This window comes from Rhinichthys klamathensis, unplaced genomic scaffold (genome assembly GCF_029890125.1).
Source record: "Rhinichthys klamathensis goyatoka isolate OS25496 unplaced genomic scaffold, OSU_Roscu_1.1 h1tg000192l_1, whole genome shotgun sequence".
Lineage (NCBI taxonomy): Eukaryota > Metazoa > Chordata > Actinopteri > Cypriniformes > Leuciscidae > Rhinichthys > Rhinichthys klamathensis.
This window is the reverse complement of record NW_026606718.1, coordinates 1-204,059: the sequence shown is the minus strand read 5'-3', so window position 1 is coordinate 204,059 and position 204,059 is coordinate 1. Positions and strand designations below refer to the sequence as shown.

Sequence of the window (204,059 nt, the reverse complement as noted above, 5' to 3'; positions counted from 1 at the left end):
CTAAATTTGTTGGGGTTTTCTAACTGATGGGTGTTTTAGAAATCATGCAATTAAAGGGTTAGTTCTAGTAACCATTTAAGATGCAGAAAGCTTGTCGCTAAGCACCGGCAAATTTAATAATAATGTGTCGGAAACAATAACAAGGAGACATTTTAGCTCCAAAGATAAAGATAAAGATTTAGAGATTGACCTTCAAGCACATTCTTTCTTCTAAAAGTCACATTTCCAGACGAATTACATCATATGAATCACCACCTACTAATACTTATATTTTCTCATGAGATCTGGTTGGATAACTGCATTCTTATTGGTAACAAATCACAAATGGTTGCCATTGAATTCTAAATATAATATATTAATATTATCAGCGATTCACTTCACCCTGGTATGTATTCTGGTCTTGTGGAATACATATAGTATATATCTATTATCTGCACTGGAAATCTCTATAGAATTCAATTGACAGGACTATCACAATTTGTTTCAGTGAAAACTGGATAGCAACTAATAGCAAAGGGATAATTAATAATAATAAGTATAATAATTCGTTACATTTATATAGCGCTTTTTCTGGGACCTCTAAGCGCTTCACATATGGAAGGGGGGAACCTCCTCAACCACCACCAATGTGCAGCTCCACCTGGATGATGCGACGGCAGCCATATTGCGCCAGAACGCCCACCACACACCAGCTTACTGGTGGTTTTGGCAGGCTCAAATCTGGCAGAGCTGGAGATGGTGAGTATTAGCTGTCCATGAGCTACCAGCAGGATCAACTTTATGACTCTCTATGGGCTTCTCCCTTGACTTTATGGGACTTTATCTCCACGTCCCCCCGATTGCACGTGAGCTTCTACTTCTGTCTATACGGTAATTTCTCTACTGCGCGACAGAGAGTCGCTTGTTATTACGCAATCGTTATCGACGGCCATAATGTAAGATACAAGGTAATGGAGCATTTTATACATTGTCGTGTTTCTTTAGAAATAAACAATGGACTAATTGAGTCTTTAAACGCCTCAGATGTAAAGTTATTCGCTGTCAAAGTGACGCCAAAATGAATGGGAGTCAATGGAATGCTAACAGCAGGTGAAGGCCTGTTAGCCAATGGCGGCCCCCGGGGAGACTTCAGTTTCCGGCTGATGGATTACCCCCTTGGAGTTTACTACGGAGCCACTAAAGGGACATGCATGGTGGTGGAAAATAATAATAATACAATGCTTTTGCGCTCTCTCGCAAATGTTTTGCGTTCCCCTGAGAAACTTTAAGTTTGCTTGCAAATCCTTTTGAGCTTTTCTCGGTGTAACACAAAAGTTTTTGCGAGGGAACAAAAGTTTATTGGGGGAATGCAAAACATTTGCGAGACAATGCAAAAGCATTGACAAATATTTTTTCCTCCATCTCATATTTTTTTTCCTTCACCATGTCCCTTTAAAGGCTCTGTAGTTTACAATGTCAGAATTGCGAGATATAAACTCGCAATTACAAGACATAAAGTTAGAATTGTGAGAGATATCAACTTTTTTTTAAGAGATTTCAATTAAGAGATTTCGTCTTGCAATTCTAACTTTTTTTTCTCGCAATTGTTTATATCCCACAATTGCCTACTTTCTCAGAATTCTGAAATATAAACTCACAATTACAAGTTACAAAGTCTAATTCTGAGGAAAAAGTCAGTTCACAACTTGACATTTTATTACAATTGTGAGTTTATAACTCACAATTCTGACTTAATAATTCGCAATTGCAAGTTTATATCACGCAATTCTGACTTATAACTTACAATTGCTAGTTTATATCATGCAGTTCCGACTTTAAAACTCACAATTGCAAGTTTAAATCACACAATTCTGATTTTATAACTCGCAATTGGTAGTTTATATCACTCAATTCTAAGAAAAAAGTCGCAATTACGTTTTTTTTACATTTTTTTATTCATTGGCGGAAACAAGCTTCCATAGATTAATAAAAAAAAGAAAAGAAAGACGTAGTATATAATAATATTATACTGGCTAGTTATCAGGCGAAATGTTCAAACAGCTTGCCACACACACTAGAGCTCCAAGCAGGATCCACAGGCTGTTTTTAGAATGCGGAATTCCGTTGTGACGTCGACGCTCGCAACATCATGATGTTCTGCAGATGCGAGAGTTCCACGCCCTCCTGGCTGCTTACTAACAGTCATAATAAGTGTTTTATGTCATAGAGTAGTATAATAAAAAAGTTTTTTTTTTTTTTTTACTTGTGTGAGGACATCTCCAAAAGGAGGCTTTGTCAGATTTAGCTAATTTCTGTAGCCAATTTGGTCCCCGAAGTGTAGCTAAAAACACCTTCAGACAGATACAATCAACTACAGATTGGGTGGTCACAGCTATTTGTATGCTTCCTGTTATCATACACATTTCTTTTACGTGTCTCACAGATTGCTAAACACATTGATGACACGCCTTTAACATAGGCTACCTGAAATAATACGTAATAGTGTACAAGCCAAATGTTGCTAAAATTCACAATTTCAATGGTTGTTCTGAGCACAATGAGGAATGCTGTAGTGCAGTGATTGTCATTTGTCAACGAAGGATACAGGTTTGGCTTTGTAAACTGTAAACAAATAATACAAATTTAAAATTACATTGAATAATCACGATTTTTCTTCAGTTCCTTTTTATAGAATAATGTTTAAAATGAGCATGTTTTATAAATGTATGTGGATGGCACTCATAGTAGAATAGCTATTATGTTAATTCGTGAGTAGGTTTTTTCACTCAGTATCAGATGCTAACACATTAGGACGAAAACATACTGCATACACATTTAACATTATGTGTAGCTATTCTTATGGCAACTAAATTGCTAAAAGAAAGAAAGGAAAACTGGGTTGAAAAATGATAGTTAATGATATTGTCTATTAAATTATAAGTTATACTTTATTGTTAGGCTTACAGTTATCTTATTGCAACTTTAATTAGCTAAAGACTATAATATAAAAGTGAAAATACATGAGGTATTATGAGAATTCAGATAAATAATTGGATGTTTTAAAAAGTAAGACAGGACTCCATCTGCTGGTGATTTTACACAACACATCACAACAAGCGGCAAAATGAAAATGGCTGTATCAATTATGGAGCAGATACAAATTTGTGTGCAATATGGATAGTCAATATGTACAGGAGATGTAAAATAAAATTTCGAAACAGTAGTACACAATGAATCGTTTTATTATAAAAAAGTATCACAATAAAACCAGTTACAAAGCACAAACAATTTTCCCTCTGTACAACACTGCTTCACAGGGTACAGACATAAATACCAATTTACAGCCAAAAATACATTACAGTGCCTGTCAAACTTTTAGTCTGGGGTTTTGGATGGTTTTGTTGCTTTTAAAAAAAAACATTATTTACTATAGTATGAATAATATTACGGCAGCTAAAAGCATTTTGGTGACGTGAGTCCCCAAGTCAGTTCAAAGGTCAGAGGCCATGTTTAGAACATTTCATAAAGCAAAAAGAAAGACAGCTGATCTGGGACACAAATATTCTGTGATGCATGAATAGAACTGATTCTACATTAGCATGATATCGGAGTGATGTTTTGTATAGTTCACACACAACAGAAGGGAATGAGATTTCACTTTTTTTTAACAGAATGATAAAAATGTAACTACAAAGATATTTCTTTAAGGGCACTTGAGGCATCTGGTTGAAGCTATCCACACACACACACACACACACACACACACACACACACACACACACACGCACGCACGCACACACTCCAATCACTGCTAAGGACTGACTCTTTGATCAATCAAACAAGTGGAAGGGAGAATAATCTCTCAAAGCTTATGATTTTTTTTATTTTATCAGAACCCGTGAGCAAACATTAGGAATTACAGGTATAGCACCACTAAATGCAAAATAAATTCCATCGCCAACCCAAATAACAGCTGAAAGGTTGAGTATGAAGGGAAGAACTTTTTCCATCATCCAACAGATTCGATTGGTCCAGAGGGTCGTAATAATCCAGTAGACCTCCTTTTCCTCTCTTCCTCTTCCTGTATGTCATTGCATTGCAGTTCCAAAAGAAAACCCTTTGCAAGCAAATGACTATGAGGAAGTCTGCATAATAGGTTATCTAAACTGAAGGTGCTGTTCTTAAATTGGATTGTTTGTTAAAGTCTATTAACAAAGGAAATAGTTGAGGCCAGACTTATCAAACCAGACGTTTTTTTTTTTTTTATTAATAAACAATTCAAGCAAGAAATGTTTTTTTTTGTTGTTGTTTTTTTTTTTTTGCAAATCAGGCCTGAGAATCTAATAATGTCCAAGACATCATAACCGACTAAATATTTAGTTGTGGACGTCATTGTTCAGCTTAAGCACAAATGAAAACAGCCACTTTAATATACCCTTTTAAAGCTATATTATAGCTATTTAAACATAATATAGCTCTCATAAAAGGAAAAAAATAAAAAATTCAAATAAGTGCTTTTTGGTATTATTCATATTAAAAAGCTAAAAAAAGATAATAAAATCCCCATGGCCAGAGGACTCCCCAGCTTAAGGACTCCTCAGAGTTCAGAGCTCATTTGCATTTTGGGCGTGGCTGAGCAGCATCCACAGAGGGCGGTGGCCAATCAAAGGTTTTGGAGGCGTGTCCTGAGGTTGAGTGGCACTGCTGCTGTAGTGAGGAGGGAGAAGCTGGTCTTTAGGGTCAGGCCTCAGTTTGTGCGATTGTGTTTGGAGTGAGTGAGACCAAAGCTGGGGCTCTAGAAAGAGGTCTCCACCCCGCTGTCACATATCCCACTCTCCTCCTGTTGGGGGCCCAGTGTCAAAGCCTGAATGGACTTACAGAGCCCTGAGAAAAAAATATATATATATATTAATATGACCATAGAAGCATTTCAAATATTTTCCCTAATTAAAGACAATGAAAAAAAAATTTGTATCCTAAAATTATGAAAAAAAGAAATCCAAATATATATATATATATATATATAACACGTTTTATTTATATAGAATAAAAATGTCATAAAAGTTGCTTTATAAAAAGAAAACTATATACTATTATAAAATGAATTCTATAATCCTACGCCGAAACTATCTCTTTTTGATCATTGTGTTTGCTTGGCAATCGTAAACCACAGAGTCACAAGCAATCGTAATATTTTTTATTTGATTATTATTAAATTTATTTACAGATGGTTCTAAAAGTTTGCAAAAATAAATACATTAAACAAAAACTAATATCACCAGGTTAACCACTTGAGTGACAAGTTGAATAAAAATAAAAGAGTAATTTAAAAATAAAATAAGTCATAATATTTGGTTTGTCCCTATTTTGCATTAATAACAATAATACTCAGAATATGGAATATTTTACATAATTTTACATCATAATGTTTCCTAAAACCTTTGTTTCCAGATTTAGAATCCCAAATTTCATGTGGACCCCACTATATTTATTGAACATTGGTGATTTTTAACAAACAACGTGGCACAACAATATGGACAACCACGAGAAGGAAACAGAGACAAAAAAACAACAAAAAAAAAACTTTCCCCTACTGGCTTACACACGCTCACTGAAGCCTGACGTTGAACCCTTCAAATCAGACAGCAAGGTGAAAAGACTTGTTTCAAAGAAACTGCGCTAGAGACAAAAAACAGAAGTGCCATATCTGGCTTTCACTTCTGTTCCTGGGAATCCCCCTCTCAAGTATCCACTTCCCCCCCGAAACATCGGCAGCACTGCAGAAACTATATGTGAACATTACAGCAATGTGTCGGGTCACCCTGAGACCGAGGGGAACTCCTTTAGAATGCAGTGGCAGTGCTGTTTTGTTGACATCATGCTCGAGTGCACATGAGGTGATGTCAGGACCACAACGTGATATTATTGTTAACGAGAGAGGGGACCGAGACTGACAGTGATTTAGTCCTGGGGGTTTTTACAAACCATATTGTGGGACAAAAAAAACCTCCACAACAGAGGTGTGTAGTACAAAATCTCACTCATACTATGAAATGTCACAATGACGACGTGCTCTTGGGAAAATATCCAAAATGCCTCACCAATGAGCAAAAAAAAATACCTTTCGAGAACATGAATCTTTGAGGTTTATGTTCTGGTACACAAAACAAAACATTAAAGCAATAAATAAAGCAGTCAAGGCCTTGTGTTACTGTGATTTTACAATCTTTGACACAGTGGCCTTGAGTGGCTTACTGGTTTTGTAAAATGATTACAACCGAAATGTGATTAAAATATTATCAAAATTAAATGTAGTCAATGTATTAATAATCATAATAAACCACTCTTCTGCCAGATAATTTATTAGCCTAACTGTGCGCCGTTTACGCAATTTAGCAATTTGCATTCCACTGCCTTTCAAAAGTTTGTAGTCTGTTTTTTTGTTTTGTTTTAGGAAGGAAATTAATACTTTTATTTAGCAAGGATGCAATAAATTGATCAAAAGTGACATTTATATAATGTTGGATAAGATTTCTATGTCGAATAAATGCTGTTCCTTTGAAATTTCTATTCATTAAAGAATCCTGAAAAAAACATACCAGTTTCCACAAAATTATTAAGCAGCACAACTGTTTTCAACATTGATAATAATAAGAAATGTTTCTTGAGCAGCAAACCAGCATATTAGAATGATTTCTGAAGGATCATTTGACAAAGAAATAATGATGCTGAAAATGTAGCTTTACCATCACAGGAATAAATTACACAATTTCACAATATTACTGTTTTGAATTTTTTAATAAATAAAATTCAGCCTTGGTGAGCATAAAATATGTCTTTCAAAAAAAAAATCTAGACCCCAAACATTTGAATGTCAGTGTGTTGTCACAGTTTTTTTCTTTTTCTTTAAACGAAGTGTATCTGATCAGATTTTCTTTTTAATATTATTTGACGAATTACTCATTTACTAACATATCCAAAGGGACTTACAGTGGAAAAGTTGCTGCGACCAACCCATGGTTATGCATACTGAAGGACACAATGGTAGCGGTTCATGGATCACCCCTTGTTGGCTAAAACCAACAACGTTTGGCTTCCCAGCCCAGATGTTCAACTACTTAGGCCACACATATCAAACAATATTACCTGTGAGCTGAGGTGTGGTGTGGACAGCTTCAGGCTCCTTACACACAGCCTGGAGTAAACTGACAGCACTGCTGTTCCCAACATGCTTCAGTCCCTCCAGCAGCTCATGCACCGTTCCTCCAGACACCTGAAGGAGACAGATGATTAGCAGCTGAACCAGAGCAACTACAGGAAGCACAAAAATAACAGTTCAGCCTACTGATAAAGTTAGTGTTAGAGGAATTCATATCTTTAATGTCATTCTCAGAAATATGGATTGATAGGTTTAGCCTTAAGCATAAAATGCCATATTTCAATCCAGTATTTCAGGATATATATATATATATAAAAAACAGTTCACTCAGTTTTGTTGCATCTTGTGATTGATTATATAGATATGATATATGATATGGCCTGTCACAATCATGACGACGTGCTGACAACGAATTAATCATTCAAATAATCACAATTAACAATTTAATTCTGTTTGGTTCATGTAACTTACAATGTAAGCCTACTATGTTTGTTTTTTTTACATATTATTAATATAATATAACATAATATAATGTAATGTAATATTATATAATATAAACACACAAGCCTTCATTTTGTATGAAGGAAGACCTTTGACTATCTTTGTGTTCTTTTATATTCTTTATTCTTGACTCCCTGGCTTTTATAGAATAACCATGATTATACAATTAATCATTGTGATAGGCCTAAATATAATATAATATAATATAATATAATATAATATAATATAATATAATATAATATAATATAATATAATATAATATAATAGTCGACAGGTTTAGTCCTAAGCATAATTAATACAGAACTTTTTCAGTTCTAAACATTCAAAGTTTTGAGATTAAATACATTTAAAATACAAAAGAAATTTCCTAAAGTGCAACAAAGTATTGAATACACTTATATCTAATCTGTTTGGGAAAATCAATTCTCTTAGACACACATATCAAATCCGTTTACTGCCCCACTTTAAAAACTTATGCAAATTCGTTCATAACAGCTGAGAACTGTTGCTTCTGAAGGATGGCAGTCAGTTAAGATCAGATTAAAAGACAACTACTTTTTCTTACCACTGTCCAGTGTTTCTGTAAGATTGAAAAAGGAAGGGAATTTGTTTACCTCGTAGCTGTCCAGCAGCTTTCCAGCAGGACAGGAGCTGAGCCTGAAGGCGCTGGTCAGGATCCCAAGCCCCAGAGCATGAGCCAGACTCTCCCAGCCTCCCGTCTGCCCCTCCAGTGCCTGGCACAGATCCTGCTTCGTGTCACAGCTCAAGCTCTTCATGTCACCTGCCAACACGAGCCACACACATTTAAAAACTGCTGTGTGTTCTCAACATACACTAACTTTCCAAAGTTTGGGCTCAGTAAGATTTTGATACTTTTGTTCAGAAAAGATGCATTAAATTACACAGTAATTGACAGTAAAGACATTTACAAAGTTAAATATTTCAAATAAATGCTGAATCCTGAAAACAAGCATCACGGTTTTCACCAAAATTGTAAGCAGCACAACTGTTTTTAACTTTGATAATAATGAGAAATGTTTCTTGTGCACCAAATCAGCATATTAGAATGATTTCTGAAGGATCATGTGACACTGAAGACTGGAGTAATGATGCTGAAAATTCGGCTTTGCCATCACAGGAATAAATGACATTTTAAAATATATTTAAAAAGAAAACAAGTATTTAAATTGTAATAATATTTAACAACATTGCAATATTTTTGATTACATGAATGCAGCCTTGCTGAGCGTAAGAGACTCAAAAATATAAAAAATGCGTACGAACCCCAAACATTTGAATGGAAGTGTACTGTACATAGTAGTGAAATTGTTTTTATTTTTGCTAAAAGTATTACAATTTTCAGCAGAGAGTATATCTGTTGAATATAAACAATCAGGGTTCCGACACCTTTAAATAAATTTCCATGACTTTTCCAGTCCACTGACTTCATGATAACTGGATAAGGGTTTTTAAAATGGGTTTATGAAGAGTATTTAAATAGTTTATTAAATATTTAGAGCTGAGCATAATTATATTATTATATTTCCACAATAAATGTTACTTTCATGCCAAGATTTGATTGATTTACATAACTTTTTGAACCTAAAAAGCCCTAAAAAAAAAAAAAAAAATGTTTAAAAAAATGTTTAAAAAAATTAAACATGAAAAGAATACAAGGAGCTCATACCTTGCGGTGGAACGACGATAGTGTTGGGCTGATACTCTTCTCCATTAAGAATATCATACACCTGTCAGCACAGAACAGACCACACATTATTTTCACAAACAATGACAACCAGCAGTACAATTACATTACATCCTACATTTGGGAAACCCACCTCTGGGGAAGTTGCCATGTTCAGAGGGGTCGTCCCGGGAATATAGCCTTCGTCCTCCTCCTCGTCCTCGCATGTGCCACACAGCTCATCATCTTTAAAGAACAGCGGTTCAAAGTTCTCCTTATGAGGATCTGCTCCTAAAAGCAAAGCACACAACACTAGTTGGTTACACCATGTAAAGGTAAATTAATCTACTGACTATGGATGGACGCAATTATAACATTTACGACCTGGGATGAGTCGTGAAACATCTTTAATAAATGATAATGAATTTGCTTTAGAATGATTCTACCAGATCTATATATAACTCATTAATGGCAGCAGGCAAAGACAGTTGTCATGTTAGTTATAAATGAACACACATAATTCCTCACCTGCAGCCATTAGAAGTGCGCTCAGTTTGGTCGAGTCCCGTCCTGCAGCAATGTGCAGAGGAGTGGAGCCGTTATAGGTGACGCTGTCTACATATGCGTTACCCTGCATAGACAAAATGTTACACGTGCAGTGTTATTCATCAAGAGATAACTTCATGAGCACGTTATTTCTGCATTCACGTTTGCATTCGTCTCCTCACTTTCAAAGCGATTTATGGAAAACAAGATTGTCCTTCATATTTTAATATATAAGATTTGATATACTATGTAGACAAATCCAAAGTTCTTTCCACTGTCAAGTTTGACTGTTGGTCCTTCAGAAACCGCTACGGCTATGATGTCAGACTTGTCAGTGTATACTGATATATATCATGTGACCATCTTTGTTATTATATGCACCTCCATTCAAAAGTTTCGGGTCAGTAAGATTTTATAATTATTTTTAAAGAAATTACTCCGCAAGGACGCATTAAATTGATCGAAAGAGACAGTAAATACATTTAAAATGTTACAAATAATTTCAAATAAATGCTGAACTTTCTATTCATCAAAAAAGTCTGAAAACAAAATATCAAGTTTTCCCACAAAAATATTAAGCAGCACAGCTGTTTTTAACATCGATAATAATAAGACATATTTCTTGAGAAGCATATTAGAATGATTTCTGAAGAATCATGTGACTGCTACTGAATATTAATCTTTGCTATAAATAAATAAAATAGAAAAAGGTTATTTTAAATATTACACATTAATAATATAAAACATATATTATTTTTTATTACAGTCTTGGTGAGGATAAGAGACAAAAAAAAAAAAAAAAAAACAGCAGTTAAAACATTAGTATTTGGGATGCACCGAATCCAGATTTGTGGGGTTCGGCCGAATACCGAATCCACTGGTTAAGATTCTGCCGAATCCGAAACCGAATCCTACTCTCATCCTCAGTCCATTAACACAGTAAACACATTAATGAAGTAAACAAAGTGGATTTTTCATTTTATTTTATTACTGTAAATAATAAACTTACTTTTATAACTGTAAAAAAAAAAAAAAAGAATAAGCAACATTATGCATTTTAACAGCGGCGATGTTGTGTAGCCTATTTAGAGTCCTTGCCACCATGAGACAAATCGGCATTGCAAATTGAACATGTAGCTCGACTTGAATTGCCTTCTTTCACTGAAAGTACTGCCAAACAACACTTTTTCTGCTCACGAGTTCCATTTTCACTTTCTCACAGCCTACTGCATTCGAACGGTCCACCTACTGTACGAGTGGAAATAAGGTGTGGCCCCTTTAAGAACTGCGCGCCGTATGTGCCGTGCGCCTCGAACACATGCCCATGTATGCGGGTTATTTCTGTTTGATGCTCATTTTTACCTTATTTTGTTAAGTAACGCAGTGGACGGTAGAACGTGTGACAGACAGTTACACAAGTTCGATTGTGGAATAAAGTGCGAGTTGTGAGATGCCAATCGCCTCCGTGAGTCTGTCTGGCCTCTGCAATAACTTTAGCTGTGAGCTATCCCTATTTTTCTTCCTGACACAACGCGTTACACTACAGGCTTGTTCGACTTGAACCGGCGCTGCACAGACAGATCAGTTTATGACATCAAAGTCCCGCAAGAGCAATTCAAAAGCATAAGGAGCCATCTGCTCTCTATTCGTTCACGCGGTACTTTGATGTCATTCACTGATCGGTGACTTCGACGTAGCGCGCGTAGTCGGTTCGGTGGAAAAAAATTCTGAGGTTCGGCAGAAACCGAACCCCGTTAAAAATCCCAATATTCGGCCGAATCCGAATCCTGGATTCGGTGCATCCCTAGTATTTAGTATAGTAAAGTATTTATTAATTTGAAAGGGTTATTGTTACTCATTTCACATGAAACGAGTTCAGCCAATCATAACAGAGGTTATTTAGCAATAAAAAGAGAAAGTAGAATCAACTTCTAACAGTTAGTGAGGTCACTAAAATATACACTAATTAACATTTATAAGTGGGCTTCAGTTGAAAAAACAATACAACAGTAAAGTAAACTTTTAAATAGTAGAAATATGCAGTATTCACTAAAGTCACTAAAACTCCTCCAAAACCATTCACTGCCTCATTGATCATGTAAGGAGGTGTTAGTAGTACCTCCAGCAGGAGGCAGCCAGCGAGGGAAAGGTTTCCCAGCTCTATGGCCAGATGAAGCGCTGTGCGGCCACACGTAAGCTCCTGAACCTCCACGTCTGCCCCGCCATCCAGCAGGGCCCGCACACAACTCAGACTGTTCGCCTGTACAGCCAGGTGAAGCGCGCAGAGACCTGAACACACACATATAAACACATCAGAGCCCAAAACATTTGAACGCATGAATGATTCTCAGACAGTTAGTCCAGCGTACCTGCTGTGTTGGGGATGCTAGTTAACTGCGCCACTGACTTGTGCTTTAGCAGCAATCGCAGCATGCTTTCCTCTTTCTGTTGAGCCGCCAGGTGAAGCGCCGTGTTTCCATGGCGATCTGTCAGCGTGACGTCCACCTTGGCCTCCAATAAGGCCTCGACTACCTCTTTCTGCTGCGTCAACACTGCGAGGTGCAAAGGAGTCTGGGACAGAAGTATCAGAGGATTTTATTGGCTATCGAGTTTTTGGAAATTTCACAGGCCTCAGTTGTAGTGAGAAACAAAACCTGTTTTTAAAGTATTGTGTGAGTTTTTAGTATACCTGGTCGTAGGGCTGTGAGGTTAATCGAAATTGATTTTTCGATTTTGATTTTGGCTTCCAACATTATGAAAACAAGATAATTGAGGTAAAACGATTATTGTGCCGCTGCCGCCCAGCGCACCATCCTTTCCTTTACAGCGGTGCACTTTCGTTCCTCCCTAAGCCAAACTTAATTCATATTCATACAGAAATTCATACAGGTTTGGAACAACTTGAGGGTGAGTAAATGATGACAGCATTTTCATTTTTGGGTGACCTATTCCTTTAATGTATACAGTGAAGTATTGCTGACTGTTTACTTGTCTTCTGTAACTGTTTTGAGGACCTTTTACTTAGCTACATTAGTTAACTTAATATTAGTGTTTGCTGAATTATCGATAATTGTGAAATTTCACTGATATCTAAAATTTAGGGATGCAACAAAATAAAATTAAAATTAGGGCTGAAACCAAAACTTCTGGATGCACTTGGCTAAAACCGAAACTGACTTCAAAAAAAAAAAAAAAAAAAAAATTAATTTCTTCATTAAAATTAGTTTTTTTGTATAATTGTAATAATATTAGACTTTTTATAATTATATTGAATCTGACTTTAAAAAAACACAAGCCAATAAAATAAAATAACCACACCTTTATTTAAAGTAACACACCAAAATTGGACATAAAACATATTAAGATAATATTAAATATCAATATATTATTCTTCATTCAGTTCTATGCAAAAGAATCAGATTTAACAGATTTATTATTAGAGGTAGACCGATAGTGGATTTTACCGATAGCGATAACTAGGTTGGCCCACGCTGGCCGATAACCGATTAATCAAATTATAGTTTTTAAAATAGATTTTGAATGAAAACAGACATAACATAAATTAAAGCTGCTAGCAGCATTTAGCGGTGTTCAAGCAGTTAAGGCCTTTAAGGCCGTTAAGCACAAAAGCATCAAAAGACATTAAGTTTTATGTAGCAAGCATTTAAACATTGACATCATAGATGGAATAGACCATGTTTTAGCATGATTTACCATGATATACCAAATTTAGTGTGATTTTTCATGATCTACCATGTTCCAGTATGATTTACCATGAATCTAGCATGATTTACCACAGTTTACCATGATTTCCCATGTTATAGGATGATTTACCATGATATACCACATTCTAGAATGATTTACCAGGATTGTAGCATGATTTACCATGATTCATCACATTGCTAGCATGATTTGCCATGATCCACCATGTAATAGTATTTTTTACTATGATTTACCATGTTTCTATCGTGATTTACCATGATTTACCACATTGCTGCATTGATGTGAAGGGCCAATAAAAATGAAGTGATAAACTCTGACAAAAAATGATTGTGTTATAATAGTTAACATGGAAAAACTGGTTTGCTTTAGTGCTTTGATTTACTGTTGAAAATCAAGTGTGTCAAAATGAGAGTGAGACAATAAGTGGTCTTCTACTGCCCTCTGCTGGCCATTCTACTTATTAATAAAGTGTTTTCACAGGTGCTTTTACACTCATATGTAGACATTTGATCACACACACACACACACACATACACACAAAGTCATTATATAAATATATTTTAATGGTCTATAAGCATTTAATGTCTTTGCAAGCTATTAATCAGATTATTCAGCATTTATTCAGAAACCTAGGACTACACACACACATTCTGTTGTAGATACAGATATTTGAACTATGTGATGGAAAAAAGAAATGTTTACTGCAATTGTCCTTCAGGATTCATATTTCTCAATGTACTACAATAGTCAGTTTACCATGGTTTGTCTTAGTTTACCTTGATGTTACCTTGTTGTGACCGAATGTTACACAATAATTTATCATGATATACCACATTCTAGAATGATTCAGCAGGATTGTAGCATGATTTACTATGATTTACCACGTTGTTAGCAATTATGTGAAGCTTCAGAACAGTAAAGTGAATTGAAAGACAAAATATGATTGTGTTATTATAGTAATTGTCACATAAGGTTATTTTTTAGTGTCTGAATATATGAATGCAAAAGCACATGTGAAAAGACTATTAATAAGTATAATGTCCAGCAGAGGGTAGTAGAAGACCACTTATTGCTATAGTACCACTTTTATTTTGAACTACTTGGTTTAATCAGTATCAGGGTTTCCGCGGGGTCATAAAAAGTCATAAAAACGTCCGGCTTTTCCATACAAGGTCATAAATTACATTTAGCCACATCTTAAATTGATATGCTCATTCATTCATTATCGCGATATAATGTTTTCTCTATAAAACGATATCAAGAGTTCGATAAATGTTAGATCATGTTTATGCGCCAAAAGCGGAACGAAACTCATTTGAACCGCGCGCGCCTCACGGAGCGTTTATCCGCTCGGCTCAAAGTCCAAACGGCAGCGTAGCGCGATCAAGCTCACTAGAGCAGACACGTTCTTTTACTGTCTATGGTTAACTTTGATCAGTCTCGATCACGAGATCCAGTGAGAAGCACTTGAATTCAGCGAAGAACACAAATGTCTCAGTGATTTAAACCAGTTTAAAGGCAGATGAAACAGCGCTGACGAACAGGAGAAACACTGTGCGCAACTATACAGTCAGAAAGCTTTTCCATCTACACATTTACATCCTTTACCATGGTTTTACTGTAACGTTAGCCTAGTAATATTAACTGCACCATGAAATGTGGGATACATATTGAATTGTATTATATTATTAATGTAGACAATGTATTAAAGGACTAATGGAATATAATTACAGTATTTATGTATTTAGGCTATAGCCTACTGTTTTTCATACATTTCATAAAGATACGTGCCATCAAAGCCAGGCAACACAAACCTGTTTCAAGACTTGAAACAATATCCCCCATTAGCACATGCAGAAACTAAGAAATTAATTTTGAAATAAAGATATTATTTTTGTTAAGGAAAAAATACAAATGTTTGAATGTTCTACCTCAGATTTGTGAAATGTTCACCTGTTTGGCAAGTGTTTGTCATGATATGTTTTGACAATAAAGAGTAGTTTAAAACCACAATTAACGCTCTGGTTTCTACAACTTTCAGTTAGGAACAAAAATCTGCCTTCAAAGTTCAAAGAAATAAAGAATTGACATTTATCGTCATAATTATCGATATTGACTGATATTATCGTGATAAGTGTTGTGTTGTTCCTGTGTTATTGATACTTAGGAAAAGGGAGCCTTCAGTTTGTTACTCTTAAGAAAATGGAACCTTTAAATAATTAAACTTATTACTTTTAATGAAAGTCAATAAAAAAAGACTTTTGAAAGGAAGTTATTTTTCGTAATTCGAGTAGGTCATAAATTTAAATAATATTGGTCATAAAAAGGTCTTAAAAGGTCTTAAATTTGACTGACTAAACCCTGCAGAAACCCTGAGTATTGTGCACTAAAGCAAACCAGTCTTTCAATGTGAATACCATTATGCATGCTTACACACACACACAAACACACACACACACACACACACAATTGTGGGTTATGATATTGTGAAAATCTCTTTTTGTGGTCCTTAAGCATTTCAGATATTTATTTGTGATGTAAAAATATTAAACTTTCTAATAAATCATTATTTAATATTATATTATAAGCATTTGTTTGTTAGCCATTGCTGAAAACTGGTTAAAAAAGATTAAAAATATCTAATGCTGTTGCTCCCTCTAGTGGACAACAGCGGTTTTACAGCCTACATAAACGGTTGAAATGAATGACAGGAAATTCGTTTTTTTTTTTTACTTATATCTCGGGAACGAGAAAGTGAAAAAATCTGAAACTCAGAACTTAGATAGGGTTAGAGGAGCCCTCTTGAACAAGACCATCCCCGTGTTGCTGAGTGATTGCTGTCGGGAGTAATGTCCGTTTAAATGCATATCTTTGTGGGCTTATATCTCGGGAATGCCCAGGCCAAATCGCACCAAACTCGAATCGAAGCTAGATGAGGACGAGCCCTTTCCAACAAGCTCTTCCACAAGGATCTAGATGGTGTGGATCAAGAGTTACAGCCGTTTCAAGTTGGGGTTCTCACAGATTAGCGATCCGCGGGGGGGCGCTCCCGAGCCCCGCGACGAAAGATTTGGATCAAGATCCCTGAGAGGACCTTACAATCAAAAATTGAGCGGGCAGAGACTTTCCGTTTTCGAGTTATGAGTGAATTCGTGCTTGGGGGGGCGTGGCCCAATGTTTTACTTTCGTTTTGAGGCTTCCTGTGACAATTAATTATAGAGGCAAATTTTGTCTGATTTGTCTGAAATTTTTCAATGCCGTACAGAGTGATATTACACATGTTCTTGACCTTTTTTAAAGAAGATCTGAGCATTCATTTAAGAGATCAGCATTTACAGCCAATACAGGCAATTTGCCATAGGAAATGTATGGTTTTAAAGCTTTTTGACAGTTATAGCGCCAACTATGGTCCGATCTCCATGAAACTTTGCATGCTTCTTCACCATGTTATGACACATATGCTCACCAATTTTTGTTTAGTTCTGAGTTTTTATTTATGATTTATAGGCTTTTGTGTGTATTTGACACGCCCCTTTTCTAAATGACCCTGTTATAGCCATACGAAAAATGCAAAAGTTCAACTTTTTTTCAATGATTATTGATCTAGAGAGTCCAGAGAATTGTCCTAGACTGGTCTGGTTCCAATCGGGCAAAAATCCAGGGACTAGTTCGCAAAAGTAGGTTTTTAACATATTCGTGAATATTTAATGAACGATTTGATTGACAGCAATGGTTCTAGAGGAAAAGTTGTTCATCCTGAGGAGATCTATCAAATGATATGCATATTTTAGGGATGTGTGCAACACCACGTGATTACAGAGCCGTAAAACTCGTTAGCGCCAACTAGTGGCCAATTTCTTTCAAAACTCTTACAGACCTCTTGGGCCATGAGTCAAACATGTCCGTCGAGTTTCGTTCCGATTGGCCTCCGTTAACCTCGTGTAATAGGTTCTCAAATTCATTGGCCGATGGCGGCCATGTTTTTTGAGTTACGCCAATTTCCTCATACACATACATGGCACCTTGGACCAAGACACTGCATACCAATTTTTAAGTCAATCGGACTAACGGTCAGGTGGTCATAGCCCGATTTAGGTTTTTTGTGTGTTATAGCGCCACCTAGTGTTAGGTCGACGCGATTTTTTTACTGTGACCTCAGATTGAACTCATACACATGTGTTCCAAGATTGGTGAAGATATCTCATTTACTTCTCGAGTTATAGCCATATTAGTAAAATAGGCTCCTTCCACAACGATCATTTTACTCCCCCTAGCGACCGTGAATCGAAAATTCAACTTTTTTTCAATGATTATTGATATTCAGACTCCAGAGAACATGTATGCATTTGTCTGGTTTTGATCGGGCGAAAAACCAGGGACTAGTTCGCAAAAGTAGGTTTTTGACAAAATTCAAAATGGCGGAAAAATTTGCATACCGGAAATGAAATCGGAGATATACGTTTTGTTCTTCAGGCCTCCAGCTTTCCAATGATATAAGACACTTGAGTCTACGACATACGGTTTAGGAGTTATGAGCAGTTTCGCGCAATTGATTGCTGTAGCGCCACCTATAGGCCAATCGGGGTCATACTTTCTGAGGCTCTCCTCGATTTTTGTACTACCATCTGACAAAGTTTCAGAGCTCCAGCACTTACGGTTTGTTCTGCACGATGCGTTTTACGGCAGAAGAATAATAATAATAATAATAATAATAATAATAATAAAAATCAGTACAAATACAATAGGTTTTCAGCACTTCGTGCTTGAACACCTAAATATATAGATTTTAAAAAAAAAACAGCACTGAACCATGAAAATGTACTGTACTTATTAAACATAAAAATATGAATATATTAATTATAGATTGATCATTCACGTTAGTTCATAGTGCAACTAATGTTAAGAGAAACGACTTTAAAATGTAAAAATGTATTCATAAATGTTGAAATTAACAATGAACAATACTTTTAATAACCTTAGTTGGTTAAAAAGGGGACATATCATGAAAGTGCTATAATCGGGTCCCAGGTGCATCTACCAACCCAGAAAACGTGAAAAGTGACAACCCAGTAACTTTGTTTTGGTAAGCCTTTCTTTGCAAGCGTGTCAAAAAAAACAAGCCGATGAGATTTCTCTCCCCTTCTGACGTAGGAAGGGGATCTTATTATAATATTACCGCCCCTTAATCTGCACGTTTCCACCCACGGCGCCGCTGAACACCCACGAAAGCAGTGTAACCAGTTCTAACGCAATGGCAAAAATTCCAGCAAAGCATGCAAACTGGTCTGTCGTTGCTGCAAAGAAGAGCAAGAAATGTCACAGCTGTCTTATAAAGACCTCAGGGAACTGTGTGTCAACTTGTGTACAAGTTAAACATGACGGTACAAGCAAGTCAATGAGATGAATCAATGTAACTCCACAACAACTACATAAATGTATCCACTAACCCTTCAGAAACGTCCAGGTGTGTTTAAAAGTTGCAACCTCTTCCTGAGTCTCTCCGTACGGCTGCACTCCGCTACTGGTTATTTCTGAGAATTTGGATGATTGAAATTACCGTGTTTTGTTATTGCTGGAGTATCCGAAGCTCGTGTAATGGATCGGCCGTCTTCTGAATGGGGGGCGGAGCAGCAGCTCATTTGCATTTAAAGGGACACTCACGAAAAACGGCGAGTTTTTGCTCACACCCAAAAAGGGGCAAATTTGACAAGCTATAATAAATGATCTGGCGGGTATTTTGAGCTGAAATTTCACAGACACATTCTGGGGACACCATAGATTTAAATTACAGCTTGTGAAAAGAGGCATAATATGTCACCTGTAATAAAAGTAATCGGTTATCGCTGCCGATTAATTGGCAAAACCGATCAATCAGTCGACCTCTGTTTATTTCACAAAATATAGTTCTACAAAGCTATTATTATCTGTGAATGAAAGGGTAGGGTCAATTTACCAGCGTTGCTCAGCATGGATAAACCTCACCATGTTACAGCACAGTAAGGCTATTGCAAACAGAAGTCAAGTCTCTACTTCAGAGAAATTTCATGTCTTTGCTTCTCCGGTGAGCACGAGCGGTACACAAGTGGAGCGTTAGCTTGGGCCGTGAGCGACTGAGCAGAGAGCGCACGCACGGAGAGGAACATTGAGCAGAGCAAACTGGGTGCCAGTACAGACTTACCTGCTCAGCCAGTCGCTTCAGAAGCGGTGGCACTCGAAAAGTTACGAAATATTTGAGAGTGAAACCTGAACGCTGAACACTGAGGGGCGGGGTGGCATTTATTTCCGGCCTTTTTTCTCTTTTAGCCAAAAACTGAAAATGCCATTTTCCGCGGCCAAAATTTCAGTGCATCCCTACTAAAATGACTCCTATCATAAAATAAGAATTTGATCATATCACCCACCAATAATCGTGATTTAAATATTGACCAAAATAATAATGATTATGATTTCTGCCATAATCGAGCAGCCCTACCTGGTAAAGATCATTCCTCATGTTGAGTACATCCGCTCCAGGGAGATCAGAGATGACTTGTGCTAGATTTCGCACGGCATCTGCCTGACTGTGGATCACTCCCAGATGTAAACCCCTAAAAACCAAACCCAAATTTTCAGTAAATACATTTTGGGTAAAAAAAAGACAAAACAACATCTGAAATAATTTATTCCCATTTGACGTGTTTTGGTGAGAAGTGGGTAGTTTATGTGAATAGAGCTTCTACAAAGACATGAGGTTGGTTTGTCTGACTTACGTGTCTCCGTTCTCGTCTTGAGTGGTCATGAGGGGGCGCTGTGGAGCCAGAAGCATTCTAGCATCACCGCTTAATGCGTAATGAAAGAGAGCTTGAGCATGTCTTCCAGCTAGCTCAGCCAAATGTGGCTCTAACACACAGCCTGAAAAGAGAAATGCACAAATTTATCCAGAGCCAAGTTTAAAGATTTAGCTGCATTGGCTATACCGGGAAGTCAAACTAACCCGTGGAGTCTAACTCAATATCTTCTGTAGACTGTGTGTCATCACTAGCCACTCCCTGATTCAGGGGAATAGGTTCAGGATGGGCACAGATTCGTACCCCTCCACCTAAAGCAGGATCATCATCTGTATCACTGTCGCTATCCTCTTCACTGTCTTCTACTGGGTCTTGATATGCTAAAAGAGGAAGGAAAACTGAGAAACGGACTTTGCTGCAAGTTCCCCCCCAAATATATATATATTTTTTCTTATAACATTTGTACACTCCCTAGGGGCCAGTAAGATACTTTTATTAAGCAAGGACATATTACATTGATCAAAAGTGATAGGAAAGACATTTACAATAAAACAAAATCCTGAAAAAAAAAAAAAAAACATGTTTTTTTGTTTTTTAGTTAAATAACTGTTTTCACCATCGATAAGAAATGTTTCCTGAGCATTAAATCAGCATATTAGAATGATTTCTGAAGGATCATGTGACACTGAATATGCGATGATGGCAGCTTGATTGACAGCTTGGACACTCACTATGCTTGATGCTTGTCCCGCCTCCTCCCATGCCTGAGAAGTTGTATCCAGGCCCATAATTGTTATAATTTGGATATCCCTGGAAAAAATGCCCTAGAAGACAAAAACATTCAAATATTTTGATCTAAAAGATTTGGCCAACATCAATGCATCAAAGCAGTGCACGGTGGGATATTGAAACGTTTAATTAAAAGGTCCAATGCAATATTGAAGTACCTCCTCCTCCTCCACTGGGACCGCCCCCTGCTGTAGACCCACCCCCTCCTCCTCTAAACATGCCTCCAGCTCCGCCTCCTGCTCCGCTGTAGTCCTGGAAGTTTGGCAGGGTTTTCTGTCTCTTTCTCTGGACCTCTTCTTTGTCTAAAAACAGTTTAAAAGAGAAATTCAGTGGAAAAGTAAACCAGTATATGGGCAGACATTGGACTTTTTACTTAATTGCTATGCAGTAAAAAAACAAACAAAATAGAAGTATTGGCACTTTTGGACCCCAGGGTTCACGACTGGGGACTCTTAAGTATTTTTTAGATTTTTACTTTTGACAATAGACATTTTTTTCTGTCTGCAATTTTTTTCTTAGCTCGCAAAATTGTGGCAAAAATCCTTAAAAAAAAAGAGAGAGTTGATGCTGTGGTTACCATCAAAACTTTTGGGAGATGGGTAAAGACTGTACCTATAATCTGTGGATGGTAAGTGAATGGCTTGGGTTCGCTTGTTTCATTGTCTGACTTCCTCTTGAGCTGCACAAACACAGAGATGGGCTTCTGGAGGTTCTGGTCTCGATATTTAGGCGTCTTGAAGACGATGGCAAACTAAGGGATGGAAATGAAAGGTGGATTATTCATTCTGCCAGAATATTTATTTTATTAATAATAATAATACTATATAATTACAGTCATTTAAAGTCAATATGTAACAGTGACTTTTTTCAGCAAGGATGCATTCAATTTATCAAAAGTGACAGTAACGACATTTATAATGTTACACAATATTTCTATTTCAAATAAACGCTATTCTTTTGAACTTTCTATTTATTAAAGAATCCGTAAAAAGATGCATTAAGGTTTACGAACTTTATGAACTGTTTCCAACACTGATAATAACAAGAAATGTTTCTTGTTAAGCAACTCAGCATATTAGAATGATTTCTGATGGATCATGTGACTGAAGTCTGGAGTAATGATGCTGATCATTCAGCTTTGCCATCACTGGAATAAATTGCATTTTAAAATACATTAAAACAGAAATAAATTATTTTAAATTGTAATAATATTTCACAGTATTACTGCTTTTACTGTATCAAATAAATGCAGCCTTGGTGAGCATAAAATACTTCTTTCAAAAACATTTTAAAAATCCAAAACTTTCAAACAATAGTGTATAAAGAATGTAAATAGGATCAGTTTTGATTCAATGCTGCCTTAATAAATCCTCAATAGCTGTGCTTCTTCTCCAATTATTTATTCCAGAGAAGTTAGGATTTGTCTATAAGAAACAGACTGATGGCATCATCAAACCACAAAGCAAGTCACTAAACATAAAGAATCAGGTTTCGACCAGTAGGGCAGACAAGTTCCTGTGCTGACCTGTCTGTGGACGTCAGTGGGGGAGAAATCCCCATAGGCCTCCCAGGTTAGACCTGAATCATCATCTTCATAAAACCGCACCTGGATGTCATCTGTCACAAAAACAAACAATGACATCACATAAGAGGAAAATTAGAAAATGAAATTACTGTGAACCAACAGGGAAAGAAAGAGGAAACAACGGTCGCCAGACACACAGAAAAATTTGAATATCTCTGTCATCATCATGCAGAACGCTCTTACTTCCTCAAAAGCCCCGATTTAATATAATACAAACTTCACTCAACAGATAAGCACATTACAGACACGTGATCCAGAAACGTTTCAGATGTTCTACGTATCAGTTGGAAATACCATGGTACTTTGAGATATACTGTACCATGATACCAAACAATAAAATAATCATGTAAGACTGTCTTTTTTTATTATTAGGGGGGGGGGGATCGCCAATGCCCCCATAATATGATTCACACAGCAAAACTTGTCATTCAATGCATCACAATACCATAAACGGATCATGACTGAAACTGTGATATGAATCTTATTCCTCATTTTAAAACACTCCAGAGCTTGTTGTCAATGTTTCAGAGGATTTAGTGGGTAGTAATGGTGAACACTGTTGATTTTGTGTTTCAGGTTCAACCAGAAACAGACTGATCATCTTTTTATCATAATATAATTTGTCCATGAAGAGACGTCTTCTTTGTGAGCAAGGTGAGGATAATATGAGAGAAGGGAAATGGCGGGTAGGTCGTTGAAAACCTGACGTAAAGCTAACTTTCTCCTACCCCCGAATTTGCATATGAAATGGGGAATTCCCTACAGCTGGAAATCTGCAGTGAAAACTTCCTTCAAGAGTGCAGGGCGTCCAAAATCTACAACTAGAGAACAAGGTGGCGTATCACCTGTAGGTTAAAAGCTAGAACTGTTTGAGGGAGGTTTCATTCAGAAAACTTTACAAAATGGCTTTTTCAAATGTTCCTGATCCTAAAAGCATCCACATTCACACCTTTACATCCCTTTCTCCGTAAGTCGAGGATTCTTGCACCAAAAACAGTCACTTCAAAAGACCATTCTCTCGTTCTGACCCTTAGCAAAGTCCCTTTTAAAACAAGTCAGATCCCTCGGCGGCCATCTTGGTAATGCCCCGGGCAACTATTTACAGTCATACAAGTATAGCTCATGTCTACTTTAATGGCAAAAGACGGTATTACATTTAAATGACATTTCAAATGAGGAATAAAATCAGACAACAATAGGCTCATAATCTACGCTTCTTTGGTTGAAATCATGCAAATTGTTTGCATTATTCAAGCTGGTCTAGCTAATTCAAGTTCAAGAGTAAAACAAACAGGTTATGGCTCTATCAAAAAGGCGATTGGCTCTTTAAACCATAAGGTGGGACTTCCAGTCCTTTATTAAAAAGCTGATTTGCTCTTTTTTTCAGTGTTTTTTTATTAATTTCTCATTTTTTTTAAAAGACCTTATTAACCCCAAACTTTCAAACAGTAGTGTATATGCAAATGATCTTTATGACTGGCTAAACTCTGCAAGGGAAATAATAAGAATGGCCAAGTTGCTGTACAGGAATTGCTAATGCAATTGTCTATGTTAATTTGATCATGGTTGTGATGTCACAACCACAGTAATTGCTGAATAACTCTTTAAGATCTCCATTGTAAATGTTACAATTTCAAAGTGGCAAGGAAAAAAAATCTGTTTTTCATTATAAGCCATTAATTCTGTCCAGCAATAACAGACAGGCAGAGCATGCCATGATGACCGTTATGATATTGCTTTCTGACCTTTCTGGACTTTGTCACATAGCAGATAGACCTCCTCTCCTCCTGTCACACAGCCGGCAGTTCGATCCATCCGCACTATCTTCAGATTGGACGCATTTGGGGCTTCTAAAAAGCAACAAGAGATACAGGGGTGTTAGAAATTAAAAAGATGTTTTTTGTGGAGTTTCCTTATTTTTCCTTTTTATTTTATTTTTTACTCTGACAGCACTGAGAGAGTAGAAATTGGCAGAGATTATCAGAAAAAGGAGGGGAAATTGAAAGTGTAGGCTTAGTTTCAGGGAGGAAGCAATACCCTACAGTTCTCTGCCAGAGAGCGAGAGAGACAGAATAAGAAAAAGAGAATGAGACTGAAAGTGAGACCTAATAACAATCATTAGCCCCAAACTCAAAATCATGTGACCACCACGTTGACAGAAACTACTGGGACAAAGAAGAGAAAGAAAAGCGTTTGTCGCTAAATTATACATATTGGGCTAAAGGCTATGATTTCTAATGACTATGAATTAGGGTTATTATAGTTAACTAAAATTAACACTAAAACCGTTAAATAAAACTATTTTGTTACTTGAAATAAAATAAACGTTCACTGAAATAAAATAAAATATAACATTTCAGCTAGTTTCCAAGGTAACATTTCTCATTTTCAATTAGTTTAACTAGATGTGCTAAAATAACTCAAATAAAAAAATAAACACTATAAAAAAGAAAAATGAATAAAAATGACAAAAAACACATTAATAAAAATGGAAAATATAAAAATAAAAACTAATTAAGAATGTTAATAAAATCTGTAACACTGCACAATAAGGTTTCATTTGTTAACTTTAGTTAACTACATAGTTAACATGAACAATTAACAATACTTACAGTATTTATCAATCTTAATGTTACTTTCAACATTTACGAATACATTTTTAAAATCAAAAGTTGTATCTGTAAACATTAAGCATGCACTGTGAACTAACATGAACAAACAATGAGCAATTGTACTTTTATAAACAAACATTAACAAATGAATAAATGCTGTACAAAAAAACAACACCACATTGCTCCTTGTTAGTTCATGTTAGCTAATGCATTTACTCATTTTAACAAATGAGACCTTATTAAGTGTTGACAAAGACTATAATTGTATCTCAATGATACTAAAATAGGACTGCTGTGAATGCTTCTGATTGACACAGTCCGCATCAAGAAGGATGATACTCACTGCTGTCAAAGATGGGGTCGGAAATGACCGGATCCAGTCTGCGGGAGAACCCTCCATCACTGTCGGGCAGGAAGGCTGTGAACATGAGCCGGACCACACTCAGGTCCATCTCCTTCGACTGATTATTGGCTGCAGTGCTAATCAGGGTCCTCTCAGGTTCTGAAATACATGTACACACAGTCACAATGTGCTGAACACTTCAAGCATTCTTAAAAAGAATCATTCATCTCTTTCTGTTGACCAGAGTATTTTCAGATCATCAGGAGACATGACAAATCCTATTTAAATCCATAGGACCACCGCCCTCGGACCAAACAGGGGTTCATTTTCTTTGTACAAAGTGACAAGTGTTCGCTTCTTGTGGAGTTTAAACCTACAACCTTTCGGATACTATTCCAGATCTTCAACCATTAAGCTAGAACAACCATAAGCAATATCAGGACTCAATAATACGTTTAGTCACTTGTATTTTTGGGTTGAAAAGTACAAACCACCAGTCAGTAACAATGGTCACACTGCATGCCATCAACTTCCTGCAAAAATGTATTTATGTTTATGTATTTACACTACAGGTTAAAAATTTGGGGTTGGTAATATTAATGTTTTTGAACAAAGTATTTTATGCTCACCAAGGCTGCATTTATTTGATCTAAAATACTGTAAAAAAAAAAAAAAAAAAAAAATATTGTGACATATTATTACAATTTAAAATAGCTGTTTTCTATTTTAATATATTTCAAATTTTATTTTTGTGATGGCTAAGCTGAATTTTCAGCATCATTACTCCAGGCTTCAGCGTGAGTGTCACATGATCCTTCAGAATGTATTCTAATATGATGACTTGGTGCTAAAGAAACATTCTGAAAACAATTGTGCTGCTAAATATTTTTGTGGAAATCGTGATGCATTTTTTCTTTGATAAATATTACGTTTAAAAGAGCAACATTTATCTGAAATAGAAATCATATGTAACATACATGTATTTACCGACACTTTGCTGAATAAAGTATTAACAACAATGTTTTTTTTTTTTAACTGGCCAAAATGTTTTGCACTGTAAATGTAAAAATACATCTAAATACTAAAAATACAACAATAACATTTATAGGGCTGGTCCGAATACCATTTTTTGAGCTTCGAAGCTTCGGTAGTAATGAACATCGAATATTCGAAGCTTCGGAATCTCTATATGTCTGTCTGTCCGTTTGCATTTTGATTATTTCGAGAACCGTTCATCCAAACGACTTCACAAGGAGTGCAGTGACGTATTTGGTGCAATATAGATAGACAGGCGAGACGCGACACGTTCAGAATGAATAAACTTTTAATAAACTACAGAACACCGCGAGCAGGGCTTATATGCTCCGAGAACGGACACTGCACGCTCTAGTGATATAAAACACACACACAGGTCAGTTAATTTAAGCAATATTTTTAATAAGGTAGTCTAATATTTTTCTCACTAACAAATTACTGACAAAGTAGGGTAGATTTAAATAAAGAAGCGGCGCGCCTCACGCGAGCAGGGCTTATATGTTCCGAGAATGGACACTGCACTAGTGATATAAAACACACACACAGGTCTTTTAACTTAAGCAATATTTTTAATAAGGTATAGCCTTATAATATTCTCACTGACAAAGTAGGGTAGATTTAAATAAATAAAAACGAAATGCGCGTAAACTCCGCTGTTCTGCGCTCTAGCTAGAGAATACTCCCTTTGCAGGAACAGGTTTAGTAGTCCAAGAAGAAGCAAATTATATTTATTAAGTAGCTATAACGAAGTGGTAACGCTTCCTTTTACAGTCCTGTTACCCATGTACTTACTATGTACTTATTATAGTAATTATAATTACTGGGTAATAACTAGGTACTACCCCTAACCCATGTACTTACCTTATATTAGCCAGTACTTTCTAGGTAAGTACACTGTAAGTACACGTAAGTACTGTACTGTAAAAGGAAGCGTTACCAACGAAGTTATATGTTAAGTATTATATTTCACCAGATTTTATAGTGTAAAACGTATTCAAGCGCGAATGAGAACCGTTTTGAGGGGCATGCCAGGTGTGAAAAAAAAAAAAAACACACACACACAAAATAAAACGAATATTCGAATGTCACATTTTCAAATCGAATACCAACCCACCAAACATATATTCGAATATTCGGGTCCAGCCCTAAACATTTATAATTCTTTTTGGTGGCGTCCTAACTAGAATATGGATGGACGGACACACACACACACACACACACACACACAGACACACACCTGCGAGTTCTCTGGGTATGCGAACTTCTCCTTGTAGGGCATCTATGTCAGGATTGATGAATATTCCGTAGTTATATCCCATCCTGTAGGCCTCAATCATCCTCTCCTCCAAAATTTTACTCACGTTCTTCTTTGTCACGTGCAAAATGCCCAAGTTAGGAAAACTGTGAAACAAGTGCAAGTGGATATTAATTATGACCATTATCATTGCATGTACCAAAAGTGTTGTTGCTCAGAAAGAGGTATTTTGAACCCCTGGATGTTGAGGAATAAATTCAGACCTGATACTTGAGTCTTTGGGCTGCAAATCGGCAATGCAGATTCCTTTATCGCACTGTTTGCCCACCAGACTGTGAGCATGAAGATGGGGCTCCGTAGAGTTGGTCACCAGCTGAACAACCACTCGTGCTGCTCCCTGGTAGTTACAGATCTGTTGTCCCACAAACAAACAGAAAAGAATGACAAAATACAGTTTTTAAAAAAACACCGTTTCAGATCAAAATCTGCAAAAAATGTGCCACTTTGCCATAATAATCGTCTGCATCATCATTTATCAATAAAAACAATTACTGATCATTATCATTATTTATATAAAAAACAATTTAAATAATTTATTGTGAAATAACAATAATAATCACGTATTTAAATAAAACTATTATTATTATTATTATTGATAGATTATTGTGATTATCAATTCACAATAAATAATATAATAATTTATATAATTTATTGTGAAATAATAATAAGCATCCTCACTATCCATTTATAAAACAATTATTATTGATCGATTAATAACTGATCCATTGACAATTATTATTATTATCTTATAATAAATAAAATAATGTATCATTTAACGTAGAAATAACAACAATAATAATAATCTTATCAACAAACAATCAAACAAATATCAAAAATGTTATTATTTTAAAATAATATATTAATTTATTGTGAAATAATAATAATAAATCATGTATAATTAAAAATATTATCATCAATAGATTATTGTCCTTATTTCAGAATAAATAATATAATCATTTATATAATTTTGTAAAAGAATAATCATTGATACGTTTGACAATTATCTAAATTATATCATTTAATGTAATAATATCACCATCATCTAATCAATTTAAAGCGGTTTATAAATTAATATTATTTTACAATAACAACTTATTGTGAAATAATATAACAATAGTTTTTTTTGTGATATTTTTGTCTTTATTATTATTATTAAACAATCAAATAGTACTATATTATATACTAAAATTACTATTCATTCATGGGTATATACAATTTGAAGCCTTTGTGTAGCAGTTCGGCAAATACTGTTCAGAAAGTCAAACCAGAAGATATATTAATGGCAGAGGAATGTCACAGGTATGCTAATCTCATTTCGGTGGGGGAAAACCCTGCATTCACAGGGAAAGTGGGCGGACCATTTGTGGACTTTTCCACAACATAATTTGGCCATTCTTATCAACACCGTCCTTAATAAACACACAGACAAGTTCAAATGAAAACAAAAGAGTGTCATGGTGGCTTGAATAACAAGTAAATCCCAAACATTGATAAGAAAAGACTTTAAAATCATCTCTTCTTGACTCATATGCCGGGGTGTGTGGTTTGACTGCTTATAGGCCGAGTTCAAATGTGGCTTATAAGACACTTTCTCTGGGAAGAAATGACTCATGCACATAGAAATATCAACCCCCAGAAAAAAAATACCCAGAGAATATCAAAGAACATAAACGCAAGCCCCTCTAGAAAGATCGTTTGACGATATCATGAAAGCACTGATGCCACACATAAAAAACATACATGTGTGCGAATACGTAAATAATTATTCTCCATTTCGCCTTCTCAGATCCGGCTGAGAGTCAAACAAAACTGAAGACAGCTGAGCTGAGCAGTTGATGTGCAATATGGGCAACAGCTGAGCTAATTTTCTCTTCATCAACACGGAAATCCCTTCAATAAATCTGTAGGATGTACAATGTACATAATAGAGCGAGAAAATTAATAGTAGACCACAAATTAAATCAACATTATAAACATAGGGAATTCCAGCGCATGTGTTAAAGGGTTAGTTCACCCAAAAATGAAAATTATGTCATTAATGACTCACCCTCATGTCGTTCAAAGCACATAAAGACCTCTGTTCATCTTCGGAAACACAGTTTAAGATATTTTAGATTTAGTCCGAGAGTTTTCTGTCCCTCCATTGAAAACGTATGTACGGTATACTGTCCTTGTCCAGAAAGGAAATAAAGACATCATCAAAGTAGTCCATGTGACATCAGTGGGTTAGTTAGAATGTTTTGAAGCATCGAAAATACATTTTGGTCCAAAAATAACAAAAACTACGACTTTATTCAGCATTGTATTGTCTTCCGGTTCTGTAGTTAATCTGCGTTCAGTGACGCTGCTGACGTAAGACGCTGCTGACGTGTATCTGGTGCGTCCGTGTATTCGGGTTCAAATAAATATGGCTGGGCAAAAAAATGCAAGTCTTCCTCTGTCGAAATCCTTAGACATGTTTGCGAAGATTGTTTTGTTTACAGCGTGCGTCTCCCTCAGACTGTAAACAAAGCTCAGGCGCACGAGATAACACGTCAGCAGCGTCTTACGTCAGCAGCGTCACTGAACGCAGATCCACAACAGAACCGGAAGACAATACAATGCTGAATAAAGTCGTAGTTTTTGTTATTTTTGGACCAAAATGTATTTTCGATGCTTCAAAACATTCTAACTAACCCACTGATGTCACATGGACTACTTTGATGATGTCTTTATTTCCTTTCTGGACAAGGACAGTATACCGTATACATTTTCAATGGAGGGACAGAAAGCTCTCGGACTAAATCTAAGATATCTTAAACTGTGTTCCGAAGATGAACGGAGGTCTTACGGGCTTGGAATGACATGAGGGTGAGTCATTAATGACATAATTTTCATTTTTGGGTGAACTAACCCTTTAAGATTACCAAAACCGGCAGATTTAAAACAACAGACTATTGCATGCTATGTAGAGAGAGGTAGTGGATACAGTGGTAAATTTCCATAGTTGAAAAGTTTTAAAGAGGTTATATCATGCCCTTTTACAAATTCTTGATTTTGTTTTGAGGTCTAATAGAAAAGGTTTTCATGCTTGTATGTTCAAAAAACATTGTTTTTCACGTATTTGTCATTGTTGCAGCACCTCTCTTCCCAGTCTGTCAGTAACGCTCCATTTAGTTGCGGTCTCTATGAAGCCCCTCCTTCCTAAAATCGCAATGTGCTTTGATTGGTCGGTTGGACCAGTGTGTTGTGATTGGTCAACCGATTTGAGCATGTTTTGGCAGTCACGCCCCTTTACCATATACAACATCAATGCATACCAAATAAAGTTGATCTGATCAATAATTTGGAGTCCCAGTAAAGCCCACACTTACTCGGAGGTGTATGTGCAAAGTACACACACACACACACACACACACACACACACACACACACACACACACACACACACACACACACACACACACACACACACACACACACACACACACACACACACACACACACACACACACACACACACACACACACACACACACACACACACACCTCTTTAATGTGTGCTTGTATGTGTTACATGTCAGAGTGTGTTGGGGCGAGAGAGGGGGCGAGATATCCCATCTCTGACGCTACATTACAGAGAACAATTCTTCCCACTAATTACCCCAGTGACACACTGAGGAAATTCCCAAACAGACTGTCGTCATGAAGGAGAACATGATCACAGAACAAAGTCCTTCTTTCATTTCTCCCCTCTCTTTCCTTGTTTTGTTTCACTCACTTTCGAAACCTTGACCTCAAAATAACTGTCCTGGTACAGACAGGCAAGTTGTTAGAAAAAAGCAGCTACTATTTTTAGCCGAGTGCTCCAGCTAATATTGCATCATTTGGATTTATCACTTGATGAAAGAGCCGCCATGTCAGACAGCGCTCTCTCTCTCTAGATCTCAAACCTATGCAAACTAGATATGCATTTCCTGAAGGAAATACCAGCACTTAAAAGCTTGTAAAAAAAGTATTTAGACAAAAATGTCATTATTTACTCATTGTCATGACGTAAACTTTCTTCTGTAGACCACAAGAAGATATTAGGTAGGATGTTCATGCTGCTCTTTCATACAATGAACGTAATTGGTTGTCAGTGTCAACCTCAAAAATGTAACATTTTTCAGAAAGTTCAAAAGGACAGCATTTATTTGAAATAGAAATGTAAAACTATAAATGTCTTTACTGTCACTTTTTATTCATTTAATGCATCCTTGCTGATTATAAGTATAAGTAAAAGTAAATAAAATAAGTATAAGTATAAGTAAATAAAATCTTACTGACCCAAAAAATATTAAACGGTAGTGTAAGTCAAAGGGAGATTTTTAATCTTTATTTTTTTATTTATTCAAGATGATAAAGTCTGCCAAGACCACAAATAAATAACAGCCTACTCAGCTTGATTAGCAGTGGAGAAATAAAATAGCACAACATAGGTTTATCCTGTCAATCAAAACAGAAGAAACTGTAAGAGAATGGTTTGTTTATTGCAAAGCATCAGCAGAGCTCTAACTGGTTGAACCATACCTTCACTTGTGGGTAAGATTTCCTGTTCTTCTCGCTGGAGGCCCCTGGGAGTCCTCCATGGGAAGGGCCTTCACATCCATAGCGGAACCTGAAGCCCCTCTGGAGATGACAACGTCAGAATTAATGTTGTGCTATACTGAGTTTGTTATTGCCACTGCCTGTTGCCAGAGTTACCAGTCTCTTCTGAACCTTTGTGCCATTACACAGTTAAAAACATGTTAGGAAAAACACTTGAAGCAGCAAGAAAACATTTCAGTGGTGATGTTTTTTGACTAGTTTAAATCATTTAACAAGAGCATTTGCCAAAATATTATGTGCATTACCTGTTTTGGTTGTTCGATGATTCGCAGACAAGGTCCGTCGACTGCAAAAGGAAAGATGTAAAAAACTTTAATGAACTGTAAAATGAAAATTCCCTAATTTGTTCTCTTAATATTCCACTCTGCAGACCTTCTTAAATATCTTTATATATGCTGGATCATAAATGGTTTTGAAACACAACCAACTCCGTTAAGCATCATTGATGCCAAAAATGATTTGGCACATCTGAATGCGTCATATTTCAAATGAAATTTAAAACTTGTAAGCTGCAGCAAAAACAACATCTTAAATATCAGTGTGTTCATCGCACAAAGCAATCACATGGCAAAGGGGTGGCGTGAACATTGAGTCAAATATCTCTTTTTGTGTTTCATGGTAGAAAGGAATGACATTCTTCAAAATATCTTCTTTTGTGTGTGTTCATACAGGTTTGGAACAACTTGAGAGTGAGTAAATCATGACAGAATTTTCATTTTTTGGGTGAACTATCCCTTTAAGGATGAACTAAGTTGTCATGTTTGCGTAGTTATTGCAGATTCTGAGATTTAATTTTTAGACAGTTGCATAAACTACCATTCAAAAGTTTGGGGTCAGTGAAATTGTTTTTGAAAGAAATTAATACTTTTATTCTGACAGCAAGGGAGCATTAAATTGATTAACAGTGACAGTAAAGAATGTTACAAAAAGTTCTTGTGCACTTTCTATTCATTACAGAACCCCGAAAAAGATACGTCACGGTTTCCACACAAATATAAATCAATTTTTAATCATCAATATATCAATATTAATCTGCAAAAATGTTTTCAACATTGATAATAATAAGAAATGTTTGTGGTTTGATTGAGAACTGCTTATCGGAGAACTGTTTGTGGTTTTTCTCTAGAAATTCCGCTTATAGAGTCCATGTCACACAACAATGCAAACAGCAATAAAAGCAAACATGACAAGCTGAAAGGTTCAACCAGGTGTGGGAAAATCAGAAGGATTACAATTCAATCTTATCATGCAGACTTTCTAACCATCAAGCATATCAAAACTTTCGCTGAGAGGCTGGTGTTCTGCAGATATTTCAAGGCCAGAGCTCTCGCCGTACCACGTGTTTCCACAGAAGCGCAAGCCTCTTCCTCTTCCTGTGCACTACAAGGACTAAGACCACATCCTTGGTGAAGCGCAACTAAATCAATCTGCTGCCAAATTTGCAGAATTGAACCTCTTAGAGCCCAACTTTAATGTGTACACCTCTGCCAACGCACTGACATTATGGAACGGATCTATAAATGTTGACATAACAGGGACAGCCAGGTAATTTATTTGGTTAGATATGGCATATAATGTATATCATTATCATATTTCCAACATTACCCATCTCACATTACCTAAGTCTAAAGCAGATGTCAAAACCACAGGTGCACTGAACTCTAAATAGAAATAGAAATACATCAATTGTTACACTGAACAGTGAACAAACCATCTGAAAACAGAGTAGTAAGCTTGAAGCAACTCCTACTTGGTGTTCCTACTTGACCGCCAGCCACCTGTATCACTATCTGCATTAGCCACTATCTGGTAAATGCCACATCGTGCCACTGCATGCTTGAGAAAAGTTGAACTCTGCTCTCAAACTTTGTCTAACTGGCTTGACTCTCTGTTGCTCATGTCGCCGCTAATTACCAACTCTCACTGAAAATAAATGATGCTGGTCGCTTTTTCGCAGTTAATGCGATGTCCTTCCTTAAAAACCCCACCAGTTGAAACCTGAAGTCAGCATGAAACAGAAGTTGATAGTTTTTTCTTCCCTATTGTGACATAGCCTATATCTGAGTGTAAACAGCTTCTCGAAGAAGAAAAAATGTAGGGCGGGACTTGATTTTGTCCATTGGGAATTGATTGGATGGTTGTGGTTTGTTATTGCTGTGATGTCATGTGAGTGACAGGTTGTCCCGCCCTCATGCCAGTAAACACATCATCAGAGAAGAGATGTTGGGGAAGTTATTTTGATTAAATATTAAGAGGCCACATGAATAAAAAAAAAAAAATTATGTGCATGGTTAAATAATTTATTATAAATACTGCAATATTCCATAAAAAAAAAAAACAAGAATTCTCCATTCTTGTAATGGACAAGACTTAATCTTAAGACTTAATTAGGCCATAGACTGAAAATTCAAATGTTCCTTGATCCTTTGACAGTTAAGAGTTCGTTATACTATAAAAATACCATGCAAGTTTCAAAACTCAAATCTTTCTTGATATTCCAAAAACTGCTTTTATTGAAACCAAGGCCAGCAAACGACAGGATCTAAAAAGTGGAGTATTGTGACGTCACAGGGCAGCTGTAGACCGCCTTTGCAGAAGAACATCAAGACTACATCACTGCATCTTTGGCCCCGCCCACTGGAGCGTTAGTGAACAGTGACATGAGATCGACCCAGGATCAATACCATTACCTTCATAATGCTAGGATAGTGGGTTTTTTCCCCCAACAATGCAGGCTTTGCAAACAGACTTTTACGATATGGATCTGCCAGCAACGCTACAAACATGTAAGTAGGCTTAGGCTAGTCATGTTTATTCTAATGTCTGATCTGTGATCAGTGATTTCTGAAGTAATTATTCAAATTCAAACAGATTATCTCTCAAAATCGTTCAAACCGTTTATGCATCAGTAAATCAACTTGATTTAGTTAATCAAGCCAGTGACTAAACAATCATCAACTTCACGTCGTTTCTCTTTAGTAGGATGAAAATAATCTTATTTAAACTGTGATTAAATTATTTAAAGAAAGCGATCAAAGAACGCTCCCTTTCCAATCACCCAAGCTGTCAATCAAACAGCGCGAGTTTATCATTCTGGATACTTGCCAAAACTCGTTGAAATCAATCATCATGAAATCAATGACGCTGTTACAACGTACAACGAATCGTGTTTGCATTGTTATTTGGTGAAAGCATTCGTTGATGTTTTCATACGCGATCAACGGACTGTCTGTCATCTTGTCAATGCTCATCACTGCAACCTTTCATGTGATGGGAATAGATCATTATGATCAATACTTTTCACGATTCCTTAATCTCGATAGCTGTAATGGTAAAAACTTAGTAAAAGTTTTAGAGAGAGTTCCACATGTAATACTAGCTATTTCATATGCAAACATGTCAGCCAATCACAGCAGCGGGCGTTTACACTGAAGACTCACACAGACACGCCCCTTAAAACAGAGCGTTCAAATCAGGCTTGGAAAAATGGCTTTTATTTCTAAATTATGACAATTTTTGATGTTAAAATCATACAAAAGTTATAAGGGCACCCCAGGAAACATTATAAATTAATCAAGTCTATGACCCATTTAAGGGATAGGTCATCCAAAAATGAAAATTCTCATGTTGTGGTTCCAAAACTGTTTGACTTTCTTTCTTCTGTGAAACTCAAAAGGAGATATTTCGAAGAATGTATAAAATGTTTTTTTTTTTTCATACAATGCAAGTAAATGAGGTCCAAATCAATAGACTTTCATTGTGTTTATTTTTTGTTTGTGTCAATAGAGGCTTTTTTTTTTCAAAATCAAAAAAAAAAAAAAAAAAATAGATTTGTTTTTATAGTTTTACAATATCAAAACCGTGGTACAGGTGTCTCATGTCGGCATATACAATCATCCATCAACTGATAGTTCAAGGATCGAGTGAAGGGTAATAGCAAAAAAAAATAAAAATAAAAAGAGTTAAGAAATAAAGACATTCAACATACATTCGCAAGAAAATTCCTAACAGGGGACCAAATATGCCAGGAATCATTATATTAGACCTCCGGCGTAAGTCACAAGTTAGTTTTTCTAAAGGAAGGACACTAGCAATTTGATTCATCCACATATTAACAGAAGGGACATGAGGAGTGGACCACAACAGAAGTATACATGTTCTCGAACTGAAGTATACATACTAAGTAGGTACAAAGATGTCAAATTCTTTATTTCTGGATCATGGTTGAGGTGTAATTCAGCTTTACAATTCAAGACATAGACACTCGAGACATAGCAAAAGATATCAAAATATCTTTTTTGTGTGTGTTCCACAGAGAAAAAAATATTACACAGGTTTGGATTTTTTTCTTTGTTTTTGTGAACTATTCCTTCAAGTGTGCCTTTTTGATAGTCTTTCATTCAAAATTGAAAGAACATTTTTAACCATAACTGTACAGATTTCTTCGGAGCTGTACGGGCATGCTCAGGTAGATCAAGAGAGCGTGTCGAAAAGTGGCAGCCCCAAAAACTACACTTATCTCAAAGCGGGTTTCTCATGTAACCACATGGCGGTGAAGAGCTGTTGATAGTTTTTTCAGCCCTGTATCTGTATAAACCGTACTCACGAATTCTTAAACGGTTCCCTCGGTTTAACAAATCGTGCCCACGGATTAATAAACCGTACCCACGATTTCCTAATCCGCACTCTCATATTTGTAAACCGGGCCTTATGTTTTGGCAATATGTACCCACAAATTCATAAACCGTGCCCACGCTTTCGCAATCCGTTCCCACGGGTTTGTAAACTGTGATTTGTGGCCCGCCCTCATTTTAGAAGAACACCAAGTGGTACGTTGTTAACGAATCTAATTGTATATTGTTTTATTGTATATTAAGTGGAATACATCAAAATGTATATTTGTATCAAAAATGTATCAAAACTGCATCTGCATTCTTAAAGAGATTCTCAATTGATGCGGGTATGGGGTGAGGTGAGCCTACACTGAGTGGGGGCCCCAGGCAAATTTAATCAATGAGGCCTTTTTAAAAAAATATGTTATATATAAGTTTTATATATAATATATTAATATATATATAAAAAAATTGTTAACATAGCTTACCTAGAGATATAATCATACAAAATACAAAAAGTAGTCAAAACACATGTAAGAGAACATAAGTTGTTTATTTTCTTACAACATTATGTGCTTATTTTTTTATTATCAATTTCAATCTTCATATTTCTAAAATAATATCGGTAATTCTACATAAAAGTCCACTTTTGGTATGGCAAGATGTCTTAAAATTGATTTCTTTTTCTAACATTTAAACTTATACAACATTATTAGATTACCCTTTGACTTTATGAAAACACAAATAAATGACACCTTAATGATTTTTTTTATATTTTTTGTGCATTTATTTAAATACTGCATGTACCATTTTTTTTGTCACTGGTGTTACTTTACTTATTTGGCAATATTAAAGTTTTTTATGAAATATTATTTCTCTTATTTTCAGCACATGTAGTCAGAGTTACGGAAAAATAATAATAATGCATCAAATAAGGAGATTATGTTTTATTTATTTTAATCAGTTTTCTTATAAGTGTGCTTAAATGATGTTAGCTTATTTGCACAAAAATGTATTTGAAAAATGTACAAATATTTTAAAAACAGTTAAAATCAAGTAATGATGCTTTAATGATCCTTTCAATATAAACTTTTGCGTGTAACAGAATTAAATGTATGTAAAATTATCATCATGTCACATGTGACATTTAGTAGATGAGACTAAATTGTTACATTTGGCATACAATCTAAATGAATAGCTTTGAATAAAGTTCCTAAAATATATATAAATGGGAGTCACTGGTGTTGCCAGTAAGAAAGGTGACAAAAGTGACAGTAATACAAGTGACAATTTTCATGAAAAATTCATTTTTACAAAATGGCTGCTGCAAGGTATCAAACCACATGTTGTCAATAATGGTATACTAAATAAATTAAGTAGTTTAATACATTTGTATTCTAGTTTTTTTTACAATTCCCTAAAAATAAAGTAGGTGATACCAGTGAGTTCAAATAAAAGCTTCATGTGAAATAATGAGACAAATTTCTGAACAAATGAAAAGAGACAGTGGATTTACTATGGGTCTTTCTGCACAGATATTCAGGAAATTGGAAGGAGGAAGTCAAGTAATGTCATCAGTGTGATTTTTATTTAAAAATAAGAGATTTTTGTTTAAATATGCACCAGTGACACAACTCCAGAGGACGACTACTTTCATTATAAATTGCATAATATTTATTCGGCATTTTTTTTTTTATGTCATTTAATAATATATTTGATAGTTATGTATACATTATTGTTTTTAAAATAAAAAATCTAAATAAAGCATTTTCCCTCTGTACATGACTGTGGGGACGAGCACTTCTGTGGTGCATGGAATTATATAATTAATTAAAAAACAAATATTGCCACATTGATGGCTCATGAAGGTGTAATTGTTCAAATAACATTGTTTCATTTAAAAATATAAAGAAATAGTAACCCTAAAGTGTTTTCAAGTGTAATATTTCTGTAAAGGATAGGGACAGAAAAATGAACATTTCCAATAGAATGACCCAGATACAATACAATAATCTTCAAGATACAGTACAATATTCACATGTATAAAGGATTGTAACCTTAAAAACAGTCAACTAATTTAATGTAAAGAGCTGGATACTAATTACTAAGTAAATAATGTCAACTAAATGTATTGATTAGAGTTGCCATAGACAAAAGATCTTTCTAGTCGACTAGTAGTCATTCATTATTTTAAGCCATTAGTCGACTAAAAATGTTTATTAATTTCTGCTCAAATGCTGGGTGCATGGAGGAATATAGCCTATCCCGCGCTCAAGCGCTTGCATAAATCGGGCCGCAAAAGCAGGCTAATGATAATAAACGTGTCTGAAAAAATAACGAGGCATTTTAATTGTTTATTAATAAACTAATGTTTTCTAAATCAGTGTCGGCTGCAAACATAACTACATCTCTGCTGTGAAGCGAATGCGCCTTTAGAGAGAAATGCACCTTTCATATGGATTACGGTATTTGCTTTCGATTCGAATTTGTTCATTTAAAAGTTCATTTCCACCTTTATATAGGTATATTTCTCATGTACGTGAGGCTGCTAGTATACGTTGTTTTTCAGTTCATTTATGAGACGCGCTCCAGTTCACAGAGACCATGAAAGTTTTCTTTTATTTTCCAAAAGCACAACGTTTTCTTGTTATTGTGAGTTTACACAAATAAAAGTGGTTGCGAATGATTATTATTTTCTGTATGACCAGAAATTATGGAGTATTTGAAGTTGTTTCCACTGTTGTTGATAGGAAAATGCAAGTGATCGCTCCGGCGCGCTCCACAATAATGGTGGAATATGTTGGAAAAGAGTAGACGATTTAATATGAATGATGTGCGTCAAAATCTTGTGTGATAATCTTAGCCCTTTATTATTATTGCCTAAACTTTAATTTTTTTTTTTTTTTTTTTTTCACAGGTGACTTCCCGGGCTCCGTAGCAATCCAATAAGGAAGCGAAAAATGCGGGGAAAAAATAGATCTGCTCCTGTAGCGACCACCCAAGTAATACACAAATGACAGCGTGTGACATCACTGAGTGAGATGTTCCTAGGATTTTTTAAAGTGTCTGTACTTCTCTAAAACATCACACCGCTTCACTGTGCGGTTTATCAGATTTAGATCTCTAACTGAATCATAAGGTGCAGTGTTACTGTTGTCTTGAGGAAGGAATAGAGCAAGAAAAAAAAGGGGAAATGCAGGCTAGTGTTACTGCATCCATTCAGCAAATTATCTTATTTTTAAAGTCACCATGAAATCAAATTGAAACAATTCTTATTGTTTTATGGAATGTTGCCGTATTTATTATACGTATATAAATGATTGGTCTGTGCGCATCATTTTTGTTCATGTGGCCTCTTAATCTTTATTCAAAATAACTTTCCCTCCCACTTGCAGCAACATCTCTTTTCTTCTTTGATGATGTGTTTGCTGGCATGAAGGCGGGACAACCTGTCACTCACATGACATCACTGCAATAGCAAACCACAACCATCCAATCAATTCCCTGCAAGATCAAGTCCCGCCCTACAATTTTTCTTGTTCAAGAAGCCGTTTCACTCAGATGCACATCAGAATAGGGAACAAAAAGATTATCACAACTTCTGTTTCATGGTGAATTTAAGACCTTGATTGAACGACAAGTTTAATGAAACTCGAACTGGAAGGAAACTCTTACCTGCTGTCCTCATAACATTATTGTTGTGAATGCCTGGAAATGTTGTATGGTCCATGGTCATCCACATTGTGTCGTTACTGAATTCAATTGGCTCCATGAACTTCAGAGTATAAAAAGAAAAACAATGAGTTTATATGCACAAGAATAGTCCTATTATTATTCATATATTTATAATTTGGTCATATCCATATTATGCATGTCATGTAAACATATTAAATCACATTAAAGGCATAATTTGAGAATTACTAAAAACACACAGCATAATAAATCACATAATGCTGCTTTCCATATATACTGTAGAGAATGATTTTTTAATAAAGGCTTATTCAGAATAAAGACATCATAAAATGATATGCATGAAATTACGACTTTTGTAAACGTTTAGAATTTAATTTAAGCTACAACGTACTTTAGAAAGAGCTTCGTGACTTTGTGCCATAAACACAGAGAGCTTTTTCAGTGTTGCATAAGAAGAGAGTTTGAATTTAGGAGTCAGATTATTAGCATAGCATAGGTGTAAGATGCATGCAGTGAGTGTAGACAGACATATGTGGATAGGATACAAAACTGAACAAACTCTAGTCTCGATCTTAATTTGCTGCTGTGTTAGGGGTGAAATATCAACCACAGTAGGCAGGAAAAAGAAAAACCTCCTCAGCTTTCTAAGAGACACTTCCTGTGTGATGCTGTGGTATTTGCAGAAATTAATATGTCCTGTTTCAAATTTAATCATTTACTATCAGGCGTATGTGCCTTCAAAGGCATTCATCTGTTACAAAACACACAAAAATAGCTCTGTGGTCTATGTTTACCATGTGAAGATGATTGTAAGGTATAAGCTTCATGCTACCTGTGCGCTGTCTGCTATTTATGTAGTCTTCATGACAATAAACATTTTCATAAATAAATCAGCAGGTGGCAACAGAAGCTTAGAGTTAACATGAAATCAAAACTGAGCCTATTTACTCTCTGGTCTTACAATGGACACCAAAGTCAAAATATTCAGAAAAATGTCAGATTCCTGAAGTAAAATAAGTTTCGAATGGCAACTGTGACTCCAAACGTTGTAGAAAACATTTCCTCACCCCCGGATGGTATGTGTCCTCTCCAGCCATGATTCCTAAGAAGAAAAGTAAAACAAATTAATTTATGATTCATTTTCAGAAAATAGTCATGTCCAAAAGTAGTAAAACACTGAAAATATAATATAGAGAATATGAGGGGGATGTGAAACGCTAATTCTTCATTTTGTTCAGTCAATGTCCTTTGCAAGGAAAGCAAAGGCGGCAAACGCATTAAAGTCACCATGAAATCATTTTTATGGAATAGTCCGTGCACATTGATTCAGGATGGACAAAATCAAGTCCCGACCTACTACATTTTTTTCATGTTCAAGAAGCCGTTTCCACTTGGATATGTCACAATAGAGAAGAAAAGACTACCACAACTTCTGTTTCATGGAAAACGTGTTACATGACTGATGGCCAACCATATACAATTAAAGGGTTAGTTCACCTACAATTCTTTCATTAATTACTCACCCTCATGTCGTTCCAAACACATAAGACTTTAGTTCATCTTCGTAACACAAATGAAGATCTTTTTCTGAGAGATTTTTGTCCCTCCTTTGACAGACCCTATGCTCACTTAAAGGAGTACACTTTAAAATGAAAATTACCCCATGATTTATTCACCCTCAAGCCATCCTAGGAGTGTATGACTTTCTTCTTTCAGACGAATACAATCGGAGTTATATTAATAAAACACCCTGACGCTTCCGAGCTTTATAATGGCAGTGGATTGCAACCATCAGTTTAAAGCTAAAAAAAGTGCATCCATCCATCATAAAAGAACTCCACATGGCTCTGGTGGGTTAATAAAGGCCTTCTGAAGCAAAGCGATTAGTTTGTGTAACACGTTACAAAGTAAATTAACTAGCACAGGCGTAACTATCGGTAAGCAGGGTACGCGGTTGCTTACGGGCCCGGACCAATCAGGGGCCCGCGTGACTGGAAGATATTGATTGACAGCCGGGGGCGGGGCCCCCTATCGCATTTTACTACTTTTAGTCTGATCGCATTTTAATTTTTCGCAAATTTATTTGAATAGATAATGACAACAACATATTTTACTGTTCATTAAATACATGTTTGAAACGAACAATGATGGATTTTGGTGTAATTTGTTTTGAATTGTGACTGGGGAATCCCCGGGTGAATATGAGTATTGCGTGCAAAACAGTAAAAAAAAACTCGAGACAGATATGGAGTCGGCAAATTACAAACACAAAAGTGGCTTTCAAAAGCGCAAACGAAAAGAGGAATTTGACAAATTAATTAATAAATTACCAAAAATAGGAAGCTTGTTTAAAAAGATGACACAGGAGGGGGAGATCGAGATTGAGATGGAGCAAGAGAGTGAAGCGAATTGCCATACTGTCAATTGAGAATGCCTGTGCGCGCCATCTAGATCTTAAGGATTTAATTCGACAACTTGCACAGAGGAAACCCGTAAAATGCCGCTATAATGTAAGTGAGCATCTTTTTTTATGTATTTGGACCTAGGCCTATGTGTGTGTAGTCATAGCAGTGAGTAACAATGTGTCAAGGTGCGCCGTCACCAGCAGTGTTTGTTTTTTTGTTTTTTGTTTTGCGCGTAGGCTACTCCTGATTTTGTCAGTCATCTCATCTCTTATATGCTGCCTGTGTCTCTATGATCCTATCCTGTCCTATTCATGTTAGCCTGCTCGTGGACATTGCGTCATCACGCGTTGTAGTAGGGGGGCCCGCCTTGATAATCCTGCATAAGGCCCCAGTGTTGGCTCGTTACGCCACTGTTAACTAGCTTCCGGCCAAACGAACATACGGATTCGACTTAAGTCTTAAACGCAATTTATGCGAGTAATGCACTATTTACACTAGCTATCCATGATGCACTACGCTACTTCCGACGTCATAAGTTGCGGCGCTTTAGACGCAAGTTGACTGCGTATGGCAGTTTGGCAGGAAGCTAGAATTTTACTTAAAATTAAATATTCGGATAATTTCCTAACACAAACTCATCGCTTTGCTTCCGAAGGCCTTTATTAACTCCCCGGAGCCATAGATGGTTGCAATCCACTGCCATGATCATGCTGCGTTCACACCAAGTCCCTCCGGAGGCGTACCCAGTTTGGCGAGTTTCACCATTTGCTCCAGGAGCTGCGCCTGGATGACGGCCACTTTCAGCGGTACTTCCGCCTGTCCCGTGCCCAGTTTGATGACCTGTTGTCCCGCATCGGAGAGAGGATCATCACCCATGTTGAATAAGTGACTCCGGGCGGGCCTGTCCCCGTTTATCACGTCACTTCACCACGTGACAGCAGCAAGCAGGCTCCTGATTGGTTAATGAGGCGCGAACAGATGCCAAAGTTCAGATTTTTCAACTCAGGCGTCAGATGCGAATTCGCTTCAAACGCGTGAATGCACAAAAAGCACCAAATAAAATCACTCGCCCGTATCGCGCCAGACACTCAATTCACGTTCGGTGTGAACGCAGCATAATACTCGGAAGCGTCAGGGTGTTTATTAATATAACTCCGATTGTATTCGTCTGAAAGAAGAATGTCGTATACACCTTTGAGAGTGAGTAAATCATGGGGTAATTTTCATTTTAAAGTGAACTACTCCTTTAAGGAATGTGCACAATAGAGATTGACAGTCCACGCAACTGACACTTTGACACTTCAAAAAGTTCATAAAGAGATCGTAAAACTAATATAAATTGAGCGGTTTTGTCTAAATTTTCATATGATGAACAGATTGAATTTAGGTTTTTATTCACATCTAAACATTTATCAACTCACACATCAGTTGTGGTAAACCGAAGCTTAAGCATGTTTGCTTGATGCGCCAGAACCAATGAGGTTCATTCTTGTGTTACGCAGCTCTTTTGAGCTTTGACAAGAACCAATGAGGTTTGTTCTCGCGCGCTCAAGCAGGTTCGGTTGAGCATCTGTTTATGTTCGCTGATCAATGTTTATGAATAAAAGCCTAAATTTGATATGTTCATCATATAAAGCGATCAAGTCTTTTCAGAAAACTTGGACAAAACTGCTCAAATTATATGGAGTTTTACGATCTCTTTATGAACTTTTTGAAGCATCAAAGTGTCAGTTGCGTAGCGGTCTATGTAGGGACAGAAAGCTCTCAGATTTAATAAGTTCTTCATTTGTGTTCCGAAGATGAGCGAAAGTACGAGTTTGGAGACATGAGGGTGAGTAAATAATGACAGAATGTCATTTTTGGGTGAACTAACCCTTTAAGGTGATGCAGGCACGTAATAATTTTCTGTCTTTTTTTATAGTAGTTGCGATGGATGAAAATGCAAATCTGTTTTGTTGTCATTTGTAGGGAATCGGCGGAGTGAAAGATCAAGTGAATCACTCACAGCAAAGGAAAAGAAAATTCTAATTGTCTCGCGCAGTCGCCACCTTCTACTGGCGTTGTGAATCGTTCACTGAACGAATCAGTGAGCAAATTATTTGAGGCGTTTCAAAACATTTTTAGCGTTATTGAAATGAATCAAAATCTCAAACAATAGCTACTCGTCTCTACTGACACTAGACTCTAATAAATCCAAGCTCATATAAAACAAACTAGATCTCGCGCGTTTGGAACATCAGATTTGAAATTAGAATAAAACTTAAATTCTAACCAACTCCGGATGTTCGGACTGAATGCGCCTTGATGCCCACTGTCTTTATTGATAGATTTTGACACACGGCCAGCACAACACATAACAGTCACTTATCTCAAACGTTGTACTACCGGATCCTGACTAACTTCCATCAAAAACACATTAAGTTATTAATGTGCATCATGAGTTGCTCGTACTCACCCAAACGAGTTTATCAAAAGTCCTTGAGAGCTAAAATGTACATTTGGCCTCTGAGGCAAGAAGTAGGAAGTTCAGCAGCACTTGATACAAGTATCACAACAACCTTTAGATGGCAACATGGGCAACTCAAAAAGACAACAAGCATGGCTGGATCTACGAGGGTGCTTACCTTTCCTGGCAGATATTCGAGGTTCAGGATCAACATCAAACAGCTGGGATCTGGGATTCCGAGTCAAGCTTTCTTATTCGTTACAACTTATTTCTCCATGTTGCGCTGAAGTCAACTAATGTAAGCTCATAGAAAGTCAGTTCAATGCAGGCTCCTTATTCAGGAAGATCGTTGCGTCTGCCAGACATGGATATGCAGAAGGCCCACTGAGGTTAAAAGGCGCATCGATCGATCAATCGATTTTAATCGCCGGTCGGGAATGATCACAGTAAATCATGTCGAGATCAACGCGACGTTTGAATAGACGGCTTGACTTCCTTACTGGAAATTCCCTGACGTAATTCATGTTCATGTCTTGCTTTCAAAAACGTCCTCTTGCGCCCACTTGTGGAAGAACCTGTTTTCATGTACTGTTTTTGAACATGGAAACAAAGAGTCTAAAATGGTTTACAGGTCCCATATCCTTAAAGAGGTTTTGGGCATATGTAATACCGTCAGGTAGGGAGGCCTTTTAAAACATCTAAGTTCAGCAAAAATAAATAATTTGGACCTGTGCAGGTTTCTCCGGGATTCTTTTTTATTTTTTTAAAGTGTCTTAAAAAGCTCAATTAATTGTGCTTTTTGAACATGGGCACTCCTCTACATCTGTCCACATATACATCAATGACAACTTCAATGGTGTTGGTTAGCTGCTGTTCACCTCACAACCGGGGTTCCTCCTTCAGAGAACTAATTATAGTCCAGCAGTTGTTGAGAGATCTCAATTGGACGATAGGTCATCCATGTTAGCAACGTGGTCAAACAACTACAGTATCAAATTCCGTTCATTCCTGTAACATTATTGTCCCAGATATTGAATACAGTGAAATGAAAAGTGCAATTATGAAGATATGCAAGGTTCTCAAAAGGACTTCTCTCAGTGATACCACAGAAGGAAACACAAAATGATAGTTTAGCAACTTTATTGAGCAAACAAAATGAACAGCTAGTGGAGCTATTAGTTGATCGGACATCCATTGAGAGCTTCCAATCACATATTCAGTGCAATGAGAGAACAGTGTTTTGGAGAATAGACAAACTAATAGCTCCCCATTCTAAAAACATCAAAAAGAGGAGAGAAAAGGAGTAACAAAATAAGTACTCAGACTCTAAAAGTGGACATGTATTTGCTTAACATCGTCTGCAGATATTCATTTTTGGCAGACCACAGACCAATCACTTTAACTGTTCCATTAACATGCAAAATATATATTTTCCGTAACTGCTGATACAATGACGTGACTGATTTGGTAAGAAACAGTCAGATATAAGCAAGAATATATTTCACAGACCATAGTTCTTCTCATTGCTATTGTAAAAGCATATAAAAACATGAAGGCCAACCGAGCAAAAGATCGACTTTTTGAGGTACGCTGGCACCTGCAGAATCGTTGTTTCTTTTTCTGAAATAGCACCTCTAGCCAGTGGCGTGAGTCAGAAGCGTTCGATGGTTTCACCTTAGTTATGTTTTTTCTTTTCTTATCTCAATAAAAAAGGTCTGAGCTCGTAGTTAAAACATGCTTCTTTGACACGAGCATTTTTCTGAACATAAAAGTTGGTGATCTTTGCAATACTGTGGTCTTTTTTTTCTTTTCTTTTTTACAGCATGTGAATGAAGGTTGAAAGGGGTAAAAAAAAAAAAAAAGAAAACAAGCAGAACTGATATAGTCTGAATACATGGGGAACTGTCAATTCATTGAGGGGAAGAAAAAAAAAAAGAAAAAAAAGTTGTTCAATTCTTTTTCCAGCTAAACTGCAGATTGGTCTGATGTTCCTCGGGTATCACATGGCGTACTTTTGAGTCCATTCCCGAGCTATTCTGTTGTACCTGAGCAAGAGAAAGAAAGAGAGATGAAGTGTGGCATTGGTGCAGAGGCACTGTCACACATGCTGGGTAAGCAGACCGTCTGCCAACTCGGCACTGGCCAACATAAACACACAGAGTGCAGAAACAGCTCAAGGTCAAACACAGTGGCATCTTCTCCACGTCTACACTGCTACTCTAAACATTACTTATAGTATTTACTTTTAGCCTGAACGGTTTACCTCAACCAAACCTTTTGTCATCAAACCTATGATAAAACCAGACATATTTAGATCTGATTTTTGTATGCATGGCCTTTGAAAGTTAAAACATGTACATTTTTTTAAAACATAACTGGCTGGTTTGTGTGAAAACTGCTTAATTTTTCATATAAATAGCCTAATTTATCATTTATTTCCACAAGTCATGAAAATGAATTAAATCACAATCAAAATAATAATGCATAAAAAATGATTCTGGAAAAACACATTTCAGAAATCATCAACATTCTAAGTGAATTTGATATATACACACACACACACACACACTGTATATGTACAGTATGTGCACACACACACACACAATATATATATTACAAATCAATCCAATTTATATGCAAACATTTCCCATGCATAATGTTAATTTCAGTAGCAAGAAAACAAATTCATTTTCAAAAACTGAAAAGACATTTTTTCCAGCCTTACTACCGTTCAAAAGTTTGGGGTCTGAATTCTCTTGTGCTCACCAAGGCTGCATTTATTTGATGAAAAATTTAGTAAAAACTGTAATATTTTGAAATATTACTATAATTTAAGATAACTGTTTTCTATTTGAATATATTTTAAAATGTAATTTATTCCTGTGATGGCAAAGCTGAATTTTAAGCATCATTACTTCAGTCTTCAGTGTCACATGATCCTTCAGAAATCATTCTATGTTGATTTGCTGCACATTTTTCAGCATTCTCTGATGAGTAGAGAGCTCAAAAGAAAAAAAAATTAAATAGTTATTTTTTAAAAATTATTATTTATTGAGGGGTTATGAATTATAAATGTCTGTCACTTTTGATAAATTTAGAGCGTCCTTGCTGAATAAGTTAATTTCTTTAAAAAAATATCTTACTGGACCAACAATTTTAGACGGTAGTGTACCGGTATGTCTCAAGTATAATACGATTTTTAAAAAAAGCTACATCCAGTTATGAACACCATCAATAACAGAGTATCCAGTAGTATAAACACCTACTAGTAGTGACCAACAATTCTGCAACATGGTGACGTCCAGAGATTAGTAAGCCTTTTTCATGCTCACACAAAAACACTCTCCCACGATACCTTGCTCACCTTAACCCCTATAACATGGCATATTTCTCTGTCCATTCCCTGGCTAGTTTATTATACCTGAAAGGAAACATCAAACTATTCACACAACCTAAAAGTAGGGGTGTGAATGACGATACACTTAGCTCACGAGATGATACACGATATTGGTTCCACAAGAACAAGACGAGACAATATTTTAACACTATTTTTAAAAGAAATGCCGAAATATAAGACTGGAAAAATAGTATTTTATTCGACTGAAAGTAACAAAATGCTATATAATGCAGGTGCATTTTGTAATGTTTTAACTAATCATCATCTTTTATAAACACCACAGTGTTGTTGTGTAAATACAGAGGTCCCAAAATGTTAGCTTGATAGTAGAGTTGGTGAAAACGACTTAATGTTAATATTTCGTCTCGTCGACAGTTACGAAATACATTACATGAATCACGTAAAATATACATTTAAAAATAAATAAATAGCAAAATTAGACAAAAGTTTATTATTTTGCATCCTTCATTATTTGTCAGTTCTTTACCAGTTATTATAAAACAGCGGTCAAATATAAAGTGTTTAGTTAAGCTACTTACATCTTATCTCGCACTATGACCGTTAACTGAAGCGGTGATTCGCTGTGATTCGCACTCAGCCGCTTTTGTGAACTTAAAGCCCACCTACTTTGATTTGATTGGTCATCTCAAACATTTTGACATAGACGAGCGGTGTTGGACCGCTGAGGCAGCTCAGATGAGAAGGTTGGTTATCTTGGTGTTGTGTGATATCTTTGCAGCACCAAAGTAGAGTTGATATTAGGCAATTATTTTACAACCTTTATTATATACACTTCAGAAGAATAAAGCGGTCCGGACTAGAGCCCGACCGATATATCGGCGGGCCAATATTATCGGCCGATTTTAGGCATTTTCCTAACTATCGGTATCGGCATTTATAATAACCGATAAATGAATATTTTAAAAAATGCGGGTGCGGTGATTCATGTAAGGGTGGCGCAGCCAATAAAGCACCTAAAAGCTGTCACAAGAACTGGCAAAAGTAATGATTATGAATACAACAAATATAGCAAGGAGACATTTTAATTGTTTATTAATAAACAAGTGTTTTCAGTCAGTGTCAGCCAAAGATGAAGTTGACGATGCTGACTCGCGATCTTCAGTGAGCGCGCGCCAGAGAGAAATGCACATTTCATACGATTACATGAGTCTGTCTGTCTTTCGTTTTGAATTGTTCTGTTTAAAAGTAGACATTTTAATATAGATATATTTCAATTCTCAGGTCTATACGCTGAGTTTCGGTTCATGAGACGAGCTCCAGTTCACCCGCAGGCGCCTCCGTGTCGAGATTATCTATCGTCTGCTATATTTACTTCTTATAAATTAAATCCAGGCAAATGGTTGATGAAACATTGATTAAAATTAAGATACAATTAATACAAAACGAAATTCACTTTGAAACGAAAGGTTTTGTGCTTTCTGTTTGATGTCTATGTGAAAGTTTCAAAGCATATTTTAGTGCCGCTTTCAGAGCGCTCACGTCCGTAGTTCTGAACTGTCGCGTCTGTAACATTGTTTTTCCTCATAAATGCGAACACGAAAAATAAAATAAAATGAATATTTTATGTAGCCTGAGGAGACTGAGAGCCAACCCTTCTTCATCCGGTGGGTAGTAGCCTACTTGTGATTTGCGCGGTGTAATTCACAGAATTGATTTCTCTGCTACAAGCCTCTGTCACGTATTGTGTGAGCTTGTGACTATTGCAAGCGCGCAGCTGAGAAGTCCTGATTATATTGTCTGCTATATTTAGGCCTACTTCTTATTTATTAAGGCAATTGGTTGATGAAACATTGATTAAAATGCGTGGCGCGAGCGATCTCCGACAGTAAACTGATTCTGCTTTGTCTCGGGTAAACAGCTGTTGCGACGCGAGCAATAACGGCCGCGTCCGGTGTAGACACCGTGTTAAAGCTCATTCTGCCTGATAACGCTACGTTACAACATCAAGCAATATTCCAAATATGTATATAATTATAACACTTTATATAGGGCCATTTTGCATTAAAGTAGCCTAGTTTCACGTTTAGTACATTTTGGTTACTAATTATTTAAAAAGGTATAAAAGTACTGTACATATGTAATTAAAAACGTTTTCATTATGATATTATTAATTTTACTTTAGTAAAAAGATCTGAGTTTTTCCTCCACTGGTAGAGATTAGAGGAATTAAGAGTAAAAATAGAAGAAAATAAGGTTTTGTCAGTGACACTTTTTATATATTTATTGATACAAGTTATGACTAAATTAAAAGACAAAGTCTTTAGTGAAGATTTTGCAACAGTATTTAGAATATAATATAATATAACATGCAATGCAAACTAGTTTGGTTACAGCTCAGCTGTATAATTCTCATTCTATCATTCCCCCTGCCTCCATTACATATCTGTGTCACACAAGTGTTTGATTACCACATTTGAGTGATCATTGCAAAATGTGTTTATAAAATATATTTATTCTGTTTATAGCTACTGTGTAAAGTACCCATCAAAAGTTTGTACACACCAATAGGAAAGTGTCCAAACTTTTGACTGGTATACTGTACTATAATACACATAAATAATATTGCTACTGTATTATAATATACACATAAATAATATCTGCCGATATATCGGTATCGGGCTTTTTTTACTCCCTAATATCGGTATCGGCCCCCAAAAATCCATATCGGTCGGGCTCTAGTCCGGACCTCAATGGTGGGTACAGCCCAGTATGCAAGCACTGTAAAAGGTTTTGCCACAAACTCAATTCCGTCATCCTGATATCGTGAGACAGCTTTTCACCTCGACGACAAATATCGCGAGACCTTGTGTGGTACAAGATCTTGTCACACCCCTATCTATATGACATCTCTATTATTTACATCAGCTAAAGAACAAACAGCCTGGATTTATTTATAAGGCTCAAGATAAACAAATACACTTACTTTTCATTGTCTGTTTTATAGATACGTGCTATCTCTGGCACTAATGGATCATCTGGGTTTGGATCACATAACAGTGAGCAGATGGACAATAGAACTGCAACAGAAAGAAGAGAGAGGTTGGCACATGGCATAAACAATATCAGTGCATACAGTTTATTGGCTATCCAATAAAATGACTTTGTCAAAGGATTTTGGTCCCTGTTAATTTTAATTGACTCACCTTTAGAGATAGTTAACGCAGGAGACCACTGTGACCTTAGAATATCCAAACAGATGCTGCCATTACTGTTAATATTTGGGTGATAAATTCTTGTGGTGAAAGCAACCTGCAAATTAGAGGGTGAAACAGACGGTCAAACCGCATACATTTCAAACCTACCAATTGATATTTTACAGTAGATCTCTAGAATAGCAGCAGGTTTCTCTTGTGGAACCGGACTACGTGCAAAATACTGCTAAAGCCAGGCTCAGACTGCAGGAGTTTTTAAATCTTAACCGATTGTGAAATCTGGTTGCATCACGCTCAAAAGGAGAATCTTCGCCGATTTTCTTCTTTCAAATCTCAAACCTGCACACACTACAAGATTTAAAAATCATGGTGCATCACAGACAAGATATTCTTAAGATTATCATGCCAGCTTTAGCACCTCACGTGATCTCACGGGGAAGAGGATGTAAACAAAATGGATACTGTGTTGCGGCAACATGCTGTAGATATTATATGAGGAGACATTATAAAGGCAGTTGTGTTGTTGCCACATTTCGACCAGCCGTTCCTCCATCTCTGTTGTCCACCGAACCCTCACAGCTGTTTGTTTCGCGGTCGCCATTTCAAAAGTCCCGTCGCTTCTCTCTCCTTGTAGACTTGTCTCTCATTAGCTATTGTGGAAGTACTGCCATAATCATAGTCATAATCATCCTGATTTAAAATCCTAAATATCAAACATGTTTGATAAGCAGATCAGGAGGCTTGAGATTTGATCTGTAAACGCTTCACATTACCAGATAATCTGGGCCGAACATTGGAACCGACTGATGCCCTGAACGCGATTTTTGTGTCAGGAGGGGTAATGTCAGGAGGGGTAAATCGGCCATAAATCGGCTTGAAACTCCTGTAGTCTGAGCTTTATGAGCCCAAAAAATAAATAAAAAACTTGACAATCTCATTAGAATGGACTCTTTACAGACAGATTAAACCTGAAGGTTATTTAAATACTTGATTCTTGCCTTAGGTGGTTTGAAAGGGTAGTCTGTAGGAAAATGAATGGTCAAGAAAAACACACCCCCTTGATAAGGACTGTCATTCTGTAAAGAAAAAGGGGAAAAAAACAACAGAACAATGTTACACGATTTCCGTGACTCCTTTAGTGAATTCAGTGTTATAACAGTACAGACACTGCATGCAAATAAATGCCACAATCCATCATTAACATGCATATGCAAATAAGGACATATATCCACTCACAGGTCCCATAATTGTTGCTTGCCAATGAAACACTGTAAATAAAGAGCAAGAAACGTCTCATTACGGTGGGCTCTGTGATGCGCTCGGATACAGGGAATGAAAACAAACAGCAAAATCACTCACAGTCATCTCCAACCGGCCCTGCTGAGCACTGCGCTGGGGGGTCCCGGCCCAGATCAGTCAGCTCCTAAAGACAGAGAGGATGCATCAGTATTGGACAGGATCTTTTATTTTCTTCTTAATTCTGGGTATCCAATCAACTATGTCATCTTTCATCCATCAATACAGTTTCCATACATTTCATTCCTGAGGTAAAATGGCAAAATGAAAAATACCTTTTCCATTGCTCCCATGTTTCATGTCACTTATGATAAAAAAAATGCTCATATTTACTTTATATAATTAATTATACAAATTATTGATAGAATTATATAAAGCTAGTTGACTTTTGGAAGGTAACATTTCCTGTGACATGCTACTGTATACTGAATCTTAAATTATTTTAACTTTCATAATTCTTATACATGCAGCTTTATAACCTCATTTTATTTCAGAGTCTACATGGAACGTGTCAAAAAATTGTCTATTACATCTCTTACACAGTAGGACTATGTGTAAAATGGAAAATCTTCTTGAATAGCCAAACACCTACTTGGTTTGAAGCAATTAAGCAATATACAAGACAGTCTGTGCAAACGTTCAGTCATCACGGGTGTGTCAAGGAAGTTGCACAGCTGGTTCATAATGTCATGTATAATAATTTCGTTTTTACAACAAGAGTCTTATTCCACTATCAGGACAAGTAAGACATTACACCAGTTATAATGTACCATGCTCTGATTGATCGTCTCTTTTAATGTACTGGATAAGCAATCGGGTTTTGATTCCAAGTACATTATCAGTCCTTGTGTCAGTTATCTGGTTCTACTATAATTCACATTTAGCCATTTAAACAGCTGAAATCTAGATTTCAGTCCTTTCATTTTAATCCAGATGCATTCCTCTTCCAGACAGATAACACGCAATTAATTAACTGTCACAATTATACGCACTTCTGTCCCCGAGGCCCAAACTGTTGACCCAGGAGAACAATCAGAGCGGAGACTCATGTGTCATAAGATAAGAACAGTGGACAGATTATCCTTTAATTTCACAGCTTTCTCAACTCTTGAAAAAACAGGCAGGAAATGACAGTCCTGATGTCTTAATGTAACTTTACAAAGAACATCAGAAGATGATTGAGCAAAATGTTCTTTTGGTTTCCTCACAATCACCTAAAAACCACAAACGCCAGCGAGTTCAGCAAAAAATCTAAGGATCACTTCAAACCGTTTTGATTTTAGTCTCAGAATATGTCATATTCAGAGAAGTCTGTTGCCTATCCCCTTGTACCTGGTTAATATACTTTATGAGTATATGTGATTTCACCAAGTACATTCCAATCAACCAATCAGATGTGAGGGACAAGTTTACAGTTTATGTCAAGTTTAGAATTGCAACCAGGGTTAGGTGCTTCTACATCAGTGTTATTCTACTATCATTTCCCTCTTATTTTCATGGATAAGTAATGGGTGAGGTTTAGGGATAGGGATAGGCTTAGGACTACATTTTTGGACAGGAATGTTGCTCCAGGATCAGCAAAATATGTTGATCCAGGACCATGTCTTACTTGGCAAAAATCACCGTGACCAGACTTTATGACCCGATATTAAAGAAATCAGCCTTTTCATTTCTTTACGGGTTATTATAAAGTCAAACCAATTGAAGTTCTTTTGCCACACACAACAACCAAATATACATTCTATAAACGATACAGTGTTTGATCACGATTTTGGAGCTGGTCTAATGGCTAGTTCACGCTGCCCCAATAAACATTTCAAACAGTCTGCAGTTGGTTCTTAGATTTAAAATGTTGGGAAACAAAACTCAAGTTCACACTCTCTCAACAAAAGAAAATCTCTCATTATAAAAACTCATCATTTTATAATATTTGAAAAGATTTATATTTCAAATAAATTCTTTTGAAGTTATTAATCAAAGAATCCTGGAAAAATATTAATCACAGGAATAAATTACATTTTAAATTATGTTAAAATATAAAACAACTATTTAAAACTTGAATATTTCACAATATCTACTGTATTTTTTATGCAAACAATGAATGTTATTATTAAGCATTATTTTAATAATGATAAAAAATAATAAATGCATATTAGCATCGTGTAGATTATATTATTGCAGTACAATTGCTTTAGTTATAATTTATTATTATTGCATCAAAAACAAAAATATACAAAAATAATTAGTAAAAATCATGTTAAGATTGGCATAGGCCTAAATAAACCAATATTGTCCACTCCAAACAACTCCCTACAATATCAGCACTTGATCAAGGTCTTCAGGTAGCACAGATTTCAGTGTTTCTGCTTTGGCTAGATTTCTAGGTGAAATAGGGTCAAAGTGTTCACAACAAGGTGTATAGGCCTAGCTGTGGAAGAGAATAATTTTTATGATGCATAGTGATGCTGTGAACATTTCTGCATCCATGCATAAAAACAAAAGAACCGATTTTTTATAAATGCAATTGAATTGGCCTATAATAATACGTGCTGTTTTATTTTAAATAAAGTGTGTAACATTATATTAAATCCGTGCATTAGGTCAATCAAGCACCAAAAGAAAAGACGGAAACACTCACTGCTCTTGACTGAATAACTTTTGTAGCTTTAATAATCCACTTATTTGTAATTAATAGACTAAAGACTATGCAGTGATTTTTTAAATTTGATTATAATATTTCTGTATTATGTCTTTCCTGAATCCTTCTGTTAAATGGATGTAAAATGAAAAAAAGTAAAGCACTGTTAATTTAATTTGTTTCTTATATTGTGTTTGTTCTACTGTGTTATTTGCATCTTTGTTATTATTTTCAATAAAGATAAAATAACAAAAAATAACTATATTGTGATTATTAATACAGTAGTAATTATTAATAAAAGAATTGGAGGAAAAGAATGGAATCCTGTGGCAAGTAAATATTCACACCTCTAATAAGGCGTAGTACACTTGCACTGGTTTAAGTAATGAAGAATGTTGGCATAATAAACTAGTTTTCTGATCTCTGGCCACACCTAGGCATTTAGACAACAAGGAAATAACTACCGTTCTAGATCTTTCGGTCTCTCTTTATGGGAAAATACAGTGACTAGCCTATATAAACCACTTCTGAGAAAATAGCAAGTTTCTGAGAATTCATGAATGCGAAGTGCAGGCAACCCTCTGGCAGCACTTGCCTGTGCATGTGAACATGTGACCATACAGGAAGTAGAGGTCAGAGCTTTCTTTGATGATGAGAAAGTCTGAGATGGAAACATCAAAACAAATACAGGTAGACTCACTGTTTAAGTTCATAATACTGTTGACAGGTTGCACATCTCTGAATACAAAACCAGTTGACGAACATACAAATGCCTATGAGAACATCAGTTGCTCAGACCTGAAAGATTACGAGTAAAAATTAAAACCACAGACTGATATTGTTTTTTAACCGGTATCATACCTCATTATTGTCCCGAAGAACCAAATTTATTTCTGCTTTTTGACATTAAACACTGTATTATTAATTATAATATAAAAATAAGAATATAATAAGAAAATGTATTCTGAATTCAATAAAAAAATGGTATAATTTAGCTGTATTAACTTGTTGAAACGAGTTGAAGAAACTCTTTGTTGCGAGAAGCAAAATAATCAAACAACATGGATCTGAGATTCATCTCTGAGGTACTAATGAGGAACTTAACCAGTCTAAACTAGAAACTAAAGTCAGTCACAAGCCACACGAGAACAACAAAGTTGACTCAAGGCCATTCTGTGTAAATAACATTTCAGCTTATTGTTAATTGACAGACAAATGCCAGATCAACAAAAATTGCCATCCTTAAAGCTGCCTGGATGACATGTGTGGAGGAAGCCTTTACGAGAGTCAATGTACGACACCAATTCAGCCAACCAATATAGGACAGTGTGAACATCAGCACTAACAGTGGCAGCTATTTTTACGCTTGCATACTTCAGATGAGGGTGTGGGGAATAAACCAGCCCTCCCACTTGAGATAGGTCTGCACGTTGCTGGTATTTTCAACCAGTCGTCTGTGTGGCCACTTGGCATTTGCTGTTCCAAAATTCTCAGCTCATCTTTCAATATCTGCCATACTTTTCATTTCCCTATTAAACGACCCAAAGCCCTGAAAACTGATTGATATGGGTACAACAAGTCACAGAAAGTGGGACCAACTCAGTAAGTATCTGGCCGTCTGCCTGCAAACAATCTGCTGTGTCAGTCTAATTCATAGAAGCTCTCAAAGTCAGCGAAACAGGTGAAAATGATCCTTTCGCCAAGTTCAACAACTATTGTGCAACTACTTCATGCTGGTATGGGCCGGATATTTCTGATTGGAGTATTATGTGCTCATAGTAGCTTTCCAGGAAGCACTTCTAGCAATGACGCAAAGTTCTTGTTGCGTTTACCAAAATAAAAGAACATCACTATTAAAAGAGACAAGAACAACCCAAAGAACTAACAAGGCAGCATTATATGCCCATATAGGAGTCCCAACCAGTACTTCTGTGGCTGAGATGATTCATAAATATCATTCGCCTGAACCAACACCATGAGTGTTCAAACATGAGAAATCCCATAAGGTTGTGTTTACCTGGATGTGACTCACAGAGGAAAGACATCCACATAAAATCCCCCTCATCCACCTTCTAAAATCTGATTCCAGTATTTCCTCTGTTTTTAACCAGTAATATTAGGAATGTCGTATAGTTATTTTAGCTTTAACTATTACAATGTGGCATCTGTCTTTATGGGTATTAACCTACATGTAATGAATTAATTAACAGATCGATAGATAGATAGATAGATAGATAGATAGATAGATAGATAGATAGATAGATAGATAGATAGATAACGTAGATAAATAAAAAAAGTCGGCATTCCTTTTTGAGGTAACAATAATACAATAAACAACAACATAATACTATACATAATACTAAATAATACTATAATACATAATACTAAACATGATAAAACAAAAACAGCCTTACCTTCATAGCCAAGCCTGCTATCCTCATAGCATTTGTTAACATAGGCTATCTTTCTATAAGATATCCAGCGAAAAACCAAAGGGTTTGGCCAGTAAATTTAAAATTATTAACATAAAATGTAATAGTTTACCTTGTGAATTCGTTTTAATGCCATTCTGTGAGTGTACTGGGCTCCTGAGGCCAAGGAAAGAGGAGATTTATCCGGCTAGCTGCGGTTAGCTGTGCTCGCTAGCCAGACACTAAAGATCCAACAGAAACCAGAAAAGACCGAAACGGAAACGAACAAAATAAGCCGTTAAAATGGACCAACGGAATCCCAGCTGTTCGAGCGATAATAATCCTGGCTAGAATGAAAGTTATATTGAATATGAACGAAAAGGCCTGTATATCAATACTGAACACTTGTATAGGTATGTGTGTGTCTCCACCTCCTCTCTCTCTCTCTCTCTCTCTCTACAAAATGTCCTCTTTCTCACTCCCTCTATCTGTCCTGACGTCTACGCACAGCATCAGTTTACGGAAATGTTGTGTTAAATGCTGGAAGCAGTAAATAACAAAGAGGAAAAGGCATTACGAAACAGTCTTACAAAATATGAGGATTTGTGTCAGGGTTCTCTTTCTCTCTTTTTAGTGGTTGTGTCTCAAAACCTAGTGCCTACTGACAGCAAGTTAAAGTCTCAATGAAATCAAAATTGAAAATTCTTAATTTTTATGGAACATTGCCGTATTTATTATAAATTATATTTAAATATCTGCACATCATTATTTTTTTTTAATTCATCATTATTTTTTAAAATCTTTTTATCTTTATATTTAAGCAAAATATAACTTCCCCTCTTGCAACAACGGCTGCATACAAAATCGGATATTTCCCTACTAGGCTAGTAGGCAAAAAACAGTAGGCTAGGCCTATGTGACAAAAGAAGTCTACAGGCTATGTCTGAATTCACAGTATGCTACTCATAAAGAGTAGGCAAAAAGTATCTGGACTTGGGCCCTGTCCCAAATGGCACACTCCGGACTTGTGGACTTCCTCAGAGTCCACACTTTGGTAACGTCATGTAGTGCAGACCTATAGGGCCCTTAGCGCGAGTCCGCGAGGGCGCATTGAGAGGTATTTTTGGGACAGACTCGATCGTCACGCCGGAAACAGGAAGACGGTCTGATTGTTGTTATGGACAGGAGCTACAGGTTCGGGGAAATATGCTGCCTATTGTTGTTGTGTTTACATATGACTCAGTAAAGCCCTGACATTCTGTTCTATTTATTTAATTAATCATAATGCGATCGTATTATTCAGCTCGCTATTATTAGCCTATGTTTGAGACATCAACCACTGGCCGATGATCATAATGTTTGTATAAACTTGTCATAAAAACCATAATGATAATTACACTTAAATATTTTCTTCTCAGCCATGTTAACAATTGTCCGTGAGCAGAATCTCCTCCCATCTGTTGTCTGATTGGCCTTTTGCAAGGATTTCTGGGTAGTTAAAGTGCGTGGAGCCTGCATCTATGCGGGCTTCGCGGAAGACCGCTTCAAGGGTACAAAGGGGGCGCTGCTGAGCACACTTCAGAGCGTTAAAATGCTAAATGGGACGGCCTACGGACTCGTAGACTCGGCGAGCACTCGCAATTTAAGTCCACAAGACCGAAAGTCCGCATGAAGTGCGCCATTTGGGACAGGGCCTTGCAAGGGACCACGGGAGAGGATGAATGGCAGTAAAGCCACAAAACTGACGTTGGAAGGTCACATGACAGTATTGCAGACATAGCCAGGCTACGTCCATTCACACACTATAGCCAAACATACTTTTTTTAGGCGGCTGTTGAGTAATTAGGCAATTAGCCTACTTACTCAAAATAAGTAGCCTACTGAAGAGAGTAGGCTTTTTTGACGCAGCCATCTTGCATCAACCTGTCACTCACATGACATCACTGCATTAGCAAACCACAACCATCCAATGACCCAATCAATTTCAGATGGACAAAATTAAGTCCCGGCCTACATTTTTCTTGATTACAAGCATTTTCACTCGGATATACATCACGAAAAGACTATCGCAAATTCTGTTTCATGCCAACTTTAAAGTCAAATTTATTGTTCCATAATGTAAACCTATATAAAACATAAAAATACATGATTACATAAATACACACACAACACAATAGCCAGAGAAGAGAACCTCATTGTGAAATCCGCTAAAAAAGGGGCAGTGATGGCATCTTCCTTCCTTCCTTCCTTCTGAACAATCACAGACAACCATGGCTGGACTATTAGATTTGGTCATTGGGGCCAGTTTCCTGAGGCCTCAGACTTCCAGGGCCTGTCAATCATCATCTGGCAGAAGGTCCCTGGTTGGTCAGTAAGACCTCAAATTATTTTGTCATACCCTTGCCAGAAATTTTGTGAGCTGCAGGAACAATTTCATCTTTGGAATTTAAATTTACATTGACCTAAATACTGTGCTCTAACCCTTCTGTGAGCTGTAAAAATATGACACATTCTTAATACCAATATAAATGTTGCAGAACATCCTCATGGGGGTCTTAAAAGAGAATTGCATATTTGGTATGATTTCGATCTTTAGATTAATTTATTTATTCTTGTGGAAATTGTACAATCTCAAAACATAGGCTATATATACTATCTCGGTACTTTGCTATCTTTCAAAATCTTGAGACAGGAATTTGCTATAAATCTCTAGTATGGACTTGGCCCTTAACAATTCTGTCAGTTGTGCACGGTCCTTCTTGAGGTGTCTGCAATTAGATAAAGACTAAATCAATTACAATGTTTATATTTTTCTTCTTGTGGAGGCGTTTCAGAATTTCTGCCTGCTTTATTTACTGCTTCTGCAGTTTTTAGTATTAAATATAAGGTTCTTTATATCTGTCTCTCTGTGCGCATGCGTAAGCGTCAGTTGCGCGGGTCACGGGTGAGTGGAACGTGGCTGTAGCGTTTACTTTCAACTTTAACGGTTAGTCAGTCAGTTTTCTGTGTTGCTCACTGTTTGCAGTTGCAAGATCACAAAACGCCATATGTATATGACACACAGGGCAATGATGATATAGATTAGGCGAGGTAGAGGGCATTACATGATGACATTTATGGAGGGAATGTTCGACATGCCATGCGCGTCATTTTGCAAAGTCAGCTTATTGTAAATTAGTAGCTTGGCTACTTGTGCCAGCAATTATGCAACATGTAATACATGACATGCTACTGTACATAACAGGCTTGAGCAGATTTCAACCTGCCATTGAAGGAAGAGTTAGCATAGGAGACATTCTTTTAGCACGTTTACTCAAATCTGCTTTGTTGAAATATTTTGTTAATTTTCATATTTAAGTGACAAGGTCATATATTTCTTGTTCGTCAATATCAATTTTATAAGAATGTGTTGATTGGCAGCAGTTGATTATGATTATTAAAATATTGTACATAAACTCTTCACATAACAGACTGTGCATAAAATGGATTTTCTCTTAATTACTTGCTTATTTTATGACCCAGTACATTACATCACTTTGTAATTTTTAGTTTTTCAAGTTTGACATGTTAGACATTTCTCATTATTTCTTTTTCTATGACATTCCTTTCAAAAGATGGTCTCTTGCAATCATTTAGATCACCTTAAATGTGCAACGATTTATTGATATTAAATAAGGACCTCAAGAGTTTATGCTGAAGGTGTAAATAGAAGACAGTTTATGTCAATTTTGAATGTTATCAAGTTAATTGTTAGTTTCGAACAATTGGAAATTATATCCAGTCCTTTTATTTACATAATGTATAAAAACTTTTCTAAAACATTCAGGTGGTTTATGAATTTCATTTATAATCAAGGAAAGAGGTCAAAATAAACAACAGCAAAACGAGTTTACAGGCATGTTTGTTCTGTTTGCAGGAATTGCAAGTGGACACCAGTCTTACCTGTATCTTGCAATGAAACAGAAGGAAGGTTTGTATATTTTGTCTTCGATATTTTACGTTCATGATCTTACAACAGGTTCATGTTCATGATTTTCACACTAGATGGTGCTCTTTATCTTAAAGGAAACGTTAAAGACTCGCAAGCAGTTTGTTTTATGCAGCAGAATGTACAGCAGTAAATCATCCCTCATGTTTAAACTGGAATTTACAATCAATGCTTTCAATGTTTTGAAAGGGTTTACCAGCTAAACTAGTTCTGATTCTCTTGTGACCCCTGATTGTAAAAACGTTTGTTTTTACTTCCTTCTTTTGCTTTTCAAGGGATACAGGTTATATGTTAACAAGGGATATATATATGTTTCTGTTTATTACCCTTTATAGTGCCATACATCAAACACACACACACACACACACACACACACACACACACACACACACACACACACACACACACACACACACACACACACACACACACACACACACACACACACACACACACACACACACACACACACACACACACACACACACACACACACACACTCACACACACACACACACTTAGACTTCCATTGATTTTATCGGGATAATTATATTTTCTATGACCCAACCCCTAAACCTAAACCATCACAGAAACATGTGCAAAACACTAGATTTAAATAAACACTATTTGCCTTATTTATAAGCCTTTTAACTAGTAAGGAAAAGTAAAATGTCATCACTAGTAGGTTGTCATTTTATTTCACTATATAACTGAGGATATTTTGCCTGCACAATTATGGCCAAACCTGTACACACACATGCATATATATATGTATTATAAACACAGTTTTATTTTAGAATTGATTTATCGATTTGACAGCACTTGACTATATATGGGGCGTTTCTTCTGAGTCAAGGGAGGCAGTGCCTCCTAAAAAAAATCCATATTACAAAAATAAAACAATGCAAATATTACAAAATGTGACATTAAAAAGTGTATAAATCACTTTTTCTAAACCAACACTGTCCAACAGCGACACCCGCAGGTAAAGTTACAGCGGTGGTCTGTGACTCTCTTGCTTCCCCTGAGCCCATTGAGTTTTAACAGACCCCCTAATGCATGTGTTGCATGATGTAATTGAGGATGAATGGGGGAAAGTCACATGAGAGGAGTGTTATCGCGTTATGATTGGTTATGATTAGCTGTGATTGGATCCCGTCTCTTGTTTTCGTGCGCGTTCTGCGTTTGCGAATCAGTCTGAATGAAAAGAATTATAGCGTTAATGGGAAGGCTAATGGAAAAATTAAGTAAACAGCTCAGCCACGTAAAAATCACTGCTTTGTCATGTCAAAATCAAACTTGAAATAGCCCGGAAACATGATGACTGTGGTGGTTTTTAGTATGAGATTAATCAGCTTGGTGAAATTAAAGCTACATATTCGTGTCTGTGACCAGTGTTTACCGAGCTGATGATCATAAAATAAGTTAACTGTTAAAAAGAACTGCTGAACATCAGTTCACAAATAAAATATATTACTTAATTTGTTGCTGCCTTTAGTTAATGTTTTGGAATACATGTACATGCAAGTATGAGATTTATACTTGGTTTTAATGAACAGTAATAAAAATGTATTACACTATTAATGTAAAAAATAGAATTGTATTTTTTTATGTAATATAAAGTCATATTTAACCAGGAAAATGTGACAGCATTAAGCGTAACTGGGACATGAATTTACATTTGATTTGTAAAAAACAAAAACAGTCTGAGGACTTTGTCTCCTCATATCAGAACACCACATACAATATATTGATTGACTTTATACATTATATATGCAAACCTCTGAGTGCACAAGTGTCCATAAGAGTGAATGAGCATGTTAAAAAACATCTATTTACAACTTATGGGGGTATTCCGATCTTACAAGCATGTAATTAAATATAGCAAAAAACATGAGTTTTAAACCGAAACTAGAATTTTGAAAGAATATAATGGATGGATGAAAGTGACACTACAGTATAATAATATGACATGTAAATATTTTGGACTGCCACACTGATAAAACTCTGTAGAACCTTTTGTAACCCTTGTGTTAAATGTCTTATCCTATTGTGACCTCAAAACATTTCCTTTTTTTAATGGGGTTACTGCATGGAGGAACTATTGACACTATCGTCTGCAAAGGAGGGTCCTGCCAGTGTGGCATTCTGAGAAAACCCAAATGTTTCCTCAAATATGTCGCTTTACAGTGATGTTATTTTGCTTGCATTCAGGTCTTCTAGTAAGGTCGTTGTTAGAACACTAGATGGAGCTCTTTACCTTACAAACAAAATAATAGCATGGTCCTGATAGTGTCTGTTCAGTAGTGTACTTATTTTATTTACTACTCAGGTGTCATGAGTTCTGTGAATTACGTTACAATCTTAATAATTATTACTAACTTGCATGCTTGCATATTACTTGCAAGCATGACGTGACAATTAGCACTCAGCCTGATTCTAAACAGACTGTAATTGTATTGTTTTTTTGCTGATAACAGACAAGCTCACATGCTTTTATAAATAAACAATAAAATAAATTATCCATAAAATGACGTTGCAAGCCGCTGAATCTCTGATCTCATAAGACCCCGGTAATTATGTAAACTCTTGAGGTTTAATATTAGTCGTTGCACATTTAAGGTGATTCAAAAGATTGCAAGAAACCATCTTTTGAAAGGAGTAATAGAAAATAAAATAAGTAGGCCTAATAGAAAAAAATACAGATTTTCTCTTGACTTCTTGAAGAACACCATTAAGTGTTTAGATGCTCGAGCTAATTTCATGATTATTGATGATGAATATCCTGGCAAGAAACATTGGTTGTTGTTGTTGTTGTTGTTTTTTTGTTAGTTTATTTTTACTTGATGGCCACTAGGTGGAAACAACCGCTTGAATCTGACAGAAAGATGTCCGGACTGAGATAGTGACTTCAATTAACCTGAGCTACATGTGTGCGAAAAGACAAGATAGGCTACCCATTAAGTGCTTTTTCTCGATTTTTGTTTAAGATACATTTCAGATAAATTCCATTAGAGACATTAAAACTATTCAAAAATGTCTTTGCACTTATCTCGTTTTCCCCTAAATATGTTCATTGATATTTGATAAATTGTGCATTCCAAACTAGAATGCAAATATAGCCTTCAAGAGTTTTTTCGTATAGCAAAATGTCAGCCGGATATGTTATATTGTATCAAGGAATATTACTCCAATAGCAACTTTTACAACCCGTCCGTGCATTTAGAACGGCTCACATGATGTTTTAACATTTGACAGCGTCCTTTCCGCGGAATATTATGGGAATAATATAGAGTAAAATAAAATTAGCCTACATGTTCTTGCCATCAATGAACATATATAAGACATGAACATTTGATAGACTCCCAAACAATCGAAAATAATAGGTATTAGAAAATAATTTTCTACTTAAAAAATCTAGGGCTTTCAGACGTCAGACGTCGCGGAAATATTTATCACGGGTCTGGAGAGTTGCGAAAAGCGCACGAGACACAGAATCTTTCTGTCAATGTCTTATGTGTAACATGTTGTGTTTCGAAGTGTTGCAGATGCTGTGTTTTGAGTATTGACCCTTTAACCTCCTCTAAAATATAGAATAGAAAAGAATATTTATATAGACCGTCTTGTAGCCTATGTTTTAGTTTCGTCATGTAACCCAACATGAGTTTCTTCTGATGACTATTGACCTTCAACCTCCACTCAAATATAGAATAGAATATGTTTTTATTAGTGGTCAGGGGTCATGCTCCGTTTGAGCCAGTTCAGGGCAGAGAGGGATCGTGTTGTTTTGTAGAAGACTTTATGAACACCGGGCTGCTTTTCTGCCGCTTCAAGTTTTTTGTCTTTGAATGAGACGTGGACGCAACATTTCAGACAACATAAGCAAGATAGGCTAATACTTTTGTAAAAAAAAAAAAAATTATATATATATATATATATATATAATTTTTTTTTTTTTTACGAAGAGTGATATGTGAATATGCTATAGCAAAATAATTACACAAAAAGTCCCACGGTTATTATTTAATAATAATAATGATGTGTAAGGTATGATGGATCCGAGGGAAAAAAACTTTTCTTTTTGTGGGGGAATAAATGACTGCATTATACGGGGACTATTTGCTTTAGTCAATAATATTTTTTTAGATGAAATTGAGTTTGTTTGTGTGTTTTTTTTCTTAAATCCCACTTGGTCGTTTTCTGACTGTGAGCTCTGAATGGCTATCTGTAATAAATATTTAATCAGGCATCATTTGGTGGAATTCAAAATAATGCAAAAGAACACCCAAAACCCTTAATTCAAGGCACAATTCAAAATTTCTTTGGGATAATAATGTGTATATGAACAAAAACATTAGCTGATTTACTGGATTAATTTGACCCAAATTATATACTAACTTTTGTTAATATAATTTATTTCATTTATTTTATATTTGCATTGCAGGCGGACTAATAATAATAATATTATGATGATTGCTATCGTTATTATAGTCCATGCAGCTGCTAATAACCCTGTGGTTTCTCAAATTTGAATATTTCTTCTAATTTATCGAGCAGGAGGCATGCATAGTCCTATAGTCAGGAGGACAACTTCATTCCTCAAGGTTTTACAAAATTAAGAGATGTCACTGTTTAATAATAATATTTGACAGTGTTACAGAATATTACTGCGCTTTGCCATATGTGGAAACATAATGTATAGTAGGCTAGTTTATAGTAGCCTTTCCATTATGCTTATGGATCCTCATTCACTCACTGTGTATCAAATCATACATCGACTGCACTTTTAGACAAATTTGACTTCTGGAAAACGATATATCCAAGTCGATTATATTTTAATCATGATAGATGAAATGCATCGTGAATGTTCCTGGATATTAAAGGGAAGTGTCAGGTTAAATCTGGAAAGCACGAGACCACTTCCACAGGCAGAGCGCTCAGTCCCTCTAACATCAGCTGAGTTTTTTGCGGCCAATTTTGAAAATGACGCAAGGGATGACCGTGACCAATCAGAGCTCGGAACGGAGATTGACATGTAAATGACTTTGCCTTTTAAGGACAAGTCTCCGCCCTCGTCAAGTCCACGCTTGTCCCCCCCGAGAGCTCTGGAGCCGCGGAACCCGAGAGAAGGTGCGCTCCGCTGGGACACAGGAGGCATTAAGAGACGGGGAGGGAGGGAATGAGATTTCTTGCTACCCAATCCCTCTTTTCCCCAGGGACAGCAAGCCTTCCCTGGTCCATCCCTCCCTCTTGTTTGGTAATCATTTCATTTTACTCCTTTTTGAAGCAGTCGCCCGTTTTATCCCACTTTTCATTTCACAATCCCGTGCGCGTCTGTTCGCCTTCTTCTTCAGAGCAAGTTCGCGTTCTCCCCTCTTTCTCCCCGCGACGAGAAGGTCTGCTTGATCCCGGCTGATCGTTTCCTTTGAGATGCTCCACAGCTCTTGCCTTCTCTCCACCCTCTTTTAACTAGAGACCGGTTAATCTTGAGTGAACTGAACTTGGGTTTGGAATCTAAAAGAAAGAGGAACACCCAAAGGGATACGGCAGCGCGTCTTTGGATAAGGACCTCTTTCCCCTTGTTGCACTTTGGGGGAAGATTTTTTTTCCCTTTCAGTTGGTTTTTGTTAATCCAGGTGGTGCAGGAGGATTATTCCACTCGAGCTGGTGTAGAAAGACATCCCCCAGAAGGCTATTTTCATGTTCTCCATCCAGGACGGTCTCCCACGGGGAGCCTTGACCATGAAAGAAGAGCCCCTTACGAGTGGCATGACGCCGGTGCGCTCTTGGATGCAGAGCGCGGGGATACTGGATGCCAACACAGCTGCGCAAAGGTAAACATCACCAACAAGCTCCAAGTTGTTCATATTCCAAGTAGTTGGGTGCGTGAAACGGAGCTTCTGAAGAGAAAGCGCTTTGCCACAGTTCTGTGAGTGTTTCGAAATGAGTTGTTTTGAATCTGTAAGTGCTCGTACAATGTCGTTGCAAATAGCACAGTGTCCCAGTCAGTTTGTCGGCTGTTATTTAGTTGTAGACGTGTTGAAACTGATTGCGCATCGTTAGGCGCATTAGCAAAAGCTGCTCGCTCGACTCCAGAAAGGCGGACTCTGATTACACTGCCTGTCACACATGAGAAAACATTGTTCTACTTGATTTCTCTGTGGTTGAAAGAGAGCTGGAGATCTTTCAGGTTGTCCTGGGTGGGAATGTCCCGCTCATGCCATCTTATTTGCCGTTAAAATGTTGACATTTCGCGCTAATCTAATAATGTTTCACGTGCGTCGCAGGGACAGAGAGCTCTAGTAAGAATCACTGACAAGCATGAGTTTATAGCTTGTTTGTAAATAAAATATGCAATACATTGAGCGCCCTTGAAATAGTCGATTAAAAGGGACCTTAAATTATTTATTCTGATAGGCTTTATCTTATTTATCTGGTAGCCTACGTTACAGAATATAACAGATAAATGCGGAAAGTGTCGAAAACGTGTTTGTGAGGTTATTACGCTGTCGTAGACAAAACGATTAGGCCTGTTTTTCACAAACAGAAAAGTCAAACCGACCATGCGTGTTTTTCAATAGTGTAATGCAAACCAAACCAGTTTCCAAACCATTTGCGCTTGAATCAAAGTTAGTTTTAGGACTGTGAGTTCCTCCGCTTATAGGTAGTCTACTCTCCTATGGGTTCTGGAAAGATGTTGAAACAATGTGTGCTGTTCTGTCTCAGCCTTCAAAGAAAGACCTGGGATTTTGAGAAATGTGTAAAGGTTACACTCAAGTTGTCTTGTAAAAAAATTACGCAGAGTGACAACATTTGCGTGAGCATTAAAAAAAACTCTGATAGCGGCTCAAAATGATTATTATATTGGCCGTGATATCATGTTAAAACTGTTTAAAAATAAATAGGAGGAGAGGGAAGAACAGGGAGCATCACACTAATTCTGAAAAATTATGTAATAGGACGGGCGCGCTTTTTTTTCCTTTTTAAAAAAAATATAGGCCTACGTGTGTGTTTTTGGAGCAAAATGTCAATTTATTTTATTTTTCTGACTTCATAAACGCACAGAGAAAACGGTCAAGGACTTAAGGTGATTTGCTAATTTACTGCTATTGATTTTTTTTAGCATAGCCTATTTGAGCTAAATTAAAAACTTTATGTAGGCCTATACATTTATTTATCATGGGCTATACATTTAATTTGTCTGCAGCAAGGCCAAACGTGCGGGCTACAATTAATTAACATCTAAATACAATTTTATGTGATATTTATACTAAATTGAGCAGTAAAATGTAGTTAATGAGACGGGTTGTTATTTTCTGCTGGTGTGTGGAAAAGTATGCATCCTGAAATCAAAACATCTTCAGGACATATAAGCTTTCGAGGCGTTTTTAATGTACAAATAATCTTACAGTTCATTAAAACATGTAGCCTACTAAGAGGGATATGCTGCGTTTACATGTTTTCGTGATTCCCTTGAATACGTTCGGAGATAGCTAAGTCCCCGTGGTATATTAATATTGCATATTGTGAAGGATAAAGTTGATGTTTCAAACTTACACCGAGGCCAGCTGCCGTGTGCAAGTGGCCGAAATCACCTGTCCATTCACAGCCTTTCATATGCGCTAACATGAAAAAAGTCGCGAACACCTTGTTCACCAGTGGGCTATTTGCAGTCGAAGCTGTTGATGTTTTACTATGATTTTAATTAGAGACAAAAATGCAGAGTCTTTGGGCATCTAATTACCCTACATGGGATAAACTCACTTCTTGAATTATTTATTTTGGGGAGAAAAAAGTCGCGTTGAATGTAAGTTTCAATGCATATCGCATACAAAAAGTCCATATGCAATGTGACAAGAAAAAGCACGTTTTATGTGCATTTTTTTTTTTTTTTTAAATCGGTCAAAATTATCGCACGTTTTATAGTAGTTTCATGCTTAAAGTTGTGATAACGAGCCGTGCTTTCTCATCATGTAGCAGGGCTGCAGAAAAAGTCATTTGTAAATGTTAATACCAAACCGTTTCCCTCATAATACATAATTTGCACTAGCCAATTATCATCCTCATACACAACAACATTCTGCGAGCTCCTTACAAACGTATAGCGAAAGTGTCACGATAGCATCTTAAACTAAGACTAAAAGATTTAAAAATAAATGTTTAAAAATAGTTCTTAATTTTTGGATAACAACTAGGCCTAGTGTGTTTATAATCCTTAATATGTTGCACATTTCTGTATTAGCCCATGAATGCTTTAGTTAACTTTCAGGTAAAATAAATACGCACCTCTTCTTCTGCTTCTACTTTAAATCTATTCTCTTTCTCTCTTTCTTGCTCTCTCACTCTCACATTTTTCAACAACATTTTTTTTTTTGATTTAGTGCTCCATTTTAATCTCAAATATACAGTGATGGCAGGATATCAGTTTTATGGGTGCAGTATGGGTGTTCTGGGAAGAGACAGTGAAGAGAGTGAATCTAGACAAAAGAAGCAAAAGTGAGAGCTTAATTTTATTTTAATCCTTAATGTGATCCTGTACCTACCATGTGTTGGCTGTGGTGGTGATAGGTAGGTGTATAAGGGGTGAGCTTGGTGTAAAGTGCAACCTTTTTTTGGATTAGTGCTGTCAGAGTAAAAAAAAGGAAAGTCATTATTCAGACACATTGGGATTCTGCATTCAATTTTAACTGCAAAAATGAGGATTGACGCATGATCCCATTATTATTACCCACATTGTAATCACAGTTCAGAGCAAATTTTCATACAGTGTAAACTTGTTTGCATTGCTTCGCTATCTAGATAGATGTAGATGGAGTTGGCGGAACAGGTTTGTGATGCTCAGGCAGCTCGGGGGTACGTTTGTGGGGTCCATCTCCCCCCGAGCATTTCTCTCTCTCTCTCTCTCTCTCTTTCGTTCGTTCTCTCTGGGCCTAGGGGTGAGTGAGAGGGCCGCACAGCTGGGGAACAGATTTCGATTGACCCTTTCACCGATTCCGTACCCCTACACTGTAAAACCTGGCAAAGTGAATTATGTCGCCTCTGTTTTGTCCGCTGGGGGGAGAAGGAGGGGTCAGACTAATGAAGTCCAGACCCACAGGCTTTGTAAAAAAATTAAATAAAATGTAACAAAGCATTTTTCTCTCCGCACCGTCCCAAAATCCCTTGCATGCTTAAAGAGAGAGTGCCATGGCGGGATACATACTATTTTTACATGTTGCAAATCTGACCAAATATGCAACAACGACACTGGACGGTACAGAAATGGCACTTGGCCGCTCCAAAAAAGTTGTTCATGCAAGTTTAAAACATTTCCTGTATTCGTAAATACATTAAAACACTCACCGAATCACAAAACACACCTGATTTACAGGGTCTCGCTCTGCTCTATCTCAGTTGACGCCTGCATGCTGGAATGTAACACAGAGAAACAAGTGTTTTGGAAACAGCTGCCCCATAACACGCTCGCGATTAGAGGCCGGGTGCAGGGCCACCTCTGTAATGACCCCATTAGAAACATACAGGTGACCAGCTAATGATTTCAGCTGTAGGCCACTAACGATTTTAGAAATGACCGTAAGTTTTTTTTTTTTAGAACAGTGTGAGTGAGAGAAAGAAACGAGTGCTATAATTTGTAGTGTGTGTGCAGGTCTGGCAGGTGCAGTCGGGCTAAACCTACAGCAAACACGCACAAGTGCAATACTAATAAAACACACACAGACCTCACAGTGCAGGGGCAGCACTTCACACACACTACACTGCTCGCTCTCTCAGTCCAGCTGAGGAGAGACATGTGACCAGTGCATTGATCAAGGCGTCCAGAGCAGATCAGTTACAATGAGGCCCTGGCTAATTTTCACTCTCTCTCTCATGATAGAAAGAAAAACAAATATATGGCAATTTGGAGGGAGACAATAATCGTAAAGGAATTCAATGTGATTAAAGCATAAAGAATGCAATAATATTAGGCCGTAACAAATGTAAATACCCGTTTCCTATGCACTTGATACACTTCTGCCGCTCTATTCTTTGTCACATGTTCAATTAGAGTGTCCTAATCGCATGAAACATTTGTCTGTAATTTAGCCGTCCAGCTCCAGGAAATAACTTCTCACTGTGCAATGGTTTACTTGTCTCAGTGCAATTACGAACAAATTAGAAATGAGCTGGAAGCGTTTAGCACTGGCTGGTTATACGCTTTTACGATTAAAGAAGAGGAGTATTATGTTTCGGACGTGTTGCAGTGTCTTAGAGTGCCGTCAGCTTTTTGAATGTGTCGGTGCATGTGTGTTAATCTTTATTGCTAGTTACACTGGCTTTATAGTATGATTAGCAATCATTGTGTGGACAGTAATTACCATTATTTGGACACAAGACATTAAAAGCTCTTTTATATTTTGCTCAAAACCAAAAAAGACTTGCATGAGGTGCCTGTTAAAACTGAATCAGCATTATGGATCATGATATTATTTTTTCAGGAAAACCTGATTAACCTTTATGGTCCATATCACAAAGTCTGGGTTCATAATCTTAGCCTACATCATGTGATGTGCCCTCGTTTTGTCTCAGCTGTGGAGCGTTCCAGACTGACATGATAGCCCACGATAGCGAGCGATAAACAAACGCGGGTGAATTTGATTAGATGTCTAATCTGTGAGTGAGCCGCGAGTCTATTGACTCAGATCATCTCGTGTTGAGAGCCACAATCAGTGAGCAATGATGGCACATCAACCCCTCTGACTCCACAGGCCTTCAGCAGAGCGCCTTCTCTTCTCAAAAGAGACGTTTAGGTGGCAAAAGCAGTGTTTTGTGTGTGAGAAAGAGAGTGTTTTTTCAGTGGCTCATTGTTTTTTTTTGGGGGTGAAAATTCAGATTTTGTTCAATGCGTTTGTTTAAAACATGTTCGGGTGCTTTTAATTGGCATGAAGTGATTCCGTTTAGTCAACAAAAAGTATCCAAATAAATGAATGGATGATTAATGACATTGAAAAGTAAATATTTGGGCTTTCATTTTTTTATTGAGAACCAAGAATATTGTATAAACCAGTGTACATATAACCAAACATATTGGTGTATATAGAAAGAAAAAGAAAGCAAAAAAAAGTACAGGGAAAAACATCTGTACATCTTAAACAATTGCATATGCAGTTTGTATTGCTTTAAAAAAAATTCTTTTACATATTTTCCCAAATGTCCAACGTATGCATTTTTTTCAAACAATTTGACTATATGAATATACTAACAATCAAATACATTAATTAAATAAAAAATAAGTGTTACATTTTTATCAGCATCCATCCAATAAGAAACACCTTAACATAAAAATGAACCCTGTGATGCATCATGTCCCAAATAAGCCATTTTTTTAAGTTACATACAAACCACATTAGGTGATAACTTTTCATTCTTCTTCACACGTAATTGTGTTTTTACTTCTGTCGTATTGGATTTGCATACCTCTTAAAATACATAATTTGAAGGGTAATATATATATAGTTTTTTTTTATATATATATTTCTCTATTTTTGTATGGCTTGTCTTTATTAATCCATGCATCAGAGGTTAAGGGAACACGAGCAGGAACAGAGAGGCCTTTAAAGACACTGTGTACTTTTCAGGAAAGTGTTAGTATTTGTGTGTGTGAATAAAACGGCGAGCAGGCGGTGGCAGGGATGCAGGCAGCTGGTGATGTATGTGCCAGCTTATCGCTGGGAGACGTGACAGACAGGCCGTTTGTGTTTGTGTGGCAATAGAAATCATGGAGAAATGACAGGCCTTTCTTTATGCAAAGATCCTCTCCGACACGTTTGCTTTGACTTACGGCCACCCGTTACTGTGCAGCGGTGACAAATGCCTCTATTACTCTCTGCACTCTGTCATTCCAGAAAGGTTTTCCTATGATTCCACGTCGTAACATCCAATTAGCGATAAAGAAACAAAGATGCCGACTATCCATAAATGCAATCAGCACATCTGGCACGGCGCTTTCACCTCAGATAACTGCCATGTAAAATACACATTTTTATACTTTAGGGGGAACTAAACTGCCCATTTTGACAATTTACAATGCACACGGCTTGTGTTGAACAATTAAATCACCACACACTTGAGTCGAGAGAGAACGAGAGCTACAGAGATGACATTGCAACAGGCCAAGTGAACCAAAGAAAAAGAAAAGGCCCCGTTTGACCACAAGTGGGATTTGGGTTTCAAAGCAACCTCTTATTCTCTCTCTCTCTTCATTCTGTCTCTGCTCTCCACTAATCCCAATATGCTGCCCGTGCTCCTACAGCGCTTTAGTCCTCAACTCATTAAATCTTATTACACAGCTAATAAGCGCTAACCAAACATACCGCTGCCATGCTGACTGCCCGCTGCCGCCCCCCAACACCGCACGAGTGCACACACACACACGCACACACTCGTAAGCATGAGCAAATGTATGCCACAGTAATTGTCTGTTTCTGCATAAATTACTCCTCATGTAAACATAGAGTATGTGCATATCTTAATATCCACCATCCTCAAAATACTTCCATACGGACCCTGATGAGCACGAGAAAAGCGAGGATGTTCTGGTTCTCAGCTTTCTTCTTTCGCATTTGGTCTGTTTTGGACATTTATTAGTAAAGGTCAAATTAAATATATTTCCCTTATGTTGGTTCATTTAGAGAATGATCTCCTTCTCACTGATGAAGGCAGGTGCTTTATCGACCAAATCTCAGCTGATACCATCCAGCCATGTAACCTTTTTGTTTTTAGTTTTGACGAGACCTTTCTGTGAGGTAAAACTGGTTCCGAGACCTTTTTGAAAGGATGGAAGCAACAAAACAGAACAAGAAATCCTTAAAAAAGTGAAAGGAAGGAAGAGCGCAAGAGAGAGAGAGAGAGGAAACGAGATTTACATTTACTTGTTGGATCAGCACGTTGGCGCTCAGCCAGGGCAGAGATGATTTTTCCGCGTCACATTTGTATAAACAGAGCGCTGCTGTACGGCTCATTAGTTCGATAGTGAGAGAGAGAGACGAGCTGTAGTTAAAGACTTCCCTTTGTCACAGTCCATCACAGGCGTGATTAATGTCACCAAGATGTGGGGCCGAGTCCGTGATGCCACCCATATGCCACACACACACACACACACACACACACACACACACACACACACACACACACACACACACACACACACACACACACACACACACACACACACACACTCTACATGTGTCATATATTGTATTGCAGGCGTTTTAACAGACACCTCATGGAGAGAAAAAAAGGAAAAATACTGGTTGACACAGTCAATACAAAATAGATGCACTACCGTTTTTGAAAGAGATGAAAACATTTATTCAGCAAGGATGCTTTCAATTGTTTAAAAGTGACGGTAAAGAAGTGTTCTTTATGTGTTCTTTTTAGCTTTCTATTCATCAAAGAATCTTGATGGAAAAATGTATCAAGGTTTCCATAAAATTAATAAGAAGCACAAATGTTTGCAACATTGATGATGATAAATGTTTCTTCAGCACCAAACCGCAATATTAGAATGATTTCTGAAGGATCATGTGACATATGATAATGATGATAAACAATAATGATGCTGAAAATTACATGAATAAATGACATTTTAAAGTAGGCTATATTAAAATAGAAATAGTTGTTTAAAATTATAACAACAATTCACTGTTTTTGATCAAATAAATGCAGCTTTGGTGAGCATAAGATACTTCTTTCAACACCAGACCCCAAATGAAGTGTAGTGTACAATAAAGATAACTTACGTTTGTTAACACAACAATGATTTACTAAAAATTGAAAAGTTTTTCCTTTGCGTTTTTCGCTTATGGATGACAACATGGATGTCAAAGCGATCCCGGTTCAGACGGATCCGCGAAAACGAATAAAAACGCTGTATAATGCTAGCCTGGCTCCGCCCTCCTACGCACTTCCGCTCAATTTTATTTTCCTTCAGTACTACGTCTGGGATTGTGCTGTAGACTTTGGTTTCCAGAAATAATTTTTTTACCGGTCCAATCAGCGAACAGAGGGAGTGGCTGAGAATGATGACGTTGATGTAGCGCGTCAGTTTGAGTTGGAGTTCAGTAATGGCAGCGGAGAAAGACGTGAGAAAATCTATTCGGTCCGTTGTTGCAAAACTGCCGAATATCCAGAAGTTAAAGCCGGAGCAAGATCAATGTTTGCTAAGTGTTGTTGGTGGCCATGATGTTGTGGCCCTCCTCCCCACGGGGTTCGGGAAAAGTTTAATTTTCCAGCTCACTCCGCTAGTGGTGAATGAGTTAGCTAAGGCGAACGATAGGATGCAAAGCCGATAGTTGTTGTCGTCTCCTCTTGTTGCACTAATGGAGGACCAAGTGAGGGAGGCAGAAAGGTTAGGAGTTGGTGCTGGGCAGCTCGGCGTGCACGATGATCACTGTTCAGCATTTGCGGCAGATCCGAAACGACCGCAGCGGCGTATTGTTAATGATTACACCCAGCTTCGACAGTTGACTGAATACATCACTGTCCTTAGTGTCAAATATACATTTAGAATTTAGAATTGTTCCTTGAACTCTTAAATTCGATGAACAAAACATGCAGCTCTCGTTGACAGACATCTTATTCTAAACATAATCCTCTGATCATTCGGACTTGTTTTTTTTTATTGCTTAAAACAATAGGCCTACACAAGTAATAACAGAAAACATAATACAAAAACAAACAAAAAATAATAATAAAAACAAAACAAAAATAAAACAGTAGGGGGATAATATAAAATAAACATGAACAAGTTAAGAGAATTACATGACACTGAAAAAAGGAAAATAATTACAAACGGATAATGTTTTTAAGGCTTTTTTTTTGTTCTCAGACAACTTAATTGAAAAGAGGTATTTTTAAAATTCTTTCACAAATATAAGAAAGAGAGGTTTAGCATTTAGATATTTAGATTTATGAATATGGAATTCGGACTTGTTGTTTCCAGCCGGTTTCGGCGCATGACATACGTCATGACCACACGTTAGCGATTGGCTATGGCAGATCCTGAGTGACGCTGGGCAGATCCAATAGTTTTGAACTTTAACAGAGAACCCGCCTACAAGGAAGTAAACGTTTCTCAATGGAGCGAGGCCAGACTCTCTGTACAAATGAAATGTACGAGAGTCTGGTAGAACCAGGCTAGTATAATGCTGCTAGGCCCATAGAGTTGGCGTTGTCACTTTGTAAAGAAACACTACGCACCTATAGCGGAGCATGTAATAGACATGCGCATGCCGTTACCGTTTTCACATATTTGCGTTTTGTAGTTTACATGAAGACAATAACGGTACTGTTTTCAAAAACATTCACTTTGAGCCCCATTGTTGTGTATTTTAATGGCCAAAATGCATACGTTTGCCATTTTTAGCTTTAAAAAAAACTGTGTCGTGTAAACTGCACCTAAGTATGTGTCACAAAGTCACATTTGCGGGAAAAATAGTAGTAACCAATAACGTAGCCTAACAATCCAATCAAATCCTGAAAGCTGATATCAAGTAACGCTCCACATTTTGAATACCAAAAATTCTGTTTTACTCTGAAATACGACACGTTGTGGGAGTTAAATGTGTTGTAAATGACATATTTGCAGTTGAGTGGTGCAGGGATGACGTCAAAACCCGGAAGTCTAATTCGCCACTGGTTTCCTCGAGATTTTCCTATGGGGTTTTATAACGGTAAAGTAAAATAAGGACTGTGTTAAACATAACTTGACGATACTTTGATGTTTTGTTCTACAATCTAAACTGCACACACTCACACCCCAAACGTTCTTATTATTAGATACATACGGTTTTAAAATAAACATAACAGCGTAAATACAGTTTGATTTATCATCATTTTGCAGTGAGATGATTGTTTTATTGAGATGTACATGTGAAGGCATCACTACTTTTTGCTCACACACGTCATTTAACTCCTTAAAATCTCAGCAGATCCTGCTTTGTATCGGCAGTTTCTTCTCCTCTGCATGTTCATTAGCTGATGATTTCAGAGTTTGAGTCTCTATGCTTATATCTATTTCCCTCAAGTGTGCAGGCCCTTGAGCTGTGAGGATCTTAGCCTGGGGTTAGTTTTTTTCATTTAACATAATTAGACTTTGCTGTATGGCGTTAAGCCTGCAGTGTGCAAAGGGCCGCAGACTGCACCGACTGCCATTGCAGAAAGAAAGACGGCGCTCTTGTATTCTGAAATGTCATCATTACAAACCCTTCAGCTCTTGCTATGAATGGTTTATTGTTAAAGCGGTTCTGTGAGACCGTATTTATTGATTCAAATAAAAGTCTTCAAGTGGAGGGTGTTTTTACATCCAGAATTGTGTCAGAACTGTCGTTGTTTCTGGCTTGCATGCTTTTTTCCCTTTTATTTCTCTCTGCTCTGTGACGAGAAGATGTCAAACAGTGTGTTTAACGCAGACCGTAGTGAGACCCTGTGCTGTAGCTGTCCGTTAGCGACTGATTTACACAGCTCTGCTGTCTGTGTGTGTGTGTGTGTCACCTCGATAGCAGTTATTTCAATACGGAGCGAGTGAGAGCCGACCAATCGTGCCTGCCTCTGACTCAGAACTGCTGGAGTGGATATGGCAGCAATCAACATAATTAAAATAATAACACTAACAAGCTTTCCGAGTCGATCGTTTCCTGCACGTAAAGATCCGTGCTTTGCGAGAGTGTGCGGGAACGCTGTCTCTCTCTCCTTCACCCCATCAGAAACATGACGCCTTGCTTTGTAACCGAGCTGATGGGGTAATGGAGAGGAGCTCATGATGCAATGCGTGTGTGTTTAAGTGTGATGCTCCCCCACAAATGTGTCATTTTGTAGTTCTGTCTTCCTATGTGAAGGTGATAATTTGTGTTTACATGTGCTTGTGCATTTCATGCAGTGCAGATGCAGGATTTGGGCCCAGACTGTTGATGTATCCTGTTGTGCGATATATGACATGTTTATTCTGAAACTCATATATGGATATATTAAAAAAATGTCACACTGCAGGATCATTCATATAAATTTGAACCTATTATCTTGATGATTTGTTAAAAAAACATTATTTAGAATTGGCAGTCGACACGTTACATGTCCACTAACATTTTTTGTCAAAATTATTTTGACATATAATACACTTCTCATAATGTTATTGTCTTGTCTTGCTCTCTTATTTTCTATGGCTTTTTCGTATTGCATTTAGAGGGCATCTGTCAGACTTAGCACCGCCCTGACCAGTCAGACTGCTAAAGATCTTCCCTGCGAATCAATTACTACAGATGAAGAAGATCATATTTCCCATTTACGTTGAAGTCATCCGCTTTAAAAGTGCTCCTCCCAGAATCCCCCTCCCACAGCCTCTTCTGTGAAAGCTGTTTTTGCCTTCAGTGTAGTAACCTCAACTTCACGAATGAGATTTCATCAGGCTCGGATACAAATGAAGCATTAAGCCCTGGTAATAGTACTGGGGAGGGGTCAGGCTTTATTAATGTCCTATCAGGGGAATATCTCAACGAGCGGAGACAGAGAGCAGGCCGCTTTCCAAAACACTGGCTCCCCACCCCGAGCTCAGCAGATGAACAAATATTTATGTATGAGCATATTTTTGAGATTCAAACGCATTTCGGCCCTCCTCATCAGGGTAACGAGTAAATAATGAACTGACTTAACAATGACAGCTGCAATTTACGTCTGTGAACATTACGCACTTTTTCATTTAATGATTCGGGGAATCGTAAATATTACGGGGCGCTTGTTTTGACTTAAAGGTGATGTAATTTTTTCTATTAATTATGTTAAAATACGTTCTCCGCTTTTTTTTGTTTATGAAAGAAGTCTGTTATGGTCACCACGGCTGCATTTATTTGATAAAAAATGCACTAATACCACATAATACTGGTAATATTCAATAATACCACACAGTAAATAATACTACAATATTGCGCAATATTATTACAATTGTAAAACAACTGTTTTGTTTTTACATTTTATAGTGTAATTTATTTCTGGGATGAATTTTCAGCATCATTACTCCAGTCTTCAGTGTCACAAGTTATTCTAATATGCTGATTTGCTGCTCAAGAAACATTTATTATTGTTATCATAGTTGAAAACAGCTGTGCTGCTTAATATTTTTGTGGAACATGTGACATTTTTGAAGTATTTCTTGATTTTTATTTAGCATTTAATTAAAATGGTAATCAGTAATGTGCGTTTGGGGCGGGACTATCTGTTTGGCAACCAGTGGCAGATGTGTTCGGGAAACCTGTTTGAAACAAGTCATTATTACCTTTACATACATATACATACATAAATATTTAATCATAATTATATGATTTATTTATAATTCAAATATATTGTTATTAATTCATATTTTGATGCATGTCAAATTTCTTTGTTGAAATCTAATGTGGGAAAAGTGTTAAGAGATAAGACTGAGTGCTTGATGTCAGTTTCTGCTTGAGGGAAGGGATGCATGCATTACCACCCTATTAAAAATACAGATCACCTGCATTTTAATCTTCCTTCCTTTACTTCAGGCCTTTATCTCTCTCTGAGGACCATGTGACCACTGATCCAGGTTTGGAAAGATGATCAGTGCTTGCGTCAGTGGACCAGGGCTGACGGTTTGATTGATAGGTGGAGGTGTAGGGTTGGCGTAGAGGTGCGGGCCTTCTCCTCTCGGGCTGCCCGAGGATCCTCGGTCTCTGTCAGTCCGTAGTTTGCCACGCGTTCTAATCGATGCTCAAGTGCGCGAGTCAGGATGGAGTCTCCTATCGGCTGAACCCTGGGGAGGCCCGAGCAGGTTTGACTGACAGGTCAGGGAAAGAGGAACGCAGCAGTTGCCAAGGCGAGCCGTACCCAGTAGCGATTGGCAGCCGCAAAGGCAGACGGTGCCTTCTGGGGTCCCCGCTCAGCGCCAGATTACAATTGTTGAGGTGGCAGAGCAGAGAGGGGCAGACAATAGAGTTCATGGCACACACAGGGCATGAGAAAACGAGCCAAATATCTCTCCTCTAACCCCCTCTCAGTTATGTCCTGTTATCTCTCTTTGTAACAGCTCTAATTTCCTGTTTGTGTTTCCTATAGTCTTTATCATTTTACGGGATTGTCGTACAAAGATACATGGGACTCTGCATATTCCCATGTAGAAAAAGGTTGTGAATCACATGCAGATCTTAAAAATGTTGACGTTGCGGTGACTTTTCAACAACAAGGCGTTATATATTTATATGCAATGTGATATTATTTGTGAAAGTTCATGTGAAACTGCCATTTCATCTTTCTGCAAGCTCATGTTTTGAGTGATTATTTGGGTTACAGTACATTAATCTCTCTGTCTCTTTCTCTCCATCTCTCTCTCTCTCTCTCTCTCTTGTAGTGGTGTGGGTTTGGCAAGAGCCCATTATGAAAAGCAGCCTCCCTCAAACCTGCGCAAGTCAAACTTCTTCCACTTTGTGCTGGCCCTGTATGACCGGCAGGGACAGCCCGTCGAGATCGAGAGAACCTCCTACGTGGACTTTGTGGAAAAAGACAAAGTAAGCACTCTGTCACTAATAGACGCCGTTCCACAACGCGACAGGGTTTGCGATATGCTGGGGTGCTGCTTATTGAACTTAGAGAACATGCTAAGAATGGTATAATTGTTGTTTTTTTTGTAGATTATTTAGTACGATTTTTTTTGTGTTAGAATAAAACCTCGAAATAATTCTGATAAAGCCGAAAAGTTATCATAGATTTTATTTTAAAATCTCTCAAAACCTCAAATGTGAGACAAAGATTTTACGTCATCTCACACTTTGGTTAGTTTTATTTTTATTGTTGCATAGGTCAAAACCATTGTTTATTGTCAGAAATGAATCTGATTGTAGTGTTTGTACGTAAAAAAATAAAACAAAATAAATATATATATATACAGTATATAATACATACATTTTAATACATAATTTTTTTAATAAAAACAACACAAATTCCTAAACATTTTCCAAACCCTCTGCAACAATGTTTAATGTAAAGTTAAGTCAGCAAAAAAAAGTTAGTAAAAACGTATTGATCATACACATTTATTATTTTAAATTATTATCTTGTGTTTTGGACGTATTGTTCCAAGATGCTGTTAATATAAATACTCATTTTATAAAACCACACCAACATTTCCCAAACCCTCTGCAACAATGTTTCCTGTTTACACACATTGTTACATTTCTGTTGCAATTTATGTTTCTTTGTTGTGTGGTTGCAGTGTGTATAAGTGAGATCTAGGTTCTGGGCTTCACCCTTTCTCAATAGTAGCTGTACCAAATTATACATCTAGGGGGCAGCAATGAGACCACTTTCTTTTCATAAGAAGTGCATTAACAATATTATATCAAATGTTCTTATTAACGTCAAAGCATTATTTATTTATTTTAACTCTAAAATATTCAGCTTTTGTAAGAAAACACTGTGTTTAGCTTATTCTCAGCGCACATTATTTTCTTCTTCTTCTGAGTCTGATTCTCAGTCGTGTGTTTGTACCTGCTACACTCTAAAAAATGATGTGTTGGATTTACTTAAAATATATATGCACCATTTTTGCATCATACTTTTTAAGTAATCCCAACTTGGAATAATTTTACTTAAAATTAACAAGAAAACCGTTGTTATATGTACTTAAATATTTGAGTTCACGCAACATTCTTTACTTAAAAATATATGCATCACGTTACATATATTTTTAAGTAAAGAATGTTATGTGAACTCAAATATTTAAGTACATATAACAAAGGTTTTCTTGTTTATTTTATGTAAAATAATTCCAAGTTGGGATTACTTAAAAAGTATGATGCAAAAATGGTGCATATATATTTTAAGTAAATCCAACACAGTGCAGGCCATGTGAGATCAAAACAAATCTTAGTTCTGTTAACTTAACATTTAAGCCCATTTGTATATAAAAATAAGACAATTAAATGAGTTGAACCAACCATTTTAACTTATTTTAGATCTTCAGCTATTGGTCTGTTAACTGCACTGCTCCAGTACATTCAATGTCTTAAAATAAATTAAACATGCAAATCACACACAATAAAGCATTTAACTTTATTATTTTTTATTTTTTGCCAAAGGCTTGAAAGCCTGAAACCACATAATGAAATGTAACAAAATGTGGCAAATCGACAAATGGAAAATCACTTTTAACAGGTCACTTTTTCACCTTTGCAACACTTCTCAAAAGATTTACATTTTTCCAATATTTCCTTTTGCAACATACAAAAAACCTCTTAAAGGACAATTCCGGTGAAAAATGAACCTAGGGGTAATTAACACATGGTTACCGAGTTGATCGTTCTCTGGGATGCGTTTTCATGATAATCGAATGTACGTAGAGTTTTTTCTCTAAAAACTGTTTAGCTTATAACGCTAGTATATGGGGCATAGAATAAGCAAAAGTAAATCGCTAGTTAATACCACTAACAAGGCTCAAAATAGCCCCACACTAACACGGTAGCATAATGAGGGTCCCTACATGCAAACCGAAGCATTGAGGACTTTGTAAGTGTACAGACAGTTTAATGAGAAGATACTTTATAAAGACAGTACATTACACTTATACAGGCAGGAGCCATCTTGGAAAACAGTCTCGACCAGTCGAGCCACGAACGCCGTGCTAAGTGAGATGAACTGTGACTTGGAATCTCATAATATGGTCTGTTGTTTCCGGAAGAAACTATTTTAATAAACAGATATAATTCATGCATTTCCATGTAATTAGTTTCACAAACGTAATTCCTATCGACCAGCTCACTTAGCACAGCGTTCGTGACTCATCACCTCTATGCCTTCCAGCGTTACCCCAGTCTGTAAAGGATCATCTGCTGAGTCACCTTTCATGATGATCCTCAATGTGAGATGTTCCAGTTCCTATGAGTATAAAAAAAATACATAAAAAAAACAGGAAATCTGCATTTACTTGCAACATCACTTGTTATTGTTCAGACTGTTGCAAAAAATCAATTGCATTGAAACACAGAATGAGAAAGAAATGTACCTTTATATTTTAAAATAAAATAAATCTCTTACAGCCTCTTACATTTGCAACATTATAAATGTCTATACTGTCACGTTTTAATCAATTTAATGCATACTTGCTGGATAAAAGTATTAACTTATTTTATTTCTTTAAAAAAAAAAGTTCTAATTGACCCAAAACTTCTAAATTGCATCTTAAAATATATTCAAATAGAAAACAGTTGTTTTAAATTGTAAAAATAATAATAATAATAATAATCACAATATTACAGTTTTTGCTGTATTTTGGATCAAATAAATGAAGGCTTGGTGGACAGAAGAGACTTCTTTTAAAAACATTAAACAATCTTACTGGTTGTGTGTGTGTATATATATATATACACATTTCTTTCTGGTTATCAAAAATATATCTAAAAAGAAAAAAACAATAATTAAATGTTACAAATTAGTCCATTATTAAATGCCTATAAATATAAAAATGAGTCTATTAAATAATATCTATTAATTCAAACAAAACAAGTTAATTAATGAAGACTTTTGTCCAGAGGTTTTGAACGAATCTCTTCAAAACATTTTAACAGTCAGTCACTACTGGAATAGCCAAACAGTAAATAAAGATTTACAATCTTTGTTTGAAGCCAAACTTTTGCTTAAAAGGTATTTACTTATTTTTGATAATAATTTTGAAGTTTTAATAGACAGGGTTGTAGTTGTCATTTAGGAATAATGTTGTGTTTGAATCAAGATCGCCATTATTTAATGATAAATCGTGAACACGGAGCTGTAGCCAATGTGTTTTCGAATTTAATATTTGTATGTTAATGTTACAATGTTGTATCCGAAAACTCATAGCCTGCATATAATAAATGACAACTACCTACGAATTTATCCGTGGGGGAAAGCGCCGTCCGAATTGTCCTCTTATGGTGTGTTCAAACCGAACGCGAATGGAGCGTCAAATACGCGTCTATCGCGTCTAGTTAGACGCTTGAATCTGCTCGAGTTCAAATTTTTCAACTTGCGTGGAAGACGTTCGCGGCAAACGCGTCACCCAATTCGCGTCATTCGCGCCGATGCGTCTATTCGTGTCTTTGCATTGACTTTGTAATCTACTCGCGCAAATGATTAAATTCGCGTTCGGTGTGAACACACCATTAATGCATACGTGCCAACGTCATGGTCATATATTTCGAAAAACACAATAAATACTCTGACTACTATAAACACTTGACACTTGATAGCCTATTCAATGGAACCACACTCGCTTAATAATTCAAATATACTCTCGTGCAAAGTCACTCATTTCATACATTAACTTGTAGACTACATAGGTGTTCGTAACACGTTTCTAATTGTTGATACAAAATTCGTAGCAATTCTGAAATTCAGTTTAAAAGTTAGTTTCTTGACCAAAAATGCAATAAACGATTGAGTGTACCATAAGTTAAAAAAAGTTAAGCTTACCTCTTTTCAGCGTCTTCACATATGTGCTTCACAAAATGGCTCCAATTTTTGGCTGGAAAGGCATCACGGGAAATTGCATATCACGTGGCTCGTATAGTTACTTAAAATGTTATGCTCGATTTACTTAATTTTGAAGCAATTATTAGAGTAGTTGACATGACTTATGTTTTTTCATTTTATTTATGCATACATTTAAGTTCACCTAGTTACTTATATTTTTGTGTTACACACACTAAATATGTTAAGTAGAGGTTGAAAAGTTATGAATACTTATTTTTTTGTGTTTAATCTAATTACTTTTATAAGTAATGGTTGTTCAGCCAAAGAATCGTTTTTTAGAGTGTAGCCCCGCGGTGTGTGTCGGAGGGTAGTCCTGCTCACCTCGCGGTGTGTGTGTCGGGGGGTTGTTCTCAGTAAAAGGTTACAGAGAACAGCTCCGCCCACAGTCATGCGGGACGGGGTCCAGCTGGCACAGTCAGAGCTCTGTCCTCGCTGTCCGTTCACCTCCGCCATAACCCCCGCCCAGCATCCCCTCCACACACTCCTCCACTCCACCCTGGGTCGCTGCCAAGACGCTACCACTAAACTTGGCAGTGAGGAGATAGAGAGAGACTGACGACATGTGTGGGTGTGTCGTGTTCTTGCGTCTCATTGGATTGATGTTACATTAGGGGAAAATAACTCACCTGAAGCCGGGATGTGATGCTTAAATGTAAACCTCACACGATCTTAGTCCAAAAAAGTGACATCAAACTAGGCTCACGTTTGAATGGACTGCAGTTCTTGTGCTGTGATTTCGAAATGATTTCGTAGTGAATGATTTTGATAGACCCACCAAAGACTTGAAGTAAGCCTTCAAATTAAGTCAGTAAGATAAAAAAAAACAGACAAAGTACTTTTATTGAGCATTGCGTATGCTATAAATTGATCAAAATTGACAATATACATTTATAATTTCACAAAATATTTCGATTTCAAAGAAATGCTGTTCTGTTGGACTTACTATTTATCAAAGAATCCTGCAGAAATGTATTCACAAAAATATTAGGCAGCACAATTGTTTTCAATACTGTTTTGAGCAGCAAATCAGGATATCAGAATGATTTCTGAAGGATCATGTGACACAGAAGACTGGAGAAATTATGCTAAAATTTCAGCTTTGCCATCACAGGAATACATTTAAAAAAAAAAAATTGTAATAATATTTCACAATATTACTGTGTTACTTTATTTGTTGATCAAATAAATGTAGCCTCAGTGAGAATAGACACAAAAACATAAAAAAAATCTCACCGACCCCAAACGGTTACAGTAACTGGTTCTGTATGCAAGACTATAAGGAACTACATAGAAGAATGGATTGCTAAACCTGCACAAATAAACATCAAATTGTGAATGTATTCTTATTTAATTGTAGTTTTTGCTAATTATTGTTGCCACAGTGACAGTGATTTCATAAGTCATTACCAGCAGTATGACATTCACAATTCAGATCTAAAGGTCAATGTGCTTAGATAACCTGTCTTGATGGTGAATGCTTTAATAAATGACCCCAATAAGCACAGCACACACATGTGTATGCACGGTATGTTAGTTAAGTTTTTTATTCTCATACATGTCCTACTTGCTTTTGTGTTCTTTTAGGAATACAACGGTGAGAAGACCAACAATGGCATCCACTACAGGTTACAGCTTCTCTACAGCAACGGTGAGACCCATACTGCTCCTCCAAACCCTTTCCATATCCCATCAATAACAAAGACATATTGCGAGGCAGAGCGAGGCCAACTGTAAACGATATGTAACCACAATCATGCAACATGTCTCATCACATCTGGGAGAGTATTTGAGAGCTCCATCTGTTTATCCTGAGAGGAGTTCATGCTGTTGAACACATTTGCCACCCTTTCACAGTTTACGCTCATGTCTAATGTCATTCCACGCTACTCACCCACACAGACACGTTAAACATGGTCTCATTCAAGCTCTTAGTTCTTAGTAAGTATATACTGACTGGGCACATTTGTAAGAGCAGGTAGGATGTTACACTTGTCAATATAAGTGATTTGAATTAATGCCAATGTATACAATGTATGTACGTTGACATCACAGGAATAAATTATATATTAAAGTAGAAAACAGTTATTAAATTGTAATAGTATTTCACAATATTGCAATTTTTACTACTTCTGTGATCAAATAAATGCAGCCTTGGTGAACATAAGAAACTTCTTTCAAAAACAGTAAAAAAAAAAAAAAAGTGTTACTATGTTTGCATAATATGTGAACAACTATGAACAATATATAGAACTACTTGTTGACCTACACAGTCATGATGACCTACTTTAAAGTAACTTTCATTAATATCCGTATTAAACATTGGTACACTATTCAGTGCTTCAGTCAAATTATTACCAAAAAGGATGAAATAATTATTTTGAGTTGGATCTTTTCAATAAGTCTGTTAAATCTTTTCACAAAATAAGATTGATTCATTCATGAATCTGACTGATGCATTCGATTTGGGTTTGTAACGACATTAAGGTGAATAAATGAAGTGAAGTTAAATTCCTTTAATATACATTTAAACAGTTAGAAACGCCACCTTGAAATATCTGAAAATTAAAATGAAAGTTATCATAAAGTGTGACTCAACTCAACATGTATGGTATAAGACGATTCAGAACCAAAGACTTAATTCTAGACTGTTCTCTTCTCCTTCTCTCCTTAGCGTAATGCTAACAGCTAGTGATGATTGATTTGTCTATAGATGTTGATTCTCTGTCATCCACCAGCACAGAGACAGCAGGGCAAGAGGAAAGCAAGCTCTCACACGTTAAGGCGGGAAGATCATAAATAATAGAAAAACTGAGCCGAGTTTGTTTTTGCTAAGAAGCGTTAGCGGAATAGCTCAGTCAGCACGACAAACATAACAGAATGCGCATAAACGTACTGTGGGGAAAAGAATAATAAAACAAATTAATTTCCAAGATTTTCATAAGAAACGAGTCCCTTTATGTCGACTTTTCAAAACAATTGGGCTCTGCGTTTTGGGGCTGGCTTTCTGTTTTGTTTGCTCAAAGAGCCTTTTAATTTGAACACACACTTGATTCTACAAGTATTTGTGTTGAAATATGGCACATTACATTTTTTTTTATTATACAACTGAGCAGGATTGCATTAAATGCAGAGCAAATGAGAACATTTTTGTGTCCAAGATGCATGTTTATGTGCCTAATATATATTTATTCCATTTAAACTTGTAGGTATCAGGACAGAACAGGATCTGTTCGTTCGATTAATAGACTCCATGACTAAACAGGTAAGTACTTTTTTTTTTTTATTTGCAATGTTTTTTTGTTGTTGTTGTTGTTGAAATTCTTCTCCACTCTGAAAGTTGCATTGTAAAGTGTATAAAATGTAAATCTCACCAGATAATGAGTTAATAACTAATATTAAATTAAATTATATTATAAAACATATTATAAATAACAAATAATTCAACTAAGTATATCCAACCTTGCCCGGATACATACATACTCACATTAAGCGGTATGTACTATATAGCAAATTTTAACTGCTTGATTGTTCTATCGTTGATAGATGTTAACTATATTAGCATCCGATTTATTAAAAGTAGGATATATAGTGGTACATCCTACTTTACCTGCGTACATACAGTATCCTCACCTAAAGCAATATACTGTATACTCTATAGGAAATCTTGGCTGCGTGATTGCTTATGTCGCTGAAAACTGTAAACTCTATTATCACACAGCTCTCTATATAAAGTTGTATATAATAATAATAATTCATTTATATAGCGCTTTTATCGGCACTCAAAGCGCTTTACATATGGAAGGGGGAATCTCCTTAACCACCACCAATGTGCAGCATCCACCTGGATGATACGACTACAGCCATAGTGCTCCAGAACGCCCACCACACACCAGCTTATTGGTGGAGAGGAGACAGAGTGATGCAGCCAATCAATATTATATATATATATATATATATATATATATATATATATATATATATATATATATGGGGATGATTAGGAGGCCATGATAAAGGACAGAGGCCAATGGGTAAATATGGCCAGGATGCCGGGGTTACACCCCTACTCTTTTTCTGAAGGACATCCTGGGATTTTTTATGACCACAGAGAGTCATGACCTCGGTTTAAAGTCTCATCCAAAAGACGAGTAATGAGAATATAAATACAACTTATATCCAACTGCATACATACATGTAAAGCAATGCATAGTATATAGCAAATCTCAACTGCTTGATTTTTTTATTTTGTCGCAAAATATTACTATATAATCAAACATTTCTGGATAAGTATGTCCAAATTTATCTGCATACATACAGTACATTCACGTCAAGCGATACTATAACAAATCTCAACTGCTTGACTGCTTGTATTGTCACAAAAGGTCAATTATATTAATGCCCAGATCTAAATTGCTAAATGCGACTATAAGGCATGGAGCTAAACATTATGATTTTCTAAAAAGCTTTGAAAATGCTTTGAAACAGCATGTATTGTGAAAAGCGCTATACAAATAAATTTGAGATGACTTAAAGTGCATGTGATATGAACCCCACGTGCAAATAAAAGTGCCATTAGAGATGCCTCTCATACCCCGAACTCAGTTCTGCACCTGCGTTCTTCATTCCGTCATAAAATGGACCAGACCTTAACCCCCTCCGGTCTTCACATGGCCTATCCTTTCCCCAGCCCAGCAGGTCCTACTGTCACTGCGTGTCAGCCTGTCTCAGATCAATATGGCAACCAGTACCTCGACAAAGCATCAACCCCGGAGACCAATCAATAGGCCTTAATGTAGCTGCAGAGCCGACACGCTGGAGACAATAATCCTCCCGACGACAAAAAAGGGCTATAGCTGTGCGCGCCCGTAAAATCCTTCTCCCTACCCGCGCACGCAGTCTTTACATATGTGCATCAACAGCGAAGCTGCAAATATCGATTGACAACGGACACGTTTTTTTCTTCTAATTGAGAATACGAGGGATTCGGTTCTTGGTTGAGCTATGCTGCCTCCAATTTAAACATTTCCCCAAAATTAATTTAGCAAAATAGCTTTGTTCTACTAATCAAATTATTCCTTGTAAGGCGAGATGACTTCATTAAAGTACCAGGAAAGAGTGTGTTTGGAGTTCATGGAAGAGTTGTAACACTATTCCATATCGCTGGAGTCAGATGTGCTCGAAGACCTGGGGTGGGGCCACTACTATGGCGCCAGCGATGTGAATCAAGAACGATGATATATAAATATCGACCCGATCCACCTCCCGACCCCCTCCGATACCAAATCCCCTCCCCCTTCGACAGATTTGGAGGATGGTGATGAAGAGGAAGAGACTTTCATAGGCAGCGGAGAGAAAGATCAATAATGTAGAAGTGGTCGTTATCCTAAAAGTATTGTTCCCTAGGGCGTTGGGTCAACCCCGTCTGGCCGACTGACTGACTGAGTCGAGTGAGATGGAGGATAGTTTGAGGTGGATTGTGTTTTGCGTTCCTTATGTGTGTGTGTGTGTGTGTGTGTGTGTGTGTGTGTTTATGATGGATTCATCTTTACCGGTGATTGGGATGAGGTCTGGTTGGAAGGGGGGTGAGTCCTTAAACTTCCTTGATATGCACCGATCATCCGTCATTCAGGCCAGGCATGACAGCCCGATGACGGATGCCTGGGAGGAGGCCTCTCTTTCGGGGCCTGGCTGGCCATCTGGCTGCTCGGGTTGGATGCTGATGGGGAGAATGGGAAGATTGTTACTCCACATGAGCTCCAGCAGAGTCTGGATCCCCCTCAGATCACTGCATACATCCAACCGTAGATGACCAGATTTAGCTTTTAGCATATGTTAAAGTTGTCAGCATGCTTCGAACCAAAATCATGACTAATGACCAGGTGTCAACATCCTAAACATTTATCTTGAGCAATCGCTGGTTTCAGGATGAGCTAAAGGAGGGCTCAGCCAAGAGTCAAAAAGTAATCATTTTAGTGAATACTACCTTCCAAACTACACTACTACTCAATTTTAAAAATAAATAAATACAGCAACGACTCATTCACTTGATCAAAAGTGACTGTAAAGACATTTGTTACAAACGTTTTCTATTGCAAATAACTTCTTTTTAACTGTTTATTCAAAGTGTCTGGAAAGAATGTATCATGGTCTCCTCAAAAATATTAAGCAGCACAACTGTTTTCAGCATTGATAACTATAAAATAAATGTTTCTCAAGCACTAAATCAGCATTAGAATGATTTCTGAAGGATCATGTGACACTGAAGACTGGAGTAATGATGCTGAAAATTCAGCTTTGCAATCACAGGAATAAATGCATTTTAAAATATATTGAAATAAAAAACAAACAAATAAATAGCTGATGGCTGAGCACATTCAATCACTTCTGGGGTAAGTTGTCACATTGTATTTAATTAACTTTTTTCCCTGGACAATAGTTGTGGAAATGTTTCAATAGTTTAATTTTGGTAGCCAACACTTTATGGAATGTGACTACATAAAAAAATACTTTAAAAAATAAATAAACCCTGGGAAATATTCACTGGTGTAAAAGTGTGACAACTAGCCCCGGTCTGCTCTGCCTAGTGTAAAAAATAAAATGCAATATTTTCCTGCTTAACTTTTTATATTTAGCAATAACATGCATTTGTCTCTCTTTATTCCTTTAGGCAATCCTTTATGAAGGCCAAGACAAAAACCCAGAGATGTGTCGCGTTCTCCTCACCCATGAGATCATGTGCAGGTCAGTTCATATGTACCTCTCATTTCCTAAGACAAGATCCGGAGACCTCTATAACAAGCACAGCTCTTCTCACATTCAAAGCACTAACATATTGAACACAACACAATTTTTGAAGTATCTTTCAATGCCTTATTAATCCCTTTTTTATTATTTAATGTGAAAAAAAGTATTACGCTTCATATTACTGATCACGATTCACTATCGCTGCATGAGAGAGGCTTTAGAAGAATATTAACATATGGTTTGGGAGTTCAGCTCACGGGTGTACCACAGGGTTGCATAGGTTGGCCTACACGATTCTTCCCGCTCCACTGTGAAGTCCTACAGGGCTTTCCTCATTACATTGACCTTAATGCAGTGTAATTATGGGTTCACAGTGGGCTTGCATGGCTGGAGGCCTGGATACAGGTGTCTTGTCCATGAATTTTTGCCTGGTGGCCATTGGAGGGGGTATGGACCAGTAGGGGAGCAGGGCTGGGGGGTTGAGGAAGTTAAGGGGGCTCAGATGCTGATGTCCTGGGTGACAGGGGGCTGACCAGGTGGGGATCTCAGAGATAATAATGTAGAGAGGGGAAATTATAGGGCTTTGTTTGGGACCCGGGGCCAGTGGGAGACACAAATTCTCCAATGTGGCGAGAAGACAAAAATAATCAGAATACCGATTAGGGCTGCACGATATAGCAAAATAAAATGGATATTGTGATATGACTGCATGATTGCACGCTGCAATTGAATTAAATACATTTATTCCATGTTCTGTCTGAATACTCGTTTCTGATTGTCTGGAAGGTGTGCAATAAAACATTTTAATGCACAGGTAGTTTCAAGTCAGTTTAATCACCGTTCTAGATTAAGGTGCTGCTTTCATTGAAGCGCACACACACATACTTGCGTCAGTTGCACACAGAAACTTTCAGGAGCACAGAAACTTGTTCACGCTGCGCCACGACTTTTATTAATAAATTAGCTTCGCTACTGAATTGCAACATTATATTACTCAGCAAGGAGATTGTAATGTCGCTGTTTTTGAAGTAATTAAACTCACAGCTTCATTACTTGTAGAGAGACGCTGAACAGACGCAGGTAATTTACACGCACATCTCTCTCTCTCTCTCTCTCTCTCTCTCTCGATAGGATAATTCATTCAAATAAACGTTATAATTCAATCAAATAGATGTAATTATCTCGGTTACTGATTTAAAGTGGATTAAGCATTGTCAGATTTTTACAATATCTTGCAGCCCTACTACCGATGCAGTTTGCGTCCAATATTTTTTATATATTTAATTAATGCTAATGTTCTTTGCTTTGCTCTGACAGAGATTTGCCAAGAACAGAGACAGTCAATTATTATGGGGTGCATGTCGAGTTATTAAAGTGTTGATGGGAATTTCAACACATTCCGAATCATTAAGATGGACTTTGCTAATTATGTTCATCACTGAAGTGATTCCATCTGGCTGCCACCAGCGCTACATAAATCTCACAAATGCTTCACCCTATAAAGTGGACATCATCACTTCCAGAAAACTCACCTGTTTTATGCCACACGGCACTGGATGTTGGGTATCCTGTGCTATTTTCTCCCTCAAGGAACCAGGCTTTCTTGTAGATGATTTCGATACAGGTTCCATTTCCATAATGATGGCTCAGTTTGAGTTGGTCATTATGTGATTGAGTGTGATTATTAACTGCCTCCCCTGATGAATGGTGTGTTTCCATTCGCTAATGAGAGCGAGATGAGAGATATTTCCCCTGTCTCTCACTCCCAGGTGATAGAACTCTTTATCAGGGCCCTGACGGAGTCTGCCTCACCTGCAACACCCATCAACAGACTGAAAGCACAGCAGCTGTTCATGGCAAACTTGATGTTCTTGTCCCAGACGTGAGGATGAGTGTCCTATGGTCCCTTTCAGGTTTAATAAATAGCGCTTTTTTGGAGATAATTTCCTTTGTGTGGTAAATGAGCTTAGCAAACGACTTTGACAGATTAATTGGCATCTCTAGGAGTTACAATTATTGCCACATGAACATACTCACAGACACCAAGAATTTGAAAGAATTTTGCTCTGAGATTTAGCTGGTTTGCATGGCCCCATAAGCTGCTTGGTAACCATTCAAAATTAATTTGCTTCTATTGACAAAACAATTTTTACAAAAACCCAGAGATGTGTCGCAGTCTCCTCACCCATGAGATAATGTACAGGTCAATTCATATTTACCTCTCGTTTCCTAAGACAAGATCCTGAGACCTCTATAACAAGCACAGCTTTTCTCACAATCAAAGCACTTTCAATGCCTTATTAATTCCTTTTTTATTATTTAATATGAAAAAAGTATTACTCTTCATATTACTGATCATGATTCACTATCGCTGCATGAGAGAGGCTTTAGAAGAATATTAACATACCAAATAAATTAAAAAGGGAGTTTTTTTTTTATATTATTTTTTATATTTTCCCTGTCTACTGCCTTTGAGGTTTGGTTAGTGTGTCCATCAACCAATCAGTCTGTCGTTATGTCATTTGCGGCTCAGGGGATTGGCTAAAATATTTTAATGTGGTAGGTGGTTATACATTTTCAAGATTCAGCCTACAAGTAAATGGATTGATTAAACAGAAATATTTGACTTACAAATGACAGTGTTTTTTTTATAGATGGAAATAACATGCCCCTAAAAATCAAATCCAAGGTGCAAATTTAGCTTCTTAACTGAAAAGTTAAAAGTTAGAAAGAGTCTGGCGTTCTCCGTAAAGTACCGTACAAAGGAATTTGTCATGGGACAGGACTTGATTTGCCTTCAACCATTCAAGGTCCTTTCTGGTCATCCCAATGACTTAAAATTGGCACTTCAGAGTCTCCAAATGAGGCATCGCAGCAGATAGTTGGCATGGCGCGTCTACAAACTCATGGCGCGCGATGCACAGTGGGCACGGACTGGTCTCTGTCCGCCAGCCTGGATGAGGATGCTGTGTTGGAGAGGTCTGTCATCGGCTCTCACCCTCCAGTCAGGCAGCCTGGTGCATATGATTAGCCCTGGCTACATCCTCTCTGTGCCTGACTGGGTAATTACAACACTTGCCCTTTGAAAACAAGCCCTCTATTGACATCCATTCTCTCTGTCCTTCTCTATCGTTTCATGTCTTATCTTACCCCTTCAGCATGTTCCACTCTATCTGATGTTAGTCTTAAGATTCCCCAGGGAAGCTTTGAAGGCTGTTTTTTTTTATAAGCCTCGCTCTGATATTGCACCCTCATCCGATAAACCCACCTTTCTAGTTTTGGAGTGAATCTACTTCAGTATACCGGAGGTCCGTCTGGTGGACTAGTGAGGGCCACTGTGGAGATAGCAAGCAGAGTAAGTAGCTCTTAAAGCATCTGTTCCTCAATCTATGTCTAGTCAGTAGGAGCGACCAGAGTAGGTGCCTCTCTACAGCCGCACGGCTTGTCCTGTGCTTATTTTTGGGGCTTAAGGTTGGAGCCGCATTTGTTTTCGTGGTTCTGGCCCTTCGTCATTAACCAAGCCAGGGCTAGCCTGCTCAGACCCTGGAGGGAACGCCATTAAGGCCACATTATGGACGCTCCGCCAAGGTTTGTTTTTGCGAACGGGGGCCCGGGCCTCCCTCTGGACCTGGCTGTGCTCCTGGGGTCCAGTTTGTTTATAACACTTCTTTCGCAGTTTGAGGAGGTTGTCACCACAGCCTCACCATTGGGTTTCCAATGCTAATTGGTCTCCTGGAAGTTTGCTAATGGTTCCAAGTAGCTGGGGGAATAAATTATGGTGGCGCGCACTATGGCAACAGTCACACACACAAAGAACAGGAAAACAAGGAAACGGTTTATGTTTTTTCAGGTTCTTAAAGATCAAACAATGTGATAAATGATTCATAAAGTCAGATCATTTTGCATTCAGTGGCTCTAAGTGAGGATTATTTGTCAAATGGCAATCTAATGCATGACAGCATGAAGCAAGTAGGATGAATATATCAGGAGTCTTAGTGGTCGGAAAAATCCATACAATATGATTTGAAGTTATTGCTTAGCTAATCTTAATCGAGGCGAGGGTAAGGATTTTTTTGTTTAAGCATCTACTTCATCATTTTATCAAACTGTGCAGAGAAAAATGGAGTAGGTACACCAACTCGGTGTCTCCCGCTTTGTTATTCACGAGTGCTGCTGCTTCATGATTAATTTTGATTATGCTTAGTCATCGTTCATAAAAAAGATCAATATTTTCTTTAAATATGTTATATTATAAAATATTATATTATATCATATTTTTAAGAATATATATATATACGTATATGATACAAATATTATATAAAAAATAAGAAAATTAAATAAAATATTTAAATATATTTTTAAGTGTAATATATCATATTTATATGCAATACTATATTTAGGTGGAAAATTATTTAGGATTATTTATTATATTATTAGGCCCAAATTCTTAGGGCTTTTTCTGTCTCTTGCTGCAAAAACTAAATCCTGCTGGAAGCACTACTGCAGCACTATTTCTCTTCTGACTGATGATCTCAAGCTGATGAGATTAAACTTAATTGGAACCATTTTCACAAAGCAGGCGGCACCAGTGGTCTCACCAGTTTGGTTGGCAAGGGGTGAATGGGCAAGGCGGGATGTATTTAGGGGAACCACATGCCACCAGATGAGGTGCCAGCCTGGGGCGAGGGCATGGGCAAGGGCAGAGGTGATGACAGTGTCGGAGAGGAGCATTTGGGAGAGAGCCGCTGCACCAGGACTTCTCTGGGTCCTGTCCAAACTGTCAGAGGCTGGCTGAGTGACCTTGGCGGGGGCCCAGCCCAGCTGGAGCACAGGGCGAGAGGAGAAAGAGGGCGACCTGTCAGGCAGCCACCAGCTTGAGAAAGACTTGCCGGTCACCACATAGCTCCATCCCTACCTCTCAAAGAACAGAACAGAGCAGAGCATTTCTTTTAAGCATCAAAGCACATCTCTAAACTCCTTTCTTCTGTGGTCTTCTTCTGCTCTTCTTTCAGAGCTTTCTTTGATTCCAAATCAAGTCACTGTTCTCACATTTTGTATTTAAAAATCTAATTAAACATCAAGCTGGTTGACAAAAAAAAGAAAAAAAAAGTCACTTTTGTGTTTCTTGCTCTCTAAAATAAGAGTAAATATAACCCCAATCATAAAAGTTATTATTATTATGTATGTTTAAAAAAAATTGTCATCCAAATATATTATTATATTATATATTCTTTGTAAATACAGGTTCAATTGAGATTATTATGCAACTAATTGCAAATTATAATGTCGAATGCTTGAGTATATTGACACACTATGTTTTTGGTGTTGATTCAATATTGGTACTGAGGTCGCAAGTGGCTAGTATTGCACTAAAACATTTTGATATCGATCCAACCCTATTAGATAGGCATGTAACTTATGTCTTTTATCCATTTCAGCCGGTGTTGTGACAAGAAGAGCTGCGGGAACCGAAACGAGACGCCATCTGATCCTGTCATCATTGACAGGTAAGAACATCTTGTATCTTACTCTTGGCCCCCAAAATGGAAAGACGCCTGCACCTACTGGCACCTGGATATTTTATTAATGTCCATTTTGGGGGTAAATCCTCAATCAGACTAGTGAGTGAAAGATCATTTGCGAAGTTTGTATACACATTCTCCTCTTGACAAATGCAGCTCTCGCAGGGGTTCATGTGTAGATGGAGCGATAGGATTCTGAAACATTTGGAGATCTTGAATATATTGCATAATTCCCATCCTTTTTGCCTTTTCCCCCCCTGGGTTAATGCCACATGTTTTTACTTTTAGGTTTGCTAACTGCTTATTCCGTTCTGAATACGTTTCTAAAACTCTTTACCCTGTTGACTGGACTTCTACCCACTAAAAGCGTCTGTAGGGAGGTTCTGTAATGACTGGAATGGAGTAGACGAGATTGTGTGAGAGACTGTGCACTTCCAAACAGGACAGCAGTGAGAGTGTCCTCCTTGGGCACAGGGGTCATTACCAAATCCATGTTGGCTCATTAGACTGGCCTTGGAGCGTATCCAGCGGACAGAAGTGAAGGGAGCCGGAAATCAGTGACCCTCCCTCTTTCTCAACACACACACACTTACAAAAGCGCGTACGCTCAACCACACACGAAATCTTCTCACCTCTAGCTGCCATGGAGTGCATCTGATTGGTGTAAGGTCCGAACCTGCAGAGATGATGTCACCTTTTCATGCTCTCGGTGTCTTTTATGGAATGTACCATTATTTAGCCGCTCAGTAAATGACAAAACCCTGCAGCCATTATTGCATCCACGCCGGCAAACAAACTACCAATAATGCCAATTTACTAACAACCGACGGGGCGAGAGAACCATCAAAGGCGCGACAAAATACGACAAAAGCGTGCGCGAGAGCGTTTGAATTTTTCATCTCTCTACAATGAGGCTGATATTGCCATCTGAAATGTTTCCTCTGGGAGTAGTCTGAATGAATGGCGCTACGTGGGGGCTGAATCGCTGATGTCTAGCTTGTGTGTGTGTGCCAGCCACATCCAAACTCCTCATTACGCTGACCAAAACCCATTCTAAAGTGTTTACGGGTGACAGCGGATGCGTGTGATTTAAGGCGGACCGGTCCATACGACTGCATTTTAGCGCCCTATTAAGATGGGCAGTATTTATAGGAGCGCCGCCCTGAGCTCCTTAAACCAACAGATAAATCAGTTCGGCGCGAGGGGCGGCCGCCGGCCCACCATGCAAATCAGCTGTAGCGCCCGTCACTGTAAAAGGCTTAATGACGGCCATTCATTCTGCCCTCCACAATCTCTACCTTTGTTTCAAGCACAGATCTGCTCTGTAAATCAAGACCTGCTGTGCACGGCTGTGCGGCCCCATGCATCACAAATAAGAGCCCTCGGACGCACACGCGCACGCTTGCATTAGCACAGCCAGGCCTGGTGGCATTCAAAGGAATCATTTTTCACCCCTGCCTCTCTGTTAGTTTGGTCTCATCAATTTTGCCCCATTGATCGTGATGTTTACTGCTAATGGAGACGATAAACAACAACAAACAAAAGAGCTTCACTTGATTCTTTTTGATTTCGGCCCATTATCGCCTGTCGCAGGAAATAAGGCAATTACGGCGACACAATCACTTCCTGCCCTGTCTCAGCTTCGTAAGTGCGAGTCTATTCACTTGTTAAGGGTTAAGTACGGGTCAGAAAGGTCAGGGGTCGTATCTCACTACCCCTTTACTTACACAAAACGGAAAGCACTTGCATTACATGCCATTTATAGATCAAGAAGTGCTCAGGCAAGAGTAAATTTGTGATGGGCTGAATGAAATATTGCTCCGTATGCTTTAAAACAGGTGTTAGTACAAGCTAATTTTGCAATTAGATTGGCCAGAGAGTTCTCTAGTTGGACAATAAATTGTGCAGCGCTGTCAGTGCTTAGATGGGTTTCGGTCTAATTACCTCCTTTTTCCTCTCAACCACCCAGCCTCAAACATGATCATCATAATTCGCCTCTATGCTTTTCATTTTGAGTCATGCACGAAGAGAGAAATGAGATGATAGAAAAGGGTTAACATCCATTTCCATGTGACCTTCCTGACCTTTGCTCCATGTCTATGTTCACCAGTGTCTGTCTCTTATCTCTTCATCAGGAAAGCATGTTTTCATGAAGGTCCTATAAAGCATTGAATAGTAGATGTGTGAAAGTGAAGGGAAAGCCAGTTCTTAAGATGTGTTTGTGTGGAGTGGAGCACAAAAGTCTGAGACCACATTGAAAATCTGGCAGAATTTTTTTTTTTTTTTAAAGGAAAGATCAATTTCTTTCAAATTCAACCTTTTCACTTTTTTACTATTTTGATAATATATATATTTTTTAAAGCATTAGAAAAATGGGAAAAAATATGATTTATATTTAATATTTTATAAATATATTTATAATATTAAATACAATATTAAAAATAATAAAAATGATATTAAATAAATGAAATGAATTTTGTTTTAATGTTTAATACATTTAAACAAAAATAAAAAATACATATACAATTATTTTATTTATTAATATTATTAATATTGACCCTTTTTATGTAATACACATTATATTCATATATACAAATATTTTTAAATTAATAGTACAAAATAGAAGCATTTTCACAACTGGTCCTTCTCTAAGGAGTCATCCGTCTGCTTTATTATTTATATGTGTGCTTGTGTCAGAACTTAACCCTGTGTTTGTCTGTTTGTGTAAGATGTTCTGTTTGTGTAGGATGGTGTCTATACAAATGTGCATGTGTGTCTGAACTTCAGCTTAACCCTTAGTTTGAATGTTTATATGTGTGTGTGTGCTTTGTACATATATGTGCATGTCTGTGTCAGAGCTTAACCCTGTGGGGGGTGGCTGCTGGTTTTTGGTTATCAGCCTCTCTGGACTCTTCCCAGCAATCGCGTTCTATTGATCGAGCTGCGCGCCCATCGGTGCCGGCCAGATTAAGAGTATAGATTTGCAATAAAAGAAGGACATTACTGGGCAGCCTGGGTAAAATTGAAAAAAATGATGAGCTCTTGGAAGTGGAGATGAGTCAGAGGCAGAACAGAAGGGTGTTAAAGAGGCAGATTTTATGTATGTGTGTGTTAGAGACACATTACAGGCGGACACTGTACATGTATGACATTATAGACTCAGGACCAGGAAGTCTTAGCTCGTTTTATTGTGCTTTAATGTGGAATATTAAGAGGAGTGATGCAGCTATTTTATTGATGAATCATTTTTAGAGTAATAATTTGCAGTCACTCTTAGCTGTCACAAAAGCAGCATTTTATTATCATATAAAAACACTTCTTAAAGGTGAAGTGTGTAATTTCTGCACAACTAGTTTTAACAAAATGGAGTTGCAAAAATAACACTCCTCCTGTCTGACATTGGTGAAATAATATTTGCCAAAAAATATTGGTCAAGTGTTTTAGGTTGGATTCACACTAGGCCTGTATGGTATAGAGGTGTGTGCGTGTGTGTTTTAAATGTGAAATATGAATGATCATGGTGTAGGGGCAGGTGGCCCGTTTGGCTGGTTCAATAATTCAGGATATCCTGTCCCTCACAGGGGGACCCGTCTTGCCCCCTATTCTGCTCTCATACACACTTCTGTGGAATAGAAAAGGAAAAACAGGGGAATGGAAGGAAAAAGGGAAAGAGAGAGTGAGTTCCGAGTATTCTGCAGTAGCACGGCTGTAGCCCTGGTGGTGGCACTCTGATAAAAACAGTGACAGATGCAGGTGAAATGAGGCCAGTCGCCATGACGATGTGGAGCGTAAAGTTCCCATAGCCATTCTCGAATGGTCATCTCTCATTAACCCTGAGTCTATTGAGCCGTTTTTACCCAAAGCACCCCCATCAACCGTAGAAGCGATTGCGAACACAATCATTCCTGTGCTTTTAGCCTGGACTCTAAAAGTTATTATGTTTTTTGTGCCTTTTCTGTATAGTAAATGTCAAGAGATGACAGGAAATGATGGAAGAATTGGATAATGACATTTTGCGGGTCAATTGAGACCCATCACAATTGCATTGCAATCGCAATTACATTTTTTTCCCCAACCTTACACCACAGCTCAATGTGTCTTGGGCCACGATTCCAATACATATCATATCTTACAACGTCAGCACTGATTTTGCAACCACGACCTAATGTGTACGTGTGTTTTTATCATAGCCGTAACACGATGATGACCTTGAGTGGCCGACTGAGAGGATTGAAGGGAAATACGACAGTCGCTGTTTGTGCTGTAGACCTCTCCTCTTACACGCGGGCTATCTGTTTCAACTCTCGCTACACCAGCAACACAGCCAGGCCTGCAAATAGAAAGCCACACAACCACAAGCACCTTCCCTCTCGGTTCTGTTGTTACAGGCTCACCCTCTGCCACACACAAGCATCCAACAGAAGGTTAACTCACTGTAACTTATCTGGAGCACCAGCTTCCGCGTGGACCTGGATGTTTACTGTCTTGTTGTTGCAGTATCATCCATGTGTGCCAATAAGACTTGTGTGCCACATATGAAGACTTTCACTTTAGAAAAATATTTCACTTTATATACAGTATATATATATATATATATATATATATATATATATATATATATATTTATATATCGCATGTTCTAATTGAATATCTGAGCATTTTTAGGTATTTTTTGTGCATTTTTTCACTTTTAATTTGTAGCTTTATTTTTTATTTTGTAGCATTATTTATTTTTTACATTCATTTGTTTTATTTATTTAACTATTTTAATTAATATTTGTTTATTTTTATTATAATTGTATTTATTTATTGATTTTTTTCTCAGTTGAAAAGCTGGATTTTTTTTCCCTTTTCTCATTTTCTCATGGAATCTCATTTTTTTTTTTTTTTTTTTTAACAATTAAAAAATGTTTTCAAATTTAATTTAAAACAATTTAATTTTTTTATTTATTTATTTTTTAATTTTTTTTAATTTTTTTGTTATATCCATCTAGCTAAAAAAATTATTCATACCAGAAGTTAAGCTATTCAGTAAATAAGGTTGAGACAATGTAATTGTAAGGTTAAGAGCAAACATTTGTTCCTCTTCACTGCTGACATTTTTTCATACATGTAAAGAGCTTTGTCTGCACTTCTATATCTTCACTTAAACACAGATGAAGCGGTCGTTGAGGCTAGCAGGAGTTATAGCAGAGTGAAGGGCATCTGTAGTGCCTGTTGTTTACAGCTCTCTATGGAGAAGTGTTGTGTTTGCATCCAGAGCCTGAGGTGAGATGTGTCTGGGAGCCTGTGGGGCCGACAACTGTAGGCCCCGGCTCAGTCACAGCCTGTAGAACGGCCCCGGGGCCTGCAGAGATGGATGTGCTCCTGAGGGCCCACTCTGATGGAGAAAGAGAGAAGCAGAAAGGCATGAATAAATGGAGGGGGAAAACCCAAACAAAACAACAACTACGCATCTGTCAGTTCTTACACCATTATGCTGGTTTTCATGCCTAACAGTTCAACTCCTTTAGGGATGCTGTTAGATGCTCCGAGCAAGAATCTCCAAACAGCCAGGTGAGCATCGCCTCCTTCCAGTGAATGGCAGAGTGTGTTTGGGGTCATGGGAATCTGATCGCCCCCCTCCAGCAAATGTGGAAGTGTTGCAGCTAAATCCACCCCTCCAGTGCCTGTCACTAATGCTAGCATTATCCCTCGCTACCCCTCTGCGAGGGAAAAGCTATCGATCGTTTCTTCCTCATCCCTCTGTCGACATATCGCTGCCTCCTGCGGGTCTCAAAGAGGGAACGCTGGGTGCTGTGTAATCTGGGAAAGTAAACACAGGCAGGGGCCCTCTTAGCCACGCCCCAGTATTGACTAAGATCATGCTGACTTGTCTGGGATACCACTGAACTGGACCTGAACCCAGAGTCCGACCCACATTCTGACGCCAGAGGGCTACTGTATATGATCTCAGACTAAAATCTGATAAACGTATGCTTTGCATTTTGCCTAAAACTGCCCATTAACTCTGGTGAAATCTCTGTAATTCACTCTCTCCTGTCTCTAGGAGGGCTTCGATATATATATATATATAAATGTCGAAATTAAATAAATATATGCACTACCGTTTTCAGAGTGATGCGCATGCCGCATGTAGTTCATGAAACAATAGTAACTGTTGAAGAAGTTAAGGTGTAAATATTGGTATTGTAATTTTACAGTAAAAATAGTTATTTTTATTACTTGAATATTTATTTTACAGTAATATTAGAATATTTCTTATTGTCAATAATCACAATAATAATCACAATAATAAATCATAATAAATACAGTATATTATTTTATAGTTGTGCTGATGAATTACTCGTATTAATATTGCATTTTTTGGGGGGAAAAATTTCAACACTAGAAAAAATTGGTTAATTATTTTCAGTCCGAAATTGCTAGTAAATTTAATTAATAATTACAAAGAAAAGTAACACATTGAAATAAATATGTTTTTTTTTTAAGTAGAAAGACTGAAATAGTATTTTCTTTTAAAACATACTCCAATAATCTTTGAACTACAACAAATATTTTTTTTATTAACAGTGAAGCTTTTCCTAAATCGTTTACATTAAAATTATTTTGCCATTTAAAAAGTCTTCGGGTTAAAAAGTAATTTTTTAGTTGTTGTTTTTTTCTATGCAGATGAGCTCCCCAACAAAATTACCCAAATTATTAAATTTTTCCAAATATAGCTATTCAACTCATATGGTGAAAATTCCTGTGTTTTTTTTTTAATATCTCAATATATATCACAGAAAATAAATATCGCAATGACCGTGTTTTACAATATTTTGCAACCCTAGTCTCTAGCGACAAATAATTGATCAAATTTGTACATTTCAATATCAAATACATCCAGCGTGCTTCCATCCACTCTGTGATAACTTTACCCCGTCTCACCTTAGTAACGGAACGTCTGCCCAATTAAAAACAGCCCTAATGAGGCCCTGCTGTTTTGCATCAGAGGGTTCTGTGCCATGGTTCATTAAGGTGGCTCTCTCCATGGTGCTGATTCTGGCTAGCAGATGTGAAGGGGGTTCGCATTCTCCTCCTTAAGCTGCTGAAAGGGTAGAGCGTTTCTGTCGCCCCATAGAGATCCTGACCAGCATGGGGCTCCGTGCAGGTCATGGTCTGGTCAAACTGCAGATGTTCTCGAGAGGTGCTCACACATAAGGGTGGTTTTGAATACAGAATGCATCTACGGTTAAACATATCAAAAGTAGTTCTGACTTATCATATACGGGATTTTTTTTTTAGTAATCAATTTAGTTGTATACCCTGGCCTACACTGTTTTCACATTTTTTTCTTTTGTCAAATCAATTTAGAAAATGTATGTGGTTTAGATATTTAGAATTTCTGTTGATTAAACCAATATCCCTCATTGTATTAACAAATTTTTTTAAATTCCAACTCCAAATTTTTTTAGGTTAAACCAACAATATATTTTTTACAGTGTAACAACATGTAAAGTTAGCTAACATATTTTTTTTTATCATTTCGAAGTTTTCAAATTTCACTTTGAATATATTTCCTCATTTATTTCTTGTATTTTTTATCATCATAAAATATTTGATTTAGCATTTTCACTTTTTCTTCTCATAGAATTTCCATTCCATTCCATTTTTTTCCTCATTGAATATCTGAACACTTTTTTTCTCACTTAATTTTTTGCACTTTCCTCATTATATATCAGAATATTATTTCCCTCATTTTCAGTGAATATCCAGTTTTACTCTGAAATGTCACATTATGGAAATAAAATGGGTTGCAAACTCTGTTTCATGCTAATATAGATTCATGCTATGTGTAGGACCATTGAGATTATACTGTGACCTAACCAGCACAACGTGACAAAAATAAAAACCAGTGGACCGACAGAACGTATTCTCACTTGTTGTTGGGACAAAAACTTGATGAGATACACAATTTATCGCTTTTTGTTTTATCAGGGTTGTGCATGGTTAGGACTCAATGTTATGTCATTGAACACAATAAACCTACGGTAGATAAACGGTAAAAAAAAAAAAAGCAGAAGAAAGGTCATTTCACTTTTAGATTTCCCAACTGGATCAGGAGGAGATTTGTGAGCTGAACTCTACAGGTCCAAATCTAGTCAACCTCACAACCTAAATCCCACACAGCTGAACAGCGGGACAACACAGCGGTATAGAATGTCCTTGATGAGGTTTTGAATGAGTGCGATTTATCCTCTACCACTCCATCTATGCTTTCTTTTTCCTTTCCTTCCTGTGTCCTTTGGGTCTCTCACTGTCTCAGGGTGCAATCTGGCCTTGACATGCCCAGGCCAGCCTATAAGCGCAGAAAGAAACAGAGACCAATGGAGAGGGGTGTGGAGGACAGAAGTGATGGTGTGGATGAGGGTAGAGGGCAAACGAGAGAGAAAGGCAGGGGCTGGATGGAGGCAGGTGGAGAAATGGAAACGGAGTGAGAATGGAAGAGGGGGAGGGATGGAGGCCAGAGAGATTGGAGAGAGAAAGAGGAGCAGATTAAGAGGGTATTGATTTCTATATAAAGATCCATAAATCTGATGTGGGCGACCGTGGCAGTGTAGTAGCCAGCCACAGGAGACTGCTTTAGGGACTGACCGTTACATAATCACCAACACACTGTACAGACAAACACGCATAGATCCTTCCATTGAGATGTTATATTGTTTCAATGAACTGCTAGTTACACTTACATTAAAATGCAAAAACAGTGATCTTATCACATCAGTTAAAATCAGCCAACAACAATGAAATTACGACAAACACATAACAATTACACTACCATTTAAAAGTTTGGAGTCAGTGAGATTTTTTAATATTTTTGAAAGAAGTCTCTTATGCTCATTGGTGTATATTGTGAAATTGTATCACAATTTAATATGACCGTTTTCTGTTTTAATATATTTTAAGATGTAATTTATTCCTCTGATGCAAAGCTGAATTTTCAGCATCATTACTCCAGTCTTCAGTCTCACATGCTGATATTCTTCTTATTTTTAATGTTGAAAATTGAGCTGCTTAATATTTTTGTGGAAACCATGATAAAATAAAATCTGGATTCTTTGATTAATTGAAAATTCAAAAGAGTGGCAATTATTTGAAACATAAATCTTTTGTAACATAAAAATGTCTTTACTGCCACTTTTGATCAAATATAATGCATCCTTTCTGATTATAAGTATTCATTTATTAAAAAGAAAGATCTTTCTGACCCCATACTTTTTAAGTTTAGTGTATTTAATAGACAATACTTTGTATGTATATATATATATATATATATATTTGTGATTTAGTAAGTGATTCATGGCCTTAAAACAATAATGTTTTGGTTATGGATGGTTGTTTACTTGGATTAGAACACACCTCAAATCCAAACAAACAAAAACAAAACAATACATGATTTGAAGTGTGTAAAGGTATTTTAATAATTGGTTAGAAGTGTTTTAAATCACTAACTCTAAGTAAGAGCAATTACAATAGTGCTGCTTGCCTTAAGTGCTGTAGTAAACACCACTAATTAGTGTTCACCACTATATAGAGAGCTTTCCCCAGATCAGACATTGCTTGTGATGAAACCTGGCTCATGTGTGAGTTGTGGCGGTGTTAGTTTATTGTGTTGGTATTTGTCTGGGTTGGCCTTTGTTGTGTTATGTGCAATGGACATAGATCTCTCGTCTAGAGCAGAGGATCATGTATATTTGATGCTTTGCTGTTGTTAGTTATTTTAACCCTGCACACATGTACAGTATGTGCACATAGTCACAAATACACCTACATTAATAGTGTCATATGCATACATTCTCACATAGGCATGTCAATTCTCATTCATACTCACACACAACACTGTGCACACACTCGTTTGCTCACCTGAAGCTACGTACACCTCTTATTAGAATTTTATCGGCCCTGTAAAAAAAATTAAAATACACCCTCTCTCCCTTTCCAAACGAATACATGCAATTACACACACACTTTCTCTGTCTGTCTTTCTTACACACACACACACACACACGTTTCTATATTTCTCGGTCTCTCCAACAAACACAAGAGTGCACGCACACACTCACACAAAACACAACACAAATCAATACCAATTTATAATTCAGGATTGCTGGAGTTTGGGTTTTAGGGCAGGCCAGCATCCAGCCTTCATAAATATTACAGTGTTATTGACTGGATCCGAATGAATTGGAGATTTTTTTTTTTCTTTCTCTCTCCCTCTCTCCTTGCCCCCTTTCTTGTTTCAGGGTGCCGAGCAATAAAGCTTGCTTTTATTTATTCCCTTTGAGTTGGAGATGAGAGGCCTAACTGGACAACAAATTTGATCCTAGGAATGAAATAAAGTGGCTAATGGTGGGCAGAAGTACCCCCCCCCCAAATCTGTGGAGAGTAGTATAGCGTGTGCAGGGATCGGGATAAGTGGGGCGATTTGTCTGAGCCGCGGCCCCTCTGGTTGCCAGAACCGGGTGCACTTTCACACATGGATTTATGCCCTAAGTAAAAACACATTGTCTTGTAATACATTGATCGCTCGGACCGGAGCCAGGGGTGCAGTCCAGAACGGAACGAGTTTTTTATAACTTCAGTTAACCGTAATTTTTGATTTGTAAAAAAAAATAAATAAAAAATCAACCCATTAAAATTGTTACATTTAAAAGGTAAAATTGAAACTGCCTTACATTTTAAATGAAATCAGTTACACAAACTTTTTCGTCCACTTTAAATGTAATTATTGATGAAGAAAATTGAGTGGGACGCCTGGAAACCTTTAGAAATGTATAGAAATTGTGGAAATTATTGTGACAAGTTATATCATGATGATGAAATAATTTTTACAGTAAAATTCCAGCTTATTAGATGAGCCGTGTTCAAAGGTGATGTGAAATAGTATATATAACACCATTTATGGCCTACAGTTATGCTAATGAGATATATTGGTGGAAGAATTGTTTATTGTGAATTGTTCGTATATAGTCTGCCAGATGAAATATACTGTATGGTATATTTGTTGTTAGGCACGAAAAAGGCTTGTTATATACACTTATCTGACTGATTAATTGTTATAATTCTTACAATTGTAGGCAGGCCTACTACTAATTTAAATAATAATAATGATTAAGGACACACTGAAGGGAAATTTCCTGCAAGAATAGAGTGTCTCCTGCAGTTATTTTCAACCGTTGGGAGGTTCAGAGCTGTCAGGCCTGTAGAGGTGAATAAACTAAGTGTGTGAGTGTGTTTGGGGAAGATGATGTCTCTAACCCTCTTCTGTTTGCGTTCCCTGGCATGTTGTATCCAGGCACAGTGTGAAGCACTCAACTTGTCCAACATACACGGAAAGAACTGGTTGGTAAAGTCCGGTGAAAACGTGCGCACACACACACACACACACACACACACACACACACACACACACACACACACACACACACGCGCGCGCACACACACACACACACACACACACACACACACACAAACACACACACACACACACACACACACACACACACACACACACACACACACACACACACACACACACACACAAGGTTCAGTTTTCCCTGACCTACCCCTCCTCCCACCCCCACCACGCATCTCCTGGGGAGTCTCAGCCGATGAAAGAAAATCAATCATGTCATAAAACAGGGGAGAAAAAAAAGAAAAGAAAAAAGAAAAACCTGTTTTTACCTCTGCAAGTAAAACCACCAGCAGCTATAAACTTATCTAACTGATAAAACCCCAGTACTACACCACACACATGCACACACTGTACAAATAAAGCACACAACAATTTAAGTTAGTGTGACTTAATGTTCGCCACCCATTTAGCTGTAAATAAAATATGTATATATATATTTTTTTTTTAAATCAATGGAAATTGATGCATGGTAAAAAGTGGACATTAGATGATAAGCAACTTTTAACATTTTGATTAGTGATTACAAAGTCAAAGTATTTTATTTTCTCATGAATAACGTGCACAGATGAATTGTTCACAATAAGACTGGGAATGTGCTTTTAGATGTAAATGGGGTTGAATTGTAATTCCAAAATAAAAGAATAGATCAAAAAAAAAAAATATTTTATTACTCACCATAATGTTCCAAACTCATGACTTTCTTCTATAAAGACAAAAAAAACACACACACACACACACACACACACACACACACACACACACACACACACATGCACATATGTGTGTGTGTGTGAGTAAATCATGAATTTTCATTTTTGGGTGGACTATTTGCTTAAGGCTTTTTCACTTCCACACAGAACTTATATATTTACATATTCTTGCTTGCACGAATTCAGATGCTTACACACACACACACACACACACACACACACACTCTCACACTCTCACACTAGACTAGAGGCCGGGTTGCAGGGCTAGTGGCTCCAGAGAGAGGGGGGATTTAGGTTTGCTCGTTCTCTTCCAGCAGTCAATACCGAGCTCATCAACCAGCCCGTTTTAATCCCTTAATCAACCACAGCGACTGACGCTTAATTGGGCCGAGAGTCCAGTAAAGATCCCTTCCTCCACCTCTGATCCTGTCAACACATACATAAGGGCCACCGCTCACCCCTCACGCATCTTAACCGTGCTGCAGAATCTACCGGTAAGACACAGTCAGCTGAGAATAAGAGTTTCTCGATCAGGGCTTTACTGTCTGTGTGATTGACTGGACTTTCAGACATTGCTGCAATACTAACAAGCTTACTAAGAGATCTCCACACGAGTTAAGCTAGACCTTAGAGACATTTAAGCCAGGATTGGTAAATGTACCTGCTGTTTTGTATCCCTCATTTAAGGGCAGGTTTTCTCAAAGTTCCTTAATGATAACGGATACATGTAGAAGCCCAAGTAAAACCATCTGTTTTTCTCACAACACAGCTTGAGCTGTAGCAGGTCAAATCTATGGAGTCTCCAGCACACATCCTTTCTCTACTCTTGCAAACCGCCCAACAAAAAATGAATTTATTGATTTCTTTCTGACCATACGCATGATTTTTCCTATTTTCCTACCTGAGCCGAGTGATCTATATGTCCCCTGACGTGGGGTAATGGCCAGGCTGACTATACATACTGGCTCTGAAAATACCACCAGACAGGTTCACTGGTGCAGGCCTTACAGTTGATGCCTCACCGTAGCTGCAGCCTGCTTGATTGGGTTTCCAAACGAGCCAAGGAGGTCTAATATATTTGGAGAGAGCTATCCGTTAGCATTCCCATTCATTCCAATGGTTGGCGCATAGTCACTCCTGAAATTCCAGAAACGTAATTCCAGATTTTTTAGATCGATCTATCCATCCATCCATCCATACACCCATCCATCCATACACCCACCCACCCATCCATCCATCCATCCATCCATCCATACACCCACCCACCCATCCATCCATCCATCCATCCATCCATCCATCGATTCCATCCATCCATACACCCACCCACCCACCCATCCATCCATCCATCCATCCATCCATCGATTCCATCCATCCATACACCCACCCACCCATCCATCCATACACCCACCCACCCATCCATCCATCCATCCATCCATCCATCCATCCATCCATCCATCTTCTAATTTTAATATTTTTTTTTTTTAAATGGACAATGAGAAAACATGCTTTTTTTTTCCTGCTCCCAACAATGTCTACAGTAATTGCTGAAGCTAATGAGCCAAACCTTGACCCATGAAACGAGCAGCTAAAATCCATCCATGCTAGCAGTAGGTACCAATGCATTGTGGGAAATTGTTCATGTTTCATAGAGTGGCTTGATTTTGTCAGATGTCTCTGCTTATTTTCATTCTTCACCCAATTACGCCTGATCATTTAAATGTGATAACTTTGATAAGTTAGCGTTGGAGGGCCAGTAATACTTTTTAGCTCTGCCATGTGGGCCAACTGTGACCGACCATAAGGCATTGTGGGAAAACAAATCCAGCGCTTTATCAAGCAAATTCAGGGGTTGCTTCTCATCAGCCGCAGTCTGTAGGCAGTTAACGGCAGCTTTATGACGGGAGCAGAGAGATCAGTCTCTGTAGACGAGTCCGAGTAATGAAAGGCAGGCCGTTTGTCTCTCTCTTTTTCGTCTTTACGCTAAAGGCTCTGGTTGCATGGAGCTGTTCAGCAGACCCTGGTGGATGCTAAAGGATTGTTTGTTGCCTGCTAATCATGACCAGCGTGTCTGCTGAAGGAGCATTTGGCAGTGGCAAACGAGGAAGAGAGAGAGAGAGTGGGCACCGCTGCTGCCCAGGCGTCTTTAGCGGCAGTAAAACCCTCTTAGTGGGTAGTGCCATCTGGCCGAGCCCCTTGTGGGGGCGTAATGTGCCCGAATCGCGGGGTCGAGATGCTTTACTACCCAAGCCTGCCGGCTGCAGATGGCACGGGCAGAGCCACTAGAAAACGCCAAGGTCGGGCACGCGCTGTGGCGTGGGATTCACTGCGCTAAATGGCATGGAAAGCATTTGATGGTGCACTGGACAGACAGCGAGGCATCTGAGGGCCCAGAATGCATCTCCCAGCATCCATCAGCACAGAAGCTCAACGCCCCTGTGTGCAGAACCAGACCTAAATGAACATCAGGGCCACTGCTGCTTTAGTAGACAAAAATGAAGCATTGAAGTGTTGTTTAAATGCTGTTGGCACCTACGTTTCAGGGCACAGAAAATCTTAAAGATTGTATCTGTGTCTTAGTTTGGCTTAGATTTTGCCATTAAAGTGTGGACACATTATGGGCTGTGTGCGTTAGTGTGTATTTAGGTATTTGGGCATGTGTGAGTGGGTTCTGGGCCCACTCCAGAAATCCCACGTCACCCGTGCGGTTCTTAGGGACTCTTTATGTTGTAGTGGGTGGCAGCTGGCAAAATGAATAGACATTTTAAGAGCAGTGAGACATGAACGGGCGCAACACACAAAGGAATTTAGTAAGTATGCAGTCACCATCAAAGAGAAATGAAATATAGAGAAGAAATGGTATTGGTGGAAACAGTGTTTTTTATTTATATGAGCCCGCTTTCCCTTTACCCTCCATCCAGACCTCCACAAACGGGCCGGGGGTCCCAGAACTCACACTGCCGTCGGCCAGAGATGAGACTGAAAATTAATTTTGGCTGAGGATGGGGTTTCATTAAATTCTTTTTTTGGCTCATTTCCCTGAGTGGTCCCTGAGCTGAACACCCTGGCATCAGTGGCGTCTGTGCCAACCCAGCCCCCAACGCTCAACAACAACAAAAAAGACATGATGGAATAGTTGGAGCTTAGATGTCCAGACATACACAAGTCTGAAAATGTTCAATTGAACTTTTAAAGTAAATGATTCTAATTTAACATCACCCTTTGTGTTGTATGTGTTATATACTATACACACACCATGTTTTGGCTGATTCGAAGATCAACATCACTTTCCAGCACACTTGAGTGAACTATTTTGGACTATTTATTTTTATATGAAGTGTAGTTGCATTAAATTGTTGTTTTAATTGATTTTTATACTTTATTTATTTATTTTATTTTAAAATTATTATTATTTATTTTTTTAACTGCTCAATGAGATACTTTATTTATTTTTGAATATTTATTAAACTGCATTCGATTAAAAACGTAATTGTTTTTATTTATTTTTAATGATTAAAAAAATTCTATTTGATTTTTTTTCCAATATTGTTGTTTCATTTTAGCTGCTCAACAGGATATTTTTTAAATGAGTTTCACAATAAAGATACTTCATTTATTTTTGAATATTTTTTGTATTAAACTGCATTCGATTAAAAACTAAATTGTTTTTATTTATTTTTAATGATTTAAAAAATTCTATTAAATTTTTTTTTTAATAATATTGTTGTTTCATTTTAGCTGCTCAACAGGATATTTTTTTAAATGAGTTTCACAATATTTTTATTGTTTTCCTTCATGTTCTATTATTGCACTCCCCCTCCCTGCCTCCCTATTTTTTTATTTTTTTTTATCAATAGGTATAATATTTACTTTTTTGAATAAATGGCCAATTAGGTTATTTTCGTCAATAGATACTTCCGTGGCCTCGTGTGCGTGTGTTTGATGTGCGAAGCCTTGTTCATGTGCTTTACTGTCACTTTCCCAAAAGCTATCAGAAACCATCCAGCCATGCTTTTGTTATTTTTTGCGATATATTTTAGAGCAAATTCCTACCTTTTTCTCTCAGTCGGACTCGGGAAAATTGAGTTTTCAAGGTGAACATCCCATTACTGGAGAAGGTTGACAAATTAATTTGGTGTGCGCCTTGTTGCAGTGTGGGTAGTGATAGAGACCAGCCTGTCAATTTGAGAAATGAGGGCCTACTCAGGCAGCCAGATGGGAGTGAAATTGAACAGCACATTAGCTAATTACTTATGCAAATCACCCGGTCTTGCACCTTAACTTAAGCACGGTGGATGATACTCAGTTTTAGATAATACTAATCCTACTCCCATCACCCACACGAGCACATCTTTACCTGCTGAGAAAGCTCTATGAGGAATTGCTCACAAATAGCTGAATGCACAAACATACGCACACACGCAGCGTTCCCACTCTCGTGAGCGCACACACATACACGCAAAAACAAAGAAACACTTGTGAACCCGAGAGAAAACAAAGAGCTTCTGGCGTAAGGGGGAGAGAGTTTATTAAAACTGTTGAACTGGTCATATCTGCCCGCTTTCCAACAGATACTGTTTGCGCAAGTGCCGTCTGCTGCTTTTTTAAGTGTAAAGGCGCTTTGGATGCCTCACGACAGCGTTGTCCAATGCATTGACCTCGATGGAGTGAAGCAAGTGTCAGCTGCAGCTTTACCTCATATTCAACTCATATCTGTCTTTGAAATGACAGGTCAAACTGCGTCTGTTTGTGATATGATATCCTCATATTTTTGCTTGAGGACAGGCCATCATTTCTTTTCATGCTTTTACTTCAGTATTTTTTTTATGTTATGTAGAGTAACCTGAGTCACATGAAACTATCTGTATTATAAAGCACTATATAAATAATAAAGGTGACCTGACTTGACATGAAAGGACATTAAAGAATATTTCAGTTTCAGTGCAAGCTCAGTTGACAGCATTTGTGGCATAATGTTGATAACCACAAAAATGTATTTCCACTTGTCCTTCCTTTTCTTTACAGAAAGCAAAAATGTTGGTTAAATCAGGAAGCACTTACGATAGAAATGAACTGGGGCCAATGTGTGAATGTTAAAATATTTCAATAGTATAGCCACAAAATATGAACAATGTGTGTTAATATGCTTTTAAAAAATCACGTATTACCGTTTCTTTGGAGTAATGTTCAGTTTTACTTCGTTGCATAAACCCTAAAACCTGAAAATGATAAACATTATGATTTAAACAGCTTTATAATGCAGAATAATTCATGTAAGTTCTTTTTGAAAATTATATAAATGCTCCACAATCTTGGCCCTATATTCGCTTTCATTCTAAGTTCCTCGCTGATACCTTGATTTTTGCTTTTTTAAGGAAACAATTATGACAACATATGTTTTACATAGCTTTAACTCATCAAAAATAAAGTAGGCCTAAGCTATTTTCTAATTTTTTCTTTATAAGTCATGAAAGATTCAACTAATTTTTTAATGTAATTTAAGTTGAAACGACTTAAACATCCAAGTTGATTTTATCTAATATTTAAGGCAGCAACTTTTTTATACAGTGAAGGTATGATTCGAAATGATGTTTTGTGGTTATAAACATAATGCCATAAATACTGTTGACTGAGCTTAACCTCTACTGAGCGCAACATTCTTTTAAAAGTGAGAGAAAGCTGTTTGTCAAAAGTCAGGTGTTTTCTTAACACCTCTGATGACAACATCCAGGCGGGACAGGTTGCGGACGGGGGCGGAATCTCAGCTTTTCAAGGTGTCAATCAGGAATCGCCCACCCCCTCCTCCTTCCCAAAACCAGCAGTGTGTTTTCAGGGGTCTGCATGCATCGCATCGCTCCTCGTGTCTGCGAGGGGCTTACGGAGGGCTTAACCGCTTCGCCGTGGCCTCTCCCCTAATCACAGTTCGCTAAGCCCACCTGTCAAAACACGCTGCCACACCAGCTACAAGATCTGCCTCAGTCCCCCTTAATTAGCTAATCTAGCTCGGGCTGCGCACTGGGAAAACTGAGAAAGAGACTGGCAGCAGTCAGAGACGTCCAGCCCGGTTCAGCCAGAACGCTCTCTAATGCTGAGCTTGTGTATGTGTGTGTGTGTGTTTAAATGGACGTTGACTTATGTTGTACAGTGGAAACTGTCGATCTATTGATTTGTGTGCAGCTGACGGGCCCAAGGCACTAGCTTAAGTATTATTAGCGATTTTGCAGTTCGGCAGCTGGGCATTAATTAATGCTCGATTTCTCTGACAAACAGACACTTTCTCAGGCCGTCGTTGCTGTAGACTTTCTTCATCAGGCCTCTGGAATTCTAGTATTGTCAAGTCCACAGTTATTCGCGTTTCACTGATGTCTCTGCATGTTTTTTTTGTGTTTTTTTTAAAGAAATGGGAGCGATAGCCTTTGTGCCTCTTGGCTCTAGAGCTGGAAGTTTTGCGTCAGGGGTTCGTCCGCCCACAGTCTTTGTTACTCGTGAGCCATATCCTGTTTGATTGGAAAAAAAAGGAGTTGCTTTCAAAATTCATTTTAGTTTGATAGTGTTAACTGCCTTAATGCTCTCCATGTTGCCATTGTAGGTTGTTAGTGGGCGTGGGCGTGTTTTGCTCATCTTTGCAAAAGGTTGCGTATCCAGATGTTTCAGTCTTGGGTCTCTGCTAAAGTGTAGGTTGTTTTAACATTGATAGTTGTGGATTTATATGTTTCACCTTCACCTTTGGTGGAAGTCGTAGAGTTGCCGTACGGTGTAGAAAAACAATACAAAATAGTACTCCTTTTATATATATACAGAATATACACTCACCGGCCACTTTATTAGGTACCCCATGCTAGTAATGGGTTGGACCCCCTTTTGCCTTCAGAACTGCCTCAATTCTTCGTGGCATAGATTCAACAAGGTGCTGGAAGCATTCCTCAGGGAGTTTGGTCCATATTGACATGATGGCATCACACAGTTGCCGCAGATTTGTCGGCTGCACATCCATGATGCGAATCTCCCGTTCCACCACATCCCAAAGATGCTCTATTGGGTTGAGATCTGGTGACTGTGGAGGCCATTTTAGTACAGTGAACTCATTGTCATGTTCAAGAAACCAATTTGAAATGATTAGAGCTTTGTGACATGGTGGAAGTAGCCATCAGAGGATGGGTACATGGTGGCCATAAAGGGATGGACATGGTCAGAAACAATGCTCAGGTAGGCCGTGGCATTTAAACGATGCCCAATTGGCACTAAGGGGCCTAAAGTGTGCCAGGAAAACATCCCCCACACCATTACACCACCACCACCAGCCTGCACAGTGGTAACAAGGCATGATGGTTCCATGTTCTCATTCTGTTTACGCCAAATTCTGACTCTAACATCTGAATGTCTCAACAGAAATCGAGACTCATCAGACCAGGCAACATTTTTCCAGTCTTCAACTGTTCAATTTTGGTGAGCTCTTGCAAATTGTAGCCTCTTTTTCCTATTTGTAGTGGAGATGAGTGGTACCCGGTGGAGTCTTCTGCTGTTGTAGCCCATCCGCCTCAAGGTTGTGCGTGTTGTGGCTTCACAAATGCTTTGCTGCATACCTCGGTTGTAACGAGTGGTTATTTCAGTCACTGTTGCCCTTCTATCAGCTCGAACCAGTCTGGCCATTCTCCTCTGACCTCTGGCATCAACAAGGCATTTCCGCCCACAGAACTGCCGCTCACTGGATGTTTTTTCTTTTTCGGACCATTCTCTGTAAACCCTAGAGATGGTTGTGCGTGAAAATCCCAGTAGATTAGCAGTTTCTGAAATACTCAGACCAGCCCTTCTGGCACCAACAATCATGCCACGTTCAAAGTCACTCAAATCAACTTTCTTCCCCATACTGATGCTCGGTTTGAACTGCAGGAGATTGTCTTGACCATGTCTACATGCCTAAATGCACTGAGTTGCCGCCATGTGATTGGCTGCTTAGAAATTAAGTGTTAACGAGCAGTTGGACAGGTGTACCTAATAAAGTGGCCGGTGAGTGTATATTATATATACACTACCGTTCAAAAGTTTGGGGTTGGTACGATTTTAAATACTTTTAAAAGAATTCTCTTCTGCTAACCATGGCTGCGCTTATTTGATTAAAAATACAACAAAAATCAGTTATAGTATTAAATATTATTTCAGTGTAAATCAGCTGTTTTCTGTGTGAATATATAGTAAAGTGTAATTTATTCCTGTGATCAAAGCTGAATTGTCAGTGTCTTCAGTGTCAAATGATCCTTTACAAATCAGTATAATATGAGGATTTGATGCTCAAGAAACATTTATTATTATTATTATCAATGTTGAAACAGTTGTTGGTCTGTCAGTTGTACAGTTTTTTTTTTTTTTTTTGGATTCTTTGACAAATGGGAAGTTCAAAAGAACAGCATTTGTTTGAAATATAATCTTTTGTAACATTATAAATGTCTTTACTGTCCTTGATAAATAAAAGTATTGATTTCTTTCCTCCAAAAAAAATAAAAATAAATTCTCACTGACCCCAAACTTTTGAACGGTAGTGTATATTGTCTTCACATATTATATTATATTATATTTAGGAAGTGTTTGTGTTGTGAAGCATTTATGCGTTATACCTTTTTGTTTTTTACTTTTTCTTTCAGTTATTTTTACTGGTAAGATTAAGTTTGACAAGATTTCATTGACAAGATAACATAAATTTTCATAAATGCTCAGCACTATTAACATTGGATGATGATATGCAAACTGTAACAGACCAAACTTTCAACCTAATTTTCAAACAATCTAAAAAAAGACTTTGAAAATATGCTATTTGACATTTTTATGTTGTGAAGCATTCGTGCCTTTTTATTATTATTTTTTTTCAAGATTTCATTGACAAGATGGTACTAACATACATTTTCATAAATTCTCAGCACTATTAACATCCTTGTTTTATGTAGTTGGAAAAAGTCTATACATGTAACTGTAACTGACGAGAGACACTCCCATTCCCAGAGGAAATGCAAACAGAGAAATAGGAGGAGGAAGTGGCTGCTCATTCCCAGGGGAAGGACTGGACAGTTTTAGTGGAGTTTCGTGGACACCCTGACGTTCACACAGTCAGAGCCAAGGCTGCTGTCTGATGATGCAGGGATTTTCATCCCGGTACACTCAGCTAACCTCTGACCCCTTAGCTGTGCACTTTAACCCTCTCATGCCTGACAGACACTCGCCTCTTAAGAAGCGGCCCTGAGAAACCAATATAACTTCCTCCTCTAAACAAAACATCTAAAATGCCATGAGTTTCGCAATCATGACGAATCGAGAACTTTAATTAAATGCAGTTGTGTGAACAAATTTCAAGGGAAAGTTTGCGAATTGGATGTACAGAATATTCCCAGAGAGTGGTCATCAGTAACAGATACCAAGATACTGGCAACTTCTCGAGACTTTTCAACATGAAACAGACGTTAGGAGAGAGCGGCAGAAATACGAGGAGGGCAGCATCTGCGCTGCGCTGTCTAAAGCTTTAAATACCATTTTGCTTGAAGTGAACTCCAACAAAAATAATCCAAATGTGTGAGAAATAGGAGTGTGGAAAAGGTGTGCAGATCCTGGGGGGGAAACGAATCATTATTCAGAACGAAAGAAAGCCCTGATGAGTTTACAGCTCAGAGATCTGCTTTTGAGATTATCTTCTTTATTTCAAAGAAATAGTGTTTACTCTGACTGCAGAACATTATGAGTGCTTCACTGTAGAGTTTTTGGAGCAGACCCGAGGCATTTGGTTGTTGTGAAAGTTGCAAAGTCCATTTGAAAAGGAGTTTATTTATGCATTACTACTACTACGATTACTACTACAACAACAACCACTACTACTACTACTACTACTACTAATAATAATAGTTATAATTATTATAATTATTAAATGTATTATAATAATTAAAACACAAATAAATTAATCAATTATAATAATTAAAATAATAATAATAATTAAAAAAAAATTGCACACATAAATAATACACACAATAATGATAATAATAATTGTTGTTATTATTTTAATTATTATAATGTATTAATTTATTCATGTTTTAATTATTATAATATATACTACTAATTATTATTACTATTAAATAATAAATTATAATAATTAAAATAATAACAACAACAACGATTATTATTATTATTATTATTATTTTCACACACACAAATGCACAATAATAATAATTATAATATATTTAAAAGTTATTATTTCTTTCTGTTTGTGTAAAATGAGGGTAAAAACGATAGTGACAAAAAAATGTAAACATTGACTGAAAAAGAAATCAATCTTCATGCTTTAGAGATTTTTTTGTCAGTAATTTTCATAGTATAGGTTTAAGTTTAAGTTTCATTGACAAGATGGTACTAACATACATTTAAAAAAAAATGATCATCATCACTATTAACACCCTATGTAGTTGGAAAGGATAAAGTGACAAAAAATTAAAACATTGATTGTCATAGTGCAAAAATACAGTTCAGACCCAAAAGTGCAACATGAAAAGAGACCAAGGGGGGTGCAGGGGGAAGCCGATGAAATCGAACTTCAGTTCTGACCCAGTTTTTCAACCAAAATAATAGCGTTTCATTTGGATAAGATCCCTAAAGAAATTCAACATTAAATGTAAAATCTTATTACTCAATGGAGGAGCTCAGGTTCTGATCCGTCTGTTTATGAATGTTGTCATATTACCTATTAAGTGTATTTATGGTGCAAACAAGCATAACATTGTCATTGGAAGTTGGCAGAAATGGAAATGGCAGTGAGCGAGTGAGAAAATGCTTTTGGCAGAGCAGCGCAGCGACTGGGCAGCGCACGAGAGCCTTGGCAGCGTTCTGTGTTTTCCTTCAGTGGTGAAGTTGCGATGCCACCAGGGAGGAAAAGGAGTTTTACTGGCACTGAGCGCTCAGGTGCATCCACAAAAACACACACCAACATCCATCTGGGCATCATTAGATATCATACCAACACAGAACATTATGTGCTGCGTGTCATAATATATGATTATTATTAAAATCCGCACGCGTTTTTTTTTACAGCTGGGGAAAAACATGAAAATGGGCTTCACAAATGTAATGTTAACTGTAATGTCTCTATTTGAAATAACCATCAAAAGAGATTTTAATTAAATCTATAGCTTGTTTTCACTGATATCTTCCATTCTTGAGGATTAGCAGCAAGCGTTCTGATAGAGATATCAGTTTCTAAAAGACGTGCATTGCTGGTTTTTTTTCCGTCCTGAGCTGCTTCACTTGCTCATAATTAGAATGGCATGTTTTATTGACTATAATAAGGGATCATATTTGAGCGCTAATTCAGAGCTGCTCTTATGGGAGGAAATAACTGTCATTAAGCAGGCTGTGCGCTATCGAGAGCTGCCTCTAAATCACCGGGTCAGGCTACACGTGCTGAAAAATGCCAAACAAATGGGTGTCGGGTAAACATCGGTAGCTTAACGGCAATGAAGCAAAGCTGTTATGTGCTGCCTGTGCATTTGAATTAATATTTACTTGTTTTGAATGTCAAATGAACTACATGCGAGGGCCTTTTAGAAACGAGCAATATATGTCAAGTGTCCTCAGTCATAACTGACTAGAAAGTGAGCATAATGTTACCGTTGGCATCCAGAGAGCAGTTTTGGCCTGACATCAGTGGTTAGTGTACACTTCTGAGATCCAGCCGCCCATCTGTCCAGGGTCCTTCTCCAGGAGCAATGTGTCCTTGGACGGACCCCCCGTCCTCGGCGCGTTGCGGTAGTGGACTCCAGCATTCACAGACTAGCAGAGCCAAAGCTTCTCTCAGGCCTGCCAGCTCACACTTAGCCATGGCTGGGCTTGAGTACGCTGCTGGCGGCCATGACGGTGGCGCCCTGGGGGGTACTGGCTCCCCTGACTGGCTTTAGTAGAGGAGAGATAGAAATTATTCCTGTGATGAGATGATTTCAAATGCAATATAGAGAAATGGAATCAGGATTTATGTATTTTTTGATTTAGGTTCAACTTTTATACCTTATTTCTCGTGTGCCACTTTTATTGATGTAGCTAAGAGAAGACAGGAAATGATGGTGGACTCATCATACGTTTTGAAGTAGCATGACTTCACTTCAGCATTTTTCCAGCGAATAGCCATGTAGAAAAATACTACAGTACGTCACTGTGAATTTCATTTTAGTGAATCGTTTCGTTTTGAGTAAATCAAGTGGATCACAAAAATTATTCAGTTTATTTTAGTATGCAGTGATTTTAGTTTCTGTGCTGCATGTTTTTGTCTTCCATGTTGAAAAATGTCATTTTTTTTAATCATATTGATTCCTTTAATGGCTTCAATGTAGTTATCTAGCTTGCTAGCTTGTAATGTACACTAATGTTTAACTTTTTTTTGTTTCTTTTTTTTAAGACAGTAAAGACTTTTACATTGTTACAAAAATGTCAAATAAATGCTGTTCTCTTGAAGTTTCTATTTATCAAAGAATCCTGAAAAAATGTATCATGGTTTCTACAAAAATATTAAGCAGCAAGCATTGATCATAATAATAAAACATGTTTCTCCAGCACCAAAGCAGCATATTAGATGATTTCTGAAGAATCATGTGACACTGAAGACTGGAGTAATGATTGTCATCACAGGAATAAATGACATTTTATATATTTTTATATTTTTATAATTGTATTATATTTATATTAAATATATAATACAATTATAATAATACAAATATTAAGTCTAATAAGTCTATAATAAGTCTTTACTTATTATAGTCTTTACTTATTATTATTATAATTGTATTATATTTAATATTTGTATTTTATTTAGATATTATTATCATTTTAAAATAACAATATTACTATTACTAATTAGGGCTGTCAAATGATTAATCGTGATTAATCACATCCAAAATAAAAGTTTTTTTTACATAATATACACTCACCTAAAGGATTATTAGGAACACCTGTTCAATTTCTCATTAATGCAATTATCTAATCAACCAATCACATGGCAGTTGCTTCAATGCATTTAGGGGTGTGGTCCTGGTCAAGACAATCTCCTGAACTCCAAACTGAATGTCAGAATGGGAAAGAAAGGTGATTTAAGCAATTTTGAGCGTGGCATGGTTGTTGGTGCCAGATGGGCCGGTCTGAGTATTTCACAATCTGCTCAGTTACTGGGATTTTCACGCACAACCATTTCTAGGGTTTACAAAGAATGGTGTGAAAAGGGAAAAACATCCAGTATGCGGCAGTCCTGTGGGCGAAAATGCCTTGTTGATGCTAGAGGTCAAAGGAGAATGGGCCGACTGATTCAAGCTGATAGAAGAGCAACTTTAACTGAAATAACCACTCGTTACAACCGAGGTATGCAGCAAAGCATTTGTGAAGCCACAACACGCACAACCTTGAGGCGGATGGGCTACAACAGCAGAAGACCCCACCGGGTACCACTCATCTCCACTACAAATAGGAAAAAGAGGCTACAATTTGCAAGAGCTCATCAAAATTGGACAGTTGAAGACTGGAAAAATGAATGTCATCTGAATGTCTTGATTTCTGTTGAGACATTCAGATGGTAGAGTCAGAATTTGACGTAAACAGAATGAGAACATGGATCCATCATGCCTTGTTACCACTGTGCAGGCTGGTGGTGATGGTGTAATGGTGTGGGGGATGTTTTCTTGGCACACTTTAGGCCCCTTAGTGCCAATTGGGCATCGTTTACATGCTACGGCCTACCAGCATTGTTTTTGACCATGTCCATCCCTTTATGGCCACCATGTACCCATCCTCTGATGGCTACTTCCAGCAGGATAATGCATCATGTCACAAAGCTCGAATCATTTCAAATTGGTTTCTTGAACATGACAATGAGTTCACTGTACTAAAATGGCCCCCACAGTCACCAGATCTCAACCCAATAGAGTATTTTTGGGATGTGGTGGAACGGGAGCTTCGTGCCCTGGATGTGCATCTCACAAATCTCCATCAACTGCAAGATGCTATCCTTTCAATATGGGCCAACATTTCTAAAGAATGCTTTCAGCACCTTGTTGAATCAATGCCATGTAGAATTAAGGCAGTTCTGAAGGCGAAAGACGGTCAAACACAGTATTAGTATGGTGTTCCTAATAATCCTTTAGGTGAGTGTATGTGGGTGCACTGTGTATAATTATTTTATATATATATAAATACACACACATGCTTGTATATATTTAAGAAATATTTTCATGTATATACTGTATATAGATTTATATATAATTTATATTATATATAAATATAAATATGTTATATATAAATATTTTTTTTTTCTTAAATATACATGCATGTGTGTGTATTTATATATATACAAAATAATTATACACAGTGCACCCACATATATTATGTTAAAAAAACTTTTATTTTGGATGTGATTAATCGTGATTAATCATTTGACAGCCCTATTACTAATATTACTATTTTTACTGTATTTCTGATCAAATATATGCTGCCATGGTGCCAACATTTTGAACAGTAGTTTATCTATTTTAAATAATTTAAGTTAACTATTTTAAATGATAGAATAGAATAGAATCTTTATTGTCATTATACATGTACTGTACAACGAAATTATATGCAATCTAATCAGTGCAACAAATACTAATATATATATATGAATAAAATTTCTAAAAAAGAATGATAAAATAAATAAAAACACATCAAATCACATCATAAGCTTTTATAGCTACAGTTTTAAAGTAGCTACTCACCATATATTTATAACCTTGGAAGGCGTCCATAATGTTCTAACCTTTTATAGTCCACCTAAACATAGCTTTTGTCTTTATTTATTGATGTCTTCTTTTGTTTGCGTGTTTAATTTATGTATGCAATCTGTTCTTCAGAATGAGGATGTATCTGAATTGATAGACCAACCTGGTTCCTCAAAGCAGTGTGTGCACGGTGTTGGACAGGTGAATATGCGTGGGTGTGAACATGTTTAAAGCGTGTGACAGCATAATGTACGGCACTTAATAAAGGCCCGTCCTGTATAACGGAGATTGGAAAGTTGGGAACTGTGATCTCAGCTCATTAAGAGTGCGCCTTCATCTGTGAGGTGCGCTGTCATCATCCCTCACGCAAACACGCAAACACCTCACCTCAGCCTGTAATTAATCTTTACCTTTAAAGGGTCTTACGAGCCCTTCCTCTGCCAGTCCAAGGTGCATTAACACCTCCGCAACAGCACAGTTCTAAAGAACATGTCAGTTTGTGCCAAGAGGTAAATAACAGCTTAATGAAGATTCCGCTTCACAAAAATCGATAAACGTTATACAAGATTGGCACTTTGAAAGGGGTCCGAGCATGTATCTCATCTGTGTGTGTGTGTGTGTGTGTGTTTTGGCGTGTTCTCTTAGTGAAAGGAAAATTAGATTTGTACCTGAAACTACAGGGATGCAGTTTGTGATTCTCACTAATGCAATCCGGCCGACTCTCCCTGTACGTGCTACTGGGTAATGTTGCGTCAAGTTCAAACAGCATAGAGTAGTTTTAAATAAACGAAGTTCAATTTCCCGAACCACATCATTGTTCTGCTCTCTCCACGGCGAAAAACGCTCCTTTCATCTCCTTTTGAAGAATCACACGTCAGAAAGCTGACTTGGGACTGGGCCAGGCGGTAACACAGAAGTTGATACCCATTTATACGTCTATCTTGTTTTAAACTGATTCCAATAAAACAGCTTGCAAATTTAATGACAGTTGAGATGCAACACTGGCTCCTGGAGTCTTTGTATTCCGGTTCAACTAGAGCATCAGTTTTCACTTCTGCCTGTACCTGGATCCCTCACCTGAATCAGTTGGGGAATGGTACCTTTTTAAAGTAACACTTTACAATGTTTTTGTACTCATTATTATACAACGTATGTAATTGTATTACACTGTTCATTTGAATGGAACGTAATGCATTTAGTGGTACTTCTTCCTTATCACAGTCTGATTTTTACATTTGAGGTGATATTTATCTAAAAAAAAATTGCAAGTTATCCTTCCTGATAGTGTTCTCACATTAACCATACTAAAAGTGCGTTTCTTGACTTTTTTAGGAATCACAATTGCAGGGAATATTGCGTTTTGCATCTGAATGTTACATTTCATAAAATTTATTTTCCAGGTAAAATATCTAAAAATCCTTGAAACAAGATCAATTTACTTGGGAAGCAACACTGCATAAAATAATTAAGTGCCCCTTTTATGCTATTTTAAAGGTTCCTAATTTAGTTTTGGAGGTCTGCTACATTAGATTTACATGCATCAAAGGTTAAAACACACTTTAATTTTCTCATAATATACATTGGGCCTTACCTCATTTCTCCAGAAGTCTGAAAACGGTTCGTTCGAAGATTCCGTCTCTCTAAACCCCTCCTTTCCGTGAGCCTCTGCTCCGATTGGTCAGACGGCCCAGTCTGCTGTGATTGGTCTACCGCTTACAGCACGTTTTAAAAACAAAACGCCCATTTTTTATATCTGAATTTCAGCTCCAGAGGCTTCATCAGCACTTGATACACAGTGATATGAACAGTGACAATGGCGTCGGTTTTGCCGTGTCAATTCCAGTGCGAGTCCTCATCCTTCTGAAGTTCATGCAAAGTGGATTTGAAGAGCTGAAAAGAGCATCTTCTGGACATGCCGACAACACGAACCAAACTCATCCAGGCCTCAGCTGCAACTACAGTGTTTGAGGGTCAAAGTAGATGTTGTTCGCGGGCAGCCAATGAAGACCATAGGCTGGCATTATGCTAATGTGTTACATTGTAACATAGATATGTAACAGGAAGTGAGACTGGAATTGCTGACGACTTGTTTGTGCAGTTCAGAATCGTTTCTTTCTTTTAGGAGACAATAACTTTATTTGTTGTGCTCTTTGATCTGTAAAATTTTGCAGATCTATATTCACAAACGGCTATTTTACACACTGCAAGAAAGGTAATATTCGAAACAGCATGTTAGGGGTACTTTTAGACTTGTTTTCAGAGTATGCATCTTTATTAACTAAATTAATTTATGCATTTTCACTTATTTAGAGTCTTTATATGGCTTTTTTTTTTTTTTTGATATTTTTACTGGAAAACAAGAAAAAAAAGATTTTTGAAAACCGTATTAAGGTACACTACTGTTAAAAAGTTTGTGGTCAGTATTTCTTTTTTTAAAGCAAGTAATACTTTTATTCATCAAGTGCGCATTTAATTGAGACACTGAAGATGCTGAAAATTCAGCTTTGCCATCACAGGAATAAATTACATTTTTTAAAATATAATACAAGTTATTTTAAATTGTAATAATATTTCACAATATTATAGTTTTGCTGTATTTTTTTATCAAATAAATGGATCCTTGTTGAACATAAGAGACTTCCAAACTTTTGTAGTATGAGTATTACTTTTGAGTATTATTTAACCCTACAAACAGTGATGTTGCCGCGTTAAATATACCCCAGCCTTGAGGCTTCCAATCAGTAAAGTTATTTGAGAAAGTAACGCCTGCTAATGAGAATTTAGTTTTAAAGTGTAGCTCATTAAAGCTAGACATGATCTGAAGACCTCTGAGTCGTTATGGTGGGTAATGCAATACTCTCTGAGTGCGTGGTTTGTGTCTGGCTCAGATTTTGCGGACGCTGCTCATTGTCTGGGATAATGCACACTGCCATGATGGCCCCATGGCAGGAGACGTCCACCCCTGGCAGGGCAGAACTGCTGACGGGGCGGCTCTGATACAGACTAGACCAGATGAATCGGCCCCAGCGACAACAAAAGACGAATGACACGGGAAGAGTCGGACGCCTTGGGACTTCCTGTTTCCTGTACGGGCGCACGTCGGAGTTTGTTTACCGGTGGCCCTGTTGCCGGCTGTAATCAAAAGAAGGGTCGGGGAAACAGAAAAAACAAAACAAAGATTGACACCGACCATGCAGCCCTTGACAAGCCGCCTCGATGCGTTTGTTCAGCAAAATTAAACACTCCGGACTTTTTTCACCTGCTCTGGCAAGCAGCGGCGCATATGGCCCGCGAGTTAAAAATAAAGACAATGCGCATATATTATCATACATAATGCAGAACGACCCCCATTTAATATGCAAATTCCCTGAAATATTACTGAACACCTTCTGTTCAGAGCGAATACATTTGAATTTGCAATTAGAATTATCCTGTATAATTAATGAAAAGCGTCAATTTTTGGCTGCTTACTAATTTGATTAAACATGTTGATGAGGCATTTAGCAGCCCGACTGAATGGAGACTGAAACTGGACTGGAGCAGAGCAGAGAGAAAACCAGAATCGGTCCAGTTCCCCTGTGACCTTTCTGACCTGGCTGCCTGGCTCAACTGCGCGTGCATTTGCATGTGTGTTTGTGTGTGTGTGTGTGAGGTGGCTTTGGAAAAGGGTGGGGGTTACAGGCAGAGCAATTAGTAGGGCTGCGTTTCGTCTGGCCATGTGTCGTAGATGGCAAAGAACAAATTGCTTCAATTGCGCAATGGCTTTCCCTACAAATCAGGGCTGTGTAAAAGGCTGTACACACTTCCCTCTCTCTCTCTCTCTCTCTCTCTCTCCTCCCTTCACGTGTTTCCTTTCTCTGCGAGAACACGGTGACATCATGAGACGCTGCGATAAGGTGAAACAGGTGACTTGAACAACAGCAGCTCAACTCTGAAAAAGGTGACGTGTTTACAACTGAACGAGGGCTGCGAATACAACTTTTGCTTCCACCTGATTTTATTCACACCAAGCACAAAATCACAGCTTTAAAAGCACTCCAAATACCATCCGGCTGAATAAAGGTCTGTTCACACCAAGGATGGTAGCTCCGAAGATAACTAATGAAAACTATATCAGCGTCTACACCAACGGCTCTGCCGCTTTAAACTCAAGCTCTGTAGAGTCGGTGGATTCTGATTGGCTGTCAGTGTTTTTATCGTTCATCTCAGGAAAACGCTTTGAAGTGTTCCTCCGTGTCTTTATCAGTCTTGCTGTGCTTTGGACTTCCCCATTCTCATACAAGTAGAATGATTATTAAAATGTTATATTTAGTTATCATTCATTTTCGTTGGTGTGAACAGGCCTTGAAGAGTTTTATTTATCTTTTGGGTACATCATGTTGCCGACAGTCCCTGATGAGTCACGTATTCCATTCGGAAAACTAAGAAAGCTTAAGAACAAACGAAACGTTTTTTTTTTTTTTATTGTGCAATGGCAGCAATTTACACTCCAAACGACTCTAGAATTCTGAGATAGAGCTGTATAATTTCTCATGCGCTCTGCTGCTTTTTAGCCATCACATTCATTCAGTATCTAAAATTCAGCCAATCAGATCAGGCGATAAGCCCGTTCCCAGGGAATTCTGGCGTTGTGCGTGTGCATGTTTGTTTATGTTGACCATTTTGATCTCAATTCAGCCCCCTGTTGCTATTTGTTATGGCTCTGTTTGTTTTGCACTGTATACAGTATCCATATTACAGATACACAAAGTCAGTCGCTCAGATGACACGGGGCTGGCTGAAGATCTTGAGAATGAGAGAATGAGAGAATGCGAGCGAGCACGCCCAGCAGCTGATGCTGAGATAATTCCTTTGTCATGAGAGGTATTTGGCGGGATCAGTGCGGTGGAGGGTGTGTTGGTGTGTGACCTGCGTGATTGAGTGCGTATGCGCGAACGGAGTGTGTGAGGCTGGGCCACGTCCAAGCTTCGCACCTGCACCGCTCTCTTTGGGCCCCTTCTTCCTGTTCTCTCTCACTCTCCATCCCTCTCTGTCTCTCGGCACGCTGCCACGCTGAAATATCGGCTGTTTTCATAGCAGTTCGGTTCCACTTATGCGGAACTTTTCCCTCCTTAGAGTTTCATTGATTTGAATATTGAATTGCAGGTCTTGATTCTCCTCACCTATTCTTTTAGGAAAGGAAAATCATATCTTAATAGTTTTTCGTAGACAGCAATGAGATTAAATAGAGAGGAAATGGAGACTGTAGTGTCATGCTTCTCACATTTTTCTCCTGTGAAATAATATGTTCTCTCAAGTGGTTCTTGTTACTCAGAAATGAGTTGCAGGTATTTCAGAAATGTTAGTATTTCATTAAATTCTTTCAAGGCCACATTTTTTTGAGCTTTGCAATCAATGATTGTATTCTATTCACATTTTAATACATTTTTAGCTTTTTACTGACATTATATACTTGATTTTTAATTATTTTTTACATTTTAATAAATTAATAATTTAAAAAATATATATATATTTTTTGCTTTCTTACCATATGTCAGAAATAGTCTTGTTTGATATGTGTGTGTGTGTGTATATATATATATATACACTCACCGGCCACTTTATTAGGTACACCTGTCCAACTGCTCGTTAACACTTAATTTCTAAGCAGCCAATCACATGGCGGCAACTCAGTGCATTTAGGCATGTAGACATGGTCAAGACAATCTCCTGCAGTTCAAACCGAGCATCAGTATGGGGAAGAAAGGTGATTTGAGTGACTTTGAACGTGGCATGATTGTTGGTGCCAGAAGGGCTGGTCTGAGTATTTCAGAAACTGCTAATCTACTGGGATTTTCACGCACAACCATCTCTAGGGTTTACAGAGAATGGTCCGAAAAAGAAAAAACATCCAGTGAGCGGCAGTTCTGTGGGCGGAAATGCCTTGTTGATGCCAGAGGTCAGAGGAGAATGGCCAGACTGGTTCGAGCTGATAGAAGGGCAACAGTGACTGAAATAACCACTCGTTACAACCGAGGTATGCAGCAAAGCATTTGTGAAGCCACAACACGCACAACCTTGAGGCGGATGGGCTACAACAGCAGAAGACTCCACCGGGTACCACTCATCTCCACTACAAATAGGAAAAAGAGGCTACAATTTGCAAGAGCTCACCAAAATTGAACAGTTGAAGACTGGAAAAATGTTGCCTTGTCTGATGAGTCTCGATTTCTGTTGAGACATTCAGATGGTAGAGTCAGAATTTGGCGTAAACAGAATGAGAACATGGAACCATCATGCCTTGTTACCACTGTGCAGGCTGGTGGTAGTGGTGTAATGGTGTGGGGGATGTTTTCCTGGCACACTTTAGGCCCCTTAGTGCCAATTGGGCATCGTTTAAATGCCACGGCCTACCTGAGCATTGTTTCTGACCATGTCCATCCCTTTATGGCCACCATGTACCCATCCTCTGATGGCTACTTCCACCATGTCACAAAGCTCTAATCATTTCAAATTGGTTTCTTGAACATGACAATGAGTTCACTGTACTAAAATGGCCTCCACAGTCACCAGATCTCAACCCAATAGAGCATCTTTGGGATGTGGTGGAACGGGAGATTCGCATCATGGATGTGCAGCCGACAAATCTGCGGCAACTGTGTGATGCCATCATGTCAATATGGACCAAACTCCCTGAGGAATGCTTCCAGCACCTTGTTGAATCTATGCCACGAAGAATTGAGGCAGTTCTGAAGGCAAAAGGGGGTCCAACCCGTTACTAGCATGGGGTACCTAATAAAGTGGCCGGTGAGTGTATATATATATATATATATACATATACATATACATACATTTTTGACATTCAATTAATTATTAAAATTATTTTGAGCTTTCTTACCATATGTCAGAAATAGTCTTGTTTTGATATGTGTACATATGCATATACATACATTTTTACATTATTACAATTACACAATTTACACATTACAATTATTATAATTATTTTGAGCTTTCTTACTACTACTATTTTTTAGATTTCTTTTTTAGCATTATTCATTTCTCATTTGTTTGAGACATAATTATATATTTTTAATTATTGTTTTAATTGTATTGTTTTTTTTTTTGTTGCCTTTTTGCTCTGTCAACAATTGTCTTATTTGTGTCTCTTTTGATTTTTCTTTTGATTTTTGGAAAAGCAAAGTTTGAATGAAACATTAATGAGATCTCCAAGAAGTCTCCTGAGCTTTGAAAGAGCATCCTCTGAGCAGCACAAGTCCTCCACAGGCATGTGAGGAGGTGGTGTCACGCCGCAGGGCCTCGGGCCTCCTCGTCATTCTCCTCTGTGTTATTAGTGCCAGAGAGACCAGCTGCTCCCACAGCTGTAAGGGAGGAGGTGATTTATTAATTGAGTGGCAGCTTTTTTTAATCTCACACGTTCTGACGGGACGTGACAGGAGCTGTTCTCTCTGTTTGTCCTCCTCGGAAAGTGGCACCGTCCCCACGCTGCTCTTTTGTGATACGGGAACTTGTGTGGAACAGTCTCGAAAAGGAGATCCCAGCCCTTGTCCTCTTAATAACACAATGCATCACGCCTGACGGGACGAAAGTCTAATAGACTATAGAGTGTAAATCTCACAGGACACCACTAACATCACTTATCAGATCTTCCAGAACTTATCAACACATCCACACAAATGAAATACTCTACAACCTGAATCCAGTGCCGCACCAGGATCAATACGTCAACTCGTGGCAATAGCGGTCTGATCAAATTCATTCTCTGAGATCTTTTTATTTTCTCTTTCCTCTCTAAATTACTCTGGACAATTTTATCACACACACAAAAAAAAGAAAATCTTTGGTTTGTTTTCGTTGTGCCGCAGTGCCAATGTATTCCCAATAAATTTCATTTCAAGTAAAATTTATATATAAAGATTTAGATTTTTCATTTATAACAATTATGTATATTATATTATTCTTTATTTATTTATTTAAGAAGGTTTTATTTGCTTTTTTACATTTATTTACTTACTTATTAAAATGGTTTTCTTTGTACTTTGTTTCTTTGTACGGTCACTTGGGATTGTAGTTTAATTAATTAAATATTACATAAATAGTATTAAACATTTTATACTATTTTTAATAATAATATTAATAATAAAATATACCAAATACAAATTATTATTATACATTTGTGCTTCTGATTAGTTTGAAGACAACAATTATAATGAAAGATTCTGCTAGTTTTGTACCACCAGACAGATAACACAGTTATCACAGTTAACACAGCTCTCATTGCAGAATTTCTAATAGATTTTTTTTTAAATATGCACAGTGAATTATTAAGACAGTGAAAGCACAACATCCTAAAATGAGCAGATTTTCCTGAAGTTGTTTAATATATTATTTCTTACTGTACAGATAGTGGCATCACCTTCTGACAGCCTGTTTTGTTCTGTAACCACTAATAAACACACCACCTGTGTGCCGGCACAGCCCAAACTGTCTATTTCAGTCATGCTGGATTTAATGGCGTACAAATCACATGACCCCGAACCCCACAGCGCGCTACAGTTTAAATCTACGATCCCAAGTGACCAGCCTCCGATAAATCAATAAGCTATCTGAGCGTAACCGCCCGCCCGAGTACATAGAGTAAATCCATTCTGCTGTTTAACAAACAAGAGCGTTTGTGTTCAGTGGGTGTAGGTTTGCAATCCGAAGGCAGCCGTGGCTAAACACTTGACCTCTCTCTTTCCCAGCGTTGGCAGCTTTCTCTCACTGTCATACTGTTACTCATTCACATCTGAGCTCACTCATCACTCAGGGCCTTTCTGGCATCTTTGAGCCTCACCAGACGAGATGCTGATTTGAGAATGTGGGGAAAAAGAGCGGCATTCATCAAATTTCTGTGGAATGTAAATCAAAACATAAAGTGTTCACCTGCAGGCCTGGATTCCATGCAGCACTGCTGAACAGGTTCTCATTTAGTCAAACTCACCCCAGCTGTGTACACTCTATCCTGCCTGAGCGAACAAGAGCCCGAACTCTCCTCACACACACGTGCTTTCAAACTTTTGCGGTAAGACTCGAGCCCTCTCCCAAGACGGGGACCAACGAACTGTTTCTGATTGGCAAGCTGTAGCCTCTTCTGGTACGATGTGCTCCTCCAAACAAAGCCCCATCAGGAAGACCAGAGGAAACATTAAAAAAAACAGACGGATTTGATGGAAGGTATTGAGACTTTTTGTTGTCCACAAAGGATGTGATCTGTGGAAGTTGAGACTCATTTGAACTGGCCAAATTTGAATGTGCATGTGACCTGTGAACGGATGATTTCTTTATTTATTTATTTTTATTTATTTATTTTTTTATGTATTTTATTATTTTATTTTATTATTTTGGGGCACATCAGACATTTTTTATTTTATTTTATTATTCTTTTTTTTTTGTTTTTTTATTATTTTATTTTATTATTTTGGGGCACATCAGACATTTTTTATTTATTTTATGTTTTTATTATTATTTTTATAAATTTTATTTTATTTTATTATTTTGGGGCACATCAGACATCAGACATTTTTTATTTTATTTTATTTTACTATGATTTTTTTTATTTTATTTTATTTAGCTGTTTGTTCCTTCTTCAAACAGTATGGTATGGTATGATGTGTTTCTCCAAAAAAAAAGTCCCATCAGGATGAAAAGAGGAAATAAAAAATAAAAAACTTGAATGCGATTGAAATGCGTCAATCTACACGGGAAGATTCTGAGAAGATGTTGGCGACTGCGTGTATGTGTGTTTCTCTGGAGTGTGTAACCGTCCTCGGTTCTGTCCAGGCCAGCACACAGCCAGATGGTGATGCTGGGTTCACCTTGTCCATGACCGTCTCCTCAATGCAGCAGAGAATGAGGTGTGCCAAACAGATGGATAATATCTGCTCTGTGATTTTAAAACCTGCATCTGGATTTTTTTCTCTCTCTCTGACTCTCTCTTTATCTCTTTCTCACTTGCACTCTTTTCACCCTGAATGAAGAGTGAACTTTCATCTTTTCTGGCAGCCCGGCCCCGTTCGTGGTAATTCGATTTTGCTTTCGGGTGGTGTTCACGTTCAGAATAAGTTCTCTCCCTCCATTATTTGTGTTCCAGTCGTGTTTAATTAAACCCAATGTCTGATGTGCCCCAAAATGGCTGCTGCTCTCTAAACACTTCAAAGCTCCTGCAAATTACATTTACTATGTAAGCATTGCATCATGTGCGCTTTTCAAATCAACATACTGTATGTATCTAGGGCTGATATGTCGGCTCTCCTTCATCTTGACTTGGAACTTCCCACTTCAAAAACAAAGCAAAACACACCCCACACAGGCAAAAGACTGACCTGGAGGTGTTTGTGTTCCTTGTTTATGAGGTTGCGAATACACAGTTTTGTAAAGAGATCGACTCTAGTTGTGTGTTCATATATGTGAGTGCTGATTTCTCTTGACTGACAAACAAACGATTGACGTGGTGCTTGAAAAGGTTAAAGTGGCATGAGTGATATTAAAATGAGGCGGATGAGAGGCAAGCCCTAGGCGTTATTCAAATGGAGGAGTTATTTTTAATTTTGGTTCAATAAAGCAAGACGTTCAGCCATCCCTACCCAGATACTTAATTAAATACTTCACACACTATATTAGTTTTGTCTTGCCTGCCGCCGGTTTGGAATGGTAATAGCCATAAAGAGAAACATTTGTCTGACAGATAAAGTGAGGTATAAATCACTTTTCCCCCGAAGAACGATTTTGGAATAATAAAATACTCCTGTTTGCTGGCGTGAGAGAAATTATATTAGTTTCTACTTAAAGAGGCAGAGGCTATTTCACAGACTGACTCTTTTATTCTACCGGTCTTAAAGGACTCTCACATGTATTGTGGTTCACTCACTTAGCCCGCTGATTTACCTCATGTTCCGCTTTGGTTCAAACACTGGAACATTCAACTGTGTGACTGTATTTCAAACCAACATATTTATAGTGTTAAGTCACTCAGTTTTCGTGATTGTTTTAAAAGGGCTGAGAATTCTGTCATCATTTATTTATTCAAGTTGTTCCAAACCTGTGTTGGGGATCATTTTGACAGGGAATCATCACCATTTATTTTCAATGTATAGACATCATTTGAGGAAAAGTATAGGGTAATTAACATAATATTTGAATATTTGAATGTGAATTTGACATGAATGGATAATTTCTAAAACAGCATTTTAGGCAAATCATTTTTTTTTATGTGTGCAACTTTAATATAAAATATTTAAACATTTTTATTTAAACATTTTTTTATTATTTTTTTATTTACTTTTTTTTTTTTTTTTTTTTTAATCTGAGAGGGGATGTTCCACATTGTATTCAATCTGATCTTTCCATTCAATAAAAGTGCTAGTGGACGGAGACTGTCTAGCTAAGAATTACAATAAGGCACCATAGAAGAATCATAAAAGTCCACAAGACTTTATTAGACTTTACAACTCTTTGTAAGAAATGGGATCAAAATTGAAGTTTGTTATCTGCTGAAAATTTCCTTAATCTTTTTTGGATATGCATATATTCAGATGCAGATTTTTAATTAGTTTTATTTGTTGTTGTTTTCTCTGTACTCTTTATATTCCTCAGAGAACTGTCCATGATTTAGTTTCATTCTGTAATATTTCATCTAATGTATATAAAAAATGATTATTGTTTCTCTGCATTTGATCTCTGTCATTCACAAGCCATCTTTTCTGTAAACACTGAGCATTTGATCTCCCAGCGAACAGTGAAGGCACTGACAGTCCCTGTGGCGTGCAGTGACCTCACAGCTTCATTCCCTCGCTCTCCTGAGTAAGATATCTCCCCACGGACGAGCGGTGTCGGACGCCCATATTTCTCACTCTTTCTCCCATTCTGAGGGTTTTAACTGGTGGCATCTGCTTCACTGTCTCTCCCTCTGTTCCCCAATATGCTCCCAATCTGTCCACGGGGCCTTTACTCGCTCTAATCTACGACTTCATCTTCAGTGAATATATCTATTCGCTCGCTAGGCTTTGACAGGGCCGCTGCCGAGGATTAGTGCTGTCTAACTCGGGATGTTCCGGATCCCCTGGACTTTATAGGAATAGTTCAGCCCCAAAATAATATATTCTGTCATTATGTACATATGACCTGTATGACTTTTTATATTTTTGATGGATATAAGGCGGCCAATCTTTTCAATTTCCCCGGTAATAAAGGTGCACAATTACTTTGAAGCTCCGAAATGACTGAAAAGCACCATAAAAGATTCATAAAATCCCAATTTTGTGTGCAGAACAGACCAAAGTTTATCTTGGTGCATTCATTAAAGAAATAGCAATGTGTGAACAAATCATTCTTTAAATTTGAATCAGATCTTTCAAGTGAATCAGTTGATCCAGTTCACAAAACCTTTCTTGAATGATTCATTGATGAATCCAGTGCTCATATGCTGACTCATGATTCAGTCGCAGTGGTTAACAGCTTACTCAAGAGAAAGGAAATACATGTGGTTGAGTAAACAATGACAGAATTTTGGGTGAACTATTTCTTTAAAATAATCTTCAATGTGCTGTTTATTTCCCCTCAGTCGTGATGATGCATGGGAAAGTATCCCTCTAGAAGCCGCTCTGCACGCTGTATGCTGGTGTTTTGGCAGTGAGAGACTTACTGTTTCTGCTGTCCTTTAATGAGGGAATATTCCCCTCAATATTTTTTTTTTAGTCTTTATGGCTCTTCCTGAGATTAAGTGGCCTCAGAAAACACCTACCATTTCTCCTTGTCTTTCCACCCACAAAAAACCACGCTCCCTCCCTCTCTTCCTCCCCATCTGTAGTGGTTCCCTCTGTCTGAATAGAAAAATCCAGCAGGCCTGTGGGTGAAAAATGGGGCCATTTGGGCTTGTTTGTAAGTTCTGTCAAGAAGCAGCACCCCTGGCCTGGCCCGGTTAACAAATTGGATGTTTAATCTGGTGACATTCCTATCTGGGCCAAGGGCTAATGTATGTGTCTAAGAATAACCGGCCAGCAGGCCTGATAGATGGGAAGCTATTATAGGCGGTATTTAAATCTGAGCGCACAATTCCTCTATTTCCATGGTGGAAGAGTGACAGCTTGATTTCAACACTGGGGTGCTTGGATAGAGCTGTCAGCCTACACACATCAAGGAGGGATTTTCTTTGTTTTCCTTTCTTTTCCTCCATCGCCTCTTCCTCCTTTGGCTTGATTGACTGGACAGGCTGTTAACTGTGATGGTTGAGATGGAAGACAGTGTTGTAACGGGATTCGGGAAGTAGATATACTGCCTACAGATCTTTCACTTCAGTTCTTGACTCAGGGAAGAATGAGGAGATGGTTTGCTGGTCTATCTATCTATCTATCTATCTATCTATCTATCTATCTATCTATCTATCTATCTATCTATCTATCTATCTATCTATCTATCTATCTATCTATCTATCTATCTATCTTATCTATCTATCTATCTGGTTTGAGGGTCTATCTATCTACCCATCTATCCATTGTTCTATCTTGCTATAGTTTCATCCATCCATACATATTTTGTTCTATCTTGCTATAGTTTCATCCATCCATTCATCCATCCATAGTTCTATCTATCGTTCTATCATGCTATAGTTTTATTCATCCATCCATCCATTGGTTTATATATTATTCTATTTATGAGGATAGTGTATTATATGTGTTATTAATATATACATTATTTCATTAGTATATGAATATTATATTTATAAAGAGAGGTGTAGTATTGCTTTTTAATATCATCTAAAATATCAGATTTACCTTATTAATGATACTTACCTGGTGGACAGGTATGGTGTATATATGGTGTAAGTATGATATAATATGGTATAGATTTTTAATCCCACTGGGTTCGTGTGATTTTACTTTTCTTTTAAATAAGTGAACTCACTTGGTATTAGACTCTCACAGATCGACGCATTGTTCTCTGATCACAACAGAGCTGTTCTACTATCAAGTCTGACCGTTTGATCTCCATGTAGAGGATAATAGTATCTTATGTAACACATTCGCCCTGTCCTTCTCACAAGAATCACTGGGGCTTCCAATGGGGACCAAATCATCTGTAAGATCTACTTCTCTTTTCCTGCAGTCTGTACAAAGTCACTGTTGACATTTGACAGTTCATTAAGGAGTGTTGTTTCATAAAATCTAGTATTTATTGTGCTGAGCATAATGATTCAGACTTCATGAGGGAATGTGCAGTTTCTGTTCACATAATGGGCCGTGTGAAAGTGTGGCAGGTTTCTGGTGTTTCGTTTATGGGTGTAATAAGTGACTGTGCTCTGTTCAGGAAGTGCAGCTTGCAGTAATTTCTGATCCATTCCTCCGTTGTGAGGTCAGCCACGTTCACGTGTTTTACACACTCTCTCTTTACTGCATTATGTCATGGATTGATTTCAATTGGAGGTACAAATGTGTACTTCGCCATGGCAACAGGGGCCAAAATAATGCTTAGGAGGGTCTTGAGGAAACCTGATCACAGGGGAGGAGCGATTCTGTTACTGTGATTTGAGTTGCTTCATCGTCTGTCTCTGCCGTTAAGTACAAACAGACACAAGGACACTGTTCACTGATCCAAACAAACATCCCACCATCAGGGCTTTTGCAGGATCTTCTCATTTCTTATCTGACTGTCTGCGCCTCCTTCTTTCCCATTTTTCCCATGGTGAAGTCATGGATTTATTTTCCCAGCCTTGTCTGTTGCAATTCAGCATCTTTTGTATGAGATGAATCTCATATAAAACAGGAAGAAGCAAAAAAGATGATTGTTAGTGTACATCCCTGTCACTTAATGTCTATTGTAATCCAGGTATTATTTGTAATTTCAGTAATATTTTATTAGTATTGCTATTATTTATCCTTAGAGGTAATGATTTGAACACACCCTCAACCCTATAAGCATAAAAGTTTAGTGCATAACCGTTTGACTGCATTAAAGTCTCTTATGCTCACCAATGCTGCATTTATTTGATTAAAAATACAGTAAAAACAAGATAACTGTTTTCTATTTTAATATATTTTAAAATGTAATTTATATATACTGTATATAAATTCAATATGTTTGTGGAAACCATAAATGTTTTCAGTATTCATTGATGAATAGAATGTTCTAAAGAACAGCATTTATTTTAAACAGATTTTTTTGTAATCATTTAAATGTCTTCATCGTCCCTTTTGATCAATTTAATGCTTCCTTTTTGCTATATACACTCACCTAAAGGATTATTAGGAACACCATACTAATACTGTGTTTGACCCCCTTTCGCCTTCAGAACTGCCTTAATTCTACGTGGCATTGATTCAACAAGGTGCTGAAAGTATTCTTTAGAAATGTTGGCCCATATTGATAGGATAGCATCTTGCAGTTGATGGAGATTTGTGGGATGCACATCCAGGGCACAAAGCTCCCGTTCCACCACATCCCAAAGATGCTCTATTGGGTTGAGATCTGGTGACTGTGGGGGCCATTTTAGTACAGTGAACTCATTGTCATGTTCAAGAAACCAATTTGAAATGATTCGAGCTTTGTGACATGGTGCATTATCCTGCTGGAAGTAGCCATCAGAGGATGGGTACATGGCGGCCATAAAGGGATGACATGGTCAGAAACAATGCTCAGGTAGGCTGTGGCATTTAAACGATGCCCAATTGGCACTAAGGAGCCTAAAGTGTGCCAAGAAAACATCCCCCACCCCATTACACCATCACCACCAGCCTGCACAGTGGTAACAAGGCATGATGGATCCATGTTCTCATTCTGTTTACGGCAAATTCTGACTCTACCATCTGAATGTCTCAACAGAAATCGAGACTCATCAGACCAGGCAACATTTTTCCAGTCTTCAACTGTTCAATTTTGGTGAGCTCTTGCAAATTGTAGCCTCTTTTTCCTATTTGTAGTGGAGATGAGTGGTACCCGGTGGGGTCTTCTGCTGTTGTAGCCCATCCGCCTCAAGGTTGTGCGTGTTGTGGCTTCACAAATGCTTTGCTACATACCTCGGTTGTAACGAGTGGTTATTTCAGTCAAAGTTGCTCTTCTATCAGCTTGAATCAGTCGGCCCATTCTCCTCTGACCTCTAGCATCAACAAGGCATTTTCGCCCACAGGACTGCCGCATACTGGATGTTTTTCCCTTTTCACACCATTCTTTGTAAACCTAGAAATGGTTGTGCGTGAAAATCCCAGTAACTGAGCAGATTGTGAAATACTCAGACCGGCCCGTCTGGCACCAACAACCATGCCACGCTCAAAATTGCTTAAATCACCTTTCTTTCCCATTCTGACATTCAGTTTGGAGTTCAGGAGATTGTCTTGACCAGGACCACACCCCTAAATGCATTGAAGCAACTGCCATGTGATTGGTTGATTAGATAATTGCATTAATGAGAAATTGAACAGGTGTTCTTAATAATCCTTTAGGTGAGTGTATATTTATAATGAAAATGAAATGAAAAATCTGTCATCATTTACTCACTCTTGCGTCCTTCCAAACCTGTATGACTTTCTTTCTTCTGTGGTACACAAAAGGAGTAAAAAAACCAACAACAAAAAACATCTTTTTTTGTCCATACAATGGAGGTTCAAATGAGTCAATGAGGTTCAAAAGTTAATTGGTTGATCCTATTGACCTTCATTAAACAGACAAAAACAGTTCTTCAGAATATCATCTTTTGTGTTCTACTGAATAAAATGGAAGGACATGAGGGTGAGTAAATGATGACAAAATTTCTCTAGCTTTTCTCTGGTAGATCATTTCCTTATTCCTAAAAATTCTTAAAAATGTTCCCTTCGTGTTTTACAAACTCCCCAGATGCGTACAATAAATTTTATATGCATTCAAGCGAAATTCAGTCAGTGCTCATCTCTGATACGCGCAGGAGACTGTGAGCTGTAACTGTTTTTGTACTCATAACAAAGGTAAGAGGCCAGGGGAGTGGACGTTAGATGCAGTGTAAAGGATGAGACTGAGGAGAGAGAGAGAGAGAGAGAGAGAGAGAGAGAGAGAGAGACAAAGATCCGTTCTAGAGACTGTTTGAGTGCCTTATTAAATATTTAGTCTGATTGTACACGGTCCTGTAATTGCCATCTTGGCTAGTGAATAATTGATGACGTGTAGGAGAGCAAAGGAGGGCCCCAGTCTCTCTCTCTCTCTCTCTCTCTCTCTCTCTCTCTCTCTCTCTCTCTCTCTCTCTCTCTCTCTCTCTCTCTCTCTCTTACACACATATCCACACCTTGCCTTTTTTGTACACCTATATTGTTAATATAATCTTGTCCTCGTTAACTAAAATGATTCTGAAGTGAGGAAAAAATCTGTGAAATTATATTATAACCTCTGGTTTGTTTCCGGAATGTTCTCTGCTATCATACACAATAAATTATAGGGATGTGCTAAATTATTGCCAGAAACTATGCATGTGGGTTTAAAATAATTTCACACAGTTTGCTACATTCAGAGGGCCAGAAAAAGCAAGCGAGTTTTGATTCCGCCTTTTCCGATACAGTGAGGTAATTGGATATCAGTCAGCGTGTTGAGAGAGAGCCGAACGTTGTGAATGGGACAAAAAGCATCCTGTTAATCTGATGCAGAGCCTAGAGAGCGATCGCCGCCCGTCTTAAGCATCCCAAAGAAAGAGCATCTTTTCATAGAAAGCAACGAGCGCTCGCAGCAAACGGTGGCTGAGAATTGGAGCAATGGCAGCTTTTAAAAATACCTCTGCTGAAATATTGATTTTTTTCTTCTTCTTCTTCTTCTTCTTCTTGCCTAACATAATAAGTGAGAGACTCCAGGGATGTGTGTGCGTATGTGTGTGAGACGATGGGTGAGACAGAGATGCTCTTTTCACACATCATGAGGACATTTGTGTGTGTGTGTGTATATGCGTGTATGTGTGTAAGAATGTTTGTGAATATGTACATGTGTCTTTGTGCAGGTACAACAAGTTGTATTGTGAGCTATAATGATACACTCTGGTGAAAAAAGGGTTCTTTATTTGAGATATTCTACACATTAAGAAGAAAATGGTTATTTTAAGAACTGTTCACCGAAATTGGACCCACTGTTTGGACCCCATTGGTTCACTGTTATTTTGGAGCCCACTCACTTTCATTGTATAGGTTAAAACATTCTTCAAAATAATGATGACAGAATTTTTATTTTTGAATGAACTATCCCATTAATATATCCTTTTTTCTTCTTGATACCATGAAGACAGAATAGAAAATCTCCAGTTTATCAGATTTTTCTCCAAAGCCACTTGTAATCTCTTGTAAAGTTTCTGAAGAAATTTCGACAAAGTCTCAAACTGTGCTCAGATTTGATAAGTCTGCAATGAAAAGTTCGAAATCTTCTTGAACTCATCAAACTATTCAGAGACCAACTTTATCTAAGCTACAGTCATTTTAAGACTTAATACTTGTCTCGTTTCTTTGTATTTTATTTTCCCTATGGAAGTTTAGAAGACAAATACATAACTGAGTCTATGAAAGGGTTACCTTGGAGCAAATAATTTATATTTCATATATTCATATGTTTGGTTTTATAATCATTTTCCCAGATTTACATTTTGGTCCTTTTATGTCCTCAAACTCTCAGATTTCACCTTCATACTGACAAATGCACATTGCCAAAACATTTGTTTGGCAGTATCACCCATAAAACAACTCAAACTCTATTTTATGTGCATGTACTGAAGAGTTGTAAATGGTCAGGTGGTCTGACACAGCTAAAGTCAGGTTTAGATGAGGGCCTGCCATACGGCTTTTCTCTGAGCTAAAAGCGAGAGACCCTGGCCTTCACAGCCTGAAGCCCACCAGCCCTTCCCTCAAGTTAGAGACAGAGCGATGGAGTGAGAGAAGTGTAAGGGTGCTGTAGACCAGCAGTAATTCCTGATTTGGAGTTGGAGGCACATTAGGGACTGACAGGGCCACACATCCCCTGTAATTGATTGCAGGCCAGCGTAATGAGGTGACGGCTTACAACAGAGACGCCAACTCCCTCATTATCTTTACCCACTTTTTTAAGAGCAGAAAGAGAGAGAGACAGCAAAAGACTGAGAGAGAGACAGAGAGAAGGATGGAGAAAAAGAAACACTGAGACTAATAACCGAGCCCTGGCTCTAGAAGGTCATTAATTATTTATGTTGTTTTAATAAGTTTTAGATGGGGAGGGAGAGGTTCAGCGTGAGAGTTAGTCTTTCCCTTCTCCGTCTTTCTCTGTCCACACCTCAATTTCACCTGTTCTGTCATTCTGTCTTTTCCTATAGCTGTCTGTCCATTTCATACTGGGGTCTTTGTATCACAGGTACAATATCAGTCATTGCCAAAGCCTCGAGGGGACTTCAGGATGACATGTATCCACACTTGGAAATGAAAACACTCTGTATTTCTGAAAGTGACAATGATAAGATATATGTATATGATATATGTATATGTATACATTGTATATGATATATGATTTCTTTTTTTTGCTTTTATTCTGTCATTGTGCTAATTAGCAAGGAGAATGCTTTTAAATAATTAATTTTTTGTATAGTGATGAACCTATATGGGTTTTGCAATAGTCCAATGGCCGATATAAAGCTGATATATAGGCTATAACAGAATTTTCTATCATTAGACACTTTTTATATAGATGTATTATTATTTATATTTTTATATATTTAATATATAAAAATATATATTATATCTAAAAATAATATAAATATGAATTATGCATATATAAAACAGTACAAAATACATTTATATTTAAGTGTTGCGCAATATATAATACAATATAATGTATTGCAACACAAATATAAATGGATACCAATTATTTTTTATTATGTTGATTGTGTGCTCGTATATATATAAAATGAAATAGCAAATGTTTATTATATAATGCAATATTATATTTGAGAATTGAAACATCTATTGGGTGAACAGAACAATTGCCCCATTAAAAGTCAAAGATGCTGTCGATAGAGCTTAAGTTGCATTTAACCCAGAATATTCCTTTAAAGTCTGCTGGTTACACTGGACTCTTTCAGAATCTGCCCTGCTCGGTCCTTTCCACTCGCCCCCGTTTTCCTGTCTGAGATCTCTATTCCACCCCGAGCCTTGTCATCTAAAAGCAGCTCTACCCCCCCTCATCCCGCACACTTCCAAACACTGGGCTAGTCCTGCCTCGATCCGAAGGGAGCCGACCTGCTTTGAAGTGCTGCCGCTTTTCCAGGATGAGACCTGGAATCTCACATTCCCTGTCAACTCCTGCCCAGTGGCAGATGGAGAAGTCTAGACCTACGAGACTCTCTCCCGTCACGTGCTCCTCTCTCCCCCTCCATGCCCTCATCTCTCTCTCTTTCCTCCCCGTGTTCCTTGACTCCGAGGGCTGTGCCGTTCCAGAACCGCCAAAGCGGGACGGGTTTCAGCCCACGATCCAGGCAGGATTCTCTACTTTCAGATGGTGACTGGGGCGGTGTATAAACACAGTACTCCTCTAATATCTGAGAAGAGCTTCACTTACAGCCCTTGTCTCCTGCTGTGTTTTAATTCAATCCTTATTGATCCATATCTCTCCTTCCAAGGACTCCAATATCATATGAATGGAGCTCAGGGATGGGTTCCCCATATTATTGTATTCCATGGCCATAAAGGGCATTAGCAGCCAACAGAGCAACCCAGATCAAGTATCAGTCGATACTAGCTAAAGAGAGCAGGCTTTCTCCCTTTCTCTCCATCTTTCTCGCCGGATTTCTCTCTTTCCTATCTCTATCTGGGCGTTTGCTGTAAGAGCGCTGATGGGGTTAAAGTATATATAGTGATTATGTCATGCGGTAAAGTGAGATTCTAAGAAATCGCTTGAGTTAGCACCGTGTGTTTTTAAAGATATTGTTACTGTCTTATTAGGGAGAAATCAATGGCGTCTGCAGATGGCGGCCATTTATATAGCAGACGAGGCTTCTCTCGCCGCTTTTTCTCCCAGCATCCTTCTCTCCGCACGCTCTGTGGGGCGGCAGCGGCGGAGGTTATCCTGTGGTTAATGTGACATGGCTGTCTGCGACCTTGCTGGTTGTTAACTGCCCGGATTATTATTGTGATAATGTGGCAATTAAAAGGAAAGCACTCCATCAAAATAGTGGGGCTTATGGTCCTGGAGATGAATGCATAGAGATTACCAGCCAGGGGAAATGCATTAAGACTGCAATCCATTTCGTACTGTAGCCCACCTCCAGCAGCGGAGGCTATTACGGCTCATCTTCATTGATATCTATTCCCGATCAATAGCGCCAGGCTGAGGTAAAAATACGAGTAAATCAACAAAGCTGGAGCTGGTCTTCAATATAAAGGAAGAAAAATCAAACATCATCTCTAATTGCACATCATACGTCTATACCGAGTGTCTTCTCTGAGCCGGCTTTGAGACTGGGCTAAATCTCTCATTGAGTGTTTTCATTGTGTTTGAGTCACTCAAAAAATGTTTCTGTCTTTCTTTTCCAGATTTTTCCTGAAATTCTTCCTCAAGTGTAATCAGAACTGTTTGAAAAATGCAGGGAACCCCAGAGACATGAGGCGATTTCAGGTGAGAATACAAATGTGCGGACAAAAACAATGTGGTTGCATGCACACAACCAGGGAGTAATCACGCTTTGGTGTCTCCGTAGGTGGTGGTGTCCACCACAGTGAATGTGGACGGCCATGTCCTGGCCGTGTCAGATAACATGTTCGTCCACAACAACTCCAAACATGGGCGGAGGGCACGACGCCTGGACCCTTCTGAAGGTAAGACGCAACCTTCACCAAAAAATACATGTTTTTTTAACTTTCTAATTATCAAAGAATCCTAGAATAAGTTTCCACAACAGCACTACTGTTTCCAACATTTATAATAATTGAGCAGCAAATCAGCATATTAGAATGGTTTCATGAGACACTGAGGACTGGAGTAAAAATTAAAATGTATTCAAATGGAAACGATTTTTTCGAATTATAAAACTGTAATTTTGATCAAATAAATGCAGCCTTGGTGAACATAAGAGACTTAAAATCTATTCAAAAATCACCCCCAAACTTTTGAATGGTAATGTAAGTTTGAGACCCCATTCAGTATAATAAATGAGGAAAGCCAAACTCGTTATTGTTACTTTCAACTTCCTCACCTAGTTCTAGAGTACAGGTAGTCTCACATCTGTCTATCTGAAGGGGCTGCACTGGGTAATGTTGCTTTGATATGAAGTGATAAAAGTTTGCGCAGAACATCACCTCCCAGCTGACCTCAGAACAGTTCCTGTATTTGGGAAAACATGTGATTAGCTCTGTGACTGTTTTGTGTGAAAACCGTCACTGTGGAATCACCAGCACTCCTGTGTCCCAATCGAGGACAAGGAAAGTCACTGCTCTACTTTTAGTCACTCTTCAGTAGTTCTCCAAAGACCAGAACATGAAGAGGAAGTCACTGATGGCGATGCATTGTGGGAGTTGTGCAGGCTTTCATCTTTAACACAATAGAATACCCATGCAGATATTGTAAAAAGGAACAGCTGTTCCTTTACACCGCAACAGGTGAATGCAAATTACGCCCAAAGATTGTTTACTTTCATCTATTCGTTTTCACATGTATCAAAATTCCCTCTTTCCAGAGATTTTTACTTATGCAACAAAGAGAACAATCAAAAGCAATAAGAACTGATTTAGACCCTAAAGTTTGGGATCTTTGCATTCCCATAATGCCGTTCGAGTAAAGTGGCCGCTGGTGTACAGCACAATATGCAGTAATGTGGTCTGTAGTTGCACCAAGAGCCCCTTGGTTTGCCTGTTAGCTCACCAAGCTGCGACCAATCAATTCCCGTCCATAGCCAGTGGAGACTGGGCCAGTCGTTCAGTCAGCCTGTCTGTCTCCATACCGCCTGCTCAAAGACGGATTTACGATAAAAGACCAAAAAAAAATCTTAATGGTTTTATTGAGCTGAGTGATGCACAGACACCAAAGGAAAAACAAAACAAATGAGCTTTTACAGTCATCGGACTTCCTGTTTATCAGGTTTTCTTTTCTTTTGCATTGAGAGTATGTGTAGAGTAGAGTAAAACACTGGTAAATGGTAATTTGTTTAATGATATTGTTTCCCAAATGTTGCATGAACCTTGACACCGACCCGCTCTAACCTAGTGCTTGTGTTATGATCTTGTTTTCCGAAGCAGCCACTCCATGCATTAAGGCCATCAGCCCTAGTGAAGGATGGACGACTGGGGGGGCGACCGTCATCATCATTGGGGACAACTTCTTTGACGGATTACAAGTGGTCTTCGGCACGATGCTGGTTTGGAGTGAGGTAAGTTATGAAATTTAAAAACTTTTGAAGGATAATTATTTTATTTTTATTTTATTTTATTTTATTTTATTTTATTTTATTTTATTTTATTTTATTTTATTTATGTATTTTAATTATTTTATTTTATTATTTTGGGGCACATCAGACATTTTTTATTTATTTTATTTTTTTATTATTATTTTTATAATTTTTATTTTATTTTATTATTTTGGGGCACATCAGACATTTTTATTTTATTTTATTTTATTTTATTTATTTTTGTATTTTTTTGTATTTTTTTTATTTAAAGCCAAATCATTTTACTATTAAACATTTAATTATTCTTTAAATATTTCTTTTTTATCTTTCTTTCTTACCTTTCTATTTCTTCAAAAGAATACAGTCCTTTTTGACTTGGTACTGGTAGGCCTACTGGACATGGGTTTAAATAAATCAAATTTGTTTCAATAATGTAAACACTCTTACATTTAATGTTTAATATTACATAAAACTTTACATTTCAAGTTTGAGAGATAAAAACCACAGCACAACAGATCCCACTATATGATTAAAATCTATAACCGTGTCCTTGAGTAACGAATCATTATTTAGTTTGAGCATTAACTGTGTTAACATTGGAGACAATGCTTGTGTATTGAGTACTGACCACTGAACGTGTGCTCCGATGGCTTCTAGCTCATCACACCTCACGCTATTCGGGTGCAGACGCCCCCTAGACACATCCCTGGGGTCGTGGAGGTCACACTGTCTTACAAGTCCAAGCAATTCTGCAAAGGAGCTCCGGGACGCTTCGTCTACACAGGTATACAACACTTTGCAACTGCCTGGAGCCATTGCAACCATCTCCGGCATCAGAATACATTTCTGTCATCTTTCTCAGAGGTCGATTTTTGCATGTGTTCTTTGTCCGTTTTATCGAGTTCCTGCCTTTGTTAGCTTAAAATACTAGGGCTTGTATGCTTTGCTCCCCGTAAAGACGCTTTCCCACGATGTTAGCAGGTCATTCTTGACTCCACACAAGCGGTCGTGTCTTTACTTTTGGCTGATGTCCGTTCTCCTGTGTCCAACAGGCAGGACGAGTATCATTTAGTCAAATCAATGCTTTTCATACGATTATTCCATCAGAATAATCCAGATGCCAGTCAAAGTAGGCGAAAGGTCAGATCTAGGACTGTTTGGTGTGATAAGAAAATGTCACAGCGACGGCCATAAAAGAGAAAGAAAGTGTTCAGGCTTTCTGTTATACATCAGCTTTATCTCAGTGTATTTCCCACGTTCTTTGTTCAAAGCGCCTCTCATTCAGATGCATTTGCCATGTAAGCAGCAAAAAGAGACAACTTTACAATAGAGAGGACGGCCCTGTCTTACCTTCGACCATTCCTTTGCAATGCTAATGTCTGCCGGACCGACGAGATGAGTTGACTGACAGCTGTTCACCGCGTCCGCATTGTGAATAGCTCGAATTTTTCTTAAAGTTCAAAAGAATATTCTCAGTGCAATGAAAGCCTGTTGCAAATTGTAAAGATGAATGAAAAAGGACCTGTGGAATATCTCTGAATCAGAAGGCAGAGACAAAAGTAAATGTAAGGTCATACAAGATAGAGGACAATGAGAATATATACATGCACAAATTATATATTTCTCTATAATAAATGAAAAAGAAATATAATATAATACAAAACTACATTATATATATAATTACACACACACGCACGCACACACTCACACACACACATATGTATATACATTGTGTGTATATATATATATATATATATAAAAGATCAATATTTACCAAATAAATAAGTTAAATGGGTGTATATATATATATATTAATTAATTTATTTATTTAGTAAATATTTATATATTTAATAGTACTATCTTCAATATTAATATAATTTCTTTGTTATTACATATATCATTTATAATAAAAACATAGACTATATACATACACTTTTTTTTTAATATAGCAATTCCTAGAAGAATATAGTTTGGAGACGGAGTGCCTAATCTTTCTGTTTCTCAAAGTCATTTTCATTGTACGCTGCAAATTAGATTCACACATACATATTTTAGTTTGTGGATGCACTGACATACATCCAGCAACTTATTTACTGTCCCAGAGATGTGTGATATTCATGAATGTGAAATGAAGCGGGCTTTTAAATACTAAATAGGCAGACTGTACATAATTGAAGAGGAATGAGAGTGCATCTAACCTCAGTGATGTCTTTCCCACCAGAGATTTCACATAAGCCCCAGTGAGCTCAACTTTACACAGCATTCCAGCAAAAAAATAAAAATAAATACTCACTCCTTATCATCAGACACTTCCAAATGAACACAAGCCAGTTTGAATATTTTGAAAGAGATACATTTAGGTCATCAGAAATTAAGCGTTCAGGCCTTAGGGATTGGGAGGGGGATACGTACATTGGCAAAGGAAACTGGCATCTCTGTGCAGACACACATTATTTTTATCATATTCCTTTTATCTGCTTTTCATTAGCAGTAATGGACTCCAGAAATTCATCAAAGATGGTCAATGTGCCCATTCCACTGATTATAGGTTGACTGTCTTATCTTTGCTGGAGTGCAAAGCCAGAGCAGCAGTGTTCAGCATGTCTTCTCTGATACCACTGCCATTAACACGGCCATCACAGGAAGTGATCTCACAGTCTTCAAACTGAAGCATCTGGGGCCGGTAAAGAGATAGTTCACCTCTCTTCACCGGGGCTTGATACAATTCAGAATTTAGTACATTAGAATTTATCAGTTCGAATTTTGTCACATGGAATTTTTTATTTAAATTGGACATGCCCTACACAGGATCTTATATTGGGATAACAGGAAAAGGGTTTTACTTTCCAGGTCACAGAAATGTAAAAAAATCAAATTGCAATTCTGTATCCTGTTTGCTACCACATCAGTTCAAATTGAAATTATGTTATTTAATTGCTATTAAAGGGTTTCTCAGTTAAATTCTGAATATCACACAACTCTACTCAGCACCTGCTGGCTCTGGCTTTACCATGTCTAGCTCTACAGGGAAATGTCAAAGATTTGCTATGTCCAAATTCCCTGAAAGCATTTCATGTGTGGCATGGGCTAGTTAGGACATCTTGTTAGATTAGCAGAATGTTAAGTCCATTCTCACTTTCAGTGTTGCAGCTGGTACCTAATAACTATTACGGCTCTGTTGCTTTCTCACATTTACTCTGTTCTCTCTTGCTCTCCCTTCGGAGAGATCTTCACTCTTATTCTGTTAGTTCTGCTTTCTGCCTGCATGCATCATTAAGTCCTTCAGTCCACCAGCTCATGTCTCTCTCTCTCTGTCTGTCTCTCAGGGGGTTAAGACTCCCCAGGTGTTGGGTTAGAGGAAGGAGGGCGAGATGAGTGTGAAGAGCCTGAGGGTATTGACTTTCCTGGGAAAACACAGCTCTCTAAAATCAGTAGCCAAATACTGCAATAACTCAACAGCCATTGATCCTCTTTCCCCTACGGCCACATTGATCTATACATTACAAGCTCTGAGACTGGCGGCATGGATCCAGCCTACGCTAACACCACCCTCCCAATAGCCAGTAACTTACTGCCTCTGCCATTATAATCATAATAATAATACATGTGACCAGAAGTGATGTACAGCTAAACGACAGCACATCGTACCCCTGGTTTGCAAGCGTTCAAGCTGTATTTGGGGCATCTAAAAGTCAGCATTTGATTTGGCCTTTTGGGTATACCATTTTATTTGATTGCATCAGTCAAGGAGATCTACCAGAAATAAAACTTGTATCTGAAACATCCTCTCAACTTCCTGAAAGGGGGAGGGCTTATATTCCCTTAGAGATGCTGCATGCATTCCAAGCAATTGCACAATATCCTAGAAACAGAGGCTGAGAGGATACTGGAGGTGCGGGACTGTTAATATGAAGAGCGCTGCTCTCCTGGGTGCCAATGTGCCTGTCAGAACTTGCCTGATGCTTTCCAGGCTGACAGCCTTTGGCATTGCAAACAAGAGCTGTAGCATCTTTGCTGGGTGAGACCTTTTGTGTAAAAGATTCAGGGGTCACTTAAATAGGGTGCTGTGTTACAGAATGGGCAGGGACTGGGTGTACTACCTCCCCGACCAACTGCTCAACCCATTCCCGGTACCTTATTTCAGCTGGTTTGAGCATGAATTGTAGAAAAGGGGTTGTTTTGTGAAGCTAATGGCTGTCATTGTAGGTTAGGCTGGCGTGGTCCCAAAGGTTTAGGAAGGGTGTATTTGTTTTTTTGGTGGTAATGCTTACTTTAGGTTCATATTGTGTTATATTGACTTGCAGCTCTGTTGATGGGATAGTTCACCCAAAAAATACCCAAAGCTCTATGACTTTATTTCTTCTGTGGAACACAAAAGTAGATATTTTGAGATATTGGCACTGTGCTAAGTATAAGTCAATTGGATCCAATGTTGTTCTTTTGGATCCCAATACCTTTCATTATACTGACAAACAGTTGAAACATTCTTGAGAATATCTTCAGGTTTGAGGAGGAGAGTCTAAGAGAATTGTTGGGTGGAAGAGACTAGGGGAATCGTTGTAAGGGTGGGATTGGATGTCAAAGCTACACAACAAAGATTTTCTCAATCTAGCTATGTAATTGCCACAGCCTGGGGCCCGAAGAGTTGATTGGAAAACCACGGAGCACCCAGCTGGTATGAAACTTAAAATCATGGGCTGGATTTGGAACCTGCTCGCTGTGTTCTCACATCAGCCAGAGGTTCTGGCGCCATTCACTACATAAGCTCTTTAATACTGGCACTAAAGCTTAATGGCACAGGCTCTGTGGATGCAGTGGCTGATGTTTCTCAAAAACCGTTCCCATAGCCTGAGCTCAGAGAGGGACCAGGAGCAGTTCACTTGTTGCACAAGCCATGGAACAATGGGCCACTTTGTTACCTTTTCATCCTCGGAGCGGGCAGATGGAACACATTAGCGGAACGTTCCACTGGATGAGCTCTGCAGGGCTGCCGAGCACGTAGAACAGGACCCGGCATGATGTCATCATTTCGTTCAGTTGTTTCACAGCTTGGACGCCGATGTATTTGTGAGTCTCGCACTAGGAGGTGGTCTGTCAGCAGTATCCTCACTGTGGCATATATTGGTGAGATACTTTGACAGTAGCTGAAGTACAGCCTTTTAGTGGAATCCATAACCAGGCTATTGGCATGCGTTTACTTATGTAATGTCCAATTTCAAATGTTAGAAAAGCAGAAACATCATCATTTTTCTTTCTTTCTAACCAAGCAACATAAAGAGTTTGTCAGGAGTATTCACTAATTCATATTTTTGTATTTGACAAAATGCTAAGGCTGTGCTGAAACAACCATACAGTATATTGACATATACGTACCACCATGCTTTTTCTCATAATATTGCATTGATACTTTAAGACTTTGAATCAATATTTGTTGGTGATGCACCAAAATAAATGCTCGTAATGGAAACCGGAAATTATTATTTAAACTTATAATAATTATTATTTAAACAAATATTTTTTATAAAAAAATATTAAATTGTATAATTATTTTTTAATAATTTATAATTATTTTTAATAATAATTTAAAATATTTAAATAATTTTGTATTTTTAAAATATTGCTCTTTAACTCTGTAGACATAAAAACAGAATTCTTGGTAATAAAACATTTTTTACACTATAAAATGCTTCTTTGACATTAAAAGTAAATAAGCATAAACTCTGAGACTATGTTTCTCAGTGCAGTCAAAACCACTCTGAGGTTCAGAGAGATTGAAACTGTATTGATGAATTGAATCAGGACGCATGTATTGTGATGTAAATTGTATTTACAGCCCTATAATACACAGTACCAACTCTCAGGCCCTGTTTACACCTGGTATTAAGATGCATTAAGCTCGATCGGATCATAAGCAGACGACCTACCCTTTTACACTAGGTTAAGCAGTCTCTTTTGTCCACTTTTAGCCACTTCTGTCCTGATTTCTTGGAGGGGAGGGTCTATGGGCGGGTAAATGTGTGTTTTTTTTTCCAGATCTTTCGATCTAATGGACAAAATAAGCTTGGAAATTTAGTTGGAAAAACATACGGAGAGCATAAGATTTCGTTTCTGCTCTTATAGCCGCAAGACCACTCCGAACTGTGAGTGCGTGCTAGAAATCAGGAATGGTGAAAGAACATGCTTGGTACGTTTTTTTGTTTTCGAACCAAACTTAGGTCTCCAGCCAAAGTTTAAATCTCATCTGGCTAGAGTGCTTCCCATAATGTTCACTTATTAGGTGAGTAGGCGGAGAGTAGGCATTTGAAGAGTTGGCTGTTTGAACGCATTTGACCACACAAGCATTTACACTACAAAAGCAATCTAATGCGTTTTCGACTACCCCTGGAATTGGTCGAAAGTGGACAAGCCCAAAGCGTTTTAAACCTTGTCTACACCTGTATCTAGTGTCGTCCACTTGTGATCCGATCGACCAAAACACATCTTGATACCAGTTGTAAACAGGGCCTCAGATATGTGGAAATGTGTGTACTTTGCAGTGACTTGAATGTAGTGAAGCAGAAGTGACATTAACACACCAAGCTCCTTCTGTCACCCCTACTCTCTCTCTTTCTCCTCGGAGAACGAACAGTGATGCAGCCATGCTGATTACCGCTTGCATCCGTTTGCCTTGCCAGCTAGATATGTTAATCATCTGTTAGGTAATTGCCTCTGTAGCGCCTTGATTAAGTTGAGTGACACGTCAAGGAAGTGTGCTTCAAAGCCATACTTCCCCCACCTGAGGAGTCTGTTATTATTTTGGAGTCGCAGCCTAAAGTGTCCCCCCATGAAATCACTAATTCTCCAACATTGGTTCCACAGGTCTCCTCTTTAAGAGAAAAGAGACTCCTTTGATAGTGAAATGAGTCTCGGCTCTGTAGAGGAATGACACGTTCCCCTGGTGAAGTAAAGCCCTCCTCAGCTCATCAAATGTTCAACCTCCTCCGATTTTAATTCACTGATCTTATTTCCCATCTTGTACATGCATACAGAATGACTGACACCCGTGAAGTGATACAGCACTTGTGCTTTCGGGACATCTTGTTGCTCCCTTACTATAACGTCAGACCAAATCTGAGGATCATTTGTTGATTATTATCTGCCCCTAAAAATCCAGACAGTGTGTCATAGTGCGGTGTCACACAGGGGTAAACCAAGGTTAGCTCGGCTTTCGTAATTGCTGCCATAACAGCGAAGCGTATTCAAGCCGTAATTAAAAGTGTGTGGTTTTTAGTGCGAACGAGTCTGTGTTGTCTGCGTGTTTGAAGAGGCTGGGGTGGGTTTTTCTTCATCTTCCCTGGTGGCTCTCCACTTTAAAGCAGCCTTGCCTCTACTGTCAATCACAGTTTAAAGTTCATGAAATTTCTATGAGGATCGATCCAGGGAGGAGGAGGTGGTGGGAGTGTTTGGGGGTTGCAGGGGTTAGGGATGGGGGAGCGGGGAGCGGGGAGCGGGGCCGTAATGATTGATCAGAATTCACTTCTTGTTTTATTCCTTCAGAATGGTGCAAAGAAGCGCATTCTGATTTTTCCATCATTCGCGAAGCGCTGTATTTCCACGTGCCGCGGCCTTTTTTGACGTGAAGACAAAGAGGAGATGGATGGGTTGAAATCGATGACACGCAACAGGGGGGTTTCAGACGTTTGTCAACAAGCCAGATCTGTGACCTCGTGGCGACAGACTAGAACCGGAAAACAAATCGCTTCCTCTCACGTCGCCCCGTTGCGCACCTGTAAATGTCTTCCCCCTAAAGAGTAGCGGGGCAATCTAAGTGCGAGATTCCCATCTGCAGGTGAAAGAGCCGCTCGGTGCCATTCTCTCCCATATCAATCATGTAGCACATGAAAATGAGAAATTGAGGCATGTTGCGTCGGAATCCGAACCTGCATCAAATTCCCCATTCCATCAATGCGCCTCCCGTGGACAGAGCAGGGCTTGATCAAGTGTTTTAGATGGGCCGAGGGCTCCATCTAAAATCATTCAGTCTGCGTTAGAGGGAGACCGCTGAAATAGCCTCTCTCTGAATGGCGCGGACACACGGTTGCGATTGTGGCCTAAGGGGGCATGACTACGCTTACGATCACTGCATCACAGGGACTAAGGAGGAGAGAACGGGAATGGATATGGCACCTAAAAAGCCCCATGTTGTAAAGACAGATGCCATCAGGGAGAGGGGAAACATGATCAGCTGGGGGGCCTGTTGGAAAGTGGGAACAAGAGAATGTAAATAGAAAAACAGTGGAGGGTAAATAGATGTAAGCCCATCGGAGAGCATGGATGTAAACAAGCGCAAACTAAACGTACATACAGTTGGCGGGAGACGAGTTATTCAGGCTCGGCTTGGAAATGAAGTGCTCTGATAGCTTGTGTAGCAGGGTTGTGTTCCATTCACAATTACATTTCTGAATTTGAATTGAGGTAGCAAATTAAAATCAATAAAAATGAAAAGAAAGAAAAATGCCTTTTTTAACTAGAAAAGCAAAGCATGTTGAGAGGAACTTTACAATTTGGCTTGACAAAACCTTGTTTTGATGTTTAAATAAGATGTCATTCAAAATATTCCTCTTCCTGTCACTTCAATTCGAATCCCAATTCAACTTCCTGTGTGTTGAGCCAATTCTTCATTTATTCTCAGCTTTTTTTTTCTCATTCTGGTTGTATATCTTTACCTCTCATCTTTTATTTCCCTTCACAAGCCTCATGCTGTAAGCATTGCCCTCATTAGGTCTGGCTATCATGAGTTGGTGCGTGTTGAGTGGTTTCCCAGTCAGCCCTATTTGACCTCTGACTTCTGCAGAGCGTGTAATAAGAACAGAGAGGTATGCCGGGATTGATTTCAGAGTTGCACGCACTACCTCTAATTTGCTAGATAGATGGAGCCTCAACAAGCTCATGTGAGGACAAACGCAGGTGTGCCGTGCAGGTTAACTGCATGTCAGAGGTCAAATGCTCGGCGGTTTTGTTGAGAGGATTGTGATGCGTGTCGATGACGACGGGAGACACGATTCAGACTTGACCCTGTCGTGCTGATGATCAAAATTTCGACGGTAATAGAGTTATGCAAGCATACGAGGAAATGCTTTTTTTGTCTTCTATGGCGGCTCATTGTGTTGTCCCGTCCCACTGGACATCTGAAAGAGGAAATCATATTAATCTTTCACTGTTACCTCACACTCCAAAGCAACCTTCTATTTAGCATCAGTAGATCTCAGTGGAGAGTGTGATAACCTTCAAATGAGAACGAGAGAGAGAAAGAAAAGAGATGTGCAGCCCCACAGCGCCTGCAATAAGGAGATGATTAAATTAATAATAAATATACAACCCTCTATTCGTCTCCTCCAACACACACACACACTCGCCACCTCTTCAGCGAACTGCATTATCTTTCCCTTTTCGCAATCGCACGTCAGGCACAGCAAAGACGCGTGGATGGCTGAGAGGAAGGGAGAAAAAAATCAATACAAATTACGACGGAGAAAGTGGCACTGATGGCTAGAATTGCAGCATATGTTTACACTAAATCAGGCAATCTATCTTCATATGGGCTGTGTAATGCAGGCGGGGTCAGGGTTCGGCCCATGCACACACACTCTCCAATTACTCCCACTTCTCGGCGGGAGGCAGCCGTATCGATTGGCTGAGAGGACAGAGGCCCTGCAGGCAGCCAATGGGGCGCTGGGGTCAAAGTTCAGGGGGATTTTAATAAGAGAAGTAATGGGCTTAATTTCTTGGGGGTGTGATAGAGAGACAAAGCCCTCCCTCTCATGTCCCCTGTTCAACGGTTCATTAAAGTGCAAGTTTTATGGGATTGCTTTGTGAAATTGCTCTCATGGAAGCTCTTCCTCCGTTGTTCCTGTGTCTCTTTCCTTTTCTTTCTTCTCGTCTCATTTTTTTCTTTCCTTAACTCTCTCTTCTGTTCTTGTTTGTTAGTTCATTTATTTTCTTCTTTTACATTCCTCCATCACCCTTTCTTCCTTCTTTTGTTATTTTGTTCATTCATCTGATCATTTGTTTGTTGTGTTTGTTTCTTCATTCATTCATTCATTCATTCATTCATTTGTTCTTTCTTTCTTTAATTTCCTTTCTTTCATTCATTTCCTTTCTTCTCATTCATTTCCTTTCATTCATTTCCTTTCTATCATTCATTTCCTTTCTTAATTTTTCTCTTTATTTATTTATTTCTCTTCTTTCCTTTTCCTTCCTTTGTTCCTTCCTTCCTTCCTTTTTGTTCAATAATGCATTTGTTTGTTCATTCATTCGTTCATGCATTCCTTCCTTCCTTTACTTTCTTAATTTGTTATTTATTCATTTTCCTCCCTCTCCCTTCCTTCACTTTCTGTCTTTCTTTCTTTCTTTCTTTCTTTCTTTCTTTCTTTCTTTCTTTTCTTTCTTTCTTTCTTTCTTTCTTTCTTTCTTTCTTTCTTTCTTTCTTTCTTCTTCTTCCTTTCTTCTTTCTTTCTTTCCTTCTTTCCTTTCTTCCTTCCTATCCTTCTTTTCTTCTTTCTTCTTATTCTTTCCTTCCTTCCTTCCTTCTTCCTTTCCTTCCTTCCTTCCTTCCTTCCTTCCTTCCTTTCTTCCTTCCTTCCTTCCTCCTTCCTTCCTTCCTCCTTCCTTCCTTCCTCCTTTCCATTCCTTCCTTCTTCTTTCTTCCTTCCTTCCATTCCTTTCCTTCCTTCCTTCCTTCCTTCTTCCCTTCCTTCCTTCCTTTCCTTCCTTCTTCTTCCTTCCTTCTTTCTTTCTTTCATTCTTTCTTTCTTTCTTTTCTTCCTTTCTTCTCTTTCTTCCTTTCCTTCCTTCTCTTCCTTCCTCCTTTCCTTCTCCTTCCTTCATTTCCTTCCTCTCCTTCCTTCCTATCCTTCCTTCCCTTCCTTCCTTCTTCCTTCCTTCCTTCCTTCTTCATTCTTCCTTCCTTTCCTTCCCTCCTTCCTTTCTTTCTTTCTTTCTTTCTTTCTTTCTTTCTTTCTTTCTTTCTTTCTTTCTTCTTTCTTTCTTTCTTTCTTTCTTTCTTCCCTCCTTCCTTTCTTTCTTCCTTCCTTCATTTTTCCTTCCTTCCTTCCTTCCTTCCTTCCTTCCTTCCTTCCTCCTTCCTTCCTTCCTTCCTTCCTTCCTTCCTTCCTTCCTTCCTTCCTTCCTTCCTTCCTTCTTCATTTTCCTTCCTTCCTTCCTTCCTTCCTTTCCTTCCTTCCTTCCTTCCTTCCTTCCTTCCTTCCTTCCCTCTTTTCTTTCTTTCTTTCTTTCTTTCTTTTCTTTCTTTCTTTCTTTCTTTCTTTCTTTCTTTCTTTCTTTCTTTCTTTCTTTCTTCTCCCTTCCCTTCCTTCCTTCCTTCCTTCCTTTCATTCTTCCTTCCTTTCCTTCCTTCCTTCCTTCCTTCCTTCCTTCCTTCCTTCCTTTCTTCCTTCCTTCATTTTTTCTCTTCCTTCTTCCTTCCTTCCTTCCTTCCTTCCTTCCTTCCTTCCTTCCTCCTTCTTTCTTTCTTTCTTTCTTTCTTTCTTCATTCTTTCTTTCTTTCTTTCTTTCTTTCTTTCTTTCTTTCTCTCTTTCTTTCTTTCTTTCTTTCTTTCTTTCTTTCTTTCTTTCTTTCTTTCTTTCTTTCTTTCGTTCTTTTTCTTTTATCTCTCGACTGTTTTTTTCCCTGACACTTTGGGCCCTATTTTAACGATCTGAAACGCAAGTGTCAAAGCGCAAAGCGCAAGTAACTTTGTGGGCGGATCCCGGCGCTGTTGCTATTTTCCCGGCGGGATAAATGCCTCTTGCGCCTGGCGCAAATCTAAAAGAGTTTGGCCTGAAGTAGCTTCATTATTCATAGGTGTGGTTTGGGCGTAACGTGGAATAAACCAATCAGAGCGTCATCTCACATTCCCTTTAAGGGCAGGTCGCATGTTGCATGGCGGATTGCTATTATAACGGCGGATTTGCCAGGCGTGCGTCAGAGCGGTTCACAGCCGAGGAGACCGACGTTCTTGTCAGGACCGTGAAAGACAGAGAAGTGACGTTGTATTGCGGTGTTTTGCGGTGCACCTGTAAACTATGGCATAAACCCTCATGCAGTAACACCCTCAGACGGCACTGTTTATTGACTGTCTGAAGTAGAATGCATGCAGAAATAACAAGAAATTCAACGTTCAAATCAGACTTATCTATCTATTTATCTCTCTATCTCTCTATCTATCTATCTATCTATCTATCTATCTATCTATCTATCTATCTATCTATCTATCTATCTATCTATCTATCTATCTATCTATCTATCTATCTATCTATCTATCTATCTATCTATCTATCTATCTATCTATCTATCTATCGTGGGTGGGTTTCTCCCATCCCCATACAAATCATCAGCGTCGGTTAAACAGGCGTGGGAGGAAAAAAACTAAATTTTCATGGACACCACAATGATTTCCCTCATGTGTTAATATTTTTCCTTGTTATAATGTATGATTTGCAAAAATAAAAACTGCTGCATCTGTGTTGATGAGAGAATCAAGGTGTATGCGCGTTGTGCACCCGCTACATTATGGCCAAGCATGCGCGCTTAAAATAGCATAATGAACAACGCGCAACGCGCCACTGACTTTAGACTAGTTTTTTTCTGGTCAGTGGCGCAATTGTTTTATAGAAAAGCAAAATAGCATGAGGGAAAGTTTGCGCCGGAACACGCCTCCTCTTTGCGCTGAACCGCCCCGGGGAGCGCAAGTGTATTTCTTAGTTAACCGACGTGTGTCTGTGGAGGGAAAAGTCCGCTTTTGCGCGGGTGCAAAATAGGAATGATACATGCGTCAGTGAACAAAGTCATTTGCGCGAGTGCAAGATAGAGCCCTTTATATCCAGATGGCAGCAATTATCGCAAGCAGACTGTCCAAAAATGACACAACAAAACAATGGCACATAGTTTGCTTACTGAGTCTAATAACACTGCCGTTTGATCAAACCCCGCATTTCTTCTGACCCAGAGAAGGAACGCGATCGTTTCCACTGTGCCTTTTCTCAGAGCGTCCTGAGAGGACTGTTCTTTCACTTTCACAGGGGCATTGAGTCACAAAGATCCCCCCCCCCCCCCCCCCCCTCTCCTCCACAAACGCTGTCACTCCACAAGCTCTTTTCTCCTCCTCGCTGTGAAACCGGCTCAAACAAATTTGATTTAGCAGCTCGCCGAGACCATTCCCCCCGAGAGAAAGAAAACAAATATTGTTATAATGGTAATAACATCTATTTGCCACGCACGACAAAACGGCACCGGGCCCTTTGAAAAGAGCCCCCTGCTCCTGCGCCAGCCACCTTATTCTTATTCATGAAAGCACCGCTTATGCATATTAGTGCAAACTAGGTATTCTACTCGCTAGCATTTGGACTGTCAATCATCCTTACGGAATACAAGAGGCAACGGTGACAAAAGCGGACCGGGCAAGAAGGCTGACAAATTGTCCCCAAAGTCAATTTGACAGCCTTTTATGATTAATGGGCTTGATTATGGAGAAATATCTCCCTAACTGCTTTCCGGGTGTTTCTTTCTGCCTTTCGTATCGCGACGGAGAGATGGAAAAGAGGGGCAAAGAGGAGGTGCTGTTCGCTGTGAGAGAATGAAATAAAAACTGTGAGCAGGGTTGAGTGAGAAGAGAGGAATTGAATTAGGCAGGAAAGGTTAGAGTTTGGGAATAAAGAAGTGTAAAGGGGGACAGGAAGGCCATAGGGCCTCACTAAACACTTCATAAAACAAATTCACACAGGGGGAAGCTTGGATTGATGCCACAGGACAAATGTAAACAAATATACAGGGACAATTGTACATACACACGCACTGATATTTAATCCTTCTGAACGTCTGGCAGAGAACTCTGGGAAATGGACGAGATGACATAATGGCCTGTTTCTGAGAGAACTTGCAGTCATTTCAATCAAATAAAACATCTTATTTTCGGTTTGTCCCGCAGCTCTGAATGAACCCACCATAGACTATACGGTTTCCAGAGGCCTACAGAAGGTCATCCCTCGCCACCCTGGAGACCCAGAGAGGTAACCTAAGGTAAGTGCGGTCTGAAGTAATTGCTTTCGCTGCATATTTTTCTTTCTGTATAGTCAAAATCACACATTTTGCTGTTCCTGGGCTTGTTTTAGATTTACACAACCTCTCCTGTTTTTGAAAGAAAAGCTTGACATAAACTTTAAAATAGGTGTAAAACATTCGCAAGATGGGCATTTAGTATTCCAGACTCCGATTTGGCTTTGGTCCTTTCTTGCTGCAAAGGATGGGTGTTTTCTATGTCTGGGAAGCAAACCTTGATTCTGAAAGCCTGAGGGTCTTCTGTTTGATAGCGTAGAAGAGCAGCTCGTTCCAGCTTGTGAATGAAAAAAACAACTGTTTGTGTGATGCGGGCTTTGAGAGGGTGAGATGGAGGTTAGATCTGTGCTGTTATCCATGCTGGTGGCATATTGCAGCTTTGGGGCAGCAACAAGCAACAAATCAAAGAACAAAGCTGATATGCTAACCGGTGCAGACTGTGTGTATATATCCAAAAACACACATGCGTACGCACACACACTCGAGTCGAGCGCAAAAACCCGATGTGCCGTCAGGTGCCCTGTGGGCGGTTTGCCGCCTGGTTAGTATGAAAAGATTATTTTCCCCTAAAAAGGCAGGAAGCTAAGTGAGAGAGATTCTTTCGGGCAGGGCTCTGGTGTAGGAGGGGATCAGATCTGATGCGAACTGACACTTTAAAACAGCTGCCAAATTGAAACCATTTATCAAAATCTGACATCTGAGATCCAGTCACCAAAAAAAGCAGTTTATTTGTAAATTGATACTAATAGTGAGCATACATTGTCTGGCTGCTTTGATGCTGTGATACGTGGCAAGGGGAGACCGCCAGCTATCACCTCTTATATACTTATACATTCAAGAGGAAAACTCAATAAGAATGTAGACAGTTTTTTTTTTTTCACCGCCTTTTTCCTGTTCCTGGTGCCTCGTTTTTTGACACAGGCCTATAAATAAATAACCAAGTAAATACACAAGGCAGGAAAGGAGGTAAATAAATAATTAAGTGAATGAATAAGTAATTGAACACTGCAAATAAGTAAATAAATTGGGCTAAGCCAAAAAATGGCAAAATATTTAGTGGTATTTTTTAAATCAAAATTCAATGGTCAGGAATTAGCAAGTATTTGAACAAATACTGTAGATAAAGTTACTTAGCACAGAATAGCCTTCCCCAACTTGCAGAAAGCTTTTTACAGAAAGACGTGTCAGTCACTCCATGTTGATGGCTTCAAACCAGTTCATTGGTAGTTGAAAAATGTCTCCCAGTTTGTTTGAGTTTAATGTGAGACCAAATATTCACTATAGGGGTTCAAATCTAGACTCTGACCAGGCCAAAACATGAGCATGATGGACTTGTTCTCTTGGTTGACTTTGCAGTTTGAGCAGGAGCATTGTCTTGTTGAAAATAACATCTGGTCATTCCTCTTTAGATAACTTTTCATTTGTGTGAAGCAAGCTATTCTGCAATATTCTCCTGTACACCACAGCATTAAAGGACTTTTCACATGACTTTTCAGCTAAAAGGCTCCCCACACAATGACACTCTTCCTCCATGCTCCTGTGTGGTAGAGGTGCTTTTATTATCATATTTCTCTCCAGATGTTTGAAGACACCGCTCTGAAGCATCACCATGCAACTCATCACTCCAAACACAACTTTCCATTTCTGCCAAAAACTTAATTCTGTCTTTGATGTTTTTCTGAGACAGCAATGGCTTTTTAAGTAGTTAGCATTTGCTTAAATTTCCTGACCAATCATTTGTGGTTAAGTCAATTAAAAAACTTAGTGTTTAGCTATTTTTGGCTCGGTCTATTTTTTTTATTTGTGTATAACAATGCACAGAGTTTGACTGTGAATTTTGCATTTACTTGACTCCTTCCAAAATCCTGATCGGATCTGCAGTGTGTGTGCCAGTGATTGCCCCAGCATTTAGAAACCCCAGCTGTGTTTGTCTGCGACGACCTTTGCTGGGGCCAGGCATGTATCAGGTTTATCTATAATTTCATTTCCAGTCCCAAGGTTTGGCCGTGAGCACACACCTCTCCGTCCAGATAGATCATGAATATGGACGTGATTCAGGACGCTCCTCTGTCCCGCATGCAGCTGCGTTTCTCTCTGGCATACGGGACACACGTTCCTGGCAGTCCCAGGTTACCGCGAGGTTAACGACCTGTGAGATTCTCTCAAAAGGACACCTGGATTATGGTGTTTCTTATGAACTCAGATTGGTGGTCTCTCTTAGCAAATGAGTCTGCTTCCAACACAAGACAATCAAATGCACATTAAATTAAACGAAAAGTCCTGCTGTTTGCATGTTGAAATGAGCTTTCTGCTCAGTCAGAGATGTACTTTATGTACATGTGGTAGCTCTCTGAAGCCCTGGACAAAAGTATGGAGACTGGGGCTAGTTGTCACACTTTTTACTTAAGTGAATATTTTTAAACGTCAATTTCTATATGGATGTTAATCTTGATCCTAAAAAGCTATTGAACATTACAACTATGATTGCCCAGGAAAAACTTCTGTGACAACATGCCCCATTAGCAGGTCATATTGGTTCATACTGAGTTCTCAGGCAGTTCTCAGTTACACTATACAGTATGTGGTAACTTTGATTAACAATTTGATTAACAGGCATAAATCAGCATATTTTAGGATTTCAGCTTAAATTAAACAGCAAAGTAATTATGAAACAAAAAATTAATAAATTAGAAAAAAAAAACAGTATGTAAAATGTAACAGACAAATATCAAGCCATTGTTTTGGTCAGCAGATATTTAAATGAATAAAGTCCATAAAGTACAACAACATGTGACTTGCTAATTTCAATTGACAAAAAATTGATGAAAAAAAACAACATAAAAAGCTACTTTTAAAGTAAATACATTTGTGCAGTTTTAGCTTATTCAGATATTGCTTGCGTGACAACTAGCCCCGGTCTCCCTTTTAAGCCCTGTTTATACTTCCTTAAGAGGAAGCATGTTATTGACTTCCTTTGCCTTGTCATGTTGGTGCATTTTACTTTATCAGTTGCTCTTTATTAGCACGATAAGCTTGTGGATGTGTGTGTGCGTGTGCGTGCGTGAAAGTTGTAATGTTGTATGTATGTGTTTGTGGTGGACCTCTGCTCACCAGGCTCAGTGTGTGTGTGTGTGTGTGTGTGTGTGTGTGTGTGTGTGTGTGTGTGTGTGTGTGTGTGTGTGTGTGTGTGATTTATCATTGTTAGGGGACCTGTCGGATGGCTTGCTCTCCCGGGTCAGCTGATCTGCTCTCGCCGGGCGCTTGAGAACCATCCTCCCATAATTGAGCCCCTGGAAAGAAAGCAAGGGGAAAACAGGAGGACGAAAAGATAGGAGGAAGATAGAAACAGGCTTGTTCGGGAGACAGCCTTCAGGGCTAGAGAGCCGAGAGCCGGGCCAATCTAAAGTCAAACAGACTCACCTTGTTACCTGTGCTGAATGAACTATAGAGCTTCTGAACAACTCCTCGTGACCCATTCACCCACATACACTTAACACACACACACACACACACACACAGAGACAGCAGGGGGCCAGGAGTGTTGAGATGGTTTCATGCTGTGATGCTGGGCTGTGGAGTTCTGTGAAAAGGAAAAGGAGAGGAACACAGCATCTTGATGCACCGTAACACGTGCTCTCTGCCTTTTGGCAGGTAGAGTGAAGAGATTAACATGCAGACATGAATCCAGCTCATCCAGAACACCTCTCAGGGGAAGGAGCCGCTCGCACGCCTCCCTGAGCGAATCTCTCGTAGAGTCCGAACCCTTCCCGGCCTGTCTCTTAAAAAGAAAGGTTCCAATTAGAAGCGAAAGGAGTTTTACAGACATTTGTTCAACAAAGAAAGAACTTTTTTGTAACGATGTTCTCAGGCAGTTTGATGTTGGGGATGAATCAGAACAAACGGTAGCACTTAATTTGACTTTTTACAGTAATTACAATAACTGGGTAATAACTAGGTATTAAACCTGAACCTAAACCAACTCATAGTTGAACCTAAACTTAACTCCCATATAGTTACCTTATATTACCCAGTAGTTCTTAGGTAAGTACACTGTAAGTACATAAGTGCACGTACTGTAAAATAAAGTGTAACCGAACAAACTGTATTATCTGTTACTTGGTAAAATGGTTTGGCCCAGTGTTTATTTACAGTGTAATTTTAGTATTATGTATATATTATTAATAATATTTTGAATTAGCTTTATTTTTATATTTTCAGTTTACATTTTGATTTTAGTTTAATTTAGTACTTTAAAAAAAATATTCAACTATCAAATTATTACTATATAGCCTAGGTCTGATTTATTTTTATTTCCATTTTAGTTCCGTTTATTTATTTTCAGTTAGTTATGTTAGTGTTTTAACTTCATTTAGTTACCAAGGCAACATTGTTTTTAGTTTTTCATACGATATTTATATTTTATTTATTTTTATTCAGCTTTATTTTTAATTTACAAAAATGTTGTTAATAGTTTTAGTTGTAGTTAATAATAATAAATCTTGTTTGTTCCATGCATATAAATGCATGTAAAAAACTGCAAGACGTTTTGACGTGTTGGCATTTGCGCTAAGGGTGCCCAGAGGCTATTTGGGTTGCGAGACAAAGCTCAGAAGATTGTGTTTACCAAATAGCATAACATCATATAATTTGAATCCTGAAAAACATAATATCATTTAATAAAAAATAAAAAAAATTAGTGTCTCAAGAGCCATATAGCCATCTCAAGATCCTTTGAATTTTTTATATATATATATATATATAGCGTCCTATAAAGCTGCAAACAATTTAGCAAAAGTTATTTTTCAGAGTATATGTAGGAACCGGGGGTGATGGAGTGGGCAGATTCCTCCAGTCGCTGACCCTGCAGAGGATCACTCACAGTCCTCTTGGTAGCACAAGAGACACTCTTGCCTCGTCCTTAACCTGTGATGCAAGGGACCCTCCATAAGATCCCATCACCTGATCCCCAACATTACCTGGGGCTCCCGGGTGAGGAAGAGAGGGTGTCGAATTGGGGCTCTGCTAAGAAAGACCACCACCCTAGAGTAATAAAGATCACAGGATGACTAATTGTATGCCTGGCAGGCGGCAGATCTTTACACCTCGACAGTCAGCTAATAAGACAAAAGGCCCAGCGCCTGTCTCTCCCAGGGCCGGGTGGCACACCTCTGGAGCCCAGACTGGGGTCAGGTGCTCAGGCCGACCGGCTGTAATCATCAGCGGGTCTACTCGAGGGCAACTGCCACCTTATCAATCATTGATTGCATTTCATTAGGGGTTCAACAGAGTGAGTATTGAGCCTCCGAGTGATATTGAGGTTATAGAGCAGCTTGACTACAGGGAACGCAGTGCTGATTTGTGCTGGCAGACATTTGAGAGGAATGTGCCGGACTTTTTTGTTTTGGCTGAGAAAATGTGATGTGAAATACTTTGTAGAGATGTGTGAGGGGAACGTGTGTAGAGTAGCCACAGGTCGTTCTGTAGACGCCACATAAATAATGAAGCAATGCTAAGTCCACAGAGCAGAACTGTACAGTTTATTCACCTCGTGGCTGTTTGAAGTCATTTTATATATCTTTCTCCTTTTTCTCTGTTTCTGCATGCCTCACTTTCTTATGTTTCTCAAATAATCTTTTGATATTTTACAGGCTCACCAAAATAGTTTAGTTTTACATTTATACATTTATTAACTTTTTTTTTATCCAAAGCAACTTGCAAATATGAGGAATACAGCAAAGCTATGAAAAAACTATATTATTATTAATACTATTTTAATTTATTCATTTAAATCATAAAACATTTTTACAGTGCACTTAAAAACGTTTTCACTAGTACTGAATGATACAGCTCAGGGACACATTCAAACAAAAATACATTTTGCCTTATTATTATTATTATTATTAATCGTAGCTGCTGCAGTATAACAATAAAAAAATTTAAACATTTTTTTACGTTGCTCGTGTTGCTGACTAGCCCATGAAAAAGAGGCCACCCCAAAGTCTTGATGATAGTCTGGTCCTTAAATTTGCCACATATCTCTTATGCTTCACTGTAAGTCTATAGGATTTGTTTTAGGGATGGCCCGATACCATTTTTTTCAAACCGATACGAGTACGAGTATTTACATTTGTGTACTTGCCGATACCGAGTACCGATACCGATATTTCTACCGCAAAAGTAATAGGCTCCCAGAAAGAAGACGACTATTTTAGAACACAGGTTAGAAGACTGTTTTTATTTTCTTCTCTGCTTGTTTTAACAAGTCTAAAAAATAAATAAAAATTAGTAAAATAATAAATGTATTAACACACAAACCGCTGTTAATTTAACATAAAAGCAAGCAGGCTACTGCGTGCATGGTCTGGCATGACTGAATGCGCGCAAAGTGCGCTCCCTTAATAAATCCTAAAAGCTGACAGTTCATCGCGATCTCACACATCTCTGTTATTATCAATGAAGCTGACTGCACAATCAATCTTTCATAATATCCACACTTTGTTTGTTATAATTAGAGGATTTGCCAGCATGCAGAATTCAGCACTGAACAAAAAAGTCCGTTTTTGAGCGGTGAGGGGAGTCTATCTTAAATGCTTCTGATTGGCCATTGCGTTCCAGAAATCAACACATATGTCTGTGATTGGCTACATCGCTCAACGCTGTAACCATGTTATGAATAGAAACTCTGTCCTGTAAATCGTTTCTATTTTGTTGTAGTTGTTCTTGTTGCTTTTCTGCAAGAGATTAAGAAAAATCTTTTAGTTTTTATGTTTTATTCATAGATATTTCTAGTTTGCGGGAGTCCCGCGAATCGTTTTATTCTCCCGTAACCCGCACACACAGAGTGAGTGCATTACCGCCCGCGCGCGCGCTCGGCCATCAGATCTATGATGCGTCTTCAGATGTTTAATTAGATTGCTGGTGTTAAACGATGTACTTTCTTTCCCTCCTCTCGACACCTTAGCTGAACATAACTCACAGTCTGCCTTGCTGTTGTCATCATCCCTTATCTTGAAATGAGCCCAAACCGCCGACATTAGCCTATACTTTCCTATGCCTCAGTTCACCTCGACAAAGCACTCGCGGCGGCCAGTTTCGTTTTGCAAAATGTACGTGGTATCGGTGCGTGGTATCGGCGAATTTTTATGAGTACGAGTACGAGTATATTAGGACAGTATCGGCCCGATCCCCGATGCCAGTATCGGTATCGGGCCATCCCTAATTTGTTTTTATTGTCCATTTAATAATATAAAATCTGATCACTTACAAGCCTCAAGATGACTTAAGTCTATACACTGTAAAAAGTGATTTTTCATTAAAAAAAAAATGTTACTTGCCATTTCTTTGTAATTATTTGTAAAATTTACTATTTTCAAAATAAATCCTTCAATATTTTTTTTTACTGAGGGTTTGGCATTTAATAAAATCTCTAAACCAAAGTAAGGGAGAAATTTACCGCTAAACCGTAAATCGTACTTGAATTTTTTATAATTACTTTATCCAAATAGTACAAGTTCGTATTACATTATTTGTACATTATGTAAACACAGAACATACAGACTACTAATTCTGTGCGTGATTGTTGTTTTGTTTAATGCAAGAATGTTGTATTTGTCAATGTGTGTGAAGATGTGAATAGTTAAGCACGAGTAAATGTGTGTGTGTGTTTTACGGAAATGCTTGTGTGTGCGTTCATGTTGTGCCAAAGGGCCCGTGGCAGGGTGTCGTAGCCAGCGAGCATCAGAGACATTAACTAACTTCTGTTTTATAATGGAGATTAATGAACTGAGCCGGGCCAGAGGGAAGACAGGACAGGAGAGGAGAGCAAAGGAGAAAGAGGGTATGAAAAAGAAAGAGAGGGAGCGAGATGAGGGGTGTGCTGCCAGTGCAAGGCTGTGTTGGTGACAGATTGCCCACTGGGTGTGGATGGCAGAGCACTGTTGAACCAGGGACATGTTGGGCGGCTGGGGCCGGACACGGGGAACTGCAGCGGGGAGGCGGCCTGGAACAAGAGCCCCATACCTGGACAGCATCAGGCACGAGAGCAGGGGACAACCAAACCACAGAGACACGTACAGATGGGCAGAGAGAGGGAGGGAGGACTCATAAAGAAACACCCACAGGAACAGTGTACGAGAGAGAGACCACAAGACGTACAGTAAAACAAGAAATACTTTATGAACAGGTGCACGCACACACACACACACTTAAAACACTGCACTCATAAGCACACGCTTTACGCTAATAGATGCATAAAACTGAGTGCTATAACAATAATGCAAAACAATACAATAATCAGAAAGAGCTTTAGTTTGCTTGCTCACACAATTTTTCCCAGTGCACGCATATAAATACAACAATACACATAATTAAAGAATTAAAATATGAAATAGTATAAAGACAGTTTGGTTAAGCCAAAATAGACCAATTTTATGTATAATATACAGTAGTATACTATAAAAATGATGTATACTGCAAAAAAGGATATGATCAATAAGTTATGACAACATGTGTTTACCGTATACATTGCTTTAACTCATCAAATAAGTTGACCAATTTTCAAGTTATACAAGATTTAACTCATTTTTTAGTCAGTTTAATGTAAAGTTGATTGTACTTTAAACGTTAAGGCAGCAACTTTTTTTATTACAAGATATTGCACTAAACAGTGGGGGTATATAAATATGTATTGTTCATATACTAAATTAATACATATTAAAAAAGATGTTGTTACCTTAAATATTATTTTTTCTACCTGATTTGACATTTAAAATAAATTTTGTTGCTGTATCTTAATTAAATAAGGTTGATTTTGTCATATTAAATAAAATATTTGGTTTTAATGTTTGTTTATCTGTTTAACATTTTTACAGTGCAATAAAAACACGTTTTTAATAACAATGAACTATACACCCTGGACAGACATTCAGATTACATATAGGCCTATCTCTTATTATTATATTATATTATATTATATTATATTATATTATATTATATTATATTATATTATATTATATTATATTATATTATATTATTACAATATTCAAAAAACAGTGAAATTGTTATAATAATAGTTAAATATTCTTTTTGTGTAAATAGTGCACAGGTTATTTCGGGAGGTCTTGTTTTGGGTGTTTTAAAGGTGCTCTCTTGTTCTCGTTCTATTCTAATCATGTCACTTTTTCTATTCGGTTTTGGAGTTTACAAAACGAGTTCCTACTCATCACATTATAACTATTGTAAAGGTTGAATAAACATGTTAAATTGAATAATGCAGGAACAACCGAGCACAAGGTCTCAACTCTCTCTCTCTCTCTCTCTCTCTCTCTCTCTCTCTCTCTCTCTCTCTCTCTCTCTCTCTCTCTCTCTCTCTCTCTCTCTCTCTCTCTCTCTTGCTCGTGTTTGTCATTGACTTGAGCCATCTGTGAGGATCGTTACTGCTCGTTGTTGATTGGCTGAGGAAGGATTGTTAGTTCTAAGGTCATATTTTGTCGTGGGAAATGCAAGTAAATGAGGATGAGGAGGAGGAGGAAGCCTAGTGCCCCCATCTCCATATGCCCCCCGATCCTCTCTTGCATGTGTGTGTGAGCACAACCACGCAAAGAGTCCCAGATGAGCTCTTAAAGTTAAACTCCAAAGGAATATCACAATATTTGGTGGTTTCCTGAGCATGTTTCTGCCTCTCTGCCTGATCTGAAGGCCACTGTTGTTCTTCCTCGTAAATGTAACAGTTTCCACACAGTGTGTTCAGAAACTCCGCCAGAAAGTGTTCAGTTTCAGGGCCTCGTGGCCTGGCATAAAACAGTCACTAAGAGCTGCACTTCACAGATGCAGGCATGACATAGATGTGAGAAACCTGAGAGCTAATGTTCCAGCATGAGCTCTGCTTTTCTGCATGTATTAAGGCATATTTGTTTATTTTAGCTTCATAAGTGTGTATGGTGTGTATTTCTGGCCTTGATGCACTTTTTGGGGACAGACAGTCTAAAAATGTGCCTAGATATAAGAACAATCTGAAAAGCATAGATATAAGAACAATCAAGAACTGTTTTTGTTGATGTATTCATAAAATGAAATGGTTCGTAAATAGTGTCTTTATTCATTTCTAAAAATGCTAAAAGCTTTGTTTTAAGGTTAGGGATCGTTTATAGTTTAATTTACGAACAATACATTGAAAAGTAAGATTTGTGATTTTTACTTACATTTATTTACTTATTACTTATTTGAGAACTAAAGTTCCAGCATGAACTCTGCATGTTTTATTATGAAGTATTAAGGTATATTTGTGTATTTTAGCTTTATTTGTGTGTTTCTAGCCTAGATGCACTTTTTGGGGGAGACAATTTCAGAGAAATGGCCATAGAAATAAGACAAATCTGCGCAAAACCTTTTTCTGTCTAAATCTTCAGAAGATAAAATGGTTCGTAGATAACGTTGTAAAACGTATAAAAGAGTATTTTTTTATACTATTTTTGAAAAGGAACCCCAGATGTCTAAACAACAAATTTCCAAATGTAATAATCAAATGCAACAATAACAATGGTGTAAATAAAATCGGCTAAAGTACACAGCCGTATTAATGATTCATACCCTTGTGTATGCTGGCAACACCAGTACCGTAAAGCTAAGTGTATTTTACTTGATTTTATACCTTTGTAATACACTCAGATTTGTTAATAGGGTTTTCTGCTTTGCGGTCGATACTTGTTTGTAAATATAAGCAACATTTACTTTAATTTCAACATGCTTGAATTGTGTACAAATGTAGAATTAGTGTAATATTTCCAATGTGCGTGTGAGTGTGTGTGTGTGTGTGTGTGTGTACAGACACAGGCTGTTGTTCTCACAGTACAGTAATGATAGGTTTGCCAGCAACCCCAGCTGCCTCTTACCTGGCAACTCTTGAGGGAGAAAAACAACTAGAACTTCCCCTCTCTCTCTCTCTCTCTCTCTCTCTCTCTCTCTCTCTCTCTCTCTCTCTCTCTCTCTCTCTCTCTCTCTCTCTCTCTCTCTCTCTCTCTCTCTCTCTCTCTCTCTCTCTCTCTCTCTCTCTCTCTCTCTCTCTCTCTCTCTCTCTCTCTCTCTGTCTCCTAACATACTCACTCACTCACTCACTCAATTCCACTTTATTTGTGCACATTTCCTTCACTTTGTCTTCTTCTGTCTTCTCTCTGTCCCTCGAGTCTTTTTTCCTTTGTTTTCTTCCAACCCTTTCCCCCTTTGCTCATCTTTCAGCACTGTTTTCTGTCTGCATCTCTCTCTTTCACCTCTCGTCATGAGATTTACAATTACTCTGCTGTTTCCTCTCTTTCTCCTGCTCTCTTTTTTGTCGTTTTATCCTGATTTCATGAACTGCATCTGTAGTTCTTTGGGTCAATCTTTTCTCTCTTTGTCTGTGTTTTACTCTATACTTTCATCTGTCTCTTTCTTTGTTTCCTGTCCTCATACAGCCATGTGAAGTGTGTGTGTGTGTGTGTGTGTAGGGTAGGTTTCAATGTAATACCCCAGGGAGCTCCAGTAGAGGTTGCCATAATACCAGCTCTGGCTTCCTCTGTATCACCTCCACACCTCTCTCTGTCTCTGAATGCTGTGTGTATGAGAGAGAGGAGAGAGAGGGAGAGAGAGAGAGAGAGAGAGAGAGAGAGAGAGAGAGAGAGAGAGAGAGAGAGAGAGAGAGAGAGAGAGAGAGAGAGAGAGAGAGAGAGAGAGAGAGAGAGAGAGAGAGAGAGAGAGAGAGAGAGAGAGAGAGAGAGAGAGAGAGAGAGAGAGAGAGAGAGAGAGAGAGAGAGAGAGAGAGGCTCCTCTTTAGCCTGAACATGGTCGCTCAAATGTTTATTGGCATCAGTGGTTACATGAAGAAATTTTAACATCCACAGTGGAAAAAAAGTTTTTTTTTTTTTTTTTTTTTTTTAATGTTCTTCACAATAAGAAAAAAGTATTATTTTAAGAACTGTTCACTTAAAGGTTCATTGGGGAACTAAAAATGGAACATTAAAATGATCAAATGGGACATTAAAGATCTTTATAATGTTACAAATATTTTATTTTCAAATAAATGCTGTTCCCACAAAAAAAAAAAAAGAAGAAGCAGCACAACTGTTGTCAACATTGATAATAATAAGAAACGTGTATTTAGCATCAAATCAGCATTAGAATGATTTCTGAAGGATCATGTGACACTGAAGATTGGAGTAATGATGCTGAAAATACAGCTTTGCCATCACAGGAATAAATATATTAAAACAGAAAACAGTTATTTTAAATTGCAATAATATGTCACAATATTACTTTTTATGTTCAAACAAATGCAGTCTTGGTGAGCGTAAGAAATAGTTACTGACTCTAAACTTTTGAATGCTATTGTATTTCTAAGCGGGAAAAAAAATGTAGAATTTGTTAGCAGAAAGAAAAGTATTCTATAGAAAAGGTTATATATATATATTATTTTTTTATTATTTTATTTCTGTACAATAACACATACTGATAAGCTCATAAAAACTAATATCAATTAGAAATGACAGAACTTATTGTGACAAGGTAAATAGATAAAACCAATGTGTTGTTCGAAAGTGATGTTTCCACCAGTGAAGTGGAAAGGAGGTGCCCTGGGGCGAAGACAAAATGTAGGAGTGAAAATGTATAGAAGTGAATTAAGTACGGAGCAGAAGCCGTTGTGAAGTGCTCATGTCCTCTCTTGGTTTCAGTTCTCTCAGTGAGACCAGAATGGAGTCTGTGGGCCAGTGGAAACGTGTGACTTACACAGGAACACTACAGGATAACACGCACAAACACACACAGTCACACACGCCGTGTGAAGAATGACAGTGGAGCATATGTGTAGTCTGAAAGGATCGCAGCCCTGGATCACTGCTTGTGTGATTTGGCACAGGTTGAGTGCGTGTATTTGTGTGTACGTGTGTGTGTGACAGGTTGGTGTAAATGAGATTCCGACAGCTTCTTTTTCTGTCCGCCTCATCACATGTTTTGTTTCTCTTTTTGAGCATGGCTTGCTTATATATAGTAAATAACTTTGGGAAAACTTGAAACATAGAGAACATGATTTATTTATTTTATATAGCCTAATTATACTTTTTTATGGTGCTCATTTTTGCTGTGCGGCATTGTTTATGTTTTGAGATGCAAACAGTGCTGATTTACAGTGTCAGAGTTGGAGTATTGGACTAAACGCTGTGTGTTTGTGTGTGTTATTAGGAGGTACTGCTGAAGAGAGCCGCAGACCTGGTGGAGGCACTGTATGGGATGCCTCATAATAATCAGGTATGAAAATCACAAGAAATTACATGATTTTATATGGAGTTAGCTGATTTGTATGTTGTGTGTGTGTAAATAATCAATACTTTTTAAATATTTAGTAATTTTATATATATATATATATATATAGCCTATATAAAGAATAATTAATTTGTGTTTTTATATAGAATTATTATAAATAATTATATTTAAAAACACATTATATTATTATATATTTTTATGAAAAATTAAATATACTTTAAATAATGAATACTATTTAAATATTTTATAGTTATATTTAAGACATATATTTATTATTATTATTATTAAGAATAATTCATATAATGTGTATTTATATAGAATTATTTATAATAACATTTGATGTGAAATATAGTATAAAAGAAAGCGTTACCAATATATCACGAGTTTTATATTTTTAATAATAATTTATGTAACTACTTATATAATTTATGTCTATATTATGTCTTATATAATGATATTTATATATCTTTAAATTTCGATAAGCTGAATGAATTATAATTGTATAATTATTATAGTTTTTAAAAAAAGTATAATAATTATAAAAAAAATATTGTTAAGCTATTTATCATGCTAAAATATGATTCTATTAATATTAATAATAAATCATTTTTTTGTTTAACATTTTTTATTCAAGAGCATTATTGTTTTCTTTTATACTTTTTGCTATGGTTGGAGTCACCATTTAATTTAATATCTTGAAACCCATTTCAACCCTTTCTCTCTCTCCGTCTCTCTCTCTCTCTCTCTCGCTGTTCTCTGTATTGGTCAGGAGATCATTTTAAAGCGAGCTGCAGACCTGACGGAGGCGCTGTACAGCGTGCCGCGGAGCCATAACCAGTTGCCCTCGCTGACAGGCTCCAGCGCTCACTCAGGCATGATGGGAGTTAACTCTTTCAGCAGCCAGCTCGCCGTCAACATCTCTGAGGCCTCACAGGGAGACCAAGGTCAGTGTGTGTGTTGACATGCAGTATTTAAGTCCCGAATCACACATGCACTTCAAAAACTTGTATGTACGGCTGTCAATCTAATCAAATTTACTGCATACATCAATATTTAAAAGTCAATATATTGTTTGTTTTATCTCTATATCATTGAACATGAAGCCCACCACAGCTACAAAAAAAAATAGAATCAAGACTCGATTGAAGGTGGTACTTAATTTACACACAGTTCAAGGGTCATGCTTAATTGTGTTCATATTTTTATCGCACTATTTTCTTTCGAATTCATTTGTCTAATGTGTTGCGTTGACAGCCGTACAAAGTGTTTGACTGGTTCTGATTGAAACATGATTTCATGATTTCTCGAAACTCAAAGCTACTTGACAAACTCAACAGTTAAATTCAGTCACACAGTCTGTCAGTCCGTGTCTGGATCTGTTCATCTGTCTTTTGGTGAGCTTCACACCTAAATACAGCCCCGGACCAGCAGCACTGCACATGACGATCACATGGCTGTGTTTTGGCAGGCCTGTCACCCACAGCACTCAAAACTGCCACTCACACTCACCTGCCCATAGAAACGACACGTTCATCAGAGTGAGTCTGTGTGTGTACACACTCCCTGTCACTCCTGAGAGAAGTGTGAGCCACAGGCTGTGAACGAGCCGAGAGACTCAGAATGACAGCGCTACATGAATCAAACACGTTATTTGCAAATGCAAACGCAGTATATGAGCAAAGCATGCATGCACTTGGGTATGTCTGTGTATTAAAACCAAGATTATAAGCATGGTTTACAATTCTGAGAGATGACAAACACTTAGCGTTCATAAAGCAACGTCATAAAGCATGATATGTTTCTCGAGCATCAAATCAGCATATTAGAATGATTTCTGAAGGATCATGTGACACTGAAGTCTGAGTAATGATGCTGAAAATTCAGCTTTGATATCACATGAAAATTACATTTTAAAATACATGCACATAGTTATTTTAAATTGTAATAATAACTGCTAAAGCATGGTGTCAACATCAAGGTCATGAGTTTGGTTCCACATAAATGGATAAAATGTATACATGATTGGTTAAAGTTGCTTAAAAAGCCACTAAGAAGTTGTTTAAAACATCTGAATTATGTCATTTCTGCACCACTCGTGTCAATAAACAGAACTGCAATCTCCTTTGGACTTGCATGCGTGGATCTCATGCCCTGTGTGTGAGCATTTCCATGCACAAGTGTTTTCAATATCGCAGCGCCGAGCCATGTTTCTCTTCACCCACCAGCTCTGACACTCACAGACAGGAAGTGAGATGAACAGATCACTCTCCTTATATCAGAGAGAGAGAGAGAGAGAGACACACAGGAAGACAGAGGCACTCTCTCTCCCTTGACACTCTCTGCTTTCCCTCCTGCTAGCACTCATCCCGTTCTCCTCTCGTCTGTTTTCCTCATTCACGCAGGAAAGGAACACCTACAGGAATCCATGAGGTCATGGGAAAGGGCCGTTAGCTATTATAAAAATATTGCATTTCATACTTCATGCTCGTATGCAGTGAAACTTCAGCAGGATTTAATTCGGTTAGCCTGCTGCTTTTTCTCGTTCATCCATCAAACTAATTATTGTTTCAAGTTCTAATTAAGTTGCAAACTGATTTACAGAACACACCACCTCTTTTATGCAGCTTATCAACCCACGTAGGTAACGGTTTATTTAGGGAAGTTTTTAGATTAACCAACATCGGCTCTCTGCTAACGAATGATATTTGTATCTTATGATGCAGTTATGTTGCCACTCATGTGACTAAATCATGTTAAAGGGCCGTTGATCTGTTAGACAAAAAATGTCACGATTTTCTGAATTTATTACTTGCTTTCCAGTTTAAAACTATACATTTGCTTTTCTTACTAAATCGAATTGAAATTCATTCCAAATTTAGGGTCAGTAAAAAGAAATAGAAAATTATTGATCAAAGTGACAGTAAAGACATTTGCGATGTTACAAAAATATAATATTTTCAACGAATGCTGTTCTTTTGAACTTTCTATTCATCAAAGAATCCTGAAAAAAACGTATCACGATTTCTCAAAAATATTGAGCAGCACAACCAGTTTTCAAAAATTCAGCATCAGATCAGAATATTAGAATGATTTCTGAAGGATCATGTGACACTGAAGACTGGAGTAATGATGCTGAAAATTCGGCTTTGCTGTTATAGAAATACATTACGTAAACAAACTTGTATTAAAAGAATATGACCTTAATAAGTTTGAAAGTTGAAACAATAGAACGTTGCTTAAAATGGGGGGAAAACGTTCAGTGCACTCTCTATCATATCATATAATTTTTTTTATTTAATTTTTTTGTACTCCTCTGCTTCCTCATCCTAGGTGGTTACTAGGGTTTTTACTTACTGTCTAAAAGAGCTCTCTCTCAAGTCTCGGTGATCTCCATGTCTGTCAATATGGCTCTGCTCCTGTCTCTGACCAACCGCCAGGCGAAAAGAGTCCAAAACACCCAAACGCTGCTGCTTATGGGAACATAGACAAAGCTTTGTTTGACTGTACTGAGTGCTTTCTTAACAGCGGTCGGATATCTTGTTGGTAAATGTTCTCACACTTACCAATGTTTTCCACCCACTAGAAACACAAACCCAGCATGTCACAGACACACACATTATTCCAACTGCAACATCTACAAATCACATCAAGCGTCTTAATAAGCAAACTTAACAAATCCCTGGGCTGACATGGTTCATATTTGAACTTCAAGCTACAAGTGTCCTCCTTAACCTGTCGCTGTGTCTTACGTTCCAGGTTACTCTCGTAACTCAAACAGCGTGTCTCCTCGCGGGTACGTGCCGACCTCCACACCTCAACAGTCCAACTACAACACCATCACCTCCACCATGAACGGATACGGAGCCGGAATGACCAACCTGGGCGTCCCTGGATCCCCGAGTTTCCTCAACGGATCCGCCGCCAACTCTCCTTACGCAAGTGAGTGTCCTGTTGGTCAGCTAACAGATCCTGAAATGTGTATTGGGCTTCTTAACTAGTTTAACCAGCGAGACTTTCCACTTTCAGTTAGCCTCACTAGCTAGGCTACACTCTTAAAAATAAAGGTTCCAAAAGGGGGTTTGGGTGCACAATTTTGTGTTCCAAACCATTTTGGGTTCCCAAAGAACCTTTGAGTGGACAGTTCTTTTCTTAAGGCCTGTTCACACCTATAATGATAACTATAATTATCTACATCCTGTTTATTAGCGTGCAGTGCAGTTATGTCACCTGCCGCTTTAAATGCTCGAGTGCTTTAAAGTCAGGTGGAGGCCAATTGGCAGTCAATTGGCTGTTTTTAATCACTCATCAGCTTGAAAAAAAAACGTTCTGAAAATGATTCCAATAATATTGTTCCTCTGTGTCATTATCGTTATAGCTGTGGTGTGGACTTCCCTATTATATGGCAATGATTATTAAAACTTTATACAGGGTTCGCACAAGGTCCTTGATGTGTTTGAATTAAGCTTGTAAAAGGCCTGCAATACCTGGAAAAGTCTTGTTTTGTTAAAAAGTGCTTGACAAAAAGGAATGTATGTATGAGGTTTGCACACCTGAGAACGAATATAGATTTTGGAAATGGCATTAAATTTAATTCAGCGATATGCACTATATTCTCCATATGCAGTGTTCAAACCACCCTAATTTGACTGAAAAGCAACCAACCACAGCTCACTTTTTTTTTTTACGGGTATTTAAGGCCGGGTTAAAAACTAAGAACTGCACTTTTGTGCTGGAATGGTTTAACTGGGAAACTTAAAAAAGATAAATGTTTAATTTGAATGATGTATTTTGAAGGTATTTGCAATAAGAGAAAACACATTTCAGGAGTTTGAATTCCTACAATGAAGAAGTTTAGTTTTAGTTTTGATCGCAGTCTTTAGTCTGAAGAACATTTTAATAATCTGAAGAACCTTTTTTCCACTATAAAGAGCCTTTTGAGCAATGGATATTCTATGGATGATCTACATGGGACCATCAATACCAATAAAGAACCTTTATTTTTTAAGAGTGTAGACTGATTCATCAACTACAACAAACCAGCCAGGATATGTTAGATACTGATTGTTTCAGCAGGGTTGTTGTTAACTCATCAGTGTATGTTTAGGATTCTGAATGGTTGTCTAAATTCAACTGTTGTGAGTCTAAAAAGTTTGTGATTTTTGGATATCACAACAGGCATGTTTGGTCTCAACTCAGCCAGCGTCTTAATTCTGATCTGACATGCTAAGGTTGTTTGCTTGTCTGCGTGTTCTGTGAGGGAAAGGTTATTGTCTGTCTGCTGTTCCATGCACTGTGAAAGTCTCCATCCGAACTAACTCCACGAACACTCATATTTTTTCATCTCCTTTCATGTCTAACACATTAACGACTCCTCCATGCCTCTCACTCACTCCGTCACACGTTCGCTTTCTCGCTGCGGTCAGGATAGTGAGCTTTCTGTCTGCACTTTCATGTAAATACGTCTGCTGCTACTGTATTTTTTTTTTTGTGGGGGGAATCACAATGCTGGAGGCCTGACAATTACAAATGAGGTTTATATACTGAAGACTGTTCATATATTCGATATATAGCAGCTGTATTTTGTGTGATTGGCACTTGTTTGGCAGGCCGAGCTTTGCGCAAAGCTGTTTCGGGGCAGGTTTGCTTTCCATTCATTATAAAAATGGGAAACAAGTTGGCAAGGGTTTTCAATTGGAATTTCATTGAAGAAAATTCATTGTGGGTTTTACTCCAGTTTGGTGAGCAAGCTCAAGCTTTCTGCTCAAGATTCAGCGCCAAGACCATTGGCTTTTATTACCTGTCTTTCTCTCAAAGCATGCAGATGACCGCATATTAGATGTCCTGATAATATCGTCTATTGGAATGCTTTACGTATACGTGTGTCAATAAAAGAAAGCAGCTCTCATGTTGATGCTTCAGCAAAAGTGTGGTTTGGCAGTCAAATGTGGACTACTTTGACATAAATATTCTTCAAGAGTTCTAAGTTATGGATCAACTTTGCAATGCAGGTGTAGCACACGGTTTCATTCCCATAATACCTCACTCTGCCATAGCCCCTCCCCTTCAATTAACCCTCTAACAATCGGCATGACCCACCTCATAAATCTCATCTTTGTGTGTGCGGGTGTGTGTGTGTGTCTCTGTGTGTGTGTCTGTTTCAGTCACCCCCTCAAGTCCTCTATTGGAGCACCATGCCTCCTCTTCCTCCTCCTCTTCATGCATCCCTACTTCCATCTCTCTGTCTGCGGGCCCTTTCTCATTCTCTCCTGTCCATATGATCTCTGCAGTCAAACAGAAGAGCGCCTTCGCGCCTGTCGTCCGGCCACAGACCTCCCCGCCCCCCACCTGCACCAGCACCAATGGGAGCAGCCTACAGGGTGAGCACCCCACCCCACTCCTGACTCTGAGCCAATCAGGAAACAAGACCCTCCTCTAGAATGTGTCAACTAAAACAAATGGCACTACATTTTTGAGGACAAAGTTGATCCATAACTTTCTACTTTTTACTTAAATTGGTTGCATTTACAGCAAAAAAAAAAATGCTTTAGTTTTTCATGCAGGTGGTGATGTCTGTTGGGGCAAATTAGTGTAAAATAGTATCAAAATTACTTCAGAGTTGTATGGAGTCAATAACTTATTCATAAAAGATCACTTCTCATGTTACTTGCATGTTATGAGCCCCTAAAACTTTCTTATATTCTCAAAATGTTACAATATGACTGCAGATCAGTTTGTACTAAGGAAACTCTTAACTTTAAACTGTTAAACTATAGAAATGTTAGCTTAGCTAAAAATATTACACACTCCAGACTGACTGTGGAATGAGCTGCACTATTGACCCGTAATAACCATAATTGTATGGTTCAATAGGTCATACACTGCAAAAAAAAAAAAAAAAATTATAACTAATGATTTTCTGTCCCAATACAAATATCTAAACATTCTTAAATCACGATACCTTTTCTTGGGAAGAAAAATGACTTGTGATTTTAAGTCTTGCTTTCTTAAAAATTGACAACAAAAATTTAGTTTTTTATAAAAGATTTTTTTTTTTCTGACGCCATTGGCAGATCATTGTCCTTGACAAAACATAAACTCACTTAATTTTGAGAATTTGTTCAGAAAAAAAGACTTAGACTTAGACTAAGCCAGGACTCGGCGTTAGTTAAATAAGGACATTTAATTAGATTTTATAAACGTGCCTTAGAAAAAACAATTACTGGTGTGCATCTTGAGACAAAACAAGGGCACTGACATTTTAAGATATGTCAGTGCAAGTTGTTTTCAGTTAAGCATACATTTTAGTCTGGGACTAGACTTAAGCCTTAAGTTAATTAATATCCTAAGTCAAATGTATCTTGATTTAAGAATGTTTGGATGTTTGTACTAAAAAACAAGACTGAGTAAGAGAATCATTGTTTTGCAGTGTATATCCAAGTCAAATAGATCATATCTGTTGAACCGTCTCTATTTTGGTCGACTAACCTCTTGTTGTTTTTCTCTTCCAGCTATGGCGGGTCTGATTGTCCCTCCCATGTGAAGAGGAACCTGATCTTCCTCTAAGGCTTCATTGAGCCCACAACAAACTCACTGGCTCACCAAATCTGTCTGCCACTCCCTTATTGAACATCACCAGTCCTACGAGGAGCTGCCCGAAAAGAACATCTACACCTGGATCACTAAAAAAAAAATATATATATATATGAAAATGTCCCATGTCCTGAAATGTCAATAGATGTGTTTGTTTTGCCCTCTACGACTTCATCCTTGGAGACTCTGAGAACGCCGTACCGTGTGGCATTTCGAGCAGGACAATAAAAGCTGGATAATATCGCAATGTGAACGAGAAGCCGAGGTTTTGATATGTCCACGACCGTAGGGGCTTCTTTGCATGGCTGATGTTGTCTATAAACTGGTTCCTCTCTGTTCGTTTCATATTGTATGTCTGTCCTGTTTCCACTGTGAGAAGAGAGACGCCACTCATCCAGATGGGACTGCCACAGCTCAAAACCAGTCGGAAACGATTCATCCCTATTTACAAAATGCAATGTCTTTGGTTTTTAACATCAAGCTGATTTTATTCCCATCCGCTTTTGTTTGAAACCATCAGAGTGGTGCACAAAGACGAAATGATCCCAGACTGAAAACCGTGATATATAGCAATGATCAGGATGATGGATGTCAGCCGTTTTTTCCTCATACTGTTTCTGTAGTTCCAGTGTAGTTCCAGGTGTGTGGATAGGTAGATTTAAGCCAGAAATGCTTTCTGCAGTTTTAATCACATTTAGGTACCAGACTTATTGTTGAACTTCTTATTGTGCTTTTTTGTATGTATTTATAAAGTTCGTTTCGGGATTTCTTTGGTGAGTTAGGCCTGAATAATAGTATCAAATATCTGTCAACACATTTGATGTCTTAATACCTTTTAGATATTGTAAAAAGAGTGAAAAATAAAAGGGATTACACTTTTTTTTGTAAAAACAAAAACAACAATGACAAAAAAAAAAAGAGGTCTGGACATGACCAGGACACCTGTTTTTTTTAAAGCAGGGTGTAAAACTTCACCACTTTTGTAAAAAAAACAACAAAAAACAAATCGACAAAACATTTTTTCAATCGTATATTTAATGTTTTCTTTTTGCTAAAAGCATTTGTGTTCTTGTTCCTCCTCTTGTCTTGTGTGTTCTTGTGAAACGTGTATGATCATAGTTATTTCCTAATGCACTATTTTTGTTGGGGCACTTACAAGAGCTATGTATCTTAGCAAGCAGAAGAAAATAATAATGATAATAAAAAAGAACAAAAAAAGAGAAAAACTTATACAAATATGCACCAGTATGTTTTCAGATGAATTTTTTTTTTTTGGGGGGATTACTCTTTGCTTTGGTCATTATAGCTAAAATCGTTCATCATGTGATTTTGTTGATGTTTCTAAAATGTTTCCATAATACTTCTCTGTCCTTGTTGAGGTTTATTTTACATTAGAAATTCGTTGTTTCGCCACACTGCATCGACTGGTGAAATGTCAAAATTTCTATGCTGTCATATCTAATGTGCCACATGATTATTGTATCACATGTCCAGAAATGGACAGTTTCAGAGATGTCCAAACCTGTTGAAACGGAGCACATTTTGACGTGGAACCATTCAGTGAGGTCAGTGTGGCTAGTGATATTGTTACTGTTGCGCACACATGCACAAGTTATGCAATCTGTATTTAAATGCAAATCGCTATCCACATTTCAGTGGATTAGCTGTGAAATTAAATATTGGAAGGAGATATAATGATGCCTTAAAATAGGATGTGCTCCAACATTCCAAATCAAAAATCAAGAAAAAAAAAGTCTAAGTCTGTGATATGATGCATTAAAAATGGCAATTTTCACAGTAGAGAAAATGTGGAAAATCATTGAGGAAATATGACTGAGGTGATCAACATATTGCAGGTTGTCATCTTCATGAAGGTGGTTTCTTTGGTTGGACACGACCAAATATCACTAACTGTGAGCACTTGAAAACGACGTAAAATTTTAATATTGCAGTCATGTTTTTTTTTTTTTCCTATTTTCTTGAAGTATGTGAAGGTGTGTGTTTGCAAAGATGACATGTGAAAGAAATAGTGGTTTCTGAAGACCTCTTTTAATTTCACAGGTGACCTAATTACTTCATATTCGTCCTTTTGGGGTTTAGACATAAATGGGGTAAAGAAAATACAATTTGACAGTGCCCTATTATACTACAACAGCTGAATTCAATCTCAAAGTTCACATGAAAACATCTCAGAGATCCAGCTTGGCTGGACAGAGTCAAACACACACACACACACACACACACGTCCATCCATTTCACCCATGCATTGAGTTTCCTAATAGCTTGTGAAAGGTTTTTTGTCATAGATGTAGAGAGCTGGCTTCTGCTTTCTTTCACAAACCCTGTTTTCTTTGGAAATGTTGAACTCAAAGTGAAATGAAGAAAGGTACTGCATCTTTGTGAAATATGAAATATTATATCAAAATATATCAAAGCACAATGTTTACTTAATGTCTTTAGAATTCAGATAGGGAGATGTATTCTACTTTCCTTTTTTCTCTCTGACCATGCTGTAAATAAATGCATGTTTTTTTTCAGATTTTTTTTCCCTGTGATCCCGTGCTTTTTGTACAGAAACAGAAAAATAAAGATTACATTTGGCTTGAAAGCATTTTGTTAAGCGTCTTTATAACGTGAAAAGCACAGCCTCTTTTTCACTTTCACAATGTTTTAAAACATCAACAGTCCATCGAGTTATAAAAGTCACTTTTTATGCTGTGCTTCTCAGCATGGGGTGGACCATCTCAGGCCAGAAATCTCCAGCTCCGCTCCAAACTTCACAGCGAGGCTCATCCTTCCAAGGTCTCGACCTTTTGGTCTCCTCCGCCTGCCAGCACTGCTCAGTTGATGGGATATATTTTTGAAACCTTATCCAAAGACCACATTAAATTTTTTTCAAGAGTTTTGGCCCTCAACCCCAACGCGCTGAACCTGCATAAAGACACATTGACCCATGCAGATCAGAATCAATCATTCCTGAAATCACTCCAGCGCAGTAATTTTCCTGAGCTCTCTGCTTGGATAGGACAGAATGAGGGAGATATTCAGAACGTGATTTGTGCTCATGTCAAGGAAATATCTGAGACATGAAGCTGGTGGCCTTTTGATTACCTCAAGAGTTTGACAGTCTCACAAATTGCACAGTCGACACTGGCTAGTTTACGGCATGTCTGTCTACACCTAAAGTCAGTCTTACTAGCTATCCACTATATCTCAGAGCAGAAGTTTAATGGAAAAGTAGAAGAGAGAACACAGTGCAAAAAAGAATCATTTGGCAGTGTTTTCAAGTATAAATCCAACAAAACTGAAAGGTTTATGCTTGCAATGAAATAAGAAAAAAAACAAACAATTGTACACATTTACATGTATTGGTGGCTTCAATGCATGATTCAATTATGCATGTGTACAAGGGAGAACCGTCATGTTAATGTGAGCATGCTCAGTGTAACTGCATCAGCGTGTGTTTTTGCACATCTACAGTGAAGAGTCAGCAGCGGGTCATTTGAAGTCTTGTATCTTTATCTTCTGGGTCCTCACAGCCTTTGATGCCATTGGGCAGCAGAGCTTGTATCAAAGCTTTAGCTCATAAACAGGAAATCTGCCTGGTATCTCCAGAACGTGTGGGAGGATCAGAGCTCCGTCTATCTCTCAGTCCATGCTGCCGAGACCAGACTCCACAAGCCTGAATGAGCACATCTCCAGCACTACCATGACCCTCCTATTGTTGCTCAATGAATATCCACTTGTCTGTTTGTGAGTGGGAGAATGTCGTTCCTCAAAGATGCAAGGCTGCTATCAGAGTCTGAGTTTTCCCATGGAGAGTTTTGTTTCACTGCCATCCATACGTCAGCCCTACGATAACAGTTCCACGCTTCCAATACCTCCACAAAGAAATGACTGGTGCAGCCACATGACGGACATCTTGCGTAATCCCTGCTACAGACTGTGCGATTACGGCAACGCTATAAGATCGTTACAAATCACACTGTACGACATGGATGAAGATTGTACAATGATGAAACCTATTGAATCGTAGGCTACGACGCAAGTTAGAATTGAAGAATAAAATGTAATCAGCATGTGCTAGTGGTAAACAAATAGAGCAAGATGAATCCACTTTGGCAATTGTGGTTTTTAATGTACGCTAAAAAAAGAAGAAGGGAAAGAGGAGAATATGGACACGGTCTTGGCTAGGGAAAAGAGGCCAACTTGGCAAGCCAATTTTGCAAATGGAGCTTTAAGTAAGTATAGGGATTTTTTCACGTTGATCAATACGCCATTTCATGTTGTATTTTTATTGGCTAGTCAGTAGACGTAGGTCATAGCAGCAAACACACTTGAGATTATCATGCTAATCTGACACTTTCTGAAACTGTCAGAAAAAACTTTGGTCGCAAGGTCGTGACAACGGCCGTCTTTGAATTTCTCTAAATGTACGACGTTGGGCCAACTTTTTGGAGCCACGACCACGGAAAATCGCTAAGATTGGTCAAATTGTGTCTGGGACAGCCCAAAATCATACAGTGTACCAGGCATAAAGGGGAAACATTTAGAGCTGGTTTGTCAAAGCTTGAAACCACCAGCCACACCTGACAGTTTTAGGGCAAGACTCCCGTTTCATATTCTTGTTTGATGGATATTTCAGAAGAAAAATGGGGCTTTAGTTGAATATGAAAACAAGTAAAGAGTTTGTGGTAAGTGAGTGAGAGACACTGGTTTGTATTTGTTTCGCATGACCCTAAAAGAATAGCTCGCTCTAAAAAGTCATCGTTCAACAAAATAATTTATTCAGTTAAGAAGTAGAAATACAAATGAGTGTGTGTGTGTGAGAAAACATTTGACTGATAATGTACCTTTTCCATTTTTATATTTTATATGTTGTTCCCCAATGTGCCCCTAATATGTACAAATAATACAAGAAATCGTTCTCAAAGACTTCCTTTCCAGGTGTGTGGGTGAGTCAGAGAACTCAATGCCATGAAGTCACTCCTCAAGTACGGCCCATCTGTGTATCAGCCACCCTGACAAGTAAGGAATGGCCGTGCTTCCTGTGTCCTGATGATGTCGTAGTGACAGTGCAGGCCCGCCGTTGCTTCTGCGAGGGGTTGGGCAGCAGTAAAACGGGCCCAGAGGACTGACAGGGAACTGTAAGTCATCTTAAACAGGAAGTGCATGAGGCCTCAGCCTATGATGACATAGGATCCCTCCACCAACTCTGCACAGTTCACAAGGTGCATAAATCACCCGTGCAAAAGTTCACCTCCAGCCAGGGAAGCCACGATCGCTGAAGGAGCTCTGGAAAGATCACATCGGCCCATCAAAACCATGTGTTGCGCTATGGTCGGCTCTCGTCTGAAGGAGAACCTATTTAGGCGTATCTCCCGCTGTTGGTTGCGGTTCCCTCCCGGATTTGACGATTGTGTTACAGCGTGGCACAAGCAAATGGCCTCTGCAGGTGTGAGTTATTGAGAAGTGATCCATCATTCTTGTCAAAGCCAATCTCGGTTTTGATCGTGAGATACGCTTAAATGTTTGTTAGGGCCACTAGCAAAGAGAATTCCATATACGGAGCAGGAATGGGAAAGATCTCACGCTGACATCCATGGGTCACGCGGTGATCTAACGTAAGAGGAATTGACGTGGTTTGATTCAGTTGATGTGCGTTTGCTTATAAAGTGAGACATGCATTGCTGAACACTTGTTACTTGCTCTTCCTCCACCTGTCATTGAGTATGACAAGTGTTACCGGATGGCTCTCGATGAATACTGCTTTAAAGATGCATGTCTTTCACAGCCAAGGTGGATGCAAAAATCACCTCAGAATAACTGTTCAAACCAAATCAGTTTGCCGCTGTAGAAGAGAAAATCTCACTTTAATTAGGAGGCTTATAACTGCGTGTGACCGCAGCGGCGTTTCTTCCCAGTTAGTCCCTCCTTCCTGTCATCACCTCCGCCTAAAACCACACCTCATTCTCTCACCACGATCTCTCCATTTTGAAACTGCTCGCGGTATCAGCTGAAGAAATATTATCATTTCCGTTGCCAATCGGACCTTGTGTGGCCCTGAAGCGAGAGGGCCGTGTGGAGAGTGTGACCGGGTCACCGAGACGAAGTGTCGCTGGATGTGGTTGCTCTGCTGGGGAAGAAGCGCTGTCGCACCCCCCTTGGCGGGAAACTCGATCCTAGCGGCTAAGAGGCAAGCTGGAGAAAGCCCCATCACTCCTGCAACATCCCAGAGAGCTTGCGTCCCGGGAACCCTGCTTGTGTTGAAAGAAGAATAACATCCCTTGTTTTGTTTTGGTATTCGTTTTTTTTCTTTTTTAGACGGCCTTCGTTCATTCGAAGACAACCTCGGCGTAAAACGCCTCCTTGAGAAAACAGGGAAAAAAAGTACACTTTACACCTGTTTCCTTTTTTCATCTGTCTTCATTATTCTGTAGGAGGCAGGATGTTTGGTTTGGCTGCGACCTGCCTCATGACTTAATCCCTGGGTGCTATTGTTAAATTTTCGAGAAAAAGAATGAAAACCAAATGTGGTGTGGGACCGAGGATTGAGTTTCAAGCCTGCGCTTTAACAATGTAATATTTCCAGCCGTGCAGGCCAAATAATTCACTTATATTTCTCTTGTAATATTATGCCAAACATGAGATCTTTACTTTGTCAAATCTGGTAAATATCAAACCCACGATATCAATAGGAAAACAGTTTTAATAAGCATTCCCAGAAGAGGTCGGAGGAACACCTCTCACCTGGAAGCGATTAACGGGACAGGAAATGGAGGCAGAGAGTGAGTGCTTCCCAATAACGCCAACCCCTGAAGAACAAAAATATGCAGAATCATCATAAACCATTATCTGAGAGCAGATACAATCGCTGCAGACATCTGGGGCACAAACTAATTATTTATACAGTAAATATATTTAATCTTCATAAGTTGCAAACGCCCAGTGAAACAAAAACAAATAAACATTACTATACTTTTACATAGAATAATTTTAGTAAATTTAACAACAGAATTTAACATTGAGATTTTATTAAAATTCGTTTTTTTGTACCAGTATTTTTATAGTTAACTAAAACGATATTCTATAATTCAAATAAAGCTGAAATAAAATAAAATATAAATATTAGAAGATGAAAGGCTTAAAATTAAAACAAATTAAAAATGTAGCTTTGGCAACTAAATGAAATTATATGTTTAAGTTGAAGTACTAAAATGACTTAAAAAAATAAAGCATAATATAAATGAAAAAAAGTGACAAAAGCATGTATAATATAAATATAATAGAATTTTTAATATATAATAAAAAATAATATAAGTTAAAACAAAATTCAAAAAATATATATATGATACTAATAAGAGTATTGTGTATATAAAAATGGTCATCTCATAATTTAATCATTCCAATTATATTTTAAGTCAAGTTGGTTGCATTAATGTATGCAATGTTCATCTTTGAGTTCGATTTTAAAGTACAAAACAGACTAAAGTAGTCCAAGAAATTATATATTTTACAGTACCATTATATCCATTATATTTATATTCATATATATATCCATGATATACTGTACATCCAGTACAGGTTGAAATGTTAAGGGACCAAGTTGCCATCCCAGATTTTGTAGTAAATGTAACAGGAAATGTATTAAAAATCCGTTCAATTTTGTTAAGATGGGTCACCACATGTCTGATGTAAAATCCGGGTCCCGAAGCAAAACCAGGTGAGAACCACTACTTTAAGGAAAAGTTCTTCTTTAGAAGATTCCCGGTGAGCAGGGAAGCCCTTCCCGATTGAAATTCAAACAGCAGAGACACTGTGATCATCTCCCAGGTACAAATCAGAGTTAATAAATCAATCTGCAGCCTGGGTGTGCTCACAGTCACTCGCTAAACAAATGGCTTCTGCATGCTTAATGAGAACACAAGGAGGGGCTGGAGGGCTGGAGGTAAAGTAACTAATACCTCTGATGGAATCAGCAGACGTGAACCGCAGACACCTGCCAAAAAGCAAACGGCACCGGCCCAAGTCAGGGATTTGGCCAGCGAGGCCGTGGCGGCATCCGCGTAGGAGAGCTTCTCGTTCCGTGGCAGATTTACAGCGGACCATGAGGCTTTTCTTGGAGAGACAATGGGCTGTCGAGCACCCAAAGGCACGCAGAGGATAACTACAACAGCAGATCGTAAAGAAAGTCTGATGATGATGATTCTAATCCAGGCCTTTCTATAGATGTCAGACTTATTTCGTTAATACAAGGTGATGAAATGAACAGATGAGCAGCAATCAGGACTCCAGCTGCAAAACACATCCTCTTCCACATGTTCAAAACCTCACTTCACTGGCTGGATCATTGCTGCATGTCTACTGCAAGTTTTTGGTCTACAGGATCATGTTGTTCAGGAATTTTCTTTGGGAGATTTGAGATGTCTTTCTTGAGCACTGAAACGGTTTCTTCGATTTCAGTCACAATATTTAACAGGACATTTTTAATGTATTGTTATGGGCTCTCAGAGAGGTTCGTGTAAGGATTTTTTTTTAAGTTGCTTTTTCAGTGGCTTTGATTCCAGAAGTTTCCACCCTCATTTCCTCCTTATTTCAAACAATTTGCCAATAACTAGTTTTAAAGCCTTGAACCAAACCAACCAGCTTTGAGATTAATCACAACTTTTTTTCTAATTTTAATTTGAGGCAAAAAAGTCTGTGAAAATCAGAGAACTTTACTTTAAGAGGCACTACGGTATACATCCGAAGAAGCACTGATGATGTCATCTAATCAAAAATTGAACCCCAGAGAGGTTCAAACGACACTCACCAGTACAACTGGAGACTCATCCGTTGTAAAATATAAAAGACTTCGGACTTTGGAGTGGCTACAGAAAAAAAAGAGACTGCAACCAGGCCCATGCGAAAACAATGATAAATGCATCTGATTAGATATACGTGTGTTTGTTTTTCAAAGAGTAAAGGCCTGTTCACACCGGGACGAATTTCGCGCGCGATATTCGCCGACGTTTAACGCCTCGTGACTAAACAAAGTGTGTGTGCACACCGACACGAAAAACGCCACGCGTAAAAGAGTCATCTTTTAAAAAACGCTACAGGTTCGTTTTTTTAGTTTGACGCGCCCCGTCAAAAACTATCCGACCAATGAGATTGGCGATTTTGCTCACGTGTCTGGAGCTTCTGAAGTTACAGTAAAACACAACTTGGGGGCGCTCAAACACAAAACGGTCTTGCCGAGCACACATACGTAATGGCGAAGAAGATATACGCCAAGTAGCGTCTACACTGCCGGGAAGAAATAAGACGAGGAAGATGCAAGGCAAGATGAATGTAGAGCTGCTGGGCTCGTTGGTGTCGGAACATAAAGAACTATATGACAAACGCGACAGCGACTACAAAAATCTTGATAAAAGAGAATGTTATGGAGTGGTATTGCAGAGCAAATGGGCGCCATCTAATATCAGGGAATGAATTGGCATGTTCACTCGGCTCATCGTCAGCGAAAATCGCTTGGGTGTGAACACAAAAAACGCGTTGAAAAACGCTGCCGAATAACGCGCGCCGATATTTGTCCCGGTGTGTACGAGCCTTAACAGTTCTAAGAAACATTAATTTAAAACATAAACATGAATGAGTTGCTATGACAATTAGAAATTAGACTGCATAGAAATGGAAACTGAACTACAGGTAGCCCTGAAACACATTAAATGCAGTCACGTAATGCTGATTTGAGAACAAAGTATAATTTGCACGGTTTGAAGTGATATGATAAGCGATCGCTAGATTTAATCAGCGCGACTTACTGCAATGCTTTTTTTCCCTTAGTTGGTCAGAACAAAAGTGGATGTTACTTGTTCAGATGACATTTTCCGGTGAAAATTCTTATGTTGGTCATACTTCCAAAAAGTAGAATGTGTGATTCTAAATGACAGTATCCACTGACAGCCGCACACTCTCCTCAAAACATTGGATTCATCCGCGCTGTGCCGTGCCGAGGCACAACCCACGTAAAGTTGATAATTCCGCGAATGACTGCAATTGCATATTTCGACCAGAGATGGCGACAAAGAGGAAAAACTACGGACTGCAGCTTTAACTAATGTTAACAAATGAAACCTTATTGTAAAGTGTTACCCATTTCTCCATGAAGAAACGTGGGATTTCTAATTCTGTAACCTGCACCAAACACACACTTCTCTCGCTCAAAACCAGCATTTACTTCACCAAGTATCATCTATTCTCCATCCATGAATATTTATCTATTTGACACTGTTCCAGGTGCCTTCTGGGTAAAAGCATTTGTGAATGTTGGTGACAGACTAAATGAAAGTGTGTATGAATCTAAGCAGAAATCCAATGATTGAAATGGGACCATCTGCAGGAACATTAAAAGGATTCCCAGGGAATGCATGAACTGAAAAAAATGTATACCAGAATGCAATGCAAGTCGCTTTGGATAAAAGTCTGCCAAATGCGTAAATGTAAATCTGTATAATCAACAATTATCTTTAAAATCTATAATCTTGTAGAAGTATCCACCTATTTGTTCCATCGTCATAGTCATATCATGGCTGTATGCACTGTAAATTTGATAGACAGACTAAATGTATATATTTAACTCATGAATTTGTCTAACATTATAAAATATATATATGTGGAAACTGTCAGCGATATGCATCTATGTTGCAATGGACTTTTAGCGCATATGCATGAATATGTATGTTTCGGTGCGAGAGCCCCGTAGAAAATATTCCATATAGTCTTGCGTCCCATGAGAGCTTTAATGGGTCATTCCGCATGTTTACACAGCAGCCGAATTCTCAGCAAAGCGTCTTCGACAAAGTCAGTTCTCCGTTAACTATGCGAGGTAGCTTGTGGTGAGCGGCGCTCTCATATATATTTCAGCTCAAGCAGATTGTTGAAGGACTTTTGAAACAGGAGATTTGAGATGACTCAACTTTCACTGCAGCCGTATAAACATTCACTGCCGCTCTGCCCGAGATCCATCAGTCTGCCCTTAGTGAAAGCGGCCATAAAAAAATCCCCTCCGGGAACAGTGAGAACGTATGAGAGTTCCAGCCTGGCAAGGACTAATATTAAAACAACGAAGCCCCATAATTATCATAGAATTCCAAAGAAGGCCGGCCCTTAATTAGGCCACACAGGATCCTCTTTATAAAGTATGGAAGTAATAAATAAGCCATTAGCTGGGCACTAAAGGCGCAAGAAATAAAACCCAGTGCAGGAGAAGGCAGAGATTGGCCTGAACTCAAAGACTGATGGTGAATGATATACTAAAGCCCCTGGGTCACAGATCTTCATCACTATTCTGAAACACAGCTCAGAGCTCGACTCTTTTCTTACTGCACTGTGATTTATGGGTCATGTGACCGGCTGCAACTATAGGCGCTGAGGATGGGAAGCTCCGCCCACACCTGTTAGCTGATGTACGGCAATAGTAAACAAGTCACACAAATCATTGTATCATTATATACTGTTAGGCATAATGCACCGTTGGTTTACTAAATTTCTTCAGGATTATTTATCGCTAACGTCACACTCGTATCCAATATGCGGTCAAGCGCAGTCTTGTCAGGGCTGCTTTTGAGGTTGAGAAAAATCTCATATCTATGAAATTATGAAACCTCTCCTTTAGGAACCGTAGAGTTTTATTAGTTTTACAACGGCTGCCGTTAACGAATGACCGCCTTCACATACCAAGTAAAAAACAGCAAAGTTAATGGCTAACAAAGGAAGTCAGGAGCAACGCTAGGCTGATTATGGCAATAACTCTCACAGATACTAATTACAAATGGCTGTAAAATAAGTCAAACTGGTCATCCTAATGAGCACACCAGAGACCTATTGTTAAATTCCATTAAAAAGATCTATTCTTTCTCCTTTTTCTTTCCATTTTTTTACGCAGCATCAGTGTCATGTTATCAGACGTAACACAACAAATACAGCATGTCTCTTAAAGGTCATTATGCTGTAAAAAGTTTCTTTAGGTAAATTATTAATGTAATTATCCAACTTGAAATTAAAACCGATATGAAAGAGAGGAAGAAGGAACCACAGAGTGTCAACATATAAAAGCATGTCCACATATTTTAAAATGAAGCTTTGGCTAATTAAAAACATTTTAAACTGGATCAGGGAGATGATTCTGCTATCTACAAAAAGGGAGAGATTAATGTATATACATACACTAAAATTCAAAAGGAATTAATAATTTTATTCAGCAAGGATGCATTAACTTGATCAAAAGTGACAGAAAAGACATTTAATGTTGAAAAAGATTCAAGTTCTATTTCAAATAAATGCTGTTCTATTGAACTTTCTATTCATCAAAGACTCCTAAGAAATGTCAGTTTCCACAAAGAAATATTAAGATATTAAGCAGCACAAGGCCTGGTTTCCATTACAGATTTGCATAAAACTTGTACGATATTTTCTAAATGTTGATAATAAACTATTGCAAAATCACAGCGTTTCCATTAACTGATGTTATGCGAAACGTACTTTTTCCTCTTGCGAAAAGTAATTACAAAAATCATGGCGACGGATGTTGGTAGGTTTACGTATATCGCAGCCACCGCATAGCCATATTTTTAATCGAAGGAGACGTAGGCCTGTTATCAATGGAAGCTTGTTTCCGCCACTGAATAAAAATAAATAAATAAATAATTGTGAGAAATGAAGTCGCAATTGCGAGATATGAAGTCGCAATTCTGAAAAATAAAGTCGCAATAGCGAGATATAAAGTCGCAATTCTGAGAAATAAAGTCGCAATTGCGAGAAAAAAAGACAGAATTGCGACTTTTTATCTCAGAATTCTGACTTTATAACACAATTGCGAGTTTATATCTCGAAATTCTGACATCTTTTCTCAGAATTGTGAGATATAAACTCGGAATTGCGAGTCATCAAGACTAACTTTTTCCCCCTAAGAATAGATTATATCTCACAATTCTGACTTTACAACACGCAATTTCGACTTTATATCACGCAATTCTGACTTTATAACATGCGATTGCGACTTTATATCAATCAATTCTGACTTTATATCTCGCAATTCTGACTTTATATCACGCAATTGCGACTTTATTTCACACAATTCTGACCTTATAACCTGCAATTGCGACTTTATATCAATCAATTCTGACTTTATATCTCGCAATTCTGACTTTATATCACGCAATTGCGACTTTATATCTCGCAATTCTGACTTTATATCACGCAATTGCGACTTTATATCTCGCAATTCTGACTTTATAACACGCAATTGCGTTTTATATCACGCAATTCTGACTTTATATCTCGCAATTCTGAGAAATAAAGTCAGAATTGCGAGATGTAAACTCGCAATTGTGAGAAAAAAAGTCAGAATTGTGAGATAAAAAGTCGCAATTACCTTTTTTATTTTTCATTCTGTGGCGGAAACAAGCTTCCATAGTTGTCCAAGCATTAATGGCAAGGAAAGCCTCTTCTCTGGAGCGGCCATTATGGGGTGTTTGTCTTTTATGAGTTTAATAAAGAACTGTGTCGTCTTCTGTCCAAACAAACCTTTAAAGAATACCTGTATGACCTGTAAACCTGTTTCCTTTGCAGTTTTGCGAAATATACCTTTTTCAAACCTGAAGAACCACCTCATGCGAGCGTAATTTTCTTTGGCGATATATGGAAGTTTTTGCGACATTGACGTGTTTCCATTTGGGCATATCTTCAATTCGCAATTTCTATTTGAAGAGTAATGGGAATGCAGCTATTGATAATAAGATATGTTTCTTGAGCACCAAATCAGCATATTAGATTGATTTCGGAAGGATCATGTGACACTAGAGCAATTATAGCTGCTGAAAATCACAGGAAAAAATATTAAAATATGTTAGAATTAGGGCTGGGCAAGTTAACGCGTTATTATCGCGTTAACGCATTTATTAATTAATGCCGACAATTTTGTTATCGCACGTTAACGCAGTTTTTTTTATTTTTTTATTTTAAAAGTCCGTTGCACACTGGCTCTGAATAAGACATAGGCCTACAGTCAAACCATGATCACAGGAGGGGTGGGATGTTGGTCAGCCAGCAAATAACCCACCCAAACCAGCAGTGGAGGGGCTTTGGCAGGTTCTCTCAGGTGAACAGAAAGGGAGACAGCGCTCCGCGAGTGAATGACAGGCGCTCTATGGATAGTAACCACGGCAACGGCTTCTGTGCGCTACGCAGCTGTAGTCTTTTTAACTTAAATTAAAATTATACATAACTTTACCTGATGTGCCTGCGTGTAGTTTAGCGGGGATGCTCTGCAATGTGAATTCCCTTCTGTTGATGTCCTGATAACTTTTAAATATTGGAAACTCACAAACAGCGAGCCGATGATCAGTCTCTCTTCCAATGATTTGTACTGCGCGTCGTGTACAAAAAGTTATAGACAATCAAAGTCCTTTTAGACAATTCAACTTCGGCAACGCGCGGGCGCGTGCGTGAGGCGAGCATGACCGCAACAGTTTCACAGAACGCACCCGCTTGTCGCTGCACCTTGCGCTCGACCAATTCACCTCACTCTAAAAGGCTGATTTATACTTCTGTGTCGTTCGTAGTGTATTGTATTGTTCGTAGTGTCGCTATACACTACGTTGGTTGATTTTACTTCTGCGTCGTTGTCCGCGTTGACGCGCAATTACACATGCAGAGGGAGAGTGTGAAACCCGTGGAGCGGTTCTAGCAATCACAGCGCTTGCGGTACGCGTAGAATTGACGCGTTGTTACATTTTTGGAGAGGTGCAAGTCAGGGTACGACGTAAGTTCGACGCAGAAGTATAAATTGGGCTTTATCTCTGTTTAATGCAATCTTAGTGTACGTGGGAAACCATGGCATGACCAAACGCTACTATCAGAGAAGTAACGTTGGTCGACTTATATCTCATGACATCTGACTACATAGACTGTTTCTGCTGCTAAAAGACACCTGTTGATACGTGTTAAGAAAAAAACCAAGAAAACTGGACTCGTTTTAACAAGCTAGATAAAAGGTAATGCCCTGGCAGTGGCAAATAGCTTTGTTTTAATATTTGATTTGATTACATTAATGTTTAGGTTGAGATTTACAATAAATATTTTATTGATACTGTGTAAAGGGAATACTGCTGGTATAAAGCACCTTATTTGTTTAAAGTTTTTGCAAACCACATGTTATTACACTTTTGTGTATATAGCAGTACATTTAAATCAAAAGTGAGTAGTACACTACTTTAGAATTCATTATTAAAGTTTGCGCGTATCAATGCGATTAATCGCGATTAATCGCAAGAAAATCATGCGATTAATCGCGATTAAAAATTTTAATCGTTGCCCAGCACTAGTTAGAATAGAAAACATTTTAAGTAGTAACAATACTAGTTTTTACTGTATTTTGATGCAGCCTTTAGGAGACTGCTTTCATAGACATTAAAAAAAATATTACCGACTCAAACTTAATGAAACACTTAATGAAACACACTTCTTGTGTGCAGAAGTTCAGAAAAGTCCCCTAAATGTATTTGGACACTTAAAACATACATTAAAATGTATAGACGTACTTTTTTTTTAAACAAAACATCCAACCAATTGGCATTTGCAAACAAAAGATGCTTCATTTCACTTTTGCAATGACTTTAAAGCTACTTGGCCTAAAGGTCATTTACCATTTCAATTTTATAACAAACAATATTGTAACAAACTTCTAATATTCTGTGTGAAAGTATGCTTGTACTTTCTTTATATAAAATAAATACGTCTTGGTTTGAAATTTTGTGATTTAATATCTCTACATTTTTAATGGTCCACATACTTCTTGAATTCAATTTTTGTTCAGATGAGTTCAAATGCTTAATTTCCTTTGACGACGTGCACAATGCAAGTCCATTGTCTTCCGTATTGTCGGTGCATGGCTCCAAAGAACAGAGAAGCTCTCTTCGGCACCTCCACTAATGTGGGTCACTCTGCAAATGAGCGATTGCCTTTGCCGCTATAGCACCAAAACACTTTCTGTAAAGCTCCAAGAGGCTCGGAGCATTAAAATAAACCACTCTAGGGAGACGTGCTACAGGCCGGTAAGACCATCCCACCTCTCCAGTGTAGAATAGGTGGATAGGTGGTAGATTAAACTTATCAGAGGACGAGCCAAATGGGCTGTTCTCCTCCAGCTGAATTTCTGACGGAACCCTTTCGCAGTGCCATCTTTCGACTGCCTGCAGTGGACTCTAGAGGACTCTGAGCTCCACGGGGTGGGCAGATTCTAATAAAAAGTAGTTGACATTTTAATTGCATTTTTCTCATCAAGGACTAATATGCAAGATGGGTCTGGCATCTCTTCGGAGAGCAATGTGGGTGATGTTATGATCAGTAATTTCTTTGATAAACACTCAGAACCCCCATTGATACGATCTCGCAGTGAGCGGCTTTGTGTGGAAGCGCTTCTCGGCTGCATTTGTTGCCAAGCCCAACTAATGGAGACATTTGATTGGAGCGCAGTGAATGGAGAGCTTTGGTTTGGAGCTATTCGCCAATTGCGTTAACAAAAGGCTGCACACTTGGACCACTACAGTATGTGGATGCGCAAACTATTGTGGGGAAGAAGTTTCTGAATGTATATTGTTGTGCTAAATTCTAATATGAATCAAGGCCAAGGAGAGGCAGGTCAAAGACTCAATATCCTTTAGTATTAAGCTTGTCACGCTAAATGAAACCATGTCAGAATCGTGTATCGTGGTAGAAAATGAAGTGCTCTTAGCGTACATAATAACTTTATTGGATTATTTTGTTACACTAATCTGTGAAGAATATAAAGTCAGATTAGGCAGCTGCCCCCTGGTGTGACAGTCACCAAAGACTTCTAAGATTGTCTGTATTAGCGTTTCCCAGAAGGCCATGCAGTGCTGTTTAAATACATAATGGCTTTCAATTAAGAGGTCTATAAACATTGTAAATTAAATGTATTTTTCAACTTGTACGTTTTAGGTGGAGAGAAATGTCACTGCTGTGTTTCTGCTGAAAAGTATGAGAAATGAGCAGCAAGCTTTTTCTCATGACAACGATCCAAGAAGCCACCTGGATTAGCTCTGTTTTCCATTGGGCACTAGCACACTTCAACATCACCAAGTTGAAATGAATTGAGTAATTTACCATCTGGTTGATGCCATCATATCCTGCTAGTGTGTTGATTGTTTCTCATTACACGCCTGCTTATACCCACTCATACCCATTATAAAATATCATTTAAATTTTCAGTTGATTATTTGCATTTTTTACACCAATACATCCTCTTAACAGCAGTCTGTTGTATAACAGAGTGCAGCTCCTCTATGAGAGCATGGTTTCGGGGTTAAAGGTGTAAGCACTTTCCAAGAGGCTCCCAAACGGATTAAACGGTGGAAATAAAGAGAGGTAATTGGAACTAGTCGGCATAGCTACAAACAAGAACTTCTTCCCTCAGAAGCTTTAAATTTACTGTTTGAATGGCAGAAAACTCAAAGATTTTTCAATTACCAATTTTCTTCGTACTTCTCTTTTCTTTTTCTCTTATGCATTTAAATTGGATATGATCTCAGAGGAAATGGTTATCATTTTAATGACACTCTCCATTCATTAAAGGCTCCAGATCTCCAGCCTTCACACTCTCATGGGGAACCGCCGAATAAGAGGCAGACTCAGAGAAAGAGAGAGAGAGACGCTCTGTTCAATTACCTCTGTGTTGGCCCTTCCTCACGAGGCCCCGCTGTGTGGCCCTTAATCCTATCCTAAGGAGTCAGGCCCAGGTGCGAAGAGAACTAGAAGGAAACAAAAGATTTAAACTGCTTTTTGTGTTCACTTTTTCAACAGAACATGCACATTAGAAGTAGATCAATTTACTTAAAAACCAAAAATATTTTGTTTGAATATGATATAGATATAGAAAACAGTTAAATATAATAAAAATCACTCTCTCTCTCTCTCTCTCTCTCTCTCTCTCTCTCTCTCTCTCTCTCTCTCTCTCTCTCTCTCTCTCTCTCTCTCTCTCTCTCTCTCTCTCTCTCTCTCTCTCTCTCTATATATATATATATATATATATATATATATAATAAAATATAAATAGGCTATATAATATAAAAAGAAAATAGTTTAAAAAAAATCAATTTATCTAGAGTTAAAGGCTATTTTTTACTGGAAAGACAAAGACTAAAAATATTGATTAAAGAAAACGTTTTTTACCATTTTTTTATTGCTATAGTTGTTGAAAGAAAGCTATGTGGAATGGGACGTATGATCCTTTTGATAAAAATGATATAATTGTATGAGTACGGTTACCTCATTGAGAGAAATGAGAATCATTTGGCTTTAGTCTTTGTGGGCCTCATTAATTGGGTTTAATCAGAGGATTTCAAAGAGAATATAAGATCAAATATTAAACATGTTCAGCTGTCGTGATACACACAAAAACCGTTCATTCGTTTGTTCCTCTAAATTTCCTCCTAACACAAGTTGAATAACATCAATGCAAAAAACACGCGGCCGATCCTTTGTAATTTGCATTTTAAGGCATGTCTTTAAGTCGGCAAATGTGTTCTTTTTGTAAATAAACCAACACGCCAGATTTCCACCTCACCTCAGGGGCAACAAAGCAACGTGTTTTAAGTGGGGAGAAGAAACAACATTTGATCAGGGACTAATCACAAATTTCACTCTACGATGCTTTTAATATTTCAAGTTCCTAAGCAATATGCAAATAAGAACCGCATTAATCGTCGGGCGCATTAGTAAGTCAAGGCACACAACGCAGCTTCGGAGATCGGCTTTATTCATTGTGTAATTAGGACCCAAATGTTAATGAATTATGCTAATTCGGTACAATTAGCATATAATATTGAAGACAATCAACAATTAGCATATGCTATTGGAAACAATCAAAAGGGGCTGCATTCCCATATGGATCTTGCACCCTACGTATAGGAAGAGGCCGTTATGTGGGACGCGGAGGGGGTATGTGAATTATAGCACTCTCTCCCACCCCCCGCGTTGCAGACATGACCTCTAGAACACAGCGAATAGTGGTGTGTGTGTGTGTGTGTGTGAGAGTGAGCGGCTATGTCTTATCTTTTGCACGAGTAGGCCTGTTTGTGCGCATACAGTGGGGCCTAAAAGCTTCTATTTAGATTTTTGTTTTATAATTTACATTATCAGCATTGAGTGAAAAGTTCTGAAAACTGAACCATTAATATACTGTTTTCTTATTTTGTCAGCGGCACTCGAGTCGCATGAACTTCACAAACTGTATAAAACCTGATGATTATGTTCTAAGATGATAAACTGATAAGCATGACCCAGAGAACAAAGCAACTTTGGAATCCATGTTAATATTTCAAATCTTCCAAACTTTTTACTCAATGCTTTTTAAAGTTCACATGATCAATGACACAAATCAGCTTAGTTTACCTAGAAATTGGTCATTTTATTTTACATCATAATGTTACTTTGTTTTAATATATATTTTTATATTTCTAGGTTTGAATTAAAATGGGAAGTTTCACCGAATGCTTCAATCATAAGGAGCCCATTATAAAAATAGCACAAAATAAAAAGGCCAATTAAAGGCTTTCTTTCCACAGAATTTTCTTTGTTACATTTTAGCAGATAATTCATGCCTCGATGAATTTTCACCTACACTATTGTGTTTCACAGCTTGACCTAAGCCATAAAATTCACATAATATATCCATCAGACGCTGCTCCAGCATGTTCCAGTTTAAGCCATTACAGCAATCAAGATCACTCCCATTAGAAAGCTCTGGTATTTCCTCTCTCGCTGAGATTTCTCCAGTGACCTTGGGCAGGTTCCTCCAGGTGTGTCGGCAAGCCTGTAGTCAGTGGCCCCTGCTGAGGCCCCACCGTTCTCGTGCTCTGGGTGCGAGATCGAGGTGGAGGGGCGGCCAGCCGATCAGAAACGCTGCAGCCAGGTCGCCCATTTGGAACTTATTAAAACGGTGAGGCGGGGCGAGGCCCAGGTTCGGCGGGCCCCCGAGGGGCCCCCGCACTGTCTGAGCTCATTTGCAGTGTGTCCTTTCCCACTGACAGCCTTCTAATTCGCATTTGAATTTAGGTCACATTGATCTGGGCCTGCGTCCAAAGCCGGCGCTCCCCAATGGAACCTCCTCACACAGGCAAGACTTTTCTGCTGAGAGAGAGAGAGAGAGAGAGAGAGAGAGAGAGAGAGAGAGAGAGAGAGAGAGA

At 38.0% G+C, this 204,059-nt stretch overlaps 3 protein-coding genes and 2 long non-coding RNA genes across 7 annotated transcripts; 1 reads left to right on the top strand and 4 right to left on the bottom strand.

Moving 5' to 3' along the window:
• Positions 1-3,203: 3,203 nt before the first annotated feature.
• LOC130095640 (uncharacterized) lies at positions 3,204-3,806 on the bottom strand. Its single transcript, XR_008808143.1, has 2 exons — positions 3,754-3,806; positions 3,204-3,711 (listed from the first exon to the last, which is right to left on the bottom strand). It is a non-coding gene; the product is annotated as an uncharacterized LOC130095640 (long non-coding RNA).
• Positions 3,807-7,095: 3,289 nt separating this feature from the next.
• nfkb1 (nuclear factor of kappa light polypeptide gene enhancer in B-cells 1) lies at positions 7,096-46,348 on the bottom strand. Of its 2 annotated transcripts, XM_056262369.1 has the most exons (24): positions 46,003-46,348; positions 45,834-45,913; positions 42,041-42,075; positions 40,962-41,055; positions 32,913-32,956; positions 32,590-32,688; positions 28,242-28,390; positions 27,961-28,124; positions 25,689-25,847; positions 24,479-24,583; positions 22,674-22,765; positions 21,761-21,899; positions 21,307-21,450; positions 21,091-21,183; positions 20,566-20,739; positions 20,342-20,483; positions 20,065-20,179; positions 12,239-12,440; positions 11,989-12,158; positions 9,852-9,954; positions 9,478-9,614; positions 9,327-9,387; positions 8,254-8,420; positions 7,096-7,252 (listed from the first exon to the last, which is right to left on the bottom strand). In XM_056262369.1, exons 3-24 carry the CDS (start codon positions 42,068-42,070, stop codon positions 7,112-7,114), a joined length of 2,724 nt encoding a protein of 907 aa, XP_056118344.1. In that variant the 5' UTR covers positions 42,071-42,075; positions 45,834-45,913; positions 46,003-46,348; the 3' UTR covers positions 7,096-7,111. The 2 variants fall into 2 exon arrangements, with proteins under 2 accessions (XP_056118344.1, XP_056118343.1); XM_056262368.1 differs by lacking the exon at positions 45,834-45,913.
• Positions 46,349-47,760: 1,412 nt separating this feature from the next.
• ube2d2l (ubiquitin-conjugating enzyme E2D 2 (UBC4/5 homolog, yeast), like) lies at positions 47,761-59,201 on the bottom strand. Of its 2 annotated transcripts, XM_056262371.1 has the most exons (8): positions 58,873-59,201; positions 53,754-53,817; positions 53,631-53,662; positions 53,393-53,470; positions 52,386-52,491; positions 52,166-52,259; positions 49,189-49,245; positions 47,780-47,869 (listed from the first exon to the last, which is right to left on the bottom strand). In XM_056262371.1, exons 1-7 carry the CDS (start codon positions 58,894-58,896, stop codon positions 49,197-49,199), a joined length of 447 nt encoding a protein of 148 aa, XP_056118346.1. In that variant the 5' UTR covers positions 58,897-59,201; the 3' UTR covers positions 47,780-47,869; positions 49,189-49,196. The 2 variants fall into 2 exon arrangements, with proteins under 2 accessions (XP_056118347.1, XP_056118346.1); XM_056262372.1 differs by lacking the exon at positions 49,189-49,245 and having other exon boundaries at positions 47,761-47,869; positions 58,873-59,198.
• Positions 59,202-67,760: 8,559 nt separating this feature from the next.
• LOC130095638 (transcription factor COE1) lies at positions 67,761-184,326 on the top strand. The gene is given in 16 exon segments (XM_056262370.1): positions 67,761-68,561; positions 82,124-82,280; positions 87,862-87,925; positions 89,484-89,539; positions 92,945-93,018; positions 98,460-98,528; positions 146,992-147,073; positions 147,156-147,273; positions 148,687-148,820; positions 149,496-149,622; positions 162,803-162,894; positions 176,140-176,205; positions 176,990-177,164; positions 179,977-180,159; positions 182,382-182,597; positions 183,729-184,326. Coding segments are annotated over 16 exon segments (1,779 nt in total). The 5' UTR covers positions 67,761-68,427; the 3' UTR covers positions 183,761-184,326.
• A 761-nt stretch (positions 184,327-185,087) lies between these two features.
• LOC130095635 (uncharacterized) lies at positions 185,088-186,452 on the bottom strand. Its single transcript, XR_008808142.1, has 2 exons — positions 186,043-186,452; positions 185,088-186,011 (listed from the first exon to the last, which is right to left on the bottom strand). It is a non-coding gene; the product is annotated as an uncharacterized LOC130095635 (long non-coding RNA).
• Between the last annotated feature and the right edge of the window lie 17,607 nt (positions 186,453-204,059).

Coding starts and splice junctions, on each gene's coding strand:
- ube2d2l (XM_056262371.1), bottom strand. CDS start 58,896: ATGGCATTAAAACGAATTCACAAG. Junction 52,260..52,385: donor TGCGTTAACTATCTCTAAAG/GTGAGTCAATTA, acceptor TTTCTGTTGCAG/TTCTATTGTCCATCTGCTCA. Junction 49,246..52,165: donor TATAAAACAGACAATGAAAA/GTAAGTGTATTT, acceptor GTTTCCTTTCAG/GTATAATAAACTAGCCAGGG.
- nfkb1 (XM_056262369.1), bottom strand. CDS start 42,070: ATGGCTGGAGAGGACACATACCATCCGGGG. Junction 12,159..12,238: donor TAGCATCCCCAACACAGCAG/GTACGCTGGACT, acceptor GTGTGTGTTCAG/GTCTCTGCGCGCTTCACCTG. Junction 8,421..9,326: donor TATCGTCGTTCCACCGCAAG/GTATGAGCTCCT, acceptor TCGTGTTGGCAG/GTGACATGAAGAGCTTGAGC.